Source organism: Ochotona curzoniae, unplaced genomic scaffold (assembly GCF_017591425.1).
Source record: "Ochotona curzoniae isolate NIBS_2020 unplaced genomic scaffold, NIBS_Ocur_1.0 contig_1014, whole genome shotgun sequence".
In the NCBI taxonomy this organism is placed as follows: Eukaryota; Metazoa; Chordata; class Mammalia; order Lagomorpha; family Ochotonidae; genus Ochotona; species Ochotona curzoniae.
In genome coordinates this window covers 20,501,509-20,725,145 of record NW_024464920.1, presented here as the reverse complement: position 1 = coordinate 20,725,145, position 223,637 = coordinate 20,501,509, and the positions used below count along the sequence as shown (strand labels likewise).

Below are 223,637 nucleotides of genomic sequence, written 5' to 3'. Positions count from 1 at the left end.
AAGAAGGAAAAACCAAAGATATACTAGGACAGAGTATCACTAACAAAAGCTAATTTACCAGTGTCTAAAGAGTTGCTGAAGTACTCACAAAAGGAACAAATTGAGAGCCAATAGGAAACTGAGCCAGGTACTGATAGCTAAAAGAAAACAGACACACTATTCGACCTTTTTGCAGCAAGGATAACTAAGTCCAATTTGAATAAAGACATTTCACAATTCCTCACTTATGAAACTGATAAATTAAAAAATCATAAGTTTAATGAAAGTTTCATTTTTTAAGGCTTTGGGAAGCCAAGCACTTGCGTGATGCATTGGCAATAGTACAGAATCACAGATATCCCAAGGAAGACCTTAAAGGTGCCTTCTGGTCTGTCCGAACCATTTAGGAAGTACATCCTGAAAGATCACTGCACAAATGCAAACTGGCATCTATGCAATGCTGTCTACTGCAGCAGAACCACAACAGGAACGACTCTAACCAACAGCAGTTGAATAAAGTGTCTTAATCCAGCCAGCACTATGTAAAGAAAAAGGAGAATTATTTTATCAGTTTTAGGTAATTTACCGAATATATTTTTAAATGAAATGAAATACATAAATATAGAATGGTATATATACTTTGTTTAAAAAAAAGAAGGCTTATAAAACAAAAGATAAAAAATAAAATATTTACTTGAATTTGCGAAGGAAAAGTAAACAATTATCCAATAACATGGCACAAAAAGATCACAAACTTGAATCAAATAGATGGATATTAGGAACGGAATAACATTCAGTGTATACTTTAATACATCTAAGGATTTAAAGATTTATTTTTTTATTATTTTTTCATTGGAAAGGCGGATATACAGAGAGGAGAGACAGAGAGGAAGATCTTCCATCCGATGATTCACTCCCCAAGTGAGCGCAACGGGCCGATACTATGCCATTCCGAAGCCAGGAGCCTCTTCCGGGTCTCCCACGCGGGTGCAGGGTCCCAAAGCTTTGGGCCGTCCTCGACTGCTTTCCCAGGCCACAGGCAGGGAGCTGGAAGGGAAGCGGGGCTGCCGGGATTAGAACCGGCGCCCATATGGGATCCCGGGCGTGCTAGGCGAGGACCTTTAACCACTTGCGCCACCGCGCCGGGCCCAATACATCTAAGGATTTAAATAAAGTAGAAAATAATATACTAATAGAAATCATACAAACGAGCAGTAGAAGTTGACATGAGAAGGTCCAATTTGATCATCTGAGAAAATAAGAGAAGTCCTCTGAATTATGTAGTTCATAGACAGCAATCTGAGTTATGAGTATGAGTAAACCAATAAAGCATTTCCAAGCAAAGAGAACAGAAAATACTAAGATCGTTTGATAGGAAACAAGCATAGAGCAAGAAACTAACAGGCTATGTTAGGGATTTATTATTATTATTATTATTATTATTATTATTATTGTTTGCATTTTGAGTAATGCGGGGCACATACAAGACAGATTTATTGAGATGCACTGAGAGGTCAAATAAACAATGAAATGACTGAGATACCATTGCTGCAGAGTATGGGCATGGATGCAGGGGATCTTGCATAGTATAACATAATTGCTGAGTGAGTACTGTATCATGCTCAAAGGTCTCATCCACCCAACATGATGTTTGCATTTTGGCCCATACCAGTGGATGCAGATAAATCCAAATTTTAATCTTTGTTTCTCAAGTTTGATGGAGGGAGATTCTACAAAGTGTGAACAGCCAAGGAGTCAGTATCTTAGGTGTCATGCTAGAATGTTAGCTATCTTAGGGGTATCAGGATTGTGCTTGCACCAGTGAGGGTCGCTGCTCATCTGTCTGAGCTCACAGAGCGCTGTCATCCTCTGCTCTCATATCAGTTGCTTATTTAGTTGACATTTTGGGGAGAGTGGATGATGGATCTCTCCCTCTGGAGGTAAAACCTATGCAAGCAGGGAGGAGTTTGCTCCAGCCTTACTTTCCTGTCCCTGCATCTGAGATTCTTTCTCAGTAAATGTTTACTAAACTCTATTTGTTAATTAAGTGTAAATATACAGGTAATTTCTTTTAGAAGTAAATTCCAATCACCACCTTACCTTGGCAGGAAAGATAATCCTAATGGACTGTGGATCTGAATCACTTCATATGTGCCCACACCCTCGATGTGAAAACCCCCCTTTTTTTTATTTAGTCCCAATTCTCAACATGATGTTTGCATTTTGGCCCATACCAGTGGATGCAGATAAATCCAAATTTTAATCTTTGTTTCTCAAGTTTGATGGATTACTCTACCCAATATAACTGATACCTAAACATCTTTGTGTAAAAAAAAAATCTGTTGCAAAAGTTATTGTTTAATACTATAGAAAACATGCTAGAAAAGTGATACCATACATTTTTGGAGAAAGTTATATTGCAGTAAATGCTAAACCTAGAATAAAACTAAAAAAATGGCATTACATTTAAGAAATGAAATACCGATGAAAAAGTCCTGCTAATCCACCTTTTATCTTCTTAGAAATCATTCCAGCAAAATGAATCCTTTAACAACAAATATTTCCTGTTGTAGTGACAGGACTTTGACTAGCTTTCATTACTTATCAACTTGTAAAAGATATTTTTCTGAGAAAATTTAGAGAAAAATATTTTCTTTGGAAGAAGGTATTTATAATGATTTGTGAGTAGAAGAAATACAATAGGACATAGAAAGATTAAAAAAAAAACCTTTTTTTTTCTAGGCTTAAGGAAGGATGTTGTAATGCTGATCTTTGATTTTTATGTACAGTTCCATTTTAACCTTAGAAATACTACATTCCCGTAGCCTGAAATGTACTTCAAATTGGCTTTTCCAAAACGCAAAGTGTCAAGAAAGAAAGGTCCTTGTGCATTTTACAAAGGATCCTGAAATTAAGATGATCAAAATTTAAAGATAAACTCTGATGAGTTTCAAGAATCTTGTGAATTGCATATTTTTTCCCAGATATGAATTTGTTAAAACTTTGTAAATATTTGTATTCATTTAAATTTCATTTGAGAGAGTGTGAGATATTATCTTCATTCCCCACATTCTTGCAAAGTTAAGACTGGGTTAGGCCAAATCCAGGGGCCCAGACTTCACCAGATCTCCCATGCTAGAAGAGACCCAAATTTTGTTTTGTTTTTTCTTGGTTAAGTCTTCACTAAATATATATTTTTTGTACAATAGTTATCATAACATCTTCTTGAATAAATAGTTTAATTTATTCTGCAAGACCCCCACCCAATGAGATTTATTGATAATATGGGAAAAAGCCTGTGAAAAAAAGAGGCTTTCCTTTTAAAAGTGTCTTTGTATCAATGAACCTGTGAGTATAGTTGACTGCATCTCTCTTCTTTTTACTTTTCCACTTTTTTTCATGACATCGTTCCATAGACACAGGCGTTTCCCCTTCAGCTGCTCCCACACACAGTCCCCCCGCCCCTAGTTATTACACTAGGATAGTCCTCCAGCAGTAGTCACCAGTCTGTCATTGTGCTATTTAAATGTCTCATGACATGGTAGGTAAAGACAATGATTGCAAGTCCAACTGCCCATCGAAAGAGGAATGTATACAAGGAATACTACTCAGCCACTAAAAAGGATGAAAGCCTACATTTGCCACAAAATGGTGCAAACTAGAGATAATTTTGCTTTGTGAAATAAGCCAATCCCAAAAGAACAAATATCCTATGTTCTCTCTGATATAAGGCAACCTTCATACAAAATACAAGATCAACAGATATAAAGGTAAACATGAATATACATGTATTTACTAGAGGAACTGGATAACGAAGACTAGCATACCTAGAAGTGAAGATGCATTGCAGTGTGCATCTCTCCTCCTGGATAAAAGGATTCCCAATGAAACTGTTGAATATATATTGAAAATAGGACGTGGGACCCAAGTATTTGAGCCATCACCTGATCCCTGAGTCTGGAAGAAGTTATATTTGTGCTTGTGAAAGTGTTTCTATTATTACAAAAATAGTGAAATCCCAAAGTGTGACCTAAAGAAAGGTGGTAAGTAGAATTTTATAATATATCTACAATAATTATTCAGAAAACATACTATCTTGGGCTCCGTAGTAAAAAGATCAGCAGGATACACATTTGGCCTTCGGAGAGTTCACTGCGTGGCAGGAATAGTAGGACACGTCCAAGCAATCACATAAAAAGTATAATTTGAGTGTTTATCCGAGAAACTAAATGCCACAGAAGGCAGAGGACCAATGGCTCCTTTCCTTTTCTAAATGATAAAAAGATATGCAGGACTCCCAGAAATATTTAAAACAATAATGATAAAGCTCACTCGCATAACTGTGCTTGAAGACATCATCTTTGCCGTCATTTATCTGCTAACTTAGCCCTGGTTGCAAATAGTTCACAAGTTTCTATGCTACAATCTAAAGGAAGTTTGGAAGGAAGACAGGTGCTAAGGTTTATGGCCTATTCACTTCACTGAGGGTGTAAATCTGGATGCCAAGGACATAGGAGAGTTGGTAAATTTAGCCAACGGTGTATTTTGAAACAACACATGTGGGCTTTAGTAAGTAAGCATGTATTGTATTCTGTGTGTATTTCAGAAGGGTCACCCAGGATCTGTAGCAGGCACTGAGGAGCCACAGCAGACTGAATGCAAACAGTAGTTTATCGGAAACAACTGTAGTGAATCAATCCTAACTGTAGCACTGTCAGCTGTTTACACTCAACTAAGTTTGCTGGTTTCCAAACTGCTTATCAAAGAGAGAAAGCGTGCCACACTGAGTATGAAGCAACAGTATCTGAACTGAGAGCCAAACTTTTAAATGTGGTATACACATTTTAAAAAAAAGAGAATTGTTTCAAATTTCCAACAAAACCTGGTGTAGTCGGAAAAGCAAAGTATTCACTCTGATCTGGGAGACGTGGAATCAAAACATGAGGACTTATTGCCTTTAAATGGCGAAGGAAAGGCTCCAAGGATGATGATTCGGCGGTGTTCCTATGGCTCAGGACCAGTGGGAGACAGATCCTCACCCTTACTTTGGGGACGATGACTCTCCACTGCCTGTTGGGAGCATCCATGCGCAGGTGACCTTTGTGGAGCTGGGAGTGCTGCTCTGAAACACCTGTGAGAAGTGAAGCCTCAACTGCACTCCCTGTGGCGCAAATCACACAGGTGAAGGGAATAAACAGCGGAGCCTGAAGAAAGGCACCATGGGTCCAGGCCGCTTTTCAGCTGCAATTGTCAGAAGACACGGATCAAGAGGATGGAAGAACCACGATAAGGTAAGGTTGGGGAAAAACTCTGTAAGGAAATCTGAGACAGCACTGCAACACACACCTCTAACGCCCACCCCACTCCCCACAACCCCCACCCCATCTCTCCTCAAACGTATTACCAGGGGAAGATTGTGGCCCTTAGAAATGAGCTTCAATCCAGGCTACACAGTGGTGGCCTGCAGTTCTTCTTCCTCTAATTTTCTTCCCTAACCTGGAGGTTTGGGGCTCCCCATTTCCAGGGAGACCTTCAGTTCGTTCACCCAATTCAGGAAGGGGTGCCGCTGGCTCCCAGGATGTGGTAGTGTGAAGAGCCAGGGTGGGGAAGGCAGTCCAGGAAGAACAGAAGCCAGTGGCCAAGGGGGCTGCCTTTCTCACACTCTTCCTGCCCAGCCCACTGGGGGCCGCGAGGCACTGGTGGGCTGCAGGGCCATCGCGGCTTCTCGGTGAAGGCTTCTGAGCCTCGCGTCGCTGGCGCCTTGGTGGTCTGGTCTCTGCTATCCCCTCCTTTTGCTCCCCTGTCCTGCCATGAACTGCAGTCCTTTCCTCCATGGCCTCTGTCTTCTTTTCTGTGGGTCTAAAGCTGGCTCCTTGAGGCTACTTCGAACTTGGGGCCACAGGACAGCTGTTTTTTCTCTACTGTGACTCACAGAATTGCACTAGAGTGGGTTGGGAGAGGGGCCTGTTTGTTATGCAGAACCTTCTTGGCCCTTTGGCATTGCTACACTGCACCTAAACCTTTAGAATTCTGGTTAACAATTAGGTGGTTATGGGGAGCGATTAGTATGATAAACTAGCTACAGAATGCTTCGTTTTCAAAGAATTGTGCGGAAAAATAAGGGTTCAACTTTATACTTAGTTGTGGAAAAGTTCCTAGATTTCAGGTTTGGTGTTTCTTTTTAAAGATTTTGCTTTGAGGTGAACACCTGTTGAGTGAGAACTGAGTATCTTCTGGGAAGAACTTGTTTTGGGGAACTTTGCAGTGGACCTTGAGAATTGAGGATTAAAAGAGTATTTGTGATGGTATATTAAATATTTATAAGGAAATATGAGTATTTAATGAATACTACATCTTAGTATTTATATTACAAATATAAATGTACTGTAAATATATTAGGATATTCATTCAATCCCTTTCCATCGTGAATGGAAAGTTATATGTCTTTGGAAGCTCTGGGTACTTAAATATGATACACATGTTCATTAGATAAATATATTTTGAGAATAATGAGTTGAAATGATCATTGAATATTTTTCAACATTTCATCCCCTGTATTTTCAGTTTTTTACAACGATGTGATTTAAAAATGTGGGACATTAGTTTGGAGTGTGCAGGTGTAGTGTATTTCCATCAACTGAGGTTGGACATTTTCTCAGAAACAAGGCAATTTTGTGTAACGGCTTGATAATTTCACTTCTAGCACCTCCTTTATATTTAAAGCAATTTCTAGAAGCAAATCATTTTGTTACTTATTGGAAAGTACTGATGTTTCCACTTCTGTTAGATGGAGAATATTATTCAGCAATCATTTTCTTTTTTAAACATTTCTTTTTATTTTGAAGACAGTTTACAGGGAGAGAGATGGAGAGATTTTCTGCCAGCTGGCTCGCTCCCCAGGTGGCTGCAGTGAACTGAGCCAATCTGAAGCCTGGAGACTAGAGTCTCTTCCGGGTCTCCCATGTGGGTCCAGTGGCCTGAGAAGTTGTGCCATCCCTCCACTGTTTTCTCAGGCCACAAGTAGAGAGCAGGGTGGGAAGCAAAGCAGCTAGCACACCAAATGGAGTCCAAATGGAATGCCAGTGCCCCAGGTGGAGAATTAGCGTGCTGATTCATCACGCTGGACCCATTTCCTTAACTTTCAGTTGGATAAGTAATTAGACATTCTTTAAGTCATGTCTTTTCAATTCAGACTGTGTTGTTTTGAAGCTTAAAATATACATGTTTAATTGAGCTAAATGTTTGACTAGATAATCATATCTTCTGCTATGGTTATAATATATCGTTAAGGTAACACATTGTTGAGTGTTTGAAAATAATTTTCTAATGAGCCAGATGTGATTTTTTTCTTTGAGTAACATTTTTGGAAATTGAGGGAATTGATAGGAATGCCACAACAGCAAATTTATTAACTAAGAAAAATGTTGTTTGCTAAATATCAGCTTGTAAATTACATTTGTTTTCAGTTGTTTACCATTGGTATGACTGTAATGATGATAAACTGAAGGGAGATCAAAAATTGGTAAAATACTAGCTATTTTAAGATTGTTATGGTAGGAATTCTGATAATCTCCTTTGGTATGCATGGGGGAGTGGTTTTAGTGTTCTCAGATACCAACATCTGCAGACACTCAAATCTGTCCTATGAAATGACATAGTATTTGAATATAACCAACACACATGGGTAGGTTTGTGGTGTAGCGTAAAGCCCCACTTGGGATATCTGCATCCCAAACTGGAGTACCTGGGATTTGATTTAGTTTCAGTTTCCTGATAATGTGTATCTGGGAGGTGACAGATGAGAACTCAAGTCCTTGGGTCCCTGCTTCTCATGGGAGGGAGCTGCACGGAGTCTGTGGCTCCCTGCTTCCACCTGGCGCAGTCCTGGCTGCTGTTGTCATCTGGGGAGTGAACAAGCAGATTATTCATCTCTGTCATTCTATGTATTTTAAGCAATCTCTACTTTATTTACAATATCTCATACAACGTAAATGTCATGTATGTGATTGCTATACTCTATTGGGTAAGGGATCGTGATAAGGAACGAGCTGAGCACTGGTCCAGTGCAGGGATGTAGCTGCTCTGAAGAACTTGTTACTGTGTGGTTGACTCCAGCAGTGTGGCACCACAGATAGGGGATGCTGATTGCATGATTTCTCCTGAGAGTTGAAGCGTGATGCTGTCATATAGAGAACATAAACTATCTCAGATCCCATAGCCATGGCTGTTTTACCTCAGTTGTTAATATATTCATGACCTATAAATAAGCCAAAGGTTTAAAATGACAGTCAGATATTTTAGACAAATGTGTACTCAAGAGTGTCCACATCAGTTGATTCAGCATTACTCCCGAGCTGCATAGCCAATCATCAGGAGGATAGACTGGGCTCTTCCTGTAACTTGGAGTCTCATTCTCCCTAACCCCAGCAGCAACTGTTGATTTCTAATGGGAGAGACATGGGTCTTACTTTTTTCTTTATTTTCTGAAATCCTCAAGGTATACTAACAAGTAGTCATGAAGAGGGCCCGGTGCAATGGTTCAATAGCTAAATCCTTAACCTTGCAAGCGCTAGGATCCCATATGAACATTAGTTTGTGTCTCAATTGCTCCACTTCCCTTTCATGTCCCAGCTTGTTGCCTGGAAAAGCAGTGGAGGTTGGCTCAGAGCCGTGGGATCCTGCACCCACATAGGAGGCTTGGAAGAAGCTTCTCGCTCCTGCCTTCAGATTAGTTCAGCTCAGGCTTTTGTGGAATAAAAATAAATAAATCTTTTAAAAAAAATAGCCATGAATAAATGCTATTAATGGTAGAAACTGATATTACTAGGAAGTGTTTAATATGTAATTTGATCTATGTTAGGATTCATTTTTATGAATTAGCTAATAAAGTAATAACCAAGAATATATTTCCATAATTTGTTATGGTTACTTTGCCATTTCTGATATTAAAAACTTTATATTATATACCAATGAACAAACAATGGCAGTTTCATTGAACAGGATGAATTTCTTAAAGGAACAAGCCCTGGATTTATTTGTAAAAATATTAAGAGTGTTGATCTTTTTTCTCAAAGACTAAAGAGTCTCATCATAAATAGGAATCTAATAGTTATTGGAATATCTTACTTTATTCTATATGAAATACTAACATGAATTTTTTTTCACAAGGTAAGTTAGTATTTGTTTCATTGAAATTATATTTTCTATTTAGTATTATATACTGAGTTATTTTAAAATAATCTTTGTACCAGTGAATGTCATGTGTATATAATCCATATTGAAAAACTGCTGAAGAAGTTTATGAAAATCCAAATTTAATGTGCCTGATGTAGTGATTAGTGTCCAATAAGCATTTATTAAGCAGATTAATTATTTGCAGAGTGTCGGCTGCATTCTTGTAGGCCCTCAAAAACCTTCAGAAATCAATAACACTGGAGAAAAATGAAGATTACATCATTTTGCAGTCCATAAAATACAATGAAATTTTAAATGAATTATTTCAAACCCCTAAATAGTAGGTTTGTATCAATCGACTGTATTCTAATTGTGCATTTTTTTTTAATCATGGGTAATTTGTTCTGATTGATAGATAGATCAGGTTTTCCGAAGTCACATCAGGAGAGCAGTATTTTGGTTTTATATAATTACAAAATTTAGAGAAAGTTATAAATTAAAACACTAAGACTTTCAGTTTTGTCATTTTATGTGTACTAGTGTGAATATATAGTTACAATGGATATTTTATATAAAATCTAGATGATTTAAAACTGCTGTGGATGCGGAACTGGAGCTGCCAGCAGCTTCACTCTCTTCCATGAGCTCTGGGGTCTTGGGATTCGCGCTGGGAACTGTCAGAGCAAGTCTGAGACCATGTGTTTTGGTCCCAAGGGTGAGTAGGGAGAGGGAAGGGAAAGGCCCCAGGCTAGCATGTGCCTGTGGGCCTTGCCTGGGTCTCACACACTTGCATCCCAGGCCAGTGGAGCGGTAATGTCCAGACCTGCAAGTGTGCCGAAGGACCAGGTCTGGGTACCTATGATCTTGGGTCTCTGGTGGGTGGGCAGAGCTTCAGGCAGCCCACCACAAGACTGGCCTTGGAGAAGACCAGGCTGAGGAATCCTTGTGCTCCTGGGCACAGGGATTATGGTTGATCAGGGAAGAGAGTATTGGGATGTAAGGGAGGGAAGACCACTGAAGGAGTATGTTTCAGATGAGGAATGACCTCTGGGTGATTTCCACTGACAAGGCCACTATACTTGCTAGTAAACAAAGGGACTGAGACTGAGTGGTTTGGAGAAGGGGAGCTGGAGGATCTTCCTTGGTCAGACTGATGCATCTGCCCAAGAGGGAGATCTTAGTTGGGCTAGTTAGCATTGGCAATGGCTGACACCACTCACTGGTACACACAAACCTAGGACCTGGGGCCTACATGGCAGGGCTATATCACAGTACCAGTCAGTTGAGTATTGCAACAGGCAGGGCCAGGCCAACCGTAGCTCACTGGCATGTGCAAGAGCCAAGCTGGAGTGTGGGCCTTTCTGGGCTATGCTACTACACCTACTGGGAGCCAGGGATGGGACCAGACTGAGCAGGGCCAGGCTGCAGCACCCACCAGTGAGTTGGGACTAAGGGCAGGCTAGGACAAGCCAGAGTACAGCATCCAATAGCAAAGCCCAAGATGGGAGGTAAGCTATGCTGAACTGATTCAGAGCAACCACTGGCACATACACGATCTATGGGAAGAGGCTTAGTTGGGGAGCTAAGGGGATGTCCCAGCTGGTTGTAGTTCCCACAGTGAGCAGGAGAGCTGGAATAGGAACAGCAAGCTGGGATGGACATGACTGCAGTGTCCCTCGGCATGGGTGTGGTTTGGATCTGGGGTGTGCCAGACTGGGTTAGACTACAGCATCTGAAGGGCTGGACTAGGTCATGGTACCTACTGAATCACATGAGAGCTGTGTTTGGACATGGACCAGGTCTGGTTGGGCTGTATGAAATCACCACAAACTCTAACAGGATGATTATGGTCACCTTTTTCTAAGTATATATTTGACTTATTAAACAAATTGGACTCAGCAGTATAAATGAAAGAGGCAATTTCCAAGCTTTATTTTTTCCCTTACTACTACTATTAAGGTTACAGTGAGTGAATTCTGTTTTCCTTAATTCTGGCAATGGTTCATATATATTCCATAGAACTTTTGATAACTTTAAAGTTTCAATAAACAATCTCATTTAAGAGGTTTGTTATCTATTATGAAAATAGCCATTTGTTATTCTATTAATGCTCGGTACTCATCTCTGATCAGATCTACCCCAAATTTGGAAAGTTTCAGCAGGAGGAGAGAAGATTGCAATTGTGGGAGTCCCACATGCTTATCCCTTTCCTCCATATAGTAGCAACAAAATCGCTCTCCGGTAAACTCCCCGAGCAGCTGTTAGAGTCCCATTGGAACAACCCCTACAGGAATAATCAAGTCATGAGGAATGTGGTGGTTATGTGACCATTTAAATGGTCAGAAAGAGATGAGATGAATTATCCTCCTCCCATTTTCAAACCCCTGACAAAAAAAAAAAATAAAGAGACAAAAGTTTCTTCAAAAGATTTTTCTCATGAGTCCAGCCCTAGTGAAGGGCTGAAATGTTGAGTTACAGCCCTCGTGAAGTAGAAAGGTGCACTGCTGTACAACATCTGTTCTGACAGTCTGGTATTTTTTTTAGTCTTTCTCTGGCACATATTAGAGAATAAAGCTAAGCACGCTTCCCTCCTCCTTCTGAAAGGTGAACTCCTTTGAAGTGAAATAATGGAAGAAACCAGGATTCTTAGCTAGTATTGTGTCTAGTGATGTAACAGAGAAAGAAATCTGAATCACATTAAAATGTTCTCTACCAGTCGCAAAATAAGGCACAGGAAAGGTAACCTAAAATATATTTCCTTTGAAAGAAGAAAAAACATCTGCGGTATTTGTTTTTATGTAGTTATAGTTGAACAAAAGTTAGTTCTTAGCAGCCACTTAAAAATGACTTGGTAATATTTGGTGCAGCAGTTAACATGCCTGTGTTCTGCATCAGAGTCTAGATTTGATACTTCTACCTAGCTCCTGCCTGCCTTTTCCTTCTGATGTGGAACGTGGGAGCCGGTGGTAGTGGCTCAGACAATTGGGTTCTTGCTACCCTCATTGGAGACCATAATTGAGTTTGTAGTTGCCAGTTTTGACCTGTAAGTGATACAGGCATTTGGAGAGTATATCAACAGGTTGGGTTTTTCTCTTCATATCTGCATCTAAATACTTTTTAAAAGATTTATTTATTTTTATTTGGAGATAGAGTGAGAGAGAGCAGACAGAGATGTTCCATCCTCTGGTGCACACCCCAGATGGCTGTTTGAGCTGAACCGATCTGAAGCAGGAACTTGGAACCTCTTCTGGGTCTCTCATGTGGGTCATGGAGCTAGTTAGCTATCCTGTACTGCTTTCCTAAGCCATAAACAGGGAACTGGATTGGGAGTGGAGCAGCCAGGACACGTGCTGGTGTCCATATTGGATACTGGTGTAACAAGTGGAAGACTATCATACTATACCATGCGCTGGCCCCTCTAAAATAAAAATTTTAAATTTATATATTAAGAAAATAATGTCCATACAGTAAATAGTAATTCACTGTTAAATACTAATTCATTACTTTTGATTACTAACAGCTTTAATACAGGGAAAGTATATATTGAAATATGAGATTTGCACTATTGTATGTACATTAAGTATGATAATAAAGTGTTTTATTACTGAATCTATCCTCAACAAAGCACTTCTCTTTTGGTTGGTTCATGTTCCCAAGGATAAATAGCACTAAAAATAACTTCCAGGATTGGCATAAGCTGTGGAATATGCCCAACTACATTGTAAGTTGTTCTTAGGTTCTGTACATCTTGTGAATATTAAAAATGAAGGAGAAAAATTTAAATTTTCTCATCTTAGGTCAAAGACCTAAGACCATATTCTTTTCTTTTGTTACAGGAAATTGTGATGCGTTATTTTAAGACCTCTTTGGCATGTCTGGAGGGAATTCTCTTTAATCCCCACTGATACAGCTTGGTTTTATTGTGGTTGATGCTGGGATGGCATAATAATCACAATATAAACATAGCCTCTATTTCCCTAGTGCTCATTGTCTATGCAAGGATTCTGTTTATGCTTTAAAAAAATCCCTCTGTACTTCCTGTTTTGTATGCACACTATAAACCTGTTAATAACTATGACAAGTACTCATGCTTATGTGCTATGTAAAGCTGAGTAAATTTAGTTTCCATAAGATTGGTAAATTGGCCAAAAACCAATGATAAATAATAAAAATAGGAATAAAATCCATGGATATTTTATCAAAACATATTGCTTTTCAGCTATGCAAAATAAAAGCTATTGCTCTATTTTATAGCAAAATACAATGGAATCAACCAATTTTCAAGATTTTCTATTCTGTTGCCATATGTTTGTGAATATGAATGGAATTTATCAATATTACATGCACACATTTTATTCTTTTAATCTATTACTGCTATATTTATTATGGATTTATAACTTCTAATTAACATTCATTAAACAATTTTTTCAGCAGGAAATTTTTTTGCTATAGAGAGTATTGAAACAACCAAAATTGCCTTTTGGAAAAAATTCAATGAGACAATTTGATTAAGTGAAAATGGTTTATTAGACTATCACTAAATATTGTTTCTATCAATGGAAGAACAATACTTAGAATGCTCTCAAATAAATATTAGAAAAATAATGAATTAGCATTTACAGAACTGTGCCCTAGATGTATTTAGAAATTTTAAACTTTTGCAGTAAATGAATGGGAAGCTTTATCTATTTGAAGTCCAATATTCATAGTTCACATGAGTTACAAGACATCTAATATTCAAATATTTAGTGTTGACATTAGTGGATGGCTCGTGATATTTCCATACTACTCTGGGCATATGTATATCTTCAACAATTAAAAATGATAATTCTCTATTTACTTGTTTGGGTTTATGACAAATCATCAATTCTATAAGAGAAGTGACCAAGTTTTATTTATCTTATTACCTTTGCTAGACTGACACTTAGTACAGAGTAAGTTATTTGATAATTTTCGTGAATTTCTTATGTCATAAAAACAGGAGATGAGCAGATATATATCTCTGTCTTTGTAAGGCTCACGATGGAGAAAATTAGTAACAAATAAAATTTTAAGTGAATAAAAAGGCATAGTAAAATATAATGACTTAAATGCCCACCTGGTGGTGAGTTCAGCCAACACTTCGCTGAATTTGCACAGTGGATGTTGGCGGGGGAAGAATCATGGGAAGGACAGGCAAACATTCAAAGTTCGAGGAAGAAAAACATGACATGAACCCATGTGTGCAGCTCAAGATTTGGGAAGGAGGATGATGCAGATTGGAGGCGAAAATTTGCTAGGGCATGAATGTAAACTCAGTTGAAAGGTAGGTGGTGTCAGATTTGGAATCACCAGAAATACTTCTCTCAGATGGTTAGACGTCAGCTTAAAAGCAATGGAAATCTGTTAAAACTGCAGTCTCTGACACTTATCTTACACTTTACCAATGATTTTTAGCACATATCCTTATTCTTTTGTTACCTGAATCCTGAGAGTAGCTATATAGAAATGAGAAAACTCATAAAGACTGTTGATCGGATAGAGAAACATTCTGTGTTCAGCAGCAAATCCATGCAGGAACCCAGATGGTCTTATGTTAGCTCCTGAGCTGTTGCTTCTAAAGAAAGAACGAGGGAAATGTGTAGGTGTTGGGGGAGGGAAACAAATATAGGCTGACAGCTGGGAGGTATAAGGACTGTGTTTAAGAAAATGAACCTGGAAGTATTGATTGGGAAAATCACTAACACTGCATGACAGGGGTTGATGCCAGGAAATATCTCTTTACCAGAATGAGCCTGAGTTGTGGTGGTGACACACATAAAGGTGAATGGTAGCTCATTACCTGATGAGGCAGAGAGATAGTAGGCATAGAACATGGGGCTAAAATCTACTAACATGGGGTTACTCGAAAGCTTCAGTGCTATTTCGGTAGTAAGAATAGTAGAAATACTAATCAAGACATGTGACTAGTGTCCAACGCTGTGCCGTTCCTTATTTATTCTTCATAAAATTAAATAAGGTGTCTGCTATTTCCATTTTGTAGTCAAGCAAACTTTAGTTTCGAGAGGATGATTAATCCCAGGAAAGTGGCAGAGCCAGGATCTCCCACTCCCTCCTCCAGATTTTCCTGTCCTCTCCAGTGAGAGTAGGAGGCTACTTCAGAAAGTTTGTAGAAAAAAGGAACTAGCAGATCTCTTTATTTTGAAGCCCAAGATTTTGAAATCCTCACATAATTTGGCGTCACACCTGTTTTCTATGACCACTTTGAAGATTCTTCAAGTGGCTTGCACAAAATGTGTCCAAAGTTAATTCAGTTTTTGCGACCATTTAAAAATAATAATGGTAGATGCTGAGAAGCAATGGAACATAGTGTCAAATCCTCTCATTAATACAGTGTATTTTTGACATTTTGATATCCCAGGACCATTATCAAACCCCCAAGTCTGAGTTAGTTGTGTGACACCAACAGAAATATTGTTAAGCTGGGATGTTCCAGATCTTGTGTTTACCATTGTCTTCTAATTATTTTAGATGTTGATAACAAGTTGGAAGGGATGTTTGTTGGAAAACCCAACTCGCAGTGGACACCTGAGATCTGATGTTTCTATTCAGGGTCGCAGAAGAACTAAGTTTCTTTCAGCAGCTGTTTTCAGCTGCGACCGGTGAGTACTGGGGCATGTTGCCTTTTCATCAAATATACAGACTGTGTGTTTCTAAGTGCTGTTTTCTTGAAATTTAATTGTGTTAGCTTTTCACGGGTGCAGCTCCTCATGTTTGAGTTGTTTTAATGTTGAACCATGATTCTAAGCAAAATCTAAATACTGTATTCATTTCAGTTTATATATACTAGGTAAACATTCTTGTCTGCATTTTTTGCCCTCAGAATCCTTTGAAGATACATTCCTTACTGCAGTCTTGTCCAGTAAATAAATTGATCATCAAATGACTGTAAGGTAATTAAATTTTCAAATGAATAGTAAACCACTCAGTTTCCTGTATCAGCACTAGAGCTAACAGGTTTCATGTTTTGCTCATTTTATCTTTTTTTTTCACACAGTGTGAAGTGTTTGCCTCCAGGGGGCAGTCTCAGCCTAGGATTTTTTGGGCATAGCTTAATTTCATTCCGCACTCACCTCTACAAGGAGGAATTTAAATTATTGTCTGAGACATAATTATTTAGAAATCACCATATAATTAATCATACTGTTTATCACCTTAAGTAAAAGACAATATGTTTGCAAAGATAAGGCACTGTTTTAAGAAATGCTGCCTAAGGGCAACTTTCACAGTATATTCCCTAATGTGTGCTGTGTGTTTTTGTATTTCTCATGTTTGTGTGCAATGTCCTTTGATATTTCTCCAGCTGAACTTTGAAAACATTGGAATTGAAGTAGGAATATAAAATTTGCATATATATAACCATAGATGATTTAATAAATATTGGTAATAGTTGAGATGTTTTGAAAACAATATAAATGTAATTTAGTCTTTTCTAAAAGCATTCTTACTATACTAGTATTAAGTCTCACAAATCCTAGTGAAACTGGTTTTTGTTTTCTGTTCAATTGGATGCTGGATAGCAGGTATTTTCTGTTGCCTAAGCTGAAACATTCTTAAATTGGCAAATGCTTGGTTGTATTCTTTGATCTTAAGAAGACGTTATCATTTTTATCTGGCTTGGGGACTAGGAGGATTTCTTACTAATGTACTAATTTTCAAGTCAACTCAAAATTTTTCATTGTATGTGCCTGTTTTGGGACAGAGGAAACGTGCAATGTGATTCTGCACATTTAATTTTTGGGTCATTTCCTCTGCATTTTGACCGTAAGTGGACATACATGTCTGAAATTTAGCAATCCAGTGCTCTTTTAATCTCAAAGTTGAAGCAGTGTTTTTCCTATTCATTTATTATTTGCTCGGTTATTTAGTTACTTTTTTTTAGAAGTAGGAGCTAGATGTGCAAAGATTAAGACTTACCTGCTGTGGCCTCAAATATTAACGAATGAAATATGTGAGCAGTGATAATCCTAGATTATAACAGCTCTTCTAGGAGTTTAGGTGCTCTGGGAGTGTATACCCAGAATCAGGATACAAGGAGAGTTAAAGAAGTCTTCCTGGCTGAGTGATGGGGTAGGCAGAAGAAAGAGTAGGAGTTAACCAGCAGGTGGGAGTAGGGAGACAGAAGGATGCTGCAAGTGGAGCAAACAGCGCGTGAATAGACAACACCATAGCAGAGGCAGCTGGTTTAGCAAAACCTGGGAAAGCCAGAGAAAGCTTTGTGAAGGTAGTAACATTTGAGTGTTGGGAAACTGCAAATGAATCTGTATGATTGCACTAGAGGGGAACAAGTGGAGAGAGTTTGGGAAATGCAAACTAAGCACTGAACACGAAGGGTTTCAACATGCTGTAGGAAGTGGATTCTATTTAGTGAAATTTAGGGGCTCATGAAGTCTTAGATTTTATTTTTGTTTTTGTTTTTGATGATGGTTGCATAATTGATCAGGATAGGAAAGATCAAGGGTTAGGGGAAAGTGGGTAATAGCATTGTTTCCAAATTTTATTTTTCTTCCTCTTGTATCGGGGGAAGGGGTAAAATAAGAGGAAAAGTTGTACCCAGCCTCCCAACTGCCTCAGCACCGGGGGATGGGGAACGGCCACCTGCTAGCATCCCAGGGTACCCGATCTAGAGCGTGCTCCCAAAGGTTCTGCTTAAATGGTTTCGATAATTCTGAACTGCTGTCAATCTTGCCAATTCAAGGATGAGGAAACCCTTCCAGGTTCCATTGGCTGACATAGTCCATCTTAGAGTCTTGGGGGATCATGGAGTCTTGAGAATACATCTTAAGTCTTTTCTGTAAACATGCAAATGTATGCACAGAAAATTATGTAAGCAATTTTAAGACTATCACAGACCTGCTAGATCACATTTCTTAAGTCAGCTTATTCATTGCTGTGGATGTTTATAATAGTTTAAGGTTTACAAATATTTGAGAACATAGATCTGAAGTTGTTTAACCTAAGATTCTTACCAGAGAGTTCTATCTTGTCATATTCTAGTAATTTTGCATAAATAATCAATTGAATCAGCAGCTGCAGTTAGTGGAATTGATATAGAATGAATACACTAAAGGTCCAATCTACAGTCTATCTTCTTGAGAAGTTAAAATGTGTCCAATTGTATTGACAAAAAAAAGCAAACTTCAAAACACATGAAAGGTACAATTTTAGTAACTACAAACCAAAGAGTGCTAAAAATCAAGGTGAATTCTTTACTGTTTAAAGAAAACTAAGACATTTGAGGTTGTGTAGCCATCTGTAGAGGCCTGAACTGGTGATTTATTTTTGTAATGAGAACTGTTAGAAGCTCAAGAGAAACATGTGGACAAGCAAGTTATAAGGAAGATATTAAACTTCCTACAGGTTTGCATAGAGCCAAAAAAATCACAAGGTCTAGTATTAAATAAACTGTACAGGAAGATATGCTAAACTGATCTTCAGATATTATATCAGCATCAGATATTCTGCATGAATGACAAATATAACCTGCTAATTTCTCTCTAAAACTAAAATAAAAACTAGATTTATTCAGCCCTAAGCAAACCTCATATCTTTTGCAGACCAGATGAATAGTATAATGTGTACCTATATTATCTGTATTATTTGATGTCTGTTGCACCACTGGAATGTAAGTGAAATAAATACATTCTGCAGTTTTCTGAGGCTCCACATACTTAGAAGAGTAACTAGTGCTAGTAGGTACAGATAATCTCAATAATGGGCATGCTACTCTGATGGAACTTTTTAAAATAAAAGATACATTTATTTTTATTTGGAGATTTACAGACAGAAGGAGAGACAAATCTTTTGTTTGCTGGATCACTCTCCAAATGACTGCAATGGCTAGTGCTGGGCTGATCCAAAAGAAAGAGCTGGGAATTTCCTCCAGGACTTCCACATGGGTGCAGTGTCCTTAAGACTGGAATAATATGGCACTTTATTTTCCGACAAAACTTGGTGCTTGCCTAAAGGCAGCATTTTTCTTTGATTAGGAACTTGACCATGGAACCATGGTCCTGAGGCTTAAATCTTGGTCCTATTATTAGAGAAACTCTGGGCACTACAGTTAGCCTGTTTATACTCAATTTCTCTATTTTGTAAAAGATGAGAAAAGTCATACTATACATTTTATGGCATTACCCTGAAAACAACTGTTTGAATAAATAAATGTGAGTAGTTAGAATAATGATTGGCAGTTGCAATTAATATATTCACAAGGGCCCAGTGGTGTGGCCTAGCAGCTAAAGTCCTCGCCTTGAACACGCCCGGGATCCCATATGGGTTCCGGTTCTAATCCCAGCAGCTCCACTTCCCATCCAGCTCCCTGCCTGTGGCCTGGGAAAGCAGTTGAGGATGGCCCAAAGCTTTGGGACCCTGTGCCTGTGTGGGATACCCGGAAGAGGCTCCTGGATCCTGGCTTTGGATCCGCATAGCATCCGGCCGTTGTGCTCACATGGGGAGTGAATCATCGGACGGAAGATCTTCCTCTCTGTCTCTCCTCCTCTCTGTATATCTGCCTTTCCAATAAATAAACAAATCTTTTAATATATATATATATTCACAAATACATGACCTTGTTTGATGGCATATTGGATGAATGTTAATGAAATAAAGGTTTTGAGGCCAAATTAAAAGTTCCCATGTTCTTTCCCAAGTTGTATTTATTAAATAGGATGATTGAGCATTTGTTAGAGGGGAAAACAAATGGAACCGCCTTGTGGACTGCCATAAATGTCAGAGATAAAGGGAAAGTGATGTGGTAGAGAATAATTGAACAAGGATGGCAGATCCACTGCGAAAGACAGTCGTAGAAGGCACTACATTGAAATAGAGGCTTGAGCCATCTTGGGAACAGATAGGGAAAAGTCCTTCAGGCAGGAATGCAAACATAAGGCAGCAGAAAAAGGGCATTTGACAAAAAAGGGAACAGAATGTGATGTTTTTAACTAGAAGGGAAAATGGTGAAAAGAAATGCGTGTGGAGAGATCCCCATGGGTGAGATCCCATAGCTGTGACAGGCCAGGCTTGGGAGTCTGGATTGAGAAACATGGGAAGCCCTGGAGGGTCCTGTGCAGGAGAATGACCTACATCTAGCCTGCGTTTCAAAGTTCTCCTTCTCGCTATGTGTGCAGAAGGAGTTGTAAATGGTTAAGCCTGCAAGCAAGGGAGTGGGAACTTGGGCAAAAGAGCTGGTTGATAAGGGCGGGGACAGTGGAGAAAGGGGGTGGCAGAGACAGACTTTATACTGGACTCCTGGAGAATGGAAGAAACCTTGGGCTTTGAATTGAGGAATTGACTGGCGGTTGGTGACACCAAACAAGAGATAATTGTCCTTCATAGGCATTCTAGGTAACAATGGGGTCTAACTGCCAAATCAATGAGATGGTATAAAATATTGAATTACAGTAAGATCTCTAGTCAACCACTACTGTTTCTTTCTCTTTACTGTGCAAAGACTAACTTTGAGTGTTTCCCTAAGAAAACAACTAAAAATAACTGAAATTTGAAGGTAACTGCAAAGAACAACCAAGACATAGTGAGAATGAATTATTTTTATAGAACAATCCACTAAATGCATATTGTTGGAACAAAAGATCTGACATGTACAGAGGAGAAATGGTTTTTCTGAGCTCTACCAAGTATTTGCAGTATGAATGTAGAAAATATCCTATTATCATCCCAAGATCAATGCTATTTCACTAAAAATTCAAGACATTGAAAGTATGTAGGAAAAAAAAAACACATATGTATTTATTTCCCATTACCTTTTAAAACTAACTATACCTTTGCCCTGTAAATAATCAGTAAAACCTGATCTTCAGCTGTGATTGTGCTTTCTGACCTTGGGGAAAAAGCAGTGTTCCTGTGCATGAGCCTTGAGGCCACCATGCCTGTGTTAGAACCCTGCCCCATGTGTGTGGCCCTTCTAGCTGCATTGCCTGGGTTAGAATGCTGTGCCATGTGCATAGACCTTGAGGTCACATTGCCCGTGTTAAGCTTTGTCATGTGCATGGCCCTTGAAGCCACAGTGCCTGCGTTAGAACCCTGTGCTGTGTCTTTAGGCTTATTTCTTTTGCAAGATCACTCAGCTTTTTTGAATCTCTGTTTTCCTTTCTCTAAAAATCGGGTTGATAGTAATCCTGCTTGGCTTCTGAGGTTAATGTAATTTATTTTTAAAAAAATATATTAGATGATACAGTTCCATAGGCTCTGGGATTTCCCCTTCATTCCTCTCCAAATTCCACCCCCCTCCCGATTTCCCCTATATCATTACAATAGTACAGTCCCTCATAAACAGTTATAATTCCATCTGCTAGCTAAGTATATCCTGACATATTAGAAATGTGCAATGGCAAAGAGTCCAGCATCCTATTGTCAGGATGTATTTAACAATTGAATTGGGAATTTATGTTTGATTTGGAAATAGAGATGCATACTGCATTGTATCTTCACATCTGGATAAGATCATGTCTATTATACAGTTACTATACATCCCTTTCCATTGCCTATATGATTTTTATTTAGAAGAATAAACCATATCCAGATTTCTGGGTCTTTTCCTCTACTGGAATCAGACAAGGGAGAGGTCACATTCACAGAAGTATAAGCCTGTTGAAGATCAGTACAATGCTGTACCTCACTTTAACACAGCCTTTCCCTGTGTTGTTTTTCCAATGTTCAGATATACATTAGAAACCAGGTGAAGCTTTATCCTATTCCATACAGTCACAGCCTTGGTGATTGTATGCTTTAACATGCTATGTGTTAAATACTAGTTTTCCCACTTTTCAGGACAAATGAAATTACTGGGAAACTCATACATATCCACTGCAGGGGATGCCATTGGCTTTGATTGCTATAGAATCCGAATTAGACAGCGCCTGTTTGAAAATATCTTCAGTATCCAAGAATAGGAAAGTGAATTATTTCCATGAATCCATTTGTCACTGGTTTGCCTGCTGTATATTTTTTACCTATTGCTCAAAGCATACTTGGAAATGTTCACAGATGAAGGCCCACAGCTTCAAATGGATTGGTTGCCCATGTGTTGTCAACTCTGGCTTTAGAAAAGTCACAGTTAAAACAAAACCATTGTAATTTAAGAGAACTGTATGAAATTCAAGAGGTAACCCAGGAAAAACGCTAGTGATAACATAACCAGGTAAGAAAAATGATTGTGAAAGTGCATTGAAACTCAGTAGTATGCTCCATGAGATTTGTTTTTGTTTACTGAACACTTTCTCATCCTACCAAGACATTCACACTATAGCTGAGTTATGGAGATAGTGCACTGATTTGGTTCTACAAGACGACCACAAGTGTGTGTGGAAATTCATCATATTACCAGCTCTGCCGAAAGTGGTAGAATAAGAATAACACTATCAAATATTTAACAGCAACTTCGTCCAACTTCCGTTGCCTTAAACCAGATGCAGCTAATATAAAGGAATAGCAAGGGCATCTACTTACTCTCTGGAGGCAAAAAATGTTCTTTCGTAAAGTGTAGAAGATATCTGCTTGGAAGCAAAGCAGACTTAAGGAGGTACTTCCTAGCATCCTAATAATTCACAAATAGAACTGAAATTAAAATTGACCTGAGACAAAAACAATATGAGTGGAAGCTGTAAAATTTCGTAGCTGTTCTAAAAAACACCAGAGGGTTGAAGTCCCATCAGAGAGGTCAGGGAGAATGTAAAACGGAGATGAGTCCTTTCTGCCAGCTATTGCTAGAACTCTGCTGCTGTAAATCCAGACTTGCTCGAAGTCTCCATTGCTTACAGGATGGGTCTGACTTACCCCTTGCAGTAATATCCAGTCTCAGAATGAGCCTTGCATGCCTGGGCTCATTTGAACACCCCATGTTTTATATCCTGGGTACCTGTTATTTGACCATCCTAGTGGACATGCACTGTGAACAGCAGTTTCTTTCTCATTGTAAGAGGCAGGAGGAAACCAAGGCACAATTGGAATATAGCTTCCCAAGGAAATCTGTTAGTGAAGAGGTGAATAAGCTAGGTATTCTTTAAACACGCTGCTGCCTTTTTGATTTCTGTGCCTTACGCTTTCCTCTTTGTCTGGAATTCTTTCAGTGTTATTTCTCTTCATCCACACTCATTCTGGCAAATGTGTACTAACTCACAAGACTTAGACAAGAGTCAAGTCTGGAATTTCTTCCTCAGTGATATTTGCTAGAAGACAATTTTCTTGACTGTTTTAAATACCATTTTATTCACATTACTATTTTAATTTTGACCAATTGAGATTCTAGTTATTCATTTCTAAGTTTGCAAATTCTTTAAATTAAAAGCCAAGAGAAGGAGAGACAGAGTTCTTCCATCTGCTGGTTCACTCAGCAAATGGCCCCAACAACTGGAGCTGAGCCAATCCAAAGCCAGGAACCAGGAGCTCCTTCCCAGTTTTCCCACATGGGCACAGGAGCTCAAGCAAGTGGGCCATCCTCTGCTGCCTTCCTGGGCCATAAGCAGGAAGCTAGATCAGAGGTGGAGCAGCTAGCACCTGGGCCAGTGTCCATATGGGATGCTAACACTGGAGGAAGAAGATTAGCTTGTTATTCCACTGGGCCTGCCCCCAAAATGGCATTTTTATTTGTTATTTGAGTACTGAATTTTTAAATGCATAAAGAGGGGAAAATGGGGAAAATATCAGTTCTTTCCTTTGAGACTATTGAAAATAAGAAATAAAAATTAAATATTTCTAAAATCCATGTATCTATTGTCTGTCAGAATATGCACTTTATTTCTGTGACATTACAAACATATGTCAAGTATACCAGCATTTAGGAGTGTCATATCTGCCATGCAAAATACAGAGAAATGCTTGAGAATTTCCAAAACGCTGAAAATATGTTTCAGAAATCAAACCTCTCTGGATTGTTTTCCAAAGTGAAAGTTACAGTACCCATGTAATTATTTGCTCAAATTCCCAGTTTCTGAATGTTTGACCATTTGCACATTGTAATTCAGGTAAGGTCAAAAGTAACCATGCTTTAAAAAAAATTAAAGCATGAAAGTTTGGCACAACTGCCAGTAGTGGTGGGCTGAGTCCCACAGCGTTTTTGTTGTTGTTGGTGGTGGTGTTTTCTTGATTTATTTAGTTTATTAGGAAGAGTTATGGAGAGAGACACACACACACACACATACACACATCTCCCATCCTCTGGTTCACATTGCAAATGGCCTCAATGGTCAGGGCTGAAGAAGGGCAAAGCCAGGAGTGTGTGGCCTCCCGGGTGTCTCCCATGAGGGTGCAGGGAACCAGGTATGTGGGGCTTCTGCTGCTTTCCCAGGTGCATGAGTAGGACGCCGGATTGCAAGTGGAGCAGCAGGAACTTGAACTGGTACTCTTAGAGGACGCCAGCGTGGCAGGCTGCTGGACTTGCTGCATCACAATCCTGACCCCAAGGACCATTCTCTGAAAATGCAAGGAAATAACAAAATTGAACAATTGAACAAAAAAGCACAAAAATAATTGCTTTATTTCTGTCCTCAGAGGGACTAAGTTAGGTACCCTGTGTTCTATGCCTGCAGTAAAAACATATGGAGATTTTAAGACTTGTTTCTGGTTTTGTAAACCATTTCAAAATAGTAGTCTACATTTATTTTCAGGTGATCATTCTTAAGGATCTTATAAAATAATTTTCGATGTCTCTATAGTAAGTTGAACCTTTCATTGTCTATGTTTTTAGGTGGAGCTAAACATTTGTAATATTGACAGGTGAAGAATGTGTAAGTCTGTTAAAAAACGCACACTTGCATTTTAAACCAGAATGATTTAATGCAGAAATGAGGACTGTGACTAATTTTGGGCATATTACCAACACTGGATTACGTCCTTTGAGTCTAAGTGTTCTGATAATGTTTCAAAGCATAGCATATTAGCATATCAGACTCTTGTTTGACTATGAAGAACTCTTGCACTTTTTTTTTTTTTACTGGATTTTGAGTTTTTAGTTTTGTTCATATATATCTTTTTATGCCAATAACTACATTTTAAAGTTTTATATTGATTTACAATTTTACAAGTGTTATTTTGAGCATTTTGGATACAGCTGCTCCATGTAAAGCCTCTGAATGGTAGGTGTAGGAATGAATGTCAGACAAAAATCACTTGGAGTCCCTGTTATAACTTGCTCAGTATCTTCACATGTGCTTTTGCATCGTCCTGTTTTTCCCCCTCAAATCATAACCTTTGCTTAATGTTTCTCATAAAAGACTACCAAAGAGATAACACAGTATACTTATACTTGTGATGCGTGTGGGACTGGCTCCAGGTCCTTCTGGAGGTACCAAAGTCCACAGGTGATCCGACTTCTTAAATGAAATGGCACAATAACTGCATATGAACAGTGTGCTGTCAGCTATATGTTTAAACTCTAGGTTTATTATACCATTGTACTACACAATGCTCTTGGAAAAGTGAAGTTAAAATGTTGTTTTATTTTGGTTCTGCAAATGGCTGAATCAGTTTTATTTTCCATGGTACATATTCCCATAAACTTTTTAAAAGATGTCTCAAAATGCCTAATACCATGTAAAAAGTAGCAGTTATGCTCTGTTGTTCAGGAAATAATGTTTTAAAAAGTATGTGTGTATGTTCAATGCAGGCACTTCTTTGCTGAGTTTTTTCAATCCATGATTGGTTGACTTGTCAAATGCAAAATCAAAGGATATGGAGGACCAGCTGTGTGGAACTGCATTTTAGCATATTTATGATCATCCTAGTACAAATTAATATTTTACAATTTTTGCACACTTTTTGGTATGTATGCTCTGCCTGTCTTTCCTGTGCTATGAATCATCACGGACAGCAAGATTTCTGTTGGACAGTTGTCTTTAAAAATCTAAAAAATATGCTTGGTTATTTAAATGCATCAACTTTGTTACATCAGTCAGCATTATAAATTGGTTTAGAAGATCATGATTTAAAGTTACTGTTTTTTCCCTATTTTCTAGAATAATTTTGTTCCTTTATGCTTGATAGGATCTTTAATATGGCAAAAATGCATCCCACGTTAGGTGTTATTAGATGCCTGCTATTTTTTGGCCCAGCAAATATTTGGTACAAAGAATATTATCTTTCTAACTTTTCTAGAATTCATATTTCTTCTCTGTTATCTTTTCAGCTTATGATGATAGTTTCAGGAAACTTTGAATAGTCCTTTGAATATTGTATATTTGCTTCTATGAATTGAATTTGTCCTGTGCAGTTTTTATTTCAACATAGAAACTAGCTACATGAAATGGCATTTGTACTAGCAATAAGTGTTAAAATGGGTTATCATATTTTATAAAGTACCAGTTGATGTACAAATAACTTTATCAATTAAAATAATGGAATGCATTCATTAACAAACATCAGTGTTCTTTATTCACATTGTTTTTATATTCTCTCTAAAGGGATAAATTAAAAAGAAAAAAAAGCCCAGTTTGAAGACTTGCAAAATGACATTAAAGTGTATTTTGTGCCTGGGTAGAGTTGGAGGTACAGTTGAATATCCATGAAGGCAAAGTTCCAGACGCTGCTGTAGAAATGCTCTGGACTAGAGCTGATGGGAATTTTAAGCATTGTGAAATCACATGCATTAACTGCGCTGCTGCTTTCATGGTACGTTATAAGGAGCTCTGGGGGGAATTAAACTTGACTCTTTCATGCTGAAACCAACACTGCTGCATTCCTACATTAGATAGTAGTGGAACTAAATAATCCCCAAGCTTTCCCACTTGTGCTCGATTGGGGGGCTTTCCTTAAATGAACACTACGTAATGTGTTCCGTTGGATTGACAGGTCCAGAAGGCAGTTCAAGAAGCAGTAGCATTGTCTAACATAGATCTTGCTGCAACGTGCATACTTTCTAGACTGAGAAAGATTGGCGTAAAAATAGTACTGCTGTCATAAATGAAAACCAGGTACAGACTGTGTAAGCCTTTTAGGGATAACTTTAACATGCAAATATTTACTTGGATCTCATGGGGAAAATGGCATGGTTCATATTTTTTCTTTAACAATAGCCTCTCTTATATCTTTGTTTCCTTTAGTTGGGCTATTACTACATCGTTTGTGTGTGTATTGCTTAGATAGGGTTGCCAACTGTGTGGAGGTCTGGTCAGATTCTCCTTTTTGTGATCTGATGTTTTCATTGTTCAGTTCGACAGACAATGCATTGCCACATTCCCAGTGCAGGGAGTGTACTCCCCGTAGCAGATGGTAATCCATTCCATGGTACTCACACAAAATGTGTTTAAAATGTACAAGCTGTCATATCTAGTGGAGTAAAAATGTTAGTTATTCTAAAATAACTGTGTTATTCATTTTAGACACTGATTCTGAGAGAACATTCTTTATTGTATTCAGACCCCGGTTGTATCCAGTATTAACATATAATGAAAAAGAAAAAGTTAATGGGAAATATCTTAGCAATTTTGTTCCTTGTCTATACATAGAAGAATTTTTAAAGAAAACACAATGTACATTATTTACTATTTTACTCATTAACTGGTATTTTATATTCATATTGCAGTTAATTTTCCTGCTCAGAAACCTTGTCATACTGTTTGGTACTTATTTGGGATGAACCTGGAAAATAATTCAGCATTTCTGGTGCTCATGGTTGTATGAAGACCAGAGTAGATGCTACATCCTGCATTGTACTGGCAAGGGAAGTTTGGGGCACAGTAGTGCTGGGACCCATGTTATCTTTAGTTCAAAATTTAAAATGATTATTGCTTTATTTTTTATTTTAAGGTTTCTCTTTTGCTTTTGACTTCTTATATCTAGCAGGTCAATAGAAGGTCAAATTCTGAGGATGTTTCAGGGTTTTTACAGGTCATTCCTGCTGTAAAAAAGGTTGTTTCCCTGTCCATGTTTAGATGATCCAACCCCAAATGCAGCTGTATTTATGAATTATTGTGGAGACTCTTATGAAGTTACTGTTAGCTACAAGTCTTCAGGATGGATGCATTGTTTCAATATCTTTAGGTATTTTATTGAAGTTTCCCTGTCTCCCACAGACAAGTATGAGGATATTAGAAAGAAATCATGTTGTAGAATGAAGCAAAACATGCTCTGTTTTTTTCTACAAAGTTAAGATAACTCTAGACTTGCAGTATAATTTGAACAAATAATGCACTACCACAGATTTTTAAAAAATGAATAGTAATGCACAATTTGAGCTAGCAAGATATTTATATGTATACATTAAATATTTTTGAATTAAATGGAAGTGTTCTGTATAGGAAGTTGACTTCTAACTAGTTGTCTGTGCCTAAATATACTGAAATATTTCCAGGATAGATAATAAAAACATATATAAGTATTTCTGCAGATTGTGTGATAATATGGAGTTTTCCAGAGGTTTTTGAGCTAAAAGATGTAGTATGACTTTTTTCTAATGTGTAGGATATTGACATTCAATAATGTTTCTTGGGGTTTAGCCTTTTAATTAGTGTTATGACTTCGAAGGGACTAAAAATGAAGCCCTTATGCCATCCTCATGGCCAGCACTTGTAAGTTCATTTTATATTTAATTAATTTCACACAGGCTAAAAGGTGCTTGCTGCTGGAAGTCAGCATCTAATTAAGCATGAGGTGGTTTATGACATGCATGTAGCAAAGGAGCACTCTGCCATCATAGAGCATGTCTGAGTTATATTCTTGCCTCTGTTGCATTTTAGATGTGACCTTGGGCAAAATAATTAGGTTTTCACATAGAAAATGAAAATAATTATTCCTGCATATGTTTAAAAACTTCACATTATTAAATTTAATGTGATGTTGTCAAAATATAAAATACTCTGAAGCTATGGGAAGCTTTGTATGATGAAAAGGCAACTGGCAATTTTTATTACATTAGTTGGGTTCTGTGGTTCTCTTTGGACCTTATTAGCCTCAAGTAGCTATGTGCTTACTGTAAACATGAAGTAGAACCTGTGAAAGTGCCCTTAGTAGCAGTACCCTAAGAGTTAAGCCAAGAGGACCAATACCAGATGTTGCAGTGTGATGCAAAGGAAGACAGTTAACAATGGAGCACTGGTCAGATCAGTTCCTGGAAAGCTGACTTAAAAACTTGAGTGGTTATCACACACCAAAACATGAGTGGTTATTACACACCAGCATGGTATGGCTGAAGTTACAGTTTTGAAATGTTACTAGCTACCTATCATGTTGGTTAAGTCTCCAGGATGATTGTAACTCATTATTGATGGTGACATTTTAACCTAGGCATCTACTCTAAAGCAGAGAAGATACTTTGTTTCTTCTAATAAGAACCTTCCTGAGAAGTGTTAGAAACACATGAGGCAAAGTTTCATTTAAATTTCTGTTTGCTTTTACTTAACTTGCAAGGCAGAAAGACAGTGGGACACAGATGAAGTAGAGAAAGAGCGAGTGCCTTCATCTTCTATATCAATCTCAAATGCCCACAGCAGCCTGAGCTGTACCAGGTGGAGCCAAGAGTCCAGAACACAATCCAGCTTTGCTGTGTAGATGGCAGGGACTCATCACCCACTGTCTCCCTGGATGCACATCAACAGGAAGCTGCCTAGTAGCAGAGGAGCCAATGCAGACACCAGGAGCTTCAGTACCAGATGCAGACATCCTGAGAATTGTCTCAACTGTTTTGTTAAACCTGCACCACAGATTTTATTTCTAAAACTGAAGCTCATATTTTGGGTATCAACACATGCTTAGTTATTGCTTAGATTTGCACTGCATCATCCTAATTGTCACATCAGCATTGTAATCATCATCGCTGACATTATCAAGCATGCCTTGTCAGGTACTTTCGAAAGCATCTCTAGTGCTTTCTATCGTGTAAGATGCTGAATGACACACTTTATCAATCCCAATGAGATGACATTAATCACATGTTTTATAAATGTTGAAACTCAGGCTTAGAGCACTTTAGAAATTCATATCCAATAACAGACTTAAAATCACATTTCTTTAAACTTGTTAACCTTATATTTCAGTAGAAACATTATTCATATGGGACAAATATCTTCTACAAGGTCATAAAGATCTGACATTGGGAAAAAACTTGATATCCTCTTATATTAGTATGCTTCAAAACTAAAGTAATTAGCCCATCACAGATAACCTAATGCATTTTTAAAGTGTATGTCTATATGTGCATGTAATTCCAGTATCTTATTTCACTGTTTTAGGTTGAGCCCAGCCATCAGAACTGCCAGGCTGGGGTCAGGAACAGAATACGGTGACTCTGTACTGGAGTGCCTGGTGCAAGGCTTTGGAAAGTTCCAGGTAGAGAGGTGCTGCTTTCCTTCAGTCTTGATGCTTGTTGACATCTTTGCCTCACTTCTGTCTTTGACTCTACATTAACGCTTTGAGGAATTGTAGCATTCCTTTAATAACATGATTCATCCTCATGTGATACTTTACTCATTAGAGTTTTGATGCATGGTGTTCAAGCATGTGTGAAAGTTGATACTTGGTTATCAAAGGGTTTGGTTTTCAGTGGAGATAAACATGAGCACAATACCAAAAGAAGCAAATAAGAGCATGGAAATGCTATAGAAGCTGGAGGAGAACGCTTTGTGGCAGGCACTAACCAGAACAGATTCCAGAAGTTCAAGCTGCATGATGCCTCTTTCATCCTGTCCCATGGATTGTTATGTGTATGTCTCTAGCCCAGGTAATGCATTCAGAAGAAGTGTAGAGGAGTCATGTTCTGACTGTATTATTTGTAAGATATGTGTATACATTTTCATTGCTTTTCATTATTAATATAATTTAACATAGTTTAAATTACATGTGATATCCACCTTACATCAGGTGGTTTTCAGAAAGAATATGCTTTTAATACAAAGCTGCTGTGCTTTCTATGTGGCAAACATTATTCCATACTTTGGTAATGGTAGTAAATGGCAAATTTAGATGCAAATAACAAAAGCATAAAATAGCTTAAGCAATTGAAATGACTTACTGAAATGACTTCAGCAAATAAAGAAAAATCACTGGCTAGTGCTGTGACACAGTGGCTTCAGCCACCATTTGCAGTGACAGCATCTCATATTGGTGCCAATTTGAGTGCCAGCTGGTCCACTTCCAATCTAGCTCCCTGCTGATGTGCATGGGAAATCAACAGAGGATGACAAGTGCTTGAGCCCCTGCACCCATGTGGGAGCCAGGATGAAACTCCTGGCTTTGGCCTGAGCCAGCCCTGTCCAGTGTAGCCGTTTGGATAGAGTGAACAAGATCGATCTATCCCTGGCTCTATAACCCTTGCTTGCAAATAAATAAATTTTTTTTTGAAAATAAATACCAATGTAAAAATACCTTGTGAAGAGTAAGAACAAGAATGCAACTAGATGCTAGATGTTAAGGAGAACTGGAATCTGATGCTGTAACTCTATTTAGAACCTAAGGATTATTTTCTTTTTATCACTCTGTTCACTCATGTACCTTTTTCTGACACACCGAGTTTTTCTCTGCTAAATATCCATGTGATGAGAATAATGCCATAGACAGCTCCCAGCGCAGATAATGTAATACCAGCCACAGAGAAAGATAATCTCCCCTTAGATTCTTGAGGAGGAAGAATGTGATTATTATGATTGGAATACACATGCTTCCAGATTCAAACATAAGAAAATGGAGTTGATATCTTTTTACATAGCTTTAATTATCTGGCCTTTTAAATTAGAAGAGTTAAGTCACAAGGGATTTTATGTTTTAAGTAATGGTGGATATTGTGTGTGCTTCAGACTATGCTAAATGATTTCTTACACAGCAACGGTTTCATTCATTAAAAAACTCAGCTCCTTCAACACTTCTTAGGGTGCTTGCATTTTTAGCAAAACTGAAGACATGAGAGAAGTACTAAAATAGCAGCTCAAAAAAAAAAAACACTCGGGGTGGGAAGATCAAGTCTCATGATAGCCTATCTCTTTCTCTGAAACCAAAAGGAAACAGGATTCTATGTATAAAATGTCTGGCTGATTCACCGAGGTGAATTTCAGAAGGCGGTATCTAGTAAATGAAATCTTCCATTACCAAGCGTTGTCCATTCCTCTACTGCTGTTGTCAGTTCCTGCCACTGTCTCACTGTCTCTTTAGTGTCTGCAAAATCCCCAAATGGCCTGGAAGTTCTAACAGAAGTGTGGTCTGTGTACATCCTAAGGCCACTGGATTCTGTGTACGAGAAGTTAGACCTGTGAGCTTGTGTTCGTACTAAGTTAGTTCATGTTACTTTCAGTCAATTTTGTTTCCTTTTTTCAAATGAAGAGTTAATGTTTTAGTGAGTGATAAACTTAGGTACAATATTCTGGTAATTAATCTTGATAATATTTTCTTTAAAACTCAGAAATCCTTGTTTTATCTCATATTTTGAAAATTCAAAAGATAAGGAACATTTCTTAGTGCAAAACTGAAATTCATTTAAACACCAAATATTTGTTCTACTTAGTAATCCTCTGAAGCTGTTAGGTTGCTGGCTATCTTTTCATGAGACTGGGAGTGCAAAGAGATTTATATCCTTGAAAAGAATCTCGGAACTGTAATGGGCCTGAAGAATAATCTCTTCTGAGCATGAAAATAAACATTGGCTTGTATGTTGAAGAACTAAAAGAATTCAGTGTGGTTCAGGGGAAAAAAATAACAGGTAGTTGCTATAGAATATTTATGGAAGCTTGCCATTCCCATTTTTTATAGCTTTCAGCTGGTTCATATGAACTCTGAGTTTATCTAGGCTGTAGATCAGTACTGCCCAATAGAAATATAAATGCACCAATGATGAAGAGTCACGTGATACTTAAAGTTTCTGGAAGAGCCATTGTAAAAAGGGACAAATGAAGTAAATTTAGCAACCCAATTCTTATTCCAATATGCTAAATCATGAACATGTAATCATAACAAAATCAATAAAATATTTGGTGGTACTTTATTAAATGTCCCTCCAAATTCCGTTATGTATTTTCAAACACATGTTAAGTCTGGCTGAACACATCTGTACTTCTCAGTAATCACATGTGACAAGTGACTATCACACTGGGTGACAATGGGCACCTGGAGTCAATGATGAAGTAGAAGAATGGTGAAATTAGCACATCAATGTTTAGCTGAAATCTCCCTTCTTCCTTGAGGTCTGTCCGATCATCAGCAGGGAATGACAATTTATTACACAGAGCTGTTATGAGACTTCTCTTTAACTTTTTCCATGTTACTTGTAATGTAATATCTTGTATTCTTACTGATATCCAAGTGCAAACAACTCTATGTAATACATTTGAGGAACTTTTTTATTTTCCTTAAGTGTAGTTAGAAAACTGCTCTCCACTGAATAAAGCAGTTTTCTTCCTTCCAAACCTCAGGTGCTAGCCATTTCATCCTATGCAACTTGGATGTATGTTTTTGTTGAATTGATCTGTAATGTTAGAAGTTATGTTAGGCAGTATGATGAAATCATGGTCCTGGATTTTTTTTGCTTTGAATTTCTGCTTCTTTCTTACAATAAGTCCATGGGATAGTTTTTATCCTGTTGGGTCCTGTTCATCTGTCAAAAGCAGATTATTATTAGTATTCTGTGAGCTTGTTGGAAGATTTCAGTGGTACAATGTATTGCGCAAACGGTCTAGTAAGTGAGTTTCACAAAGTAGACATTTCATCTGCTTTCATGCATAGGAGTGAGAGAATATTTTGGTAGATGTATGATTGAATTTTTTTAAAAAGATTTATTTTTATTGGAAAGGTGGATATACAGAGAAGAGACAGGAAGATCTTCCATCCGATGGTTCACTCCCCAAGCAGTCACAACAGTTGGAACTGAGCCAATCTGAAGCCAGGAGCTTCTTCCAGGTCTCCCATGAGGGTGCAGAGTCCCAAGGCTTTGGGCCGTCCTTGACTGCATTCCCAGACCACAGACAGGGAGCTGCATGGGAAGTGGAGCAGCTGGAATTAGAGCCAGCATCTGTATGGGATCCCGGTGTGTTCAAGGCGAAGACTTCAAGTGCTACGCTATCGTGCAAGGCCCTGATTGAGTTATTAGAGTCCTCTTCTCCACCCTGCATTATTATGTTTCACATTGTACAATTGAGGTAGTATAACTTCATCATGAATTTCTCCTTGCCCTCCCCCTTACCACATTATGATTAGAGAGCTTTTCATTAAAAGTGAAATATGGGGCCCGGCTTGGTGGCCTAGCAGCTAAAGTCCTCACCTTGAACACGCCCGGGATCCAATATGGGCACTGGTTCTCATCCCAGCAGCTCCACTTCACATCCAGCTCCTTGCCTGTGGCCTGGGAAAGCAGTCGAGGACAGCCCAAAGCTTTGGGACCCTGCACCCACGTGGGAGACCGGGAAGAGGCTCCTGGCTTTGGATTGGCATAGTATTGACCGTTGCGCTCACTTGGGGAGTGAATCACTGGACAGAAGATCTTCCTCTCTGTCTCTCCTCTCTGTATATCAGCCTTACCAATAAAAATAAAATAAATCTTAAAAAAAGTGAAATATGTTGTTTTTTATGCTTATGAAGGTCTGTATTTAGCTTACAAGGCCCTCTTTCCTTGTGACCCCATTTCCAACTCCTCCCTGCTTCTCATCTTGGAAAGGACACTTGTGTGCAATCACTTGGTCTGTTCTCTGATTCATCCTGTTCCTTTATCCACAACCTATTGGCTGGCTTTTCATTTCTACCTTGAAACCAGATCCTGAATATGATCGTGTTTTTCTATCAGATCCATTTGCCTGTTCTTACTGACACCACCAGCCTGGGGAACAGATGAAATAGCATCTCCCCTCTGACCTGGTCCCTCTGTGTCTATTCTTAAAATCACCTGACACTGGTTGAAAACCATTCTGTAGATTTCTATTGCCCTTTAGGTACAATTGAAACTTTACTACAATCCTCCAAATCTCTCCTGATTGGGTTTTTCTCTGACTGTCCAGTCTGCTTGATTAGTAGAATTCTGTCATGTATGCTTCTCTTGATATTCCTCTTACATGCCAACAGTCCTCATTGCAGGGCATTCATCTTTCATGGACACCTTTGCCTTAGGTCTTGATTCACTTTTTCCTGTCTTCAAGTTTACCGTGTAGATAAGATTTCCTCACTTCCCAGGATGATCCAACTTGAATTTATCTGGTCACCCTGTGATTCAGCTGAGTTTTCTCATTCATTATTTAGCTTCTGATGATCAGGTGTTAGCATTGCAATTCAGATTCTCTGCAAAGACATCTTGTTCATGCCTGTTACCACAGATTCCATAATACCTAAAATAATGCTTGCCCTTCAGCAGCTATTCAATAAACGTTTGATAAAAATAAAGTTTTACATAGCCTGTGTTCCCATGTATGTTTGAGGTGGCTAAGAAGGGAGAGGCCAATGCAAGCATAGTCATCAGCAAAGGATGGAACTTGAATTGAGCTTTTGGTAACAGGCAGGATTCAGACTCACAGAAAAGATGAGAAGATATCCTACAACAGTAAGGTCAGAAAGTCAGGAGTTAGTATTCTATCACTGGGAAATGTCATGCAATGATAGGGGGATGCTGAATAATAAATCATGAATGAAAATCCCATCCCATCCAGCATGACTCAATTCATTCCTATGTTCAATAGAGGTATTCTGTAAGGAAACATCAGACATGGTTAATGTTGATCATAAAATATCCATATTCTAGTCCTATCTGTCCTAATTCTATGTATCAATACAAATGTCAAATGGTTTCATTCTTGCACAGATTTAACTAAGGTTTAAAAGTTATTTATTGCGAAATATATTTGTATGCACACACACTTATATATATAATGCAATAACTTCTTGCCGTATCAATAGGAATACATTTCTTAAGTGAAAGTAATCTCAGAACAGCATGTTAATTTTTATGATTCACATTGTTACCCACAATATTTTATCACTATCAGTTACCTGAGTCTTTCTCAAGAAGTAAGATTATTTGTTAAATTTTTCATGAACCAGGCAACATTACCCTGTTTGCTGAGTGACATGCACTTGCATAATTGGAATCATTTTTCTCATCATTTAAATTTAATCATCTCAGGTCATCATGTTCCGCTTTGAAAGGAGGAAAGTAAAAAGGTTTTTTTTTTCTTTTTCAGTTTTTTTTAAATGCATGTGTCATCCACATACTTTCTGGAGAAGTGAACTGTTAATTATATTTTAAAAATTTTACATATATTTTATCTTTAGATCATTATGGACAATTTCTTTTCCTTTTATCCTTCAGTAATGCATTAGGAAGAATGTTGGTATGTCTAAACTTAGCACCCCATTAAGATTATATTCCTCTGTTGCACGGTGTTTTTCCTCCCATCCTTTTCATACCAGAAGTTCTCAGCATTCTAATCACTTCTCCTATCTTCCGTTATGTCAGACAAGCGAGGTCACTGTCAGTGATACTTAATGAATCAATAAAGCCTAGACAGATTTCTAGATCTTATGATTGTCTTTCTTCAGTGAAAAAACACGCATCTGATAAGACAGTGATAAACTTACCTGTCTAGAAATAACGCATGTTTTTCAAAGTATGAGATTAATCTGTAAAATTAGTACTTATACATGATTTCCATTTTACAAAGTATATTGTAATAAATAGAGATTACTGTAAGTACCATGAAATGAATAAAAATCTTCAAGGCATTGGAACCATGCAGATCACACTGCTTAAAATTTCTGAAGCTGATGATGCTTCTCAAAGCTTTTACAGACTCACATGGCCATAATAAAAATGGGCTGGCATAAGTCCTGACACTTACTGTTCATTCCTTGATCATAAAATAGAGTGTCTATTCCATGTTTCTATTTTGGGGGTTTGCCCACTTGGTTTTTTTAATATGTATTTTTTTTTGTATTGCAAAGTCAGATATACAGAGAGGAAGATCTTCGTCTGATGACTCACTCCCCAAGTAACCTCAACGGCCGGTTCTGCATGGATCCGAAGCCAGAAGCCAGGAAATTCTTCCAGGTCTCCTACACAGTTACAGGGTGCCAAGGCTTTGGGTTGTCCTCGACTGCTTTCCTAGGCCACAATCAGGGAGCTGGAGGGGAAGCAGGGCTGCTGGGATTAGAACTGGCACTCAAATGAGATTCTGGTGCTTTCAAAGTGAGGACTTTAGCCGCTAGGCCACTAGGCTGGGCATCCACTTGTTTGTTTTTACTGCTCTCTTAAGTAACACTAACTGGCTTTCAGTGGAGTTGGTTTAATAGGTCTTCAAATATTGGCACTCTCTTGAGGCCTATGGGTGAGTTTTGTCGAGAACCCAAGACATTATTCTTGCTGTCCACCTTTTTGATACAACAGACTTGGCTATAAGCTGCTTTTGCTGGCATCCTATCCCACTGATGTTTTGTGTAGGTATCTTCTTACACAAAGGCCATTTTTTCCTGGGTGGGATGTTGGTAAAATAACTCAAACCTGAACGCTCTTTGATCACACTGACCCCTAGGAGATACTGAAATCTCTTGGCAAAGGTGTATGTACAAACCATTTTACAGTTACCTTTTCATTACTCTTCTGTTTCCAATTTTTTTTTCTATACAATTGGGCCTGGGTGCAGAACAGGATGTGTGTTGTATGATGACATATTCAAATAGTCTCCCCAGAGTGTGTCTCTGTTTAGCTGGAGTGTAAGGCATAGGCAGAAATTCTAGTTTCCCATCTCCTAGGCAACCAGTAAAGCTATCATGTTTTCCACTAGATGAGAGTCTTGGATTTCCGACTCCTTCAATCTCTGCTTACATGGAGTTGAGAAAGTGGATGGTAGGTACTGACCCCAATGTTTAGCTATTTTAAAGTGCATTTTTTATAAAGCATTTTTTTCAGATGAAAATTTATGTGATTTTGACTAATAAAGAATCTGTAGTAATTGTATCCTTTTTAAACTTGATAAAGCATCTATTTATTTTCACTTTTGGTATCACTTTTGTATGAAAGTGGATATGAAAAGCTATTTAAGGTAACTGTTTATGACATAAAGCCAACATCAGCAATTTGATTTTGGGCATGAATTATATGTTGCAAGTAAAGAGAGTGGCAAAAATTGCACTTTTTGTAGAATGAAAAAGTGACTACAAGAAAGGAGATATTATAAATAATATTTTATGATTCTGTTACACATGAAAGTGTTCCAGCTCAGCACGATCATAGCTATTTTAGCATGAAACCTCATAATTAAAGAACAAGACTTTCATGACAATGATTCAGAGAACTCAAAAGTATGTGAAATTTTGAAAAAGCATTGGTATTCAATCTATACTATGTAATTTAAAAAAAATAATTCAAAGCTAATATGTATATATGTGTGTATACCTAACATGTATATCATGTGTTTAATATGTACGTTTACATATGTATTATATAATTATGACATAAATAGTACATTTTTTTTTGAGCCAAGGATTGATAAGCAGAAAACTATCATCTCTTTCCTGGATTTTGTAAATTCATTGTAAATCAGCTTCGTACTGCTGAGTCTGGTAGAGTAATAGTTTGTTGTCTGTAGTTCTTAGGACAGTTGAGATCTCAGTGAGAACTCCATGATGAGCAGTCTTACTTCCTACAGTAAGTGGATTAAAAATTGTAGCAGTGTAGAAAGGCTGAAAACCGATATAACCAGAAAAATTGCATTTGTAAGTACATTTAACCTGGGTCTGTGTTTCTTCTTGTTTTTTCATCTTTTTAAAATTTATTTATTTTTATTACAGAGATATACAAAGAGGAGGAGAGACAGAGAGGAAGATCTTCTGTCCAATGATTCACTCCCCAAGTGAAGCAATGGTCGGTACTACGCTGATCCGAAGCCAGAAGCCAGGAACTTCTTCCAGGTCTCCCATGAGGGTGCAGGGTCCCAAGGCTTTGGGCCGTCCTCGACTGCTTTCCCAGGCCACAGGCAGAGAGCTGGATGGGTAGAGGAGCTGCTGCAATTACAACTGGCACCCATATGGGATCCCAGCATGGTCAAGGTGAGAACTTTAGCGACTAGGCCACCATGCCAGGCCCTTACTTTTTCATCTTTATTCACTAGCTAGCTATCTGCTGGATAGATGGTAATAAAATTGTGTTTATGTCATAAATAGATGTTTAACAGCTCTAAGTATTTGCAAGTCACAACTGCAATATAGCAATACCTTATTGGAAGTGATACATGATTGATTAAGGAAGATATTTTGGAAATAGTGAGGGTCTTGTGTTACGTTAAAACCCATGTGTAATGTCCTGGTTTTCTCATTGTAGAGCTGTTTCATGGTAGGCTGTTATAAATAAGTAAATTCAAAGATTATGATGTCAATACTTCAATCATAGTGTTTATGCTTGTTTTTACATAAACACTGTAATTGTTTTGCCTACATTTGTGGAATGTTCACTTATATAATTTATTTTTTGGAAAGAGCTGTCTAGTTTATGTAGCTTAACTTTATAGGGATGGATGAGCCATCTTTTCGAGTTTAATGTGGATTCCAACAGAGTTAGCTTTACACATTGCAAGATTTATGTCAAACAGAACGTTTTCAAAGGTATATCTTATTTGGGGAATGATGGCTAAGCACACAGTTTCCGACCTGACTCCTGGTGGAATATATCATACTGCAGTACACGGAGTAAGAGGCTGTGTTGAAGGATCTGACAAACTTATCTAGGTTATTGCAAATATGCAATTCTTTTTGATATTTAAAAAAATTCACATGTGTTGCATATTTTATTATTCAAGGTAAAACTTCAAGGCTTTTTTTGAAATTTGAGAACTTACAGCTTATAAAATATTTTTAGACTAAAGATACTCATTCTCCTGGGATCCTCTGAAGATTTTTGAGAGGACATGTGAAATGTAAATTAGAAAAAAGTGTTTGGCACACCACACTCAGTTATTGCAAGTAATATTATGCTTGATTTTACATGGAATGAGATATCTGGTTAGTGGAAATAAGGTGGTAGAACCGAAAATCACCTGACCTCCTTAAAAATGTGCTGCCTTTGTTATCCTATTGTGTGTTGTACACATGAAAAGCCATATACTTAAGATAACCAGAGAGCAGGAAGGAGCACACACACACACTACACATAGGTAAGAATAATTCAGTAAGCAAATTGAAGGAAGTAAGTTTAAATTTAGCATAGTGGCAAAGAGGAAAAGACGGGCATCCGGACATGAATTGAGAGGGTTGTCTAGGGGTTGGCGATACCTGTGAAAGGATATAATTTAATATTTAAACTAACGTGCAAGCAAGCCATGAATTTCTTTTACTATTATAAATTTAGTGTGATGTGTTTTCTTCATGTAGAATTGCAAATTATTTCCCCTTCATAGTTTAATTTCTGTTGGTTAGCAACAAATAATTTGAGATTAGTTATTTTTCCTTCCATTTCATGCCTTTTGAGAGATTGGGATTATGTGGAGTGAAATGACATACATACCATGGAGTCTTCTTTCAGATAATTGAGTCTTCCTTTTTCTCCCTGAGAAGATGTTTTTCTCCAGATATGTTAAGAGTTACTCCATTTCCCTATTGCCTTCCTGACAGCAAGCCTCTTGTACCTCGTCCCAGACTACAGCATCCTACTGATTGGTTGCCCACTGCCTTTTCTGCTTTCCTCTCTCTCTTGCCAACCCTTACAGTATTCCTGATTAATGTTAGGTGGAAAAACGGCCACATTTATTTCCTGTTTAATGTTTCACATGGCTTCCCACTGTACTGTAAAAAAACATCTAAGACTTTAATATAGCTTAGGTCGTCATAAGCTGTTTCTCTTTCTTAGTTGAACCCGGAAACTCCGTGTGGTTTCTCAGTTATTCCATTTTCCTTTTATTTTTACAAATTCCATGTAAGTTTCCAGGCTTCCAATCATGGTCAGATTGACCAGTTTCCACACACATGAACCATTGCTTCTCTTGATGAGACACACCTCATCTCTAGCCAAGGGTCTTTTAGTCTGTTATCTTAAATAATTGTCTTGAAACCACATCATGTATCACCACCATCTTGAATGTCTGGTCGTTTACTTCTCACATCCTCTTTCCTGCAAAATCTCACCCCAGGTGTCTTAGTTTCTTGACATCCCAGATGTTTTTTAGCTCATAAAGAATTGGATGCTTTCTCGGACCCCTGAAGAAATAATATTTGTTCTCACATAAGGTAGTTCATTCAATTGATCAGTCATGGTTGGCATTTCCATTTCAGTGTGGCCTGGCAAAGAGTCAGTTTAGCTCTGAGTGTAGAATTATCTAGAAAAAAAAGCCAGCAGCTATATGTGATAAAGAAATTCTACTTATCAAGAATTAAATATTCCTCTGACCTTTCAACTTGAATTTATAATACACCGGGAGAGTTTGGAAAACTGCAGTGTTTGCTACAGAAGCGATTGGGAATGGTGCCAAAACATTGCTGGCTGTTTGAGAACACTGAGGTGGGCAAAAATCGATAGATAACACATCCAGGTACTGGCCAGAAGCTTCTATCATTACCATTAGAGAGATCTTTCAAAGGATATAAATAAAACTCTTACAAGAATACCCCTCCCCAGATAATAAGAACAGTGGCATATATTGTTTGTTTTTATGTAGTTTGACCTTTCTGTTTAGCCAGGAAATGCACCTTTTCTATTTTTATTATGTCAGCATGTAAGTTGCATAAATCGTAGCTACCAGTATTCAGTCATCTCTGGTGGTGGTGGTGGTGTGGTAAATGACAAATTGAATTCCCAGACTAATTTCCAAATTCTTTCTTTTATTGCAGAGTGGGTCTTTATCAGGGTTGATTTTACGGGCTTGGTTTTATAATCTCTCTCCCTCCCCTTATATTGTTTGTCTTGAATCTACTAAAGATAAGACAGCCAGCAAACTTGACTCATTGGCAAAAACAAAATTAGAGCTTTCTGTGGATTATTCCCTCCAGGAAGCATAGGCAGTGTGTATTCAGAGCAGAGATGGTGAGACCAAGACAGGGAGACACAGCAACGTGCCCAGGACAGGGAACTCCTGTGTATGAACTTCATTTAAATTCCAATATGAAAACAAAAATCTTACACATTAAAAATATGCTTAACAACTTTGCATCAGAAGTATCAACTAATTAAATAAGTAGTAAGTACTTTATTTTAAAATGTTTTAATTAAAACATCAAGTTTCAAAAAACAATCTTGTCAATCTGATCATAGCAGGCAAGTATACTGCTAACAGATATATAAATTAGTATATAATTTCTGCTATTTAAAAGTCAGGTACTGTTCAAAATACACATCTCTAACACCCTCTAGATTCACTGCTTTCTAACAATGTGATTATTTAAAACCCTGACCTTTATATGATTGATTTCTGTTTTTCATTTGGAACTCTAGATAAACCTCTTTCTTCGATATCAGAACCAGGAAAAACCTGAGAGATGTAAAGCCTTCAACATTTCCACACATTTCTCTGCACTGGAGCCTGCACTCTATCCCTGTGCACAGGTGTAGTATGGATCTTGTTCCTGACACTGGCTTTGTTAGTGTCAAAGATCTTGAAGGTGGAGAGTATCGGGTATAGTTTTTATGGCTGCAGTTAGCCAGGCTGCTTTTCTTTACATGTGGTCCTAGTAGGAAAGTTCTTCATGAAACTCATCCACTACAAAAACTCACTCTTTGAGTTTTTAAAAGCAGAAGATGAAGGCAAAAACATCAATGTCAAATTGATGAGTGTAAATTTCAGCATTGGTAGACTGTTACCTTAGCAACATCTATGCTTTTTTTTTTTTTTTCAAGTGTACGCTGAACCTACAGCCAGCCATCCAAGAGTTCATGAATAGTTTAACAAAGAAAGGGCAGAGCTATTGAGTAATCCAGGCTCATTAATTGTGCACTTGCCAGGAGGATCTGTCTTTAAATCATTAATGCAGGCAACATTTCTCTCTAGAGCCATCAATGTGATTCGACTGCCTGAAAAAATGTAATAATGATGGATTTTCTTATTTTTCTTTTGCTTTTTATTGGAACTACAGAGACACAGGTATTTAATATATACTCTTAAAGGCAGGGGCTGTGTGGTGGGCTATAGGTTTCTGAAGGCTCTTTAATAGTTGCTTCTTCTGACTGTAAGCCAGGATAGGTGGAAATAGTGATTTATGTTTTGATAACATAGTATGTTTTCTAAGTTTTTATTTAATTTTCTAAGCTTTTAATAAGTATCTTCATAATAGCTTTATAATTGAAATACGAAACTTAGAATTTGAAATGGCCATATTTCATAGCAAAGTGTTAATGAATTTTGTTGAATAGTGACAAATGTGGCATTTTATTTTCCTGATTTCCAGTAAAAGTTTTAACAGTTGTTTGTTTTTGGTGTGCTAGGTTGATGTTTCCAATGTTGTTCCTGGTACCAGGTATGACATAACCATTTCTTCAATTTCTGCTACCACGTACAGCTCACCTGTTAGTAGAACAGTGACAACAAATGTAACAAGTAAGTAATATGTTTCAAATTGCTTTCATTCTCCGAAGCATTTGGCACCAGAATGATACTGTTGATGTCAAGGCAATATACGTGTGCTGTATGTGAAAACAGTTTAGAACAATTACAGCACAATGGAAACTTAAGAAAGTGATCTGTTTAGAACCTATCTTTTGCAGGTAGCTTAGTTCCTTTACTTTCAGACATCAAAGACAATTACTCTCTACTTGTTTGTGAAAGGGATCACAGTGTTAACGGTGAAGTGTAAATAATACAGAGTTAGGAAAATAAGCTCAGCACACTTGCTCTGGAAGAACTATTCAGCTTGTATGACGTTCTCTTGCTTTCTCAGTTTTGTGTATTTGCTTTGCATCAAGTAACTTTCAAGCGTGATTTGGCATCAAAAGAATGTTTGGGTTGTAGCATTTAGTAGCATTCCATTTTTTACATTCTTATAAAAGAATGTTTTTGGTATTCCCCAAAGCATTTTAAATTCTTTTTTTTTTCTCATTTTGATTACAGAGCTCTCAGGAGTATAAATCAACATTAGTCTTTAGAAACTTCAAAGGCTTACATGTGTGAATAATCTTTTTTTTTTTACATGTTTTGTGAAGTTGTCATAATTCTTTGACCTTTCAAAGAAGTGTTATTTTTTTCTTTAACAAAACAGAACCAGGGCCTCCAGTCTTCCTCGCAGGAGAAAGAGTTGGATCTGCTGGGATTCTTCTTTCTTGGAATACCCCACCAAATCCAAATGGAAGGATCATATCTTATATTGTTAAATACAAGGAAGTGTGCCCATGGATGCAAACAGCGTATACACAAGTGAGAACCAAGCCAGACAGTCTGGAAGTCCTTCTGACTAATCTCCATCCTGGGACAACATATGAAATCAAGGTAATGCTTTTGTAAATACTAGAAATGTTTCATCCAATTTAAAAGTGAATGAGATTTTCTCAAAATTTTGCAGCTGACAAGAAGTAAATAAAAAATGATACGAGTGGTGCTCTCAGTCCTCACCTGTAATTTTAATTTTGCTCAAATCTTTTGTCATTTCATATAGAGAATGCTACCGGGTTGTTAGTACATCCACATTTACATACCATGTAAATGTGTTATCTAATTTTTAAAACTTTGGAGACTATTAGAAAATAAATCCATTTTGGATTAAATATACTATAGGCTTCATCAATGAAAATATTCCCCTTTCTGATAAAACTCAAAGCTTACTTATTTTTCTCCTATTCCTGTTGTTTCTGCGCTTAGGTGGTTTGAAAACCTTTAAAGAGTCCATAGTTCCAAGAATGACCAATTAAAGTCACTTCCATTTAGCAGATATTCCTGAGCCTTTACTGTATATTTTGTATTTAAGCTAAGCTTTTAGTTCTTTATATTGTAACTATGCAAAATGTAATACAATCTTCTTGAATAATTAGGTGAAAAAAAAACTTTTAAGAAATTGTACTAAATTAGACCACATGAAAATGTTTACAATGAAAGGATACGACATTTTTAAGGGCTGAAGAATGCTGATATCTTGGGGTTTCTTCTTGTTTTCAACATAGTATCAATGTGCCCTTTGAGTTTTCAAAAATAATTGAGTGTAGGGAAGAAAATGTAAAAGAGCTGTATAAGTGTGTGATCATATATTACTGAGATCTTCCTGGAAGATAAAAATGTTGGGAAAGAGATTCTGTGAGGACTTGTTCCTTCCTGGAAGTATGCCAGTTTACAGAATTGATGAAAATTGGAGAATGTGTAAAACATTAGGATTTCTCAATGGTTAAAGAAGGCAAGCAAAAGAATCCACTTTCACATACAAAAGTCATTTTGTGTATTTTGTGCAGAAACAGGTTAAAGAATAGGCAAACTTTTTTGAACTAACATTTGATATTACACAATACAGATACTTTTTATCAGATATACACATATAAACTTGATTTATATGTTGAAGCACACACTTAGGGATAATAAACAAATATTAAGGCTTAGTATGATGTAAGAAACTGCTGCTGCTAGGATGGTGTAGCCAACCTAGCCTGGCTTAGGTCTATTTTAATGGAGTTTGAATTTTTAGCCCCTTGAAACTTTTTCTTTCAGATCTATTGGGATGCCCCTGTCCTCTGTTTCAACTCACACTTTATAAATCATTGGTGTAACATACTTTGTTCAGATGAATGGTAGCCATTTCAGAATTGCAGAGGGTATTTGGCATGGTACATTTGATATCTATATAATTGGTATTATGGGAGAAACCCTATGAAATATTTTTAAAATGTTACTTTGTTTAGTCTCTGAACAATTCAGTGATGTAGATACAATTTCTTTTTCCATTTTAACAACAGGGACATTTTGACTTAGAACATTTAAAGTTACCTATCTGGGCATTGTTAGAGCTACAATTAAAACAGTGTTGTTTGATTGTAGTCATGGAATTTCAACAATTTAAGAATCTTCTTCTCATTTATGGTAATTTTTTCCCTCAGTAGTATACTTGAGTAGATTATTAAAATCAATAATAACTTTTTTATAACTTTTTTTAATACTTAAAGGTTTGCTATGCATTATTTAGCCTGTATGTTTTAAAAAATTATTGTCCCTGTTAGAGTGTAAATTCTGTGGAAATAATCTTAGTCTTGTATGTAGTGGATATATGCATTAAAGTTAGACTTTGGAGAAATGCAGAATTTCAACTGAATTATTTCTCAATGAGACTGTGACCTTGGGGAAGTTATTTGAACTCTCAATTTTTCTCATCTATAAAATTTTGCCAGCAGTATTTCATATTTTGATTTTATGGATGGCCACATATTTGCCTTCTATTTAGTGAATATTATGTTTGAAATAAAAGTGTTTTGGCTCTGTACTATAGACAAAGCAAAATTTTTCTACTTCAAATTCTGTTTGGTTATACAACAAACATAAGGTAATCTTTTTTTTATCTATTTTAGGTTGCTGCTGAAAACAGTGCTGGCATAGGAGTGTTTAGTGACCCATTTCTCTTCCAAACTGCTGAAAGTGGTAATTTTTCTAAATAATTTGTTCAAAATAAACTTAGTGGGTTTTTTTTGGGGGGGTGCATTTAAGATAAAAGGGTCTGTGAGCAAAACCAGATACCAGAATGCATAACATCCTCAACAGCATGAGTATTCTTTGATGGTTAATTTATTTAGTCATTGAAATGATTTTATTATTCCTGACTGCAAAACTATGTTGTCTTAGAGAACCTTGGAAAATCAACAATAAATGTAATGCCAATTATCCATGGTCCTGTTATATAAAAGTCTTGTTCTCATTTGGTAATCCTGGCTGGTTTCTCTGTTGTACATCCTGTGCCCTGAGTGCATGTCCTTGTGTCTCTGTTTTCCTAAGGGTGGACTTGTGTGTTCAAGATGATGCTTTTACCTGCTGCCATCGAATTGTAAGCTTTTTCATGGCACTGGACTTTTGGAAGCATGTGTTTTAATGCTTATGTTATTCCATAACAAGCAGGCTAATATTATCAAACATTTAAGATGCCAACATTCTTTAAATATCTAAGAGGAGAAATCTTAATGTCTTCCTTGACTCTCATGAAACACTCCCAACCTCATTGACTAATTCTGCTGATACTGTCCACAGAATTTATCCTGGTGCTCACCCCTTTTCCTACTCCCCTGTTCATTCTTGCCTGGCTTCCTGTTTGTACTTGCTTGGGTATAGTCTACTGTCACTACATCATCTTCTGAAACCTGACTAGACTGTGCTATCTCTCTCTTCCTGACCTGGCTGTAATCTCAATAAGAACAAAATTCAAATCATTCACATGTCTTAGATATCCTTTTCCCCATCTTCCCTCCCTCTGCTCCAATTTTCCATCTGAACACCTTCATCTTTACTGTTCCTTCTCTTTAATGCTTTTTCACTAAATATCCTTAGGGTTCTCTCCCAAGGCTAATTCACACCTCAGATGCCATCTTTCCTGACTGTACTGTCTCAAATAACTCTGCCTCTATCTGTTCAACTCTATTTCCAATAAATGTTGTTCATTGAACCAACTTGACATACTACACACTGACTGGATTATTTGTAGTGTAGTTCAGCCCTGTAAGGCAAATTCCATGATTATCAGAAGTTGTTATTTAATAGAGGACCCTTTTATTTGCTTACTAATTTTGCTATTTATTTATGGCTGTAAAAATAAACAAAAATGATTAAATAATGGCGATTCCATTTGACAATATATACTTTCTCTAGCACATATTTTAGTGGGGTAATATAAATAAATAAATGGCCATACAATATGCCACATGGATAATTACTATTAAAGCATATTTTGCAGTGTTGTACAATTACAGGTGATATAATTAAAAGTAAGAATCCTCATGTAGACCACTGCTATATGAATCGTTTCAGAAGGACTCTGTATTTAGAGAATACAATAGGCAATGTAAAATAAAGTGTGCAATGAGTTTTAAGGTCCATTTTCTACCTGAGACCCTGCTTAAAGAAGTCTAATAGAAAAGTGCTCCATTTCATCAGAGGAATTGAAAGAAAATGCTGTTTGTGAGTCTTGGAATTTATTTTAAATGAGAAATGAATGCTTCTGGAAGTCTAGTTTGGGTTTGTTTATTTCAAGTCATTATTTTCAGATCGTGCTTTTAAATTGTTTATTTGCAAGGTAGATTGAGATGGAGAGACCTGTATACACAGAAAGAGAGAGATCTTTAATCATGTGGCTGACAGTCCACATGGTTGCAGGCAGCAAGACCATGACAGGCCAACTTTGGGAGCCAGAAGGTCTGTCTATCCAGGTCTTCCTCGTAGGTGTCAGGGGCTTAAGTACTTGTTACCATTATCCACACCTTCCCAGGCACAGCAGCACCAAGCTACATGGAAAGTGGAGCTGCTGGGACTCAAATATGCAATAAGAAATACTGGTCACTAGTTTCAGATTATTTACACCACTAAGAGGCAGGTGAAAAAATTGTTGTCTTAAAGCTATATTTGTAGTAGAATAGAAAAAAAGAATGCCTTTTTAGCTTTGTGAAAAATGTGAAGATTATTGAATATCACAGCTAATGGCCTTTTGGTTTTGTTTTGGACAGTAATCTTGATATGCCATCTGACAAAGCATGAGACTTGCAGATTATAATTTCAATTTGACAATGCTTTAAACTATGTATATTGTATATTTTTGATAACTGAGATGAATTTACAACTAGTTGGAGAAATTCAAGGCTATGGTGGAAAATACTGAAATGGAAAAAATACTTTGAACTTGTGTTTTCGAAGCCATTTGTATACCTTATGTCCTATCTTTCCCCTTTTGTAGTGATAAATGTAGATATGTTTAATCAGATCACTCATCCCAGATTTTCCACAAAGAGCCCCTTTGTCTGGAGTCTCACAATCCCGAATGTAAAGAATTATCTGCAGCTATTGTTAAATACGAAGTAATGTGTTTTGTTAGAAATAATAATTCCAATAAATTCCAAAGACAAGTCCATAAGTTGACCAATGATACTTTACTGAATAAATAGTTTTCTATTCACAAGCACAAAAAGCATTATTTTAGGGTGGAATGTATACTTTATTGTAGTTTTAAAAACAGTACCCTCCTACTTTCACCTTGATGTCAACCAGAAAATGTGCAGAGAAATAATTTTGGAAGCTTATGGTAGATTTATAATTCTCTAGATGTCTAAGAAAATGCATACCTTGTTCAACATACACTTTGAAATGTCTAAGATACTCGTACGTATTTATGTGTGTCTACCATCCAGACATGATCTCAAAACGTGTGTTAAATCGACTGCCTAAAAGGTGAAATGTGCTTATGCACAGAACTTTCTTAGTAATTAAACATGAAATATTAGTTGGATTAAGATTATTAAAATTACACAAAAAATCAAAATCTAATGGGACACTGAACTAAAAGTTATAATATTCAAACAGGGAAAGGTCTGCTAAATGCAGTAAAGACTCGAAGAATCACAAAGGAAAGATATCTACATCTCATTGAGAAATAAAATTTAACAACTTAAGATTACAGCAAGTGCTGTTGATTTTGTAGATTTAGCTAAACCTACTTTTCATTGCTTTTGGAAACGTTGCTTGTGAACTTAGTGAAGATCTGTCTTATTACTGTGTAAGATTCAAATTTCTTTACATTTTTTAGTTCACAATGTTGGTAAGGCCCATTTGAAAATACAGCACCTTCTATGTAATTTATTGACACAAATCTTTAAAGCATGCTATAAATTTCACATGAAAGTGGCTCAGCATGTTTGTTCTATATTCTGAAGAATTTGAAGAATTTGAAGAATTATTTACTTTTTCAATTTTGCAAATCTTAGTCTAAAATTAATGGGTGGACATTTCCTTCATTCTAATTTCGTGTTGTCTTTGACTAAAGTAGCGTTCAGGCTATTGCTGCTATAAGTATTTAGTAACTGATAACAGAACATGAACTTAAAAAAAGTTGATTTTTAGAATGTATAAAACTCAGAATTTAACAATCACAGCCTACTAGATGGGTATACAGTTGATATTAGACACTAGATATTTTAAACATTCTAGAAATATGCTTTTCATACAGATTGCTGAATAATTATTTCCCTTTGGCCCTTTTCTGAATACCTAAGGAGCCTTCATAATCCCAATGTGCTTAAAGGAGTAAAATTTATACTTTTATATATGTTCACAAACTTGATTAGATGTTTTTCTCTACTAACTGGAAATGCTTACCAATGAATGCAATTACCCAGTCTTTCTGAAATTTGCTTGTTTGAACTCATTCACCAAAGACAAATTAAGTGTATTTTTGAAAGTCTTGTTCACATAGATTTTCTCACATATGCTGTATGCTGAAATCCATACAACATGGGGAATTAGTAGTCCTAAATTGCATAAATATCATTTTAAGTTTTGTAATAGTGCTTTTGTTTTTCCATTTCCTCCAATCTCTCTCACTTTCCCAGCTCCTGGAAAAGTCGTGAATCTCACAGTGGAGGCCTTCAACTACTCAGCAGTAAGACTGATTTGGTATTTACCTCGTCAACCAAATGGTAAAATTACCAGCTTCAAGATCAGTGTGAAACATGCCAGAAGTGGGATAGTGGTGAAAGATGTTTCAATCAGAGTCGAGGACCTTTTGACAGGAAGATTGCCAGAATGCAACGTAAGTGTCAGGGGCCACTATCTGTGTCACGGAAATGCTAGGTGATCTTACATTCCAAAGTTTTCAATGTTTGGAAACTGTTTATTTTACTCTGGTGATTAGTTAGTAATTCATTGCTTACAGCATGAAATCGAAGTCTCATGCTATTGTCCAAATTCAAGGCACAGTAGTGGGAGGTGGTTGGTAATTCGAGAGTGAGAATAAAATCACTCCTGAAGTTTAACAAAGATTTTATGAAAAATAGCATTTTGATAGCCTGTGGAGGAAGGGTGAGTAGAGATGGTGAGAAGGTGGCTTTCCAGATGGAGGGTACTTTATATGTTCCTCAGGAGAAAATATGTAGGATGTAATGGCACGAGAGATGCCACCTCACATGCCAGGTGGGGTGAGCTCGTGTAGACGCATGAGGAGTGCAGGAGAAAGTGACAGAGGTGTCTTGTTCCTTGTTTTGCATACGTTTGATAAAGTTATTTAGTCATTGATGAGAAACCTCAAAGTATGATCAGAACTCTTTCCTCAAATGATTTTGCCATAAGTGGTATTGCAGAGGGAAAACCAGTCACAAGTATTTCCATTATAAAAGATTTGTAGAAGCTTCAAAATCTTCTTTCTCAAATTAGAATACATTTGTAATACACACACCCACCTACCCACCCATCCACCCTGAAACCAAATTGCACATATCTTCCCATCCTCACCTAACGAGGAGTAAATGATGACAACGGCAAGAACATTCTTTCACTGAAAATCTCACACGATAATTCATCCTTCTGTTCTTTGGGTATTGATTCCCACTAGCGACTTTGCTGTAGTTATATTGTAAGCCATTGGAAATCTTATTCATAAAAAGATTAAAAGGTAAAGGATACAATAAATATATTGTGTCCTAAAACTATAGATATACATGAATACAATTAAAATCTGACCATTTCATCCATAACTTAATCTATTCTTTTGTTCACCCTCACACACGCCCACCTGCGCACACACACAGTGATGAGTAATATTTATTGTATAAAAGGAAAATCATTGAACTTCTGATGTGCTCCAAAAATATGCCAGGATATTTTTCCACTGACATTTATTCTGTCCACTAGGAAAATAGCGAATCTTTTTTGTGGAGTACAACCAGTCCTTCTCCAACCCTGGGCAGAGTTACGCTGCCACCACGCACCACCTATTCGTCGAGCATTCTGGCAGGGAGGAAGATCAGCTCTGTGTGGAAGGAGCCTATCAGCTTTGTGGTGACACACTTGAGACCTTATACAACATATCTTTTTGAAGTGTCCGCTGTTACGACTGAAGCCGGTTATATTGATAGCACCATTGTCAGAACACCAGAATCAGGTACGGTTTCATTTGGGGTAGAAACACAAAGTTCTAAAGGAGTTACAGACTATTTTTTTTTTTGAGGTTATGCAGACATTTTGATTAAATTTTCTTTTCAATACCACCCCCACTCCATTACTTAGATATTAAAATCCCACTTGACATTTTTCCAATTTTTGGCTTCTTTTATGTTACGTTATTCAAGTAATTGTCTTTTTCAAAACCTCACATTTTAAAATTTACTTTAAAGGCAAAGTGACAGAAGAAAGGTTGCTAAACACACACACACACACACACACACACACACACACACACACACACACACACACACACACACACACGGGGGGGGGAATGGGGTGAATAGAGAGCTCCTCCATTTGTTCGTTCACTTCCCAAAGGACCGCAATAACCAGGGCTGTGCTAGACAGAAACCAGGAACCAGGAGCTTCATTTGGATCTCCTGCATGGATGGAAGGGATCCTAAGTACTTGGACCACTTGTTGCTACTTTCCTGGACACAGTAGTGGGGAATTGGACTGAAAATGGAGCAGCTTAGACTCAAAACAGGCACACTGATACGGGATACCGGCCCAGCAAGCAGCTTCAGGTTGAAGGCCCAACAAAGGGTTCTTGAGCTGCTCACCATGATGCTAAGATCAGCTTTTATTATGCAATGAATATTAATCTTGTCAATTTTTAAAAATTCATCCTGTGCTCTTTGAAATCATCTATAATTGTGTCTTACCTTGTGGAATTGTGTTATCAAATGTGGAAATAACAGCCGCAGTAGCGATCAACCTTCTGTCTCAGATCCAGAGGCTGTAACACTCACCTGCATATATCCTCTTTGCATTATACTTTTCCCCTGGAGGCAATGTTGATACTCCTCTTATGGCAGTGGTGTTAGCATTAATTAAATATAATTAGTTATGATTGCTAATAACTTTTAAAAGTGCATATTTTTGAGGAATGGATATTTATTCAGTTTAGATGTTAAAATGATTTCCAAACATATATGTGGGATAGTACCATATGTCAAATTTTAAATGAAATATGTGACATGTATACCATAGCATCAGCTATTAAGTCACTGGTAGTTTTTGAAGATGCTAGAAATTGTTGTAGGGTAATTTTACAAAAGCATGTATTTTTTTCTAATAACATAGCTGTTACCTCTTTTTATTCCATTACATATATTTAGGTAGGGTTTTTTGGTTTTTTTTTCTTGATTTAAATTACCATTTTGAATCATACAATTACCTACTCTTTAAACAACAAAAAAGAATCATTTCTTTTTGTGCGAGCTATACAAAGTGAGATCTTGTAAACAAGATTTTTGTTTTAAAATATTGTTTAATGTCAATTAAAACAAATAAAATACACATGCTCATCTACTAATATATACTATTTGATGATATTTTATGTTAGAAATACAACATTTGGGGGCTGGTGCCATGGCATAATATGCTAATTCTCAATCTATAGCATCCTTATCTCAGATGGTATTGTTCATGTGCAGGCTGTTCTATGTCCCATCAACTCCCTGCTTATGACCTGGGAAAGTAGCAGAGACTGGCTCAAATACTTGGGCTCTGGCACCCACAGGGGAAACGCAGAAAGATGCTCCTGGCTTCAGATTGGCTCAGCTCTGGCCATTGCAGAGTGAACAGCACAGAGAATATCTCTGTATATATGCCTTCCAAATAAAAACAAATTAAAAAAAAAAGAAGTATAAGATTTAAATCTCAAATGTAGGTTATAAATTTCTTCTCAGAACAAAATGCAAGTGGTGAAACAAAAAAAAATAGCTTTACCAGTCATTACCAATATCAAAATTGTGTGTTGGTTTCTTAATTCTTCTACCTCTGTCCACTACAGTAAGCTTGTTTATCAGAGACCCGGACCCTGCTAAATGTAACACAGATGTAGGTATAAAAATTTTGGGACACTTTATTATATTGAAATTGCTATCATAATATGACTTTAAATAAAATTAGTAATTACTTAAATTCTTCTAATGATTTTATTCTGTATTTCCTTTTTGTCAAATTAAAATATGCTTTGCTCTTATCATGGTATTTGTGCATTTTAAGAATATTCAATTATGTATTCAATGTGCATTCTTTTCTTTTAATATAGTATTTTTTTCATAATCTTTCAGTGCCTGAGGGACCACCACAAAACTGTATAACTGGAAACATCACAGGAAAATCCTTTTCAATTTCCTGGGACCCACCAACTATTGTAACAGGGAAATTCAGTTATAGAATTGAGTTATATGGACCATCAGGTATGTCTTAATTGCTTTTGTGTTTACATTTTAAGTGAGAACTATTGTGTAAAACACTATTAATACGAAACTTAAAAATTATCAACCTTCAGGCCTGCCGCAATAGCCTAGTGACTAAATTCTCACATTCCATGTCCGGGATCCCATGTGGATGCCAATTCCATTCCAGGCTGCTCCACTTCCCATCCAGGTCCCTGTTTGTGGCCTGGGAAAACAGTGGAGGATGGTACAAAGCCTTGGGACCCTGTACCCATGTGGGAGACCCAGAGGAGGCTCCTGGCTTTAGATTGGCTCAACCTGGGACATTCTAGTCTTTTGAGGAGTGAACCAGTGGATGCAAGATCTTTCTGTCTGTCTGTCCTTCTCTCTGTGTATCTACCATTCTAATAAAAATAGTTAAATGTTCTATATATATGCATATATATATATCAACATTTAAAAATTGAAACATAATAGAAAGGTGATTAAGACAGTTGAATTTCTTTTTTTGTTTCAACACTAAGCTACAAGGGTGACAACAGTCTCTTCACATTCTGTGTTTTGCGTGGAGGAAGTTAAAGAGTAGAAATAAGCCCTCAAGCAATATTTGTACAAGAGAATCTCGACTTACAGTCCTAAGGAAGAGTGGGCTTAGATTCTGTTAGGCCAGCTTCCCACTTCAAACAAGCGTTGGTTGCTAACACTGCAGGAGATTTCTCTGAAAGCAGCGTGGGCAATCTGCATCTGCTCAGCTTTCCTGTAAGCCTCAAACTGCCTAAAAATAGAACCTATTAATGATATCAACAGCTTTATAACATGGCCAGTCCTCTATCTTTATAAACAGGTAGGACCTATGCATCTATTTTTCAAGATATCTTCAGCAATTCAAGCATATTATTGGGAGTGAACTAGACTAATTCTTTTCTAATCTGAAATCTCATGATTGTAGCAAAGACATTTAAGTCTGCTTGCACCGAAGCAGCATAAATATTTTTATTTAGATGAATCACAATGGCTGAATAACTGACATTTATCTTTCATTTCTAACTTAAGCTGCTAAAATTATAAAACATGTTTAGTTCCCTAAGAAACTAATATTCATCTCCAGTGCCTACCCACTCCAATACACAGGAACAGGTATAAATACATAAATAAAGCTTTCCTAACTAGTTACTCTTCCAGGCTTGCTGCGGTGTTCTTCTACCTGTGAGGTTGCCTGATACATCAATAACCTGTATTTAGCAACATGGAACTCATTAATGACCTTGACAGCAGAAGTTGTGGTGGTTTATTGTGGATAAATGCCTGATTTGAATGTGTTAAGGAGAGGTTGACTTAAGGAGTATTTTTCAGGAAATGAAAATTACCACAAATTAAGATGATCACATTGAACCACCCAGAATGACAGTGACAGCCGTTGTTGCTGACATGAGAGGATTTTATAAGGGGTTTTATCAAACTGAGGGTTTTATAAAGAGGCAAAGAGAACATTCTCAGAGAAAGGGGAGGGGACAATAAGGAGCTAGAGGACCACACATCATAACCAACGGCCCGGTGACTGGGCACCTGTGGGTCACATGGGCTGCCAGCACCCAAGGGGGATGAAGTGTGCTAGGATGAGCCAGCCTGCAGTTTAGTCATGAAGGCACAGGGCCACATTAGAGGTAAAGCTGAGATGTTAAGAAATGTTGCAGAGAAAGAAACCTCAAAACAGTTTTAATGTATGATTTTATTGAAGAAAATGGTAATAGTTAATGTCTTAACGGAGTAAGTTTGAATATAAATACATCACTATTTTCACACTGCTAAAATGATGTTTTTAACTGTCAAATACAAGGAAGTTATTCAATAGGGCTTTATGAATTTATGAATTTCAAAGCAATCTTCAACATCAAAACATTTTTATATTTTTCTCACTCTTCTAATTAAACTGCTATGAAAGCATTATTAAGTGTGCAAAATATATTCCTTTGTAGTATTATAAGTTCTGGTGTATAAATTAGCCCTTCAGTTGTTGATCTTCGCTCTGCATTTAAATATGAGAATTATTATATGTTTGGTTAAGGGTTAATCTGGGGATTTTTTGTTTTTGCTTTTCTGGCTTTGTGCAGGCCGCATTTTGGATAACAGTACGAAAGACTTGAAGTTTGCCTTCACTAATCTAACTCCGTTCACCATGTATGATGTGTATGTTGCTGCTGAAACCAGTGCAGGACTTGGACCCAAGTCCAATCTTTCCATATTCACTCCTCCAGATGGTAAGAACATCTTTAGAGTTAATGAGATATTTCCATGTGCTTGATAATGTTAGTGAATTAGTAAGGATAGCATCAGAAGCATTTGGGTTTATGTTTACTCAATTCATGTTGTTTTCTTATTAAGCTGCTATATAATTCGTTCTGAACATTTGTCCTTGAGAATGTTAAATCTATTGCACTTTTCATAATTGAGATGACTCGAGTAAACTAGACATGAGGTACTGCCTTGCAGCATCATTCTGCCTTACTCAGAAGGAATTTTAGCAAAAACCTAAGTCACAAAAGGAACAGATTTGGTATCTTTGTCACCACCTTGTTTCAGGTAGAATATTTCATCTCATGGAATGTGTGGCTATAGGTTGAGACATTCTGAATGCCTGTAATAAATATTTGTATGTTTATAATCTAAAAAGGCATTCTAAGCAAGTTGGGGAGTCTTGGTAATTACATAATATGAATTCATCAATTTTTTACTATAAAGATTTATTTTTTTCAATTGTAAAGTCAGATATACAGAGAGAAGGAGAGACAGAGAGGAAGATTTTCTGTCCGATGATTCACTCCCCAAGTGAGCGCAACGGCCGATGCTATGACGGTCCGAAGCCTCTTCTGGGTCTCCCACACGGGTGCAGGGTCCCAAAGCTTTGGGCCGTCCTCGACTGCTTTCCCAGGTCACAGCAAGGAGCTGGATGGGAAGCATGGCTGCCAGGATTAGAACCGTCGCCCATATGGGATCCTGATGCATGCAGGGTGAAGAACTTCAGCCGTTAGGCTACCATGCTGGGCCCAAGTTCAGCAATTTTTACAGACATTGTGAAAAAAAAATTCTGAAGAGACATTTTGCATATTTTAATCTTTTCAGGCAGATTGTGTTATTTGAAAATATGTTATATCATTTTGTGCAACATAGGTTTTCTTTCCTCCACTGTTTGCTAGATCTCTTCATTTTTATTTAGGCATTGTAATTATTGTTAGGAATATCATCAGTTTCATAGCACATTGACATTTGAGTTTCCAGAGTTTGTGTGGTAGCTGACATAGATTGACTTGTCAGTTAAATGTTCCCGTGTGTGTGCATGTGCACACACATATGCTCACACAACTTGATTGACATGTGCATCAGGTAAGTTATTCCAGTGTCTGACCATTAGAGGGCAGCATCTATTAGGACATTTTGCACTTCAAGGAAACAACCCTGGATAATATTTACTTGTCCTAACTACCTGAAACATGCTTTACTTATTTCAAGTGAACATCCTAATGTATGTAGAATTTCGGTATGTGAACTAAAAAAAGATGTATGTTTGCAACAAAAATGTATCCCTTTATCATCTTTAATTCGATTAATTCTTAAAAATGAATACAAGGAGTTTTATTTTAAAATTTGCATTAATCAACATAAAATTTATGACAGTTTGGGGGATATGTCGTTGTTTTTTCACATTGGAAGAGCATTAGCCCTGTGGATCTTCTCCATTAGAAGTCAACTTTCCCTTCATCTGCATCTAAGAATGCTCTTAAATGTTACATTTCCCAGAAAGCTGCATAGGCACGTGGATGATGGTCGGACAAAGCAGAACCTTGACTTTGCTCTTAGTAGCGTTCTCTCAAACACTTCAAGTGTCTCACTCTCCCCTGTCTCCCGCCCTCCTATTGTCCCTCCCTTTGTCTTTCTTCGTTTATTTGAGCATCTGCGAGTTTCCATTTGCCAATTCACTCTCCAAAGACACACATCCCAGGGACAGGAGCTCAACCTGTATCTGCCATGTCATTGGGAGCTCACCACCCTTCGCCCCACTGCCTCTGGTACTGGTGACCTTATAAGCTGTTTCCTAGGGCACATGTCAGCAGAGAATTGCACTTGGCAGCTCTGCCAGGACTATAACTCATGCCCACCTGGGATGCAGGCATCTAAAGGGTCACTTTTTATCCCCAATTCAGTAACTTATATTCTTTTTCATAAATACATTTTATTAAAAAAACAAACTTACCAACTAAACATACAGGTAGTTTTTGGTCATTTGATCATACACAAACCAACACACAAAATATGACACACATAATTCAGTTAACTAAAGTTAAATAAAGTTCAAATGACTTTCAGTATTTTCAAAATGAATCCATAGTTTGGTTATTGTTGATCATTGCATTGAACTATAGCATTTGACAACAGTAAGGAAATTGTTAATACATTGCTACATATAATGACTGGTTAATTGAATTGGATACTACTTAAACAATTCTGTATTTTAAAAATGTGTTTGCAAGGTTAGAGAGAGAGGGATGGAGGGAAGAGGAGAAGAGAGGGAATCTCTAAAATGCTGGTGTACTTTCCAAATGCCTGCAACAGCCAGGGCTGGTCCAGGAGGAGTGTGCAGCCAGAAGTAATTGACAGGGACCCGATTACTAGAGCCATTACCTGCTACCTCCCAGGGTGCAGATTAGCCAAAAGCTGGGATATACAAAGCCAAACTGGAAATTGGCCCTCGACACTCTGATATAGAATTGTGGACATCTTAAGTGGGGTCTCAACTGCTACACTAAGTCATTGCCCATATATAGACTTACTGACAAAATAAGTAGAATGTTATGGCACATTTGGCAATTTTTTAAAACATTTCATCTGTGCTGTTTTTCCATACCAAATTACTCTGAATGGACAGTTTGTCCTGTTTATCCTCTTGTTTTCCTAAATGCTCCAGGGGTCCATAGGTGACACATAAACTCCACCTAAGACAGGTTCTTGCCTTCTATGCCAGCTTTCCCCTGTGGGAATTCTCTGTGCATAGTGAAGCTTCAGGGAGTATATTTCAATGGAATGTTCAGGCAAGTACAGTAAATGTAGCTTTCAATTCCAACATTAATTAATCCTGGTCGTACTAATTAAAAGTTTGCAATAAGAGTCTTTATATAAGAACAATCTAATACCTCATCAGCACTGCCTACTTTCAATTAAAAATTGATATCTTAATTTTAATTGATTCTTTTTCATTTATTAATATAACAGACTATTGGTATTCTAATTAAGATTGTTCAGTTATTTTCTTCTCCATATTTAAAAGATACAGTGCATTTAAAAAATAACTGAGGGAAAGGCATTTGGCCCTATAATTAACAAATAAAATTATAAAGAAAGATGCACATGTATCACCTTCGAGGGCTTCATTAGGTTCCATTCTTGACATCTGTCTCTAACTCTAGCTGAGTTCGTGTCCCCCCTTTGAGGTGCTGGTGAAGGCACAAGTGGTTGGGCACCTGACACCGCCCTTGTGGGAGCTCTGGAATGACTTCTTGGCTCCTCTCTCTAGCCTCCCACCCACTCTTCAAATAAATGAAAAAAAAATCGAAACAGTTATAACTAACTTGTTCCTTTTAAGTTAATACTTTGAAATCAACTGGGGAACCCAACATCTATACATGCATAGAAAGCTGTTAAACTTATCATTTCAAAGCTCTGTACATTTTCTAACATTTCCATATGTTCCTTAATACTTTATAAAGTAGGCTTCTACATAGGCATGGCAAAGAAGTAATTCTGGGGAAAGTTGTTAATTTAATCATTTGTTAGAAAATGGCATAGTTTTACCTATTCTAAAACCAGACAGTACATACTAATGAATATAATATAGATAAAACCTTTTTCTTATTTGTGGAAAAATTCATAAATAAGCCAACCTTGTTTTGATATTCTCTCTTCTGAGATTTATGTATTTGTAAGTAGACTATCAAAGTGTAAGTGGGAAAATCATGGAGATTCTGTTAGCTTGCAGCATTTTCAAAGGTTTTACATTTTTATTACCTTCAAAATTCATCTCCAGTGGGAGTTTAACTTGCCAGAGGACAGAAAAAGTGGTCTTAACATATTTCCTTTACTTTAGTCCTTATTGTTCTGATAATATTTAATTTGGAAGTTTCAAACCATTTGAAGTATTTTCACCAATTGCATGATGGCTACTGGTTTATGTATGTATACTCTTACGAGAGTGTATGTACATATACAGGAATGTATTGACTTGAGAATGAATCTTAGGTGGTCCCTATGGGCAACAGCTTCAGACCCGTGCTGAAGCATGAAGAATTATTGCCTTGAGGGTTTGATTTTCTTTAGTTAATTATGCATCATTATTAAAGGAACTTGATCCCTTTCACACATCTCCGGTTTTTCCATGCGAATTTATAATTTAACAAATCAAGCTTCCTTTATCGTCTAAGGACTTTAATGTTTCATAATAAAAAAAAAACCAAAAGGTTTATCTTCATCGTTCTTTATATATTAAAAGAACGGAACCACTTAATATTTACTTGAGTGGCCATTTTAGGGATTAGTGGCCTGGAGTGAGCCTAATATTGCAAAGCTAGAGAAAGAAGCAAGTCAAGCTACTATATTCTCCATGACTGCACTCTGGTTCCACTCCCAGCTTCACCGGAGACTGGGTGCTGATCTGATGTGTCAGCAGTCTGTAAGGGAGAGCCTGGCGTCCCCTTCATTCCGGGCTATGAGACCAATCAGAAATGCTTGACCTTGGAGCTCCTGGTCTTTCGGGAACAGTCAAACCTCCAGTGATCTCTGCAAATGGACCATGGCCCTGGGGGACCTTTTAGACAATCTGCTGAAGTGCTTACTGCATCCTCAGGGAAAGCACTTGGTCTCAGAGGTCTTGCTGGGCTGAGCTGTCACCAGGAGTGCACCCCTCCTCTTGCCTTACGCTTCTGCTGTTGGGTTGCCCCCTGATCTCCATTATGAAAGATTGATGGGCACCTTTAAGAGATTGCATTGGGTGCTTTCAGGTGCAAATCTCTGACGTTTTTCTGCTAATGTCTGGGCAGACTGGGTTAAGAATCTGTCTTTTAAAATTGCCTGCCCTTTTAATGAATCTGGATGAAATGTTTGAAGAAGTTGGAGGAATTTTCTGTGGCCTCTGTTCTATCTGAGATAGTTTAGTACAAAGAAAGCTCGTCCCTAAGGGACCTCAACTCTCTGAGGCTAACTTTCTCCAGCCTTTAGCCTGTGATCAGCCCTGGTAACAGTGTAGAAAAAGATGGAGCAGTGCTTTTTGAACTCTGGGGGTCAAAGGAATCCCAATGTCTGAGAGCGTACCGCAAGGGAGTATCTGGCAGATGGTTTGTTTCCCATCTGCAATGAGAGGATTAACACAAAGGAATTTTTTCAGATCTCGACTCTCCTGAATTTGAGACATCTCTCAAAATCCTCTTGTGGTCTCTGGTTTCCAGACGTGCACTGAAGCTCACAGGGCAGGGAAGAAGGTATAGTTGGGCTAGCAGGTGTTACCCACACTTGTTCAGCTTTCCACTCCTGAAACTTAAGATCTTTATCAGAATAGCATGCTCAGGCATTAATCGGTTCACCTTACTGGCAGCTTTCTAGAACTGGGACTCTGGACAAATGGATACTGTATCTTTGCTACCTTACAAGAGTAAAAATGGTTGTTTCATACCTGTTAACAGTGAGCTTTGTCTTATCAGCCAGAGGCTGACAATGAGCTCTGAGGATAAGAGTCTAACAAAGGTGCTTTGAGCTAGAGTCTGGAGGAAGGGTTTCAGTCCTGGCCATCCCTTGAGTTGGTGATGATGCAGGTGAAGGGCTCAGCTTCCTTCAACCTCTGCACTAAGCATGAAGGAGCTGACAGAGGTAGACCCAGAAGGAAGAGGCCTGAGAAAGAAGGAAGGAGACTTCAGAGAATTAGATCTTGAGCATCTGTGTCCACAAGTCCAGGTATTGCATGGATCCATACTTACTGAACAGTCTAGATGGAAAAGGCCATCTATTTGTGAGTGAAACATTTCAACTCTGACCTAAAACTAACCAGTTGTCTATGGAAACACTGACAAATGGCAATAAACTAAAACCATAACAAACAATGTCTGCCATTAATTCATTTCACAAGGGAAATGTTCATTTACACTATGTTTATTTTATATTCCATTAATATTTTGCTTCAGAATGGGCGATTTCACTTATTTTCCAATAGGTAGGAATTAGTTTTCTAATTTAATCAGTAGTAAAGAAATAGGCTTTCCCAATTGATATTGTACATCAGATCAATTAGAAAAAAAAAGTATTCTTAATGTTTATAAGGTATCACAAAACACTGTAAGTAGCAAAAGTCCTCTGGAACAAGAAAAATAAAGCAGGAGGCATTACAATGCCTGACTTTAGTGCATAGTACTAAGCTGTAGTAATTAAAACAGTATGGTACTGTCATAAAAGTTGATCAATAGATTAATGCAACACTCTCGTATCTAGGAGCTAAATGTTGAAAGTAAGAAAAAAGATGTATCAGTGTTACTGCAAATGCAGTTTTGTTAATCTTTGTAATTTTTTAAAGTAGTATAATTTGATGATCTATAATTGCTTGAAAATTTACTTATATGGGTAAAATGTTCACATTTCCATTTAGTTATTATTGTAGCTGTGTCTACAGTCACCATAGAGTAGGGCCTTTTTGTTTTTGTTAAATTTCTTATTCTGTAAGTATAAGACTTTTTACTGCAACACAAACTATATTATCAAAAATTTTTAAAATAGGGGTTAAAGGATGAAGGGGATATTAATATCTTCTTGGAACAGCATCTGCAAATCACACTGAACATGTTAAAAACTAAAAAATAAAGAAAATTTAAAAATTAACTTCTTTCCATTACAATATCTGTACTGGTCACTTCAAGGAGGCAGAGGTTAAGTTTTCCCTCTAGAATTATTTGGTGGAAATTCCTTGTAGTCCTACGGTACTTTACGGTAAACATAAGCATAATTGTATTCACTAATTATAAGTAATATTTATGGGAGATTTGGTATCTAAGATCAAACAAGGTAATCCTATTCTGTGTCTTTTTAAGACATGTCTCTCTTCTATCATATCACTTAGGAAAATGAGCTTGATGTATCATTACACTCTGATCATGAGCTTAATGATGGCCTAACTGAATTTTCCAACCGCATTCTTTGAATTCAGTCTTTCGGAATTTTTTTTTTTCTTTGAGAGGGTGAGGTTGTGAGCAAACCAGTGACTGAATGAGCTGTTGATTCCCTTCCCAAATATCACAGCAGCGAGGACTGGGTCAAGTCAAAACCAGGAGTTGAGGACCTCAATTCAGAACTCCCATGTGAGTGAAAGGAACCCAAGTGATTGGTATAGCACCTGCTATCTCCCACAATGCACATTAATAGGAAATTGGAATCTAATGAGTGGAGGCCAATAGTACAACTCAGGAACTCTGATTTGGAATGCTAGTGGCCTAACTGCCATGCCAAACACCTGCTCCCAGTTTTAGACTATTAATTTATTTTAATCTGTTGATACAGTATTTAAGAAACATTAAAGCTTTAACTGGGAATTAATAAGCAGCTTCTGAAAGGAATTATTTTATGAGCTAATTTGTTCTGAATTAATTGTATTGACATTTTGGTTTTGGAAGATAACTATATTGTTACATTTTGAGGGCCATGTAATAGAAATTTAATTTTAAATATATAATTTAGGAACCAAGCCATATTTCACTTTTAATAAATTAATAAATTGTTTTCATCTCTTCTGATAAAATTGTTTACATATCTTTTATTATGAGCAAAAATTTAGTGGATTTTTTTTCTAGAAATGCCTTTTTTTTAATCCTTTACTTACTCTTTCTGTTTAGTTCCAGGTGCAATTTTTGATTTACAGCTTGCAGAGGTTGAAGCCACACTAATAAGAATTACTTGGAAGAAACCACGGCAGCCGAATGGAATTATTAACCAATATCGAGTGAAAGTGCTGGTTTCAGAGACTGGTGTAATTTTGGAAAACACTTTGCTCACAGGAAAAGATGAGGTATTGCACTTTCATTTCACATCTTAGCGAATCCTTTCTCTTTGTAGCACCCACCAGCCCCTCCCCCGCCCCCGCCGGAAACGTGGAAAATTTGCCAGCCTTCAGACATAAAACATTTAACATTGGCAGAAAGTGAAGTTTTAACATGTTGATAATCTAACTAAATCAAATTTTATCTGAAGATATTATTAGTTGAATGGTATTCTTTTTCAGCGTTTGAAAAAGTTAATTGAACAATTAAGCGGAACCAAGAGTACTTCTATAGGTAGTGTTTCCTTGCTAATTCAGTTAATTAATTGCTTGGGAACTCCTGTTATCATTTAAATCTCTTTCAATAATTATGATTGCAGTGTAGCACAGTTGCCGCTGAAAAATAATGGTAGTTTTAATAGCTATTGTTGACCAATTCTGATGTCCTGGTTGGTCTTTGGAAACTTAATTCTCACAACTGCTTCATGAAGTAAACGCTGAATTAAAAACAAAAAAACACCTAACTTAGTAGCAGAGACTTGATTCATTTACATATTTAAAAGGAAAGGCCTATATGTTGAGTAATGTATTGGTCTGTCCTGCTAGCGTAGGTTAGCAGCACTGGTTTTGCTTCATGCACTTCTCAGCTAATTATTCATACCTGAAGACCTTTCCAGCTTTCAGCTAAATCCTGTTCAGATATTGGCTGCTCCTTGGGACATCAAAACATAAATGTCTTTAGGACCAGCGTAACCATCGTTGGACCTTAAGGACATACGTGGAAGTTGCCCAGCATCTGGGTGCTGCTGCTTTGGCTTAGAGTTGTTGTTGCTGCTGCTGCTGTATTAATATCTCCCCTATACATGAGAGTACTTCGCAAAGTTTATGGAATAATGAAATTAAATGATAGGTTTATTCTGGCATAAAAATAATAGGAAATTCATGCATAGTCTCTTCATCATATGCAATTTTCTTGGCATTTTTGAACACAACTCTTTGCCTGCTCTGGTTCTAGCCGCAGGCCTCCAATGGAAAGTTGACCTTACCATGTATCCAGTGCACTTTGGTCACCTAGGACTTAACCATTCCAAATGGTACACTCTGGCCCAGGGTTATAGTTTAATCCTGTGTTGATTCTTTTCCTCCGTGCAAAACGTGTTGAGTTATGCTGCCTCTGATATTCTAGTTGACAGCTCAGGCAAAGGGCAAATGCTTAACCCATTGCTCCAACAAAGAAGGTCTTACACTTGATACAGTTGATACTTAGCTTTCTCAGGATGGGGTGACTTCTGCTAATGATGACTATTGAATGACCTTCAACATGTGCTTTCCTCTTGAAGATAAAAGTTTCTAGTAAGGCTTCTTTGTGATTTTACCTCTAGAGTCCCTGTAATCTTGGTGACACAGTAGCTTCCACTGTGATCGATGTTTGCATTCGGGATTCTTGGCCTGGCTTTGCCATATTCTAGGTTGATCTTGTTTGAGTCAACAGCTGGAGATGTGGTGTTTTCCTTTTTATACTGAGACTAATCTGTAAACTTAAAGAGGTAGGAAGTCAATGACATAACAGATAAATTTTGGTTTACTATATCCATTTATTATCTTTGCTCTTGACCTTGGTACCTATCAGGAAAAATGGCTTTCTTTTCTGACTCACTGTCATTGATTTCAAACAGCAGCTTCAATATCCTGAAGAACTTTTAAAATACTTATCATCTTTTTAAAGTCTTCAATCTCCAAATTCATCTTTGTGCCACCACTGCCTCCCCTACCTGCAGTGTTTGATGCTATTTGTGCTTTAATCCTTCCTACACGTGTGTGTGTGTATGTGTGTGTGTGTGTTGCAGTACTTTGGCCGTATGCAATCAAAAAATGAATGAAAAACCCTAACTCTTTACTATTTTAACTCTTTATAAATACACTCTTTATATATAAATATATATATAAATAATATGAATATATTTTAACTCTATAAATTATATTTATAAACATTTATATAAATATAAACATATTCTTTATATATTCTGGAGCTCTCTGGTTCCACGCATCTTCTAATAGGGTCTTCTGAGAATAGCATAAACTCAATCACTGCTCTCTGTTTCTCGTATTTTCCACTCTGAGCTTTCTCTGATACTCTGCTTTTCCAATTGCAATCATTGGTGGGATTGATCTGGCAAGGCTCAGCAAATCTAGATGCTGATGTTGTGGCAGGCTAACCCTCGCCTGTGATGCTGGTATTCTGTATGGCTGCCAGTTTGTATCCTAGCTGCTCCACTTCTGATCTACTTCCCTGCTCTGGCCTGTGGAAGCAACAGAAGTTGGCCCAGCTTCTTAGGCCCCTGCACTCACATAGGAGACCTGGAAGAAGTTCTGATTTCAGACTGGTCAGTCTCCAGTGATTTCAGACATTTGAGGAGTGAACCAGTTCATGGAAGATCTTTTTCTCTGTTTCTCTTCCTCTTTGTAATTCTGCCTTTCTGATTAAAAAAAAAATCTTTGAAAAAAATCCTACAATGTAAACAAACTCTTCTTGTAAGAACAGGGCTTGGTTCATGATAAGAAAAAAGTTAGTGTGGGATCAGAAACAGATGCTGAAGAGTAGTCTGGGGGCAGTTATAATCACCCATGTAGGTTTCCAAGTGACCCGAAAGAAAATACTCAGCATAGGCAAGCAAGTTTCAGTGTCTTATGAACAAGACCCAAAGAGATTCTAACTTGAGGTCGATATAAAAGTGTAGGGTCTGTGCTCTATAGAATGCTCTCTCTCCTTGAGTTGGGCATGCCACACATCTGTTTGGAAGGCCAATGTCTTCAGCCTTCAAAGAGACAGTGGTTTGGAGGGCTTGGAGAGTGAGCAAGCATGACATCATATGTCCGATGTTTTCTTTTTGGACAGTGGAACTATTCTGTCATCGAGCGTGGAAACCACTACCTCAGTCATCTTTAACCCAGCATTTATGTAGCATTTAATAGTTAATGTGGAGATCAATCATTCCATTTCTAAAGTGTGACAGTCATGTGTTAGATGATGGCCACCGACCACCCGCCCGCTGGTGGAATAATATCGGCAAGTTGTTCAGAGTTAAGATGGAAGCTTTATTGGAAAATCCACTCCTGGGCCCCCTTCGCGCAGAGGGGAAGGAAGAGGGAAGCGAAAAGGGTGTCTGAGATACGTGTGGAGGAGTTTTATACTCCTCTAGACACGTGGGAAGGCAAAAGGGCTGTCTGTGCCCCAACTATGCAAGGAATGTCCATTCAGGTGTGCCATTGGTCACCTGGAATCCCGCCAGGTAGTGATGTAACTGGCTCCTGTGGCCCCTCCTCCTGTTCCAGGCTGGAGCCTAGGAGGTGTGGGGGCGGGGCAGACCAGACCCTAGTCTCCAGTGCCCTGGGCAGCCATCATTGTGTTTCTTGTACCCCTGGCCTAGCTCAAGATTGTGTTGTGTCTTGCCAAGATTACTGTTGTCATTTCACTGTTATTTTTCATTATTATTTAACAATTTAAAATAATTCATCATCTCATTACCTCTGTTGATCAGGATTCCAGGCACAGCTCAGATAGTTTCACTACAAGTCTCTTAAGGCTGGCTGAGCTAAATTCTCATCTGAAAGCTGGACCGGGAAAGAATTCACTTACATGATTACTCAGTCATTTATTTCCATTTGGCTATAGAATGAAGGCACTGGCTTCTTCCACCTGACTCCCCCAAACCCTCCTATTAACACACACAACATTTTCCCACAAATGCTTTTTCAGTAAGGCCAGTTACTTCACAAAGTCAGAGAGAAGATTTATTGTGAAAAGTCCAAGGATTGAGGTTCCATAATCTAAGCTTATTCATTTGGTTAGATGAAAGTCACAGCTTTCATCCACACCAAAGGGAGAAGAGTACAGAGGCATGAGGAGGAGGAGGTGACGTTATTGGAAGACCATCCAAGAGGCTACTCTACACAGTCTCAGAAAATTTGTGGGAAAAATAACTGAGAAATGTTCACCTTGGTTCCAGAGATTTTGAAACAAATTTTGCAGGATTTTTTTCATAATAGGAATTTTTCTTCAAAGTTTTGAAGATTCCTCATACTTAATACACCCATCAGAACAATCCTTCCAGATTTGCATGTTATTTACATTATAATAAAAGTTACTGAATAGAAGTGGGAATAGAAGTGGGAGGAGATGAGGAGGATGTGTGTTCATTATCTAAATAATGTAACTCCTGACTCATGTAGCACAAAGTTGATACAAAGACAAATGAATCTTAACAGAGTGTAAGCAATTTATTCAGTGATGTGTTTATGAAAGTTTTAATGATATTAAAATAAAATTATTCCCTGCTAATCTTGATCTAATCTAATCCCCCTTGATGAAACTTTTTTCCCCAGTGACCCATCATGATCTGTTTCTTAAAAAGTAAGGGCTATTGAAAAAGCTGAAATATGAAAGTTCTATTTCTGTCATATAAATGAGATTTGAGAAATGCATTAGAAAATTGAATCTAAGGTTTGGAGTTCTATTTCAACTTCTAAATTTTTGTATGCATTTCATCTACATAACATTCCTAATAAATGATTGAGAAGATTGAGAATGAATTCCCTACTAAAGTACTTAATCAACTCTAGTAACAGAGTTTTTGAAATAGGATGTAAACATTTATTTTTAAGTGACTGTTACATTCCATGCAGACTTTAGGTCCAGGAAACAAATACAGGTTGAATAAGGATCCTTCTTATTTTCCTAACTATTTTGAACTGAAACAATTGTCCTCTAATGTGGACTAGTTGAACCTGACTCTCCTCTTCTCACACACACACACACACACACATACACACACACTGTATATTATAGTGGTTTTGAGCATAGGAATTGGAATAAGGAAAATGTGCTCTAGTTCTTCCCTTTCATAATTAATTTTGGGAACTTGAATAGTGAACTTATGAACTTCGTGAACTTGAATAATTATATGAATGGAGATAATGTCTGTCTCTTTAGATATAAAGAAGTGAAGTCTTAATGATAAAATAGTGTGGTACTCCATTTGGTAGTATTTTCTGTAAATATATACAATGTTTTAACTTCATTGTTGAAGACAGTGGTCTTCATTTTTTTAAAGCTGACTATCCTTTTCTGTTACTTATGATTTCCTGCCCTTCTTAATCATGAGTTATTCTGCTTTGTGTATTTTCTGGTAGATATAATTGCTCCTTTTACTCACCTGAACATAGCATTCTGTATGTAGTTTGGATAGAACACAATTGAGTAGAATCATTTTTTTTCCTTGGAGTTCTTTTTCTCCTATCAAAACAGTTAAATAATAAAATAATGTATTTGGGAACTTTATTCCATTGAGTCTGGGTTCTGAAAATCCCTGAAGTTAACTCTCCATGGACTGCTCTTAGTTGAATTTCATGCTTGGATCTCATGCCTGCTTATTCTTCAGCTGGAATCCTGAAGTTTTCTCCCACCGATATAATCTGTTACAAATTTCTAAGACTCACCTAGATACCTCTTTTCATCTAATGAATTCCTCCAGTATATCAGTTTGTACTAATTAACATGAGAAGAAAGACAGATAAACACTTGGCTAATTACTATGGGGTAAGTCTCAGAACAGAATCCAGGAATAGTATAGGGATGAATTGAAATAAGTTTGCATTATTGAGTATAAATGGAATCAAGTCTAAAGTATTTGCTTTCCTGAATAATGCCTAGAATGATATAGTATATTTTGGGGGTATCCAGATATTTAATAACTCTAAACTTTTCTTCTTAGCCCTTCTGATAACAGCATAAATGATATTGTCTAGGTTAAAATTTAAATTTTTTCTTAAGAACCAGGGAGCAATTTCATTAACTTGGTTTCACAGACCTCCAACTGAGTCTTCACGGATATAATAAGGTATTTAACGTAACATTTGTTATAATGAAGATGATTACATGTAAAACTCAAGCTAGTTTATTCAGGTGGATTAGGAATTTAACTCTGAGGACTTTTAATTCTTCTTGTAAATTCCAAAGATTCCTGGGTAGCAAAGGCAAAGCCTTTCATGTTGATGTATTGTGACATTTCCTAACTGGGTGATTCTCAACCAGGGGCAGTTTTGCCCTCCAGGAAACATTTGGAAATCTCTGGAGATGTTTTCATTGTCACGATGGGAAGGATGGCTTTTGTGGATGCTGTTAAACATCCCCAAATGCCCAGCTTCCACGACAGATGCTCATCAGGTAGAATGGCAGTAGTGCTGAGGTTCAGAACCCTGGACTGACTCGGGAAGACTGAAGTTTCACATGTTGCAGTAGGCGTCTCTTCTTTCTACTTTCCTCATCTCCACGTTTAGATTTCTCTTCCCTTTTCCATTACTGTCTAAATTTTTAATGTTCATTATTTTTGTTCTTAAAATTACTACTTACTTCTTTGAAACCTGGCATCTAATCTAATGCCTTTTTCCAAAGAGACAAAGCTTTAGAAATATCTATGACCTGGCACATTTAAGCTAGGTTTCTTGCAATACCAATATTCCCAAATTGGCATGATAATAGTCTTTCTAGTGAATGCAGAATTGAATAGAAAGACACAGAATCCAAATTACTAAGTTCAACCTTTGTGGTGAAATGGCTCCCTATCAGCAGAGATGCTTAAGTTAGGTAATTGATGACATGCTCTGGTTTAACTCTGTAATTTGACATGAAAAGAAAGTATTGAGAGATTTAATGCAAAATCATGATTCAGGAGACAATCCTTTGTGCTGCCTCACTCTTTGCCTAGTGTCTTGCACACGGTAGATTCTCAAAGGATGACTAATTGATAGTGGAAACAGCTGTGTGGTTTAGGCATAAAGCATGGACTGGAATACCAGAGCATCTTTAAATTATGTTGATGATTCATGCCCTTCTTGACTTTCGTCTGGAGGCAGCATTCACGTGAGCTGTTGGAAGATAGGCACCTTTACTGTCTCTCATGCATGGTTTCTTATCCCAACTTCTTCAACACAACACTTTGAGTAAAACTTTTGACTGTCTTCCTGCTTTTTTTCACAGAATTTTTTTTCTGACTAGTGACTTAATAAGAATCAGATAACATTATTTCACAATTGATTTGTAGATTGGAGATTTTCTTGAATAATTTCTATATCCTTAATCTGTCAGAAAAAAAAGCAGTATTTAGATAAACTGCTTATGTAAATGGTTAAATTTAACCAAGCGGCCCTAAAATTTTGTGCCTTTCTGAGATTTTTCCTGGGCTTATTTTTAAGTATTAATATTTGTTGCTAATAAGAAATAGAAAACCTGCCTTGGATTCTAGGAGTGAAAACTACTCCTAAACATGTAAATAAAGAAAGGTATTCAGATTCTATAAAAACAACTGGGTGCTATATTGTGAATTTATTTGTAAATTGTAGGGATGCAAGAATATGGACTAAAGGAATTTTATAAATTTCATAATTCTAATAAAATAATTTAATAAGCATTTTGGTGGGGGCATTGATAATAAACCTGGGAAGAATTGACTAAAAGTAGCTTTTGCCATATTTATTTCACGTTTTGGCAGTTTTTAGACATGTGTCACGAAGGGAAGAATGAGTTACTTTTTGCTGTAGAGTTGGCTCCTATAGTTGCTACTCCTGCACATGAATTTGAAAAGCAGTCCCAAGCTTCAGTGTGGTCATATGTGCCTCTGAAATGCATGGATATTTCACCCATTTCGTAATTCTATGCTCACGGCTAAACAAAACCATGGATTTTTTTGGCATCATATGTAGTCCAAGATATAGATGGATTTTGATTAGAATCTAAATAATTTCATTCATTGTACTTGGTTCAGTTTCTTAAAGCAACATTGTCTTTGTTTAATGTTTTGCTTTTCCCCAAAGTTATTCTATATAACGAGCTAATGTTATTTTGATAAGGCACCCTGTCCTCACTGGTTCTATCACTTGTGTTGTGTGGGAATGGCAGAGAACCACAGGGTAGGACCATTACTTTGTTATCTTGAGAAAAACCTAGATTATATACATTTTTAATCTCCCTATATTTGCATTTCCATATTTACTACTTTTTATGGGATCTAAGAATACTGCAAATATTTCTTCTGTCAAGAGTCTTATAAAGATGAGCCATGAAGCTTGTTTTAAAACTGCTAAGAGGCTGCTGTGCTATAGCCTATGGCTTAACCTCATTATAGCTGAATGGATTCCATTGGTGCATATGGTGCAGGCCTCTCACATAAGATACACAACCGAGAGTATGTAGGGAAGGAAACAAAATATATTTCAGTAAGCCCATGTGCTTAAAACATTTACCTTTTTTTAGAGTGAATTGTTCAAGCATTTCAGAACTGAAACTCTTGCAGGTGGATATTTAATCTTACTGTGTATAAACTAACACAAGTCACAAACATTGATCTACCTCTTCCCAAAACATAATCTTAAAAAGTGAAGGGATTCCAGTGTGTTTCAGTGGTACCAGGTTTATCAAAGTTTGAGATTGTAACTTCAGAATATAAAAGAAATAATACTGTCCTTTTAAAAACAATGATGTCAAAGTCATAAGTGTTTTTAAATTAATAGTTGATTTAAGTCATTAGTAGTAACTATGATATGCAGTCCAGTAAACGTGTACTTTTAATTACAGTATATAAATGATCTCATGGTGCCAGAAATGGGGAACATAGCGGAGCCAATGGCGGGATTCTATGAAGGTTCAGCTGAGATATCATCTGATCTGTACTCAATTGCTTCATTCATATACAATGATCATCTGCATAGCGACATTCCTGCAAGCAATAGAGCTGGAGAAGAGAATTCACCAGTTGGTGGGTAAAAAATTGATTTTCTGTGTATTGCATTTAAACCACCAGTGCTAGTTAGCCAAGACACAAACCTTAGCATTGAGTTCAACCATTTTATTAATGGTCCATGGGCTGGAGTCAGATTTTCTTTTTTTTTTTTTTTGACTGTTGGATAAGCTCAAGCAGCAAATGGAAATGCCACACAGGCAGGAGCCGGCCCCCTCCTAACCCATTTGACCTTCTTCCTGGAGAAAGTAGCACCCTAGAGTCTCTGGCCAAGCTGCATAGACAATCAGTTATTGCAGTTGCCAAAGCAGGTGTGATGGGGAGGGATTAACATATCTTCAAATCATTTACAGGCCTCACACTCTGTACCTCTTTTGACTAATAGGTTTTCAAATGTCACTGGAGGTAAATAGGTCAGAAAGTTACAACTTCAGTGCATGGGGTGATAAACAGGTGTAGGTGACCCCAATGATGTGTTGATGTTATTAGTGGGTACATTTGTTCTTGTGGGTCAATGACTCTGGTTTCTAAAAAGAGAAATTAAAAAGACTTGAGTGAGCAACAAAAATCTGTGTTAGATTTCTGGTCTTTTGAAGCACTATTTGAGAAGAATATTTTAGTTCTTTTCATTTCACATGTGTTTCATTCCAAATGAAAGGTATTATTCTATTTTATGGCGTAATTAGTTTGAAATGCAGTCTTTTAATATGTATTTATTTAATTTACTGCTCATATCTCTGATGCCAAAAAATCAAGGCAACACTGAAAACTAAGTGTCTCATGATTCGGCCAAATGGCTAATTAAGCACAAATTTTAAGTATACCAAAATTCTAACACTGAAAATATTTATTCACTTTATTCAAATGTATTTATATGTCAATTATCCAAGTATCTTCCTTTAAAGTATTTCAAAGATCTCATTTTTTTGCTACTGTTTAACCCGGACTTGATTTTTTATATAATTTTTTTTGTCTTTGTTTTCAGAAAAAGAGTCCTAGCCAAAGTCTTTTTGAAAGTTATATTTTCTGAAAATGCTAATCTTATATTCTGCAGTATCATAAATCATCTCACAAAACTATACAGGGAGGCATTAAATGTTTATAAATATTATTGATGGGTATTCTTTTCTATTTAACTTTAATTATACATCTTCAATATGCAAGTGTACGTAGAAAGAATAACATAGAGGATGATTGAGATTTCACTGTGTGAACAAATGTAATTTTGGTTGTGAAGACAAACACCTTTTTTCTTAACTGATTTCAAATAGTGACCACAAGGAATCAGTATATCACTGACATTTCTGCTGAACAGCTGTCTTACATTATCAGGAGGCTTGCACCTTTCACTGAATACATGATTAGTGTATCTGCTTTCACCATCATGGGGGAAGGACCACCAACGGTTCTCAGTGTTAGGACACATGAGCAAGGTAAGAATGTATCCCCTCTGAAACAATTACCTACCAGTGCTGTTCTTGCTTTCCTGTTGTTGTACTCACATTAATCACTGATTCTTCTTTTCAAGTGCCAAGCTCCATTCAAACTATAAGCTATAAAAATATTAGTTCTTCATCTATTTTGTTGTATTGGGATCCTCCAGAATATCCCAATGGAAAAATAACTCATTATACAATTTATGCCATGGAACTGGATACAAACCGAGCATTCCAGATGACAACTGTAGATAACAGTTTTCTCATAACAGGTGAACAAAGAGCTTGACTTTTGTTTTACACATTCTTGTTCTGTTGGAAAATATTCCAGATTTGTTATTCTGTGCTGTTGTGAATCTGTATGAAATAGCTGCAGAAAAAAGAGCTCCACTGTGTTCTTTATACACAAGGAAATTTAAAGCATCCTAAGTTCAGTAGAAATTTCCTTAACCCAGGGAATATTATGTCTGGCGTATCAAAGTACTGCATTGTTGAAGACTTGGATGAAAGAATGTGAAAGTCAGCCAAATGAAGTAACTGCTGTGATATTTGTGCCAACTCACCTATGTCCATTGCCAATGTGCCAAAAATTAGTTTTCAAATTTGAAATGTTGCCTTAATATTGCAGGAAATGTATCCAACATTATCAACGTGGAATGATCTTCAACTCAAATGAATTTAGGGATATGGTGGTTACTTGGAAGCTGATTTAGATAACCATTTCCCAATAATTATTTTCATTAGCCCCTATGTTAGATGACATTAATACAAGAATGTTATTTTAAGTGCTTTAAGTTGCTTGTTGTTTTTCATAGGATTAAAAAAGTATACAAAATACAAAATGAGAGTAGCTGCATCAACACATGTTGGAGAAAGTTCTTTGTCTGAAGAAAATGACGTATTTATTAGAACTCCAGAAGATGGTAAGAAATGTCAGATATGATTTTAATAAAATGAAAGTGGTGTGCTATGTGCTTATTGTATCTATCAAGCAGAGTGCATGGCAGGATGCAGGTGCTTCAAATTTCCTTTTCTTTCCTCAGAGCCAGAATCATCACCTCGAGATGTTGAAGTAGTTGATGTAACTGCAACTGAAATAAGACTGAAGTGGTCACCCCCAGAAAAACCCAATGGGATTATTGTTGCATATGAAGTGCTCTATGAAAACATGGACACTTTATTTATGAAGAACACTTCAACAACAAACATAGTTTTAAGAAACTTAAAGCCTTACACCCTCTATAATGTCTCTGTGAGGTCATATACTAGGCTTGGTCATGGCCATCAGCTGTCTTCATCCCTCTGTGTAAGGACTGCTGAGACTGGTAAGCTTGGTGTATTTGTTTAGTATACAAAATGATATAGTAAGCATGGGTGACAATAGTGATTATTTATATGCATATATGTGATTATATATATCTATATAGTTTGCATATACAAAAACCTAATATCTCTCATTCTGTTGTATAATCCAGAATTCTTTCTGGCAAATGTTTGAGGAAAAATTTATTATATGATTTTTAAAAGTACAATTTATACAAAATGGGACTTCAAATAAAAAACAACCAATACATTTGCAAAGGCAAGATCTTGAGAAACCAAACATTCTTTGAGGGCACTTGGGAATTTTGCATTGGATACCTGTTTGTTTTCAAAATAGGAACAAGCACTGTGGTACCCACAGAAAGATATTCCTACCTTATGAGAGCAATGAAGAATTACAGCAAAAGATGATATCCTGGGAAGGCTCGGGATATAGCATTAGCCTGGACTTTTTTTTTTTTTTTAAGTTTTATTTATTTAAAAGGCACAGTAATCTGCTGTGTCACGCCCAAAATGGATGCAGTAGGAGGGACTTGGCCATGATAAGCTGGGAGCCTGGAACTCTGAGTCTCCTGTGTGGGAGCAGGAGCTTAAGGACTTGAGTCATCTGCTGGTCTTGCATTAGCACATGAGCAGCACACTGAGTCAGAAGCTGAGCAGCCAGGACTCAAACCAGCACTCAAATACATGACACTGGTGTCACAGAACTAACCCTTTGTGCAAAAGCACAATCAACAGATCTGGGTCTTTTCACATTTTATTTGGGGGCAGAAAGAGAGGGTGAGGGAGGGATGGACAGAGGGATGGATGGAGGGAGGAAGGGAGAGAGGGAGAATAAATGAATGACTGAATGAATGAGAATGAATTGCTCCCATCCGTGAGTTCAGTACTGTCTGTGCAGGGCTGAAGTTGGGTTTAGGAACTCAGTTGAGGTCTCTCTTAGGAGTAGAAGGAAGCTGACTGCTTGAACCATCCCTTGCTTCCAAGATATGTTTTTTAGAAACTTGGAATCAGGAGCTGAGCTGGGATGCAGGAGTATTAAGCCATGGTTTAACTTCTAGACAAACTCCCCACCTCAGGTTCTCTGATGTAGGATGCAGATAAGCAAGCAGTTGTGTGACTGGTTGGCCTGTATTTCAGTGAGGAGAGTAAAACTGGAGGACACTGTCATAAAGGTTGTTGACTGGATTGTGAAGTGATGGCTCATGCTAAGGGAGTTATACTAACAAGAATTTGTCTCTTTTCAGTGATGGCGAGACAAGTAGTACAAGCCAAGGTTTGGGAATATTTCAGAAGTTTTTAAAGAATAAGTTGATTTTAGTGCCAAGAAGTTTTGGTGTTTTGTACAGTGCACATTTCTGTAACCTTTTTAAAGAACCTTACTATTTTGTCTGATATCACAGTTTTATAATCATCATGTTTGTTGTGTAACTATTAGGAATATTCTGCAATGTAAAGTAAAAATTGAGAACCAAATGTAAGAGTAAGTTTGATCCACGCATTAAAAAGTATGAAGCATTTATTTATTGACTGGCCACTGGATGAACGGCATGAAATTGCAGTTTTTATAGTTTATAAGCAGCCAGCATCAGCAACTTTGTATTGCTTAGCCAGAGTTTATGTGATGTCCTTTTCTTGACCTTGAGGATGTAGAAAGCTAGTGAAGCAGCTTATCTTTAAGGAAAAGCATCCACTTGAGACTGTGCACCGAAACTAATACAATGAAATGACACAAAAGTGCCCATAAAGAATGATGATGTTGTAATTGAAGAAATGGGAGAGTGATAAAAGCAGAATTTAGTAGTATCAGGATATTCACTTTATAGTTAAGCTTAATTGGTATTAAACTGCACATTAATATATTTCATAGCTTTTACAGGTATGGCACCTAAAGTCAGTATTTTTGTGAAAAGTATTTGCTCTTTAGTGACTTGGTTTTATTTTTAAAAAAATACTTCATTTATGTAAAATGAACAAATTTTGTGTTTCACATATACACATTTTTATATTAATTGCGTTGCCTTATGTGACACAGTTTCATAGGCTCTGGGACTCCCCCAACCCCTCCTTGTACCCTTCCCCCATGGTGGATTCCTCCACCTTGTTGCAGTGTTACAATTCAAATTCAGTCAAGAGTCTTTCATTGCAAGCATATACCAAGCCATATATACACTTTTAAGAGCATAACAGCATTTCCTATGCTACTCCCCTTTCCTGGCTCCCACCATCACTTCTTATTTTAATGTTTACAATGACATACTTTCAGTTTGCACTATAGTCACAAGCTTAACCCTCTGCCAAATAAATAATTGCACAAATAGTAAATGTAAAAACTGCTGTTCCACAATAATGGAATCTCAAAATGTCAATTTTACTCACACACATGACGTTTTTTGCACTCCTTCCATGAGGCCATCATCACCTTAATTCCCAAACCAGACACTATAACAGAGAATGACAACTATAAACCAGTGTCACGGTTGGACAGATGACTCAGTTTTATTTCAGAGCAGGAAGTGAAATGAAATAAACCCATTTTGAACACATGCTAAGTGTCATGCTTTTCAGAGTTGTCACATATTTTGCCTTTTTGACTGTGAAACTCTTCAGTGATTATCTTCATTGCCTACTCAAACTTGAGGCACTGAGAGATGTATTCTTTCAACATGTATTTACAATGTGCCAACCCTACTGGAGATATAGTAATGCAGAAAAACTTGATTCCTGGTATTTTGTATTATTGTTGTCCAGTTGCTTGAGGACACTAAGCTAAGTCTGAACTCGAGCACATTTGTCTGTATAGCCAATCTCTCTTTCAAGGTATGTTGTGTCAGTAAAGTTGGTGAGTTATAAAACATGCCTAAGGTCTTTCAGTTCACTGTTTCAGTGATACTTTGTTTCCAGGATATGCTCAGTATCAGGAAGCAAACTTAAGGCAAGTTTTGTTTCTTTGGGTGGAGTAATCACAAATTTTAAGAACTTATGAACTTTAAGAACTTATGTTGGTTCAAATTATCCTTTTGCATAATCATTCCTTTTTAAGATATCTTTCTTTAAATTTATCCTTTAAGCAAATATGACAAACATTTCTGATTTAAGCACCATAAGTGGATAGTAATTTAAATGTTTTCTAAATATTAAGTAATATTTTATAAATTTATTTGTATTTCCAAATAGTGTTAGCTTGTCTACAGATGCTAAACCATGTATACCATACAAAAATCTTTGAGCATACTAAAGGTAACATCCAAAATATATCATCATGAACTACATTGTTTCTTTTATTGTTAGAGTTTAGATAGATTTATCTCATTTCAACTGATTACAATAATTTTTCATTCATAAGAGATCCCCTTTATAAAAACTGCTATGATTAGAAACACTCCTCATACTAATTTAGAAAATTCTAAGTGCATTATCACTCTGGAAAATCAGTGAGTCATCAAGTTTTTCTTGCTTTATTGGCCCAAAGCTCTAGTAATGGTATGTCGTAATGATTAAAAAATAAAATTGCCAAGATAATTATCCAGGGAATATAGATGCATGTTTATATCCTGGCTACCGTAAATGTAGACAAGCAATATGAGACACAATTTAAATTCCAGTGAGGGGGACCTGGCATGATAACCTAGTGGTTAAAGTCCTAGCCTTGAATGCAGGATCCATTAGGGCAGTAGAAGACAGCCCAAAGCCTTGACCCTCTACCCGATGGGAGACTGGGAGGAGGTCACCGGCTCCTGGCTTCAGATCAGTTTAGCTTCTGGCTTAGCTCCAGTCATTGCAGAGAGAAGATCTTTCTCACCTTCTCCTTATCTCTATATCTCTGGCTTTATAATAAAAATGAATAAAAATTTTTTAGAAAGTTTTTTCCAAAATTACAAAATATACTGTTATAAAAGTTAGGCTTACCTTTGCTAATTCCTTTTTTTTTTTTTTGTAACCTAAGAATGTTTCAATACAACCTTATTTGAGTTTCTCTCTTGTTTTCAATGTACTCTGTCACATTAACTGTATTTGTTCTTTGGCTAATAGGTATCACACACACACATACACACACACAGCATATAGGTGAAAAAATCCATTTGCGATTGTAATTTTAAATGATATTGGTCAGTATGGAGTAATGTTTATTCTGCTATTTCACCCATTTCTAAATTTTATGTCTCTAATTTTCTTGCTAGTATTATATTTAAATATGTTAAATTGTTAGTGTATTTAGAATATTAAGTGTAAAAAGTTTCCTTTTTTAACAGAAAAAAGCTAACAAATTCTGTAACGACAGTAAAATACTTATGTATTTGGCTTATAAATTGTTTCTTATAACTTCCCCCATTTGGTTATTAGTGTTTTTGTTCTGTGCAGGTATTTAAAAAAAAAAAAACCTTTGTCTTGGCAACTATAGTTTTTGATCTCTGGTGAATATTCATCTAAAGTGAACTACATGATATTTTATAAGAGTGTATTGGTGATATGTTCTCAGTTTTAGTAATACAAGTATGAATTTATTTTACTACTGCTGATTTGTCTGGGTATGGAATACTGTTTGTTTTGGCTGATGGTGATTATTCATAAGATTGCCATTCTTATTTGGAAGATGTACCTGCTTTATGATGGTGCTAGCATCTTCTGCCCTTTCATATTAGTTCTCTTAATGACTTGACTATGATATTTTTAAAAATTCCTGCCTTGAAAGTTATTGATATCTTTGAAGCTTGGCATTTTTAAAGTTGAATCAGCTCAGCCACCCATTATCTCTTAAAATATTTTCTGTATTTCTACTATTTCAGAACCTCTCAGCATATAATCAATGTCTCATAAAGCTCCTATATATTTTTCAATTTTTTTCCCTTGAGTGATGTTCAGGATAGCTTCTTTAATAGTACCACTTTTCCCACTAAATGCCCTTTTCATTCCTGTCTAATCTGCTCATTAAATACATCAAGAGAATCTTCAGTTTTGTTTTAGGAAGCCTCTCTGGTTCGCTTTCAGACTTGTTTGGTTGTATTATTTATCATTAATTAAAGAATTTTCTGTTCATTTTTTTTTAAAGTTTGATTTCTTCAAATATTTTTAAAAATGTGTATTTTTATTTTTTGGTTATTTCAGCATCTGAGGTTTTTGATGTCTAGCTGCTTCTGTGTGGCTGTTTGTAAATGTGGATATTTGTGGTTTTGTTTCTCCTTTTTCTCTGGCATTCACTATAGGCATCAGGATTTGTTTATGCAGTTAGTGATTTTATCAGTGAGCTCTTATTTCTTGAAACTTTATCTGTGAGAAATTTGTGTGATTTGATCTAAAGTTGATTTCTACCAGTGAGGTAATGCTCCTTCCAGATATTTACTCCTTGCACTTGCTTTGGAGCAGTAGTCACTCAGGACTACAGTTTAATTTTGAAGTAGGTGTTTCAGCAAGTGTACTGATATTATGGATTTGGGCTAATATCCTCATGAGACAGGCTTGAAATTCCAAACCAGTGAGGTTTAGCTTCCGTTTCCATCTGTGTGCTCAGTGAAGTGGGAGAACAGTTTCTTTCTGTGTGCTAGGTTTATTTCTCACACTCTGCTTTCTGAGAATGAATGCATTATACCACACAAGTCTGAAACTTGCAACGCAAGTGGAATTCCCTCGCACCTGCAGAGTTCAGAATGCCCCATAAAATTGCCAAACATAGTAGCACTGGTTGAAGTTGCATCCTTTGGGGCCACAGCTCTTTATGTGAGAGTATTCCTCAACATCCAACTACCAATGGATTTGTATTTCTCTATAAAGATTATAATGAGGAAATACTATTTGGCTATTTCAAAAATAAAAAAATCCTGCTTTCTACAACAAAGTGGATCCACTTGAAGACTATTACACTTAGTGAAATAAGCCATTCCAAAAGACAAATATAGTATGTTTTTGCTGATATGTCATAGCTAATGAAGAGTACAAAATTATGTAATGTATATGAGTGAAAATGAAATTTTGCTATTTGGTTATTTTTTTATAGTCCTTGAGTATATTCCTATAATAGTAATTTGTTAAAATACTTGGGACTTACAACATTCTTTACGCAGTGGAGGATTAAGCTTGTAATTGTAAAGTAAATAGAACGTATGCCATTGTAAAAATTGAAAAAAATATTGAAGGAAGTAGGAGGGAGGAAAGGAAATAATACAACAATTATCTTTATGTTTATAAAACAGAATATACAAAATACATGAAGTTAAAAGAAACACTAGGTTACCAGAACTAAACAAAACTCTCTAAGACAAACTTGGCTTTAGTATCATACTTTTGCACCTTGTTTTTATTTTTCAGTTATATTCACTTTTTTGGGCCACCAGGGATTTCTCATTTTGTTTTCAGCTCTATCGTGTCTTAAAGAAAATGTCTTTTAGTGCTTTATAGGAGTTTAGCTACTTTAAGAAAGATCAGTTTAGGCTATATTTTCAGTATTTTTTTCCAGGATTGAAATTCCACATACAGTTTCTGTACTTGAATAGACAGAAAAATACCATTGACATGGGGAAAGCTGGCATTTTAAGTAATGATATCTTGTCCTTAGGAAATAGTTTTGCTGCCAAGTTGTAACATGCAATCTCGTTTCTCAAAGGCATTCTTCACTTCTCCGCCTTGCCCTTGATATTTCTGTGGGATAAAATCTCCTCTCAACATTTTAACAGTTTTTTTATAATGAGAAAGGAATTTTAAGTGTTTTCAATTGTTTTTCTTGCATTTATATGCTCTGCTACCAAACAGTCTCTTACAGTCTCAAGTCCTTTAATAAAACTATCATTGTGCAAATGTTATTTTTCAGAATCATGTTTTTTTTTTATTAAATGTTATATATAGTTGTAAGTAGAACAGTTTGTCTACACTCCCCTCTGTTTAGCATATTTGTTCTACCCACATTCTAAATAGCATGTATATAAGTGAGCTACTGTACTTGGATGAGAATTTCAGCAGCATTGATTTTTAGGATGAAGTTCTATGATTTTATATTTTTGCTTTCTCTAGTTCCTGATAGTGCACCAGAAAACATTACGTACAAAAATATTTCTTCTGGAGAGATTGAGCTATCATTTCTTCCTCCGAGTAGTCCCAATGGGATCATACAAAAGTACACAATTTATCTGAAAAGAAACAATGGAAATGAGGAAAGAACTATAAATGCGACTTCTTTGACCCAAATCATTACAGGTGAAAGAGCAAATATAAAGCTAATATTCACATTTATATGGACATTGTGGCTACAAAATATTAGTTTAATTGTGTCACTGGTTTGAGGTTATTTTAGTGGGATATGCCTATTGTGTCATTTTAATTTAAGCTACCATAATTTACCTTGGTCGATATCCATCTTACCTGATGGTATTAGGAAGTTACTGTTGCCAAAGGGCCCATTTTCATGAGTTTTAGGGATTATTTCATTAGTTTTATGAACAACTTTTGGGAAGATTGTTGAATTGAGAACCATTTCATACTTTGTTTCTAGAACTTTCTTAAGGATGTTCTGTGTCAACCGATCTATTGTGTCTGTATATAGGGCTGAAGAAATATACCCAATATATGATTGAGGTGTCTGCTAGTACGCTTAGAGGGGAAGGAGTTCGGAGTGCACCAATAAGTATACTCACTGAGGAAGATGGTGAGTACAATAGGCCATACACATATACTTTGATTCCATAATATTTTAAGAAATAGGATAGAAACCTGAGTAACAAATTTCTGTAAGTTTGGGTAACAGTCACATACTGTTGTCAACATCAAGTGGATTTTACTATCACAGTGAGAAATAAGCTAGTAAAATGAGATTTATATTCAATGAAATCAAGACATCAGAAAGAAAGTGCTTTTACCACTTCTGAATTCATTAGTACTCTGTTAAGTTTTTCTGAGATGAATTTTTAAGGCAGATATTGAGTTTGAGTAGTTGGAATAGGCTCCTTGTCCTCACAGAGCTTATTGTTTTATAGAAGATGATCAAATTTAATGTATTACAGCTTTGTTTTTTTTAGTTATACATTCATAAAGATAGAAATCTGTATTAGTTTTTGAGTAGATTTTTGTTTATGTCACTTTTCAATGTATTTTGTAGTATTATGATTGTCTTCTTAATGAATCCAGACTATTTTCCAGGTTCCTTAACCAACCAACATGCCATTCCTGATTGTTTATGGCTTTCATATTGAATATCTAAACAGGCTTTTTCTTAATTTGAATGAAATCAATTTTACAACTGAAGCCAATTTACCTTGATACCTCGCCATTTTAAAGGCATGATTGTGCTCAGAAAATGATTTCTGAGAGATAATTTGGTGATTCAGATTTGCATTTATATTTCATATATGCTGTATTTTGAATGAATTTTTTGTTTTCAAAGGAAATTTCCTTTGCCATTAAGAGATGGATGTATTTTAAGTGTTTGTGGGTTATTGTTTTTATGTTTTATTTGATGGGCTAGGAAGGCAGAAGGAAATGGGGAGGGAGGGAGGGAAAGAGAGGGAGAGAAAGGGAGAGAGAGAGAAGCATTCCAGGTACTGATTTATCACCCACACGTTAGAATCCTGAAACTCATTCCAGGTCTCTAACATGAGTGACTGGCACCCAAGTTCTGCCTGAAGAGATTGAAGTTAGCAGGGAGCTGAAATGGGAATAGATTTTGGGCTTTAACCTAAGTGTCTAAAGCAGCGTCTTAACCATTGTGCAAATTGCCTCCCAGGGCTCTTATCCTAGCCTAATCCTTTTCAAGTTTCTGTCTCCTAAGTGTGATACCTCCATGGATTATTCTTAACGATTGTCTCTACTTACCATGCATGCTTCTCCAAGAAAACTTACCTGTCTTTTTTTTTTAAGGACTATCTTTATTTCTGAAGTTAAAATTAATAGTTTCTGATGGGTCAATATATAAAGTCTAGGCAAGAAAGATAGGTGTCCTTTCAATTTATATGATACTTGAGTATTAAGTCATTTTAGCAATGTCCTGGCAACAGCACCCTCTTTTAAATTTCAATTTCATCAAATATCCTGATGGTGATAATTTGAGATTTTAAATGAAAGACTCAAACATGTAGTAAATATACCCATATATTTTGAGCAGCTAGAGGTTTTACTACTCAACAGTCCCACATTATGCAAATTATGCATCTGAATCACCTGGGCTGATAAAAATAGAGTATTCAGATAAATTTTATTTGGGCCCAGCCGCATGGCTCAAAAGCCAAATCCTCACCTTGCAGACAGCAAGATACCACATGGGCACTGATTCATGCCCCACCTGCTCTCCTTCCCATCCAGCTTCCTGCTTGTGGTCTGTGTTGGGGATGGGGGCCAGTGGAGCTCAAGTTCTTGGACACTGGACCCAAGTGAGAGACCTGGTAGAGGCTCCTGGCTCCTGATTTTGGATCAGTTCAGCTCCAGCTGTTACAGCCATTTAGGTAGCGAATCAGCAGATGAAGGATCTTTGTCTCTCCTCTATAAATATGATCTACCTTTCCCATAAAAATAAATTTTAGAAGATAAATTTTATTCTAAGATTTGGTCAACTTATTCAGAAACATGGTGAAGAACAAGACTCATTTATAAAAATACAGACCCATTCACAGAGCAAACTGAGATTGGATAAAGGTCTGAGAGTTGGCTTTATTGCATTTTCAGAGCTAACTGCTTGCCTTCTTGGAGCTTACACATTAATGGGGGAGACTTAAATTTGAAAAATGTGTAAACCACTATTATTTTTGATAATTTGAACTAACCAATGAAAGTGTTTGCAAGAGTTCTTCTACAACGACAAGAGAGGGATGCAAGCTGCCCTGGGCATAGAGGAGTGTGTAGCTGTAGAAGCAGCTGTGACCTGAAGGAAGATGGCTGAAGACGTAGGAGAGAAAGGAAAGATAACACCAGGAAAAAGGGGTGTGAGTTTCATGAAGACCCTTCTCATCTACGCTCGTATACTCTGGCATGATAACCGAGTTGCGACTGCTTTTTAAACTCCATTTTTGTTAGAATTCAAATGTCAAAATTTGACTAGGCAGCTACTCTAGTTCTGCAATATTTATTTTAGATAGCTTAAATCATGTTCTAGAACAGACATGCTTAGCTGAAAAGCATTGGCTTTCAAATCAGTGCTGTTTTTGATTGAAGTTCTTTCCTTGGTAATAAGCGAAAGTTAGATTTTATAAAGATGCCAGGAAAAAATATTTATAGGCTTTTGCTTTGAAAAATGAAAGGAAGTTCTCACATAGAGGTAATTCATATCTTGGGAAACAGGCATATCTGAATGACAAATGAATTCCTACAATGATCAATATTCGGTAGTACTTTTATTATAGTGCCAGTGAAAATAATAAAATGAAAATCCCAAACACAGCTGTCACCATTATTCCCAAGAACTCATCTTATAAATCTTCTTCCACTCAATAAACTTCTGAAATATTATTACTAAAAGAATAAAAATATAGACACACTTATTTACATAAATAGCTGAGATTATATGGGAATAAAAAAGAAATAGAAACAATGCTGATAAACAGTAATTTGTAGGAGATCTTATGAACCAGAAATAAATTACTGTTTTTCAAGTATTTAGGTAAATAATCAGAATGCCTATCAGCTACCTGTGAGTTCACTTTTCATATATACATTTAATAATGAGCAAAATTTTATGAGGCTACATTTTATATGAGAAACATGTACTTACATATGAAAAATCATTTTAACATCCTAAGGCATTAATGCTATGTTCTCACCGTAGCTCGATAATGTCATTTAAATAGTTTTATCTAAATTGAACTATAAACTTAGTTTATAGTTTGTAGCAATTTTTTTTACTCTTTGTTCAGTGCACAATTAATGAAGTATTGGTACTTAACTATGATAGCATAATTACAAGTGGATTCTAAATTGTTTTCTTGCTAATGTGTCACATTGCTATTTCTTTTGTAATCCATTGGAATTTGAAGATTTGGTGAACAGGTTTTCAAAACTACTTAGCCACTTAATGAGGCAACTGAAGTTGGAAGAGTTTTCATTTGTGAAGTCTTACATTTTCATTGCTCCCAATGTTTTATCTTCCCACTTTTTGGATATGTGATTTTTCATAATACATTTTTTGAGGAGCTGTTCTGCTGTGCATTATACTTATCTACCCCATGCAGTTTTTGTTATTAAAGAAAAATAATTTACTGAGATACACTTGGACAGTAGGTGAGTCACTGTGTCATATCCCTTGTTCCATTTTCTCATGAAATATTCTTTTCCATTGAATCACAGAAACAGATGTTGTCACACCACCATGCAAAATCTTCCTTCATCATCTCATTTTGAAAGTAAACAATTAGTCTCTGTGTCTGTGGGGAAGTGCACTGACTGAACATGATAAATTTATCAGGAATTTTGTAGTAAATGGTTGTGTTTCCTTTGTAACCTTTTCTTGTACATGTTTATTAAAATGCCTGATTCTATACTCTAACTTTTTAGCTCCTGATTCTCCGCCACAAGACTTCTCTGTAAAACAGTTGTCTGGTGTCACAGTGAAGTTTTCATGGCAACCACCCCTAGAGCCAAATGGAATTATTCTCTATTACACAGTTTATGTCTGGTAAGAACTTTTTTAAAAAAAATTTTTTGCTGGGGAAGTAGTTCTGAGAACAAATAATAATCTGTAACAGATTAAGAGTGCAGTGTTTTTTTTTAAATTTTAGAATGTAATGCTACATTAGGAACTTAATTATTGAAAAACTAGTTAATGTGCTTTTTTTTTAAAAGGCAAGTTTTCTTTACCATAGTGGTGTAATTACAGTATATTAACATATTTTATGCAATTGGGATGGAAGTTGGATACATGTGCTGAATTTTTGCTCTTAAATTTTAATTTTTTTCACTTACACAAGTATAAGCATGTAATATTAAAATCTTCCAAAGTTTCATATAGATATTCTATAGTACTGTTATTGTTTTAACTTTTTTAGCTAAATAAGGATTGAACTAAAATTACTGAAGGAGGTATTTTATCACAAATCTGTTAAGGTCAATTTTCCACTTGAAGTAATCATGTATTGTTTGTTACTAATTGCACTCATATGACTGCCTGCTTGTTCTTTTTTTTTCTTTTTAAATTATTTGTTTATTTATTATCATTTCCATAGGCTCCTGGGATTTCCTTACCCCTTCCCCAGTCACCCCCTACTGAGTTCTTCATATCATTACTATAGTATAGTTCTTCATACACAGTCATATGTCCATTATTGTGGACATGGACAATGGTAGAGAGTCCAGCATCCTGTTGTCAAGACCAGTTTCATTGTAAGTCCATCTTTGGAAGTAGAGATGAACACTACATTGTACCCTCACATTTGGATATGTTAGTCTCCATTTCACAGTTACTGTACATCCCCTTAACAAAAGCAACCATAGGAAGAAAAATAGAAATTTACAATGCCATGAAGCTTAACATGTTAGTGGATTTGACAGTTTACATTACAGAGCTATTATACATCTCTTAAATGAAAAGCCACAAAACAAACAGGAAGAAAAAAGAAATTAACAATACCATGAAGTTAAATAACATGTTACTGAATGACTAATGTGTCACTAAAGAAATGTAAAAATCAAAAACCTTCTGAAGAAAATGATGCTACTGTGTGATCTATGAGTCATTGAAGAATTTAATCATAGGAAAATGTTTTTGAAGAGCTGAAATGAACAACAACAAAAAATCAAAATCCATGAGATATAGTTTGTTGATTTTGTTGGTGAAATGTGTCTTCTGTAGGCAACAAATAGATGCGTTTGGTTTTTTAATACAGTCTACTAATCTGTGGTGTTTGAGTTTAAGCATTTACATTCAGGGTTAATATGTGTGGGTGATAATTTGGTCCTTTTTTTTTAGCAATGGGTTGTTCATTGATTTAGTCTTCTGTTGTCATTTTTACTGGGATGTTCTTCACATTTGCCTTTTGTTTGGGTGGGTACTATTCCTCTTCTCTGTCAAGAGAATATGTTGAAGTATCCTTTGTAGGGCAGGTTTGAAAGAGGCAAATTCTTTTAACTTCTCTCTATTGTGGAAGTTTTTATTTCATTTTCAAAGACAAAAGAAAGCTTTGCTGGATATGTTATCCTGGGCTGACAATTTTTTTCTTTTAGAATCAGGAATATGTTGCTCCATTCTCTTCTCTCCTGTAGAGTTTCCTGTGAGAGGTCTGTGAGTTTAATTGGCATTCCTTTATATGTCAGGTGATTTTTTTTCATGTGTACATTTAAGGATCTTTTCCTTATGTTCAATTGAAGAGAGCTTGATGATCACATGTCTTGGTGAAGATTGCTTTTGATCAAGCCTGTTGGGAGTTCTATGCCCCTCCTGGATGTTGTTTCCCAATTCTTTCTCTAGATGAGGGAAATTTTCCCTTATTATTTCATTAAATATATTTGTAAAACCAGTTTCTCTTTCTGCACCTTTTGTGACCCCCATACTTTTATATTTGTCCTTTTATTAGTGTTTTTCAATTATTGAATATTTTTTTCTGGCCTGATCCAGTTCTGCTTCCAGCTTTTTGTTTGTTTCCCTTTGGTGCACAGGAAATATCTTCCAATTTTGAGATTCTTTCTTCTGCCTCCTTCATTTGATTTTGGAGACTCTCCACTGTACTTTTAATTTGCTCCACTGTATTCTTCATTTCTGATATATCAGCTTTCATTTGATTCATTTCCAGTGTGACATATTCCTTAAATTCCTTGAGCACCGGCTTTACATGCTTCTCGTTGATAAGCTTTATAACAAGTGTTTTGAATTCTGTATCTCCCATTTTCTCAATGTCTTACTCAGTTAACTCTGAGGTTGGCATAGGGTTTTGCTCCTTTTCAATAATATTCATTTTGCCTTTATCTCTTTTTTTGGTCTTGGTCATTGTACTTCTGGTTAGCAGTCTTCTCCTTGGGGCAGGTTTCTAACTGTAGTCCTAAGTCACCCACAGGTCTACAGTTTGATTTTAATTATTGTAGTTGGTACACGGCTCTTTGCAGTCATTTGTGCCACTCCCTCCAGCAAATTCCGGGTCTGGGTTCTAGTATTAGATTTCCACAATGGGCTCCACAGCCCCAGCTCCTGGCTCACCACTCTCCACCTCCTGTGACAATGTGCTGAGCTGCACCGTTGTCTTTGCAATATTTCTCCCACTTCCGGTTGGAGCAAGTCCCAGGATGAGAGAGACACCAGATGTGCTATATAGCCAAGTTGTTGTTGGTGCTGATCCTGCCAGAACCTGTTGCCTGTTAGGTCTGAGGGCCACATGGACCTATTTTGACCCATGCAATGCTGTAGTCAGTATTATTTTCCTGTGGGACTAGTGCAATACACTGAGCTAGTGAGTTCTCGTGAGCTCAGCGCATGCACAGCTCACTGTTGTCACCTTGCAGTCTTAAATTCTTTGCCACACTGTAAGAAATGGTGCCTGATGTGCCGCTACTAGAGTTCTTGATCTGCTGGCCATCAGGTCTGAGGGCTACCCAGACATGTCTTGGGTGGAACCTGTAGAATGCCATGTTGATGCAGTTTGCTGAGTCAGAAATAAGTTTGCTCCCAGCTCAGCATATGCTCAACGCTTACCCTTGCCTTTGCCTCCTTAAACAAAATGGTGCCCAATTTGGCTCTATGGGGTGGAGTGGGCTGTGAAATCGACCGTATTCTCACACTGCCTATCTGGAACCTGCTGCTCTGTCTCTGTTCCTGGTCAAATCAAAGAGACCAGCAGGACAGGCAGTTCTTTGGAATCACCTCCTGAGCTCCCAGTGAAAGTCCCTTCCTGCCTTTTTGCTGGTGGAATTCAGATCACCGTTAGCTGAATGATGATGGAATATTAGTCACTACAATACCACACCATTATTTTAGCTGTTTTCCTGTGTCTGTCAGTCTCCAGGTACCGCTCTGCTGTTGTTCTGTCATCTCCTATTTCCTGGAATGTGTACTCTCTGTTTCATACTGGTTAAATGTTTCTCCATTGTTTTAAACATGTCCTAACCCTATTCCGCCATCTTGATTCTTACCTGCTTGTTCTTTAATTGTGACCACAACGTCTTTACTGCTTCATGCGAACTCAAAAGATAGAAATATTTACTTGGATAATACAAAGCTTCCTAAGAAAATGTGCCACTTAGGTAACATATTTCCTGGTAGATTTTATACAATTCAACATAGAAAATATAATGTACACCATTATAAATTATATGCTTTACACTTCTATATTTCTGCTTTGGAAAGGGCATCATTGAGTGAGAAGTGGTAATACTTTAAAATCTACTTATCTGACCTAAAATAAGATCTTTATTTTCTCTTAATCCTTCTTCAATTTTTTGCATTACATTCTTTATTGTTATGAATTTCTGATTTTTGATGTTTATATAGTTGAGAAGGATGTCTTCCCATGTGGATCACTTACTAGGGTGGAGATATTTGAGGTCTGGGGGAAAGTGGATGAGACTATTGTTTCCAAATTTTTTCCTGTGTCTGGGGGATCAGAGGAGAAAAGGGGGGATAGCTACTCTCAGCAAGCAATCTAACCACATCAGTACCCAGGGATGGGGGTCCATGGGCATCTGGGCATGTAATCCACTGCACAGGCTTCAACAGCTGAGGAAGCCCAGTTGTAATACATGCATGCCAAGGTCACACTACAGATCCTATGCTTATTTCCCATGGTTTCAGTTCTGAGTACAACAGTTCAGTTGTTGGGGGTGGTCCCCAAAAACCCCACCTGAAGTGACCCCAGACCTGACTGTGTGTGCCAGTCAGTGCAGGATCTGACTCTGTCACATGTATCAGCCTACACACATTGGTGGTTGCAGTCACCTGGTCAGTTCTGTTCCCAGCTCCATCCCATGCCGCCACATACTCGGCCCTCACACACAGCAGTGGGAAATCCAACCCAGTCACAGTGACAATCAAAACGCTTCCAAATGGGGGCTGCAGCCCAGATCAGCCCAGTTGACTCTACCATGCAGTCCACACTTATGCCAATGGGTGCTATTGCCTGTTTAACCAGGCCAGGCTCACCCCTGGCACTGGTTATCATGCTCAGTAGTGGGAGCTGCAGTCCAAAAAAAAGATGCCCACAGTTTTTCTACGAGGTTCACTCCCAGTCCCATCCTTGCACCTTCCTGGTAGTATTGTGGTCTAGCCTGACAGGACTTGCCCCCAGTCCCAGCACTTGTCAGCTGATGCTACAGCAAAGCCTGGCCAACCTGCGCTTACTCTGGCTCATGCATGTAACAATGCATATGTTTGTCTAGCCCAGCCTGGTTCTCCTCCAACCCAGCTCACGTATAAGCTAATGGCTGGAGCCTGCCCAGCCTGGTCCACTCACAGTCCCAGTTCTTATGGTCACCAGCAGAAGCAGTAGTCCAGCAAGGAAGCCCCTGCAGCACCACTACTAGAGTATTCCCCACCCTGGTCTTGCATGTGCTGGTGGATGCTATGACCTAGTCTGGAATGGCTTGCCTCTTCTTGGTATTCACCGGCTGATGCTGTAACCTGGCTCCACCTAGCCTGCCACTAGTTTGAGCTCATGTTGGTGAGTACAGCTTAGCCCAGCCTAACCCAGCCAGCCCCCCAGTATTGGCCCTAATATGAATTGGCTGGTGCTGTGTCCCAAGCAGGCCTTTCCTGCATCCTATCCTGGTTCTCACACCTGCCTGGGGATGCTGTAAACTGGCCTGGCCCAGCCTGCCCCCAGACGTGTATGCTGATGGGTACTGTAACCTGGTTTGGTCTGGGCTGCTCCCTGCCTTGTCTATCAGGGCATCTCACAGCTGCAGGAGGTGCTAGACCCCTGCCCAACATAGTCCATCCCCACCCCACTCTTGGACTTTGTGAGTGCCCATGGATGTTGCATCCCAGCCTGTCCCAACACTCAATGCTTGGGTGTGCCTGTGGATGCTGCAACTTAGGACAACCTGGACTCGCTGAGTGTTGGTGAGTTCCATAGTCATGCCTAGCTCAACCATCAGCACCTTCAGCTCTTGTGTAAAACAGTAAGTGTTACAGTCTCATAGTGATGAGCCCACAAATTCCCCTCAGAATCTGTGCCCTGATGGGGTTCTCTCAGGAGCCAGTTAGTGTCATTGCTTAGCCAAACATGGCCCACCACCTGTCCTGACACTCACTGGCAGGTACAGTGGCCTAGTGCTGCAGGGTATGCCCCCAGTGTTAGCTTTCATGTACACCCAGGTCTCCTACATGGGCAGGTCTCCTGGTCTGACCTGAAAATATACTCTGGATTCCCCTCCAAACCACCAGGTCTCAGCCCCTTGTTTATCTGCAATTGCAGTGGCCCTTTCTCTGTAAGTCCCCTGGAAGTCATTCCTTACTAGAACGTACTTCCTTAGTGGTCTTCCAACCTGCTTATCCCCAGTACCCCCTCCTGGGAAAATGCACAGCCACACCTCCAAAATGGAGTTGGTGGTGGTTGGCAGTAATCCCTGGGCCTGGTCTTCTGGCTATGTGGCATATACATAACCCAGCCTGTCTGTTCAGTGTCTTCCACCAAATTGGCAGTGGTGCCCAGGCCTCTCCTGCATTCTGTTCTTGAGGGCTATACTTTCTTGTATGCTTTCTTGATTAATTTCTAACCATTTTGTCTAATCACAAAACATTATCAGGAGAGATGTTAGTGAACAAGAAGCCATGGAAGCTTATAACTTCCCCTTTATTACCTTATTTATCCATCCACTCATTTATTTATTCAACAATGTTGAAAAAGTACCTATGTGTCAGTGACAAGGACAGATATAATACCTCTGCCTTTGAGGAATTTCTGTTGTATATCCATGACCAAATAAATGAGAGAATGTCAGAGCACAGAGGGTTATTTTTGATGGGATGCTTGAGGAAGTCACTATTTAAAAAGTGGCATTGGGCTAAGAGTGGAATGCCAAAAAAAACCCATGACTTATTACGTAATGTTGTCCAGGGAGAAATTTTCCAGGAAGAGGGAATGTCAACTGCATTAACTCTGGGAGAAACAAAGCTTGTGATTTTGGTGGCCAGAGACATGCCACTATTGATTAGGTGTGGTGAAGCAGAGGTCGTGAAATTGGGTATAGGAGATAGACAAAGTTAGGAAGCAGGCCATAAGAATTTGGTTTTCATTTTAGTTGTAATGGGAGTTAGCAGAGAATTTTTAAGTACTTTAATTTCTTTACAGAGAATGAATTTCAGGGGGCAGAAATGTCAGCAAAGAAACTAAGTAGCAGTGTATTTTTACAAGCTCAGCAGTGCCAGAGAAAGGGGAGTGCTTGGAGTTACATGTAGGAAGAGTTGACAGGATTTAGAGATGAACTATAGGGATAAGAGTAAGAAGAGTCTAGGATGACCTCTTGATTTTGGATTCCAACACAGCAACTCCTGGATTTTTAAGACATTTGTCAGGTTAGGAAAAAGTGTAAGTGAAGCAGTTTGATTAAGTGAAAACCTTTAACCTTCTTTGTTTTCATTTTTGTAGGATGTTTCAGACTGGGAATTCCAGCTCCCCATTGTGGAAATAATCTTTTTTCTCTGTGCATTGATCATTATTCCCTTCCGAGCACCATGGCATTTTCAGTGTAATTTGGAGCGAGAAAGAAATGCATGTGCTTACGAAGCATTTTTTTGTTCTGTATCTGTTTCCTTTGCATTTTTTCAATGTTGATGGGGAATGTGAAGGCATTTATTTAAATGACTCATTATTTGCTCATGTTTTCTGGCATTGGGCCAGTCTCTTTCAATAAACTTTCGATCAACTCACATCTTAGATTCCTAATTGTTCTTGTTCTCTCATCTTTCCAGAAATCGTTCTTTTTGTTCCCAAGATAGGTTCTGAAAGCAGAGGCATCTTAGGGAAAATAGCTAAAGGACTCTTGAGTCTGAATGTCATGTGTCTTCTTATCTGGGTCTTTGGAAGTCATCTGGCAGCAACCTGGAGTCATATCTTTTTGCTTGGCGATTCCTACTTTCTGTTTTACCCTTTATGTAACTTCAGGGTTTATTCTAGTTGCCTTTTCTCTTAACTCATCTGTCTTGAGTCTCAGGTACCTAGATCCCTTCACTTGTAACCTCTGCCCAGCAAGCATCTGAAAAATGGAAGTGATGGTCACTTGATTTAAGATTTACTTTTTTTAATTGGAGAGTCAGATGTACAGAGAGAAGGAGATACAGAGAAAAAGATCTTCCAATCAATGACGCATTCCCTATGTGGCTACATTGTCCAGAGCTGAGCTGATCCAAAGCCAGGAGCTTCTTCCATGTCTTTCATGTAGGTACAGGGTCCCAAAGCTTTGGACCATCTTATAATGCTTTCCCAGACCACAGATTGGAAACTAGAAGGGAGATGAAGCACCTGGATATGAGCCATTGCATGCAAGATGAGGACTTCAGCCACTAGGCTACCACTCCTGACCTCGTCACTTAAATCTTGATATGAATATGGAAATCAGTTATTTAGAATTAATGAAGAAAGAATGAGAGAAAATGGCTTTAATAAAGCTAAGAACATTGATTTATCTGAAAAGCCTCTACATAAATTTTCACCTTTCCCATCTTTTATGGCTATAATTTAATACTTTTGACAATCCATCAGTAAATGCATTTTTTTGTTTTGTTATTATTATCATTATTATTCAATGATATGGTTCCATGGGCTCAGGGATTTCCCTTCTCTCCTTCCATCCTCACCCCAACACTGATTTTCCTTATATCATCATAATAGCATAGTCCTTCACAACCAGTCGTAAGTTCATCATTCTGCTGTTTAAGTGATTGTGTTTTAAGGCTTACTGCACATTAGCCACTCTGTACAACCTTGGGTTATGAAAAAACACGTTTTCATGTACTATGCTTAATGAACTTAGGAAAAATGATAATTCTTGGTTCTTGATTAAATGTATTAGGGGGCTTTGAGTTGGAAGATCTTTATGCTTCTGCTTATAGAACGTATAACATTAATTTCCCAGTAGAAAAATTTTTGTAAAATATGTTATGTAAATGTTATCAAGTCATTGTGAACCTTTATTCATCTCAATACTATTAAAGTTGGGCCACGGTTACTTAATGCATTAATATATTACCATGTCATGTTTTGGCTAACATTGACTGCCAATTTTTAGTGTATTATTTTTCTGTGTGTGTGTGTATTGTGTTTTAAGTTTGTCAAACATCATGTTCTTTGTCCTTTGTACACTGATGCATAAATTCTCAAGCAAACAGGGAAGGAAAACTGATATTTGAATGATTTTTTGAATGATTTTTTGACAATAAAACTGAAGTAATGTGTGTCTAATAAGATAAAACATTTTATAAAAGGGAATAGGCAATCTGGTTAGCTTGCAAGGTTTGATGGAAAAATGCAGTTAATAAGTTTTTATTAATCTAATGTTTCGTTTTCTAGTCTTTTACTCAGTTTTCTGCACCCGATGGAGTGACGACATTTAAGATTGAAAACCCTAGAAACTGAAGCCTCTTTTTTTTTTAACTGTCTTTGTCTCATCAGAATACAGCAATTTATACTCTCTGGCCTTTGAATAAATATTTGTTGAAGCAGTGAAAGAATGCATTATACCTCAGAGTGTGTTGCCTTTCTCAATCGTGTTGGGTTTAGAGCATGGCCAGGCAATAATTGTACTTTCTATTGACACATTTCCTCTTCTGTTGTCCTCAGAAATGCTGCTGAAACTTCTCTATTGTCCTCAAGATCCTTGATACATTTTCCACGTTCACAGCAGATAAACTCAAATACTGAAAACTGGGGCTGCTTTCTGCACATTGATTGCCTCAAATTACTGCTTCCAGATCCTGCCATTCTTAACCTTTGCCTCCTCTGTTCTCAGGGTAAACGCTTTTCCCTTGTGCTCACACACACACTTTCTTGTCTTCAATACCACAGTTCATGTGTCTGCTCGAAAAACTTGGTTTATTTCTTCTTCGTTTCTGACTTCATTGTCTTCAGTGGCTGTTTTTTCTAATCCTCTAATGTGCTTTCTACCTCAGGGAAGTGAATGAGAAATCCAAACTAAAGCTGCCGACCAAATAATGTTAAGAAGGGTAGTCATAAGTGGTTACACAATTCAAAAAGTGTACTTGTCTTTGTTAATTTAAATGACAGAGAAGATAAACGCATTTTTAAGAGACAGAAGAGAAAGAGAAAATACATTTCCATGTGCTCATTCAATCGCTGAAGGCTTGAGAGGGTAGGTACTGGGCCAGGCCTAAACTAGGAGTCCAGAACCTCATGGTTCTCACACATGGATAGCAGCGCACCCAGCGCTTCAGCCATTACTTTTACCTGTTGCTTCCCAGCTTGTGCATTAGCAGGAAGATGAATCATCAACGCAGGGGGCATGGGGAGGGGACTCAAACCCCAATATTTTGATGTAATTTGCAACAGTCTTAACCACAGAGCCAGATACTCACCCCACAAGTACCCAATTTTGACTCAAAATGTCTTTAAGAATTTAGAGAAATTTTAGAAATATGCAGCTCTTTATTCCTTGCTAGTTTAAAATTTTTGAACATGTAATCTCTCATCCATTTGTATTGCCAACCTGTGTAAAATAATTAGATTTTCAAGTTTTTGTCATATTCTCCAGTTGTCTATTTTGCTTCAAATGCTAGAATTTTATTCTTGTTTTATAACTTAATTCCCTTGTAGATATATGCACCACATTTTCTTTATGCTTTCATTTCATGATGGACATTTCAGCTGATTCCAAATTTTGTCTTTTGTGAACAGTGCTGCTATAAGCTTACTGGTACTGGTGTCTCTGACATAATGTGTTCAGATCTTTTGAGTGTATACCAAGTAGTGGGATTGATTGCTTGGTCATATGGCAAATCTATTTTTAGTTTTTAAGACTTCACCACACTGTTTTCCAAAGTGTTTGTAATAGTTTATATTCCAAGTCGTGTGTGTTTTTCTTTTCCACATCCTTGTCAGCATTTGTGATTCTCTGTGTTTTGGATTTTAGTCATTCTAATAGGGGTGAGGGATATTTCATTGTGTGAGATGGGTTTGCTTTATGTAACAGATAAATGGATATTGTTTTTTGACCCATTCCACTAATCTGTAATGTTTGATTAATGAGTTTAAACCACTTATACTCAGGGTAAATATTGAGAAATAGTAATTTGGTCCTGTCATTTTGGGTTGTTCATTGTTTTAGTCTTCTGTTGTTGCTTTATTTGGGTGTTCTCCGTGTTTGCCTTTGGTTTTTGTAGGTGCTATTCCTTTTCTCTGTCAATAGAACATCTTTAGGTATCATTTGTAGGGAAGGTATGGAATAGGCAAATTCTTTGAGGTTTTATTTACTGTGGAAGAATTTTACTTTCAAAGAAAAAGGAGTGTTTTTCTGGGTTTGTTATTTTGGACTGGCAATTCTTTCCTTTTAGAATATTCTGGCCTGTAGAATTTTCTCTGAGAGGTCAGCAGTGATTCTGATTGTAGTTCCTATATGTGTCAATTGATTTTTTTTTCATGTGCATATTTAAGAATCTTTTCCCTGTGTCCAGCTGATAAGAGCTTGATTATCATGTGTCATGGTGAAGATCACTTTTGGTCAACACTGTTGGAAGTTCTATGCCCCTCCTGTATTTTGTTTCCCAATTCTTTATCTAAATTAGTGAAATTTTTCTTTTTCATTTGGTTGAATACATTTCTAAACCCAGCTTCTCTTTCTTTGCCTTCTGAAACTCTCATAACTTTTATATACAGCTTTTTAATAGTGTTCCTTAATTCTTGAATACTTTTCTTAGCTGAACTCAGTTTCTGTTCCAGTTTAATTTTTCCCGCATTGTTGAAGGAAATGTCTTCCAATTCTGAGATTCTTTCTTCTGCCTTGCTCATTTTATAATTGAGGATCTTCGTTGAATTTTTAATTTACTCCATCGTGTCCATCATTTCTAATAATTTGTTTTGATTTTGTTTCAGTGTTGCTATTTCCTGTGTGACATGTTCCTTAAGTTCCTTGAACTCCTGTATGTGTTTGTCATTGTTAAGAAGCTTTATAACAAGTTTTTAAAATTATTTATCCTCCATTTCCTTGATGTCTTCCTCAGTTAACTCTCAGGTTGACAAAGTCTTTTGTTTGTGGAGGAGTGATCAGTAATATTCGTTGTACCTTTGCCTCTTCTTTTGCTCTTGGTCAATGCTATTTTGGTTAGCAGATTTCTCTGCTAAGCTGTGTTGCCCACAGGTCTACAGGTCAATTTTACTGCTTGCATTCAGTACCTTGTTCCCCATTTGCAATTATGTGCTACTCCCTTCAGCTTGTTTCATTAGCTCCAGCTCCTGCTTCACTACTCTCCTCCCTGCCACACTCGTGATCCTGTGCTGTGGCTGCACCATTGCCTGCACTATTGCCTGCACTGCCATTCTCCCACATTTTGTGTAGCCTTTGTTTTTAATTCTTTTCTCTTTTGTATGGATTATTTCAAAAGAAATTCTTTACTTCATGGGTCTCTTCTGTTAGGACTTCTCAATTCTGTTTTTTTATTTCATCAATTGAGGAGTTTATTTCCAAAATTTATATTTACTTCTTCTTAATGAGTTTTCTCTTAGTAATGTTTTCTTTCACTGCTTTCCTCATTACCTTGATCTATCTTTACTCTCTTGTATCATGTTCACTTTCCTGTAAGTCATTATTTTGAAGTCTATGTCTGTCATTTTGTAGATTTCCTTCCATTAAGGACATAATTGTGGAAGATTACTCTGTTGTGTTGGAAGCCTCAGGCTACCTTGCTTTTGCATGTCTCCTGTGTCCCTGTGTTGATGTCTGCACATCTGGTATATTCGTCCTTCCTTCTTTATGGGGTAAGTTTTATTGGGAAAGAGTTTATGGTTTAGTGGAATATAAGGTATCATTCGGCTTGTTGGTTTGGCTTTGGTTCTTTTGTTAGTCTCTGGGTGATTTCTTCTGTCTTAATGTCAGTTTTGTCTGTAAGTGATACAGTGGTGTAGTCTGCTGCAGTTCGTGGGGAGAGAAATATGGCTTTGAGATGAATAAGGGTTTCCTTGTATGGTAAACAGAGAGCTTGGTGTAAGTTTCCCTGGAAAATGTAATAAGCAGGGCCCTATTCTTCATGGTGACTTTGACTGTAAGCTGGTAATGCCAGAACAGAGGTGTGTGGCATGATTTTTGCTGAAGTTGGGGAGCATTCTGAACAGATGAGGGAGGGGATGGAATAGATGTGGCTTCCCTGTGGCAAGCCTAACTTGCTGAAACCTCCATAACTATGGAGGCCAAAGTAAAAGTCCATGGGTGACTGGAGTTCCCTCTCAGCTAAAACTACAAGCAGCTAGTGGGCCATGTGGCTATATGTACCAGTGCCTCTGTCTGCACGCTTTGCTACCACAATTTATTTATTTATTACTCTCTCATGATGGATTTCTATCAGGCTTCTGAAAATATTCATTTCTTCTTTGATATACCAGAGTGGTTCAAGTAAGTTTGGCTATTATTCTGCCTATTGGAAAGTTTTTGAGAGTATTATTTCATCTCTGTTGATAAAGCATGGTAGATATTGGTTCATATATGTATATCAACTGAAGCAGATTGATCAGTTTTGTAATCAGATCATTTTTGAAAATGTTTTTTTTCTGAAATACCAAATTCTTGAGCCAAGATTTATTTTTAATCTGCTTTTTTGAGATAATTTGCTTGATTTCATGTTATCTATCTAGGTCTTGGATTAGATATAGATTTTTTTGTTGTTGCCATCAAGGAAAGAAGATAGTGATGCACAATGACAAATAGCCATGAAAAATACTTGAAAAAACAGATTAGACTGTTTTAGCCTCATCTATAGTTGTATAGATCTGAGCTACAAATTCCTCTTAGTGTCCTGATGACCTGTGACCAATGACAGGCGTATGGAATAGGGTAAAATTTCTACAACAAGCCGTCTTTTTTTCTGTGACTAATAGCCACAACATTATGAGTCTTAAAAGTCCCTCTTCTGTAGTCTCAATGAATCCAAAGAAAACTCTCTGTTGCTTTGGAAAGAGGATGTCAAGTGAAACTGTTTCAAATTGCTGAATATCCTGGCTAATCCCACCTGTCTCTAATTGCATACTCTGAAATCTATTTTTCTCACTACGGTAAGCTTTCCAGCTATTTTTCAGACAATAATACTTATATTTAGGGTAAATTGACTCTTCCCTAACAGTAAAACCATGGCTGAAATGTATCTCCTTTGTGGATACCCTTGGTTTAGTTAAAATCTGTTGTTTCGATGATTCAAAATTGAAATATTTCAGTAAAAGAGAAATTTCTCTTCAGAAGGGATATCTCCTTACTTTTTTTGGTGTCTTGTGTTTCTCAAGAAGACAAATATGAGATTATAGCAGACATGTTTTTCCTGTGACATTGATCCCAGGCCCTTATCTAAATTCTTCCTTGACTGATTTTATTCTTAAATATTTAATGCATATTATTGTACCATCAAATGTATATTCACTCTCTCACTTTGCTAATCTATACTTGATTCAATATTATGGAGTTGAATTGACTGAAATAAAATTGTTGTATTTCTATATTACATGCAGCATTTTTTCTTAGTCTGCTTGATTTTTCTCACATTTGGACTTTTGAGAGTTCTCAGCCAATGATGTATTTGATTTGCTTAGTTTTCTGAAATCACATTTTAAATCTTTTGAAGGTTTTGATTGAAGAAGAAAAGCGATTCCTATTTTATTCTTTCTTTATGACATACATGCCATTTCTATTATATTAGTAAAGAATACCATGCAAGCTCCTTATTACAGTGCTGTTGGCTAGCTATTTATTGCTTATTTCCATTGATCCAAGTTAAAAGTAACTACAATATATGAAAGATGAAATTTCTTTTACTAAATTTATAATACAAATAAGATTTTGCTAACATTAAAAAACATATTTGGAAAACCAAAGCATCATTATGAAAAGCAGTGATATCATTACTTTGAAAAGACAGTGTTCCTAGAAAGCTGTTAAAGTTGGTCCAAGGAAACTCCAGCTCTAGGTATGTCATTATCATTTTATTGCATTATCAAAAAATGCTTGAAAGCTAAAATTAATTTACTGATGTGTCCTGAATTCATTATTTTAGTACTTTAGTGTAAGTGGCAACTTTACTTATTGGGTTAATACGTTTCTGTACATAGATTAGTCAAAATTTATTATGACTTAATATACTTGTTATAAGAATACATGATAACTTTTAAAAGCAAACTATACAGCCAATATTCTTTCTTTTTGTTTCAGGGACAGATCATCTTTAAAAACTGTTAATGTGACTGAAACATCATTGGAGTTTTCAGATTTGGACTACAATGTTGACTATAGTGCCTATGTAACAGCCAGCACCAGGTTTGGTGATGGGAAAGCAAGAAGCACTATTATTAACTTTCGAACACCTGAGGGAGGTGAGTTTTTATGGATGTAAGCCAATTAAAGTTTTTTTTTTTATTTTTGAGGGAAGGGGAAGTAAGGAATGAATATGTGAAGGAAGGAAGCAAAGAAGAGAGGAAGGAGGTCTGGGCCAAGATGCTGTTTGGGTTCCAGGATGGCATGCTACGCTGGCAGGTACACAGGCATTAGGACTTGGTTCTGTGGTGGTAACTGTGACTCTAACAGGTTCCAGGAAGTAGCCTAACTAGCAGATGGAAGATCTCTCCTTCTGGCTCAGCTTGTCTCATCTCTCTCTCTCTCTCTCTAATTTTGCATTTCAAATAAATAAATAAGTAAGTCTTTTTAAAAAAGGCTTTGACATTTCATTAGAGCACTGTTCCAAAATAAATTATAGCTGCTCTTCGAGTAGACTGTTACCCACTCAAAGGAATGAGGAAGTGTCGTCTACACCAATATGAAGGGAGAATGGGGGAAGAAGGAGAGATGCAGAGGAGTGCACCTCACTTAGGATGACTTGTGTTAGAAGGTAATTATATATATTCATGGATGCATGCATATGTCCATACCTGCTGACTACACTAGTGGGAAAATCCAGAAGAAACTATACCCAAGGCACAGTATTGGGGAGGCAAGTCTATTTTTTCATTGTATTCTCATCTGATTCTTGTACATTTTGAATCATACTCATTAGATAATATTTTATATTTTTTTATTCACCTATTTATTTCAAAGGCAGAGAAAGAGAAGCCTTCCATCCACTCGTTTGCTTCTAATGTGTTCACAACAACTGAGGCTGAGCTAGGGCCAGGTCAAAGCTGAAAGCCAGGATTTCCACCTGGGTCACTTACGTTGGTGGCAGGGACTTGAGCCATCATTTGCTGACTTCTGGAGAATGCATCAGCAGGAAGTTATATTAGAAGTGGCTGACCAGGCTGGCACACTTTGGCACAGTGGCTGAAGTCACTGTCTGCTTTGTCATCATCTTGACTAGGAACAGGTTCAAGTCCCGGCTGCTCCAATTCTGATCCAGCTCCCTGACAATGTGCCTGAGAGGGCAATGCAGGATGAGTCAAGTACATAGGAGATGCAGAAGAGGTTCCTAGCTCTTGGCTTCAGATCGGCCCAACTCCAGCTGTTGTGGCATTTTGGAATGAACCAGTGGGTGGAAGATCTCTTTCTCTCTTGGTCTCTCTGCAACCCTACCTTTCAAATAATAATAATAATAATATAATAAAACCACAAATAAGCAAATCATGAAGAAGAGGAGGAGGAGGAAGAATAGAAGAGAGAGAAAGAGGAGAAGGAAGCAGAAGAAGAGGAGGCTGACTCCTTGCACTGCCATGTGGAAGGGGGATGTATGACTGCTACACCATACACCCACTCCTAGAACCATGCTCATTCATTTCTTAAAATGGTCAGTTAATTTTGAAGGAAATACATGATTGCATCCTTGGGAATCACCGGGTGTAGAAGAGACAGGTATACAAGAAATAAGTATAATATATAATCAATTTAGCATACAGGTAAGGATGGGAAAGATCATTTTTTGGAGGCTTCAGGAAGGAGAAGAGGGCCCAGGAGAGCCTGCAGAGGGCGCTGGAGTTGACCCAGAAGCAAGAGGAGGAGCAGCAGCAAAACAGGGACATTTGTGGCCATTCCCTGGAGCCTATTAGAATTGTAATTAACCCTGCAGAGCCCAGGTCTAATACCCACCTGTTTGCTTGTGTGGGAAATGTGGCCCTTTCCTTGAACGTGTTAGAATCACAGTTACTGCCCTAGAGCCCAGGTTTAAAGCCATCTGTAGTATGGAACGAAATGAAATCTGCTTCAGATGATATAGATGGGAATTAGGTAAATTCGTATTCATAGTTACACTCAACATTTAACTTACTTGACACAAAAACATTTCATTTGTTTGCTAAGCAAAGCGACATAAGATGTATTAAGTCAGTTCTCTGCTTTTACCCCTATTCACTTTCAAAATTCTAAAGCAAGCTATAATGTAGCTTTATGTATTCTATTTTGGAAACTTTTTTTAAAGGTAATTCAAATCTTTGGTGATGGGAACATTTTGAAGCCAGGATAGTCCTTCAGTAGCAAGAACTTCATGTACCCTTTGTTTGAGCTTTGCTATGGCAATGTATTACAGGAATTCCCTATGACCTCTATGACATCTAAATAAGTATTATTCCTAATTTAAATTTGCTTGTCAAATAATCGTTATCACTTTACCCTATTATTATAGGTAGAATTCAGAGATTGCAGAGGTTCCTTGGAACAAACAACACAGGTGTTTTTGTCCATTCTTTGTCTTTATAGCACCAAGTGATCCTCCCAAAGATGTTCATTACATGAATCTCAGTTCTTCATCAATAATCCTGTTTTGGACTCCTCCTTCAAAACCTAATGGCATCATACAATATTATACTGTTTATTATAGAAATACCTCAGGTACTTTTATGCAGGTAAGAACTGACTTTCAGTTGTGTTGCTATGCAGGCTTACCATGTCTACTCACATTGATAATTATGTACAGATGTGTTTGATAAAACACTACTGATGCCTGGGTAGAAAAATGTCCTACATTTTAATCTCATATCTGTATCAACTTGATGGGTATTAACCACGGGTCTATCCACCTACTTGAAATTCTCTTTGTAACAATGGTCTTCTATTCCACTTCTTCAAAGAAGTGTTGTTGCTCTCATTCACCCTCAAACTTAATTCTTAGACTTTTGAAAAATTTAGTTTATATATATGTGGATTTAATATTTCAATGTATGTGTTTTCTTAAGTTTAATAAGTATTGGGATTGGCATTGTGGCATAGCAATCTAATCTTCTGCCTGTAGTACCAGCATCCTATAGTGGTCTTGGTTCATGTCCTGGATTTTCCACTTCTAATCCAGTTTCCTGCCTATGGCTTGGGAAATCAGCAGAGGCTGGCTTATGACCTGGGGGCCCTGCATCCATGTGGGAGACTGAAGAAACACCTGGCTTTGGATCGGCTCTGCCCAGCTCAAGCTCTTGTGTAGCCACCTGGGGAGTGAACCAGAAGATAGAATATCTCTCTCTGTGTCTCCTCTTCTCTGTAAATCTGCCTTTCAAATAAAAAATAAGTAAATCTTGAAAATATTATTATTACTTACATATAATGAAAACCAGTAGGAATGTGGTTGTTTGATATGTATTACGTGAGGTTTAAGGCTTGAACAGCTTTCAAGGGGGACCTTCCTGGGATATGAATGGTTATGAAGATTGCTAGAATATATTTAATTTCAGGATGGGTTTTCAACTTTTCATCATAATTATGATGTTTCTCCAAATCAAATGTTTCAGAGAACTTTAAAAGAGAAAAAGATAATATTGGAGTGATTTTGACTGAATCAGAGATGCAGAGGGTCAGCATCTAATTTGGAGAACTCTAATTTAGAAGAAATGTTGCAATTTATACAATGCATGTCTTGCTGGAAGAAATAATTTATTGAAATGGTTGTGACATAGGCAATTCTTGTTTCTTTGAATCATTTTAAGGAAAAAGAGAGACTCCTAGGAGTTTTGAGTTTCCTATTCCCATCTGTGACTGGCATCCACAGTCAAGGCAATGAAATTACTTCTTCTCAGTGACAGTGTGTGTCATTAAGCTGGAACTTACCTTTAGTGAAGCTACCGGGAAGAGTCAGGACAAACTAAGCAGTAAGTGGAAGAACCTCCAGAAGTCAGTTCAGCATTTATGTTCTACTCTTTGAGCGGTTCAAGTGGGAACAGGACAAATTTTATGCCAAAAAGAAAGCTATTTTAGAAAACATAGTTAAATAGAGTGAATGTTATGGTGCACAGGGTTATTCTGCCGCTCTTGTCTCTCACATCTCATGTTAGAGTACCTGTTGGAATGAAAGCTACACTGCTTTCCATCAGCTTCTTATATGTCTTGGAGGAAGCAGATGATAGCCTAAATGCTTGAGTCTCAGACAGCCATGTAGGAGACTTGGATGGAGTCCCTGGCTCCTGGTCCAACCCTGAATATTTTGTTAATTTAGATAGTAAGCTAGTTGATGGAAGATTCTAGTCATTCATATTCTGATTCTCTTTCATCTTTATATTATGCTACCTTTCCAGAAAAATACATCTCTAGATAGATACTGACATCATCATAGATTTAAAAATGTAAACAAATACCTTAAGAACAAAGGGAGTGGACAGTGTCCAGATCTTCATTTCTTTTCTGCACAAGTTTTTCTGTTCTATAAACTCTGCTTTGATAATGGGGAAAGTATGGGAACTAACTAATGACACAATTGCCTTTTTTTTAAATGACAATTCTTTTCGCCACAAACTTGTTTTCAGATTTAACATTTCTTTAAACCTCTGAGAGACATTGAAATTGGAAATTTTGACAAAAACATTGCACAATGATCTTCATAGTTCTAAGCCTTGGTAATGATTTGACTTACATAAATTTACTTACTTACAACTTAAACATTGTTGTATTTTTTTGTCCACATGTAAATAATCAAGTATAAGCATCGGTGGTTTTATGATGCTCCTCTGAGTATATTTTTCACATCGGGGTATATAATATCCCATTTGCAACTCAGCTGTCTTAGAGCATGTTATCTGTTATTAGATAATCTGAAGAATGCTTTTAAGTGTGACAGCTGCAAGTAAACATAGGCTAATGATGCCAAAACATCTTAGAGAATAGTCTCATATTGCATGAAGTATATCCAGGCTTTATCCCTAGAATTAATGTTAAATATAGCACCATTATTGTCACTGCTTTATCTCCTATTTTGGATTGATACAAGAAACTGTCAAAATTAAAATTACAAAATTAAAATCACTTCTCCTTCCTCCATAACTTGGTAGAATACATCATGCCCAACATCATGTCTCTTATTCCTTACATTTGATACCTCTCTTTAGCTCCTGTATGCCAGAGCATACAGGAATAAGAGATATGTTATATTTTTCTTTGCACTCCCTGAAATTCCTAGAACTCTACTATGTGTAGATTTAATATTCAATATTTTCATTAAAAACTATAAAATTATTGACCAACATTTTTGGTAGTTAATTATAGCCTTGGACCACTTGTATATGTAATGAAGTGACCGTTCTTGTTATCTTGGGAATTTAATATTTCAAGAAGTTTGTAGTGAGTGAAATTGAAAGTTTTTGGGCAGGTGTGCAGTGCTCTGCTTGGTGTGCCAGCATCTCATATCAGGGAGAAGGATCCAGTTCTGCTTATACTTCTGATCTGCTGGTGCATAATCCGAGATGGAGCAGGTGATGGTTTAAGTGCCTGGGTCCCTGATGCTCATGTGGAAGGAGTGTTTGAAATGCTAGGCTCCTGAGTTCCATCTGACCCAGTCTCAGCTCCTACAGGTGTGAGCCAACGGGTGGAAGCAATACCCCTCCATCTCTCCCTCTGTTGTTCTAGCTTTCAAATTAATAAATAGAAACTTTAAACAAAGAGTTAGAAGATGTATTTGCTTTGATACAAAATTGTTTTAATACATGTATAGTCTTTCAAAATGTGCATTTAACATCCAGGTTTTGAAGACTCCTCATAACCATGAAGTTTAGAATTTTTGTTTTGCAAAAATAAACTTAGCTTTTAATTCCACTTTACACAAACATTTTCGCCACAAACCTTTTAGGTATTCTAGTATTGGGCAACTCTCATTCTCGTTTTTACTTATTACACATTGTGCTTTGGCATCACACTCTAGTTCTAATTTTTTAGCCAATATTTAATATCTTCTTCAGTATACTTGTCATACTATCTTATATTTTAATATTGTTTGATTAATCAAATTTGAAAAGCTTTTACTAAATGTCTTTAAAGTAATTTATATAAATAAAAGAATAAGTCTTAATTACATAATTTGATCCACAAATCTTTTCAGGTATAAATACATGGATGGATAAAATGGTTTTCTGGGTAATTGATATAATATTGCAAATTTGTTACATTTAACTGCAGTTTAAATCACACACATATTAGAATTGACTTCTGAATTTTTCAAAATAACTAGTTAATTGTTCTCATAGGCAAACTAAATTATGTACTGAAATGCTTCATTAATACTTTTAAGTGGTACTTTATATTAGCTAGTTATTCCATGTGTAAAGTAAATGTATTGCAAAGTAGTAAAATGTATGGAACATATTTTGTTTGGTTATTATGCTGCTTTACTATGTATGCTTATAAATAACTCACCAAAAAATAAAATTAAATCAATAAATGTTTTATTACACTCATTCTTTCCTCCCAAATGTTGGCAAAACAAGTGTAACATTTTGCTGAATATAATTTTTTGATACATTTAAGAACCAGACTATAAATTCAAACTGAGTATCCTGTATTCATTTAAGTGAAGCTCATTACCTTTTAGTTTTTTTTTCATGTACCAGAGATGTTATTAGTTGTAGTATGTACTTTATGTCTTATAATACTCAAAAGCTTTTGATGGAAGAGGAGCTTTGAGATTAGATGGTTTCACTAGAGCTACCTTGCCAGAGCTTGAATGCAAGACCAGAGGATTTCATTTTCTTAATTTAAAAAAATGGTTAATATAAAGAGAACAGATCTTATGCATTCCATTGGTAGATCTCCAAGAAGACACTGTCATTGCCCTCACTGCCCTGCTCTCCACCAGCAGCTCCTCCCACCCATCCTTCTCTTTAGGTGTATTTGCACAGACATGTTTAAATCCAGTCTCTATTCACAGGCTTCACTTGCGTCTCATTATAATATTTACCAAATAAAATGTAAAGACAACCATAAGGGCACATTTCCACTGGAGTATAATGCTTCAGATGGCTTCAAATCTGACAGATGCCTGGATGTCGGTGAACACTGGTACAAAAATTATTCATACCAATTACCTACAAAAACTTTAAAAGTTATATTCATTTATTTTACTAATTTTGCTTGACTTTGTTTTTAAAAATTGATCAGAAGGAAAATAATGCACAAATTGCATAAATGGAAATACAGACATTTTATAGTATTGCCACCTTTGTTTAAAAATAGCTGATGCTTTGAAAAATACTTGAGTGATTCATAAAGAAAAATGGGCAGTGATTAGCACATTTACAGCATTTTTAAAAGATTTATGTGCTTTTTTTTATTGGAAGGCCAGATTTACAAAGAGAAGTAGAGACAGATCTTCTGTCTGCTAATTCATTCCCCAAGTCACCACATTTGCCAGAGCTGGACTGAGCTGGAGTCAGGAGTCAGGAGCTTCTTTCAAGTCCCACATGTGGGTACAGGGTTCCAAGGCTTTGCACTATTCTCTATGCTTTCCCAGGCCACAAGCAGGGAGCTTGGTAAGAAGGGAAGTGTGGCAGCCAGAACATGAACTGGCACCCATATGGCATATTGGCACATGCAAGGTGAGGATTTAGTCACTAGGGCACCTTGCCTGCCAACTTGTAGCGTTTTCAGTGAACCTCTTGAGCTTCAACAGAAGCTTGCTTGTTTTTGTTTGTTTTTCCCTGTTTTGGGTATTGATTTTGTAATAAAATCTCCTGTTTATTCCTCTTACTAGTGCAAACATATATCAAATTTCATCATTGCACAAAGATACTCTGTGTTGGTTTCCTTAAGAAAGAATATATGAAAATAAAGTGATAATTTATGAGTAATACTTATTTTGGTATATTTATATGTAATAAAAATGCATTAAATGCATTTGGACTACTTACATCATGTGTTTGCTTTGCAGAATTTTACACTCCAAGAAGTAACCAATGGCTTCGACAATATGACCTTGTCTGCTGTCATAGATAAACTGGCAATATTCAGCTACTATACGTTTTGGCTAACAGCAAGTACTTCTGTTGGAAATGGGAATAAAAGCAGTGACCTAGTTCAAGTATACACAGATCAAGACAGTATGTAAATGAACGTTTGTTTATTTTTAATTGAATTGGTTAAAATGTATAATAACTTCAGGAACTTTTCGTATTTGGGTATGTGGATAGTAAATACTTTTAGGTGTAAAATAACTGGATGATAGGAATTGAAAAATACATTTGATACAGCTAAAAACTATTACCTTTACAGTGGTCTTGTATCTTAATGAAATCTACTACCCTCTATTCATGTAAATTCTTGTGTTTTCAGTGCTTCAGAAGATGGCTCAGCCAAGAAAAACAGTTCTGCCTACGTCAGTGAATCTTAAAGTAGTTCATATACTTGTCCATTTGTTTTAGGAGCTGCTTTTTCATTTATAAATCTCATGGGCCTGACGTAGTAGCCTAGTGCCTAAAGTCCTTGCCTTGCCTCTGCCAGGATGCCATATGGGTACTGGTTACTATCCAGCTGCTCTACTTCCCTTGCAACTCCCTGCTTGTGGCCTGGGGAAGTAGTAGAGGATGGGCCAAAACCTTGGGACCCTGAACGTGTGTAAAAGACCCAGAAGAAGCTCCAGGCTCCTGGATTCAGATGGGCTCAGGCCCAAGCACTTGTGGATTGAACCAGTGGATGGAAGATTTTTCTCACTGGCTCTTCTCTCTATATGTCTACTTTTCCAATAAAAATAAATGAATCTTAAAAAAATTAAATATCTTACAATTTGATTTTTCAGGCCTTGAATACACACTGAATGCCATGCAGCATTATTGCTCTTATTGCATTTGTAAATAATATAACCAGAATATTCTTTTTATCCAACTCTAGAATTTTTGTTTGGCCTCTGGTTAAAATGAATATCCAAAAAAAAAAAAAACCTATAGTATTGAAGCTTGCCTTTTATTGTTTTTGTTTTTTAGGATCTGCTTTGAGAAAACAATGATGTTTCTCTTGTAGCTGTTTCTGGTGATGTGTCCTTGGTTATTCTTGAAGGATTATATTGATATTGATGATTGGTATTAACCTGAGACTAAAATTCCACTTTGATTACTGGAAAGTCATACATTGACAGACATTATAAGCATTCTTTCTTTATTATTGGAAGAATCTTTTGAATAGCTAACAAATGTACAATGTCATGACTGTGTAGACATATGCATGGGCGAGTCAACAACCAAAGTTTTAATGCAATATGTTGTAAATAGAATCTCGGCATTTTTTCAGTACCAATTTCCACCAAGTTTTTGCAACCTATATCATTTTATCAGTGATAATTACAGCACTGTAAATAACAAGCAGGTGTTGTACCCTGTTCCAAGTAGGATGTCAGAATTACATGAGCAGACTTCAATATCACATTACAGCTGGAATTTGACAATTAGAACATTTATAAAGAATTTGAGATTGCCTAGTATAGGAATCTGAGTTTGCAGTCCAAGGACTGGAAAATTCTTGAGATTCATTATCAGAAAAGCTTAGAATTCATTCTTTCTCCTATTTTGACGTTGAGCAACTCACTAAATGGCTCTGTGCCTCAGTTTCCTTATATGCTCCGTGAGAATCTTGAGAAGAAGCTAAAAATACTGTCTAGATGAAATTCATTACCAGAATATTTAAGTATCGGGGTAGGCACACAATCTTCAAATTTTAGAAAAGAGGAAAGTAAGAGGATGTCATAAAAATGTTTTCATGCATACCATAATATTACATTTAGAAAGATTTTTTTAATTACTTAGAAGCTATTTTAATAGTGTTTGCCGCCTTTGCATTAATGACGCGTGATGCTATGTTAAATGCAATTTCAATCAGTATATTACAATTTGTGAATGTAGTTTCTGTTTAGAGTAATTGATAGTTTTCATATTTTGCCCATTACTTACCATAGTACCTGAAGGACTTGTTGGAAACCTGACGTACAAGTCTATATCATCAACTGCAATAAATGTAAGCTGGGTCCCACCATCTCAACCAAACGGTCTGGTCTTCTACTATGTGTCACTGAATTTACAGCAGACTCCTCACCATGAGACACCGCCTCTAATTACATATGAGAGAAGCATGTATTTTGATAATCTGGAAAAATATACTGATTATATATTAAAAATCACTCCATCAACAGAAAAGGGATTTTCTGATATCTATACTGCCCAGCTACACATCAAAACTGAAGAAGATGGTAGGCTAGAACTTTTTTTGTTACTTGTTAAGCACATCATTGTTATTCAATTATATTGCATTCCTTTCTAATTATGCTGATGCTGATTCTCAAGTTATTAGCTTTTCAGTGGACACAATGAATTCTATGCTTCTTAAAATTAACTTCTTAATAAAATCATGAAGTCCCATCATGATTGAAGCCTTCTTTTTAATTGCGAGTTCAATCTTGTTTCACTTAATATTCTCTCTTTTTTTTTTTTTTTATAGTCCCAGAAACCTCACCGATAATCAACACTTTCAAAAACCTTTCCTCCACCTCGGTTCTTTTATCATGGGATCCCCCAGTAAAGCCAAATGGTGAAATTATAAGTTACTATTTAACTTTACAAGGACCAAATGAAAATTTTTCTTCTATTACTTCTGATAACTATGTAATCTTGGAAGAACTTTCACCATTTACATTATATAGGTTTTTTGCTGCTGCAAGAACAATAAAAGGACTTGGTCCTCACAGTTCTCTCTTCTTTTACACAGATGAGTCAGGTAAGCGGGATCTGCATTTCCTCCCATGATCCTGTGCAGCACTTGCTCTCTTTTTAAAGAACAGCATGGAAAAATGAAGCAATATTGGGTCTGTATTTTTTTTAACAGGCTAGCAGTTATTCATTTACATTGCCTAACCTCCTTTTTTAAATCCAAGCTCCAGAATCAAATGCTCTGTCTAAAGCTATGCTGAAATAACTGTGTGCCAAGTACAAAAGTCTAAGTGCTTGCAAACATTTATTTCTGGATTAAAATGTGATCACTTAATCTTTCTTAGCTAGTGTTTTCAAGAAGGTAAATAAAGATACTATTTTAAGCTTAAGTTTTTATAAATGTAAGTTTTCTAATGTGTTTTCCTGCAGTGCCTTTAGCACCTCCTCAAAATTTGACTGTAATCAACTACACTTCAGATTTTGTGTGGCTGGAGTGGAGCCCAAGTCCTCTTCCAGGCGGTATTATTAAAGTATATAGCTTTAAAATTCATGATCATGAAACCGATACTATATTTTATAAGGTAGGTTGATTATAACAATAAATGTATGTTTGAGAAATTCAGATAGAGTTGAAATCTTATGATATTTATAAGGAAATAGACTGTTGTAAAGAGAAATGATCTATGTCTTAAAAAAATGTATTACCTTCAGGTTAAGAGTGTTTGTGGAAGACATTAAGAAAACATTTGCTAGAAACGACAGCTGAATAAATCAGTTTTGGCTTAGAATTTTATATTCTAGGCATTTCTAGGTTATAGTATAATTGCATCATTTGTCAGTAGTGTAAATTTTTCTTTTTAAAAATATTTTTGGCATGGGCCTGACACAGTAGGCTAGTGGCTAAAGTCCTTGCCTTGAGCATGCTGGGATCCCATATAGGTGCTAGTTCTGCTGGCAGCCCCCCTTCCCATCTAGCTCCCTGCTTGTGGCCTGGGAAAGCAGTCGAGGATGGCCCAGGGCCTTGAGACCCTGCATGCACATAGGAGAACTGGAGGAGGCTTTGGCTCCTGACTTCAGATCAGTGTAGCTCTTTTGTTGGGGAGTGAATCAGTGTATGGAAGATCTTCCTGTATATCTGCCTTTCCAGTGAAAATAAATCTTTAAGAAATGTTTTTGGCATATAGCATGTTTCATTTATTATTAAAAGAAATTACCAAGTAAATCATTTAACATTTTCATGCTAGATTTATGGTAACATTCCCAAATAGCATTGGATACCAAACTATGTATTATAGTTTATTTCATTTTTATAGTATATGGAGTTGACAAAGTAAATAGTAAAAATCAAAAGTAGTGTTAAAGGTTGTACCTACAGAAACAATGACTTTCTCTGTAGAAACCTAGGTATGAGCAGAATTTGAATTGTATTATTCAGTGTGCAATTTGTTTCTCAGTGTGAAATTCCAGTGTTTCTTTCTTTTGCTTGGATTGTGGGATAATAGATATAAGAAGAAAAATAATCACTTTCTTAACAGTAACCCCATTCCTAGGATAACAATGTATGTGCCCTGGAGTATGCGTGTGTATCAGATCTAATCTTCACAAAGCAATGATCCGTAACATAGACACCTTACCAGTGGCAGAGTGAGAGTCTGATATCAAATGACCCCGTTTATGTCCTGCCTCGAGGTCTACTCCACTGTGTTGGTTCCTTCTACATTTTTTTTTGTTAATTTTCTTCATATTTTCTTTCACGTTCCTATTCATGCCATCTTGAGTCCTTTTCTCATTACAGTTTTATCACATGCACTTTTTTGTTTTCATCCTTTTTGTCTTTCATATTCCCCTATGTCATGACATTATCAAACTCTTTTTTGTTTCCACGTATAATCTTATTTCAAGTTGTGCGTAGGTTTGTGGAAGTAGAATACTTACAGATCACTCTAAATATTGCAGCTGTGCTAGTCAGTCCAGCGTGATTCCTACAAAATGAGATTTGTATGCAACTAGCATCACATAGAAACATTCCAAGTATTGCATGTTTAGTAAGAAGCACTGTCAAATGCTTTCAAGTGTTCAGTCATGTGTTTTTCTTACAATCTACTCTTGTAAAAATTTTATCAACTAGTCATGTCTTTCTCTTATAACTTACACTTGAGAAAAATCTGTTCATTACCAAATCAACTACACTGAGTCTCCGAGTAGCTGCTTCTCCAATAGCCTTTCCTTAGTAAAATAGAAATTTGTTAGTTTTGTACTATATCCCTTCCTGGTCAGCAATTGTTTGTAGATTTTTGTAATTACAGAAATTCCTTGTTAGCAGAGACCATGTCCTGCATGTTGATTTTATAAGCCAGCAGCATTCTGTGTAAACAGTGAGCATTCGAAATCAAGAGGAAGTAGGGTGATCCAGAAAGCCTCTCCAGAATGTCAGAGACGTCCAAGAAGTGATTTTAAAGAATTTTAATTATGAATAGGAGATTATCCTCTCTTGTTTTAAGGATAAGCCATTAATCTTGTTGCTCTAGCAACACAATGATCCTAGAGTGAAATTAAAAAGGAAAATTTTATACATCTTGCTAAGGTTTTCTATGAGGAAATATACACTTTCTTGGGTGGTTTTAATCATTGTTTTGTTCATTTTTGCATTTCTTGAAAGATTATGTCAAATTAGAAATTTAGGCATAACCTGGGAACGTTTCCTATTTAAGTTTCAGAAAATACAATCTTCTTATTTTGACTGCTCTATTTCTGAGTGCCTACTTTATAGTAGCTGAAGAATGAATTGATTTATACAGAAATATTAGTGCATGTTTTAAAATGTACTTAGGTGGATTGAAGAAGAATTAAAATCACTGACCAAGATTTAAATTGAAATCCTTGACTTAATATAATCTTTTTATGATTAATAGAATATTTCAGGTTTGCAAACAGAAGCCAAGCTTGCGGGACTGGAACCAGTGAGCACCTACTCCATCAGCGTTGCTGCCTTTACCAAAGTTGGAAATGCCAATCTGTTTAGTAATGTAGTGAAATTCACAACCCAAGAATCAGGTTAGGCGCTTGCTTTGATCCTAAAACGTTCATTTTCTATTTAATGCTTTCCTTTCAGTTTTTTCATGTGATGTGGATAAGTATTGTATTTCACTAACAAGAAGTTTAATATTAGGACCTTCACATTGGGCTGGTCCCTGTTGTATGAAGTCATCTATATTCATTCTTGGAACTGAAGAAGTTGAAATAAAAGACTTTGGAAAACAAAGTATGCTTCTAGACAGCTATGAAATTTACCTACTCTTAAGAATGAGAGAGCTGGGGGAAAACTGAATGACATTTAGTTGATACGCCACTTTATCAGACCAGAAATAATCTTGCCTTTATTTTATATGCCGTGCAATTATGATGTTCTTCTTTGGTACTAGTACCTTTACCTTTCAGAGGAAGAAGGGTTAGTAGGAAATAAACTTAGACAGATGGAGAAAATTATAAGTAAGTTAGAAACTTAGAATTTTCTGATTCTTTTTTTGGGGGGGATGATGGCAGCAAGTTTTTTTTATCACTGTTTATAATTTGTAATCTTAAATATGACTACATACCAGTCTTCCTTCCATCACTCTCCTTTTGACTTTAACAAGAGAGGATATCTTATTAACCCTAACATCAAGGGACATTCTCATAAGAAGTAACCAATCTCTCCATTGTAGTAGATTTGATTAACTTGGGTATTACTCTTCAGCCATGTCTACCAGATAAAGCAGATCTCTGAGAAACTGTATTATTTTCAAGGAAATTCAGTAAAGTTCTTGAAAAAGAACTGTTGCTCTTTAATGTCCTCAGCAGTGGCTTCCAAAAGGTACAAAGGAAGAACTTCAAAATTCTTGCAGGGAACACAGACTACAAAGGCAGGAATCTTGATGTGGCTATGGATTTCCCAATTCTAAGCCAAGAGGTGCTGCATTAAGGAGGGACCTGTATCTTTTGTATAAAAATATTTGCTAATAAAGGACAGGCAAGATTATTCTCTTTTGATTAAGAGAAGAAACGTCAAGCTCCATATGAGCTGTTTTTGAATATGTGAGGAGGTAATTTCTGGGACCTAAAAACATTCAGACACCAGCTCAGTATTATAAGAACTAAGGATAGAGGTTGGAAAATGTACTGGCTACCATGCGATTCAGCCTGTGCTAACACAACAAAAGTTGATGTAATAAATTCTTATTCTGCCTCTACTGCTAAGCATTTCATCTTGTAACGACCTAAGTAAGTGACTTATCTACTACCCAGGCATAAATCTCAACATTGTACATATTTTCATCTCCCCAGTTCCAGATGTAGTGCGGAATGTACGGTGTATGGCAACTAGCTGGCAGTCTGTTTCAGTGAAATGGGAGCCACCACAAAAGGCAAATGGAATAATTACACATTATGTGATCACAACAGAAAGGAATTCTACAAAAGTTTCTCCCCTAGAACACATGTATACTTTTATAAAACTTCTTGCCAGTACCTCCTACATCTTCAAAGTAAGAGCTTCAACGTCAGCTGGTGAGGGTGATGAAAGTGCGTGCAACGTGACTACTCTACCAGAAGCAGGTAACTGATGTGGCACATTTAGTTGTTTGGATGCAATGTCATGTATTTGCTGAAGGCAGTTGTAATCTTTACAGCACACTTGTGCAAGATGTTTTTCCTTGCACTTGTTTTTCCTGCCCACATTATCTAAGAACTGAGTAACATTGTCTCTACTCGACAGTTCTACAGTGTGGAATGGTTAAAGGGAGAGGAAAAAAAGAGAATATGCTTTACCCTGTTTCAAACACTATTACATATCTCTGATTTTTGGATTATGATGTAAAGCAAGGGATGAGTGACTAAATGAAGATGTACGTATTCTGGAATTCTGAAAATTTCCCTGAACGCTATCCCTGCAATAGAGTTGTTGTTTTGTTTTGTTTTCCAACTATTTCCTTCTCTGAATTGTGTTTGTTATGTTTTTTGAATGAAATTTTCCAGGTGGTTATGCTGTTGTCTGCAAGAGAAAACCCATGCTTTCTCTAACAGGACTTCATTCTTTAACATCCCCTCCATCCTCCTTTGCCTATGTCTGTCTGCTTGTGTAAATTAGAAAGTTATTCTTTCCTGCCAACTCTAATGAAAAGTATGGGTATTTGGGAATCTGCATCTTTTTTTTTTAACCTCTGGTACATCCAAACACTTTGCTATGTAAATACATTTTAATAACCCCCTCACATCACTTTAGAAATCCACATCTAATTTCACTGCTGCTTTCTCATTATGAGGTCGTAAATTCAGAACATCAAGATGTGGTCAGTGGCATCTAATTCAGCATCTTTTCCATCTCATTTCTATAGCACTGTTCCTTCTTTCAGCAGGTGGTTCCCTCTGCAGGTGGAATCAGTGGCATTTCTGCAGCATCATTCTTAAATGCCAGGCTTGGTTGTCATCTTCCAGGAAGATTGCTAACCCAGAGAAGAATCTACTGTTTGTTTCCCTAAAATGAACAAACAACCTTGTTGCTTAATATTGCATGCCAAAAACAAAGATTCTGCCTTGTTCATCTGTAAATGTGTCTTCTATAACAATGTCAAATTCTTCATTATCTTGTATTCATTAGACTTGTCAACACTGAACATAATGTCAGTTTCTGTAGAATTTCTTTCTCATTCCAGAATTTCCCTTCTTAATGTAAAAAAAAAAAATCCATATAGATATTCTTTCTTGGGATGTTATTGCCCAGTTCTATTCAGATATCTAACTGCTTATTTTTATTTCAATGGCATGTGTCTTCTAGAATATTATTTCACCAATTTATTCTACTCTCTTTTGCATTTTATTCCCTCCTGAGCTCTTTAACATACACAAAATTTGTTAGAAGATTATAACTGAGGACCTCAGTGGCACATGAACTCATAATGTGTCCAAAATGGAGCTTATAAATGAAATCTGATCTTCCTCTTCTTCACTATTCTATGCCCATTACAGGCAATCAATTGGACATCAAGCTTCAGAATTTTTTGTTATTCTTTCCCAATAAATATTAATGGTTCCTATCAATATAATTGCTCTTCAACCCGTCCCTTCTTATACTAGACTGTTGCTTCTTGCAATGATATCATAAGTAGCCTTACCACCCACATCAACATTGCCTGCCTATTAGTTTTAGCTTTTCATGTGTTTTAAGTCGGTTGATTTTAATATATGATTTATATGGTTTATACCATGTGTGTTTTGCTGCTGAAGTTTAATAACCAAAAAAGGCAAGTTCAAACGTGTCAATTCTGTAATGTGAAATATAGAGATGGCAGCAAAATGGACAGGGTGTCCCCAAGCATTCCAGATATTTAATTTGTTCCCATTGTCTGCAAAATAGATTCTAGAACTTCATCATCAGTATTGCGTGATTTCTTTCTGGGTTTTCATTCTGAGATGCTCCCCATTGGATCTACTCATAAAGGTGTTGCTTCCAACTAAACCTCATTTATTCACTACCATGAATTTCATTTAGTCAAATTAGAATATCTCCTACTATGGACTATTAATGAAATAATTTCTGTAGACCTACTCAGAACTGTTTTACAATTAGATTGCTTTGATCTCTTTACCCATATTCTTTTTGCTTTCTGTGTCTGTTTCATTTGCAAAAACCCAGTGTACTGTGGCTTCATTATAAAAGCTTTCAGTGACATGCCAAATAGCAGTTTACTGGAATTCACCCAGACTTATTAACTTGTTGCATCGAGTGATGAAGCCCCAGAAACTGAACATTTGAGCATCTCATCTGATGGTTTTTATGCTCAATAAGATTTGGAGTACTGGAGTAGATTACCCAAGAAATTTGTGAGAGGCCCTTTAAGGAATGTCAGGTGTTATCCTGATGGGAGAGCAACAGATCATTGCTGTGTGGAATATAAAAGGAAATTTATTCAGATACAAGGAGGTGATATACGTAAGGGTTGTCTAACAACAGACAAAATGGTCATTACCATTGGGCAGGAACACAGCCTAGAAAAATACAAAAGAAGAGATAGGATAATACTTCTGGAGTGAGAGGTTTGAGGACTCCAGAAATACAGGACTCACTGAGTACAAAGGCACTCAAACTATCAGTTTTGAGTAAAAAAGCAGAAAATCAGTAAGACCAAAAGTAATAGTCAAAGTTAAAATGTATATTCAGCATAGTACCACCGAAATTCAGCAATAGGTCTTTGGAAATCATCACTCCATTTTGAATTTACATTTGATTTAGTATTACAATGTCACATAAGTGGAGACTGAAGGGACACTAAGTCAAGCCTTGGTTATTGCAGACATTCAAATGTTTGTATAAGAAAAAATAATTTCTTCAAATGTATTGTTGTATAAGGGTTTTTGTTTCACTGTAATAGTATTTCCACATTTCCCTGAAAGCAGAATTTTCTGCTAGACAAATTTTAATTAAGATTCATTTATATTCCTTGTAAGATGGCTCAGGAGCTAAACCTCCCTGCTTTGCAAGAACCAGAATCCCATGTGGGCACCAATTCATGTAGCAGCTGTTCCACTTCTCATACAACTCCCTGCTTGTGGCCTGGGAAAGCAGTAGAGGACAGACCAAAGCGTAAAGACCCTGCACTCATGTGGGAGACCTGGGGGAAGTTCCTGACTCCTGGCCTTGGATCAGCAAAGCTCCAGTTCATGCAGTCATTTGAGGAGTATACCAGCAGGTGGAAGATCTTTCTATTTCTTCTTCTCTCTATAAAATCTGATCTGTCTTTCCAATAAAAATAAGTTTTTTAAAAAGAAGACTCATTCACAAAAAACATGAGTATTCAGTCTGCTTCACAACATTTAGATTGTTTTTTTCACTTGTAAAATGAAGTTTTTGAGGACAGATATTTGGCCTAATTAGTGGGATCAATGCATTCCGCATAGAAGTGGGCTTGTCCAGATCCTGGCTCTGATTTCCAGCTTCCTGGTAATGCAGTTTCTGGGAGACAGCAGTCATGACTCAAGCAGTTAGGTTTCTGCTGCACTTTGGGAAGCATCAGCTTCCCTTCCGCTTTGCTGCAGGGATTGGAGGGAGTGAACCTGGAAGTGGATAGGAGCTTTCTCTCCCTGTCTACCTTGCTTTTAATGTGACTATCCTTGCCTCCAAAATAAAGGTTTTAGAGCAATATATAATTATGATTAAAATAGTTATTAGACAAGTGATTTGACTTTTATGTGGATCCATGTGAATTGCTTGTTGATGAAAAGTTAAAACTGGATTTGTTGCTCAGAATGGAAATATTTTATAGCTTTTACAAATTTCCAATTTATGATAGCCTAAGATTGGTCACAGTGTATCGCCAGATCTGAGTTACTAACTCCATTTTATTGACATAAAGTAAAACTAAGTTTTCATACTTGTTAGTATCTGATCTTAACATTTCTTCCAGAAATTAATGGTTATTTTTTTCAGTGTCTAATTGTTTATATCAGGATGCAGCTAAACATATATCATGACAATTAATGTATATTATTAGTGGTTAGTGCCTAAATGGTTTCATTGTCACACTCAAACTTATTGAAGTAGGACAGAAGAAAAGGTCTCCAACCCCAGTACTTTAAACAGCATTTTATACCAAAATATAACGTATGTGCCAGGAAAAATAACAAAATGCAAGTGCATGTGCATATAAGACTTACATCCACATGAATATTTACACTCCTGTTAAATTTTACTTTGTGTGGTGATTATAATAAGGCTTTAAGAGTTTCACTCTTAAAGCCCATAATTTGGGTTTTCCAAAAAATTTCCTTGTTCCATAATTTTAAATTAAGGGAAAAAAATAAACTAAGTGATTCAGATAACAATATAATTGAGGGAAAGTAGGATGCACAGTTGTGGTATTTAGGAAGATTATCTTCAGCAGCAATTTCTTTATGAGCTTTGTGCCCAGTGGGAAGTATCCGTCACATGCAGGAAGCCACTGGAAATCCACTGAGATTGTAACTATATTCACGGTGCAGAATGAGACACTGGAAACATGTTCAGTTTTCTCTGAGAGCATCTGCTCTCTTTCCTTTAATATTCACAGATTGAGCAACAGCATACTGAAAACTCCATCCTCTTCTGAAAAACTTTGAGCACTTTCTAAGTATTGAAGAAGCACATTCATCACACACTTCATTGAGATTTCTGTTGTGTAGACTGCCCCAGGCATGCAGAGATTAGTCGATAAAGTATGATTATGACTAAATCCATAATCATATCCAGCTACTGGCCCATATTTTTAAAGACTGTCTTTACATAAGTTATACCATTGTATTTAATAAGCTAAATGTGCATGGTTAGATATATTTTTTATGGTTGCAAATTAACAAACATTCCCAAATTCAATTTTTATATCCCTTTTGTTTCTTTATTTTTGTTTGCATCCCACTTGTATTGCTCTTCTCACCTGTCTGCTGTGTTTGGATAAGGTCATAAATCAGGAAAATTATATGTTCACATTTGTTCTTAAGAAAACAAGGTAACTATTTACCTTCTTAACAGCATAAAGGATTTTTACTTGTCAGAAACCTAGATAAAATAGCAATTACAGTGTTGCTAATGTGATTGAAATTTGTGTTTTACAAAATAACTTTCATGCAGATATCATTATTAAATAGAATAATAATTTTCTTCAGCATGAAAACCAGATGAGAAGTTTTTTAAACTTCTGTTTTTGCTATAAACAACTGACTATATTTACTCAGTGCATGTTATGTGTGGGGTTTGGGGTCAGCATTCATGCCCAAGTGCCAGATGGCATTGATACTCTATCCTGCACACACAAATAACTCTGCTGCTCTCATGAAGACATTTCCAGTACGTAGGAAGGAGTTAAGTGCCACGATGCACAATAGTTTTGATTCTGCAGCTTCAAGCTTGAATCAAAGAGAAATTCAATAGAAATTTTTTTAAGTCTTTACTGAATAAGAGTGACGTGAATTACATGCTGCTTATTGGTAGCTTAGAAACGCTTCAGCAGAGATGCTTATTTCTAATTAGAGGCTTGTTAATTGGAAGACATGAGATGGTACTTATTTTTAATCTGATTTCACTAGACACATCCACGGAATTTACTTAGATTGGCAAATACAGATCAATACAATAATCCTGGTATCTAAATATTCTATTTTGTTTGTTTCTCAGCATGCTGCAATTAAAATGTAATTTCTAAATAGTCAAACAATTGTTTTTGTTTGAAGTATCTTGGATAGTGGAGTTAAGGAAATTAGATTACTGGTGGGCTAACACGTGCATATTAAATAATAATTCTTTTATAAATCAATTTTTTTATTGTGCCAGGAGATGCACAATAAAGCATTTCTCCATTAATATTGTTGTAATTTAAATACAGATATAAATATACACATTCTTACCCATATACATCTTACAAAGATATGCTTGGTGAAATTCTCTAGCTATTGGGAATCATGGCAAGTGGCTATTACTAAACTGCTGTTCCAGATACCTTTGTTTAAAACCTTTGTTTATAACCTTTGTTATAGGTTAATACTGTTTATTGAATAAGAAAACAGCAATGATGCGTATCACCCAGAATGTTTCAAGGTCTTTTGGACCTGCAGGTAACTAGGTGTTCTCAGCACTTCAAGTTGGAATTGAAATATGATAACTCAGTTACAGAAAGTGTTACACATCTATTCCTTGAGGTCAAACTTGGTATCCACATGAGCAAGGACCTCTCAGGGCATAAAGTTGATCTTCCTTGTCTCATCAAACTGGATTATCATACATGAATTTTATTAAGCACTACAGTTGCTATTGCTCTAATATTAAAAATCTCATAATGCCAAAGTCCATATTCATCTTTTTAAAAAAGATAAAAACAGTTTCTTAGAGGGAAGAAATTTGCCAAGGAGAGACCAGGAAATTTTGGTTTTTTGAAGTAAAGCTTTTCTCCAATTAAGGAGCTTAATTTACAAATGTCTCTGTCTCTGACAATGAGTAAATTATTGTTATATGCCCTGAAAAATCTGCCCTGGGCCAGACATGCAGCTCACTTCCAGGTGAGCTAGGATTCTGAAGAGAAGATGAGTCTATTTCTGAAATAGAGATAATAGAATGTACTAGCTTGAGTCTCTTCCTCTTAGTATTCATTTTTAAAGATTTATTTTTTATTGAAAAGTCAAATATACAGAGAGGAGGAGAGACAGGAAGATCTTCCATCCACTGGTTCATTTCCTAAGCTGCTGTGACAGTCAGAGCTGAGCCCATCCGGAGCCAGGAATCTGCAGCTTCTTCCAGGTCTCCCACACAGGTGCGGGGTCCCAAGGCTTTGGGCCATCCTTGACTGCTTTCTCAGGCCACAGGCAGGGAGCTGGATGGGAAACTGGGCTGCCTAGATTAGAACCAGAGACCATATGGGATTCCAGCACATACAAGGCGAGGGCTTTAGGTGCTAAGCTACCATGCTGGGTCCTACATTTATGTTTTTGAGATTGGCTTATTTCTCTAAGGATAGTGGTTTCCAGTTGCAGTCATGTTTTGCAAAAGTCGTTTCATTCTTTTCTATGGTTTTATAATATTCAGTAGTGAATATATAGAATATATATAAAAATAGTTTTTTAGGCAGTAATGAAGTAATGGGCATCTGAACAGGTTAGCATCTTAGCTAATGTGAACTGAGTTGCAACAGAGGAGGGGCACAAACTGTTCTTATATATGCTGATATCATTTCATTTTGATAAATTACAAGTAGTGGGATGGCAGGGTCAATGGTGGATCTATTTTCAGGTTTGTGAAAAATCTTCATACTATCTTCTATATGGTTGTACCAGTTTACATTTCCACCAACAGATGACTGTAATTTCCCCCACATTGTCATCAACAATTTTTGGTTGGTTTTTTTTTTTTTTTTTTTTTTTAGACGATAGGTCTTCTAACTGGGGTAATATATGATGTCATTATGCACACCCATAATGGCTCAGAATCCTCAGCAATTTTTTCATGTGTTAGCAATTTGAAAATTGTCTGTTCATGTCTTTTACCTTTTTAAAACTGCATTGGTTGTTTTTGAGTTATTAAGTTTCTTGAGCTGTTTATGTGTTCTGGATATAAATTCTTTATCATATAATTTGCAGATATTTCCCCTTTTCTGTTGATGTATTTTCACTTTTTTGAATTTCCTTTGCAATGCAGCAACTTCTTCGCTTGATGTAATCCCATTAGTCTATTTTTGGTTTTTTTTTTGATCTGTGCTTCTGGGAACATTTTGAAGAAGTTTTTGCCTATGCAATTCATTGAGGATTTCCCCAGAGTTTTCCTCTAGTAATTCAATAATATCAGGTCATGAATTTAGGTCAATGATCAATTTTGATGGGATTTTTGTATAGAGTATACAGTTCTTTCATGCTTCTGCAAGTATAAATCCAACTTTATTAACATTACTTGTTGAAAATATTTCCCTTCCTGTAGGGTTTGATTCCAACTCATTTGTTGAATAGTAGTTGATTGTGGATGTATGGATAATTTTCAGGGTTTCTATTGTGTTCCATTGGTCTACGTGTTAATTTTTTGCCAATACAAGGCTCTTTGGTTTACAATTGCTCTGTGTTACATCTTGAGGTTTCATATTGTGCTGTCTCCAGCTTTGTTATTGCTGTGTAAGATTCCTTCAGCTCTTTGGGATCTCTTGTATTTCTACGTGAATTTTAGCATCACTTTCTGAGTTGGAGAAGAAGGTTGTTGGTACCTTAATTGGGATCACATTGGATCAGATTGTTATAGCTAGTAAGAAAATTTTGATAATATTGACTCTAAGAATTCACGGCATTTAAAAGTTTTTCTAATTTTTTCCTGTCCTCTGTTTCCCAGAATCCCAGCTCTTACTATGCAGTCAAAGAATTCCCAGAGTCAATGCATGAGGCTGCCACAGTCAGAGGTCCAGGGGATATGCTCATCCCGAGAGCCCATCCCATCTAGAGAACAAAGGCATTCCCATAGCCATCTGATTATGGGTGCTCCTATGTGGCAGTTTGAGCCCTGGATCCTGAAATAGGGTGGTACAATATGCACATATCACAATTCTAAGTGGGTGTCCAGCCCCTCCGAGCAGCTAGGGCACATGCAAAGTCAGTGGAGAATGTGGATTTCTTACCTCTGATTAAATCCCCTAGGTGCACGTGCAGGCACACAGACACACTGTAGTTGCACAACCTTTGCTGCCATTATGATGCTTCTATCTTCCTGATAGTCTCAAGTGCCCTCAGCAGTATGTGTGTACCCTGTGTGGTGCCAGCATGGACCTGTGGTCAGTGTGGTCTGGAAGGTTGCCTCAAGCACTGCCAGTGTCACCAGCAGCCTGTTCCCAACTCAGTATCAGAAGCTAGTGTCCACACCAGCCCCCAGCAGGTGATGCCTCCACTCATTACTGTGAGCTGTCTATGCTCCCATGGGAAAATGAGTGCAGAAATTAAGTATCTAGCCAATTGGCTAAAACTAATCATCAATGAAAATATTATTAATCCAGAAACCTTATTTTTGTTATGTCTCCCATGTATTGTAAGCTCACTATTATTATAATCATTTATTTCTGTTATTTCCATTATTTCACAGTTACAAAAGTTACTAAGTAAGGAAATGTAATTAATTACAAGAATTTCCTCTTTAACGATTGCACAAGAATTTATGATATAGCACATACCAAGTTTTGTCAAAATATGCTTTGAAAGTCAAAAACTCAATTTTTGATTGTCTGGGCTTAAAACTGAAAATATTTTGAGTTAATATAGCAAGATCCATAAAATGCTGAAGATGTATGCGAAATGTTCAAATTTTCTGAACCCCTGTGACATTTACCGAGAACTTTGGTATCAAATTATATAATTGAAAGTCTCTTACATCTAATTTCTTTTGTAAAAAATGAATTTGGGTTACTCTGCATTTTTTGTTTGACCCCAGTGATGTCGTAATACCGTTCATTAAGTAGACTCAAGGCAGCCACTCTTTGCTTCATGCAAGTTCCAGCAAAAGCCAGCTGTTCTTTGAGCAGCGTTTTATTAACTTATTTAGGAACTGGGGCGTATCTTATTACCCTATTTTCCATTCTTGCCCTGTGCAGCTGTAGCTGATACTTTTCATAACAGCCTTTGCATATCAACATTCTCCCCCAGTTTTGTCCTTTTTACTTCTCTTTTTAAGTAAATTAAGCAGGTTGTATATATGCAAAAAAAACCATTCTTTCTGGAAAGCTTTAGCAAAGTGTCTCTTGTTTGGGTGAAATTACAAAGTTCTTGAGAAATATTAATGATGTAAACTTTCTACAATGCAGAATATTAGTTCAATGATAGGACCATCTCTTCTATTATTTTAGACTTAATTTTAAATCAGTGCAATGTAAATATAAAGAAAGGAATTTGAACAAAAAAACAGGTTGTGCAAATTTAGGCTACCTTTTATGTAGTGACTTTTATGTTCAAATAGTTTATAGAAAATGCATATTATGAAAAATTATGAATTTCATTATTTTTGCTCAAAAACCTACATTTTAATTTCATTTTCTCATATATTTATCACAATGAACTCTATACCAGTTAATGAATACACTGAAAATTAGGAGCTCGGTTTTTCAACTTTGATACTGGTTGAACCGATCTGCTTAACATGTGTTTTTTCTTAAAACCAAGAATATAGTTTTTTTTTTAAAGCACAACTACAGTGGTGCTTTCTTTTCCTGCATGAGAAGTTTAACATTTCTTAATTTGTTAAAAAAAAAATCAAAACTGATGTTGTATTTAGTATTATTACAGAGAAATGGCTAATCTTGTAAGAAATACTCTTAAGAGCTGACAGGATGTTGTCATTAGACACACTGTTAGGAGTATTGTGAGGACTCAACAGGCACAAATCATATTTTAACTTAGCTGTTGATTTCCCCATATGCATGGATCTGTTGCATCAGAACAAACTTTTAATTTCATTTAACAATATCTTACATTAATATACATCATAAATACCACAGTTTATTATTTTTCAATGATACAGCTAGTAGATACTTACATAAAATAAGACTGCAATATAGTTGTTTTTTATTTCTTCCATAGTCATCCTTACAGCCATAATATCCCATTTGCTGGAGGATTTTTGCTAGCATTTCCTATAGTGTAAGTATACTGACATCAGATTATCTCAAATTTTACTTGTATTAAAATTAATACTAAAAATCATGCTAAATAATAAAATTTTTTTTCTTTATTCTCTGAGAATATTTTCTCTGCAAAGGAAATTCTGGATTATTAGTTTTATCTCCCTTTGTTTCGTTTTACATACACCATTCCTTTGTATTGTGATGGCCATTGTTTCTGGTGAGACATTAGCCACCACTTGTATAATTAGGTTTTATATGTGACCTTTTATTCTGACACTTCAAACTTTTTTCTTTATTCCCTGCTTCTGAGTACATTGACATGTTTAGTGCCATGAATTTACTTATTTCTTTAAATTTGTAAGTTAATATTTTTCTGAAGCTTAAGAGATTGCATTTTCATTCCTCTGGCCCACAATCATCTTCTGAATTTTCTAGGACTCCAGTTACATTCATGCTTAGGCTAGGTATGAGTCATATCAATGACTGAGCCTCTCCAACCTTCATTCTTTCTCTTGGTTCTTGGGGTAAACGATCAGGTGATTTGTCACGTTCACTGACTTTATATTCTGCCCAAAATTTTAGTGTTCATCCCATGACATTTTTTTCAGATATGTGTTTTTTTTTTTTTAAAGATTTATGTATTTTACCTAAAAGAGTTACAGTGAAAGAGAGGCAAAAGGAGAGACAGAAAGATCATTCATCCATTGGCTCTCTCCTCAAATGGCCGCAGCTGTTAGAAGTGAACCAATCTGAAACAGGAGGCTGGAACTTCTTCCAAGTCTCCCACTTGGATACAGGAGGCCAATGCCTGGAGTCATTGGTCTCTGCTTTCCCAGACCATCAGCAGGAGGCTGGACTCAAAATGGCGCATCTGGGTCTGAAATTGGCATCCTTATGGGATGCTGGTGCTACAACCAAAGGTTTAGCATGTTGCACAACCACATGGGCTGTCATATATGTCTTTAAACTCAACATGTTTCATTTGGGTCTGTTTTAGGATTTCCTTTCTCATATGTTTACTAATTATGATTTACATTTTCCATTGATTCAAATACTGTGCTTATATTAGTGGTTTCAAAGTCAATTGGCAGGGCCAGTGTGATGGCTAAATTAGCTAAACCTCCTGAAGTCTCCAGCATCACATATGGGCATTGGTTCATGTCCTGGCTGCTCTACTTCCCATCCAGCTTCCTACCTTTGACTGAGAAAGTAGTGGAGGATGGCCTAAAACCTTGAGACCCTGAACCCATGTGGAAGACCTGACAGATGCTGGCTTCAGATGAGCTCAACTCTGTCTCTTAGTGACCATTTGGCAAGTGTTGAGAAGTGAACCAATGGATGGAAAATTTTCTGTCTCCTCCTCTCTATTGATCTGCCTTTCCAAAATGAAATAAATGAATAAATATTGAAAAAGAAAAGAATTTTCTTCATTCTCATACTGTGATTTATCATACCATCAATCACTTTCCTTCTGTCTATAAGTCTATGTAGCAGTTTTCCTTCCCGTCCAGTAGTTTGTGAGCATATAGAGAACATTTTAATGATGTGTTGCAGAAACTTTGGTTCTAAAGAACAGCGAAGTTAATGAATGATTATTTCATGGATATGTGACTTAATGCATTGCATTTATTTCACCATATCCATGGTGTGAATTTCATATTTCTAGGACATAGGGAAAAGCAGACTTGAGGCTTTTCTGGGGTTTTTAATATGAAGCATGAGCTGTTTACAAATTCCATAATTAGGTGTGCTTCAAATACCCAACTTTGCAGCCCTTGAACTGGGAGGCAATTAACTGTTCCACTTAGATTTTGAGCTGTAGTTTTCTCGTATGCTCCCTGAATTCTCAGTAATGCATGTATAATTAACAAACTGAGAAATATTTGGGGATACTTAGACTCACAAGTTGTGTCTACCCACTCTGTGCCTGTCTCCAGCTATTCCTGCAACTTCATCCTCTATTTTCTCTCCTGATTCCTCAAGCAAATGGATTATTTGGTTCTTCCTTTCTCCTGAAAGTATACTTGTTTTCTAAAGGAATGTTAAATTGATACAAACTCTAACCAGATCAGCATCCTCAAAACTTACTTTGTATTGGGGTTGAAGTAATTTAGTATACATTTTTGGCTGCTGTCTCAAGATGTTTATTTTTTCCAAAATATGAATTTGAGTTTACTTATAATTTTTGTAATCATTGTAATGGCATTAAACATTCTTTTGTATAACTTTGATGGACATTTGGCAATGGCTATGAAAAAGAATTTATATTGAAATAATAAACATGATGTTACTTGACCATTAGAAATTCTTACTTTTGAACATCTTGGCAACTAGATATTTTCATGTTGGATGCAGTATTTCACAGGTTCTCCAGTCTCACATCATTCTTTGACGTCGCTCCCTTCCCCGCTCTCACTCCTTCCTTCCTATTTCCCTTCCTCTCTCTCTCCCTCCCCTCCTTCTTTCTCTCTCTCTCCACCCTCTCACAGAATCCATGAAAAATTCATTATTCTTTCTCATAAAACTTAGCCCTAAGACTCTTGTATATTCTAATTGTTAAAAGCTGCCTAAACAGCTTTAATCTTTAGAAGATAAAAATTGTCTTATGTAGCATCCAATTACACTCAGCCTGAGTGGCACTTTTTGGAATCTATTCATCCATCTACTAATTTGCTAATTTGTTTACTTATTTCCTAGAAAATATTAGCCTTTTCCCCCTATTTGATTTCAGTGATCATTAACTATTAAATTCAATTCATTACCATCTGCTGTTCTGACACTTTGAATTACCCTATATTCATTGGCTTTCATGAATTTAACTACGTGAATATAAAGTTATCTCCTGAATTGGTTTTACCTAATCTCTTGTGTGAATTTAGACTTTTAAACTTTTACCAAGACAACTTTATACATGTTAACAAGATATGAAACTAGCATTTTTGTTTACTTTTACCATTCACATGTGCATCCCCAGAAGCCAGTATGTCATTCTTATTTCATTATCACTGTCAGTAAGCCAATTTGTTTTCCGGATGTTAAAGGAGTGATCTTAATGAAAAAGTTGGCTGTCTGATTACTCCCTTAAGAACTACTGGGGATAAACTAGTTTAAAACAAGGTTGTTACTTCCGTGAGATATTCTCCTGTGATGGCTTTCTATATAGACCTGTCAAAAGTAATGACGCCATAACTCAAGCCCGTTCATTTAGCTTCCAAGCAGATGCATAACCAGTTTTTCTTTTAGTGCCCTCCAGAAAACATCCTTTTTCTCCATGAAAGTTTTACTAAGGCATTTCAATGAAAAGACAAAAATTATAGCTAAATTGAACAGAACTTTGGGCCCTAAATTTTCTGTCTATATTTGGTTTGGCATGTATACTTAAAATTTGAAGTAGAAGTTCCATATATGAGTAATTTCTTGGTTCTCTCTCATGCAAGTGAAGTAAACTTCTATTATACAACAAGGTGTCTTATGTGACATATACATGTTAATGTGTCGATCCATATTCTCAGCTTTCCAGGACAACCTAAAATCATGTTCACATATCTTATATTGGTAAATACTACTCTAACTGATCCAGATTTCTCTGGATTAAGCCAGACTACACAGAGAAATGTATGTGAACTACATAATGACAACCTTTGGAGAAACAATTTTACCAAAATGTTTGAAAATTGTTTCATCTACCTACATTGAAAGACATTATAATAAAGGGGTCAATGAAAACATCCTTATTGTGTGCTATGTAAGGATGCTGTTGAAGGCAGTGTTCAGTTTATTGCATGATGCCTTTTTTTCAAATAATTTTAAGCAAAGATATATCTTTGCTTTCAAAACCGGATATTACGTATTTTGTTCATTTACTTTGACTCTGTGCATGACCCAGAAATTAAAAATCTTGACTTGCTGATGGTTTATTATTTGTTGTATAATACTCAGTGCTAAGTTTGTAACCTGAATGCAATTAATCAAACTAATATTCAGATTGATATCTGGAGCCATTCAGTTTTTATGATTCATTTTATCTCTACCCATAATCATTGCTCTCCATCAAATTGTCTTTGTATTTTTAGGATGTATTCCCAATGATTCTCTATCATTCTGTTCTATTTTGTATTTCTTTTATATAATGTCTTTCCATATAATTTACCTTTCATAATAGTAAGACATATTAAGGCTCAGATTTTCTTTAAATTTTACATTACCAGCTAACCTCCATCAACTATACCCTGTCGTCTACCAACGTAATACAAACTTCTCTCAATATTCCACTGGCTTTCAATAAAGCCATATTTTATAGCCTCTTTTTTTATAATTGCTGCTTAAGCTATTTTTCTCCAGTCTAGCATACTGCTTAGCCCTGACAAGTATTTTTGTTGCTATTTGTATATCTCTCCCTGTACTCTATTCTACTTGGACATTTCTCTTTGACATCTCTACTGAACCTTAGATTTTGTTCCTAATTATAGTTCCTATATCATCTTCTTCAATGATCCCATCCTATTGTTATCAAACATTTGGGGTTGTTTCTATAAACTATATTTATGCATATATATGTACACATGTGCAAATTAAGATTCTTAGCCCATCTATACCACTTAATACAAATATACAGTAAATTATTGGTTTAACTCATTGGTACTGGATTACATCTGCTGTGCTGAATCATTTTTTGTGCTTTTAAAACTTCGACTCTTATATTGAGCTATGCTGTGTTATCAAGTTGCACTTATGTGTATAGGTGGATTATCTGTGCCTTATATTTTTAAATGGTGTTAGATTATTGAAAATGTAAATTAAAATATTTTAATAAGTTAGAAAATATTAATACTTTGGTATATTTTATAAATATAATTCATAAACATCTGACACATCTAGTTTTTTTCAACAGAGAAAGTATTTAGTTAAAGGTAAAAAAAAATTGGTCAAACTTGGTGTTCCATGTTAGTGTACTTAACAGGAATCAGAATCCTAGCATAAGAGGCTGGTGACTTGTAACTGTTGTTGTTCAGAAGGTATTAGATTAATTTTTGCACATTTCTTATTCTAAATAGAATATGCTAAATAGCCACTAAAAACTGGCATGCATTTAAAAAAAGTAACAGATCATTATATAGATTTGCAGACCTATATTTCAACTGTGATAAAAGTATTTCACAAGAAGAATAATTTATGAATAAAAATATAATTTACTGAATGCCTTGGCAGTTAATGTTGATCGCTTCATCACAGTTCAGTCATGTTTAGAAAATCTAAGCAAGCTGTGTGATTACTCCAGGAAGCATGGAATGATGTGTTCAAATTAGTACCATCTGTGGATAGAAAAAAGTTTGAGGTTTTTAGTCATTCTTAAAGAATGGAAATCTGATTCGCCATGCTAAAATGAGTGTAATCCCTTTTGTATCTGAAATTCAATAGGCAGTTGCCTTGAAATAATGTAGTCCAACACACAGTTCATCAAGAGAAGATACTGAATATGAAAGAGGGTCAGTGCTGGTCATTTGTAAGTACTGAGATTGTCTTGCTGAAAAAGAAAAAAAAGTCTATGAGTCGCACTATGTATTTGATCTCAGATCTAATTTTCTTAGGAATCATCTTTCTAAAGGAATTTGAATGGAAAGTATGAACTAGATTTTGTAGCACATGAAAACCAAATGGCTATTTCAGTGGACCACAGTTCATTTGCGTAGTCAGCCATGAATGACCAGCACAGAACCTGTTGCTGCACAATAAGCAACTCAAACGGTTGTTACACCCAAAGCCAGATTAAGAATAGCTAAACCTTGGCCTTGTTTATTTGTCAAGTTGCAAGGTTTCTTCCCTGAGAATCTTACTTGGAAAATACGAGTCTATGATTCAGCTGCAAAATATTCTGATGCCACAAATTAGTCATTAAAATCTTTCCTAACGTCTGAACATCAAAAGGAAAAAAAAAATGTTGGTCTTAGAGTCATGGACATCTAATCACCCTTCCACATCATGTGGAGCGAGAAGACTCCTTTGCCTTCTCTAGTCCATTTGCTATTAGAAGTGCTCTGTGTTCTTTCTACCTCTAATGGTTCAACAATCTGAACAGAAGGAACACTAAGATATACGAAGTGTGTTTGATGGGAAAATCCAAAGAAAAGAAAGTGTTTAAACCATACTCCCTGGATTATATGGAGGCAGAGCTTCTCACAAAAATGAAGAACAATGTTAAACTTCCCAAGTATTTCCACTACAATTTGAATGAAAATGGAATATTAAATTAGGTCTAGAGGACTCAGGATGATTGTGTATATGCGTGTGTGTGTGTGTGTGTGTGTATTTTTTATTTGAAAGGCAGAGTTAGAGAAGAGGCCAAGAGAGCCTTTATCCTCTGGTTTACTCCCTTGATGGCTGCAATGGCCAGAGCTGAGTCAATCCAAAGCCATGAGCCTCTTCTGGGTGTCCTACATGGATGCTGGGGGCCCAAGGCCATGAGCTATTTTCTGCTGCCTTCTTAGGTTATAAAGCAGGGCACTGGATCAAAAGTGGAGCAGCTGGAACACTGGCTACTCATATGGGATACTGGTGCTGCAGGCAAAGGCTTAGTCTACTACATCAAGTAAATATTTATTTACTTGACACTCAAGTCACAAAGAGAAGGGAAGAGAGACAAAAAAAATATATATATTGGTTCACTCCCAAAGTTGCTGCAACAGCCAGAGCTGGTGCAGTCCAAAGTTTGGAGCTTCTTCTAGGTCTCTGATGTGATTGCAGGGGCCCAAGGACGTGGACCATCTTCAGCTGTTTTCCCAGATGCATTAGCAGGCAGCTGGATTGGAAATGGAACAGGCAGGACAAGAACCAGTTCATATATGGGATGCTGACATTTCCGGTGGTGGCTTTACTAACTAAAATAGCACCAGCCCCTCAACTCATGTTATTCTGACTTTTCATCTGTACTGTCCTTTCTTTTCACGTGTTTCCTTGTGGACCCAATAACCTTTTGCAATTGTTACATCATGCCATGCTGTCTTATCTCTTAGCATTGTAACATATCTTGATATTTTCATCCAGAAAAGTACTTTTTATTTTCCAGAGTTATGACTAACTTATCTGGAAAGCATTTTTTAATATCTGTCCCAATATAGTGTTCTGTTATACAACTTTTTCCTTTGCCTATAAATTTCAAAAATGTTTACTGCATGGTTGTTTTATTCCGGGTGTTAAGTATAGACTCTGCAAGATACAATTTAATATGCAGATCGATGTTTTATATGTACACAACTTAGGCATTCATGTATTACAGGATTTTGTAGTGGTTTTTGTGTGTGTTTCAAGAGCAATATACTGCCAAAAGTTTAAAATCTGTGATTATGTTAAATTAACTGTATACTAATGAAATTGAAACTTATATCTGTCCATGTGATTTTTATATGTAGTGCTTTCCTAGACTCTCATTGAACTATGATCTTTTCATTTTTACATATTGGACTTTTATTCAGTGGAGTTTGAACCCTTGATTATAATGTAAATTAAAAATATAATATCTCAAAAGAACACTTTTGTTTGAAAATAAGAGAGAGATATAAGGAGAGACACACATAGAAAGAGAGGTGGAACCAAAGGGAGACAGACAGTGAGAGATCTTCTTCTGCTGATTAACTCCCCACATCCAACAGCCAGGGCTGAACCAGACCAAAGCCAGGACCCCAGAACTTGGCCTGAGTTTCTCCTACTTATGGCGTGGACCCAGGTACTTGAGTCATTATCCGCTATCTTCCAAGAAGTGCATTAGCAGGAAGGTGGGTTAGAAGTGAGCATGTAGGATACAGGTAAGCCAATCCACAAGAGATCTGGACAAACCAAGAGGCAACTGCTGTCATGAATGCATGCCTCCATATTTGAAATATTTGTTTAGAGACATGGTACCATATTTCTATGTATTTATAGATGCTGTAGTGAAATGGAAATAAAATTAGATTATAGGTTGGTTTTTAGTGCAGAACTAAGAATTTGCAGGAAAGTTGATTTCAGTTCAACATAATACATTGTGCAAATAAAATAGAGCTTCCTCAAATATATAAAAATTGTCAAAAATAAAATCATTACAAAAACTAGAGCTTCCTTTAAGAAAGCAGTGTGTTAAACATTTGTTTTATTTATTTGGGAGTTGGCACAATGACATAACAGGTTAATCTGTCCTGTGACACTGGCATCCTTTTATGGGTGCTAGTTTGTTCTGGCTGCTCCACTTCTGATCCAGCTCCCTGCTTATGACCTGGGAATGCAGTGGAGGATGGCCCCTACACCTACATGGGAGGCCTGGAAAGAAGCTTCTACCTTCATTTCAGCTCAGCTACACCTATTGTTGTTATTTGGGTAATGAACCAGTAGATGAAAAGTCTGTCTGTTGCCTCTTCTCCTTCTGTAAAAACCTGCATGCAAAGTAAAAATAATGAATCTAAAAATGATTTATTTATTTGTAAGGCAAAGTTAGAGAAAGAGAGGTCTTCCTTCCACTGGTTCATTGCCCCAAATGGCTGCAACAAAGACTAAGGAACCAGGCTGAAGCCAGGATCCAAGAGCTGCTTCTGGGTCTCCCACCTGAGTGCATAGGCCTACATACTGCCTTCTCAGGCCATTGACAGCAAGCTGGATGAAAAGTGAAACAGCCAGGCTTGAACTAGCACCCATATGGGATGCCAGCACTGCAACAGCAATTTGACTCACTATGCCACAGCACCATCCCCTACCAAAAAGTTATATAAGGCCTTTCAAGGTTTTTAGTTTCTTTCACTTTATATTTCTAAACAAAGTCTATGCAGCTAGTAGTTGGTGATTTTATACAGGAAATGCCATTGGTTTTCTATTAATATCTAATAAATCAACACAAATTTCTTAGCCCAAGACAAATCCACTTATTAATGTGTAGTTCCATAGGTCACATCCAGGCATTGCTGTTCTCTACTTAGTCTGACAACTTGATTTTATCTTAGTTTGTAAATCAACTACATATTTGTGTTGAGCAAAGCATCTTCCAGTCTCGGTCAACTGTGGCAGAATAGAGTTCATTGCAGCTGTAGGCCTGAGACCCTCTTTTACTGACTGAATCTTCACCAGAAACTGCTCACAGTTTTGCCTATCATGCATTGCCTATCATGAGGTCCCCTTCTTCAAAGTTAGAAAGGAAGTTTTAGCACATTGAACCCATCTCTTGCTTTAGATCTCTTATTCCTCTTTCTGTGATCAATGAAAGCATTCTGCTTTTAAAAGATACTTGTTGTAACATTGAGCCCACTGGGTGTAAATGTTAATGTAAACTAATCTGTATTAATTACAGCAACAATATCGAGATTAGCTCTTGATTAAATAGCCAAAAGCAGCTTGTACATAGAACAGGGGCGTCTTAGGAGGTTCCTTGCAGACAGGAGAGTCAGACACAAAGACAAGTTGAACTAGACACTCTCTAAACTTCAAATTCTGAGATTCTGTGCTTTTCTCATATTATTTAGTAGATTCAACCTCCTGAGTCTAAAATACTTGTTTCTTATTACTGCCATCTTAATTCTCTTTTCCTATACAAACCAATGAGTTCTTGTGGTCTGTGGATTGTTTCCTTTTCCCATTTTGTGTTAACTAGACTGTACTTGATAAAAAAAAAAAAAGTACTTCTGAACATCTCATTTTGATACCTTTCATAGTTTTCCATTGCTTGAAAAGTTTCCTACAAGCTCTCAGAAAGAGTAAGCCCCAAGCTATTACTCAGTCACTCCATTACTGTCAATAGGAATTAGAAACTAAAAACTTAGTTCCTGGTTTTACATCTTCTTGAATCTCTTAGCAAGCAATGAATATCCCATTTTATATGACATGTCTTCTCTGAAAACATTTCCTGAACTCCGAGTCACTCATGCCCCTATGCTTTTTGTTAGAATGTTTTGAAACTGCACATTTTTTAGGTGTTCTGAGTTCAAATTTATTGACTGCGGAATTTGAATATATTTCACTTTTTAGCCAGTTCTAAAACTTCTTCTGTAAACATGAAATGTTCTTAGAACCAGTGTTTTCTTTGGCTTCTTTTCTTCATGTCAGCTGAGGATGCAACAGAGGATGTTGTAAGTAGAATATCGAGTGTTCTGTTTGTAGCATCACATTTACAATAATGTTGAATTAGGTGTAGTAAAACTTGCTGATAAGAGCAGGAACCAGAATAATTGAACCTGATTTTAATTGATCTAGTAATTGTTTTCATTATGCTAGACTTTCTTGTCCCTCTAAGTTTGGGGGAAATGTGAAGGATCGTCAAAAAGTTCATGGAAAATAAATACTATAAGAAGTATTCATTGGTTTTAAAAATTTTTTTACACTAAAATAGTTATTTTCTATGGATTGTTTTGAAGTATCTAGATATATAAGCTGTAACCTAATTAATTCTGTAAACTTTTCAGAGGAATTCCACATTTTATCTTATTTTTAAAAAGGATTTGTTTATGGAACTAGGGAGAGGAGCTTTCTCTGGTCCTCACTTAGTTCCAACTTTGGATCCCCACCCTCTCCTTCAATGACCATCAGGGTCGCCCCAGAGACTCCGGCCCCCCGCCTAAAAACAAAACAAAATCAAAAACTAGAATACATAGACAGAGAACAACAAGGAAAACTTAGAACCAGACAGGAAATGGTCAGCTTGGACTCACATATACCTTACTAGGTAGGACACGAAAATAAGTTACTCCTCACTGGGGTATTGAAGATTTCTCTGCACACCCCTCCTAAAACTGTTCTGCACCTCCATTGTTGACATATGCCTTGTTAGAGTTATAAGCTGGTTTGAACTATCCTAAAATCTGCCAAGTTCAGTAAAAATTATGCTTCAATACAATCAACTGCTAAATACAAAATTGAAAATAGACCACGAGACAGCTAAATAGTATCCTATAGCCATTTTAAGGAGGATAGAAATCGGTTGTATATAAACTAAAATTGAGATGTCAATGAAGTAGTCATAGGATGTGGTTAAGAACTTGAATTTTCTAACATATCAGTCACTCAATACCATGTCATTTAACTCCATAATGTTGTAAGCTGTTGTTAATGTTGTGTTATGCCTTTTAATTGGTTGGAACAATATTCTGCCAGCTATGCCTTCAGACCAGAGTTGGTCTCCCCAAAAAACTGTTGAATTGATCTGGACAATAAGATGCTGGACTCTATGCATGGTACATGCTTGCAATGAAAGAAGCATGACTGGATTTGAACTGTAATACTGCAATAAGGTGGAGTAATCCACCATGGGGGGAGGGTACTAGAAGGGGTTGGAGGAACCTCAGAGCCTATGAAACGATGTCATAAAATAAAATGCAATAAAAAAAAAGATTTGTTTACTCGAAGGCAGACTTAAAAAGGGACAGAGAGAGAGAATGAATGAATGAATGAATGTCAATCTTCTATCAGCTAATTCACTCCCAAATTACTGCAATGGCCAGAGCTGAGCCAGTGTAATGCTTGGAGTCCAGTGCTTTTTCTGGATCTTACAGGAGCTTAAGGACTTGGCCATCTTCCACTACTTTCCTAGGCTCATTAGCAGGGTCTAGGATAGGAAGAGGAGCAACTGAGATTTAAACCAATGCCTGCATTATTGCTTTGATCACAAGTAGCATTTTTACTGGTTGTGCTACATGCTGACCCTGGAAATCCAAATTTTAAGTTCAGAATTCTATACCAAATTCTATTCTTCAGCATTCATTTACCATTTGATACCTCCTGTTAGGTGCCGAGAAGCAGTTTCAAAGTTATCCTCTTCATAATAAATACTTAAGCCTTTTCCAAAATCTTAATCTCTCAAGCCATCTCCTCTGGTTACAGTAGCGACTTTACTCCTCTTTCTCATATCACACCTGTCACCCCCATCAGCAAATCCTGCCAACTGCCACTCAAATTGCATTCATAATCTGAATGCCTCATCATTTCTGCTAGCTTCTTGGCCAAGTTCACCAGGATCTCGGGCACAAAACCTACTATTAGTATTCTGGTTTCCATCTTTGTCTCCCTTCAATCTGTTCTGAGCATAGCAGGCTGAGTGGCTCTGTGAAAACCCCTGCATGAATGAAAGCCATAACAATTTCCTGTCATTTTGTGTACAATCTGGTCATTGTATTTCTTTTTTAGACCATGGCCTCTGCTAGTATGGTGGCCTACCTGGTTGTACCACAATGCTAGCTATAGCAGTTAGTGTCTTCTGATAGTGAAACCTTTGCTGACCAATCAGTTTAAAGTTTAAGGTGCCCTGAAATTCTGTCTCCTTTCTCGATTTATTTTTATTCATAACATTGAACATCATCCAAAATATGTTTATATTTTCATTGAATGTAGATTTCACAAGGTTAGAGATTTTTGTTTGTTAAAAACCCATCACCTACAATAGTATCTCATACATCATACATTAGATGTTTCTTAAATAATCATCGAAAGTAACTATCATCATATAGTTTTCATGAATTACACACTTTAAATGTGGGTTTTTGTTTTTTTGTTTTTTTGTTTTTTTTTTTTTTTGTATCTTAGCTTTCGGAACAAAAACCTCTACAAGATGTACTGGGTAAACTGTGTTTAGACAACATTCCACAGCCACTCAATTCATTATTCCTTCCTGTTTCTAACATAACATATTATTTGCCAAATAAATGAACATGAACTGTTTTTACTCTTGAATCTCTACTACAAGATTCAGATCCTGACATGGTATGCATTTGGTAAACAAATGGCTAGTTTTGAAAATAAACAAGGGACTCAAAGTAGGACATGTGACTGTGGATTACACATAGATTCCTTAATCTGTGCATTAATATCAATGTTAGGGATAGTAGCTAGAAAGGATTTTGTTCATTTTAAATATAGATAGTATAAAAACATATGTATAAATTGTTATTTGGCAAGATGTATTTAAAATTGTTTTATAATCCGCATTCACTACATAGGAGATATACTTATGAATATTTTCTATACACATTTTAAATGATTTTAAGAGCTGAATAATAGAATTCAGACCATACCATGAAGCACTAAGGATGATTTAATGTGGCATTTTCTTATGTACAAGTGAGTTTTGTTTCATATAAAGCCAAAATGTTTTTATATAAACTGTGTATGTTTGTACTTGAAACAGGAATTTTCAAAAATTATAATGGTTTCATGTTTTATCTTTTGAAACAGTAAACTTTGAAGCCCCACCTTAAGGTTTTTCTCATTAAATATAAGGGCATTTTAATCTGAGTGTCACAGTAATTTGATAATTCACTTAGATGCATCAGAATAGAATAGTTTATCACTTCTGCTAATCAAATGTTTGGTGGCTGCAATTGATTTTAATTTTTCCCTTTAATTTTTAGTTCCCAGTGTTCCCACAAATATTACATTTTCTAGTGTTCAGTCAACTAGTGCAACATTAACATGGATAAGACCTGACACTATCCTTGGATATTTTCAAAATTACAAGATTACCACTCAACTTCGTGCTCAAAAATGTGAAGACTGGGAATCTGAAGAATGCATTGAATATCAAAGCATTCAATACCTCTACGAAGCTAACCTAACTGAAGATACAGTATATGGACTGAAAAAATTTAGATGGTATAGATTCCAAGTGGCTGCCAGCACCAATGCTGGCTATGGAAATGCTTCGAATTGGATTTCCACACAAACCCTGCCTGGCCGTAAGTACTCTCCTGACATGTACTGATTCCTGTTGTATTCCATATGTTCGTGAGTTCTACTTAATCCAATTATGTTTGAAATCACTGAACTTAAAAAATGGCAATCCATAAACGACCTTATATAATAACCTGTTTATTTTTAACTCAGTTGAAACTCACTGGGAAATTCAATTTCAGTCTTTATTAAGGTTATTTTCAAGCTCCCAGAATTGTATCAGGCTTTCCAGTAAGACTACCACAAAGGGTAGTGAGAAGCCTGCCTGGAAGTTACACTTTGGGCTGTACTGATTGATCTACAGCCTCATTTCCCTTTCTGCTCTGGAGGCTCTGTGGAGTGTGTGTGTGTGTGTGTGTTGTAGGGACTGGGGAGGGCAGTATCAACTATTTTAGTGACTCAAGGGTTACACGTAACAACACTTGAATCTATGTCCAAGTAGATTTTCAGCTAGTACTTTACATCTACTCAAAATGCTGATCTAAAGAAATACAAAGTATCTAACTCGTTGTTTAAAATAGGGCACATAAAAAAGGTCCAGAGAAGAAAGAGCAAATTATTCTGCCGTCTACATAATCTTCCATATATTTACATTCTAGAAAGAGATCCTAAGTGCTGTTTTCATAAGAGAAACTCCAAATGTAAATAAAAACCATTTGTCACTTAAGTCTTTCTATTTGCTTTCTTAGACACATTGCTAACTTTAAACAAACAAATGGGTTTCTATTATTTATCCTGAAACTGAACTACATGGAATTGAGATGATTTCCTTGCAAGATAAATAAATTTTCAAGTGCAAGTCAGAGCTCTTAGAAATGGCAACATTTTGTTTAATGCTATTTCTTCCCCAGTCCAGCAAATTCTTAATTGTGCCAGGTTACCCACCCCTTGTTAATCTTTCAGCATGAACTTTGTGTTACCATCCCGATGTCTTGTTGTGATGATTTCTTTCACATCCAAATTGTATTTTTTAAAAAGTTTTGATATCTACTGGTAGAGTAGTACTCAGATATAGAATTTTTTTGTAACAGGGAAAATGCTGTATTAGTACTTTATGATAAAATAAATTGATTTTAAGGCTTTATTTTTAGGAGACTATATATGTGTTTTGCCAAACTTCCCCAGAGTTCCTGACATGTTTCTAATAGAAAAATTTAAGTAAATGTTTCTTATAATGTCATTCAAAATTTAAAGTAGAATCATGGCCACTCAATTGCTGTCAAAGTGTTCGACACGATTTTCCAGCTCTTCTTTTTAGCATTTAGGCTCGAGGTTTTTGCACTTTTTGGTTTTTCTTCTGTTTTACTGGTGTTTCTTTGTTGGCCTCGTTTTTGAAATTATTTTGTATTCTGTTTACCTTTTTAGCCCTAAGTGTTAGGATACCCTGAGGCATAGTCTTTACATTTTCTTACTTTTTAGTACATAAATCTCCTAGATGATCTTTCCTTTCAAGATTTTTTTTTGTCCAATAGCTTTAAAGTTGACTTAGTCACTTACATTCTCAATTATCTGTTTACAGACCCGAATGCTCCTCTAGAATCCAGATTAGCATATTGAACAATACATGATCAACCGATAATATTGCACATCTGTGTGGAATGTCTGCTTCTCATCCTCTAACCTTCCAGATCTCACTAAGATATACCATTGTTCATCTAACTGCAGGAAATGAATGCCTGAGCAGTGTCTTTTCCATAGTTTGCCCATGATTCATTTCAACCACCTTATCTAAACAGTCCCTCCACATACATTACTCCATGTTCGTCCAATACTTCATTGTGTATTGTCACTGTCCTATTACAGCCCATACCATTAAGTCTTCTGATAGTTTTCGAGAAACAAAAAAATTCAATTATTTTTATATGTGGAAATAACTTTTTTTTTCATGGTAGAGGTGCTTAGGCTCAGGGATTTTTCCCTTCTTCCCTCTTTCCACCCCCCCCCAACCTATTATTTTTCCTGTATTGTTACAGTAACATAGTCCTTCAGCAAGTCATAAGTCCATCGTGGTATTTAAGTGTATCATGACACTGTGGGTGTAGACAGTGGTAGAAAGTTCAGCATTCTATTGTCAAGATATATTTAACTGTTTCATTGGGAGTCCATCTTTTATTCAGAAGTAGAGATGCATATTGAATAATAGGTGGAAATAACTATTTAAACAAATAAGGGAATATTTAGTTTTTGAAACCAAATATACCAGTATTCCAGACCTGGCCTGTGGGCAGCTGATTTATAATTTTTGGTTAAACTATAGTCTTGTGCGTTTGTGTCCTCTGCCACTGATCATTCACATTTTACTACTTACGAAAGGTGCTTAGTAAGCATCTGCTTCCACCTACTGCACTGAGATGAGAAGTGGACCTTCTATATACACTCCGTTTCTTGCAAGCACAGTGTACACTGTTACAGATGATGTTTAATTAGCATAGAGCAGCATAGAACATCAGTTGACTTTGTAACATCATGTTAAAAAGAAAAATCGAGATTCATGTGATTCAACATTTTTATAACAGACATGTTGCTTCCTGGGTATTCTCAAAGTTCACAGCTTTTTAAAATACATTTTTAAAATTAATTACTTTATTATTCCATGATACTTACAGTTCCATAGGCTCTGGGATTTTTCTACCCTGCCCCCTGGAAATTCCTGTTCCCTAACTAATTTCCGTTAGACATTACAACAGTATAGTTCTTCATAAAGAGTCACCAGTACATCATTCTGCTATTTAAGTGTATCCTGATGATGTATGCATGGACAACGGCAAAGAGTTCAGCATCCAGTTGTCAAGATACATTCAGCTGTTTCACTGGGAGACCTTTTTTGATTTGGAAGTAGAGGTGCACACTGCATTCTAGCTTCATGTCTATATGTAACAGTCTCTACTACACAGTTACTGTATATTCTGTTAAATTGAAAGCCGTAAAGCAAAATAAGAAAGAAAATTCATAGCTTTTTAACCAAATAAACATAATAAGCTACTTTGTTAAAATTATAAGTTGATTTGCCTTCTTTTTTTCTCAGGAATGGGGCAATATTTTTTTTGCTTGCAATGAAGAAGGGACAATTTCCAAATCACATAATTGTATAAAGAAAAGTTTTCATTATTATATTATACTAATGAGAGAGCTGGGATTGCATTTGATATAAAAAGACAAAAAGATAATAACATGTATTAGTATAATACAATTAGTACAATAACAAATAATATTAGCATAGAAATAATAGTCAAGCAACAAAATCTTGCACAGCAGTAATGTTTTTTTATAGGAAAAATAGAGTAGGCATACACATTGACTCTGCAATCCAAAAAAATCACATTTTATAAAAATTTAAAAAAATAACCAGGATGAAGGAAATCAGTGTTTTGTGTCATGTTTGATTATAAAAATTGATATGTTGTGTCATGTGACATGAGAAATGCTGTAATTAACCATTTCTCAGAATTAAAAACTAAACATTATGAACTTACATGAAGTCACAATTTTAGGTAAGAGTGAATTTTTTCCAACTTTGAGATGTGTCTAAACACCTCTATACTTCTAATACAGCCTCCTGTCAAAACCTGGAGTATCTTGGTAAAGTTAGGAATCAATGACTAAATTGAAATTGTTCAAAATGTGAATAACTCAAGTATCCACCCATTGTTAACAATAGAAAGTAGGAAATTTATGAAATAGAAAATAGGAAAAGTAAATGCAACAAAATTGAAGACCAGGGAACAAAACCAGAATGCTAGCAGGAAATTAAATTGGATTACTCTGAGCCTAAAATATAAACTAGAATGAATAAAGGAAATAATGTTCATCCAGCTCAAAGTAACATTTCTTTTTCCCACACACTATGATCTAGATAAGCAAAGCCAAGTTGCTTTTCTCCTTAAATTATCTGTATAATTGCCATAACTCTTCTTCATGCTGAGTGGAAGTGGATACAAAGCACAAATTTAGGGACAAAATATTTAGTGTGAAATATTAAAGTTTTTTATAAATGGTTTTTACTCTTATTTTTCCAGCTCATCCTTATATGGAAAAGCAAATTATGTGTTCTTGGGGGAATGTAAGATAGAAAGCTGTTATGTCTGTGTTGTGAGCAATAGACACTGAAAATACTGAGAAAACAAAAACTTTAAAGGAGGGCGAGTGTGAAATTAGTATGGAACGCAATAGAACTCTTGTAATGTGCATCTCCTATGGACCACCAAGACTGGAAGACAGCAAGGAAGGAAAATTCCTGGGGTAACACTTAGGTTGAAAGCCACAGGATACCATACTCATGAGGAATTTTAACTACCCAAACATCTGTTAGGTTAAAAAAAAATTCAAAACATGGTTCATCAAAAAAGTGTCTAAGGAATGCAAGTTTATAATACCAAAAGAAGAAAAAGAAAATAAAGAACAAACTACACCTTGATATTCTTAAATTCTTAAGTTTGTAATATATATTCTGTCAATTTATTCTTAAGTACTCAATCCATTTCTAATGTCATATTATAGCACAAAGATATAGAAATCATGCTTTTAGTAACAAAATAATTATAAAATGGTACAAAATGAGGTAAGCCATCAATAAATAGGAAGGTAGAAGCCAAAAGATAAAGGGGCTCATTTGGTGGCAGTGGATGTTTCAAATGGTCATTTTACAACAGCGACTGAAGAAAATAAACATAAACTTTTCTTGCCATGATGATGGATTTTTGTGATGCTGTTGAAACTCCTCAAAATTAGCTGGGTGGGACTCTGGAACACTTAATGCTACACAGCATCTCTTTTTTTCCTCTGGACTTTATATTGAAGTAATCCATATGAGCACTTTGGTTTCCAGCAGCATCTGTATCCCATGTTACCACTCTCCTGACCCGCTGTCCAGCTTTCCCTTCCTTTGCGAACCTTGTCTCAGTGCATAGTACCACTGTTGTTCATCTAGTTGTTCTAACCAGCAAGCTAAGACTCATTCTTTAGTTTTTTTGATTTTTTTTTTAATTGGAAAGTCAGATATACAGAGAGGCCCTGCTTCCCATCCAGCTCATTCTTAATTTTTAATCTTTCTGATGGTCCAGATTCAGAGGCCCACTGAATTGCCTCTCTAAATATCCCTTGTGTTTGATTATTTTCTCTGCTTAAGTATATCTAACTCAAAGATCTTAACATTTACTTCATAGATTATTTTAAAAATACTTAAATCACCTTTATACATGCAATTTCTTAAAAAAAAAAAAAAGACTGCTTCTTCAAAGGCAAAGAAATGAAGAATAGGGAGAGAGAGAGGTCCAAATGGCTGCAACAACCAGAGCTGGGGCTGCAAAGTCCATGCAGATTTCATACATGGGTGGCAAGCAACCAAACACGTGTAACATTGACATGGCTTTCCCAGGAACGTTAGCAGGAGTTGGATTGGTAGCAAACAGCTGAGACTGAAATCAGTCTTGCAATACAGGATGCCACCATTGCATGTGACGGATTATTCTGCTGACCCACGGTGCCAGCCCCTGCCCTCATATTTGTAACTAATGACCTAAAATCATCTTTGAATGCATTTAGCTGATCATGTGTTTCCTCTGCTGTGCATCTTTAATAGCTTTCTATTTGCTGTTAAAGGCATGATTGTTAGTAAAATAGACAAGGTCATTAATATTTTGACTTAACTTCCCACACATGCTTTTCTTTATGATCCAGATTCTATGCTGCATCCCTGACCTTCCAGCTACCTGTTATTTATGTATCATATTGAATATAAACTTTGAAAACCTTCCAGAATTCTTTCTACCAGAAGCTGAAATTTTAAATCTATTGCAACATTACCCATTCATTCACTCATTCTCTTTTTCTGTCTCCACCCCTCTGAGTCTACTCATGAAAGACTCATTTACATAATTCCAATGTCAAATTGTCCATATCTCAGTGGTCAATATTAATTTTTTCCATTGTGTTTGTCTAAAGCTTGTCTGTCTTCCAAAAACTTTCAAGCTTTGCATGATTATTGCCAAAATTAAAATTCTCCTGATCAGTCACTGTCTATATTTGACATATTCAGCTTCTATTTCATAAACAGTGTATTGTATACTGCGTATCATTATGGGATTCACCTTCACATTAACATAAAGAATATGAATTGATTGCAATGGGAAAGAGGTTTGCAGATGATTATTTTAAAAGGATTGCTGACAAAAAAAGAAATTAATAAATGCCTATTTTGCAGTGGATTAAAGCCAGAAAAAGTTAATTAGTTCCAGTAATGATCTGTTAATAAATCTGATAATGAGACAATCATAGTAGGCTTATTGACTACAAAGGAAATAAAAAGGAAACACAGTGCTTGAATTTGAGTATTAGGTATAGTTACAGAGAAAAGATGTTTGTGCGAAAGCATAACTTGAAGAAAGTAAGAACATAAAGTATTTAATACTCTGTAAGCACTATAATCATTTATTAAACATTTAATAAGTATTTTAACAATTATATACCTCACATCAAAAGAGGTTTGACAGGTAATTAGGCGTTTTTAAAATCACATAAGAAATCACTCATTTAAGTAGGATCTTTTTCAGGAAAATCAGTAAAAATTAAGGGAAATTATGAGTTAAAGTTTTTTTTTTAATCAATATTTTAGAAAACTATGGGAAATTAAAAGGGGAATCTTTCCCTGTCTACAACTTGGCTCCTTTTTTATCTTCTTTACATTCAAATTAGTTAACTTTCTCATCTCAAACTCTTATGTTGAAGTGAATGCATGTTTACTCTTATGACAACCTTCTTTCTCTTGATTTAGAAATTGGAAGTATGGATTTTGTTCTGTAACATCAGTTCAGTTTCTGCCTTATCATTAGGGTATAATTCAACAAAAATTCAGCTTTCTTTTTCCTCTACATTTATTGAGAAATTAGGGAGAACCCTAAACATCCTAAATTTTCAGTGATCCTAATATTGCTATGACTAATGTCTCGGGTGCTTTCTGATCAGGTCTAGTAACTGAATTCAGAGTGTTAGCCTATGTAAATAAGCATAACAAAAGTAGAAAAGTTGATCAAGTTTTCTTGGTAACATTTGAAGTATTTATAGTCTGCATCCTTTACAATACTAAATGCCTACACATGACAGCCATTTCTTGCATGGAACCTGCTCTCTTGGCTTTTGAGTGGGACTTAAACAAGACCTCATGGTGATGTGAAAGTGCCAAGTAGACAAGATTTGCTAACTATGGCTTTAAAAAATACAATATTCAGGTTATATCAAATGTAATTTTTAAAGAAAATAGTACTAACTGTATAAACTAAATGATTTAATACAACATTCAACTCCATAGTTAATTCAAGAAAAATCTGTGCCCAGAATGTTAAATAAGTTTGCTGAAATTTAAGTAAAAGTATGTTGGTATCTCATTTGCATAGAAATTGGTGTATCTTTTTCAACAACCATACCAACAGTTAAACAGTTAAAGGAAATAAAAGGATTAGTACTATTCAATATTAGATTAGAAACTTGGTACTCAGAAGATATTATATAAGCCTTTAGCACTTAATCCAGCCGTCATCCCTACCAATGAAATTACATGAAACTTTTTTTGACATGAATAAGCTCAATCTACAGTTCTGAAGTTTATGATTGTCTTGATTTTTTACTTTTTAAACTGTGTCCTTGATATTTATTTTATTCTAATTATGTCTACATATAAATGAGTGGGAGGATGAAATATCAACTTTTATCCTAACCCTAATGCTGTAAATTATGTTGACTTTTTTTGGGCAGAACTTCAAGTAAGAAGTGTTTCCTATGTGACTGTGGAATATAATGACATTATTATTATAAGAACTTTTAAATGTGTATATTTATTTGAAGGGCAGTGAGACAGAGATTTCCTGTATGCTGATTCATTCACCATGTGCCCACACACCTCTAAGTTGAGACTAAAGCCAGGCTCCCAGAACTGAATCCAAGTCTCCTACTTGGGTATCAGAGACTCCTGAGTGTTTGAGCCATCACCCCTCTCAGCATATACATCATTAGTAAACTAGAATCAATAGTGGAGCCAGGACTCAAACTCAAGAAATCCAGTATGGGATGTGGGCATGTCAAGTGGCATCTTAACCTACTGCATGAAAAACATCAGTAATGGGAGGAAGTGATGGTCAGGTTTTCCAAAAACTGTAATGAACAGTTTCAGAAGACCAATGTGTCTGTGCACTGATGCATGTCCCCTGCTGATCATCAGCTTCCAAACTTCCCCAACATTCACCAAAGTCCCCTTACCACACTTAGGACCAAGCTATAATCACTGGTCACCTAATTGCTGCTTCTATTAAATGGCATGTGAATGTTATAACACAGTGATTCTTAAACCTGTACCACAGTCACTAGTGCCACCTGGAGGGCATGTTGATCCCTCAGTCCCACACTCCCCATTTCCAAGTCAACAAGCCTGGGGTACGGCCTTTTATTTTGATTTTCTATGATTTCCCTATTGGTGTCGGTGATACTGTCTGTCCTGAAGGTCACATTTGGAGGACCACAGTTATAGAAAGTTGTCTTATAAACATGATCTTCTTCTAGGAAAAGATATGCCACCTGAGCTTTAAGTAATTTTACTAATATTGGAACATTTTAAGTCTCACCCAGCACTGCTAAGCATTGGCAGTTAAAGGAGAATGATGACCAGTTGCTTTTGCCTTTTGTGTTTTTTTCCTCGTTAAGCCAGCCTGAAATGACCTTTGATTCTGAGTCCAAAAGTAGCTCATTTAGGCTTCAAGTAAAATTACCATTAAAATGAAATCTAATACTGTGAACATTTGAAAGTACTCATCAAATAGTCCAATTTGGTGATTCTGAGGTTTACAGAATTTGCCTTATGCTGTTGGAATCTGGCTGTAAAACAGATTAGACTTGTAATGTTGTAGCAGATATTCCATTCACCAGCGAGGTATTCCATCCCAGCCACTGAGACCAGTAGGTTCTAGGAAACATCCTACGCTGAGGAATGACAGCTGACCATCACAGTGGTGTAACCAGTGGGCAAGGATGTGCTCTGAGATCTTGGTGTTCTGAGATGTGGTGAATCCAAATGCTGAGCTTCTCCAGGCCCGCTGATGTCCTAAACTGTTTAATTTAGGAATCCAACCCATCAGTTACATTTCCTGTCTCAGAGAGTTTAGAGAAGTCACAACCAACTCTTCCAGGGATGCTGAAGCAAAGTCATGTGCTGAACCAACATCAGCTGACAGTGGTAAAAGTTGTTAGTACTTACTTACCTGAGAAACTATATAGCTTTTCATTTAGTTATGACACTTGCTAGGGATCTCTAGTGTACCCAGTAGTTAAGCCAAAATACTGCAAATATTAGATCCTTAGAATAATCTCTTTGCTGAACTTAAATTCAAACAGACAAGTTAAATTCTAGGAGAACAGATCTCAAGATTTCTTCTCAAAAGATTGTTTAATGTTTATTCTTTTAGAAAAGTTACCATTTTATAATGCACTAAGGACAAGTGATTTCTATAGTGTTTTTCATCAAGTAATTAAATTTACAAGCATCTGGATATGGAAAAATTAATAGCAAGTCTTTGTGCTTATTGTAAAAGTGCAGAATTAGACATATCAAAGCTTGCTGTGGCATTGGCATGGAGCATTCATAATCTTATATCTGCAAGGGAAAATGATGGTCTCCCCAGACTCACCTTTCAGCTAACACACTTAGCATCGAGACACAGATGGATGGGAAAGATGACCCTGACCCACATAAGACCCACATTCCTCTGCAAGGATAGAAGCATGATAATCAGGAAATGATGGTTGTTAGTTACAGAAAATGCATTATTGTGAAAACCAGGGGGAAAGTGCTTATGAGAGGAAGTGATTGGATTATGGGAATGAGAGAATAAAGATAGATCATTCCTACTGAGTAAATTGCTGTGATTTATAAGAGAAAGGGTATAGTGATAGCTTGGCCCATTACTCACTAGATTCATTTCACAAACAATCCTAAATCAGAATGTGACAGTTTATAGGGAGATAAACAAAGTCTCTCAAAGATGCTTATAAGGGACTAACCTTTTAAACTGGTGTATTTTCCACTGTTTGTAACTTAACCACATCTTCCTTTGATTTGATAGTTCTCATAGATGCTTACAATCTGGCAGACCTCCTTGTCTAACTTTCATATTAGTTTATGTTATGATAAAAGGGAAAAATTATGCAAAGTGTAATTTGGTATGCCTTTTTGAAATTTTGGTCAATTCAATTTAAAAGTTTTCTCAAAGAACTTGAAAAGTTTATGTGCTCATAATATTTGGAACAAAAACATATTTATATTTTATAATAGACTTGAGCATTCTAAGTCTTTGAAAAACATTTATGTATGAAATATATAAATATAGACAGATGAACCATATCATGCTCCTATATTATCATCTTTATTTGATACAATATTATTTAGTTTGGATTTATGAGTTCTAATTGAAGAATATAGCTTGATAAATATATTCTAAGGTAGATTTTTGGAGAGGATTGAATGTCAGGTGTGCTTGTGTGATAAGACAGTTTCCTCAACAAGATTACTCAAAATGTAAACGTGCTATAAAGTGAGTATTTTTTTCTTTTTCTTAAAAGGAAAAACAAGTTTTGAAAATGTTCAAGGAATTTAATTTAAACACAGCTGAGTGAGGAGCTTAATTTTTTTCTGTTTTAAGAATGGTTGATTCTTGCATAGAAGTTAGAATATTAATAGTATGAGCAGTTGTGTTTGTCATGGATGATCTTTAAGTGTCTCTGCTCAGCTCTGCTTATGGCAGCCGGCACCCCTGGTGATGGCTTTGGTTGCTATCATTACAGGGTGGCGGCAGAGTTGACATTTTACTCTGAAGTTCAAGAAGTGAAGCCTTTAAAGTTAATGTGGAGACACACTTGCAAGCCAAGATTTCCTTTAGAAACTTATTTTGGATCTGTCCTCATTTGAGACACTCCCCACCCCATATAGCCATTCTGAAGATCAGAAACTATGTGGATATATTTCTCCAGAAAAAAATTGTCAAACACGAGCTGCACTTGCATAGTCACATGAAAAATATCAGCAACTTTCTTAATCAGAGAATATGCTCAACAAGTTATCTATTATGCCTGAACAACAAAAATGTGACATTCTCCTTGCCATAATGACCTGACCTGGGTTCAAATTTGCTAATTTATGTGAAAAGCAGAATGGGAAAGGAAATGAGAGGAAGTGAGAGAACCTTTTATCTACTAGTTCACTCTTAAGATGCCCAGAAAAGCCAGGACTGGTGCTGTCCTCCACCGGTAGCCAGGAGCCCTGTGAATGTTAGCCCCATGGGTGGCAGGGAGGGCAGTACCTGAGTTATCATCTGTTACCCAGGTTCTGCTAACTACTGTGTGTCAAACTCCAGATCAACTTTTTATTTACTTTTTTGTTAAATTTTTATTTTGAATTTTTTTAATTTTATGGTACAATTTCGTAGAGACTGGGATTTCCACCCCCAAACGCCCAACCCCCCCCAACAGATTTTTCCCATATTGCTACAGGCCATGCTTGTAGTGGCTCACTTAATGATATGTAGCTACAAAAATAACAGAATTGTATCTGTTTTATAGCTGAATAGTATCCCACCAGGTGTATATATGCTGAGTTTTCCTGTTTATGCCACTTAAACTATGTTGCATATCAGAAATATCACATTTCTTAAATGGTTCTTACAGAATTGAAAGTCATATTCTGCAAAAAGAAAAGTGTTAATAATAAATTGTCCAATTTCACTTGTAGTTAACCTATAATCCATCCTTTTTGTGGAATTAGAGGCAGAAAATGGAGCATTGAGATTCACAGAGTATGTCACGATTTCTCTAAGCAGGTTTCTGTAAGACGTGTGTAATGTGACTTAATGTCTCCGATCCTAAACCTATCCACGCATTGTTTAACATTGTGCATAAAGAGGTTTAAAATGCAATTTGTTTAGGAAAAGTTAGGTATTACATTTCTAAGGAATGTCTTGCTTTGGAAAGGAAAGCGAGTAGCCAATATTGAAAATAGGTTGCATTCTTTTCTGAGATCTTTCCAAATAGTTCAAAGGTAACAAGACACCTCTCACAACTCCCATCTGTGGTGTGTAATGACCTACAAAGTGAGTTAGCACTCCTGAGCTCACCCAGCTAGACGTGATCAGACTGAAGGTGTGAGGTTGTGCATGGTGTGTATATGTGCCCTGATTTCTTCTGCTTTAGTCGTTTGAAACTAGAGGCCCACCTGTCATTAGCAGCACTTCTCAGCCCTCAGACCTCTGGATTCTGCTGCACCCTCTGCCTGCATGCTTCACTTGCCACATGGATGAATTTTTCAGCCAGAGGAAACAATGTTCAGATTATTGAACAGTGATCAGGAGCGCAAGTAAGAAAAATATGTTTTCACCTCAGGGGCACTTGTCTTTAAGATTTATTTATTTTTATTGGAAAGTCAAATATGCAGAGAGGAGAGGCAGAGAGGAAGATGGTCTGTCCACTGATTCAGTTCCCAAGTGGCTGCAATGGCCTTTTCTATGCTGATCCGAAGCCAGGAGCTTCTTCCAGGTCTCCTATGTGGCTGCAGGACCCCAAGGCCATCCTTGACTGCTTTCCCAGGCCACAGGCAGGGAGCTGAATGGGAAGCAGTACCGCTGGGACACAAATCAGTGCCCATATGGGATCCTAGCATATGGAAGGTGAAGCTGCTGTGCCAGACCCTCATTTTCTTACAGAAATACCCTTACATGTTATGCTGAAGAAGTAGTGCTCAAATATAACTATGAATACAATGAATACAACTGGAAGGCAAGGGCAGGAGAGATGGAGGGAGAAGGAAAAGTTCGCCCTCATGTGCTGAGTAACTAACGATGGCCAAACCTGGAAGTCAGCAATCAATCCAGGTCTCTCCCATGGGTTGGAGGACATGAGGATTGCAGGAATGCAATTATTTCAGCCATCACCACTTTCTCCCAGGGCATGAATGGAAAGCTGGAGGTGGTAGTTTAAGCCAGAAACTAAACCCAGGCACATAATTGTAAGGTGAGAATAACTTAACCACAAGTCTCTTATACTCACTCTTATTTGTACATATTTGCTTATCCATTCATAGTTGTATTTTAGTACTGTATTGAAATACATCAATGCTGTTGTTAAGTATATATTTGAAAGAGTGAGTTGGTCATGTAAGTTTCACACTGAGTGTTATCTCACTGAGAAATAACTTAAAAAGTGTTACTATTTTTTTTAAAAGATTTATTTTATTTTTATTGGAAAGGAGGATATACAGAGGGGAGAGACAGAGAGGAACATCTTCCCTCCGATGATTCACCCCCCAGGCGGCCGCAATGGCTGATGCTATGCCGATCCGAAGCCAGGAGCCTCTTCTGGGTCTCCCACACGGGTGCAGGGTCCCAAAGCTTTGGACTGTCCTCAACTGATTTCCCAGGCCACAGGCAGGGAGCTGGATGGGAAATAGAGCTGCCAGGATTAGAACTGCCACCCATATGGGATCCCGGGCCCATCGTGCTGGGCCCAAGTGTTACTATTATTAATCTCTGTCTTAATCAGTGTTTCTCCTGCCATAACCAAATACCAGAGACTGGACAATTTCTTTTTCTTAAAGATTTATTTTTATTGCAAAGTCAGATATATATACAGAGGAGGAGAGACAGAGTGCAGTATCTTCCATCTGATGATTCGCTCCCCAAGTGACCGCAAGGGCTGTTGCTGTGCCGATCTGAAGCCAGGAACTCTTTCAGTTCTCTTGTGTGGGTGCGTAGTCCCAAGGCTTTGGGCCATCCTCAATTGCTTTCCCAGGCCGCAAGCAGGGAGCTGGATGGGAAGTGGGGCCACCAGGATTAGAACCGGCAGGCATATGGAATCTCGGCACATACAAGGCAAGGACTTTAGCCGCTAGGCCATGACACTGGGCCCAAGACTGGACAATTTATAAAGAATGGAAATTTCTCCTCTCGCAGTTCTGGACACTGGGAAGTCCCAGATGAAGTTATCAAAGGGCGGTGACCTCTGGAAGGCATGAATGCCTTGCTGTCACTCGGTTGAAAACCAGAGGACAAGCTAGCCAAGTGCTTTTATGAAGCTGCTTTCATCAGTACCTAAATCCAGTTCATAAGAGGAACTGTCATGGGCCACCCATTCCTCAAAGCCCTATCCCTAATACCATCACCCTGTCCAGTGTGTTTCAGCATCTCAGTTTTGGAGGGATGAACCCAATCCATAGCAACATTTTGAATACTGGTCTGATATTGAAATAAATATTCTGGTTCTCTTCAAAGCATGAGATATACATCAACTGGAAAGGTTGGTTATGTTTCTACTATCCAATTTATAAGAAGTTAATTCAATTTTTAATAAATTTAGGTCCTAGTTCTATCATCTTGTTCCAGGTTTCTGTGTCTGATTATCAGAAGGACCTACCAATCCTCTTGAATTTCTCAGACTCAATGCGTCCAATCCAAGTTCATCATCCCCTGATATGATCAAACCCTTCCAAAACCAGTATGCATTCCTGATGAACTTTGCCAGAATTATGTCAGTATTAATATGCGAATTACTTAAATGCTTCTTTTATCTCAATTTGTACATTTAGTCAGCCCCTGGGATTTTAAAATGTCATAGATTATTTTTTACTCAAAAATTTGTTTAACATATATTGTATAAATAGTAACATGGAAATCTAGTCACTCTGTGTAAGAAATGCTGGAACTTGCCATTTCCATCTGACTGTGTTTCAGTAACTGTTACTCAACAATCCTCAATCCGCCTCCTCCCACCTTTTGCAGTTTTTCAAGATCATTATTTTTAGTTCAGATTATTTCTTTTAACTTCCACAAGCAAGAGACAACATGCAGTAATTTTGTCTATTTTATTTCATTCAATAAGATGATCTCTAGCTCTGTACACTTTGCTATGGGTATCAGGACTTAATTGGTTTTAATTATTAAAATATGCATACATGTGTATGCATATATATGTAGTCTATCCATGTATCTGTAGTTAGATATCTAATTAAAATCCCTTTCTTAGCTATTGTAATGCTTCAATTAACACAGTAGCCTGGATCTATGTTTCTTACAGATAGTTGAATTTTTTTGAATATAGACCTAGTAGGATAGCTGGCCCATATTGTAAATCTGTTAGGGCTTTGAGGAAACTCCTTATTATTTTTAATATGATTGTATTAATTTTTACTCCCACCAGTAGTGTATAGGAGTTCCTTTACTTCTAATTTATCACCAGGATTTATTAATTTTTTAAAATCTTTTTTACAATAGCTGTTTTAACTGGAGTGAGAGAATATCACATTGTGGTTTTAATTAGTATTTCCCTGATCATTTTTTCATAGACTTAGCCATTTGCATGTCTTCTTTTGAGCCATGTTTAATCAGATCCTAAGCCCATTTTTCAGTCGGCCTATTAGGATTCATCTTCTGTCTGCCTACTGTCACTCCACTAATTTAAATACATCCATCTCTTTTTTGTTAATAAATAACCTATCTAGACACCATGGCCTTCAGAGAAGTTACAATTTATCATGTACACTGGAGTTTTTCCTCCATCATTTTTAAAGAGAGATTCTTCTCTCAAAAGTTCTAGTGGCATCCCATTATTTCAAGAGTACACAAAATCTTTACCATAACAGTAAGTACTCCCAAAGTGATTTTCCAAATTCCTATTTGAGGCATGTTTCCTACATAAACATTGATTTCTGTGCCATGTCTCTGTCCAGTTAACTTAGGGATTCTGAAACTTTTCTGAATAGTTTGGTGGAGTTTATGGATCTCTTCCTGGAGGAACATTTTTGAATGTGCAGCATAATAAATCTAAGATTACCAAGTAAAGCAACTACAGCCTGTCTTGAACCCTGTTGTTTCTGTCTTTGTATCTTGCAGTGATCGCGGAGTGTCTCTCGTTCTGCTCTTCTGCTTGTTAAAGCCTTATTCATCCAGTTCCTTTTGTGTAGCTCTACCTCTACTTCATAGCCCTGTAGTATTCATCATCTTACTCTCTCCTCTCACGGTACATTGTTTGTGTTTTTAATTTGACTTTTAACATTATATTGCCCTTTATTGCATTTTAGTAATTAATACCAATGCATCAAACACTGAACTATTCATTTAAAAACACAGCAGAATGTGCACTTGGCAGAGTAATGGAAGTCCAGACATTCTGTTACACAGAGAACATCAAATACTGTGTTTCTCTGATTAGATTGTAAATTATGCAAAGAAACAAATATTTTGTCTTTTATATCTTCTTAGGATATGTGAGATAATGCTTATTCAGTAGGTTTAAAAAATAGAAATAATTGAAAATATTTGTTTCCCTATGTTTAATATCATTGTGTGTGAGTAGGAACCCTGGGAGGAGGAGTCATGCATATCAGAGTTCCTAGGTTAATATATCTGTCAGATTTACTGTGACTGAATCCGTCTCAACATACAATTAAACCTTCTGATTTACAGTGAGTTTACACGTTAAAAATTGATGCAAAAATATTTTAGTGGTACATTTAAAAATATCACTTATTTTGTATTCTTCTTAGGACAAATTAGGCAAAGTAGAAAAATTTTACAAATTGAATAATTTATTTGGAAACATAATGAATTTAGGACACAATATTTGCCAGAATAGATCAGGGCAGTTGGATAATTTATGTTCTATTCTATGCCCTTAGTATGACATTCATAACACCATGCATTGTAGCTGTCCAAGTTTCCACTTTGAATGTGTGGCTCTCTTTCTGTAGTCAAACATTTTCTTGTAATAGTCTTAAAATAGCATGGCTTAGGTCATTATTTTTTAAAATAAAATGGTATTCAAAACGATTTCTTCTAACAAAGCTAATCATTCTTCTAATTTAAAAAATCATTGTAATTTTAATTAACTGACTTTTCACGTTAAGGTCCTTTGGGTATAATAGCTAGTTTTAAAACTTCTTTTGACTTGCTAATGCCTTTAACATACTGTGAACTATAAATTAATGTAAAATTAATTTTCTATTTCTCACAGTCTCTGTTATTAGCTTTCTGTATTATTATTCTGTGGCACATACTGACTGAAATATAGGAGGTAATTGATTGTCTATTCCTGTAGCTCCAGATGGTCCTCCTGAAAATGTGCATGTAGTAGCAACCTCACCTTTTAGTATCAACATCAGTTGGAGTGAACCGGCTGTCATTACCGGACCAACGTTCTATTTAATTGATGTCAAATCGGTAAGGCATTTATCATGTTCTGTAAAGGCAGTATATAACTTGATTTAGAAGACAGATTTTGAACTAGACTATTTGAACTTTAGTCCTAGCTCTGTTGAACTTTAGGTAACTAACATAACCACTCTGCTACTATGTTTGCATCTATAAAAATGATTAATAATAGTATGCATGGTATAAAAGAGTTTTTGAGAATGAAAATTTCAAAATGCATTGTAATATTTATGTATTTAAGTGTTCAGTATTCGTAAACAGATAGAAACATGATTAGTACTCATTCTTAGCTTATAGAAAATATAGGTGAACAGGTGGCTATAGTGGTAGTGATACACTGGCTTGAAATACAGTGGGGAGGGACTTACGATGCAAGATGAGGAGGGAATGTCATCAGGTGAAACACTTTCCAGAGATAAATGCTAAAAATAATGAAGGAGACAATGAAAAGAAAATGGTAATAGAGATTTAGAAAAGTTTATCTCGTTAAGAAAAGACAAGTGAATCAGCAATTCCAGACCATTGCATTCAGAAAGCAGCGCAAGATGCTGGGACATGAAGCTAGACAGGAAAGCACCAGTATATCAACTTACAGAGTTTGAGTTTTGTGTTAGCTTAGGGATGTGTACTCAGGAATTAAAACACTTAAGTGATACAGCTTTTTGTTATGTAGTACTATATATTGTGAGCAGTAGGGAAGTGTGTAAACTTATCCAAGAAAAATTAAGAGCAGAGGAAATATAGCAGAGAAATAGGGTGAAAAATACTTAAACATATACTTTTGGGAGAAAACTAAGCATTAGAACATGATTGTCAGACACACGACTTGAAAAAGCAAGGAGGAACATACCTGTAGGGAAAAAAAAAGATGGTTTCGCTTTGAAATATTCTCAGTTGGCAAGGCCTGGGAATCCTCTCGATGAGCAGCATTAAAATATGAACTCAGGAAAGAGATTCTGGATTTTCTGATTTGGCTGACTGTTAGAAGATAGTTGATGTTGTGAGAGTAGATGAGATCAACTGGGGAATGTATAAACTAACAGAAAGTATTCTGGCACATACAAACTCTAAAATATGAGACTATCAAATATACTGAAATGTAATTGACCACAGATGAAGGAAATGTAAACATAAAAGTCAGGCCCTTCACCTGAAATCAGATGCTCAGACGCTCAGTAATGTAGATTACACAGAATGGTTATCTAGGAAGAAGAGAATTTCCATGGTGCCTCACTTGAGTTTGGCAGAATCTTATGATCCCTTTCCAGTGGCCACAAATACTACATTATAGTAGATAAGTAATGGTGACTCTCTGCTTCTCTCCTTTGATTGTATTATTATCCTTTATATTGTTAGAGATCATCCTCTCAAAAGATCCATCAAAAGTGGATTTAAGGGATTTTTACCTTTTAAATTTTTTTTTTTTAATCTGAAAGCCAGACTTACAGAGAGAAAGAGAAAGGTCTTCCACCTCTGGTTCACTCCCCAAATGTCTGTCCCATCCAGCACTGGGTTTGGTTGAAGCCAGAGCCCAGAACTCCATCTGATTCTTCTATGTAGGTAACAGGGACAGAAGCTGTTGGTCCCGCTTCTGCTGCTTTTCCAGGTACATTAACAAAAAGCTGAAGTTAAAGTGGAGCAGCAGTGAGTCCAAATGTTGCTTGTATGAAACATGGCACTAAAGGCAGTGGCTCGCCTTGCTTCACCACAATGACATACCTAATTTAAGAAATTGTTGACATTTTTCTATTTGGCCTTCTGTTGCTCTTCCTTTTGTAATGTGTACTTTTAACGATTTTCACATATAAACAGAAAGGAATCAATAAGAATGACACATTTGCTGTTAATATGAGCAAAAAAAATGATAAGATGACAAAGTGGTACTCTGTCAAATTGAGGATACTTTATTAAAGTAATTGTTCCTTAGAATTTGTGCTGAATGGAAAAAAAAGACATTTTAAAATGTGATTGTATAAGGTCATCATAGGTTGTCTACTCAGTTTAAGACTGAGAAATGAAGAAAAAGGAAGAAAGCTTACATTTTTAATTACATATTTTATGCAAGTTACATATCCATTTATCCATAGAAATATTCTTGTCGTAAAGTATGTAACAACATTTTGATGTAGATGTCATTGCATTAATTTTGTGTAAAGGAGAAGTGAGGCAAAAAAGACAAATTATAGCTCCCTGAGTCAAAACTTGGCTAACAGCAGATAGTGGTGTCGCCCGGAGAAGCAAGCTCATCAGATAGCAAGTAACACCTGCTAGTTTAAAATACAGTATCTGGGCCAGCATTGTGTTTAGCACCTTGTGTTTCTTCTTGTGCTGCTGACACTGCATGTCGGACTGTTAGTCCTGGTTGGAGTCCCAGCTGCACTACTTCTGAACCAACTTCCTGATAACACACTGGGGACAGGAGCAAAAGATGACCCGCTAGTAACCAGCGGTTACTAGGTTTTTACTTTCAGTTACTCCACCCCTGGCTTTTGGTGCCATTTATGAGTGAGCTTGTAGGTGGAAGATTTTCTCTTTTCCCACTCCTTCTGTCCCTCTGCCTTTCAAAGGAAGGAAGGTGTACACTCATGCCAGATACACACAAACTACCAATATGGTAGAGCTTAGTTGCAGCTCATTTCATAAATATGTACCTGTCAACATTTAAGACAGATTTCACACCAAAGGAGGACGTGCATTTGGGACTATAGTTGCAGCCTGGATCCTGCAATACACTGGCCAGTAAGGCATAACATTCATTCCTTCCTTTTAACAGAGGAATCCATTGAACAGAAATTGACCATCTAAAAATGATTGATATCCTGGATGATTCTCTTTAATGCAATGGTGTAATTTTTTTCATTGATCCTCTACCAATTTACTTAACAAATAGTTATTGAATAGATTTTTGGGTCATATGTAGTGGACATGAATTAAATACATACAAGCTTTCCACAAAGTAGAGACATTCTGATTAATAGGCTTGTGTGTCACTTTAGTTTCTTACTGTTAGAGAAGTAGGACGACTTCCTCCTCTGCTCTGTGTTAAAGAGGAATAGTCTTGATCTGTTGCATTTGATTATTTGCAATGCTAGTGTTCCTGATCAGTTTTTCACTGTATCTCTCGTATCAATATCTTCTTTAAATTAAAAAATGTTATTGAAAAGAGCATTTCAAGAACATAGTGAATGGGTATGTATGCATATACACATACATTCTAAAGTTACAGGGAAAATAAAGTTGAACATGAACTGAGTAGTGCTGCAATTAAGGTACTTGATTTTGCATTTAAGGTACCTGAGAGTAATCTGTATAATAGAATTTTGAATGTTTTTCATGTTTAGCACAGGAGATGTCCCTTTATTTAGTGCTATAAATGTTACACAAATTTAGACTTCTGCAGTGAGTAGATCAAAGCCCCATCAAAGATAAATTTAACTAATTGAAACAGCCGCCTATAGCATTCCTGAAGATACTTACCTGTATGTATTCAGGAGTTACAGTACCCACAATTAATCGATTTCTTATCCAGTTCATGTACTGTTCTAGATCACAGACTGTCAAAATCATGATCAAGTCTTTTAAATGAATTGCAAATATATATCTACATATAGGCAGGAAATGTCAAAGTATATTTCAGACAGAAGTTGAATTTTTGAAAATTATGTGTTAGCTATGAAGTACAGATATATATGTAAAGTTTTGGTTCAATTATAATGTAAACATAGATACATGTATTACATTTACATATCTATATCAGTAGCAGAGTACCTCAGATTGTTCATAGAAATTTAATTTATGCTATGGTAAAAAGTTTCAAATCATGCAAAGTTTTTTCAGAGTATATAGATCCCATGAAATTTGGGAGATCCTTCATGTATATAAATTTCAAAAATTTTCCATAAACCAAAAGAAACGTTTTAATTCAATCTTTCCATGAACCTTTAAAAGTAGCCTCCTATCAGTATCATATGAATTAGGTTTCAAAGCATGTTTCCTTGTGTGGGTGGTAGTGTTCAAAACAAATCAGACTCTGTATGTATTTTCCTTTTGATTACCAAAATAATTACTGATCATCAACCTGTTCTGGTAGCACTTTAGATTATACACAGGAATCTAATTGTAAATAAGCAGGTGAAACTTGCCTAAATAAGTGTACCTCATGTCACTTTGTACCTTATGGTGCTTTGGATATCAAATGTTGCTCCCTTAATTGTTGGCTATTATTTCCTGTAGGTCGATAATGATGATTTTAACATTTCCTTCATGAAGTCGAATGAAGAAAATAAAACCATAGAAATTAAAGATTTAAAGATATTTACGAGGTACTCGGTGATGATCACTGCATTCACTGGAAACATCAGTGCTGCCTACGGAGAAGGGAAGTCCAGTGCTGCAGTGATCGTTACTACTTTAGAATCAGGTAAGATGTCTTCTTCCATCATTGTTAAAAGCGGCTGAACCCTAACTGTCTTTCTTATAGTTCCTGCCACTCTACACTAAGAAGAACAGGTGTCACAAGAGGACTTTAACATGCATACATTAAAGAATTTGTTGATTCACTGTGATTGCCAGAAATCAGGCTGTTAGTTTTTGAAGCAAAGTGGAATTATCCACATGGGAGATTGTAAATGCGGAAGCATATTGAAGGTACCTGTTTGTACTGTTTTGTACTTATTTAATTCATTAATTATTTCAAGAATTGTTACCTTCATGTAAGGAATGATTTTTTTCCACTATCTATTGCCAAATAGTACCTTGTCTATAAAATTCCATTTTAATTTTTTCTGTCCATATTGAAATGAAAGTTTAATAATATTCAATTACTAAATAATCTGAAATTTGAAATTAGAATCTAGATACCAATTATCATGATTGGTTTTTTTCTCTTAGTTAAGTGACACGTTTAATCATGTAACTGATAAATGTCAGAATCAATACAGATTTCCTCCAGTTCCTTAAACAGGGTCTGAATGAATAATAAGAATTAATTGTGGAAAGACAACCTCCTAGAACTTGCTTGCCCCATGCTCCTTCAGACTCCTGATGTTCTTTGCCACCAGATATGTCATTGGGAAAAGCAGATGAAGGGATGTGTTGCTATAGTTTATTTGTTGCTATCTATGAGGTAAGTATAGGAGGTAAAAATATTTTTAGCAAGCTTTCTCACTTCTATATACGCTATCCACTTTATATATAATGTTCCAAATTTCAGCATAAATTCCATCGTTAAAACCCTAAATTTCTATTTATTTCTGTTTTGCTCTCATGTGTCCCAGGTACCTATGTTCTGATTATGCTTTTTGCATTTCTCCCACATTCTGTCCAGATTTGAGGGAGAGTGTTGATGTATGTGGTTGCATTACACCTAAAGAGCTGGTATCTTAATGACCGTCTCTCCCAAAGACACTTCAGATAAATGAGTTTTACCTACATATATAAAATCAGAATTTTAAATGGAAAACAAAAATGTCTTGGGGCTAGGAATTTCTTTGCAGCCTGCAAGCTTTCCTTTGACTATCTGTCTTTGTATCTAATCCCAAACTGGGGACACACTACTTTTAACCAGAAAAAAATTCAGGTATCATAAAAAAGTGCATCAAATTAAAAAAACATATTTATTGGACCAAGGTAATTTTTGTTTTAGCTATGAATTATTCTACTTTATATAAAATATTTGGCACAATCACTTTATTGGCTTGTCTCCTTCAGTGTTAGTAGTTACTTTTTGCTTGTTATAGGTTATTATCTTTAAAGATAATAAAGGTTGAGCACATGAACCACAGTTTTTATGCCCCACATACATCATATTCATAATAGTTTATTATTTCCTAACTGGCCATCTACTAATCCATTTTGCTTATCTAAAATTAAGCAGAAAGTTTGGAGTATAACATAGAATTCTGAAAATTCTAAACTTGAAATAATGTAGTTAGAAAGTTAGCTAAACACTGTTACCATAAAAAATCAATATAACAAATAAATATAAGATTTTCAACACCATATGCCATTATATGAAAGAAAACTTGAGTTTAAATTATGGTAAGAATCACTATATATCTATTAGAATGGATGAAGTAATTATTAAAAGTACTGATGGTGCCAGTTTCTGGGAAAGATGCAGAAAGGGTAGATTCCTAGTACTATTTGGCACTAAAATGGTGTGACCCCACTGGAAAAGAGCTTGACGTTCTCTTTTAAAACAAAGCACACATTTTCTACTTAACCCCACAGTACCAATATTGGGCATTAATCACTGAGCATTAAAACTTTTGTCCAGTAGCTACTATGCATGAATATTAATAGAAGTTTTTCGGTAGTAATGACAATGGTAAACAATCTGAATGAATTCCAGGATTAGATGTTTCTGATACCTCCATAAAATGGAACACTAGTCAACAATAAAGTGAACAATTGATAAATCTAGTATGTTCCTGGCATTCAAGATCATTATACTTATGCCATTCTCAAAGTGACATCATAATGGAGATGGTGACTTAATATTGTGGGCAGTGTGGCAGGGCAAACCAAAGAGAATAGCAGCAGTATCTTTTGTAGAAATTTAAATTCACAGGATTGAGTTCTGTAGAACTACACACAAAAATATGAAAGCGTGAATAATGAGTACTATCGAGATAAGTTCTGCAGTCTACTTAACTGTAACACCGCAAATATTTCCTTGCTTAAAATTAGAGTACACTTACAGAGGATGTCACCACCGAGGAAAACAGGAGGAAGTTTTCATTGGACCAGGTGTACTATTTTTGCTCTTCCTGTAAGCATATGTAATATTAGAACAAAAACTTGAAAGCCATAGAAATGGTTGCTTTAAAAAAAAAAAAACAATGTATAGGACTGGCTTTGGGCTGTAGAAGGTAAAGTTCCTTCCCGTATCCCTGCCATCCTGTCGCAGGTGCTCCACTTTCATTGCAGCTCGCTACTAAGAGCCTTGGAAATGCAGCAGAAGAAGGCTCAAGGGCTGAGGGTCCTAGAACAATCTCTGGGTTATTACTTTCATCCTGTTTTTTCCCTGACCATGACAGCCATGTGGGAAATGAACCAGCAGAGGGAATATCTCTCTCTCTCTCTCCCTTTCTCTCTCTCTCACACTCTCTCACGCTCTCTCACACTCTCTGTAACCCTCTCAAATATATAAATGAATATTTTAAGTGTCTGTAAAAGAATATGTCAGTAAATAGGCAATTGACATTATGGGTTTTGTGAACTACAGATGTTAGTAATTTGATGATGTATCAGGTATTTTGCTAATTTCCATGATTTAGATGATTTCACCTTTTTAAAAACATTTTCAGCAACTATGTGGCAGACAAAAAGAATACATTAAAAGTTGAACTGCTAAATATTTTGTTGTAGCCCCCAAGGATCCACCTAATAATATGACATTTCAGAAGATTCCTGATGAAGTGACAAAATTTCAGTTAACATTCCTTCCTCCTTCTCAACCTAATGGAAACATCCAAGTATATCAAGCCCTGGTATACCGAGAAGATGATCCTACGGCTGTTCGGATTCACAATCTCAGTATTATTGAAAAAACGGAAACATCTGTCATTGCAATGCTAGAAGGACTAAAAGGCGGACACACATACAATATCAGTGTAAGCATCCACAGCTTTTAATCATTTACATCAATTACTAAGTTTATAAATACAGTATTCAAAAATTCTACAGTTTTTGCATGTGTCACATTTACCATATATATTGTGAGGCTGGAACATGCCAAAGGAAAATAGAGAAATCAAATTCCCTATTTTTCTTTATAATAGAGCATGTAATTAAAATCTGTGGAGGAGCCAAATAGCATAGCATAGTAATTTATGTTTGCAATACCAGCATCCTAAATCAGAGTGCGGGTTTGGTTCCTGGCTGCTCTGCTTCCTCTCTGGCCCTTTGCTTATGCACCTGGGAAACCAGCTGAAGATGGCCCGAGTCCAGAATCCCCTGACACCTGTGTGGCAGACCCAGCTAGAGTTCCTGGTCCCTAGGTTGGACTTGTCCCAGACCTGACCTTTGCAGCCATTTTGGAAGTAAATATGCCTTGCTGATAAAGCAAAGCTGTTAAAAATGTGAAGAAAAGTAGTAGGAATATTTATATATACATATATATATATATATAAAGGGAAAAAAACTATAGTGCATAAAGAGATAACTCTAAAGAAAACCATGAAATTGTACATGAGAAGAGTTTCACAAAGAACAGAATGAATAGTTTATGTACTTGAAATTCACACTAATTTAACATAATAATTACCAAAAGTTAACAGCATTTTTTGTCTTCACAACTATTTATTTTAGGAGATAAATATGTGACTTTATATACATGTGATTTTTTTTCAACATTTGACTATTGTATTATGCCATGAAGTTTTTAAGTGGAATTGTATGATTTAGATATATCACTTTTGAAGTTGGGAAGAATTTACTGTAAACCTTCAAGTAGCTTAGTGATAACCTCTTGTACCATTGATATCTGTTTGTAGGATGTCTGTATACACAACGATGGTATGTTCATTCTTTACCTTGCTCGCTTTGACTTTACATTTTTACTTTGTTGGAATTCTTATCACACATTCTGTTGAATGGACCACCAATGTGAAAAAAAAAAAAAATTGAAATGGTGGTGTTGGGTAAAACAAAGTACAAATCTTCACTGAGTGGGCAGATACATCAAAACTGAAACTTAATCCCCTGATATTAAAACATGACATTAGGAATTGTAATATCCTTATAGGTATTTTGTAAGGACTAACTACTGGTGGTTAGAAAAGTGAGTGTTATATCAATTTTGTTTACTGGGAGTAAGATTTTAAAATAGGAAATAAATTACACCTAATCTGTAATTTAAAAAAAAAATGAAAAAATCCAGAAGCTCTGCAGTGTGCAATTTACAGCTTCATTAACACCTTGAACTTTGTCAGAATGTATTGCATTAGTATCTATAATTACCTACAGAATGAAAGCCTGAATGTTTGCAGTTAACAAGGTTTGCAAGTGCTTCTTTTCACACTGTGATTTGAAAAGTGGTACCCAACAATTTTCAACTCATTATCTCACCTAAGTGTTAGTTTTTACCATGAAAAAATAAAAATAATAAACAACACTGTAATACCACTTTTGCTTTTGCATACTTCCTTTGTGTAAAATTGCAACTATGACAAATACTTCCTTTAGATACTTTTAAACCACATTTTATTAGCCTGGTTTACCTACCCTGTCTGCAACATCATGTATATTGTTGTAAGCTTAATTCAACAAAAGCATTTCCAGGGTATCTTCAGTGCTAAAGGGTTAGCCACTACTTGATAAAAGAAATGAACTAATTCCAGTAAACATATATGGATTGTGTTTATCAAGTATAATGAAATAGGCCAAAGCATGGTCTGTTTCATGCAGCAAGATAAAGTGAATAAAAGAAGAAACTATGCCAAGAATTTCTAGGCACACAACTAATTGAAAGGATCTACATTTGTGCAAATCACCTTCTGAATATACACACTGGAATGCTTTATGTGTATATGCTGCATTATGCAGGTTATAGCATCAGATACTGTGGGGCAGGGGTGACAAAGGGCATAAAGGCCAACTTTCAGCAGAATGATTTAACACAGGAAAACCAGGAGGCTGGAGGAATAGGATTTCATTTCAGAGAAGGGAAAAAAGAGGATCTTGAATATGGATTTAGAGAAGGCCAGAGTCACCTAGCCAAAGAAAGAAGGAACAGATGTTAGGGCAGATGAAGAGAGTGTATTTATAATGGCTTTGCTATGCAGTCCCTCCTACAAGTTCAGATTGAAGCCACAGTCCTTCCTGGCATCTGTGACAGCACTGTTTCTATCACTCAGCCTTTTTTCTCAGGGCTTAATACTGGAATATTTGATATAAAACATATTGGGTCATTAATATTCTTCCTTAATATATTGTTATCTGTGCAAGTGACCGTAAGAAAATAGATTACATACAAGCATTTTTAAGTAATATTTAAAATTATAAATGATCAGTAACTTCAATATAGTAACAAGAATGTTTTTATTTGTTTTAGGTGTATGCTATTAATAGTGCTGGTGCAGGGCCAAAGGTTCAAATGAGAATAACCATGGACATCAAAGGTATATCCTTGAACTGCCTTCTTACAAAATGTTGTGGCCTTAATCAAACAATGAGTATAATTTACTTCCATGCTAAAGCTGAGGATCTAAAAGAATCTTTAGATGATAATTATGCCTAAAATAAGCATATTTGAAGCAGTCATGTATACTTATTAAAACTATAGTTAAAATATATAAATGACCATATATAAGTTGTTAAATAGGGAGAATGGTCTGCTCATATTTATTTTCTAAGCTTAAATTTTTCAAAGAAAAATTCAAACTATGATCAATTCTAATTATACTCTCTACCTCACCTTACAAGTCAGATTCTTTTAATCAGATAGTATTAATTGAAATACCATATAGTCAACTCTGATCCTAACTATAAAGGAGATCTATTAATTCATTATTCTGGTGCTTACTTTTCACACAAAGGTATTTTTCACACAACATGTAATAAAATTTGCTCCCCCAAAATATTGCTAAGAAATTTGGTATCTCTGGATATCAAATCTTTCTTAACTGCTTAAAATGAGGCAATTAATGACATCATCTGTAAAAATGTGCAGAAAACCTCAGAGTTACAAATCTGCAGAGTATGGGTCTGCAGTGGAATTCTGGCTGACATTTGTCTTCCTAAAGCAAAAATAATAATTTTTCTCAATTTTTGTCAAGGAAAGGAGAATGCAGTGATTAAGAGTCATCACATTAGGTTGAGTGTAGGGTCAAACTGCTCATATTGAATCCTAGATTGGCCACTTGATATCTGCTTGACTTTGAGAGTTTCTTAAGCTCTGTGAGCCTGCAAAATGGAGATAATACTAGCTCCTACCTCATAGGTTACTGTGAGGATTAGGAGATAATCTTGAAAAAACCATTAGGGGCTGGGAGCTTGTGCTATTAAAACAAAATATTTACTGTTAGGAAAGATGACAGGTTTTCAATTTATCAATGAAAGACACCAGTTACAGAGTAAGTATTCATCTTCCACCAGATTTTTTTTAGCTTGAGTCCTCATTCTGGCGTCTGATTCCAGCTTCCCACAAATGCAGACTCTAGGAGGCAGCCAGTTATGGTTCAAGTGATGGAATCCATGCCACCTGTCTGAGAAACCTGACTTGAGTCCCCAGTCCGAGCACCTGAGTGGTGACCAACCAACCAGAGCACAATCTCCCTGCTTTCATCTTATTCTCTCTACATCCATCCCTGCTTGCTTCTTCGCTCCCTTGCACTCTCACTCTGCCTTTCGAATTTTTTTTTATCTCAAAACAACCATATTATTTCACATGTGAATTTACAAACAATGTTATATATGCCATCTTTACAAACAACCTTATATATGCCAATATTATATATGCCATGTTTAAGATTGCAACAGATGCAATATTTTTTTAGAGGTAGGGAGAAGATACAGAGAACTCCTATTGTTTTGTTTACTCCCTAGATGCCCACAATAGTTGGAGCTAGGACCCAGGAATTTAACTAGGTCTCTGACTTGGGCAGTGGGAACCCATTCAAATGAGCTTCCTCCCTGGGTCTACGTTTGCAGCAAGCCAGAGATGGAAGCTGGATCATGTTAACCCAGGCACTCTTATGTGGGATACAGATTACATGGATGTAACCCTAGATTTGTTATTTTTATGCTTTGGTAAAACTTCCCATGTAAGTTTTCTTAGCAACAAGTCAAGATGGTTAGTTCTAACTGTAATTCTTAACCTAAGACAGATTTAGGAATGGTCTGGAGAAGATACCTCAGTGGTGGCAGCAATGCAGTCCAAGAGAAGTGGTTTTTCTCTAGTAGTACTCATGACTTCATTTGCTGTGTGGAGTGTTGAGTTGGTGGTAAACTCAGTTAGTTTACATTTGACAGAAGAAGGTGGGTAGGTAATGCTAGATGCAAGATTTGTCTGTCTGAAACCTTTGCTTTGGACTTCCCACAGGCCTGAAAAGCTCAGTTCTCCCGGAGCTGCCTTTTGCTGAATCCCTCCTTCCTTCTCAGATCACATTTGTAATCTTTGTTCTGAAGGCTCTTGTCACCTGCTCTTCCACTGTACACTTTAATTCTTTATGTATATTTCCCACAACAAATTTCTTAGCCTGGATGTCTTCAGAGTAGCCAAACTGATGCATCAAGCAAATTTACACTTTAACTCAGTGCTCAAAAAGAGAACAAAAAGATTCATTCTTTGTAGTTAGCATCAGTACCTATGTGATATAAGCTCACTTCCTCATTATAAAATAGAAACAAATCTCCCAATTTCCTAACTCTATTTGAAGAGTAAGAGGTATTTTTAAAATATGAAAGTCAAAGTGTGGTTCATTAACTTACTTATTGATTGATGCTGAAGCAGTGTGGAAATTCATGTGTGTGTGTGTGTGTGTGTGTGTGTGTGTGTGTGTGTGTGTGATATCAAATGGAAGAGACAGCATCTACAAATACTGATTTTGGGGGTCTTTGTGAGCAAAATGTAAATTGCCATGAAACCTTCAGATATTATTCTGACATATAATTTAAATTATACATATACTCAACTCTTGTTAGAAACTCTGTCCCTGGGAAAGTATTTGAGGCATAATTACATGGGGAATGACAAACAAAGCTAACAGTAGAAAACAAATTAATACAGTAAATTTTCAGACACAATAAGAAAAGTGAATTCCCATCACTAGGTAAATTGTTGAATAAATATGATCAAACTACAACATAATGTGTGCCAGTCATTAAAAATAACAAACTCACACTATACATATATATATATATTTTGCATGAATATGTGAACATACAAAAAATATAGAAAGTATCCAGATGTTTGGCATGAATTTACTGCAGAAGACAGGCTAGTATGACTAAAATAGAAATGAGTGAACCATCTGAAAACAGGAAAAGGAAAGGGAAAAAAGAGCACTAAAATATCGTGAACATTTTATGCACTTATGAAAATTATATGTTTAAGACCAGGTATAAGTTGAATTTTTTAATATATCAGAGGTATCCGATATCTGAAAATCATACTTAGGTTCCATTATCTCAGGCCACGCTCAAACACATAATGACAGGATTAGAAGAAAGTCATTTCTGAATACTTTCTGTACCCAAATACAATTGTTTCATTTACCATTTATTTTTGTCATGACTTTATCTGTAAATTACTTCCATAAAATGAGAATTTGAAACAGGTTTTTGGTCAAAAAAACAGTAAAATGAATTGTGGCAATATTTCTTCTGTGGTTACAGCTCCAGCTAGACCAAAAACAAAGCCAATTCCTATTTATGATGCCACAGGAAGACTGCTTGTTACTTCAACAACAATTACAATCAGAATGCCAATTTGTTACTACAATGATGACCATGGACCAATCAGAAACGTGCAAGTTCTTGTGACAGAAACAGGAGGTATCATCAAATAAATACAGATTGCTGAATGCTCAAGAAATTTTAGTTCTAAATTAGTGATATAAATTAACCCCCATGATCACCTAATTTTTTAAATTTGTTTTTCTTGGAAAAGCAGATTTTACAAAGAAAAGAGACGTTAGAAATATCTTCCCTCCACTGGTTCACTCCCCAAGTGGCCACAATAGCCAGAGCTGAGCTGATCCACAGCCAGGAGCAAGGAGCTTCTTCTGGGTCTCCCAGGCAATGCAGGATTCCAAGGCCTTGGACCATCCCAGGCCACAAGCTGGGAGATGGATGGAAAATGGAACAGTCAGACATGAACCATCACCCCTGTGGGATCCTGGCACATGGAAGGCAAGGAGTTAGCCACTCGGGCACCATGCCAGGCCCTATCACATGATTCTTTAGATCATTAGAATTTCAGTGCTATTCATTATTTATGTCTGTAATACTCTATGAAAATAAGAACGGTATTGTTAAAAAAATATAATTCATCTATTCAGTTCTAGGAGGCTCATTCTGATAAAAGCAAGTTTGAGTCTTGATAGTTTTACTGAGAGAATGAAGTTACCTTTGACTAATTGATGTTTTTTCTGTGCCAGAAAAACATCAGTCTCTATGGTGCCAGCATTGTACTGAAACAGATTAAGCCACGGCCTATAATACTGGCATCCAATACAGGAGCTGGTTTTCATCCAGCTACTCCACTTCCAATCGAATCTTTTATTAATGCATCTGGGAAAGAAATGGAAGATTGGGTCCCTCCACCCATGTGGGAAACTTGGATGCAGTTCCTGGCTTTGGCATCTCCCAGCCTTGGTCATGGGCAGCAGTCAGGAGGGAGCCAATGGATGGAAGCTCTCTCCTTCTCTGTCTCTGTCTCACTCCCCTCCCCCCACTTTCTCTCCCTCCCTCTCCCTTTTCCCTCTTTCTCCACCTTTCGGCCTCTGTGTGTGTGTCTCCCTTTCTCTCTATAGCTCTTCCTTTCAAATAAGTAAAATAAAATCTTTTTTTAAAAAAGCATTCCCCGTAACAATGTCTATAGACTCGTATGTGTGAGGTGGTGAGCGACAGGTTCACATACTTCTCCGGGTAGGTAGATCAGCCGCTTGCAGTCACAGAGTGCCGTTTCAGTCAAATTCACTTTACGGGCTTTCATAAAACAATACTTAAATGTGATACTATATTAATTTATTAATTTTAATCATTATTGTCTTTTTCTGAAAATAGCTCAGCATGATGGAAATGTAACAAAATGGTATGATGCGTATTTTAATAAAGCAAGACCATATTTCACAAATGAAGGCTTTCCTAACCCTCCTTGTACTGAAGGAAAAACCAAGTTCAGTGGCAATGAGGAAATCTATGTCATAGGTGCTGATAATGCATGCATGATTCCTGGGAATGAAGACAAAATTTGCAATGGACCTCTGAAACCAAAAAAGCAGTACTTGTAAGTATATTCATTCCCAACCTGCGCCATTTTAGCAAGCCTTATATCTTTCAGCTACACATCTACCCTTTTCTTTTTTCCTTTTGGTAAGTACTAGAAATCCACTTGTACCCAATCTTCTCACATGCTAGTATTGGAAAGATAAACAAGGTATTATCCTAGGATCGCATAAACATAACAGTAGTATAGGAGGAACATGTTAACCTAAAGGCAGTGATAACGTGATCTAAGTTATAGAAGATCAATGTAAAAAGTGTGGTATTGGAGAAGAGTAGGTAGTGGCAGGTTTTGTTTCTAGAGAAGGCAGTGTGACTAACGTGGTTTTTTACACCTGGTATTCAGTCCATGATAAGGATCTGTGCCACGCATGGATTTTTGGAATCACTGTCTTACTCCTTTATTAGCACTTGTTGTCCTTTGTCACAGCAGTAACTTCGTTTCTAAGGCTTCTGGGGGATGATGGGTATCTTTGTACTCGTGTTCATTTTTGCAATTTTGTAGCTGCTAACAACCTGTTACACTGAAAACTCCTGCTGATAGTTTGTCCTTATTAGGTTGATTTTGCATTTCATAAATTATGGTTAAGTTATACATTTGATTATGTAAGCAGTATCATTGCACTATAATTTTAGGAAAATATCACTGATTTTCATAGATTTTCTGAATATACCTTTAATATTATTTTTAAATTCAGGCATTTTCATTTTTGCTTGCTGATGAAGCATTATGAATTGACTTGTAAATGTCTTAGAATATGTTAGCATTGCACATGCTGGATAAAATAGGCAATGTAATAATAATATTATCTATTAGATGCAATAACTCTGGTACAAATTTTAGGCTGTTGCTTGAACTTTTACGAAAATGATAGAAAATTTTCACATATTTGTTTGCTTTACATATTTACTCCCAAAATGGGCTATTCATATAACAATTCAAATCATACTAATTTGAGTATGATAGAGATTTATTTGCTTTACATTTTAATGTCTTCGTAACTTTGGGGGGATAAATAATTTTTATTTTGTGCCTCTCATTTTCAAAATGAAACAAATCTCATGTTTTTTGAGTACTCACCTAACAATTTTTAAGGTTTGATTTTTTTCTTTCTCCTTTTATGTATCAAATGCTGTAAAGACTGATATGCTCAAATATGACTATAGACACTCAGAGATAAGCATTGTTCTTAATTTCTTTACATGAGAACACAAACCATTCCATATAATCATTCTGATCTAATTTACTGATCTTCACAAAGCTAGTTGAGGTTTAAGTTATTGTCCCTGGTATGTGTGAAGCATGCCAGCGCAGCACAGGAATTGCACAGGCATTCGTTTTCCAAACTATTCTAGGAGGGAGGCGAGTTGTTTTATTTTTCTGAATTCCTGATTGCCTATAAGCTCGATCAAATTTTTAAGTCACTGCCCCATTAAACGCCACAGGTGCTCCTGAAGTATAAGCTTCATTTAAACATTTATGTATAAACATTGTTGCAATTGTGATGACATTCCAAGTTTAAATTTTATAAATTAATTGTCAGATACAAATGGTTGTCAGAATCATTTGCTATCTTATTCATGGGAAATTGTATGTCATACAAATTTGGGGGTGTTAATTTTTTTTTATTATTTTATAGATTTAAATTTAGAGCCACAAATGTCATGGGACAATTTACTGATTCGGATTATTCTGACCCTGTTAAGACTTTAGGTAAGACTTTTTTTTTTTAGATTAAATTTGTAATTTCAACATGTTTATCATAATTTGGACATTTATTTATAAATATGTTAATCCATGACTGTTATTCTTAAGTATAAATTTATTGCAAGGTTAATTAGCCTGAGGACAAAGTGATGTTTTAATATTCTTTTAAATGGTGGATAATTTATTTACTCAAATCTATACATAGATTTTATTAGTATTTGACTTTGCTAGCGTGAACTCACATTATACTAAGTCAATAGTTATTTGGTACTTTAAATGTATAATACTTGATTGACAATACTTTTACCTAATAAATTAGCTTATGACTGTTTTTCTTAAACATTAATAGAAGTTAATAGCTCCTTGTTAACAAGCATGCTTTTCCCATTCAGTTATGTCATGAGTTTTACCAAACTAAACCAGGACTCAATGAAAGGCAAGCACAGCTTAGCCATCTATATATGTATGCCATCACTATCACCATATCATATCTAACCTTAAATATTCTATGTCAAGCACATTTCTAGACTTTAAGTATTATTTGGCAATTTCCCAAGTGTACACTGATTTCGGTCAGTGCTTTTTCACTAGAGTGATTTAATTCTTTTATTTGGATTACTAATTAATATTTAACACTTTATATACAATTTTGAAAATGCATTCCTTTTTCCCTCCTTACTCTCCTCCATCTCCCTGTCCGCCCCCCATCACCCTGCCCCAGTATGGGAGAGCTGATGGGCTGGAGCCACATTTGGTTGCCAGTAAAACTGAATCTTCACAGTGCACAAGAGTCATCCTTGAAAGTTCAGAAATAAGAAGGTTGACAAATCCTGAGTACAGGTGCTCCTGTACACAGAGGGGCAGAAACCAAGGCCCAGACTGTTTAAGCAATTAAGTTTCTGGGCAAGAATTCCTTATCTACTGTTCTACTTATGCAAGACTAAGGTTTCGGTTCAAATCCTGATTCTTCCACTTGAGAAAGTAAATGAATTTCTGTGCATTTCAGCTTTCTTATTTGGAAAGTGGTAATGAGAATGTGTTTTCTTAAAAAGCTTGTTGAAAATTTAAAGGGATAACACAAGTAAAGATATAATGTTTATCTCTTAATAAAATGTGTATTTAGCTTCACTTTAGTTAGGTTATAATCCAAGATTTTAGAAATGTTCTTATTTAAGAAGCACATTCCCAAGATTCCGCTGAGATGATCACAGCTTCCTATGTTTTGTCCCCTGTCATCAAAGTCCCCAGTGCGTCCATCTCCATTGCTTGAAGAAGCAGGTAGATGGTGCGTTTCTGAGCCATCTCTTGAGAGTGGGGGATGTGTGTGTTGTTCACATCCTAGTGTGCTGCTTCTCAACATATCATGAACTGCCCTACATCTCAGGCACATCTGTGATGTGACAAAGCTTGTTCCATCATTCTAGTCAGAAATATTCCCATCAGGCCTTAGAAGTGCTAACTGTTGAAAAACACTGCCTCTCTAGTGTCTAGATGATGAATAAAGTGTTGCATTTTTACAAACTACAAGGAGGAGCATGGAGCTTTCTACATAAATGTTTAAATATTTGGAATTTTTTGTATAATTTCATAAAAGTATCAGTTTGGTTAAGTTTACCCTATAATATAATCACTTAAACTTAGCTTGGTGAACTTGTAGTATTGCAATTGTGTCAAGTATTTCTAGATTTGATAAGTGAGTCGTTCATACTCTGACACTACCACCATAAAGTAAATGTTTTGCTGTGACTAATATAATTTCCTATCGGTTTCAGCGATCAGAAATAATTACTATAACTAAACAGATATGGTGCATTGGCTAATGAAAAAAAAAGACAAAGACAAAATAGACAACTCAAGTCTCACAGATAATATTTTATACAAGCCATGCTCGGAGAACTGGTCTTATATTATAATATATGTGTTTTATTTATTTATTTGCTATGACTCATTAGCTTGCTGATTTCAGACACATTGCTAGTTGTAGTATATAACTTGAGAGGCAAGCTTAAGAAATCCAGGGTAACAGAAATGACAGAGAATTTGCCTAGAAATGACAATAGGAATGAAAAACACTTGTTCTGAGCAAGGATGGTTCTCATCCAGCACTAAACACAGTCTCAGAGTCTTCCTGAATGATGGCATTCTCTTTCTTGTCTCCACTCTGTCAGGGTAGTGAAATGCAGCAGCTTCTGAAATACAGCAGAAAAACCAGTCAGTTGAGGCAAGCATTGTGGCACAGTGGATTAAGATGTCTTTCAGGATACCTCTATTATAAATCAGGATGGCTGGTTTGAGGTCTTGCTCCTTCACACCCAAGCCTGGCTTCCGGCAATTGTGTTTGGCAGACAGTGGAAGATAACCCTGGGTCCCTGCTACTCACATGGGAGCCCTGAATGGAGTGCCTTGGCATTGAGTAAACCAGCAGGTGTTTTTCCTCTCTGTCTTACTAAACCAATGATTATTTCCTCTAGAATCATAGCCACAGCCATCCCAACTTTCAAGGTGCTCTTGGTGTACTCTGTTAACGGCAGGAGTCTAGGGTACATAGAAGATTGGAATTAATATCAGAGCAAAGGATTCTTCCAGAGTTAAGAAAGGATAGGCCCATGAAGTATAGACTAGACACAACAAGAAGAAAGACATTGGGCTGGAAAACCATAGTGACAAAGAAAGGTCTCCTTAATCTATTCTAAAATTTCTCAAAATTTGGTATGTTACTTTGAGAGGTATGACATAGGAGAGCCTGTAAGCTCCCTTTTTAAAAAGATTCATTTATTCAAATGTAGAGTTACGGAAAAAGGAGATCCTTCATCCACCGGGTGCATTGTCCTCACCAAATTGCAGTGATGGTCAGTTCTGGGTTATATCAAAGCCAGACATCTGAATGGGTGCAGGGACCTGAGCTCTTGGGCCATTCTCTGCTGCTTTTGCAGGCACTTAACAGAAAAGTAGTTGAGAAGTGGAGCAGCTGGAACTTAAACCATTGCCCATAAGAGAGACCTACATTGCAGGTATCTGAGCCCACAGTGCCTCAGTGCTAACACCGAAGCTTCTCTCAGCATGGTCTTTGAAGCACTCTGTAGGAATAGCTGGCAGCTTTATAACTTGGCATTTGCCCTGTAATGCTTATTAGCTAATAAATCCATGATAAATGGGAATGGAGGAAATTTTTAAGGGTGCACACTTGGTTGTGGTTCAACATTGAGTTACTGTGCTAACAATGAAAAGCTCCAGTGTGCTCACTTAGACTCAGAACTAGGGAGTTAATGTGTATCATCCTTATCTAAAGAATCAATTCCCCAGGGCACTGAATGGAAAGAAAAGGATTGCTTGTTTAACAAGGTAGCCATATTGTGGTGAATGGAAATACTATATTCAGCATGTCTCAGGTAGTTTTAATGTATATATATATATATTATGTATATAGAAAGAGAACGAGAAATACCATATATTATACTATATACATAGGTAGTATACATCTTCTATGCTACATATAGCATATGCAGCATTTTATATGTATTATATATATTTTTATGTTACTCTGAGTTGGTTACTTGAATTATTAAATTCTGAGCTTTTTATTTGAAAATGAAAATGACTAATACCTACCTCATAAACTAACTGGGAGAGTAAAGCATGACTAAATAGATCATTACTATGAATATTTATAACAATTACACTTTATATTGCTTGTAACTGTTCCAGGCCTTTTCAGTGGTGTTACATGTAAATTAATGTCCTCTGCACTGTAACTGTGTCGCATGACCTCCTGTTTATATGAGAGTACTTCGAAAATTTTATGTAAAACACATATTATGAAAAAAACACTCAAGAATTTCAAGAATTTCTGCACCAAAATCACCTTGTTTTTATTCCCATTTTCCCACAAATTTTTGAAGCACTCGTACAAACAACCCAAGTTATTCACGAGAAGTCTGAAGAAGTAGGTCTTTAAGCAACTTATCCATACTTCATTTAATTCAAGTTTCTTCTGAGAAATATTTCAGAGACTTCAATATTTGGATCCATATTCTGAGTTTAAATAATGATCACTTCCATCAGAAGATAATATTCATGATTTGCCAAATTACTGTAGTATCATTTATTATGTAAACAACCAAGTTTGATTTGAAATGTCATAGGATTTGAAGTTTAGTTAAGGAATGACTTGTGCCTGTTAAGAATCATGTTTATATTTTCAAGAAAAGGAATCTCTTTGCTTTGAAAAACTAGAAGTGACCTCACCCTGTGCTGGTAATGCTCCCTGTGTCCATTCATAACGGTGAATCAGACTGTTCCCAACAGAGAGGGTACAGTTTGTCCTCTTCTTTTGTAATACTTGCGTCCAAAGGATTACATATTATTTATTAATACATTACATGTCATTTCCTCGCTTGGTCAGCACTCTGAAATGGCAGTCTAAGCTGGAAATTCTGTGTGTGTGGTCTATGAAAAAATTTTTTCTGCTGAGTTCTCAGGCATATGATTCAATATTTACCTGATAAATAGGATTATTTATCTGCATGCCTCCTTCCCTGAGCACATCCCAGTAGAGCCAGCATGTAAAAATGCATGAACACAAACCATTCATATTTAAAATATACCAAAGAAGTATCCAAAATACCTGTTACATACATGCTGTTTAGCATTTTTAAAATTTAGCTGGAGTTTCCAGAGGGCTATGAAATTCTGAGAAATACTTAAAATTCAGCATTTATCCAAAACTACAATGCAGAATAAACACAGGAGCACGTTCATATGTTGAAATGTTTTACGCTTCAGTCCAGAGAATAATTATCATGCATGTTTTACATCAGTTACATCTTGTCACTCATTTGTATCACTTATTGCATCAAAATTAGAAATTCTAGATCATGAAACTTAAAATCAGTTGTAATCATAATTTTGAATAAAATAAATGATTAATGTTGAATTTTTGGTTCAATAGCTGATGATACATCTGAATATCATTAATTTCAAAATTAATATATTCCTCATTACATTTAGTAAACATGTATTGAACATTTACTATGTGCCCAGAACTTGGAATGCTTTCTTTTTTTAAGTTTACTCACTTATATTAGTTGAAATATAGAGTGACCTTGAAGGAAAGAGAACAATAGCTTCCATTTGGTGGTCCATTGTCAAAGTGTCTACAACAGTCAGGGCTGAGCCTGGCTGAAGTTGGATCCTGGAACTGTTTGGGGGTCTCCCACAGGGGTGGAAGGGACCTGTATGTCTAAGTCATCACATGGTGCCTCTCAAGGTGTGATGGATCAGAGGCAGGATAGGGGGAACTCCAAACACTACAAGATCCAAGCAGCGCCATAATGTGCAGTACTGCTGTGCCACAACACCTGAAATCTTAGGATAGTTTGAATAAAACAAAGACCCTCAACTGCAGAGAACTGCATTGAGGAGTCAAGGACAGACAGTAAGCAGAATAAATGAATGAAAATGCATGTAAAAGATGACAAAAGCTAAGAAAAACGAAAATGAAGCAGTGCAGGAGGTGTGCAAGTGTGCAGAGGCAGAAAATGCTGCGAGTTGAAACGTCCCGGTTTACAATAGGTAGTATATTAGACTTGCTGCGGCGCTCAGCTTTCCATGACAGCGTGCCACAAGCTAGCTGTCTTAGCAGGTTATTTCTCACAGCGCTGGTCTGCACCTTTGTTAGTCTCATGTGATTTTCTCCCTGCTGCAACAGATGGCCACCCTCTTGCTAACACGCTCATGCAGTCTTTCCTCTGTGTGGGAGTGGAGATGAAGAGAATGTGATGAGATGGAAGAAGGGAAAGAAAAGAGAAAGCAAGCTCTCATGTCTGTTCTTACAAGTCCAGCGATTCTGTCATATCAGGGACTCACCCTTATGAATGCATTTAATCTCAATTATCCTCTTCCTCTAAATGCAGCTAAAGGTTAGGGTCTCAACTTGTATGTACTGATTGAGGAGAGGTAGTCACTGTGAAATGAAATGAAATGAAATGAAATGAAATGAAATGGCTACCCAGGCACATATGGAAGGAATATCCCTTTCCAGGCAGAAGAAAAGGAGCTGTTACAAGAGCAACCTGGTGTCATTTATCAAAATACTGTGACCCCAAATGTGAGAACAAGTAGGAATAGAAGGAAATTCAGGAAAGTGCCAGTGAGCTAAGGGGAGAGCAGATCTCATAGGCCATTGGAAGAGCTTGGCTTTTTTCTAAGAGAAGAGAAGAATGTAAAGAAAAGAGATACATTGAAAGAATTGCCATTGCTGCTTTATTGAAAATAGAAGGACAAGTGTGAACACAGAAAAACATCTTAGATATTCTGCCACCGAATACTAATTTCTTTAATAGGTATGGTTATTAAATTGCCACAGTTAAACAAAATTAACAATTGACACTTAATATTGTTTACTGCAATATAGTTTTTTTCATTTCATCTTCATTTTTTGATAGTTTGAATCGCGATCCAAATAAGATCTTCCATCTTTCCTTGATTTACTCACCAATCCCTTCATCTTGAACAGCCTTCTCTTCTCTTTCCCCTGTGCCATAGCCTCACTGCAGCAGCAGGTTAGCCGTCATATGGCTGGTATTCTGAATCTATTTGATTGTTTGCTCTTACTGTCCTTTTTCTTCTTCCACTTAATTTCTTATTAATTAGCAGTAAGAACATTTCTAAAGGTTTTAATCTTCATAGTCAACATTTTTTTTTTTTGTCAAGATTTTACAGGTACTGTTGCCTAAACCAAAATGCCTCTTGTCAGGAGGTGGATAATATCCAGTTGTTACAGCTAGTGCTAAGATTGATCAGCCAGCAGTAACAGCATGGTTCTTCCTAGGAAAGTTGTTTTTATCTCACTTACACCAAGAAAGTGGGATAAATAATTCACGGAGTGATATTTTAGCATTCTTTAATATCCAATTTACTTACCAACATTCTTCCTAATGAATTTAGAAGGCATTTGTGAGTATTTCCTTAATCAGCTAGTTCATTAGGAAAACAGAATTTTTCATTTGTAATTTTATCATTCCATCAGCATGAATTCTCTTCTAATAACCTTAATCTGCCTTCCCAGGCTAATTCCTTATAAAATTATCATAAAATATACTTACTATGAGAAAAATCCGAAAATGAAATATTTTATTATTTATTAATTATCAGTACTTAGGGAAATGGTTGTGTCAACATTTTTGTTCATCTCCTAGTGAATATTAGACCTCAGGATTGTCATTATACTGTGTATTTCACTGGACTTTAGTGTTCATTCAGCCTAGTGCTTATATTTTCCCTCTTTGACCAAAAGGAGCCTCTTCAAGATGATCTTTTGTTCCTTCCAAACCATTAGCTTTGGTTAGCTTCCTAACTTCTGGCACCATTTTATGTCTTGAACTAATTTTTAATCTTAATTCATACATTGGAATTTCCATTTATCTAAGGTTTCCTAATTTCTTTCAGAGAAAAGTGTACATATTTTGAAGATGCTTCTTTTTTTTTAAAGATGTATTTATTTTTATTACAAAGTCAGATATATATACAGAGGAGGAGAGACAGAGAGAAAGATCTTTTGTCTAAAAATTCACTCCCCAAGTGACCGCAATGGCTGGTGCTGCGCTGATCCGAAGCCAGAAACCAGGAGCTTTTCCAGGCCTCCCATGCAGGTGCAGGGTCCCAAGGCTTTGGGCATCCTCGACTGCCTTCCCAGGCCACAAGCAGGGAGCTGGATGGGAAGTGGGACTGCCGGGATTAGAACCAGTGCCCATATGGGATCCCTGCATGTGTAAGGTGAGGACTTTAGCCACCAGGCGACCGCAGTGGGCCCTTAAAGATACTTCTATCAGGATCTCTTCCAGCATATTGTAAGTGGGAGAGTCAAGTAGCACACCAAGGCGTTTGGCCTGATTAACTAAGGCACTGGAGTTCCCTACACTGAGAGGTGAAAGAATGCAGCTCCCACTGTGAATGTGGAAGTTCAGCTTTGAACGTACTGATCTTGAAAGTGTAAATACACATATAAATCAGAATGCCTAGTAGGTAAGTGAAGTTTGATGGACAAAACTTGGGTGACCAGCTTATGCTAAGAAAAGTTGCAATCAGAAGGCTGGATGTGCTCACAAAGGGAGCAACTTTTGACAGAAGAAACGAAAGGACCCAGCGCCGACCTCCCAAGTTGTAAGACCCCGTGGAAGCAGAGGAAAAAGCAAGCCAGTAAATACTAACATTCAAGAGGATTATACCAAAAAATATTTTTTGTGGTTTTAGTCAATATATAATTCCCTTAAAAGTATTTAATGGCAATTTTATTCCTCTTCTCTAGGTGAAGGGCTTTCCGAAAGAACTGTGGAGATCATTCTTTCAGTCACGTTGTGCATCCTGTCAATCATCCTGCTGGGAACAGCTATTTTTGCCTTTGCGAGGTAAGATGCAGTCACACTCGCGTTCTCAGAAGCTCAGTCGGTCAGTTGCAGCACAATCAGGACACAGAAGCAATGATCAGTACTTCAATAAGAATGTTTGAAAATGTTTTTGAAAACTGACAGATAAAAGTGTGCTTACTGCACACGGCATGTTGTTTATGTATATGTACATTGTGGATTGAATAAATATAATCATAAAAACAAGGAAATACTGCGATGTGGATGGCAAACATTTACTAATAACCTGCATGATTAACTAAGAGGTCAAAGTTCATGAATCAGCAAGGACACCAGAGATTCAGTAAACTGAGGGAGAGGACAGTAAATGTACTAAATACTGTAAGAAGTCCTTCCTAGGCCGGCGGGCACTTATGTAGCCTATGCCCTGCCAGTGGGCAAGAAATGTGTCCTGGGGAAGGGACTGGAAGTATCCTGTGCGAGCTACCCAGCATTACTGGAGGCTCAGCAGGGTGGAGTTTGATCAGCAAAGCAGCAGTCTCCCTGCCTACCCCAGCACAGTGTGGTTGGGCTCACGATGGGACGTGGAGGACATGCCCTGAAGACGCAGAGATGCTCATCCAGGTGGACTGCCGGGCTGTCACAATGAAGTGATAATGCCGGACTGGAAGCCCAGAGGACAGTGTTTCCCCACCCCTTCTGCCTTACAGGGTCACTCTACTGCCCTCTGTTGACAACGTTTACCATTTGATCCGCTGGGGAGGAAAGATGTGACAGGGTTCATTCCTTCTCCTCCTCTGTCTCTCCTCCCCCTGCTTGCCTGCCTTTCCCTTTCTTCTCTCCTCTCCTCACTTTCCCCTCCCCTCCCTGTCCCTCTTCTCTCCCGCTCCCGTCCCCACTTCTCCTCCCGCTCCTCTCTCCTCTGCTCTGCTCTTCTTCTCTCCTGCCCTCTCCTCTCCTTGCGAGGTATTTTATCCCCCCATCCTCCCTCCTCTCCTCTCCCCTTCTTACCTTTGAAATAAACAAGTATTATTCTTTCTTGTGTAACAGATCCCCTTCATATGCTAGCTTTATCAGTTTGTCTGCAATGACTATTCCAATTATTGACCTCCTAATATTGTTTATAGGACTTTGGTGGAAATATTACTTAAGACCCTAGACACTATGGAAGAATAATCATATAAAGGGCTTATCCTTATGGAGGAATAATCATATAAAGGGCTTAAAATAAAGTATTCGATTTCATTGTAATCTTGAAATTTTCATTTTTATTATAGAAATACTATAAATATAAGATTCTATTAAAGTCAGTGCATTCAAAAGTAAATTTGATGCATGTAAAATATTTTACATGTATAAAAAGAAAACAGTGGACCATTGCTTTTTGTCACTGGTATTGGTAACACTGAACTGTTTCCATTTGGGCTTATTAATAAGTAATAATGACATAATAATGACCAATTAATGAGATAGCTAGAATTGTTGAATCATCACTGAGTCATTGTCATTGGCTCTATATTTTAAATGTGACTCAACCCTTGATCAACTAATTATCTTCATGATACTTGAACCAAATGATGGCTAGGGAAAAAATGATAGTAGAATGGGCTTTACTAGGTTAAAATAGAAAGAAAAGAATCTGGGTTGACTCTAGATTTACAACAGATTCTGAGAAGAAATTTTATTAACTATGTATTTTTATTGCAAAAGAAAATTAGATCTACTATTCTGTGCTTTCCATGATAGTTTTTTCCTTGAACGTCTTGTGCTTGTAGAATCCGACAGAAGCAGAAAGAAGGCGGTACCTACTCTCCTCGTGACGCAGAAATCATTGACACTAAGTTCAAGCTGGATCAGCTCATCACGGTGGCTGACCTGGAACTGAAGGATGAGAGATTAACGCGGTGAGCACCCTCCTCCGGGCCAGCAGTGGTCCACGGGGCCTGGAGCCATGACCCTGCTCTGACCTATGCTTGTTGTAAGTGTTTGTGGGGCTCCAATTTACACAGGTCACACAGATCTTCTTTCAAAGCATGACCTCCGTCTTCTCTGCAGCTTTCACTGGTGTTCAGAGACTCACTTAATCTTCCTAATATTTTGAGTTCTATATGTGCTTCGGACTGTCAGGTTCAATCAAGCTCGAAGTATTTTTATATACCAAGCCTCCTATATTACGTTCAATAATTCACTTTATATAATAATTTTTACATTAATTTTTTTCTGTAAGTTCCCAGATTTTTAATCACAAATTTAATTTCTAAATGTTTGATTTTATATCATTATTATAAAAGACTTTCTTGTAACTCATTAAGTATAAAATTATATAAAGTTTTAAAATCATGATGTTTGCATTTTTAAAACTTAAACATTTAAAGATGAAATACAAGCAAGTTATCTTCAAAAGGAAAAGTCATTTGTACAAGAAAGAGTACAGTGTTTAATGTTAAGGAGAAAAAGTTAAATCCTTTCAAAAAGCAGTATATAGTTTTCAAAGTATTGGTACATTTAAAAAGCTCAGGATAATCCATCAAAGCTATTGTCAGTCTGTCTTTAAAATTTCATAGTCTTATAATGTCAGCATGTCATGTTTATAATCAAAATGATCACAAAGTAATTGTACAATCATTCAAGTTTTTAAATTAACATTAAATTTGGAAATACAGCATCAAATATCTTGGACTTCAAAAAGAATCATTTTTAATTGCTGCTTTCCAAAGTTAATCTTTCTCTTGAAATAGATTGATTTCACAAGTGTGTTTTCAGCGTATCTAAAGAAATGTAATATGCGCAGTAGAGAAAAGTATCAACTGATAAGCAGGGAACTTAAATGCTTCTAAGTGAAAATCATCAAGTGTTATCACTACAAAGGAAATTTGATGAATATGAAAACTTACTCTGAACATTTAGATGCTGATCTTTGTTTCCACTAATGACTAATGCTGAAAAGACTGATGATGAAAAAGACACTGTATATACCGAGGACATAATTTTATCCATAAACTATTATAGATTTATAAATATCAGTAGATTTTCATGTGTATTAAGCTTGTTTATGTTAAGAATACTTGAGGCTACGTGCTTTGTAAAAGAACGATATTTATTTAGTTTTGAAGGCTAACATCAGTTTGGCCTCTGCAGAAGGGACCCTTGGCTGCATCACATCCTGGCAGATGGTATCCTGGCAAGAACATGTAAGAAAAGGAGTGACCACATAGGAGACAAATCTAATTTTTTTATTAGGACTTTCTCATGAGAACTGTCCAGGGTTCCATGAGAGCTGCATTAACTCCTTCCAAGAGCAGCACCCACAGCTACCCAGTGTCTCTCAGCAGATCTCACCAGGTCGGAACAAAAACACCCAACACCAAACTTCCAACGTTGGAATCCTTGGGGGCAAATCATTTCCAAACCAAAGGCTTCGTGCACCTGCCAAGGTGCACCATACCAAGTGCTTGACTAGTGCTCAGCAGATCTAGGGTCTTAAGGCGTCATTCTCTGTGATCCACGGAAATTGCTTTTCCTTTCCTCTTATGTAACAACTAAATTTCGAGAGGATCCCTCCCCCACCCAGCTTTTTTGTGCATTTCTGTTTCAATTCCTTGTTCCCCTCTCCCCATGCCTAGAACTCCAGTCGTTTTCTTCAATACCTGGAAGTATATCAGGGTTAAAATTTCAAATTTCTTCCTGCATTTAATTTGAAGTGTCTGAACAATTTAGTTGAATTTGTTGGGACTAAAGTGTGACTTTCTGAGAGACTGTGACACTTGCAGAACATTTTTAAAAAGCAACTTTAATAACTTTCAAAAGTACCTAGTAAGTAGATCTTTGGAAAGCAGCACAATAAGCAGAACAAACCCAGTGCCTAGGGGAGGATGAGTTCTTTGTCCAAGGGTCACCATGTGGGTAGGTTGTGGTAAAGAGTTCCTTCAAGCTCTCTGTATTTCATAGATTGTCCTGCCTGCACTTCTGCATGGAAGAGAACAAGCATTATCAAAATGTCTAAGGGTTGGTTGTTTGTTTGTGGCAGAGCTGTTTGAGAAACTGTAAAAGGAGGGCAAAGACTTTGCAGATAGTTTAATATTGAGTACTTATGATTCAGGGAATTTAGGGCTTAATAAATATATATTTGTTTTATTTTGTGGAAAAACTGGATTGAGTACTTGAGATTGGCCAGCAGATATGAGCTATCCCTGTCCCTGTCTCTCTGTCTCTCTCTCTCTGTCTCTCTCTCTCTCTCTCTCTCTCTCTCTCTGCCTGTCAGATAACTAAATAAAAATAAACATCAGGGATGACTTTGCTTGACCCTGACTCCTTCCTCATTATTTATTTCATACTTCTCTGTTTACATAGTCACATTATCTGTAAAAAGGTATAGAAGTAAAATATTTCAAACAAGTTTTCCTTTTTTGCACATAGAAAATTAGTATATATTGTCCCATTAAAAGGATAATTGAAGATAGCATGTTCCATGTTTTATATTTTCCAATCTGTTATGATCTGTCATTCCTGACAGTAAAACATAGTTGCATTTAATTGCACCGATACTTAGTAATATGCTTGCTGATTGTAGAAATCCATTAAAATAACCCAGTATTCACTCTTCATCTAAGAAATCTATTTTTATGTTATAAATCACTGATGATTGAAACACTAAGACCAGAAACAATGTAAAAAGGAATGGTCCTATGGTTGGCTGTATGTGAGACACATAGAGCTTGTTTTACAGTAAAGCTCAGTAGCTCTTCACTTGATTTTAAGGTTGCTTGGAACCCTGAATCTGAATTGAGAAAGTGGTGGCAGACTGTGCATGAAGATCCATGGACTCTGAGTAATTTCTGTAAACTCTTGGGTACCTCCACTCTTTGTAACCAACAGGAAAGATCTCAATTTCCATGCAATCTACCCAGCTGAAGTTTACCACTTCCACTTGAGTCTTAGGCATGTCATTTTACTTCCAAGTTTACCAAAGTTTTCACTTAAATGGAGCTTGCAATTATGTTCCATGTTCTCTGTCTTTACATATTGATACACACACACACTCACACACAAACACACACACACACACACACACACACACACACACACACAATAACTGGGTAATCATTCAAACACTTAGCTTAGGAAGTCATCTTGTTGACAACATTTGGTGTTTTGTATTTCACCAAGTATTTAAATATTTAAGTTCTCTGCTTATGTACTTACATTTTAAAATTCATCCTTGTAATTTTTGTATGTGTAAATTCTCATTATTTAATTGGATTCCTGTGTTGCTTACCAAAGGATTTTCCTTTATAAGGAAAGCAGAAGTCAAATGTTATTACTCCTGAATTCCTTGATAACATTTAGAAATATATATCAATAATGTTTGAATTTTAATTAGAATCTAATTATATATAAAAAGTGCACAATCTACAAAGTATATACAATATAAGCTATATTTCTCAGAGATAATATTTGACATTATCCCTTCGATATATATTATCATTATCATTCATTCCATGCTTAACAAATGTGGAAATGATATTTTTGTGAGGCTCCTGTAAAACACAACCATTTAGCTCACTCAGTGAGGACTTCTTGAGGATTTACTTGACAAAATTAACAGATAATCACAGGTAAAAACACAGATCTGTATCTTTGAAATTGCTGAAAGTCATAAACCCTGTGGATTATCTTTGAATAGTACAAGAATGACACAGGGTAACTCTCCAGAAAAGAATGATATTTAAAATAAAATAACCCAACAGAATTTTCACAAGGCAAAAATTCACCTTGCTTAACAAAAATTTTGTTTTCACTAGCTTCCCTTCACACTTAAATTTTAGACATTTGGTATGGGGATCAAATGAGGAAAAATAGCAAAATAGCTAATTATTTAATATTGCTGAGGATTTTATTGGATAGAAATTTAATTTTTAAAATCTCAAATAATTTCCCAGAAGTTCTGCTTATCCTGTCATGCTAACTATCTTATCTCAGTTGAATGGATATAAAGACACATTATTTTTAGTCAAGGTCCAATCCATTAATCATAAATAAGTGAAATTTACAGCAGAATTAATTGAACAGTTTGTAAAAATTATTATTCTTGTAGATTATTTAAAAACTTTCTTTTTAAGCAGCTTTAGAAGTATGCATGTTGTGTCTCTGTTAAATACAGTTTTGCGTTCTCGGGAAATTCATGATTTAAAACAGTGTAAAATGTAAATCAAAATGTATTTTATATTGTTATAAAATTTAGAAGTACTTCAATCTGCTTTCACATATGTAATTTACTAACATAATAACTGCTACTGCTTATAATGACTCTGTGTTAAGCCCTGCCTATAATCTCATCCAACATCAGCGTTTTCTTGTAAATAGGAGTATTCCACAGACTTTTAAAGATGATGCTGAGAGTTTAAATGGCTCCCAGTCTCAGATAGGTAGGAAGAAAGTCATGATGCTAGCCCAGGCTTGTCTGAAGTACCAAAACGCACCTGTGGTTGAGTATGCACATGTTTCTCTTTAGCTCCAAGGCCTGCTCAAGGCGATCAGGGAATGTGGACTCTCATCAACAGACCGAGACCTCCATATTCTCCAGCATCATCTTCCATGCTGACAGTGACTCTAACAGAATAAACTGCATCTTTTCATTAATTTTTTTCTCTCACAACACAGCGAGAATATTTTAGTGTAAGAGAAGTTTCCAGAAATGGGGAGAACTTCTAACAAGATAATCCTTATTTTACCTTCAAGAATATATGTTATCTTTGGTGATACATGGAACTCTATTTTAAATAGATTGAATTGCCATGACTCTTAAATATTTTGGGTCTTTAATTTTTCTCATGTCTTAAACTCCCTTTGCAATAAACAGCAAAAACATGTGAATTCAGATTGTAGAAGATGTTCTGCAAGTAGAATGAAAATATAATGTTCGTGTTCAAAAATAACAGTATGCACACTAAATAAATGATGGATCTTTACTTCCAGATACTCTTCATTTTTCTTTAGACGCAAGGAAATATTTGTCATCCAGTAAGTCATCATGGTAATGCAGAGCTCTGCTGTGACTCTTTTGATCTTGTCAGGTGGTGTGTTCTATATTTTAAACTATGGAATATTGAGCACCTTCTTGCTTATGGTGTCCTTTTTAAATTAAAAAAATACTTTCTGCTAACATGTCCTACTGCATGCTATTTGTATTGTAAAGTTAATCTTTTCAAAGAAAATACATTAACTCATAATGTGCATGTCCTGAGAATTTGCTGTGTTCTTATGTCATGCTAGCTTTGAGTATGTTAACATTTCACCTGGATTTCTTCATAAACTTTTGTTCTATGATTACCATGACACAAGGACTGAGTTCTCCATCTGATGGTGGAATCAGAATTCACATTTACTACAAGCTCATTTCTGTGGCCATAAAGACAGATGCATTTCCCATTCTCTGTTCTCCAACTCTCTGGTACATTCATAGAGTAACATTTTGTGAAACCTTCTGGCTCAGGCACTGCTCTGATGCCTAGAAATGTCATTTGTATCCTGGCATAAAATTGATAGGATGTTCTGAAGGTGGCATGGCAATATGCTAGCAGTAGCAAGGAAACCAAGAAATGATTGAGTGCCTTGAAATAATAAGTTTCTTCACAAAAAGGAAAGGAATAGAGGAAGACAGCAAATTTGTTTCATTTTAAAGTTTAAAGTTGAAGGAAGAGGAACAGAGTATATAAGTCATGGGTTGGATGGGCCAATGTTCCTAACGCACATTTGTACTCCAAAGGCAGGTAGCATTTTGAAGGCATAAAGTCATTTTGTTTTACTTTAAATTAACTAATTATGGAGTTCTCATTGACAGAATTAAAATAGTTCGATGAAAATGTATTCTCAAAGAAACTTTTTAATGCTAAATGAAAGATTTGTCAGAATAAGATACTTTTGAACTAAAGATTTAATTGACAACACTGCGCATGGAATAACTATTACCAGCTAATACACATCCTAGAATAGAATCCAGTAATTTTTGTTTTTGTTTTTGCTTTAGAACCTAAGAAAAAGCACATCCATATTTACAGAACTGTCACCATTCTATCATCAGATGATTATTTTTAGAATCAATGCATATTATCCTGTTCTGTCAGTGTCTTGACAGGGCTCCCTGTTGCATCCGCTCCTTCATGAGACACCTCTATACAGGTGAACCACCTCTGTAAAAATGGAAGCGAGTTAGGTCTTCCGAGTCCAGTTTTGGGACACTGTCTCTAGACTGCAGCCGAAGCTCAGTGCTGCTGGCCTCCTGCATGGCTATACCCCAGAGCTGGTAAAATTGTCTAACTTCCCTGTGGATGAGTTTATGGTTCACCGAGATTATCGGGTGACCTTATCATGGCTGCCAGCAGTCTCTTCTTCAATCAACTACTTCTTGGACTGTTGCTCTTGAGGTAGCTGAGTTGTGCCTATGGTTTTAATTTAGAATCCGCAGATGACCAAACAAAACATCTGTCAAGAATTTGTTTCTAAAATGTTTGTGTGAAGAGGCACATAATAAGGAAAATTGGACTGCTGTCACATAGGTGGCCGTGCCTCGACTTGTTGACATCAGGTACTCTTGCACTCTATGTAAAAGACTACTTCATCCTGTCTGAATAAAGCATCTTACAGCGGAGCATGTATCAAGTGCCAGGCATTGTTCACCACCCTGGGAATATTGTGGTGGAAGTGGTGGACCTTGCCTGCAGGAGCTGCTCTTCAGGTTGCCTTGGCCCTCTTTAAACCTGTTCATCTGTACTGATATGAGGAAACATGACAAAGTGCTTCCCAGTTGACTGTCTAGTTCCATTCAATTTCTATGCCTCGTCCTCTCTAATTCAAGGGCTATGTTTCCCTGTGTACAATGTGTACAGTGATGTTTTAGAATCAAGCACATTGTACCAACTGCTGGTTAGATTACTATTTTTAAGTTAGTTTGAGGATCGCTGACACATAATTGATGACTCAATAAAATAGGACAGATCTAAAAAAACACACTTTTAATAGCCTGGATGAGAGATGACAAAACTTTAGGTGTTGTTAAAAGAATTACAGTAGGTATTGTAAATTTAAGAGTAATTAGAAATGCAATGAAACATATAAAAGTTCAGCCAATATTATATACAGTTCAGAAATAGTAATATTTTTACCAAGAAAAAAGACTTTTTTTCTCTAACTTTAGCATTTGAATAGTTAGTCCACATTCTAGTGAACATTTTTTAAATATATATTTTTCTAGGAGGACAATATATTTTAAGTTCTTTTGTTTTTAACCCAACTCCACTGGGTAAGTAGAAAAAGTGGTTCAAGTTGTCCCACACTGCTGGTGAGGCTGACTTAAGCTACTCATCTACAAGTTATCATCTGTGGCTCTCCATTAGGACTATATTTTAATTCCCTATAGATTTCAACTAATTGACCTTGAGAGAAAGCTGATTCTCTGTGACAATATGGTCTTCAATCACCACTGCCAACATAAATAAATGGTTTCTCTCTGGATCCACCAAAAGTAATCTGAGTGGAATTTAAGTTTTTGATAGACTTTAAAGAAATCAGCCCAGATGTGAAATAATAGCTGTTTCAACAAAAAGGCATAGGATTAAGCAAGCTAAGATTCATGTAATAAAGTGTTTAGCCCTTTATATTGGAAATGGCCAGTTATCTTACTGAAATCTGGGTGATTCTCAAATTGATAAATCCACTAATCAACTGAATATATTTTGACAGTAATATTGGCTATTGTAAACAAATCAATGCTTTGTGTAAAATAGCATTTCGTTTAGCATTTCAAAAAATATTTGAAAATGTTCATAGAATTTTTCCACTTTGATATGTGAATATTATCTTGGATCATTTGATTTGAAAATAGCACTTCAAAAATATGTTGAGGTATATATATCCATATATATAACATATATAAATGTATTAATATATTAATGTGTATATTTATAATACATGTCTAAATAATTTTGTTTCAAGGAATCGAGTTGGCTAAACACTGTAAGGCAATTTTTCTCATGTTTTTCCTCTAATCTTTCAAAAATAAATTGTCCCAACTGATTCATCTATTTAAAAATAAAAATTTAAAACTTCATAGAATAAAATTTTGCAATACAGAGAGTAACTAAAGGATAAAGACATTCAGAGAACATGGGAGTAAGAATCAAAGTGATTATGTAAATGCTACATAAAACAAGGAGAAAGTATGATTTTATTATAAATTAACTAATTTTTAACAATATGTATTCTCAGTGTGTGTTGTCTAAATATGCATTTCAAGAGTTCATAACCGTGAAACAAACCTCAACTGAAATTTTGTTAGAATGTAACTATTTGAAGCCTTGTTTTTATATAAACACAAATTTGAAGAACAGATTCTATAAAATGATTAGGGTTAGATGGAGAATGATACAGATGTAAATAAAGCCAAAACATAGTTCATCACTTTTTTTCCAACAGTTGATGTCTGTTTCTTATTGCTTAGAGAGGCAAAAGTGATTTTATTTGTCATATCTCTCTCCGCCTACTCAAGTGCCCAGTGCTTGTTAATGTCTAATGGTTGCTGATGTAATAGAATTTTTTTTAAGACTCAGTGTTTATTGATAAGTTGACCAGTTATGTTTTAAAAGCTTTAAGTTAGGACATCCTCAGAATATTATTTTTTAGTGTAAGATTTCATTCAATTCAGATATTCTCTCATAATAAACAGTACATTTTAATGTTACCTTGGTGTTAATTTAAAAACACTTTGTTTCATAGTAATCTATTCTCATTCTCTCCCTCCCTCCTTCTCTCCATCCCTCTCTCCATCCCTCTCTCCAGGTCCCTCTTCCTCTCCTCTGTCACTATTCCTTGCCCCCCCCCCATTATCCTCCTTTCCCATTCTCACTCCCTCTGCTATTTTACCTTTCAAATATTTATTTTTAAAATAGAAGAAGGAACAGGGTGTGCATTACCCATTTCTTAATTATTTCAATGTGATCACATTTAAGGTGTCTTGGAGAGTTCACAAACATAAGCTGACTCATTGAATGACTTATAATAACTGTTGAGAAACTAGCAGTTATTTTAGGTTCCATCTAGTCCAGTCATTTTTTTCAAGGCTGCTTAAGATAGTCCTGAATATTCTGGAGAAATAGGGTTGAAGTGTCTTCTTCAATAGATATACAATAAGCCTGTACAAAATCAGAATTTTACATGTTGAATTTCACCAGTCACAAGTGGAGTAATGTTCTCTGCCACTATAAAAATGGAAAATGGTCTACACGCAGTTAATTGTATTTTCATGCAATAGCAGGGCAATAGATCTGCTAATTCAAATACTATTTTCAATTGTATATTAAACTGTTAGGATCTGCCTAGCCAAGCCCTTTTCTTTCCAATTTTTAAATAGTAGCATAGGGAAATCAGACCACCTGAGTCCTATCTGTTAACTCTTTGCTGTTAAAGGTCTTTATTCATCGAGTTAGAGTGGAGGATTCTGTAGCCCTGTTAGAACTGGTCCAGGGTCTTTGGGAAGCTTGTTAGCTGCTCAGTCACTTTCAATTTGTTACTTCCAGACTATGTTTACTAATAGGATATTTTCCCAGCTTATATGGTAAGACACTGAAAGGTATCCGTGCTTGGGGAAATTTCTGTCATTCTGTTACAATATTCCAGCATTTCCTCCAATCTCTTTATTATAGTGATATACACTATATGTTGTTTATTTCATGTTTCATAGTGACCTCTTTGTGACCATTTCATAATCATTATAGCACATTTTTAATCCAATTATTTTATCTTTTGAAGAAAATTCTTACCTCTTCAAGAATACAGTTAAACCATTCTTAGTATTATTTGGAATTGAACATTTTGTAAAAAAAAATCAAATGCTTCCACTTTATTAAATTTCATGATTTTGTTGGCTTTTGCAGTGTTAACCTGTTGTGCATGACAAGCCTGTGTTAATGATGTGTCATCTCTAACTTTATGTGTTTTGTGTAATCTGTTTTGCTGTTACAAATTATTTTTTTGCAAATAAGTTGTCAAATGATCTATTACAAAGGATATATTTAAATTTTATTGTATAATCATAAAAATTCTTTTAAAAAGGAGTTGGATAATATGTCATTTTTCATAGGTTAATTCTGTTTTGCTACATTCATTGAATAAAGAACATATTTTAAAAATCAACATTAACTTCTTAAGAATACTAGATAATCAGTATTTTTTACATTTAAAAATATTTTGTTTTGTTCCATGATATAGTTTCTCAGGCTCTGGGGTTGCCTGTACCCTTCCCCAAAGTCCCTCTGCCACATCCTCATTGATTTCCCCTCTAGTTTTACAATGGATGTCCTTCATGAACAGTCACAGGCCCATCATGCTGTTACTGAAGTGTTTTCCGGTAATGTAGGCATGGACATTGTCAGAGAGTCCATCATCCTACTGTTAGGATGTATTCTGTTCTTTCACTGGGAGTCCACATTTGGTCTGTATGGCCTGATTTTAACGTAGTATCCCAAATGCCTAACTCTTGTTTTTTGCTAGCAAAAGAGCTAAATTAATTGGACATATTTAAAATCGAAGTAATATATTTTTTAAAAATCAATAGTTTAAAATGGCAATTACTTATTAGTTATAAGCATTGTATATTATATATTCCTAATTTATTATAACTTTACAATTTTACCTACAACTCTTTCAGAATGAACTTTCCCTATCAACTCACAATGCATTTAATACAATCTCTGTTGCAGGTTACTTAGTTATAGAAAATCCATCAAGTAAGTTTGCTAAATATTTTTTCTTTATTAGAATAACAACTGTAGATTCTCTCACTCATTGAGTCTTAATGTGTGGTTCCCTTTTTTGTATGTTTGTTAAAAAAAAAACTTCCAAGTTGGATATAAATCATAAAAGCGTGACTAATTGCATGGTAACTGGAGAAATGCTTTCTCTCTCTCTGGGGTGAAGCCTGCATGTCTGTATTTTAGCTTGGGAAGTAATACGGGGATATTTAAACTCCTTGGGGTTTAAAAACCATGTCATTATGAGAATGAGGTCACTGCAATATTTTATATCTTTTAAAACCTTATAATGTATGAAATGTTTTCTGTATGACAAAGAAGTATTGTGTTTTAGGAATCAAGGATAACTTTATGCCCTTATATTTACTTGAAAAGCTTTCTTCGTTAAAATATTAGATCTTCGTTTTTTTTAAAAAAGAGAAAAAACACTGGAAAACTGAAAGAATTTTCTATGCAAGTAAACTTTAAGGGGAAATGTTACTCTCGTCACTTTAAAGGGCAGTGTTGTGATTTTTGAAACGTGCAGTGTGTTCTTTTAACTTTATAACTGTAGCATGTACCCACGCCAAAAGAAAATAATACAATCCAACTTGACTCCATTCTATACCTTTCTTTACTTGGAGGCCAATAAACAAGAAATCCTTCCTGCAACATGTTGAAGAACTGTGCACAAACAACAACCTAAAGTTTCAAGAAGAATTTTCGGTATGTTACCAGCAGTTGTCACAACATTGCAAGACCTCCGGTCGTTTCAGTTGTCACATTTCATGTCCATTTTAAGCATGCAAGGGCCAAGAAGGACTCTGGCCTTGATAATCAATACCCAATTACCAGGTTGATTGTTTGGATAGTAATGTTACACTGGGCAGCCTCTGCTGCAACCTGATCGGAATTGCTCACCTACTGTGTCAGAAAGGTGTTCTTCTTCAGAGCCTGCTAGGGCAGCCTGGCTCCTGCATGCAGAGCGCAGTCCCAGTCTAGGTTCATGTGCACACCACTGCTTCCCATTCACGCTTACAAATGTACTGTTAGAGTTAATTAGTTTAAATACTAATGATTGCGACTTTAATTTACGTTGGTAATCTAAATGTGAGAACAAAGCTTGATGTTTCTAGGAATTATAAAAATAATGCTACTTCTAAGACATTTTGAAAATGTGTAAGAAGCAAATAAATAATGTTTATGTTTTACAAGGCCAGTTTTTAAATTATTGTGGGATAAATATTATAACATTATGGAGAGATTGAGCCTAGGAACTTGTCACTTTAAAAATTTTAGAAGTTGGGGATAATTTTGTTAAGTTGTTATCAATTGAGATGGTTTTAAAACAGAAGGTAGACATTGGATTTACAGACAACTTACAACTTGTAAATACCTTCCCTTAGGTGATTATTTTATATGTGTAAATGAAATAGACTGCTAAATGTCACTAAAATTTTCAATTTTTTTATTTGTATTTTCATGGACCTCAAAGTGTGTGAACTTAGGAAACAAAGAACCGAGCAATTGGCTTAAACAATTCAGAATTATAACGTTTCAGTCTCTCAGGGAATAGTAACAAAATGTGAGAAGATTAATGGTAGTTCCTGCAGCTTTTTGGTTATGCTTCTTAAGAAATATTGGTCTGGACTTAACAAAATCAGTAGTACCATAAAATCCTCCTTAGCATTTAAATAGTGAGAACTCCATTTTTCAAGAGCAAAACTTTAATGTCGTTAGAATAGGAGCGAATATAATTGTATTATGCATGACTGAGTAGAAAAAGTATTTTCAGATACTGAAAAAGGCTTTAAACTTTTTTTCAATTGTATATTAAACATTTTTTGTTTTTGAAAAAACCTCTTATCCTAATGTTTTAGAAATATTTGTGAGGCAAAATTATTATTATTCTGTGATAAGAAATTTATGTTTACACATGTATTTGATAAATATTTAATTTCTGACATATTCTTTTATGACTTAAATATGAGTGTCTTCAGTGGGTAGATATTGTTTTTGGTACATTAATATTTCCAGCTCATTTTTCTCTGCAAATGCCCAGTACCTTGACACATGGATGCATTCTAGGTTCTGTATTTGGTTAAGAATTTTCACCATTGGTACCACTACATCAAAATTTAGATGTTCTTATTTTGTTTTTTTTTTTTCTCCTAATGCATACTTACTTTCTTCTTGAGAAAAAAGGGGAAATTACCTGGTAAAAACAAATAACTTGCAATTATATTGAAAATTACTTAAAAAATAAACATTGAATACTTTTTAAGGAATTTAGCAATGTGAGTTTTCTGAAATAGAGAAAACTGTGATTTTCAGGAATGGAAATTATTAGCTCAACAAAATATTGGACACATTTCATGTTATCTCCTTGACTATTATTTCAAAGAACAAGGCAGATGTATAAAATCATGGTATGTCACTGAAAGGACAGAGATCTTCTTGAACCTTTTTCTCTGCCTGGTAATTCCCAATCGCCCCACTGCGTTCTGCCATGGGTCTAACAAACCCCATTGAGACCAGGAATTGATCTTTGACATCTTCTCAAACTGACCACTGTTGTGCCAATTAATAGGCATGAAATCACATTGCACAAGGAAAAAAAATCATTGAGTCACCTTCTGCCTAGTAAGTGGACATTAAAATGTTAATAGCGGTAAATGTGTATGTGATGCAGCTTTTTGTGACACATGGAAAAGGCTCACCAACATAGCTCTCACATCTCGGGGCAACAGTCTCGTCATCCAACTCAACTCAAGATATTTATGGTGAAAAGTTAAACTCACTATTGTTAACTTGGTCTTCTTTCCACGGTTATGACAGCTGTATTTAATTTTTAAACAAAAGACTTTAAAGAATTTTGTATTCTAATACAATTTTTGTTTATTTCCCATAAACTTAAACTTTGCAATGGATTTATTTTGCAGGAATTACCCAAATTTCTTCAGGATCTCTCTTCAACTGATGCTGATCTACCTTGGAATCGAGCCAAAAACCGCTTTCCAAACATAAAACCATGTATGTACATTTAATTTCCTTCCTTAACTGTGAAGTACCTTCAAATGACAGGTATTTTTAAATTTTTGTTACATTCTTTAGTGTATTTTATTGCATTTAATTGACTTAATGCATTTTATTGTCAGTGGCTTTCATATTATATCCTGTTTCATTGACATTTATTAAACCTAATGTGATTTGCCAATTTGCAGCTCATTCACACAAGTTTCATCCGTGCAAGTGCTAGGAACCCTAGATCTAACCATTTTTTAGCTTTTTAATTTTCTGCAAAGAATGAACCTGTTTGACTTCTTCCTAAAAACCTAGTCCTAATTGCAAAGAGAAAAATCACATTGAAGTTGCTCCTTTAGTTTCTCTTAAGAGCATAACAATGCTTTCCTATGGAAGTTCAAAAACATGGGGAGATATTCACTGAACATTTCAGTAAGTATGTGCTTACCAGAAGTGGTCTTACCAGGGACAGAGGTATGCCTATCAGTAAGGGGTAGTTTCAGTAATGGGATCCCTGCTGTGACTCAGGAAACCTGGATTGGATTCCTGGCTCTGGACTTCATATGCTCCCCACTCCAGCCATTGAGGGCTTTTAGGAAATGAGCCAGACGATCTTTTTCACTAACTTTAAAAAAAAAAAAAGACTTTGTTAAACAATAGAAATGACAGAAATTATGGGAATCCCCAAGTTTTCATTTTTTAACAAAATTTCTTCAGATTATTTCATGTTTATTCAATGATATTCTGTGAAAATAATGGCCATAAGCTGATTGAAGGGCTGTGCCAATGGGATGATTAATACTGATTTCCAATTGCATTTGTAGCTAAGTTTATATCGTGTAGAATCAAATATATCTTATTTCAGAGTTGTCTAATTTAGCAATATGACTTTTCAGTCCTTTAGTGTTAAGATCTCAGTATATTATTGTCTAGATTCTCCTTGCTATAAAAAAATTTATACAGTTTTAGGATTTTTAAAAATTTATTTAAATTGGAAAGCCAGATATACAGAAAGGAGGAGAGACAGAGAGGAAGTTCTTCCGTCCAATGATTCACTCCCCAAGTGGCCAGATTGGCTGGACTTGAGCGGATCTGAACCCAGGAGTCCAAAGCTGCTTCCAGGTGTCCCACGTAGATGCAGGGTCTCAAGTCTTTAGGCCATCCTTGGCTGCTGTCCCAGGCCACATGCAGTGAGCTGGATGGGAAGCAGGACTGCCAGGATTAGAACCAGTGCTCACAAGGGATACCGGCTCATGCAGGGCAAGGGCTTTAGCCACTAGGATACCGTACCAGGCCAGCAGCTTTAGTTTTTTAATTACAGGTTGAAAAGAGAATATAATTGTTTATTATGGAAATGATAAATAACTTTAATAAAAAGGCCGAGGAATAGGATTTCCCCCACTTCTCCCTTTCTACGGCTGAGAGAGAAATGAGTCAGACTTTCTAGGGGACAGTCTTGTTTATCCACAATTATCATTGGTTCTGAATATTTTATTTAGTGAGCTCTACCCTATTTATTATGAGGATTGGATGAAATAATCACTTAAATAATTTTACCCAGTACTTGTAGAAAACTGGCCCTCATTAAATACTCATTCTTATCATGGTTACTTTTAAAAGGTGCTAGTTTTCTGGATACATAAGTTAATAATCTCTTAGGGTCTGTAGTCTGGAATAAACCCACTTTCCTAGCCTTATTAGAAAGTTCAAAGCTACAAAGTCACAACTCCCTCCATTGGCACAGCATATCCAAGTCCTCAAGCATACACAAAATGAGTCAACAGGATATCTCCAGTAAGTTTATTTTTCTCCCGCTGTACTTGAAGAGAACCCATAAGGACGAGAAAACATTTTTCCCTTTAGAGAATAAATGCTTGTTAAATAGAACTTAAATTTTAGCATGAGCCAGCCAAATGACTCTATTGTTTCCTCCTGAGTAATGTAGATGATGAAAATTTCAAAGACCATAGTGTGTGTCTGAAGATATTATCTTACAGGGTTTTAAGATACCAGAATTAGCAGCAAATACTTGCAGGAGAGAGCTCCAAATCCCTTTCTGAAAGGACACCATGACCTTAGTATTCCAACACCATGAAGAAAAGTTTCACTTGCTGGTGACTCAGAGAGCTATAAGCAGGCATATCAAATGAGGAGAATGATGAATTCCCTGCTACAGCAGTAGGTGCTTGTCATTCAAATAGATCATACAACATTCAATATCTTTTGGATTCATATCACCTTGCAGAAATTTGTTTCAGCATTCCCATCTCTAAATGTAAATGCATTGACTAACAATATGGCTAAGTAATTACTAACGGTATGGCTATGTCATTTTAACAGAAGATATGTTTTAGAACCATGAGGATGTGTATTTAGTGCTTATTATAGGTCCTCACGTAAGTATTCCTCATGAGGATGATACAAAATAAATATTACAATGAAATAATATAGCTGAGAAAACTAAAGAGCAAAAAGCTAGGTCTCCCATTACTGAAACTATCCTTTACTGATAGGCATACCTCTGTCCCTGGTAAGACCACTTCTGGTAAGCACATACTTACCTTTGTCACAACCTTTGTCATTTTCTAAGAATATGCATAGAAAATTTTGGAACTGTATGCAAGTACAAATTAATCATCATCTTTGGGTAGCAGAAGTATAGGAATAAAAGGAAACTTTAATGTTATTTCCATCTATAAAGCTGGAATGCTGTATTAATAACTCCTTTATATCACTATTACAAAAAGTGGTAATTTAAAGTGCCAATTATCATTAATTTTTTCTTTCAGATAACAACAACAGGGTAAAACTGATAGCAGATGCCAGTATTCCTGGATCAGATTATATTAATGCCAGTTATGTTTCTGTAAGTTACTGCTTTTATAATTCTTACCTTTTTATACAATGAAAATACTGAAATTTTAATACTTTTTCAACTGTTTGAACCAAGATTCCTGACAACTTCCATGGATCCTGATACTGGTTACTAACAGTCCCCCATTTTATAGATGTAAATAAGGAGGCTCTGAATAGAAGTTTCAATGTATCGATCATTTTACTAACATGTGGCAAGGGTGCAGCTTCAGGATACTCACCCCTGGTCTGTCCACCAAGTCATACACTCTGTTCATGCATTGTGTGTCCTCAGTAAGGTTGCCCAGTCCTGTTTCTGAATAACTCTAGTATACAATTTTTTAAAGCAAATATCCTTTTCTTTCTGTGATCACTCACTGCCTACAGTTGTAGTACATAACCAAAACTAATCACCTCCATCATGGTAACCAATCAGATACTTGAGAATGTCCTCTGCTGCCCACGCACTCTCGTTCGTTTTCTGTTCTCTTATTCCTAAATCCTCTTGTTCAAGCCAGCTACTGCCTTCAGTTCTGTTGTGGCTCTTCTGATATGACGATACACGAGGCAATTCTGTCCTCTCCCAACATCTTTCTTTATATTTTATTTATTCAAAACGCAGAGCAACACACGGAGGGAGGCCCACATACATGCACAGGGGCCGAGTGAAGGCTTCACCTGCCGCTTCACTCCACAGATGACTGCAGTAGCAAGGCATGCGCCAGGACTGAGCCAGGAGACTGGAACTCCATCCAAGTCTTTCTCATGGGTAGCATGAGCCCAGGTACTTAGGCCATTTTCAATGTTATTCCCAGACATTGGCAGGAAGCTTGATCAGAAGTAGAGCAACTGGGACTCAAACTTGCCTTCAGGTATGAATTGGAGCATCAGATAATCAGACATGGCAGCTGACTCCGCTAGAGCTCCTCAACATGTGCGTCCTGTTTCCTCCAAGCCTCTGTCAAGGGAAACAGGGAATACAAGAATTAATTCAGGAAAATTACAGAAATCGGTTGATAAAAAAATACAGGAATTAATTGATAACTACTCATCCAAACTTGCAATCATATATAACTCTATTGTTAAGGGAGTGAATAAGAATAGATAATTTTAGACTTAACACAGGAAGTGAGGGAGAGTTAAGAAATTAACTCATTACTTAAATCCCATATTATCTGTAGGCTATAACTTTAAATCTCTCTATTGAAAGAACAACATGGATTTATTATTGAGATAAAATGTTATTCATTTAACAAATGGTTAATTCCCTGAAAAATGTAATTCAACTCTGTTAGTGAAATCTTCCACTTAGTAATTTTCATCATAAGCTAAACTCTACAACATATTGAAGTTTTACACTGATCTACATAATGAGATGTAATATGCATTTAGCGATTTAGATTTAATCACTGCTTTACTAATCAAATGTCTTGTGATGCCATTGCATACATCAGGACAACCACATTTGTCAATTGCCTTTTGATTTTTTTTTACTGTTTTTATATCTCAATAAGTAGACAAAAGTTATAACTCCAAAATATGAGTTACAGTATAAGAAATGCATATATTTACTATAAATTACACATTACACTTTTTCCCTAGCTTTTGTCTACTCATCTCATTTTCTTTTATAATATACTTTATTTTGCTGATATTTACATGGCTGAGAGCTGGGGGAGGAAGCACCTTTCTTTCAGGGTTCCTCCCTGGGCATGTCGTCTCCCGCCTGGTGCTCACCAGTAGATCTGTGTCCATCCCAGACCTGGTTCAGTCAAGGCTGGTGAAACTCCCTCACTCCTCATCGATTCCTCCATTTAATTATCTCTCCACTTCCCAAGCATCATCAGCCTTGTTCTCATTGGTAAATTGAAAGACATCTTTTATAACTTAGCTATAATGCATATGATACTCTCCTTCCTTTAAGATCTAATTCCAGGATCATGTCTTTGCTCTCAACAGTATTTCTATCATAACTTTGGTCATGCTAAATCCATAAAGGATATTGCTCTGCCCGTGACTTTCTTCACTTTCTGGAAGTTTTCTCTTCCAGTGACTTGCTCTTCAGAGCCTTCATCATTCCTCTCATGTTCACAACATAAACTTACTACCAACACTGTGACCTCACCGTAATCTTGCAGGTATTTCCCTAACTCCTCAAAAAATGTTTTCTCAGATCCATGAACTATAATACTACTTCAAAATTTCTTACAGTGCACTAATCCTTTCACCTCTCCACCTTCCCCCCACACACCAGTCAACCCTTCACTTTCTTTCTTGCTTAAATTCCATGCCCCTTTTGTTTCGTCTTCTCCAATGAATATACCCTGAGCTCTCAAATTCTTTCATTCTCAGTTGCTTAAACTGCCTATCGGTGGATTCTCTGTGCCATTGGATGTGATTGGAGAAAAGCTCATGCCAGCATAAGTCACTTCAAATTCATAGCCATTAAGCTATAAAAAGAATTATAGTGTCAAAATTAATTCTGTCCTAATTTTCTAAAGCATTGATTTTTATTTCTCTCACATAGTCTCCAAATTCATATCCCCCATCTTCACCTACATCTAATTTATGTCACTGACTTTGGGTGGGAATCCCAGACTCTAAAGAATTGTGCTATAAATTGAAAATTTAAGACAAAAATTAAAAAAAAAAACTGGCCTCAAAACTCAATCCCCATTTTAGTTCACAGATAAGCAGCTCAAACTCTCTCAACTTTGGTGTCATCTATTCTTGCACCTCCTCAAAACTGAGATATTGAAATGATCTACCGCTCAATTCTTTGCTGTCTCCAGAAGAAATTTATCCATTCCCCCTGACTTTAAATAAGATCATAATACTTCTTAAATTTCAAATTTATCTAATTTTCACTTCTCTTAGTATTCCAAACACAAATACCTATTTTCTGTCATGAAAGCTATACTTGACTAATAGAAATTTTAACTTAATTATGTTCAATATGAATTGCTGGTTTACCAGTAGTTCTCACCCCGAAGTTGTCTCCAGTTTCCTTTGAGTCATTCTCAGTTCTGCCTTTCCTCTCAGCTGCAGTCTCCTATAAGCCAGCAAACTCCAAGTAGTACATAGGATTGTGAGTTAAAAGTTTTGAGCAAGATTATTCAGCACCTAAAACGTTTAATATTTTAAAGTTATATTCTTTTACAACAAGTTTTTTTAGACATTGATTGAATATTCAAAGAAAAAAAGGTACTATATATTTGTGAATATGCATTAATATCCTTTCAGGGATACTTGTGTCCAAATGAATTTATTGCTACTCAAGGTCCGTTACCAGGAACAGTTGGAGACTTTTGGAGAATGGTATGGGAAACCAGAGCAAAAACATTAGTAATGCTAACACAGTGCTTTGAAAAAGGACGGGTAAGTTGTCTGAAGATCTTTTTATCAACTGTCATTTTACAATTGTGTTAATAAACACGTGACTATCAGAGTCATCAATAAATTGGAAAACTATAAAGCAGTGTTACCTTAGTGATAACAGTGTAACAATGACTCTCTTTACTGGGGTTTTCTCTGAATGCAGATCAGATGCCATCAGTATTGGCCAGAGGACAACAAACCAGTCACTGTCTTTGGAGATATCGTGATTACAAAGCTTGTGGAAGATGTGCAAGTAGATTGGACCATCAGGGATCTGAAAATTGAAAGGGTAAAACCAAAAAAAAAGGGGGGGGCATGACTTAAAATAGGCAGGACCTCCATGATTAACGTCAAATTAATTTCTGGATCTATCCATTGCGAGGCACAGTATATTTTCAACATTGTTTTTCAATTATCTTCTAAAGGAAACTTGTGAATTGTTATCTTAGTATCTACACAAATCAATTTATCTTCACATCACAGGGTAGCACCAAATTCTTAGGTTGACAAAAAGAAAAGGAAGAAAAGCAGCTAGATTTCTAGATGTGTTTTATTTGATAAAGAAATTGTAGTATCTGATGTAAGGGCGACAGTTTTCCAAATCACATATCCTCTGTTGGAACCCTAACAATCTGACGTACCAGTTAATTAGGAGCCAACAGAGAGTGTGGAGTAAAGACACTGTGTAGGCTTGTATAAATGCCTAGCTACCAAGAAAACGATGTAAGGATCTTTTTGCTCTCTGCCCTATCAGATGCTATTTATGCATTGAAGAAGTGATGACTGTATTCATTTGGCTTAGGCACAAAATTGCTTCACAAAATGTGCTATTCTTTTGCCGTAAAATTTTATATCACATTTGAATTTTAATAACCTATATTAGCATTTGTTTGCAAGTTTATTGTTAACAGTCCTATACGAAGGTAGAGTCTTTATTCTTTTAATTAATTAAAAATTAATTAATTGATTTTTAATTAATTAAAATTCTTGGCAAGGAATAACAGTAAGAGAATGGGTTATGCTTTGTAAGTCGCTGTTGATAAAAGATCTTCAAAACCTGAGACAGCAATTGTCTGCCACCTTCAAGTAGTACTTAAGTAAACGTATTATCCTTTAATCTGTGCCTTTGTCCAGCACGGAGACTGCATGACTGTTCAGCAGTGTAACTTTACCAGCTGGCCTGAGCATGGGGTCCCTGAAAACAGCGCCCCTCTAATTCATTTTGTGAAGTTGGTTCGTGCAAGCAGAACACACGATGCCACACCTATGATTGTTCATTGCAGGTAAGAAGAAAAATGTTTTTGTAATTTTTATTAACATAAAGAGAGGAGCTTTCAAGTATTTCATGGGTACAATTCTAAGAGAAATACGTTTAGAACCTTTCATTAAATGCTAGGAATGGTTTTGAAACTGGAGATGGCCTTTCTATTACCACGATAAAATTTTTATTTTTATTTTCTTATAGAGTGCTACTATAGATTCATCCAAGTTACAGTTGTTAAACAAATCTGTTTGTCATCGTGTAAAATTTTAGTGTCAGTAATTTTTCAATGAGTGCATTTAAAGAGAAAAAAACAAATATTTATATTTGTGTTTTTATTTGTATACTTCTAGCAATGCAGGAATTTTCCTAAATTTTGCCTGGATTATGCCTATAATAGGGGTTTACAATATTTAAAAACTGTAGCCCATCCCTTATATATTGCTTTCTGTGTAAATTTTTATGATGTTTACTAAACAGCTGATCTCTATTTCAGATTATTGGTAAAAAATTAAGCATATTTTGTGAAAGCAAATGCCTCGATTTGTAAATGACAAAAAAAAAAATGAATTAGGGAAAATAAGCTGTTTTAAAAAAAGGTTGAAGCAACTAACCCAAAATAGAGTTCCAGATTTTTAATAAAACTTCATGTACTCAAATAGTCTTTTGACCTACATCTTTAAACATGTGAAAAAGAAGATGAACACAAATTGAGCCTTTGTTTTTTTTTTTTTTTTTGAGTCGTTTTCACTTGTACTCTTTCAAGTAAAATTTTGGACCTTTTTAAATTTGAGAATATTTCTAGAAATATTACTGTCATTTATGCCTTCCACTATGACAAATCCGAGTAAATCTCAATTTGTGTCTCTTACATAATTTAAGCATGGCGGTAAGAAAAGGGACAGTAGTATAATATATACAATCCCACTTTCAAGAAGCACCTAGATCAGATCAGTTCTTGGATACAGACAATAATACAGTTCCTACAAAGAGGGAAACAGGAATTATTAATAATGACACAGTTGTGACTTGGAATGATGAGAAAGTCTTTGTAGATGGTAGGGATGCTTGCACAATATTATGACTGTCCTTTATGTCACCCAGTTGGACATGTAAATATTACTAAAAGGGTAAATTTTATGCTGCAAAATTGTATGCACAACAAAAACTACTTTTTTAAGTTTAACATCTTTCAATTTTTTTCTAACAGGAACACCATTAAAAATTAATGTGATTAAGTACCCAAGAAAACATTATAAATGGGGTTAAACAAAAAGCAAATTCACCTAATTTTTAAATTTATTTGCAGCAAAATATTACCTAACTGAAACAATGATATATCACATATGAACCTTTTAATTTAATCAAAATAAGACATCAAGGTGTATGATGGAATATCTTAACAATGTTTGTTTACACATGGAACAAACAATAAAAATTCTACTTTTAGGGCATGGCACAGTAGCCTAGAGGCTAAAGTCCTCACCTTGCATGCACCAGGAACCTGTTTGGGTGCTGTTGTGTCCCAGCAGCCCTTCTTCCCATTCAGCTCCCTGCTTTGACCTGGGAAAGCAGTTGAGGACGGTGCAAAGCCTTAGGACCCTGCACCCACATGGGAGACCTGGAAGAAGCTCCTGGCTCCTGGCTTCAGATCAGCTCAGCTCTGGCCGTTGCAGCCACTTGGAAGATCTTCCTGTTTGACTCTCCTCCTCTCTATGTATCTGAATTTCCAATAAAATAAATACATCTTTTAAAAAGTTCCACTTTTACTAATTCTCACAATTTAGTTTCCCTCAAAATTTTCAACTGAATAGCATAGAAGTTACATGAAAGTTTGCTTTTTGCTTCTCTTTTATAAGATTTATTTTTATGGAAAGCCAGATTTTCAGAGAGAAGGAGATACAAACAGAAATATCTTCTATCCACTGGTTCACTCTCCAAGTGGCCACAGCGGTTGGAGCTGAGCCTATCTGAAGCCAGACAGGAGCTTCTTCTGGGTCTCCCACGCAGGTGCAGTGTCCTAAGGCTTTGCGTCATCCTCCACTTGCTTTCCCAGGCCAAAGCAGGGAGCTGGATGGAAGTGGAACAGTCAGAATGCAAACTGACCCTCAGATGGGGTCCTGGCATGTGCAAGGCAAGGACTTTTGCCACTAGGCTACCATGCCAGGCCTGAAAGTGTTTTTATATTCAATGATGGCCTGCACTTTTTAAATATTAGAAAACTTTTTCAGAGGCAAAATCCAGCTGGTAATGTAGAAAAATTCCTGTACTGGTAGAAGTATATGGATTTTCCTGTTGCTTATAGATGCATTCCTCATGCAATTACTTTTAATAGACTATGAATCAAGCCAACGAATCTATCTGCACCTTCCCTGTATCTTGAACAGTGAAAGTCACAGTAAAAGTAAAGCACCCTCATTCACAAGCCTCAATAAGAGTTGTCACTTTGTGATTTCAGTAGGTGAAAGGGACAAGAAAACATATCACTGTAAAACATTCTATTAAATATCCATCTCTGTCCTTAATTTCTCACCTCAGTGTTACAATTCTACTTTTAATTTTCCATTTCAATGTGCAACCTGATGTAGAAAATATTCTAAGCGCTTGATGGGTCCAAAACAAATGTTCCCCAGTTGACTTGGTCAACATGAAGTTCTGTCCTCCTCCTCATGTACATTTCACATGGCAACCATGACAGATAAGTTGATCCCTGGCCATCTCTGTCCTCCCCACTCCACTGTCATCTTTTTTGCCTTTTGTTGTTTGTTTGACCACACTGATCTTAACCCACTGCACTGATTCCTTTCTGCAGCTTCTGACTCCAGCTATCTCCTCTTTGAGCCCATAAAGATTGACAGTAGTTGGAGTGCATGCATACCATACTGGAGCATCTGGATTCCAAGTCGTCCCTTTGCAGATTCCAGCTGCCTGCTAATACACACCCCTGGAGGCAGCAAGTGGTACCTCAAATAGTTGAGTCCTGACACCTGTAAGAGAGACCCAGAATCAGCTTGCAGATCCTGCCTTAGATTGGCCCAGCTGCAGCTGTTGGAAGACATGGAGAGTAGAACCAGCCAATCAGGCTCTGTCTCCCAAATAAGTAACTATTCTTATAAATAATTAGGATAATTTTAAAGCGTTCATTCACCCTGTGAGAGAAGCTTTCTCAGGCAACCCTGTTCATCTCTGTCTTCCACTATCCTTAATCCTGACCTAGCCTTCTTCAATACACTTGTTTCGGTTGAGCATATTCTTTGGCTGGTGTCTATTTGTGTTCCTGTCCCCTAGAAATAGGAGTTCCATAAACCACAGGGGCTTGGCCTTGTTTGCTGCTACACCCCAGATGCCTCAAGCCATACTGGGCATTTGAAATGCAATGGATGATTTAAAAACATCACTCCTTTGGGGCACACATGTATTTGTGTTACCACAGTTGTTTTCACATTGCAGTATAATTTGTTGAATTGGAGCCAGTTAGATTTAAGATATGATGGTCTTACCTACAAAATACTTCATTGCAAATTATCACCTACATATACTGACCATTTAAAAGTTAGGGATCTTATCTAATAGGGTTTTCTGAAGCAATCTTGTGTGGTTCCTTAATGAAAAATTTCTATGTGGTACAATGGTATCCTTAGACATTAGACTAACTTCTTAAAAGATAAAATCATATAAATTGCATTTGTGAAAAGCATCATGAGAGATGACTTTTCAATATATGCAGAGCAAATGTGGGATAGTTTTCGATATATACTGTCATCTTTGGTGACCAAAAATATAATCAATATGAAGTTTCTGGTGTTAACAATTTTCAATGAATTTTTTACAATGTGTCTACTCCAAGAACACAACTGAAAATAATTAGTAATCATCTTGTCCTGAGCATAGTATTAGAAATAATGAACTAAGATAGTTATAAATAAAAACGCCAAGGAAAATCTATCTCCAAGGCACTGTTTTGCACTTACTGCTACTATCATTGATATGAACAAAGCTTTGCTGAATAACTGTCACATAACCTCACTCTTCCTACAGTGCAGGAGTTGGAAGAACTGGAGTTTTTATTGCTCTGGACCACTTAACACAACATATAAATGACCATGATTTTGTGGATATATATGGACTAGTAGCTGAACTGAGAAGTGAGAGAATGTGCATGGTGCAGAACCTGGTAAGATGTGCAAGCCTACACTGACTCAATGCCAACTCTAGAGTTGTAGTTGGACGATCTCAGTGGAAGCCACCAGACTGGCTGCAGGCTGGAAAGTGCATTCACACAGCAGGCACATTCTGTTCCCTCAGTCTTACCTTTTGTGCAGGTCTTTATTAATTAGCAATTTTTTGAGCTTAGAAATGAATTCAACTTCTTAAGTTGAACTAAGAGTTTAAAATGTTGCCTGAATTGTGGTTTTATGAATTGTACTTGTCCACATTGATCTCTATTGAATGTTTTTATTAATGATTACTGATACATAACACATTTTTTTGTTGTGTCAGTTTAGAGACAATATTTATATAGAGCGATTTCTTGGTTAAAACACTAATAATCATATAGTGTGTAACGGCTCCTGATGCTATACTAGGTCTTTTACATGCTAACCCTGATTTAATCAATTATTTGTGAATCCAAGTCAATCAAACTGATCAACATAATAGTTATTATTTCTGCTTTACAAGTAGGGAATTAGATGTTCCAGGAAGTTAACAAGCACAATTTTCAAAATTTTGCTAATTATGACGGGTTATTTTTCATCTTTGTGTTTTCCAAAATGAAAACCTACACTTCAGACAAAATGTTTCCACTTTAATATCAGTTTTAAATACATGTCTTAAATTATAACTCTTAAAGTAATTAACAGATCTTGTTATTTTTACCTCATAGTAAGCCTACAGGAAGATTGTCAGACTGTTAAGGATGGTGGATCTGCCAATATCTTGTCCTTTCGTTTGACCTTAGGGGATAAATGGTCTTCAGTGTGCAGTCTTTTGAAATGAATTTTTTCAATAAGCCTAAATTGGTGATGATCAGTTACTGGGGAGGCAATTTTCTATTTGGATTCCCTTATATGCCTGAGGAGTTCTTCCTACAGGACAGCACACGTGACCAGGACCAACTTCACAGTTACACAGTCTATGGAATTTCACAGGGTTCTGGGTTCAAAAGTCCTATCAACTCAGTCTGATTTGTTGTCCCTGTGTGGAATGTCTTTGGATTTTTGAGGAAAGAATTCATATTTCTATTTTTCAGTAGATCTGCAAACTGTCCAAGAGTCTTGTGAATACTCCATTATCAATTACCCATTGAAATTCAATGTCCTTCCAAGTTTTAATTAAATATAAAGCTGAGTATAAATCCAACATGATTCCCATGTCATGGGGAGTACTCACATACAATAAGAATTAACATTCTTGAAAAATTAATAGTTGCTCCCCTTGGCTAGGACAGGGGATGAGAAAGTCTAAAGTTAAGCTTCAAATAATAAAAGTTTGCCCTCCTAAAAAATGCCCAAATGTTATAGCCTCATGGAACTGAATTTTGCAGATTGTATTCAATAATGTTATTAATAATTTTACCCAGTTATTTTACTCACAGCAAACATTACATCCTGAGTAGGAGAATGAAGGAGCAAAATTTTTGAAACCAGATAACTGAGTTCAGAATACAATTCTCCTAATGTTTTTTTGGCTTTGGAACTTTTTAAATTAAGTTGTCTGAACTATTTCATAAGATAGCCAACTTTTCACAAGTTTTGTTGTTGATGGCATTAAATAGCAAAGTATATAACATACCTAACACTCTGTCCAGACTGAAGGCTGTGGGCACAATTTTGCTGGATTTTCTCCTTCCCAAAAAGTATCCCAACACTCTCTTCCACCTTAGTTCCCAGATGACGTACACTTCACCGTCTTTTTCCTATGATGAATAACATGAAAATGACTAGATATTGGCTGCAAGCTTCAAAACCTGCAATGAGAGTGGTTCCAATGTGAAGACTGCTCACATGTTAGCAGAAATGGGATGGCTGGGGCCTCAGTGATGAATCCCTTCTAATGCATTGGCAACAGAGGCGAGGCATATACCCAAGACCCAAGAGAGAGCTATGTTGTTATCTTTCACTTAAAAAAAAATGCTGGGGAGGGGGTTGTGGAAGAGGGAAGAGTACATGAAACTACTTCCTGAGAAGGCAGTACATGATGGTCCAAGTACTTGGGCTCCTGCCACCCATATTCGAGACCTTGATGGAATTTCAGATTGCGGATTTTGACTTATTCCACTCCTGTCTGGCAATACTAGCAAGGAAACCTAAGAATGGAACTGAAAGGAAGAACCACTTTCTCTCCTTTCTCTCATGCTCTGCATTTCAAATAGTAAGTAAGTGCACTTTTACACAAATAAACTTTTAAAAATGAGTTGGTTGCTTTAAAACCTAAAGAGCGGATCGCTTGTTGAGGGCCAGCTTTGTGGCACCACACACATTCATCCACTGTTTGCATGCCAGCATCCCATCGTGGAGCAGTAGTTTGAGCCCGGCTGCTCTATTTCCAATGCAACTCCATGGTGATGTGCCTGAGAAGTTGGCAGTGGCCCAAGTACTTGGACCCTGATGCCTATATGAGACTCAAACAGAGTTCCTGGCTTCTGGTTTTGTGCCCCCGTGGTGGCCATTTGACGAGGAAGCTTGAGGATAGGTCACCCTATCTGTCTGCCTGCCTCTCCCTCTCCATAATTTCACCTTTCCAATAAATAAACTCTTTGTTAAAATGAAAAGATCCCCTGCCATGTTCAAGTGTTCATGTCCCAAGGCTACAAGGATGATGCAATATAGAAATATTATACATATAGAAAAATAAATTTGATACATAACACAATTAAATGCACAATTAAGTATAGGATTTCAATAGAAGCAGAAAAATTATCTAAAAAACTCTTCCAACCAATCAGGTGTAGAGGGAAGGTACCTTAACAAAATAAAGGCCATATGTCACAAATCTTCAGCCAGCATCACAGTGAATGAGAGAAAGCTGAAATCTTTAGATGTGGTACGATACAAGAATGTCTACTTTCACCATTTTTAGTCAAAAAAAAAAAATGGAATTCCTAGCCAGAGACAAGAGAAAATAAAGAGCATCTAGTTTGGAAAGATGACTGTCAAGATGCTGTTGTTTGTAAATGGAATAACTCTGAAAAAATCAAGGAAAGTAACCTTATTTACAATGGTTACAAAAATAAGATAAAAATCAGATAATAAATTTAGCCAAGAAAGTATAATATCTGTAAATAGAAATTGGTAAGCCTAACAGGAAGAAATTGAAGTGTGCACTAATAAATGGAAAGACGTCTTGTGTTCATGAATTGAAAAATTATTAAAATATGCATCTACCCAAAGTGTAATCCTTATCAAAACACCAATGACTTAAAAATAGAAATAATGTTAACATTTGCATGGAAACAGAAAAGACTCAAAAATGTCTAATACAATCTTGAGCAAAACCTCACAACTACAGATATTCCATCCCCGGACTACAAAGCTGTGTAACAGAAACAGCATGGTCTTGGCACGCAGACACTTAGACTAATGACTAATGACACGGTGACCTGGAAAAACTCACTCACAGCCAAGCAACCGATTCTCACCAAGTTTCCAGTAATAAACATGCGGAATAGGATAGTTTCTTTAATACATCATGTGGCCAGCATTGGATATCTACATATTAAAGAAGGAAGCCAGATGAGCATATATCATAATAAGGTTAAAATGGAACAAAGACGTACAGGTAAATAGCTTAAACTATTAATAGAATAAAAGAGAAGGGAAGGTCACGGTGGTGTGGCCTAGCGGCTAAAGTCCTTGCCCTGAATGTGCTGGGATCCCATATGGGCGCCAGTTCTAATCCCAGCAGCTCCACTTCCCATCCAGCTCCCTGCTTGTGGCCTGGGAAAGCAGTCAAGGACGGCCCAAAGCCTTGGGACCCTGCACCCGTGTGGGAGACCCAGAAGAGGTTCCTGGTTCCCAGCTTCGGACTGGCAGGTGTGCTCACTGGGGGAGTGAATCATCGGACAGAAGATGTTCCTCTCTGTCCCTCCTCTCTGTATATCTGACTTTGTAATAAAAAAAAGAAAAATCTAGAAAAAAAAGAGAGATAAGGGAAATGCTTACACACAAGTATATGCAAACTTTGGGGGAAGGGATGGGGCTAAGACTTCAAAAATACAGGAAACAAAAGTAAAAATAGATGTATTGTATTACGCCAAACTTAAAATCTTCACAATGACAGCCAGCAGGAAGAAAAAAGAGAGAAATTATTCACATTGGTAGATAGCATTTACCAGCTATGTATTTGGTAAAGGAGCTCAAGCAATTCAAAAGTAACAGCAAATAATTCAATTTAAAACTGAGATCTGAACATACATTTCTCAATAAGAGAAATCCAGGTGTCAAATAGTTATATGAAAAAATACTCAACATTACCAGTCATCAGGGAAATGTGAATCCAAAGCCAGAGTGCAACAATTAGTCACAACTTGTCAGAAATTAGTCAGAAGGGCTAATTCCAAGAAGATCAGAAATAGTAAGTGTTGCTGAAAATGTGGAGGTGGGCAATAGTGGTATACTCTAGGTGGGAATGCAAATCAGTACAGCCACTATGGATAACAGTATAGAATCGCCTCAAAATATTAAAGACAACTACCTGTGGATATACATACATATATATGTGTGTGTGTGTACACACATATGTATATAGAGTGTAGATATATATAGAGAGAGAGAGAGAGATAACACCCACACACAATGTAAAGGAAAATAGGAATATTAAAGGGTATCAGCACTCCAGTTTAAAATGAAGCACTACTGACAGCAGCCAACAGAATCAGCTCAGCTAAAGTAGCCCTCAACAGATAAACGGAACTAATGGCACCCACATGCCATGCGGCAGTCTTCAGGCACAACAGAATTTTGTCATTTCTGACAACATAGCAAAACTAGAGGACATTATGTTAAGTGAAATCAGAGTCCTGAAAGACAAACATATAATCTCATTCATATAAGGAATTTAAAAAAAAAATGTTTAGTCACATAGAAATACAAAGTATAGGGGCCAGTGTGATGGCTCAATCAGTTAAACCTTCCCCTGCAAGGGCCAGTATCCCGTAAGGGCACCAGTTCATGTCCCAGCTGCTGCACCTCTATCCAGCTCCCAGCTTATGGCCTGGGAAAGCATCAGAGGATGGTCCTGGTATTTGGGCTCCTGCACCCACATGGGATACCTGGAAGAGGGTCCTGGCTTCAGATTGGCTCAGCTCTAGCCACCAGCCATTGCAGTCACATCAGATGGAAGATTTTTCTCTCCTTGCTATAAATCTGCCTTTCCAATTAAAAAAATAAAAGCATAAAAACCATCACCAGAGGAGGCTGAAGCAAGGACAAAGAGGAGAATGGAAAATGACACAAGGTAAATTACATAGTAGAAACAGAATCTGCTCTTCTACTGTGGAGCACAGAGCCTATGGCTCACAGAACATAAATAACAAGAAGGTTTTAAATATCCTCCCCACAAATAAACGAGGATTGCTGGAAGTGATGCATATGCCTGCAGCCCTGACTTGAGCATTCTACAGTGCAGACACATATGAAAATATCACATTGTTTTCCAATAACATTATTATCAAATGTCAGATAATAAACAAAACGAAAAATAATTAACTGCAGCCCCAGGAAATTCAAAAGAACTTTCATAGAGTACTCTATAGTTAATTATGTGCTGAGGTGCTGCTGATGGCTTGAGTAAAGGCAAATATGAATTAATCCCTTTCTTTCTCTAGATTCTCCCAGAAATTTAATACCAAAAAAAAAAAATTCACATGGGGAAAAAAATACACTTTGTGTGCATTATTTTTGCCAGGCATTTTACATAAGCCCCTTACGTCTCATAATATAGGTTTTATGATCCTCTAGCTAAGGAAACTGAGCGTCAGAAATGTTTAGTGGCTCTCTGAGATACGAACGAGGGATGGACAGTTTTCATGGCACTCACTGTCTCCTTGGCAATGAGACACAGCGGCAGAGCTCGCTCAGCACCTGTGGGACTGTCTCATGTTGCTCAGCCTGCTTTGCTGGCAGACTTTACACTCATCATTCTTTCCAGTGGAGACAACGAGATCAGTACAGTCAGAAGCTTCAAATAGCAGATATGACTCCAAATTCAGAAATATCTATTTGAATACCAAAACGCATCCATTTAAATGATTTAGCAGAAATTATATTGTTTAATCAACTAGTGCCATTTGGAGAGTAAAGTACTATATACAAACACATACTTGCTTATGTTCATTTCACCCACAATTATTCAATTATATTCAGTGGCTTTGTACATGCAGAGGAAGTTAGTTTTAAGGAATGCTGTTTGGTTTACTCTCTTAGACACAGTGTTCCATACATCCTCTGGTTCACTCCACATACACTCCTAATGGCTGAAGCTAAGGACCAGAAACAGTCCAGTTCTCCCATGCGGTTGGCAGGAACTCAACTATTTGATTCATCACCTGCTACTTTCCACAGTATGCAACCAGGAAACTAGAACTGGGTGTAGGGCTGGCATATGAATACAGGCCCTCTGTTATGGATTGTGGGCATTGCCATTGAGATTTTAATAATTTTACCAAATTCCTTTCCTTCACTCTGAAAGCACTGATGCACAGCATAAAAGACATTTAAACAATAAGCATGGGGCCAGCACCATGGCATAGTAGGTTGAGCCTTCATTTATTGCATCAGCTTCCTGGATAAGTGACAGTTTGAGTTCTGGCTTTACTCTAAGTCCCTTTTGCTGTGTCTAGGAAGGCAGCAGAAGATGGCTCAAGTCCTTGGGCACCTGCCTTCATGTGGGAGACCCAGAAGAAACTTTAGGTTCCTTGCTTTGACCTGACCCAGTTCCAGCCATGGCAGCCTCTTTGGGGAGTGAAAGATCTCTGTTTCTCCTTCTCTCTCTGTAAAGCTGCCTTTCATATAAAAATAGATCTTTAAACATTTTTAAAGGATATATAATTAACCAACAGATCATACAGATTAGGGAAAAACTGAAAACAGTTCCCCTTCAGATCTGGAACAAGATGAGTGTGTCCACTTTCACCACTCATTCAATATAGTCCTGGGAGTCTTAGCAAGGGCATTTAGGATGGGTAACAAAATAAACGGGATCAAACCTGGAATTTAGGAAGTCAAATTATCTCTGTAGGCAGATGGTGTGATGTTGTATATGGAAAAACAAACACTTCATGATAAAGCTATTACAATAAACCTATTTAGTAAAAATACCAAAAAAAGTAGCTTTTATGTGTGCTAATGATGAACTCATAGAGAAATCAAGAAATCCCATTCACATTGGCCACAAAAATGCAAATGTTTAGGAATAAATTTAACCAAAGCAGTAAAATCTCTCTGTAATGAAAATTACCAAACATGAATGAGAAAAATAGTATTTAGGACACAAAAAATGCAAAGATTCTTTGCGTATGGATTGGAACTGTCAATATCATTAAAGTAGCTATACTTCTTAAAGCAATCAGTAGACCCAATGCTATGCCTACCAAAATACCAATGAGATTCTTCACAGAATTAGAAAAAGCATTCTTAAAATTCATCTGGACTCACAGAAGCCCAGAATAGCCATAGTGATTCTGAGCAAGAAAATCAAGCTGGAGGCACCAAAATACCTGATTTCAAAGCTTACTATAACTCTGTAGTATTTAAAAGAGCACGGCAGTGATGTAGAAACTGGCATGTAGATCAATGCAACAGAAAAGAGAGCCTTGAAATCAGTCCACTTACATGCAGCCAACTGATTTTTTACATAAGTGCTCAGCCCTTACAATGGAGTACAGATCATCTTTTCAACAATGGTGCCAACCAAACTGGGTGGGCATATGAAGGATAAAATTAGATTCATACCTCTTGCCACATACAAAAATCAACGTGAGATGAATCAAAGACCTAAATTTAAGACCTGAGTCTATGAGGTGGCTGGGAGAAAACACAGGGAGAGCACTCCAAGAAATGGGTGTCATTGATAGACTGTATGATCCAACAATCCCATTACCCAGAAGACTCGAACATAAGAGCTACCTGTGCACCATGTTTATGGTAGCACTGTTCACAATAGCCAAAATTTGAAATCAACTGAGATTTCATCATCAGATGAATGAATTAAAAACGGTGGCATATACAATATATCTGACTATAAGAAATCAAAATTCTAACATTTGCTGCAAAACTAGTCAACTGGAGGGCATCATGTGGGGTAAAATAAGCCAGACACATACTCTTCTATTACCAAACTAGTGTTTGCTATGTCCTATAATTTTTAGCAATCAGTTTCCCTATATCTGTAAATGACACCATATCCCAATCAATAATTCACCTAGTTGTCCACCTGAAATGTTAATGTTACATTTGTTCTTTGTTCTGCATTTCTCTATAAATAATCTCTGAAGAAGTTATATAAATGTTTAGCTGTAATAATCCACTCATCTACAATTTCACTGCCACTTAAGTTATATTTGTCAGTCCATATTATCTCAATTATTGTGGTTTTCCCCCAAATCTGTCATCTTTTGCTTTTCTCCCAATAGTATGAAATGTCTTAAAGTGAGGATAATATCAATGCACTTGAAACATTTTAACACCATCTCTACCTATATTAACTTCCACACATAAGCAAAAAAAGTGATACATTCCTGAGTTTGGCTTCAGGCATATGATATTTTTTCCACATTATAATCTGTTATGAATCAATCTTCAATTCCATTATATTAATATCTCCATTTTTAAGCATCATCCTATATATCTATATGTGTAAAATATCTGCATTTTAAGTGACATTGCTAACATTTAAGCAATCAAAAATGTAAAAGTAAATACCAATACTGAGCAATATATTGAATACATATTTTTGGCATTGATTACTTAAGGGAAAGTTCAAACTCTTCAAATGGTAACAGATTATTGAATCATATTAAAGAATCCAGGTGGTACTAAATATAAGCCAGACATTTTGAGGAAACACTTAGGAGTCCTTCTCCAACATTTTAATATCAGAATATTTCAGCACCACAAATTTGAACCATATTCTTAGTTTTTCAGTTGAATGTCCAGGTGATCAAAATTGTTAAACATATTTTAAATGTGCTGACAGTAATAGAAATATTTATGAAATTTTATAGAAACATCTGCATTCTAACATCATAGTAAGAAATTTACAAGACTAATTACACCCAACAGGAAAAGGAAGATCATAAACAAATTTTAATAATATACCAAATATTATAATCAAAGCACGGAATTAAATATTGATATTTAATGAAAAGCTTTTTCAAAAAACAAAGCTTGAGGCTCAAAAAAAAACACCTTATCTTTGAAATGATTCAAAATCATTTATATACCCTAATGAATTTTATATCTCTGAATTGATGTTTTTAGTATTTCTTGAATTCACTGCTGTGTTGTTTACAAGTTTAGCTCCTCTTACAAGAAAAAATGTCTACCCTTTCCATTTTTTAACTGCGGTTCCCTTTTCATCCAGGCACAGTACATCTTTTTACACCAGTGCATTCTGGATCTCTTATCTAATAAAGGGAGTAGTCAGCCCATCTGTTTTGTTAACTATTCAGCACTACAGAAGATGGACTCTCTGGATGCCATGGAAGGTAGGTGGAGACAATGTGGACCCAATTGACTGGTTGGTTCCTAGGGCTGAAGCAGTAGTGTCATGATAACTCTGTTTAAGATGAGTTAGAAATTGAGCTACTTCATGTATATTTTTGTCATGTCTCTCTAATTCAAGTTTTGGTAATAACATTTCCATCTGCATTGTTTTTGTTTTTGTTTTGCCATGAGACTTCTGACTGCAATGCTTCCTCATGACATATTACTTTGTTTCAGGTGATGTTGAGCTTGAATGGGAAGAAACCACTATGTAAATGTTCAGAGTAAAGAATACAACTGGAAGATATTTTCAAATCCCAGGGGCCAAAATTACCCCTTCACTCTAAAGGACTGAAATGTGCAACCTTAAAAAAAGTACTTCCCTTACTGTGCCTTCCTACATGGATGGAACACGTCGGGAAGAGTTCCAGGAAACAACTACTTCAGGAGAGTTGATTGTCCAGATGAAATATCAGGCATTCGCAATGTGTAAGAAAAGACGCCCCAGAGATGTTTCAAGTCCTCTATGTTTTTAGAACAAGCCAAGTATAAAATTACGATCATATTAGCATTAATAGTTCAGTGTGATTTTGCCCTACACATCAGACATCATTTTGAACACAAGCTGTAAATGTTGATTCAGTAGTAGTATTTTGGCCTCCAGGGTGTTGACATTTCTTGTGGATAATTTCCAGGACTGACATGATGATCTGTACTTCCATGTATGCCCCTGTGTTTTGATTCTTCTGTTTTATGAGTGCTGAGATATCATCTCCTGATCCTGAACAGCTGAACAGTAACCCCCTGACACCGCAAGGATTACTTAGCCTTTCCACAACACACAGTAGCTCTTCAGGGACACTTAGGACTATTGATGTTGCTTTGTGGTCTCAGTTTGAAAAAAAAAAAATGAAAAGAGGAATTAAAAGTGCAAATTGCACATTTGAAGTTACAGAGTACCTTTCTAGCCTGCCTACATTTGTATCTTTCCAGGTAAAAAATGTACTCCTTTATTTTGTATTCAAATACATATTTAAATGTCAGAGTTTTACCTATTAGATTTATATTCCAAAAACTAGCATTTTTGCAGGATTTCTTAAGCAGAAATATATATCACCATATATATATATATAGTGTGTTATAAACTAATGATTGTCCTGCTGTGGTGCCAACGGACTTCTGAATGCATTACATTAAATTATCTTTAATCTTTCAAGAGTGATTATTAAGAAATGTATTTGGTGGAACTATAAGCAAAGACAATGACTAGATTATAGAAGTTAGAGATTTTTCTTTTCTTAAAAATATATAAAGCCTCCACTTAGAAAGCAACAATATACTAAGTTTGAATTATATGAAAATATTTTACCATGTTTCAGTTAAGGATAAAATTAATAATGTAAATATTTCATTTCTTCTGTGGTACATCCTGTGTGCATTTCTGCTGGAAAATACATATAGAAAATGTGATGGCCAATAATATTGAATTTTAATGAGTTATTTTATAGTATGATCCTAGAAGTCCTTACTTAAATATGAATTAGATTTTATATTACATATTAAGATATAATTGACATATAATTTACAGTCTACAGGAAATTTTTCAAGCCTTACAAATATAATGTAACCACATACTATATTTTTTGCCCTATAATATAGATAATGTCCCAAGGCACTGATTGAAAATAATTTTAATATGGAATTTAATATCCCAGAAACTAAATTCTTTAGTCTTACAAGCAGTCATTGAAAAATGTAAAATTTGCTTCCTGCTTTTTATTACAAGAATGTATAGAAAAATTCAACTCACTACTGTCCCGACCAACATGTGTACTCTGTGGAAATTAAAAGAAAACAATAAAATTTGATAAGAATACTGAAAGCTTCTAGCTGGAGTTGCAAGTTATTTAGTTTCCTTTGTGTCAATTATTAAAAATATATGACTACCCATTATGGATTTTATGTTCATGAAAGATGGGTAACAGAAATAGTATTAGGTGGTTCTAAAGAAATGGTTTAAGACACAGTTTATTTCTTATAATATCTGTATAAGTTGGCTATGTAGAATATAGTGTTTCGAACCTGACATACACTTACAAAGTCTGCCTCCATGTGTAATTTTAATATTCTCTAAACCAGTAACGCTCACACAAATCATCTGGGGCTCATCTTAAAAGATGTTCTGCTCCAGTCAGAGTAATCTTAACGGTCATCTGTGGCCAGTGCTCAGTGGTGACTGGTGCTTGGTCTCCAGCTCACACTGAATAATGCATGAATCACTGGAAGACATCAGGGAAAGAATCTACCTCAAAGCATTTCAAGCATGTTTTTAAAAGATCTGAGTTCATGATCATGGAGACTGTGACACAGCTCTCACTAGCTGTACCTATAAGAAGCTATAACTGAAACTGAAGTCAAAATCACATACAAGAAAGAAGCTCAATTTCCTGTTAATTATATTGTGAAATGGCAAATTCACAACCAAGTTCTGTAGCAGCTACTGAGTGCAAATGCGGCAATCAGGAACATCTGTAACTTTTTTTTATTAAATTTGTCAAAATACATTGAAGCACATGTGCAGTAAATGAGCCACATGCGTTTCATATGAACCAAATGAAATTGGAGCTCTCAGACTGGTTTGCTAGAGAAGAAAGCTGTATCACTAATTTCATTCCACTTTACAATGCATAAATTTGTTCTTTCAGTTTATAGATGAAA

General features: G+C 36.4%; 1 protein-coding gene across 2 annotated transcripts; it reads left to right on the top strand.

Annotated features, from left to right (window-relative positions):
- The first annotated feature begins 43,109 nt into the window (after positions 1-43,109).
- On the top strand, positions 43,110-221,194 carry PTPRQ (protein tyrosine phosphatase receptor type Q). 2 transcript variants are annotated; one of them, XM_040989957.1, is made up of 46 exons: positions 43,113-43,163; positions 43,505-43,616; positions 44,275-44,501; positions 46,556-46,625; positions 50,567-50,766; positions 51,864-52,113; positions 54,257-54,385; positions 56,476-56,622; positions 64,279-64,451; positions 73,051-73,231; positions 73,703-73,705; positions 74,485-74,646; positions 74,742-74,921; positions 75,465-75,572; positions 75,693-75,974; positions 82,975-83,157; positions 83,504-83,605; positions 87,436-87,556; positions 102,217-102,377; positions 104,683-104,828; positions 110,099-110,267; positions 112,112-112,402; positions 112,651-112,926; positions 113,289-113,440; positions 115,772-115,913; positions 117,183-117,452; positions 141,349-141,672; positions 158,783-158,904; positions 163,129-163,315; positions 166,267-166,511; positions 168,953-169,019; positions 172,237-172,395; positions 173,629-173,851; positions 175,488-175,561; positions 183,861-183,960; positions 185,694-185,822; positions 196,671-196,697; positions 197,345-197,426; positions 199,643-199,733; positions 202,514-202,590; positions 205,821-205,955; positions 206,119-206,244; positions 207,090-207,238; positions 211,255-211,390; positions 220,798-220,921; positions 221,157-221,194. In XM_040989957.1, exons 1-46 carry the CDS (start codon positions 43,113-43,115, stop codon positions 221,192-221,194), a joined length of 6,903 nt encoding a protein of 2,300 aa, XP_040845891.1. The 2 variants fall into 2 exon arrangements, with proteins under 2 accessions (XP_040845883.1, XP_040845891.1); XM_040989949.1 differs by lacking the exon at positions 73,703-73,705 and having other exon boundaries at positions 43,110-43,163.
- The last annotated feature ends 2,443 nt before the right edge of the window (positions 221,195-223,637 follow it).

Coding starts and splice junctions, on each gene's coding strand:
- PTPRQ (XM_040989949.1), top strand. CDS start 43,110: ATGATGGATTTTCTTATTTTTCTTTTGCTTTTTATTGGAACTACAGAG. Junction 44,502..46,555: donor GGACAACATATGAAATCAAG/GTAATGCTTTTG, acceptor TATCTATTTTAG/GTTGCTGCTGAAAACAGTGC. Junction 113,441..115,771: donor CCGATACTATATTTTATAAG/GTAGGTTGATTA, acceptor TATGATTAATAG/AATATTTCAGGTTTGCAAAC.